Below are 240,872 nucleotides of genomic sequence, written 5' to 3' on the forward strand. Positions count from 1 at the left end.
CGCCTTCCCATGATGTTGATCAAGTTCAAATCAACACATTGCAATTATCATCGTACCCTGGCAGTGTGTGTGCGTGCGCGCGCGTCAGCCCGTTGAGAGAGTGGAGTGAGGACCGCGGCGCTATATCAACTCAGGCTGCAAAACAAGCCTAAATTGGTTCTGCTGTCAGCTGCAAGTAATTTTCAGCATCTTAACCCATACTTAAAATATGAAATAAACCACAGAGATGGGGAGGTTCTTACTCTTATTGTGTATGGTGTGCTTGAGATGACATACACAGAAGCAATATTGCATCTCCAGTGACAATCACGAGTTTCCTCAACTGAAACTGTTTGTTGTAGTACCAAGACTGACCTGTGAGAGGCAGCACGGTGCCACAGGGCATCTCGACTGAAGCAAAAATACAAAGAAGAAGTAAAAGTTAGCTCTTGCCTTATCTCAGGGGTGTGCAAACTTGCACTCACGAGTCACAAGTTATTTTTGAAGCAGGCCGTTAACTAATTTGCTCCCAAAAAACGTATAAATACGTTCTATTTTAAAAGTGTCCCAAAGAAGTATGTATAATTTTTTTTAATGTTTTTTTATGCTATAGCATACAGAAGGCTTTGATGCAACATTTGAACTGAAGAGAATGCATGAAACAATGGTAGTTATTATAAAAAACGACCAGCAGGTGGCAGCCGAGTATAAGAGATCAACCAGGGCCATGTTGCAACAAGCTCTTTTCCCCACAGTTTTAAACAGATAAGCTATATTCTAATGCTAAAAAAAACAGATACAAATATACTTTTTTCGTGATGAAAGAAGAGACTCTAATCTTTCTTTTGGTAGGTTCCATCTTTTTATAGCAGTAGAACACAATATTCTGTGGGCCTTGCAAAAGCAATCAAAATCCAGTAAAACAGCCAAGAGTGAAGTGGGTTGCTTCAGTTAAAACGGCTGGGAGTGAATGAGTTAAAGCACCATGAAACACTTTATATTGTTCAATAATTTCTCAAAACAAAACCAAAAAACTGGATGAAATTTGCCAAATTTGGACAAAGAAGGTTTCGGCCTGACGTCTGTGGTATGCAAAATGGTTTATTTTGAAGTCAAACATAATGCTTATTCTTTTTTTTACAACAGTCTGACTAAATGGAGCTCCTGCGACACAGTTCCTTGGCACCAGATGCCAGAAAATGGCGCCAAAGCAATACTTTTAGATTAGACAAGGATTTGGCATGAACATAACATCAGTGAAAAACGAATATGCAGGGAAACATTGTGCAATATATGTATGTAATATAATATTTATTTATTTATTTCAATAAATTAATCAATTGAATTTGAAATCCGATGTCACGGAAAACGGCAACAACCCAATATTTTGTGTTCAATTGATGAAGAGTTTTGCCGAAAGAAAAACTCTGCACGCAGGAGTTTCCATTGCGAACAGCAGATGTTCCAGTCATAAATGGTCAAATAAAAAGGTTACCGTGAAGATATTTTTGGGGCAAAATGTTACATAGCGCAACTTTAAGTATCGGTGGCTTGTATTAGCAGCCTCCACGAGTAACCGATACCGTCAGATCATTTTGTAATGAATGTTTTTGCTTTATGTTCATTTCTGTTTCAGTAAGTATCTTCAAATAAATCCCAGATTTGACTTCTCAGCATCCTTCGGAGTAGCCGTCTTGCGTGGGAAACCTCAAGAATGTCAAGCAAAGACAACTGCAGATCGTAGAAAACGCACACACAGCGAGCGAGCCAAAGACTCGTGGCGTGTCATGCCAGCGCGACGTGTTTGGCAAAAACAAGACGAATATCCGTTATTTACATTTTGTGCCCCGGAGGCTCCTCAGTAGACATTTGTCATTTCCGCCACACGGTTCCTCAAATGGAAGCCAAATAGAAAGCGCGGCCCCTCCTGGGTCCACCTCGCCGCGAGGCCGCGAGGAGGAAGCGTATTTGATGCGCCAGGCAGCCGCATTGCGCGCCGTCTTTCTCACTCTTGTAAACAACCGCAAAGATTGGCGGGGGACACTCGCACGGCCTTCTTTTTTTTTCTTAATTAGAGCTTTGATTGGATGGTCACAGGCCATAAAGCAAACATAATACTGCTTCAATCCAGTTGCAGGTATATGCTCGCTTTTCTTACATTTTACAGCCTGCGGGAAGCTGGCGCGCGCACACATACACATACACGCATGCACGCACCTTATGCATTCTTGCGCCACACTTCCTCTCCTTCATCTTTTCCATCAGTGGAGTTGGTCGTCTTCTTCTCCTGGGAGGCTGAAAAGGAAATGAAGAAAGAGAAAGTCAGACTTGAAGGTATCTAAGGAAAATGGCGCCGTTAATCCTCCAAGGGTCAGTGTACTCGCTGCATCCTGAGTAGGAAAGGCGTCTTTGGAAAGGGAAGCACAAGGGGAAACACGCACGCACGCACGCACGCACATACTTCCAAGGTGCTGAAGGTCCCGAAAGCCAACTTTCCACCTTGCTTATGAAAACAAAAAAAAACAAAAAAAGTTTCATTCCAGCCAAGAAACAGGCAACATGGGGGAATTGTCATGAATTTTTGTCAATGACAAGAAAAGAAAGAAGCATCAATCATGTCAGAGCTTCTTCTTTTTTTTCCCAGGGATGTTTTAATGCAATCACTGTAAATTCAGAGATTTGTTAAGTTTTGAAAAAAATAAAAATGTTTACAACAAAGTCAAAATAGCACATTTGAAAGTAGGATGTTTTGATTTCCATTAAAAAAAAAAAAAGATCTGTGTTACTCGTTTTGACTTAAACAAAGGCTCAACTTTATTTTTTGATTTTTAAGACATTTAATTAATGTTGTCCACGTTTTTTTTTTTTAACATGTTAAAACAACAGCCCAACCAAAAGTGATGTCAGAACTCAGCAAAGAGCCTAACAAGCTACATTAGCACACAAAATAAAGACGATTTGCATTAGAAGAAAGCAAATATCAAAACATTTACCTGATTGGCCACATTGACTCAAAAGTAATAAATGTCCGCGAATCGTGTCATCAGAAAAAGGCATCACGTCATTTGGACAAGCTCCTTCCTTGTCGTCCGTGTGTGTGACGTGTGCGTCAATTAACTGCGTCCTCTAGCAACTACGTGTGATGGAGTAAAAACAACACGTTCCCCCTTGCAATAAAGTTTTCACCCCAAAATAGACGAGCTAAAAAAATATAACTTATTTAACATTTTTACACGAAATACGACTTTATTTATTGTCCTTCTTCAACCAAACCAAAAAAAAAAGTGACATAAACCATTAAATAAAGAGTTGCCTTTGATGGCAGCTCTATTCTGCCGGTGCTGGAGAAATGAATGAGAAAACGCGCAGTCAACAGGATATGTTTCACTTTCATTGAGGCCAAGGTCTCGCAACATGTGAGACAACACTTTTGCGAACGACACAATGCTGGTTAGTCCATTTAGGTTTTAAAAACTCCACTTTCTCCTTTCCAAATATTTGGACAAGCGATACAGCGACTGTGCCGTTCAATATCACAATATCCCTTTCAGGAAAAAAACCCTTTGATTGGCTCATTATGGTCATGTGATCACAAGAGCTGTGTGTTGTATTGAATATAATAATGTACGGTGGCTGGATTTTTGGCCTGTTTGAATGCCACCTCTTGTTTCTGGGAGGGCAAGATGGCGATGAGTGAAAGAGGAAGTCAACCCCTCCTAAATTTTTTGACAATAATATGTTCTACGCAGCCCCACGACTCTAAATATGTCTATCTGGTTAACATTGCGTTAGTGGAATATGAGTTAATTAAGCAGCAACATTAAGCCGTATATATATATATATATATATATATATATATATATATATATATATATATATATATATATATATATATATATATATATATATATATATATATATATATATATATATATATATATATATATATATATATATATATATATATATATATATATATAACAGGAGAGCTGTGATTGGTTGTTGCCTTAGCCCTGAGAAACTGTGATGTCATCTTCAGACGACAGCAAGTGGCAAAATGGCCGCCCCCTGAGATGGATAAAAACGGCTGGATTTTGCTCCATAACTCATATTCCACAAATGTAATATTAATCAGAATGTCATGTTTAGACTAGTGAGGTCGATATATATAATTCATTATAATCAAGAAATGTTTAATTGATTCACTCGCAGCCATTTTAACCGAAGCAACGCTTTCTGTTTTACTAGAATTTTGACTGATTTTGCAAGGTCCACAGAATATTGTGTTCTATTGCTATAAAAACTTGAAACCTACCAAAATGATCCAAAACCCGATGAGAATCCTCAGTAAGTCGCATAAACATTATCCATTCTTCACAGAAGATGAAGAATATAGGCCTGTGAGTATTGCTATCCTGTTTTATCTGTCATTACTGTATTATTAACACTCCCAGCCATGTTCACTGAAGCAACCCCCTTCGCTCCCGGCTCTTTTACTTGATTATGACTGATTTTGCAAGGCCCACAGAATATTGTGTTCTATTGCTTTAAAAATAAGAAACCTACCAAACGGAAGATTAGAGTCTCTTCTTTCATCAGGAAAAAAAAAAAATTCTATCTTTTTCCGTTTTTGCAGCAATTAGCATTAGAATATAACTAAGTTTCATCATTATTCACAACCCTTTTAAAAACTGGTGAAAAGAGCTTGTTGCAACATGACCTGATTGATCTCTTATACTCTGCTGCCACCCGCTGGCCGTTTTTTTGTAATAACTACCATTGCTTTAAGCCACCTCTTCAGGTCAGAGGCTGCATCAAAGCATTAAACATTAAAAAAAACATGTTTTTTGAGTAATATTTAAAATAAAACGTTTTTATACGTTTTTGGGAGTAAACGAGTTAAGGTTGACTTCCACTTGAAGTGAGGCAGTTGTTTCGGAGGATTCTGCATCAACTGACCAGCCCCGGATTCATGAGGAACTTGGACCTGTGACATTTAATGACATGAAATGGACTCAACATTGTCTCGCATCATATCATGTGATCAATTCATCAGCTGAGCTTCAAGGAAAGATGTGTCGAAATGGTTTGAGAACAGCTGGCAATATGTGGAACTGTGCTTTGAGGATGAATCGAACGCGTGGCGAGAAGCGACGCTGAAAATGTTGAGCTGCCACCCCAAAATGACAAAACGCTCACTTACGGTAATGGCGCCATCTTCCCGCCCGCCTCTTTCATGTTAAACAAACACTCCGGGGCGCCCCCTGCGGGCCGTTTTGGCCGCGGCAATGATCATAACTTCTACGCAACGCCGCCGGCCCGGACCCTCCGAGCGAGCCGGCCTGCGTCGGCTCGGGATCGCATGGCGGCGGTAATTACTCATGTGAGCCATTTAAATGAGCGCGATTAGGCGGTAACGAGCTGAAAGAGGGAAAATGGCCGCCGAGGAGACGAGCGCACGCCGATTCATATGCGAGCGGCAGGAAGAAAATGCCGCAGGTGAGGACGTGTTGCATCGCCAGGCCTCCGATGGACGACGGATCCACAACACGTTTGATTCCGCTACACACTCGTTCCTGGACGGAATACGTTTTTTTTTTTGCATATTTGCATATTAAAGGCACGCTTGACTCAATTCATGTTTTGTCCAGAATTAATTTCATAACTTTATTATTTTTCATGTACAATGAATACCTTTAAAAATCTTTTTTTCCCCCCCACTCGCTGTCGACTGAAGAGGACATCACCTGTGCTGAGGAAGTAGGTAACGACCAATCATGGCTCAGGTTTGCTGACCAAACCCAGAAAACAGAAGCAGTGGTTCCCAAACCGCGGGCCACTTTGGACCCGGTCGCGTCGGGCTGAACAGTTAAAAGGATAAAAACGTACTTTACTTCCGGTGAATTGATTATCCGAGGCTCAAAGATATTTTATTTTGAAAAGTGATCGGATGCTCTGTTTCGACGACGGACTTATGTCAAGATGCTAATTATCTCGGTCATGCTAAATCGAAAAGTTAGCAAAATGAGTACAAAACTGACGTATTTGGAACGTTTCAGGCCCAGTGATGAGAAAAAAACAAGAATCGTCGAAAAAGAAAATGTGCATGGATGTTTTGGGAAATTATGTTCAATGCAGCCCCAGCGGTCTAAATGTGGTATTCCGGTTAATATCATGTTTGTTGAGTATGACTTAAGCATCAAAATCCAGCCGTTTTTATCCATCTCAGGGGGCGGCCATTTTGCCACTTGCTGTCGACCGAAGATGACATCACAGTTGCTCAGGTCTCAGGTAACAACCAATCACAGCGCAGCTTCAGAAAAACAGGTGCGCCGTGATTGGCCGTTGCCCGAGCCCTGAGCCACTGTGATGTCATCTTCGGTCGACGGCAAGTGGCAAAATGGCCGCCCCCTGAGATGGATAAAAACGGCTGGATTTAGCTTCATAATTCATATTCCACAAATGTTATATTCATCAGAATGTCATGTTAAGACGAGTGAGGTCACATATAACATATTATTGTCAAGAAATATTTAAGGTTGACTCCCATTTTAAAAATGGATGCTGCTAATATGGTTACATCAAAATGTGGCTTCACGTTGATTGTGATATCATTTGAAGCGTTATCATAGTGACCATCTGCTCGTACGGGTACATAAAAATCCACAGTGGATTTGCGGTTTCGAGGATTTTATTAATCAGCAACCCCCCCCCCCCCCCACACACAAAAAAAAGAGCCAACTTTTTTGCCGTCGTCGTGAAAGGCCGTTCCCGTACATTTTTTGGAGGACGACGTGCATTTGATGAATTTTGAATGGCGCTGGATAAAGTGACACGCAGTGAATACTTTTCAGATGCAGCGTGGATTCAATGCGAAGGTTCTACTGCGCCGGCTTTCCTGACATTCAGTCAGGAGTCAAAAGTCATTAAAAACGTGTCGCGTACCCGCAGTTCACGTTGGGTCGGATTTCACTGTCTCGTTGAATTCAAGCGCAGCGCCGCCGCCGTGACAGCGACGCCCCCTGAGCTGCACTCAAAAGAGCCGCCGCGTCGCCCTCTGGCATTTTCCTTCCCCCCGCGCTGAACAAAACACACGGCTTAGCCTAGATAAAAAAAAAGAAAACATTGCTATTTAATGTGGCAGCTTTATTTATAGTAGCGAGTATTTAAAAGTTGTTTTCCGCATCAAAAGAATCACCGCAACGGCTCACTGTAAAGCTTAACGCGCCGCTTTTGCGTCATAAAAGATGACAGTTTTCAGGCCTCGCCGTGACTGCGATTTGATTTTAATAGCAGGCGTCCAAACGTATTTGACGTCTTCGTACCTTCGCCTTCGCGGCTGCAGTCGCTCTTGGGGGGGGGAGCACAAATATTTCATCACTCATGAAACTTGGATTGAGGATTCATTCGAAAGGGAGCTCAATGCCTCTCAGCGGCGCAGCAGCGCACACAAAGAACTCGGCGCCACATCTCGGATTCGAACCGCAAAGCGCGATTGGTCGGTGTTCTTACAGCCGCGGCGACCCCCGTCGGACGATGCGTTCCGTAATAAAGCGCGACACATCATCGCAAATCCATCCATTTTATACGGTGCTGGGTGAGAATTACACCTTCCGTATTTAACTACATTCAAACCCAAAAACATATAAATACGTTTTTTTAATACTTTGTCATTCACTCCCAAAAACATATTTATACGTTTTTTAGGGGGGGTAGTGTTCATGCAAGAGCATACGGAAGGCTTTGATACAGCTTCTGACCTGAAGAGGTCGCTTAAAGCAATGGCAGTTATTACAAAAAAAGAGTATAAGAGATCAGCCAGCTCAGGGTGTAAAGAAGGTCGGCTGTTCGAACCCCGCTCTCCAATTGTGTTGTTGTGTCCTTGGGCAAGGCATTATTATTATGACTATTATTATTATTATGTTGCAACAAGCTCTTTTTGCCAGTGTTTTCAACAGGTATGTGAATAATGATGAAACTTAGCTATATGCTAATGCTAATTGCTGCAAAACGGAAACAGATACAAATATACTTTTTTTTTTCCTGATGAAAGAAGAGACTCTAATCTTCCGTTTGGTAGGTTCCATATTTTTAAAGCAATAGAACACAATATTCTGTGGGCCTTGCAAAATCAGTCATAGTCAAGTAAAAGAGCCGGCAGCGAAGGGGGTTGCTTCAGTGAACATGGCTGGGAGTGTTAATAGCAATACTCACAGGCCTATATTCTTCATCCTCTGCGAAGAATGGATAATGTTTATGCGACTTACTGAGGATTCTCATCGGGTTTTGGATCTTTTTCTTTTTCTTTAATTACACTTTAAACTCTTACTATAGGCAGCTGAAGCGACTTGGATTCATTTCACTTTTGTTCATTTTTTGGGAATGTTTGATAGCTAACATGATCTTTTCGCTTTCAAACTAGCAATATACAAAATACAGTTATGTGTTGAAAAGTTTTTTATTCTATTTCAAGGTTATACGGCAGTAATACCCATGTGACCTTTGACGGGCATCTTGCATCATATATCATTCAAAATGAGTGGCATCCCTGACGGCTTATGTATATTGTGGCCTTTGGCAGCGGGGCCTTAAGGAGGGGAAAAGTGATGATGATCCTGACAGCGGCTTTAGAAAATCAGATTTTCAATTTGCAGCATTGAAGTGGCGAGGCCAGTGGGCTTTTATTTTGTTTTGTTTTATTTAAATCCCAGGCAACGTGGCTGGCTTCTGGCCTCAACTGCCTCAGGAAACCGAGGTCACATGACCCCAAAAATCTGGAGGATTCTCACCTCAGCTTTGGATAGAATTTAAAAGGAACAGTGTTTTTTTTTTTTAAAATCCAAATCTATTTTCAGCTTTGAAATGGAAAGGAAGATGTTTCAATCACAAAAAGGGAGGTAACTCAGAAAAGCTTAACATAAATTAAAGCCAAAAATTAAAACAACAATAACTAAAACAACAGGCCCTGTGACCTGAATGTTTTCACTTTGTTGTTAAAAAAATTATAAAAAAATCCATCAACTCAATCTTGAGGCAACAAAATGCTGCACAGCACCCGCAAAGTGAGCAAAAGCCAGATTTTACAACACTTTTCCGACAGTTCAAGTGTTCAAGAGAGATTTGTTTTCAATCTACACTGTAAAAAAAAAGGGGAGTCATATTTACTTTAAAAAAACTGGTCAACTTTTTTCACTCAGAAATTCTAAGTACATTTTACTTGTTGATTACAAAAATGAAAAAATAAAAAAAGCTATGCAAGTGTTGAGGAATGTACTCATGACCTTCAGTTTGGGCGACAGACATGCTACCACCTGAGCCATGCCACTCGTGCTGATTGCCACTATACTGCATCGCTAGTATGTCCAAAATGAGACCAAAACTGGTCTCTTGGAAGTACGAGGATTCCACCGGACTCAGCAATATGCTAATATACAGGAGGAGTGGCATGGCTCAGGTGGTAGAGTGGCTGTCACCCAAATTTATATATATATATATCCATCTATCCATTTTCTTAACTGCTTATTCCTCACTAGGGTTGTGGGGTTGCTGGAGCCTATCCCAGCCGGCTTCGGGCAGTAGGTGGTGTACACCCTGAACTGGTTGTCAGCCAATCACAGTATATATATATATATATATATATATATATATATATATATATATATATATATATATATATATATATATATATATATATATATATATATATATATTAATAAACATGTAAAATGTACTCAAAACGCTACTTGTAAATGTTACTTAGAATTTCTGAAAAAGTTTTGCATTGTAATTATTATTCTTTTTTTACAGTGTATTCCCAGCACATTCAAAAGGCTAATTATAAGTACAATTAATGAAATATAAAGATATAAAAAATATATATATATATATATATATGGAACAATAGTATGGATCCACGTTGAGAGGAACCAGTTGAGGTGGCTGGGGCATCTGGTTCGGATGCCTCCCTGGGGGAGGTGTTCCGGGCATGTCCTACCGGCAGGAGGCCCCGGGGACGACCCAGGACACGCTGGAGAGACCACGTCTCACGGCTGGCCTGGGAACGCCTTGGGATCCCGTCGGAGGAGCTGGCTGAAGTGGCTAGGGAGAGGGAAGTCTGGGCTTCCCTGCTAAAGCTGCTGCCCCCCGCGACCCGACCCCGGATAAGCGGAATTGAAGACGGAACGGAACGGAACGGAATAGTATGGATACAAGTGAATAGTATCTATTTCTTTGGGGTAAGGGGGGGGGGGATGTTGGGGGCTGTCTCCTTCCTCCCTCCCTTTGGCTGAGAAATTAGTGGAACAAGGACCTCCGCTGGCTGTCTGTCATTAGAACATCAGACAGATGAGCCTCGTTTGGGGGGGGTGGGGGTTAGGGGGGCTATTAAAGGGAGCACGGGGACTTATCTGCTCAGCTGTAAAATGATTTTCTGTCTCTTGAAGACGTATCAGGAGCACGCGTGCGCGTGTGCGTGTGTGCGGGCGTATCAGCGATCGGAGAGTAATTAAGATACGGCCTCACATCACACGAGGGTTTTGCACGTGGGAGACCATCAGATAAAACCCAACGTGGAAGAGTTTGCTTGAAAAAGAGGGACTTTGATTAATTACCAAAAAGTCTCGGAGGAGGCTCCGCCCCCCCCGGTCGAATCTAAGCAAAGCCGGCGACCTCGCCACCTCGCCGTTATCTTTAATAGGCAGGTTATCGCCTAATTCCTCGCCGCTCGCTCCTTCATTCGCTCCGCTTTCGCTTCCTGCCAGCCTGCAATACATCATTATCTTTATATAAGGCTCTTACGTGCAACGATTTCCTTCAAAGGTTAACACAATTGCGTTTATGACACGTGCCCTAATCTGCGCGCTTTCACATTTCCTGAGCTACAGCTTTTATAGGCCCGGATAAAGTCTAATAGAAAGTCTTGAAGTTTGGAAAAAATACGCCTGCGAGGGGGATTGAAATCAAAAGATCAATATCGCTCTTGTGCATGTCCAATAACAAGGCGGCGGTTAGCAGCCCCTCGCGTTAGCTTAGCAAGAAGCTAACGGCTCAAAGGGATGCCAAAAGGCAGCGCTTCGAAAAGATTCTGAATTAGATGCGATTGCACGAAGTCATAAAGATGATATTCCAGTTTGATTTAAAAAAAAAAAAATTTTTTTTTTACAATGCGGGTTAGCATACACGCGGGGTCATACATCGGCTCGGCGCTGTTGCTAGGCAACCGCTCAAGACTACAGGAAGTCGCTGCTCCCAGTACAGCTGCGAACGAACACTTTTTGCTTTTTTTTACACCAATTAGGCGCACAACACACACCGCGACTTGATTGGGAGGAATGTCCCACGCGCGCCCGCCGCCGTCCTCGCGTCGCGCTCGCCGGCGGACGCGTCTTCTTCTCTCCATCTCTCCAAATCGCCGCCAGTCCGCAAAAAAAGGGCCTCATGCATTTTGCTAAACGACTCGATCGAGTATCCCCCCCCCCCCCCCCCCCCCCACTAAATGAATCCCATTTCTTTCCGCCGGCATTTTCCAGGAGTCGTCCTGAAAGATAATCGCTCAAGTGCGACTTCGCCGAAGCGCTCTTACCAGCTGATCGCTCGTAGCTGCACTTTGTAAAAAAAAAAATAAAAAAAACAGCTTGGAGGAGTATTAAGTGTTATCAAAAGGTGTGATGAATTTAGAGAGAAAAACGCGCGTCGGCTTTTCCTCGAAGCTGCGATGCTCTTGATGGATGAAACAATCAAAGCTGAGCTAAATTTGCGTTGAAGTGCTCGTTTGTGTTTCCCCTCCGGCAAAGTCACTCGTCAATGTAGAAACAACAAGTGTGTGCGTGTGCGTGCGCGCGCGCGCGTGTGTGTGTGCGCACGTTCAAGGGCCGCCCTTATCTGTCGACGTTCACTTTCCCTCGATATGCGAACCACCTTCCGGGCCCGCACATGTGTCCTGCCACATGTTCCCCCTCCGTCGTTACCTCTGTTTTATTCTGGCGGTTTTTTTAGCCTCAGCTCTAAAGGAAATGACATCGTTTCTCCGCTTGCCAAATGATTCCGACAATGAGGTTTGCGTCGGCGCTTTCGAGCTAACGACCGCAACGTTCGACCAGGGAGCAACGACAAAGCGTACTTTCGCCAAAAAAGGAAGGACATTCTCGTGAGAGACTCTTCGGAGACGTCCCCCCCCCGCAAGGTTTGTGCGTGTGTTTACGGGGATTTTTCACCAATCTTCCATTTGTGAGTTGGACAGGAAAGTCCAGTTTCGGTCTCCGCTCTTAGGCGGACCCAAATCGCATTTTCTTTGCCTATATGTGATTTTTTTTAATGACAGTCTGAACGGCTCAAATCCAATATTTATTTATTTTTATCCGACCCGGGTCACTTTCAGATTTGGTCCTGGATCACATAACGTATGGGATATTTTGCAATGACCAGGGGTGGGCACACTCGGTCCTCGAGGGCCGGAGTCCTGCAGGTTTTGGAGGTTTCCCTTCTCCAACACAGCTGATGTACAATCAGCTCATCAGCAAGCTCTGCATAAGCTTGTTAACGATCCTGTTGATTGGAATCAGCTGCATTGCAGCAGGGAAACATCCAAAACCTGCAGGACGCCGGCCCTTGAGGACCGAGTTTGCCCACCACTGGTCTAAACCATAGGTGTCAAACTCCAGCCCTCGAGGGCCGAAGTCCTGCAGGTTTTGGATGTTTTCCCTTCTCCAACACAGCTGATATATGATCAGCTCATCAGCCTAAGCCTGATAACGATTCCTGTTGATTGGAATCAGCTTGTGTTGGAAGAGGGAAATCCTCCAAAACCTGCAGGACTGCGGCCCTCGAGGACCGGAGTTTGACACCTCCTCCTCCTCCTCCTCCTCCGATATGAGATGACGAAAGGACGAGTTTCCAAGACATTGTGAGTGACGTGACGTCTCTTCTTCGCATGCAGGTCACTTTGGGGACACATTTGGTCCACACACCAGACAGAATGAGGTCACAGTTATTAATTATGTACACAAATCGTATTTCGCCCCCAAAAATCTGAATTGAGCATCGAGACCTGCAGTATGAACACAGCCTGAATCCGCTGGTTTGAACCGGGACTAAAAGAAAACCAGAAAAGCCGTCCCTAAACAATGTCCTGACATCTGTCCGTGGGAAGCGTGAATGACTCAATGGTATGCGGGACGGTTATTTCAATAACCGCGTCGGGCAACAACAACAACATTGGTTTAGATGAAGGAAGTTTTAAATCATCGAGTTGTTAATACGCTTTCGTTACACAGCACGTTAATTGAAATGCTGTCATTTGAGGACATTGATTAAAAAAAAGTTGCTGTATTGCCAAGATAACCAACAATGAGGTTATGAAACATTTGATCCAAGGACGACGTGCGGGCTGAACAAAAAGTGGTGCAAGGACTGACCCTTGAGGTACTCCAGATGTCATGACCATTAACATCAGATTCAAAATTTTCAATCATCGTAAAATAACTCCAACATTTTAGGACTGTACCATTTAGTTCTACCAGAGTTCCCAGTCGGAACATGATCATACACTCTAAAAACAGCTGGGTCTAAAATAACCCAACTATGGGACAAAAAATGGACCAATCCTCTCCTTGGGTCAAGAAATTGGTATTTTAGTGCAAACCAAGTCATAAATCTTGGTCAGATCCTTTTGCTTGGGTCAAAAAATTGGGTCATTTTGTATAAAACAACCCAGAAAATTGGGTCAAATTGACCCCCAAAAAATGTGTATTGCTCCATTTTTGATCCATAATTGGTTTACTTTTGACCCAACTGTTTTTAGAGCGTATGACCAACTGTACTGAGGTCCAAATAAGACAAGCACCGACTCGCAGCGGTAACTTTCCAAAGAGGCCCATTTTCTTTAAAGGGGGGTCATCACTTCCGGTCCTGGATTGCGGCGCGATGGTACCTTGTCACGTAATCACGCTGACGTCAACTTTTTTGCCGTCAACTTTTTTGCCGTCCTTGACGCGGCAAGTAAACAGTTCACCTGCGACTCCTGCCTCGTCCACAAACTGTCCTTACTCGTTGGCGCCATCGCAGGGTGACTTAGGCCACATTTGCATTCCCAGGTGTGCTCCCAGTTGGTAGTTTAAGCTCCAGGAGTGCTGAGTCTACAACCCCCCCCCCCCCCCCCTTCCCCCCCGATCCATCCATTTTCCATACAGCCTTTCCGACCCAGACGGCTCGGTGCTGCGAGGTAAACCGCGGGAAACGCTCAGTCACTGTGCTGGTCACACGCAGTTCAATGACAAATTCAAGTTGACTGTCTCCGCCGTAGCTAAAAGGGAGAAACAGCGAGAGCCGCCAGACAGAGACAGATTTAGCCCGACGAAGGTGAGGCGAAAGAGAAGCGCGGCGTCCCCTTTTTCGTGAAATGGTTTCACCCCCCGAGCAAGCACACAACCGGGGAGGGCATCAATCTCGCGCGGCCGTAATACATCCACGTTTCCCCCCCCCCCAAGTTCACTTCCTGGCGTTCCATCAGTACTTCATGAATTATTTTTGGGTGATAAATCGATCCCCTGCTCGCCCCCCCCTTCGTTTTTTTTGCTGAGTGTAGGGAAAGTTGTTGTTGGGGCCGCATGCGCGTGTTGTGTAGCGTACACAAAAGTGCACTCGCATTGTCTGCTTTTTGGGGGGCGCCATCTGCCATCTGGCCTCAAAAGTACGCGGGCCGCGTGGTGCCGGAGCAAATGTCAGCGGTCAGGCCAAGCGGTGCCAAGGCCTGGCAAATGACGTCAGGAGAAGGACACAGAAAAGAAAGAAAGAAAAAAAAAAAAAAGGGGGAGAAGGCCACACTGCAAGCACGCAATTAACAAGCACAACTTTGGTCCGCTAATGAGTTTGTTTCAACCAAAGGTTCCAACTGATGACGCACCTCCAGTCCAAGATAGATTAGTCTAAATATGGCATTCTCTAAGGGTGCGAATATTTGACTGTCTCAGTTTTGGGTCTGCGATTCGAATCAGAATCGATTTTCGATTCAGACCGATTTTCGATTCAGGCCGATTTTCGGTTCAGACCGATTTTCGATTCAGAACGATTTTCGGTTCAGACCGATTTTCAATTCAGACCGATTTTCGATTCAGAACGATTTTCGATTCAAAATGATTTCATTGACAATGATTTCTGCTTCAATTTATAGACGTGCGAAGAATCGTCACGATCTACTCCAGTCTGCCCCGCTAATGCTAATTAGCGCGCTGCTCGCGGCACTTTTATCACTTATCACTCATATCAAAAAGGACGGCTATTTATACAAAACGCTTCAGGAATGTCAGAGAAGCATCTGAACACGACTCGCCGGCATTTGCTCCTCAACAACAACGTGTATTGCCATAACATGATCGTGACTTTTTCCTTCTACTCGCTAATGTAGCTACCACACTGCCCCTAAGTGGCCAAAATCGTGTACAGCATGAACAGCGCTCCCAATAAAGGCACACACAAACGAAGGACAAGACAGTATAACGTTTAAATAATCGATTTTGGGACATCGACAATCGATTCTGAATCGTACCAAATGAGAATCGAGATTCTTATGAGAATCGATTTTTTGGCACACCCTGAGCATTCTGGTTAATATTGTTCGTTGGTGGAATAAAGAGTTAAGCAGCAAAATCCAGGGGGCAGCCATTTTGCCACTTGCTGCCGACTGAAGACGACATCAATGTTGCTCAAGGCCACGACCAATCACGCAAAGACGCTTGGTCAAACAACGAAATGAACCAGCAAGTCGAGGCACCACTGTACATTTTTACAGTGGGTCGCGCAGGGTCACCTACAAGGAAAAAAAGCAGAGCGAGCGGATCCCCCCCCCTCCCCCCCGCCCAAGAAATGATGAAATGTCTCCACGCGAGCCAACTGCATTAAGCCAGTCAGATTGAAAATCAATAGGCTGCAAAGCCAATGAAATGATCAACAAAATCCGCCAAAGGGGAAGCTGACATCTGTCAAACAAATATCATTTCAATGGTGCACCACATGACATTATACAATATATATATATATATATATATATATATATATATATATATATATATATTCCAGAGGGGGGGTAATATGCCTAACAAATTTGCGAGTTTAGAAAGCAGCAAATATGCGAGAAAAAAACTCAGAAACTTAAGAGAAATACACGAAGCGTAGCGTGAGGATTCGTTGGTGGTCAACGGGACAGCGTTTATAAAATGAAAAGGCAGGATGGAGACGGATTCATTCTTAATTTCTTTACTCGTCATACACGCAAGGCAGCTCGAGCGGCAACACTTCCTGATCCCCTATCAGCTGACTAAACACTAACCAATCAGAAGCTAGCATACTTTATGTAAATGCGAGTGAATGACGGAGAGCAGCAGATTCAACACATCAACTTCACTACTTTTAAAAAAATATATATATAAAAATGTATGATTGTGTAAATAATAATTCTGGAGTAAATATTTATTTAAACAAATGAACTTAAATGCTTGATCCTCAGGGTTTGGACCAAAGTGAGGCGTCTTTGTCGCTGGCCGTTCCCAACGCTTCAAAGCAATTACGATCTCCTTATTTGAAAAACCGACCGAAAAGTATTGGCACAAACATCCGAGCAATACGACGTGTATTTCTCCTAAGTTTCCTTTTTTCTCTGAAAAATTTGCTACTTTTTTACAAATTTGCACGTTTTTTTTCTTGCAAATTTGATATTTTATAGTCGCAAATTTGTCACTTTATAAACTCGCAAATTTCCAAGTTTGTTTCTCGAAAATTGCCACTTTATAAAATCACAATTTTACAATTTTTTACTTGCATATTTGCCACTTCATAAAATCGCAAATTTGCCACTTTATAAACTCGCAAATTTCCAAGTTTGTTTCTCGAAAATTGCCACTTTATAAAATCACAATTTTACAATTTTTTACTTGCATATTTGCCACTTCATAAAATCTCAAATTTGCCACTTTATAAACTCGCAAATTTGCCACAAATTTGTTTCTCGGAACATTAACTCCCCCCTCCCCCCGTCCACATTTTTTCCACCGCCGTGGGAGTACAAATTGTATTTTTCTGGGGCACATGTTGACTCGGTGAAGTTCAACACTGCGGCTAATCGTTTTTTCTCTCTCTCTTTGCTCTCACGCGAGCACGAGAAGCAGCTGAAGCGAAGGTTGTTTGCAGTGCGCCGCTTTAAATGATTGTTTTGCAAACGTTTGCTGCACGGCGGCCGTGCCTTCTGCCATGACGACGTGCGACGCCGCGACCTTGAAGTGGAATCTCTTTTGCAGGCAGAGAGATATTGCGAAAGAGCGAGCGAGCCAATCAGGTGGCTTCTAATTGTGAGATGCGCACAAGCGGACCAGTATTTTGCGTCCTGATGAAATAGTGCGAATTTGAAAGCGACAAGGCAAGGTGAGGGAAAGTGCAGCTCGGCTCCTTTTCACGGCCATTTTTTTTTTCCTGTTGGCCCGTTTGACCTTGCGGGAAAGGCGAGACGGCGGCGATGTACTGTACTCAAGGTGTGCTAATGCCGTCATTGCTCGAGGCGCTCGCCTTCACACATCCGTCTCGCCAAATCTTTTTTTTCCCTCCAGATAGACGACAAGTGAGATTTCCCCCACGGACGGGAGTGGGAACGAGCGGGGTGAAAATCAATTAAAATTCCACCCCCCCCCCCCCCCCCCCCCCCGCATCCTCATCGCCATATTTCCACATCCAAGCAACACTTTGCTGTTTTTTGTTCGCCGTCTTAACGGCACAACAGAGGCTTTGTCTCCGTCGCCTGAAGGGAGCGACGCTACATAAATTTCATTTACAAGCCGAGAAGCATCTTGAGGGTTGCAAACCTCGCCTGGCCTGCGTTTGGGGATTTTCAACAGCAAAAAAAAACAGAACGATGCTGGCCTCACTCACAGACGAGTCGGGCTGCGCGATTCATCGAAATTCAATTACAATTTCAATTATTACACTCCACAATTACAAAATCACACACACAAATAAACGATTATTATAATACAAATGTATTGTTGTTTAAATGTATATATTTGCAACTTTTTAAAAAAAAAATTATAATAACTAATTTAATAAATCTTGTTTGGTCCAAAAGGAATTTGCATAGTTAATTTATTTGTCTTCATGTTTTTGACATGCTTAAACATTTTCTTGTTTTGTACCAAAAAACAACTAATTGTCCTAATCGTGATTTCAGTTTTTACCAAATTAATCGTAAGCTAAGATTTTCTTCATAATCGAGCAGCCCTCGAGTCGAGCCTTCTTGTCAATGGCAGTCAATGAGTTTTCCTTTCTTCAAAGTGATCTTACGCAATCGTCTCCCTTTTCTTGACAGCAGGAAAGTGGGAACAGACGCTGGGGAATACTTTTCAAATTGCTTTCATATTTGCAAGCGTGTTTTAATAAGTCAAAAGTTCAAAGCGAACATGGTGAATAAGCATTGAGCTGTTATGCTGCATGCAAATGGAATAAGATGCCAAAAGAACTGACTTGGAAATGCTTTTAAATGCAGCTTGAAAAATGTGCTTCCCCCCCCCCCCCCCCAATTCTTATGATAAAGGTATTTTAAAGCATTTCATTTTTCTCTGAGTAAGTTTAGCAAACTACTTTTCATTTCATTACGTTGCTTTTAAATGTCTTGAAAGTTTCCGTTTTTTCTCCCCCCTTTGCTTTTAACCCCTTCAGACCCGCATTTTATCTGCTGGGCAATTTTTTTTATTCAACAGATTTTGACTCTTTTTCCCTACGGCAACATATTAGGGACACGTATAAATATATATTTTTAGCCACTTGATAAAGTGGAAAATGTAAAAAAAAAAAAAAAAAACGCAAAATTGCCCCCGCCCTCTAAAAAATATACGTGGCCCTAATACGCCGTCGTATTTCCCACATAAGAACATGGAGAAAAAAAACGCCAGGATAGTATGGCTGTAACACGATTTAAACTTACCAAACTTTTATGTAACATTTTTAACATAAACATCATGCAAATCAACTTGCGATTGTGATTGGTTAGCTAGGATCCAATCATGAACCAGAAGTGTTGACATCATCCAAATGATGCGTTTTTATTGGTTTAGACAGGCAAATATGTTTTTAACCGTGCGAAGCACATTGTGTATGAAACGCGGGATATAAATAAAGTGTCCGTGCCTTAGCCTTTATACGATGTCTCCGGATCGCCGATTTTGACGTATCGTGTCAGTCTTGAACAAATCTCACACGCAGTCAACAAGGGTCCAGTGTAATCCCAGTGGAGCGCAAAGCACTCTCCTCACACACTTGCCTCAGAATCCCACTCTTGCCCTCCGACTCCTTTTTCTCTGCATCACTAAAACATGAACATGTGAAATGTCTTCACACGTGATTGCGGGCCAACGTGCGTGTGTACGTACACGTTCACAAACACAGCAGCTGCCACGCGCAATAAAGAAGCGAGGAGGTCCGGTCTTTTTTACACATCCGCAGGGGGTCAATAACTCATTAGAGGCGGGGGGAAGGCGGAGGCAGCTGAGGGATGACGCGGCGGGCGAGGAGACGAGGAGGCCGAGCCGCTGTGGGTTCTCCACCTGCGGATACTGCCACGTTTCGGCTCTGTGGGGGCTGGGGTTTTATTTGTTAGGGGTGTTCTTGTTGTTTTTGTTTGTTCCTGGTTTCTTCCCTTGTCACGTTATGTCTAACCACGACCACCTGTGTGTGTCTTCCCTTGGAGTATTTAGTCTGTTGTGTTTGTCCAGTTTGTGTGTGTGCATTGCCTACGTTATGCGTGGGAGTTCCTGCGTCAAGTCTTCGTCACAGCCAAGTCGTATTCGTCACAGCTAAGTAGCTATTGTCATCGCAACAGCCAAGTCATCATCGTTACAGCTAACCAAGTCATCATCACAACAGCAAAGTCATCATCGTCACGGCTAGCCAAGTCGTCATTGTTACAGCTAACCAAGTCGTCATCACAACAGCCAAGTCATCATCGTCACAGCCAGCCAAGTCATCATCGTCACAGCTAGCCAAGTCATCATCGTTACAGCCAAGTCATCACCGTTACAGCTAACCAAGTCGTCATCACAACAGCAAAGTCATCATCGTCACGGCTAGCCAAGTCGTCATTGTTACAGCTAACCAAGTCGTCATCGCAACAGCCAAGTCATCACCGTTACAGCTAACCAAGTCGTCATCACAACAGCAAAGTCATCATCGTCACAGCCAGCCAAGTCATCATCGTCACAGCTAGCCAAGTCATCATCTTTACAGCTAACCAAGTCGTCATCACAACAGCAAAGTCATCATTGTCACAGCCAGCCAAGTCATCATCGTCACAGCTAGCCAAGTCATCATCGTTACAGCTAACCAAGTCATCATCACAACAGCAAAGTCATCATCGTCACGGCTAGCCAAGTCATCATCGTTACAGCTAACCAAGTCGTCATCACAACAGCCAAGTCATCATCGTTACAGCTAACCAAGTCGTCATCACAACAGCAAAGTCATCATCGTCACAGCCAGCCAAGTCATCATCGTTACAGCTAACCAAGTCGTCATCGCAACAGCCAAGTCATCATCGTTACAGCTAACCAAGTCATCATCACAACAGCAAAGTCATCATCGTCACAGCTAGCCAAGTCGTCATTGTTACAGCTAACCAAGTCGTCATCGCAACAGCCAAGTCATCATCGTTACAGCTAACCAAGTCGTCATCACAACAGCCAAGTCATCATCGTCACAGCCAGCCAGGTCATTATCGTCACAGCTAGCAAAGTCATCATCGTTACAGCTAACCAAGTCGCCATCACAACAGCAAAGTCATCATCGTCACAGCCAGCCAAGTCATCATCGTCACAGCTAACCAAGTCATCATTGCAACTCTCGTTCCAGTCATGGCGACCAGTCTACCCACGTCACATCCAGTCATGGCGACCAGTTTAGCCCTGTCCCGTCCAGTCATGATTGTCTGCTCACCTTTCTCACTATGGTTAATAAAAGTAGCACGCATTGCACTTGATTCCTGTTTCCACGCGTTTGGGTCCACCATCCCTCATCCACTCACGTTCCCTCATGACAGATCACCACACGATTCATGGCTTCATTAGCGGGATGTCATAAAACATGTCAGGGTCTTTTCAGGCCTCAAATCGGATCCTGAGTGCGCCCTGTTCAAATTAGAGTTGTTTTTTTTAAACGCACATTCTATTTGCTTTTTATTTATGACCCTTTTTATCATTGGGCATGAATTTTGCATGGCTTTATTACAAAGTGAAACGAGTCCACCGTCAACGCCGGTGATGCAGTGCGAAGGTGTTGCCGCAAATATTTATCACGCCGCCATTGTTCACTCAAGAGTCGAGGTTTCAAAAATGTTTTAATGGACGAACGCAATGAAATAGGAGCTGCCCCATCATGCCTTGCTTGGACTTGAAGAGGAAACATCTGTTTCATCATCGCTATCGCGCTGTGGGCCCGCGGGGCTAAAAATAGAGCGGAGAAGGCGGAACGTGACCGTCGCTGGATAGGGTTAGCGATGCTAGATTAGATCCAGTCTGATTATCCCGCTGGGCTCCACGCTGGCCGTTTGTGTCCACCTCGCTTCCATTTTAAGAACCATTCAAGCTGCGTTCATGTAAATGTAATGGAGCTTCCCAGAGGGGGAGGGGGGGGGGGACGTTTTCTCGGATTTTGCGTTTTCAATCACATAAACATCAATTTGCACCTTTTGGCGCCATCATGGAGATACATGGGCCAACCTCCAAAAGTATTGGAACAGCAAGGTCATTTCAATTTCCTTTGTTTTTGTTGTATACTCAAAACATTTGAGTTTCAGAACAAAAGATGAGAATTGCAACTTTTATTTCATGGTATTTTGAACCACTCAGGACAGAGCACTTTCGCTTTGAAGCCACACTCTAAAAACAGTTGGGTCAAAAATAACCCAACTCTTGGTCAAAAATGGACCGATCCTCTACTTGGGTCAATTTGACACAATTTTGAGTCAATAAATGAGTTTTAGTGTAAAACAACTCAAAGTTGGGTCAAATTGACTCACAAAGTGGATCAGTCCATTTTTGATCCATAATTGGGTTACTTTTTGACCCAACTGTTTTTAGAGTGTGGAAGCAAAATTTTAATTGAAGGGTTAAAGAATAAAAATGAATATTTTATGCTAATAAGAATTTATGTTAAAATTTTTTTATAAATAAATAAATAAATACATAAAAATACAAACTGTGTCAAGATTGGTCACAAAGAAGCTGAGAGGATAATAAAATCCAACGAGTCGCTTTTAGGTGCGCGTCATTCGCTCGACTGGACGTCACTCAAGTGTGTGCGTGTGGCTTTGGTCGCTTGCCTTGACATTACCACACTAAGCACACGTAAAGGACCCTGTTTGCAAATTCCATCCCGTTACACAATCTAATCCCAAAAGACTTTCAGTGATAGCGATTGAAAATGTCAACAAACACAATTTGGCGGGACAGGACGGCAGATTATGTCCTTACTGGAAACCGCTTTACTACGCTACGTCTCCGTTTTGCACGAGATGTTGATCCCGCAAGTTAAGCGGTGTACTTTGCAGAAAAGCCCACTTATTTCAAAAATTACTTGGAAAACATTTGGGCTTTCATAACATATTCATAAATCCAGTGATCCTAATATGCAATAGCTAATTTGTTTTCAACGCTAATTGCGTGATTTTATGCCAAAACTGCCAGTTTAGGGTTTGCTTTTGCAACCTGTCCGACATTATTAGGTAGTGTTAATGTTGCCTCACGCGGTTGTGAGGCGATTGCTTTTCTCCAAAATTGTGTTTACATTCACGTCTCGCATCCGACCAACTTCTCGTTAACAATCTGCATTCACTGTAGTTACAAAAAAAAAATAAAAAATGTCATTGATTTCTTCATTGAGAATAGCAGCAAAATGCCAAGATGAATTGTTCAACCTTGTTCAGGACACGCGGTCATTACTCGATCCAAAGTGTAAATCCATAAACGTAAAGGCAATTAATTAAATAGTCTGCGCTGGTCTGAGGCAACACTAATAATCTCAAATGACCTTGGAACTTCTTTAAATAGAAGCGTAGCGTGTCATTTGGTGCGTTCCGTTACAGCGAGTGTGGACAACAATCTGGACAAAAGTCATGTGAAAACAATTAATTCATTAACTCCTGCACTGCCATCCATCTCGTATTGTCACGTGACTAAACAGCAGAGGTGGCAAATCCAGGTTCAAAAAGTAAAAACCCTGCCACAGTTTGGCTTTAGCCCCAGGTGCTAGCTCGCGAGTCCTCTAGCTAGCTCCTCGAGTACTCGGTTACCTGCTAGGGAGCTCGCTAGCTAGCACCTGGGGCTAAAGCCAAACTGTGGCAGGGTTTTTACCAGAAAGTAAAAACCCTGCCACATTGTGTGTTTAGCCCCAGGTGCTAGCTAGCGGGCTCTTTAGCTAGCTCCCAGAGTACTCGGTTACCTGCTAGGGAGCTATCTAGCTAGCATAAGGCGCTAAAGCCACAATGTGGCAGGGTTTTTACTTTCTGGTAAAAACCCTGCCACATTTTGGCTTTAGCCCCAGGTGCTAGCTAGCGAGCTCTTTAGCTAGCTCCCAGAGTACTCGGTTACCTGCTAAGGAGCTATCTAGCTAGCACAAGGGGCTAAAGCCAAAGTGTGGCAGGGTTTTTACTTTCTGGACATAGATTTGCCACCTCCGCTCAACAGGCGATGCAATTGGAGCTCGAGGGCACATTGACATCAATTTCCGTCAACAGCAGAGGGCGCTATAAAGTCAAAACGACTCTGATATGGACCTGCCGTTTGGAGCTGGGCACTCTAAAAAGAGAATTGCTGAACCTATTTAAGATTACAAATTGAATTGTTGAGCAACTTCTTTTTCTTTTTTTTTTTGCTTCAATTGGTAACACAAAGTGAATAGGAGTTTAATTAATTATGAGTTGATTAAACTTAATATACTCACTTTGGATTAATTTTGTAATAAGTTAATTCAAGTGAATATATTAACTTGAATGAACTCTTAATTAAGTAAACCTAATATATTTACTTTGGATTAACTTAATTGAATCGTGTGTTACTAATTGAAGCGATTTTTTAAAGTTGGTCAACAATTCAATTTGATTCAATAAAAAATAAAAAAATAAATTAGTGTGTGGCAGCTTCCAGATTTATTGCAAAGTTGAGAACACACAAGCAGTTTGATTGGAAATAGGAAATTGATGTCTCTTTGGTGGACTTTCTCTCATTCACACGTAGCCATTTTCACGGAAGCAACCCCCTTCGCTCCCGGCTGCTTGACTGGATTTTGACTGAATTTGCAAGGCCCACAGAATATTGTGTTTTATTGCTATAAGAGCAAGGAACCTACCAAAAGAAATATTAGGGTATCTTCTTTCATCAGGAATAAAAAGTACATTTGTGCATTTGAACATAGTTTCATCTGTATTCACAAAGCTGTTGAAAACACTGGCAAAAAGAGCCCTGGTTGATCTCTTATACTCTGCTACCACCTGCTGGCCGTTTTTTGTCACAACTACCATTGCTTAAAGCCACTACTTCATGTCAGATGCTGTATCAAAGCCTTCGATATGCTCCAGCATGAACCCCCATAAAAAAATACATAAATAAGTATTAAAAAAACGTATTTACACGTTTTTGGGTTTGAATGAGTTATGGGAATTTTGTTGCATCACGTTTTGAATAATTAAGTGACAGCGAGAGAAAAGACATGCTGTTGGATTTTCCTTCTCCTCCAAACATCTTCACATAGCTCGCCGCTGATCAAAATGCTACACAAGCATTTTTTTCCTTCTTTTTTTTGTTTTTTTTACATGCGAACACTGCGGCTGTGTGACGGGCTCGCAGCTCGGCCGGCTGGCCGCTCGCGTTTGGTGCCATTTGGCAACCGCTGGAATATTTAAATGCCCTGATGAATACATCGCCCCCGGGCCTGACTACTCCCACTGAACAGCGAGTGTGCTCGGCATACACTAATGGGACTACTGACACTCCCGAGCATTCATCCTGAGGAAAAAAAAAAAAAAAAAAAATGCCAAAAGTGGGCTCGGTGCCAGAGGCGACCAGCGGCTGTGTGATGTGAACGCTGGGCTGTGACGACTACAAAAAAAAGCAAGAGGCCACAGGTCTGACTGACGCAACATGTAACGTGCCCAAACACGAGTTTCGCCCCCGACAGCGCTCGTCTGTCGCACTGCCCTTGAGCAAGTACCAAAAGCCGTTTCAGCATTTATTTTCCGGAGCCTTCATATCCAGTTTCACGTCCTTCGTTCTCACCAGCAAGACAAGACAAGACAAGACCCCTTTTTCCACATTAGTGACATTTTTGGCCTATTAATATGACCGTGAGATGGATAAAAAAAAAATCTAATCCGAAAATCATTTGAGCTTTTACTCAACATTCTGGAAATTGAATAAACACTAACTAACTAAACACCACCGATATCCTTCATATGCTCCATTTTGGGGGTGGCGAACCCTGCCGCAGTTTGGCTTTAGCTTCTGTGTTAGCTAGCTAGCTCCCTAGCAGGTAAATGAGCACGATGGGAGCTAGCTAGCTAGCATCAGGGGCTAAAGCCAAACTGTGGCAGGGTTTTTACTATGTGGGTTTGCCACCTCTTCTTATAATTATTATCACACCTATGCTAATTTTAGTCAACTCATCTATGGTGTTTCACATTATCTTAGCATAACGAAGCACTGTATGATAACTAGTAGAACTGTATAATAATAATATTACAGTTAATAAAAAGTAATGAAATAAAGAAAAATTGGAAAACATTTTGTTAATGAAAAAAAAAAACTTATTTTTTTATTGTCGCGACTTTGTTTTGGGTCGAGTCGTCGGTTCATATGTGACTGTGTTTTGGGTTGGGTCATTGAGTTGTTATGATCATCTACAGTATTTGTCCCTTGTGATGATGATGTTGTCAGTTGCTATGCAGTTGCCGCGGTCCTGTTACTGTAGTTGCCATCGTTATTTTTTGTCATATATGCCTTTATTTTGATATATAGAATTGAGCATGCCGTTACAAGACAACGGTGAGTGCAAGACATGCCAAAAAGAAAGTTGGGCCAAATTGACTCAAGCAGTGGCTTTTTGGCCTTTTTTTGTTTTTGGGTTTCTGAAAAAATAAAAAATAAATGTTATTGGTCCATCATTTTAGGAGTGTGATTATATATTGGGGGTAAAAAAACGAAAGCTAATATTAAAACAATTTTTAAAAAAAAGTTAGAACAAAGCATTTGCAAAAAAAAAAAAAACTTATATAAAGTAACAAACCTGCTGTAAAAACGAATTAAAATGAACCGAATTAAAAACAAAAACGAACCATAATGAAAAATCTCAAACTAATTGCTGTCAATTGGTGCGCAGGTTTAACTTACAGGTGGGCTAAGATGGATATCAGGACTACGGAATAAATGACATTTTCAGCTTCCACACTTGTTGACAGCTGCAGTGCATTGAAAGCACTCGCGCACCTCATTCCGGCGGAAGGTCAACGGTCAGCGAGACCGTCGTCCATTTTCTGGAAACTCAGCAGATGCGAGTGTACTTAAGCGTGACTCTCAACCTCGGTGAGCTCAGCTGAGTCTCGGGGGAGAAGGAAGGAAGAAAGAAAGCAAAGAAAGAAAGGAAGGAAGGGGAAAAAAAAAAAACATCCCCAACAAAGTGGCTGCTGCGGCGGCGGCGGCGGATGCCAAGAAAGCCGCAACACTCAACCGTCAGGACGTGTGACGTCTGCGCGCAGCAATCTCAGGTGCTGTCCTTGGTGCTGAATCCACACAAAACATGGCATCGAATCTTGTCGCGGCGCACACGCACACGCACACACGCTCACACACACGACGTTTTTAATATCTGAACTGATTTTTCATATATGAGCGAGCCCAAAATGTTGAGTGGGAAAAAGAAAGTCACTGTTTGCAATACAGTGTGTAACAATTCACTACACATGCAGTACTGTATTATCATGTTTGCTGTAGTTCCAAGACTGACCTGTGAGAGGCAGTGTGGTGCCACGAGTGGTCCAGCCAGTCGATACAAAGAAGAAAGAAAGCGTCGTCCTCGTTCTCGTCCTCGTAGCACACGAAAAATAAATACTGCATTCAAACAAAAAAATGAAAAAAACATTTTAGTAAATGAAATAAAAATGAAACGCTTTCAAACAAACGCAAATGAACTAAAACGACATCTTATGTTTATAAAAATTAACTACAACCGTTATTATGAACATTGACTTATTTCATTTTTTATACTTATATTTTTTATATTTCCATATTGCTTAAGGCAAGGCAGCTTTATTTATGTGGTGCATTTCATACACAAGCTCGCTTTAAGTGCTTCACGCAGTGACGAATACATCATTCAAAGGCATTTGCAAACAAAAGAAGGTGAGACTTTTAAAAGTAAAAAAAAATAGGAATAAAAAAGTTTACTAAACGAAGGTACAAGATTTTGGAAAAAATGTGCAACAAAAAAAAACGTTCAAGTGAAGGGAGAAGGAAGGTAAAAATGTTACTTGAGAAATTTAGTTTACTTTATTACACAATAGTTAGTGACCTTATTTTTTATTGTTCACTCACAAAATAATACTTTAAAAAAAAAAACTACAACTAATACTAATAACTAAGCCCATCTCGCTTCTACAGCAAGTAATTGTTCCGACATGAACATAATTGGGCTGTTTCTCATTTTGCAACTTTTTTTTTGTATTACATCATTTCACGTACTGGACTTGCAGGTGAGTCTGGAACATTTCGACGACAGCCTCGCCGAAGGCTGGCAGTTTGGCATCCCTCGCCGTCACGTCCCAGCTGCGGCGCCGCCACGTGAAACGCGGCCGTATGCGCAACACATGCTTGGCGCGCCGACGGCAGATGTCTCAAATCCCCCCGGGGGTGTCACGCGCGCTGTTATGGAATACGGGAGACAGCTCATCGATTATGCTTATTTGGGAAAATGTCAGGGTGGCGAGCGGTGCCGTTGACCTTTGTGAACCGCGTAAATCCGTCGAGCCGCATCTGAACCCGCGCGGCTCGGGAGACGGTATTGATCGGTGTGGGTTGCGGCTCGCAAATTCAAATGCGGACCGAAAACCCGAGACGAACAACATGCGGCAAAGCTTTTCATACGGAGCAAAATGAGCAGGCGGCAAAATTAAAAGCTTCGATTGTCACTGAGGTATTCACAATATTTGCAGTGCGTTGATTCGATCTCCCAAACGTCAATAAATAGCATCAATCTCGTGATGTTTTAAGCAACTGATATTTGAACACAAACTGAAAAAAATATATACATAATAAAACAATTTTCACGGGCATATCATCTTTATCCTCTGCGAAGAACGATTAAAATGACTATGGCTTATTGGATATGGCTTTTTTTTTTACAACAAGTGTTTTAGACTTTTTTGCCTCTCAAAGTTTTTTTTTTTTTTTGCCATGGACCAGAGCGGCCGTGTACTGAACTGTACACTTTATCGTGATAGCGCCGAGAACTTTTTGCTGTTGTTGTCTTTTGATAAAGCAAGTACATGTGGACATTCAGCCTATTTTTGCTGCTTGGCTATCCAGTAGCGCTCGACCGTAACTGTACTCGGCCCAAACCAATCACGCATCACAACATTCAGAAAATATTCCCATTTATTATCTTGTGTGTGTGTTTTTTTTATACATAAAATCCTGACTAACAATCAAATTTCAGAATGTCATTGAAGTGGTTACAGACAAAAATTCGCAACGACAAATCATTTTCCTAAAAAAAACTGCAGTTTGCGTTCTGTCCTCACGGGCCAGATCGGAGACCCGATGGACCGGTTTTTGGCCCACGGGCCCTATGTTTGACCAACCCGCGCATGCACCGTTGATATTCGAACCCTCAACCTCAGACGCGGGTGAATTCATACCTGTCGAAGCCACTGATATCCTTTCAGTGTGGAATTTTGGGGTTGATGGAAAGCTGTGAGGATTTTTATTATTGTGCAAAACTTGCCCCCCCCCCCACCTTCCCTCCCCCGGAGAATTTTGGAGATGCCGCCCATCATGCAATGACAACACAATGATGAGTTCCCCTGGCTGTGAAGCAGCACAGGAATTTCTGGGTGCAGATTGGACCACTCCTCCATCTCCCTCTCTCCCCCCCCCCTCTCTCTCTCTCTCTCTCTCTCCCTCTCGCGCGCTCTCTCTCCTCTCGGGGCTTGCTGGTGAGAAAGCGACGAGAAGAGAAAGGGGGGAGGGTGGTCTTGCAGTAGACGCCAAGGAACAGGACTTTATTGAGGAGTAGCTGCAACGATCGAGTGTGGGGGGGAAGCCCCTTGCCTTGCGGATGGTTGGAGAGGAAAGGAAGAAAGAGGAGGGGGGGGGGCGGGGAAGAAGAGGAAGAGGAAGAATATCTCGTTGAGGCAAAGAGTCACTTTGCGCTGCTCAGCGGCTGCCGGCTGCTTTTGTTTTAACTTGTTGATGCGACGTTATTGTGCTGTTTTATTTGCGCGCGCGTGTGTGCGTGTGTTTCAGCGCGCGCGCGCGCGTATGTGCCTGCAGTAAGGATAGATGGGAGGCGATACGGCAAGTAGTCTCCTGCGAGGATTTGATTAAACTCCCCGTTGAGGCAGTTTAAGGAGCAGCTTACCCTAAGGTGAGTGCTTGCTTTTTTTTCTTTCTTCTTCTTCTTTTTTTTTTTTTTTGCAAAGGCTCGCTCATCAGTTTGCCGCAAAGTGTCTGTCAATGCGCAGGATCGGAATATGCGTGTGGCGCGCTCACATTGTCGCCCCGCACTGCGATAACCTCGCGCGTGTCCCCCCCCCCCCTAACCCGAACCCGAACCCGAACCCGAACCCGAACCCTCCCCAGGTCAGCATGGCAGCAGGCGTGGCGGCGTGGCTCCCGTTCGCCCGCGCGGCGGCCATCGGCTGGATGCCGGTGGCCAGCACCCCGATGCCGGTTCCGCCGCAGGACAAGCGCAAAACCCAGGACGGGCTGATCATCCTCAACGTGAGCGGCACCCGCTTCCAGACGTGGCGGACCACGCTGGAGCGCTACCCGGACACCCTGCTGGGCAGCACCGAGAAGGACTTCTTCTTCCACGAGGAGAGCAACGAGTACTTTTTCGACCGCGACCCGGACATCTTCCGGAACGTGCTGAATTTCTACCGCACCGGCAAGCTGCACTACCCGCGCCAGGAGTGCATCTCCGCCTACGACGAGGAGCTGGCGTTCTTCGGCATCATCCCGGAGATCATCGGCGACTGCTGCTACGAGGAGTACAAGGACCGGCGGCGCGAGAACGCCGAGCGGCTGCAGGACGACGAGGACATGGACGGCAGCAACGAGGCGGCGCCCGTCAACCTGACGGCGCGGGAGTACCTGTGGCGCGCCTTCGAGAACCCGCACACCAGCACGCTGGCGCTGGTCTTCTACTACGTCACCGGCTTCTTCATCGCCATCTCGGTCATGGCCAACGTGGTGGAGACGGTGCCGTGCGGCGCAATGGCCGGCCGCGCCAAGGAGACGTCGTGCGGGGACCGCTACGCGCTGGCCTTCTTCTGCCTGGACACGGCGTGCGTCATGATCTTCACCGTCGAGTACCTGCTGCGCCTCGTGGCCGCGCCCAGCCGCTACAGGTTCGTGAAGAGCGTGATGAGCGTCATCGACGTGGTGGCCATCATGCCCTACTACATCGGCCTGGTGATGACCGACAACGACCAGGTGAGCGGCGCCTTCGTCACGCTGCGCGTCTTCCGGGTCTTCCGGATTTTCAAGTTCTCGCGCCACTCGGCGGGCCTGCGCATCCTGGGCTACACGCTGAAGAGCTGCGCGTCCGAGCTGGGCTTCCTGCTCTTCTCGCTCACCATGGCCATCATCATCTTCGCCACCGTCATGTTCTACGCCGAGAAGGGCTCCGCCGCCAGCAAGTTCACCAGCATCCCCGCCGCCTTCTGGTACACCATCGTCACCATGACCACGCTGGGGTAGGTTTTGCGTTCTTCTTTTTTTTTTTTTTTTTTTGCTCGCATTTCATCGTTATTACGCTTTGGGGGATGTGCTTGTAATTAGCCAAGGCACAAACAGTGGAAACCTGCTTTTCATTCGGAATGCATTGAAATGTTGGAATAAAACCAAATCGTACAAAAACCAAAGCAACGTTTCCCATAGCAAAACATGTCAATCCAATGAATCCGTGCCAGAAAATATTAATTAAAAAAAACCCGACACATTCAGAAAAAAACCACACCATCGTCACCATGGGTAGGGTAGGTTTTGCGCTCTTCTTTTTTTTTTTTTTTTGCTCGCATTTCATCGTTATTACGCTTTTGGGGGATGTGCTTGTATTTCGTACAGAACAGCGGAATGACAAATGAGTGACATTAGTTGTATAAAAGGTCCTGCTTTTCATTAGGAATGCATTGCAATGTTGGAATAAAACCAAATTGTACAAAAACCAAAGCAACGTTTCCCATAGCAAATCATGTCAATCCAATGAATCCGTGCCAGAAAATATTAATTAAAAAAAACCCCGACACATTCAGAAAAAAAACACACCATCGTCACCATGACCACGCTGGGGTAGGTTTTGCGCTCTTCTTCTTTTTTTCTTTTTTTTTGCTCGCATTTCATCGTTATTACGCTTTTGGGGGATGTGCTTGTATTTCGTACAGAACAGCGGAAGGCACAAACAGTGGAAAGCTGCTTTTCATTAGGAATGCATTGAAATGTTGGAATAAAACCAAATTGTACAAAAACCAAAGCAACGTTTCCCATAGCAAATCATGTCAATCCAATGAATCCGTGCCAGAAAATATGAATTAAAAAAAAAAACTACACATTCAGAAAAAAAACACACCATCGTCACCATGACCACGCTGGGGTAGGTTTTGCGCTCTTCTTCTTTTTTGCTCGCATTTCATCGTTATTACGCTTTGGGGGATGTGCTTGTAATTAGCCAAGGCACAAACAGTGGAAACCTGCTTTTCATTAGGAATGCATTACAATGTTGGAATAAAACCAAATTGTTCAAAAACCAAAGCAACGTTTCCCATAGCAAATCATGTCAATCCAATGAATCCGTGCCAGAAAATATGAATTAAAAAAAAACGACACATTCAGAAAAAAAACATAAAATCAACATGAATGACAAATGAATTGGATAAATGAACATCACTTTTGTTTCGTACAGAACAGCGGAATGACAAATGAGCTCATAAGAGTGGCATTAGTTGTATAAAAGGTCTCGCAACTTTAATTAGCCAAGGCACAAACAGTGGAAACCTGCTTTTCATTAGGAATGCATTACAATGTTGGAATAAAACCAAATTGTACAAAAACCAAAGCAACGTTTCCCATAGCAAATCATGTCAATCCAATGAATCTGTGCCAGAAAATATGAATTAAAAAAACCCCGACACATTCAGAAAAAAAACATAAAATAAACATGAATGACAAATGAATTGGATAAATGAACAGCACTTTTGTTCCTTTATTGATCACATTAACATTTAGGCCGATACAAAGCATGCACTGGTTAAAAAAAAAAAGTTTGCAAACTTTGATCAAATATAAAGTTGGGCAGTTCAACAAAATATTTGAAGCTTTGCTGCTGTGAAAATCATCCCTTCCGCGTGTTCACAACAAACAAAATAAGACTTTACAGAAGTAAATGTCTCTTGCATCATCCCCCAACTTAAAGACAGAAACACAAATAACTCAGCGATCAACTTGCTTGTTTTTATTTATGGCAACTAACGTCGTTGCCACACACACTGCAGCTGAGCAGTACATGCTCGGTGACACTTGCGACAACGTGCTTTGCGTGGGTGCTGGATTCCAGGAAGTCAGTTTGGCACAAACCATTTTCAACTTTACGAAAACAGAGTGCAAAATGGGACAAATGTGGACAAAAAAAAAAAAAATAATAATAATTGGAAAACCGATTTCTGGGACTACGCAAACCGAGGTTCCAAAGTATTTTACAAAAATATCTCACGGCGTCCCATCTGACAAAAAATGTCACAAAACGTGGAGAAGCAGGTTAATTACGTCCCTTCCGCCATCTTGTCTTCTGTTGCTCTGCCTGTCGCCGGCATAACAAAAGAGACGCCGCTTGTCGTAAAGAAGTCATTTTTTTGGGGAGCAGAAAGTGAAACGTGATCATTTTCCACTGCAGACGAACGTGCCATGATGCAACGGCCGAGTTCTATGTTTGCTCGTCCTTATTTCAAATGTGTTAGATCCCATTTCTATTTGCGGCCTGCAATCGCGTATATTTATTTGTGCTGTTTCGATGTTACCGATGGCCCGCGATGACCTCGTTCGTGCAGCTAGCTGCGCGAGAATGCGCGACGTACTTTGTTTTTCATTTGACTGAGGAAAATGGATTGATTAGATAGATGGTTGTTTCATGTTCGGTTTTTCCAGTTTTTTTTTTTTTTTTTTAAACAACAACTTTGGACCCCCTGCAGAGGTCAACCATGAAATCTGTGTATTAATAAACAAAATATATTTATGCATGCAAATAGTGCTGTTCAGAGGCCAAGTTCCTATTTTCTGGCTGCCATTCAAAATGAGTGCCATGCCATTTGATTTCCGTTGACCCTACGAGGCAGCGATGATCGACTCCTACGCGAACTCTGCCTAGCAACAAGTGGCCATGACCAGCAAAAAGAAACCAAGCAATCCGTTTGATTTATGCTTTCTTGCGTCTTTACTAGACAGCCAAAAGCATATATTGCATATGTTTTCAGTTAAGTAATCGAATCATTCATGAATTATTTACAATATTTCTGTTGACAGACCAATTGGAATTTAAATAAATGTGCATCAGTCAGCAAGAGAGGATTCAAATCATAAATGCACCAAGCGAGATATAGAATCTAAATCTGAATATTTGTTCAGTGAAATTCTATTTATTTATTCCCAACAGTCTATTGTCTTCACTTGGTAATGTTTCTCTTGGCTGCACTGCTTCCAGTATGTGCATGTGAGATTATTTTGACCCAGAATTTTGTTTTTGTTTTTAAATCTGACAAACAGGGAAAGGAGGGATTATTTTTTTAAGACAGGGAAAAAATTACTCCGTTTTTTTTAACCTCTGAACTCCAAGTGACTTGTTGTTGACGCGATCATGTTTTTTTAATCCCATTTTTAAAAATAATTCCCCCCCCATGTTTTTCTGAGTAACATTTTTAAAATATTTTTTAATGACAGAAAAAGATATTCACTAAAACAGACAATAAAAAAAAAACACAAAAATAACAAATGCCCCCCCCCCCCAAAAAATTTGGCAGATATTTTTTTTTTTCAAGTAAATGCAATACGCTTCCATATGTTATTAATCAAAATACGAATTATGAATTGCTTACGATGACGGACGTGGCACAGATGCACATTGCACCTTTGTAAAATATTCATGGTTTTCATAATTGCCACGTGCTTTAAGAGCCAATTTAAAGCCCAGGTAGCAAATGGTGCCTGCTTATTGTCTTCAGCCAATCGGAGGGCTCGCTGGGTGCAACAGCTTGTACATGTAAATGAACTTGTTTCCCAGTTTGCCCTCGAGGGTTCATTAAAGCATTCTCTTATACCCCCCCCCCGCCCCCCCCCCCCTTCCACACTCAGGTACAGCGCCAGCTCCACGATGTGCTGAAGTGGCTTCAAATAATTAAACAGGCATAAGACGATTACATGCTGCTGGTTTCAAAATTAATTTGTGTACGTATGTCCCCCCCCCCCGCGTGCCCCCCCCCCCCCCCCGCGTGGGCAAGTTGACGTTGTTGTTATCCACGTCATGACCACATCATTCAGCACGGCTCGCCCTCATGGGTGCTGAAAAGTTGCGTCGCTGTTCCGACAGGCTGCCATCTGCTTCCCCCCCCCCCCTTTTTTTTTTTTTTTTTTTTTTTTTTTTAAACCTCCTGGAAACAATAAAGAACGCGGGTTTGGCTGCCTGGAGCGTGATTGCTGGTTATACAGTAGGGGGAATAATAATAATCAGATCATTGTTAAAAAATGATTTGTGTTTAAAAATATCTTTCCGGGTAGCTGCACTTTGCCTCCTCTGGGCTTGACGACACACATTTATTTATTTATTTATTTATTTAGCAAAGGCAGGATAAACATCGCAAAATTGCCACAACCTGCGCATGTTGATTATCACCGTAGATTAGATCAGGAACATTTTGAGCCACTGGACAAACTTTCTATTATTGCTCCAACTGATGCACGCTCGATAACACCAAGGTGAGTTTAGAGTTGCCATTTTCAAAAAAAGAATACTCACTGGCCACATAATTAGGTACACCAGCACAGTCCACGATTGGGTCGTAAATGCAAACAGCAGTCCCATTTCAACTTGTCACGAATAGTGAAGCTGACAGAGATTAAAATAAAATCGAAAATTAGTTTTTGTTGTTATTGTTATTGTTATGTATAACTTTTTGCAATGGCTGTCATTAGAATCAGAATTAATGTTGTGCCAGTGAGTGTAAAGCAAATGTGCATTGTGGGGGACGTGCTCCAAAGCAACACATTCGTGAAAAAAAAAAAATTCAAAACGAGGGTTGTTCGATACCACTTTTTTTTAGACCGATACTGATACCAAGTGCCGATACCATTAGTACTTATGATACATACAATTTCCCCAAAAACCATGACAGATATATATATATATTTTTTAAAGACCTATATATCACAATTATAACAAATTTCCTTAAAATTGCTTGAAATTAATGGCAATTATGTATTTTTGATTTGCTCATAAAAGTCATTTTGCATGGAGCACACAATAAAACGAATAAAACAAAAAGACGACTTTAACTGAAGACTTGCTCTCTTCCCCCTGTGGCGGTCAATAAATGCAAAACAACCATTGAAGCCTTTAGTTGGAGCTGAGAGCGGGCGCCAATTCCAGTATCGATATACGTCGCGAGTACCAATATCATGAAATGTGTCCTGGTATCGGCCCGATGCCAGGTATCGGTACTCTCCCATCCCTTTTTAAAACCATCCCACCTAAATTTAACCTTGTCAATAACGAGAGCTGTCAATTAATTACAATTTAACTCACGATTAATTGCAAATTAATCACACATTTTGTATTTGTTGTAAATGTACAATAAAAGGATATCTTTTTAACACAGTGGACAAATCTGCTTACCTTGCGCAAAAAAAATTCTTATTTCAATGATATAGTATGTGACTTTTTTTTCTTTTTTTTTTTTAGAGAAAGGCACATTATTTTTCCAACAAGGATGCTAACGACGCTGATTAACTTATTCATTGCCAGCCCGGTAAAAATGGATCTTTGACGTCTATAATCGTCAATGGCAGTGAATGTGTTCAAATGAGTCACTCTTATAATTGTACAATATTTTTCCTCGACATGTGTTCAAATGCGCTTGTATTATTTTGAAAGTATGTTTCACTCATTCACTCCCAGGCATTTTGCACTGAAGCAACCCTCTTCGCTCCCGACCGGTTTACTGGATTTTGACTGTGTGGGGTGGGGGGGGGGGGGGGGGGGGGGGGGTACAATCTAAGTCAAGACACTCACCGCAAGTCAATCATGAAAGAAGATGACATCTGGATCCTAATTAGCGATCCGCACGATCCGGGGAGCGCCGCTCAGAACTTCGATGCCGCCGCGCCGGCTCAGCTCAGCGTCGCGACTCGCTGCACAGATAAAAGATGACTCGCGTCTCGGAGGGTACTTATCGATGGGGCGCAGAGGAGATATGGCCGCTTCACCTCCTGATCCCCTTTTGTGTTTCTTTCGAGGCACTTGACAAAATACATTGTGCTCCACTGAAAACGGAGCCGGCGGGTAATGCAGATGTTTGTGTCGCCGCGTCGTGCTGCACAGTCCAGAACACTGTAAAAAATGAAACAAAAAAAACAACAACCTTTGAGCCTTTATTTGATACCCAGCGGGAGGACCCTGCACTAGTACAATGACTGGGGCGCCCTTTGAGACTCTTTTGTGATTCATTTGATGAAAATTGGACTTTTTTTTGAATAGTAAAACAAAATGTTTTAAAATAGGAGCTAAAACTTTACTACAAATATTTCAGCCTCTATTTTATGACGTTTCTCCACAGTCGTAGGACGACGACTATGTCACAATTCAAGCTAGTTAACGTCCAGTATTACTCGTGAAGCGCTAGATGTTAATTCATTGAATTTGAGAATTTTACTAGTAGCACAGTTGATAACTCGTAGTTTTGCTTCACTAGTAACTTGCCGTTATCCTAATATGCCAAGATTGTTGACTTGCGTTGAGTGTCAAGCACAGTCAACAAATGTGCGCCATCCTTGATATCCAGCTAAAACATATTCAATCCCAGCCATTTTCACTGAAGCAACCTCCCTCGCTCCCGGCTGTTTTACTGCATTTTGATTGATTTTGCCACGGAATATTGTGTTCTATTGCTGTTTAAAAAAAAAAAAACATGGAACCTACCAAAAGAAAGATTAGAGTCTCTTCTTTTATTTGTATGTTTCTGTATTTTTTTTGTAATAGCGACCATTGATGGAAGCCACCAGAAACTGCATCAAAAAACATTTAAAAAAAAAAAACGTATAAATACATTTTTGGGAGTGAAGGACAAAGTATTGAAAAACGTATTTGTTTTTGGGTTTGAATGAGTTTTAAAGTTGTACTATTTCAAAAGTGGTACTCGTAAGGGAAAAACCTTACGAGTAAGACCGAGTCATTCTCCTCGTCTAGCCTACTAGTACAAAGATCTTAAAATGGAAATCAAGGATATTGAAAATGTGATCAACTTAAGGTCAACTGTTTCTCAAACCCGGTCCTCGCGTTCCCCTATCCAGCTTGTTTTCCATGTCTCCCCCAGCCAACACAGCTGAAGATCGTTATCAGGCTTCATGCAGAGCTTGCTTATTAATAGCTAGTCATTTGAAAGACCTGTGTCGGCTGTGGGAGACATTGGCAAACAGGCTGGATAGGGGTACGCGAGGACCAGCGTTGAGAACCGCCGGGCTCGAGCATCCGGAAGGCTTTGATGCAGCCTCTGAACTTACATAAATGGCCAGTAGGGAGCAGCAGAGTATAAGAGATCAACCAGGGCCATGTTGCAAACAAGCTCTTCCCCACACAGATTTGTGAATAATGATGAACTTTAATGATACTTTTTTCTCTACTCTTTTTTTTTTTTTGGTAGCTTCCATGTTTTTAGAGCAATGGAAAACAATATTCTGTGGGCCTTGCAAAATCAGTCAATCCAGTAAAACAGCCAGGAGCGAAGGGGGCTGCTTCAGTGAAAATGGCTGGGGGTGATCGAGTTAAATTGATGTGCACAAATGAGCAAACAGAAGTAAATAAAATGTAGCTCGACGTGCAAACGCTAGAAATTGATACGAAAATGACCAAAGAAGTCGTTTGTCTTGTTTTATTGTTTCCATCTCTTTATTTGACTGTGGCCAAGGCGGCCGGCGTCCACCCTGGACTGGTTGCCAGCCAACTGCAGTTACTTTTTGTTGAATTATACAACGGTTCGCTTACTTTTGCATGGCAGTTGACGGAGCGTAAAAAATGTTACTTAAAAGCGTCCAGTTAATAAAAAGTTTTATGACGGCGATAATTTGAGCCTGGAACAAATTCAAAACACTCAACATCATTTCCTCCCAGGAAAAATTGTTGGAAGTCAACCAACGTCGGCCTGATTGAGAGAAGCCATCTTTTCTGCTCAAGTTGACATTTTTAAAATGCCAGAAACAACAAATACAGAAACGTTGACGTTTAATCACGAGTTATCTTTTTTCCCCGTTTTTCTTCGTGCTGTCAACTTTTCCGAATCTCATCCAGTGTTTTATCCCCAGATTTAACTTTTCCCACAGATTGACTCTCATATTGTGTTTCTCCTTATTATATTCACATTTCTTTTCCGTAACTCAGTAGTAAGTGTGATTGCCTCTTCCACTGACACTTCCAATGCCATCACTTTGAGCTTCATTTTGTGCTTGCGGTGCACACATTTTCCATTATGCAAAGCATCAGTTCACACGAAAGTGCAAAAAACTAGGGATGGAGTACTGATACCTACCTGGTATCATATAGGGCAGATACCGGACTTATTTCAAAGTATCGGATACTCGTGAAAAATCCCGATACCAGCCACCGATACTAGCGAATTTGCTGTTGAAAACGTATGTCGATTCAGAATTTTCCCAATTCGAGTCAGAACGCGTCAGAGCATATTGTTGTCAGATTTACACTCATTGGTGTGGAAACATATAAACACTTTTCTAGTGTTAGAGTTAACACTACACTGGGGATTTTGCTGTGTACCAATTACCAGAGCAACGTGAAGTTTAAGTTAATTTAACTAGTGCAGAGTACTTTCAACACTACTCAGTATTTACCAGTGTAGCTTTTTAACACTGCGCAGTGTTGGAGTAACACTGGATAAGTGTGAAAAAAGTAACACATATATATTTTTCCAGTGTTCGACTTAACACTCTCAGTGTTAATCTAACCCATAAATAGTTATGTTGACGCAGTGCTAGCAACAAACGAAAAGGAGTTTGAAAACGTGGACATCTGACCTGAGAGATCAACTAGCTTAGCGCTAGCTAGAGTGAGGCTAGTAGCAACATGGATGAATTTAAAATGAGAGCAAAGAGAAAGCCTGGTTAAAGTAAGTTAGGCTACACTCTTGAGAACTATTCGTGGTATTTGTGCTTGAGCACGTAGTTTAACGCCGTAGCTGGCCTCGATTGTCATTGGTTGTCACGCGAAGCGAGGCCAACACGTCAAGACGTTTTCCCACCGTTAAGCTTCAAATACTAACGTGATCGGGGAAAAGGAGTTATTCTGCCGGTTGTTCCCGGGCTCAGCATGCAGGGACCGACCATCGATTCGGCATCCGACCAACGGTCCGATATGAATCGAGCAGTCTTTCTTCGCAAACGCGCGGCAAATAAGCACTAGCGGGGGGGGGGTTGGGGGGGCGCTACTGGCGGGAGCCAGCGTTTGGAACCTTTTTCAAAAGCTTCCACCGTAAGTCTGATAGTCAATGATGCGTCGTGGCCGCCCGCTATCATGATGCCTTTCCACTACATATACTTTCAATTTCCCTTACTCGCACCCTGTGAAAGTTAAGATAGTGGCGTGCATTCTGCCCCCCCCCCCCTCCTTCCCCCCCCCCTTTACTGATGGCTCATTGATTGTGCTTAAGCAGACGTGCTGAGGTTGGGAGAGCACGGGTTCCTGTTCGGAGGCACTTGGCAGGCAGCCTGGATGAAAAGGACCAAGCGGAGAATCGATAGCGCCGCGCAGCTGCGTGTCACGCCTTCCGTATCTCGCGCTCGGAGCCACCAAGCGCCGGGCGCCGCCCTCTTTCTCTTTTATCCTGCTTATTTATTGGCCGTATGATGAGAAGTGGAGCCATCCGGGCTCCTTTGTGGAGCCTCTGGGCTTTAACGCCGGCCATTTGCGTCCACCTCATTTGCTTTTTATGAACCGTTTTTTGCTGTGTTAATGCAAATGTAATGAAACTTCCCCGGGGTAGGGCATTTTTTTTTGGCTAATTTTCTTTTCTGGTTCCAACTTCAGATCTTTAACCCTGGAGAACCCAAGAACCCTTTTCTCCTTTGGAAAATTATGAATTATTTAGAATTATTAGAAATTATGAATTTTAACCCTTTATTCCCTAATTTAGGGTTAGGGTGAAATTTGACCCTTTGGGATTTAGGGGGTATCATTTCGAAAAAATATGAATAACAAAAACTGTCAGTAAACTATTTAGAATTTAAGAAAAGAATCAATCAAATACACAGCTACATTGAACAATATAATTTTTTTTGTTTTATTTGTTGCATTTTAGAACTGGATTTTGAATGTAGAAACACACTTTGGCCAATGGAAACAAGAACACAGGGACAAAATCACTGCTGGAAAAAACAAAACACCATTTGTCTTTCTTATCCAAAAATCTGTCAGAACTCACACGAGAAATTGTGATAGTCTTTGAAACAATTTCTTTTTTTGGTACTGCACATTTTTCACAGTGCATTTCAGTCTTGAGGTCCTTGACAGGCCAATGGCCGATTTGGTCAAAACGCACTCTGATAAACTCGAACAAATCTTGGTGGTGGCGGGAATGAGGGGGAGGATGATGGCCCCCCCCCCCATGCAGGGGTCAGAAGTGGAACTCTGGACTTTTGAAGTTAAATTTGTAAAAAAATAAAATAAAAAAAATAAAAAGGTCTTTGTTATTTGAGTAGCATAATTTATAGGGGCCAAATTTGACCCCATGGGTTCATAATACTCCAATTTAATTTCTCTGTCATACATTAAATTGGACCTTTTGCCTCCATCTTAGATAGTTTGGGCCGATGGAAACCCATGAAAACGACATTTTAACTTCCATGTTTACTGGGTTAAAATCACAAAATGAATGCAAAATGATTTCATCGTGTGCTATAGGAAGCTACTTTACCTACTTGCACATTTTCCAAGCGATTCTAAACAATTTCAGAAATTAAGGATATGCGTGCTATTATTTCATAAAATAAAATAAAAAGTTCCACATCATTTCCATTCCACAATCATTTTTCACACTAAATTTGTCGCATTTTCCTACAATAACATTCTCATATTAGGACGCGTTCTACAGGATTGCTTTCTCCTTCCACATTTCTCAACCAATTCAAACCACTCACATTTGACACATATTTGTTTATAAATTGTTTTTAACACTTTGTCCTGCACTCCCAAAATACGTATTTTGTATGTTTTTTATGCTAAAGCATACAGAAGGCTTTGATGCAGCTTCTGACATGAAGAGGTCGCCAAAAGCAATAGTAGTTATGACAAAAAACGGCTAGCAGGTGGCAGTAGAGTATAAGAGACCAGCCAGGGCCATGTTGCAAAAAGCTCTTTTTGTCAGTGTTTTTCTACTGTGAATAATAATGAAACTCAGCTATATTCTAATGCTAATTGCTGCAAAACGGAAACAGATACAATTATAGCTTTTTTTTTTCCTGATGAAAGAAGAGACTCTAATCTTTGTTTTGGTGGGTTCCATGTTTTTATAGCAATAGAACACAATATTCTGTTGGCCTAGCAAAATCAGTCAAAATCCAGTAAAACAGCCGGGAGCGAAGGGGGTTGCTTCAGTGATAATGGCTGCCAGTGAATGAGTTAATATGCAATTATATTTGTCAAGGTCCTCTTTTCATGTATTTTTTAACAAACACAAGCAATAAAATAAATCAGATTTATTATACATCAATGTTGCAATATATATATATATATATATATATATATATATATATATATATATATATATATATATATATATATATATATATATATATATATATATATATATATATATATATATATATAGGTTCCCGGCAGCCCACCACAAATTGCAGCCTTTGCAATTTGAAAACTGCATCTTCTACGACTCGATTTAAATTGAATTAATCGTTGCGCCCTCCTTTGAACTGAAAGCACGGCTGGCTGATTTTCAAAGCATCCCGACAGAAACGATACGGTCGGCCTTCATACGAGAGTGGAATCAGATGTTGCCGTGTTTGCTTGTTTTTCCTCCACACGCTCCACGCGGTCGAGGCGAATTAGCTGCTGAGGGACTTTTTTTTTTGGTGCGGCGGATCTTTGAAGTGATTTAAGGTGTAATGGAGTGCGCTGCTGAGAGCAGCTGTGAAAACTGCGGGAATCAAGCGCAACCCACGAGGGAGCTGGACTGGGGAGAACTTACTGAGGCCTGGCGTGGCGGCGGCGGGTTCGGACGGACAGACAGACAGACAGACAGACAGACAGACAGACAGACAGACAGACAGAGTACCTTTCATGAACCGCACAAACCCTTTTCCCTTGTTCTTCGCCTTCAATTCTGTTAGCTTAATGCTAACACATATTGGGAAATGCCATAGACGACACAGACTAAAGAATAGCATCTGTGTTGCGGCGTTAGAACAGATATTTGAACACAACTTCATTTTCTCTTCCTCCTCTGACCGACATTTGTATTAAGTGCGCAAATGTAAACGGACGCGGCGATGTGACTCGTTACGCGCGTTAACTCCGACTCGGTTGGCCAAACTTCCGCATTCGCGACAAGCGACAATTACGGTGGCCCTGACGTGTCAAAAGGCTTCGTTTTCTCAGTTCAAGTTTTGTGAGCTGAAGAATTTTAAGACCCAACCAACTCTTCCCAACCAACTCTTCCCAACCAACTCTTGCATCTACAGAGGAAGTGCTGTTGTCGTAATAACTAGAGCTGCAGCTAATGAATATTTTAATAACAGATTCATCTGTTGATTACTTTTTCAGTTAATTGAATCAAACAGGAAAACACATTTTGGTTTTCGTACCTTTGTTCAAAAACAGGATATCATTTCAAATTGGCAAGGCAGTAATTGCACAAACAAATTGAATATGATTCAGTTACTGGTTTAGTCCGCAAAAATTGGATCGTTGCTAACCAAGCTAAAGCCGTTTTTGCAAACATTTTATTTTGACTAACCACAAAGTCGATTTTCATTAAGGACGACAGAAATGTGAGAATCTTTACTATTGACAGGAAGCTGCAAATTAATTTGAATGAACTACACAAAGTGCAATTTCTGCAGAAATTGCGTGGGAATGCTGAAAAGCTGAATCCTAAGATTTGAATGCATGTGCTTATGAAGTAAATTGAAAGATACATTTTGTGGAAATTACACATTTTTTTATTGTAGTTAAATGACAAACGAATAAAAAAGAAAACTTGCAAAAAAAAACTTGCAAATTTCAATCTGTCTAAAGTGGGAAATTATCATCCATTTCCCGATATGAGAGTCCGTTGGTGTCCATGTATCTCACTTAGCATAACGGCCCGTGGATATCTTTGCAATGCACAGTCAGAGGTGGGATTCGAACCTGCCTATTTTTTGAACGGTGTGTGGAGAATAAAAATCACAATTCGCACAATTAAAGAATTTCACTCATTCTGTCAAATCAAGTTCATCGTTAACAGGTCTTGAAATCCCACAATTATTGGGCAACGACGGCCGACGTTAGCATCATAAACACGGATGAGCGTCGCCATTTTTGGACTGTTGTACATGTGACCAACATCGCAAAGTCACTCAACGCAATTGATGGCCTCTCGTTTTTGTGCGCGTCGCGACTCCACCCATCAAATCTGACTCGCCGAGTGAGGCCCGTAAAGCTCTCGGGGCGCGATTTATGTCACGGCAAAGGCAAGGTCAACAGACGCGGGGGGGCCACCGCGGGGGCCCATAAAGTCCAAGCGTCATCATACACGCTTGTTTGACCCCCTGACCCCGATGTAATCGCAAGCTCAAATGCAAACGTGCGCGGCTCGCATGAAATGGACGCAGAGCGTTCCTGAGGGACTTGATATACGTTGCAATACCTCCTCTGGCAGGTAGGGTGGAGATTTGATTTTCATTTCCCCCTAAAAAGTTCTATAAACAGTCCATGCCAGTGGAGGGAAGCAACTAAGCACTAAATATTTTTATTACAGTGCTTAAGTCAATTTTTTTAGGCGTCTGTATTTTACTTCATTAGCAACTAGTATTTATTTTTTCCTGACAACCGTTGAAAACAAATAACTGTACAATAGTGTCCTTGAGATACAATTCATTCTTTCTGTCACCATGCTTGTAACTAGTATGTCAAATGATCGCTCCCCATTGAAAGAAATACAAGTGACACTAATTCGTTCCGCCCTCCCTCCCAAAAAAAAAAAAATGTTTTTAACTCTTTGACTGCCATAAACGTTATAAAACGTTTAGCATAAACCTAGGGAAGGGCGCCGAGGACGTTAAAAGACGTCCCCTATGTTTTTTTTTTTTCAAAAACAGGTGCAGGAAAGCCTTGGGCAGCTGTGCTGAAAGTATCAGGCAGATCTGATTAGACAAAAAGAAGTGTCAAATTCACTAGAATGCATGAAATAATATCGTTTCACTAAAAGCTTGATTTCTCCGTATTTTGGTCCAAAACAGGCGAAATTGGGTCAAACTAACTATTTTCTATTGTTGATTACTAAAGAACAGAATAAGGTAGAAACAAACTTATTTTTTTTCTGATGAAAGATGAAAGTCCAATCTTTCATTTGGTAGTACGTGTGTTTCCATAGTCCAAACAGAACATTTTCTGTGGACCTTGAAAGATCAGTCAAAATGCTTAAATCGGCTGGCACTGACGGCATCCCTTTTCTGAAAACGTCTGGCAGTCAAAGAGTTAATAGCACTCTATAAATATCCTTCTATTGCTACTCCATACATAGAATAATAGAATAAAACAGAATGTAAAGAATTATTCAGTTTGTGCATCATGTTCTAATTCGTGTTGTTCCGATACTGATTCCGATTCCACTTTTGCAGTATCGGCCGATGCTGATTCCGTACCGATACCTAGTTTTTTTTCCCCCCCCAACATGAAAAAGCTGCCCTGCCATTGATTCTGAGCATTCAAGGGCCAATCGGATATCATGCAGTCAACACGTCACACGTCAGTAAATGCCGTGCACAAGCCAGACACAAGATGCTGCATTCAAAGTCCGACATTAGTGTCGGAAATAATGGTATTGGCATGTTACGTGCTAGTACTTGCCGATACCGATACCACTGTTTTAATACATTATACTCTCCCGATACTCGTATCGGTATCAGAACAACACTAGATCTATTGCACCGGTTCAATTCTTTGTGCTGCTCCTTCTGGTGTGCCCACCTTGGCCACTAGGGGGGGTGTAAATGACAGTTTAAATTTTTTTTTTTTTACTTTTTACTACCAATTCTTTCAATCAGTCCTTTTACTACTAGTCTTAGCATCGACAGTATATTTAAGTGCAAAGTGTGATGACTTTTGGAACCTGCGGTCACTGTGAGCCATTTCCTGTTTTTGAGCATTATGGAAATCAGCAAGCCATTGAGGGCAAACTGATGCATTTAGCGCAAGTCGCCGGTGTGAGCCACTTAGACCCCCATTAGCCCACACTCGCGCCAGCCCCCCCCCCCTGCAGGTGCTTTATTGGGCAGGGGGAGGCGACGCTAATACCAGGCGGGAATAATGGAGCTGAAGTGACAGGTGACTTAATGAGGAGAGCGCGCTGGTGAAATGCGCTCGGCGCCAGATCCGCACTGCAAATCACCGTGAAATGGTGGCGGGGGGGGGGGGGGGGGGTCAGGGGGGAGGGGAGGAGGGGAAGGCAGCCTTTCGCTGGTGAGATTACGATTGTGGTGGAAGACTCTTACAAAAAAATAATAATAATAATAAAATTGCTGAAATAAATGCAGCAATGTCTTCCAATTTGTGGGAAACATTAGTAGCTCTATTCAAAAAAGTGCATTTTATATATCCATCCATCCATCCATCCATTTTCTGTACCGCTTGTCCTCACAAGGGTCGCGGGGGTTGCTGGAGCCTATCCCAGCTGGCTTCGGGCAGTAGGCGGGGTTACACCCTGAACTGGTTGCCAGCCAATCGCAGGGCAATTTGTAAAGTGTTTTTAATAGCACTCTATAATATTTTTCTATTGCTACTCCTACTATTACTATAAAAAATAAAACACTTAAATGATAACGGGTTAAGTTATGGAGGAGTAGGGATGGCTAAATTGATGAGCTAACCAGTTAGCGAGCTACGTTAGCTTGAGCTAGCCATCCCTGGAATTGCAGCGGAAAAGAAGCCCAGACTGCCGAGAGGAACTTCATCACTCGGAAGCGCGCTATGTCCATGTATGGCATTTTATATATTATAATAGATTTCATTACACATTCAATATTTCATAATTTTGATGATTTTAGTTTATGACTAATGAAAACCAAAAAAATTCACCTTCTCAACAAATTAGAATGTCACAAAAGAACCAATCAAAAGGATTTCTAAAAAATTACCAGAAATGTCAGCTTTTTTTCTTCGTGTTGGTTTTTTTGCGCGAGAACGTTATGAGAGACACGTTTTCCGGCTACACTCCTTTATACAAAAGGGGTCACGCCAGCCGGAACAATCCTTTATAAATTCTTTCTCAAGTGACGCGTGCGCGTGGGAACTTTCGTTCAAGAACAGCACAAAACTCATGAACAAAAAAACAACACAAATTTTTTTCAGTCCTATTAACCAATAATTTTTCTGGATTTTTTCCCCATTCTTTCACGAATATTTCACCACGACTACTACAACATGCTGGTTTGAACTTCTTCCGGTCCATTTACTTCAAGTCGTACCCTATAAAGAGTCAATGTGGCTTAAGGAGGAAACACTAAGATGTTCGGTGCAATAATATTATATACACCTCATTTTGTTATTGAATAATACAAAGTGTTTCCGATGAGCGCTCATCCCTGAACTGAAGTGCGGACGACGGCCAGCGTCTAAAAAAGCAGCCACGCGTCACTGCGGACGGTCGGATGGATAAAATAATCATCTCGCCGGCAAGGACAGAACGCTTGTCCTTCCATTTGATTTCATTTCTTTTGACAAGTCATCTTGCAGGCGCCGCGACTGACACTTGCGGCATGCGGGGGGGGGGGGGGGGGGAAGAAAGGGGGCGGGAGGGTCAGTTCGCTCCGGGGCTAATGTAATGTGACTATGTAAAATACAGAATTAGCCGAGTTGGTGTTTTTTTTTTTTTGCCGGCGCTCAGCATTTTCATCCGCTTCTTTACGAGCGCGTCAAAAGAGTAATGGAATTTTCTGCAACGAGGACTTAAGTTACCTGGAACGAAGGCGGCATTAACTGAAATAAGACGGGATGCGAGAAAACACATCGCCTCAATTTCATTGTTGTTAGAAAGCATTTTCTCGGCCGGGGGGGGGGGGCTCCGCTTCAATCCAATCTAACAGCCCCCCGGAAAAGCCTGACCGAGCCCCGGCGAACGGATGCGAGCGAGATATATTGCCTCTTATTCGCCGCCGCCGCCTCTCGCGCCCGCTGATATCTTGTAAAAAGGATACAAGATTGAAAGCGTATGCCAAGAGATCAGTGGATCAAATAATGCACAAAATGATAAATCCCAGTGTAAAAATCCACATCGTTGCCGTCGCCTGGAGTTTGCGCTCGCCGTATTTACATACTCAGCATTTACATAGAGATGAAAATGGCTGGCGCGCTCGCGGATATTAGCATGCGGACGCACATAATGCCTCCTCATCACTTCACGTTGGAACGCCCCAACGGCGCGGCGCGTCGATTTTCCGGCCGCGGCAATCAGGATTGGATCTGCGCAGGCATCATGTCGGCGTTGTGGAAAAATACATGGCAAGAAAAAATGGACCAGATTGGCACGTTCAAGAGTGGCAAACGTGCTTGCGAGTCATCGAATGGGGTTCTCACGAGGGATGATTCGAAAACGCAGTGGAATCATCTGCAATTAAATGACATGGAAGATCCGTAACGCATGTAACGATACTCAAACTTTTCTTCTTTGTCTTCAGTAGAAAACTTTTATGCTCAACCAAATTATACCACTTTTTCGGATCATCGTGTCAATTTTAATATATCACAAAGACAACCGAAGTAAATCCACATTCCGCAATGAGAATGCAACCGTTTTACTGCCACCGACGATTATATTCGTCATTTTACAACGCATCGGCGTGGAATAGGGTCTTGCCCAGCTTGTCTGTGAAATTCAAACTTCTATGCAACTGTAATGACAAATAGATGCCAGTAGATGGCAGAGATATGTAGCTTTAATTTAAAAAAAAAAACTAAAAAAAACTAAAAAAAAAGAAGGTAATTTTTTCATGAAGTAAAATGAGCCAAAAAATGTCTTACTATTGTGATATCTAAGTCATTTCTGAATATGATTTGACTTGCGACCACTCAAAATGTTCAGTGGCATCAGACCAATCCATACACACATATATATATATATATATATACACACATATATCGTTTTTATTTATTTATTTGTTTTTGATGCCCTCTATGGACAATAAAATTATCTATCATCTGTATATATATATAAAAACACATTCAAATTGGAATATTCACTCTTGCGTGCACATCCACTCATACGCGTGTGCACGTCACTGTTACTGCGTCCACACACGCTCACAGGCCTGAACTCTCGATCCCAACCCTGTTTTTTTTGTTTTGGTATAAGAATTGGGACAAAGGAAGCACATAAGTCAGCTCGACCAAAAATTGTCATTCTCTCTCTCGCCCCATCTGGTGTATTTTGGCTTTTATGACGCTAAAGTCAAACTTTTTTCTTTTTTTTTTTTACGTTTAGTTGCTGCCCTCAGTGAAGGAATACATTTGCGGGAAATGCACGACAACACATCAGGTGTGCAGTGCATCAAAAAAACATGAAAAAATATTATTTATAATGGGAGTCAATGGGCCAAAATTTGGACATTTTTACTCATGTGTACTATAAAAATTTATTTCCTACAAATAATAATGACAATAATAATTTTGACATTTTGGACGGTGCAATTCAGCTCACTCAGTGATTTTTTTTCATATGCTTTATATTTGATATGAATATGAATAAAAAAGCCAAAAGCCAAAAAATTGGACACTTTCCTTACGAGGGTGATTGGCACAGTTTTGAGCCGACCAAGAAGATTGGATGGTAAATCTCGGCTTGTTACGGCAATAGAGAAAGAAATGCCAACACGCCAGAAGTCCAGACAAGTCCAGACGCTCGTATGCTATAAACACGCAGGTCTGATTAGCCGCCATATTGTTGTCGTCAAGAAAGCCATTAAATAGACAAAAGCTCATGAAGAAATTCAGCATGCCGCGATCCAAACAAAGCCGAGAAGAAATGAGAAACCGAGCGATTGAAATCTAGAAGAGTCTGGAAAAAGGTTACAAAGTCATTTCCGAGGCTTCCGTTATTGCTGCCAAGGGTGGCAAAACCTCTTATTAGGTTCAGGAGTTAATTTACTTTTCGCGTAGGGACGGATGGCTTTCATTCATAAAATCATCGTTCGTTGATATTTCCCGGGATTGGCTTTGAATCTGCAATTTGTTGAGCAGACGAGCAAAGGCAGCCAAAAACCTTGAAAATTTAATCTTTTACTCAGACGTCGTGCTGTCACTATTGAATATTTTCAGAATTAATTATTCTATCGATTAATTAATCAATTAATCAAATAAGAATACATATACATATATTTTTTTTTGCGTTGAGGTGTATTATAAAAGCATTTTTTTCCCCCTGATTGCTGTTTATTTTGCATTGTTTAGTGATTTAAAAAAATGGGATTGATGGGTTTGCTCATTGTTTTGCAAATTAAAAACAAATGTTTGCAAACGTATTTGGCGAAACGATCAACAGTCTGCTTTCATGAAGAACTACGCAAATCACTGAATAATTACTGTTGTTGAGAATTTTAGTTAAACAACGGCTCCGAACGATTCATCGATTATTAAATCGATTTTTACAGCTCTACTCATCTCATTGACAGTAAATGCATTTAAAGAAAAATCTGAAATTAACCTGATTTGTACACGCAGGCAAAAATTGCGTGACTAAATTAAATGATGAGGTAATGCTGATGATTATTTTTATTCTTATCTGAAAATTAATTGGCTCTTAATAAAGAATATTTATTTGCGTCATTAGTATTATATTTTTTGCTGATGGTGGCCGTATTTCAATGTATCGGGTACTTACAGAGGCTGCCAATACTGGTCATCGATACTTAAGGCAAAAAGGAAAAAAATCGGATTCAGTCATCCTGGGCAGTAGTTGGCGCTATACTGCAACAGACTGACACAATCATCATCTGCGTCAGAAAATAAAGGACTTTGTTCGCAATATCTTTTGCCGTTGCGTTAAATTAAATTTGATATTTCAAAAGTACGAGAGGTACTGGTACTCGGTATCGGTCAGTACTCAAAAAGTGAATTACTCGCACTGGTAACCGATCTCAAAAGCAGCGGTGCCAAACATCCTTACTTATTTTCAAACTGGTAGGCCTTCGCATTGATCGGTAGGTAAGAAGTAACTCCAAAGGTTATTCATGGGCGTGCTCCAAAAAAGTAAACAAAGACAATTTGACCCGTCGTGGTATTTTTCCACTTCCCCCCGGTGCAATTTGTGCGGCTCGGACTCCTTGTTTGAGATGCATATTCAATTTCCGTAGAGGACTTCGCCGCAAGGTCAGCAAACTAATTAGCATGCAACGAGTGGGACTCAATTATTGAAATAACAGTCAAATGAATGTGAGCGAAACGCCCCCCCGCGGTCGCGTAATCGCCGTGGAAACAGTCGGTGTAATCAATTGCGGCATTAAACACGTGCAAGTCGCCGGCCTCGCACTTGTTACTTTTTATGTCATCGTGCCGCTAATGAGCACGCGATGCGCGCGAGATGCGGCCGGCGCGGCTGCAGCAGCGCTTTTTTTTTTTTTTTTTTCTCTCTCTTTCTTTGAATGGAGCTCAATGGCTGCCTGGTCATTCCAAGCGCTCCCTCAACTCGCGTTCGTTAGATTGGCGCCTCCCCCAAAGCTTAGAAGAGCCAATTGCAGCACAGACGACGCTGCGAGGAAGGTGGTGACACTCGGGAGGGGGGGAGGGGGGGGGGTTGTTTCTTTACAGTGAGGTTCGACGTTCACGTCTCTACAATATTGCCATCATTTTTTCTGTGTTTTTAGTACGTCTACGGGCAAGTGGGAATTTAGAGTTGCGTTCTGAAATGCGCTGGGGTCGACTGGAAGAAATTTAATTTAGAGCAAGAAGAGGACAGCCCTTCACAATAATATGCTAGCACGTTTTGCCATTTTAATATTTGTCGTTTTTTTACACAGCAGAAAAAAAATACATGCGAGTTGTTTTGCCGAATACCGAAAATTAGAAAATGAGTCTTCATTTTGAGTTAATTTAAAGTTACTTTTACGGCAGCATTTTTTTTTTTTTTTAAACGCGTGATTCATGATTCCAGTCGCAACGCGGCAGACACGTCCACGTCAAAAATTTGCAGTAATACATTTAATAAAAATGGGGTCAAATTGTATTTTACAATTTAAAAAATGTGCAAAATTTCACAAGTTACTTCATGATATCTCTTTCAGATATCTCTTAATATGAACAGAAAAATGCACTGAGCTGTCATCCAATGTCTTACAAATGCATTTATGCCATCTAGTGGCAGAAAAAATGACCTCAACACAAATCAATATCACACATCTACAACTCAATTTTATGAATGATTATGAATTTACAATATCAATGACTAAAAGATGCAGCCTATTAGTTTTACTTTTTTTCCCCACTTTTATGTTAAGAGTTTTTTAACATAAAAGTTTTACAAAATGAATCACCTGACCCCTCTAAAAAACATTTGTTAAAGGGAAGTCAAGTTAAAAAAAAAGTCTAAATTACTGGAACGCCCGTCTATGGCGTTTTGCATCATGTTAGCATTAGCCTAGCAAACCTTTCTTAAAAATAATCATATTAAACATTTTAGCACTAAAATATACTTCAACTGGGCGTGACAAGCTTTGCCTCTTATTTGGAGAACTGAGCAAGCAAAGTAATGTTATCGTCGTTTTTGGCTGAAAGGTGTTAAGGAAACATTTGTAGTATGTGAGAGAGGTAAAACCATATTAAATTATTATTATTATTATTTTTTTAATAGTTGCGCTGGCAGAATTTGTGAACTATTGTCAAATTGGGGGAAAATATGACCACCATCTCATTTGAATGATTGCGTGATAAATGTCTCAGTTGAATCCCGTTTTAAAATAAATCAATAAATAATCAAATCCTGGAACGTGTCGCCAGCATTAATTTCATTGTAAACCAGCGTCAATTTCCTCCCTGCTAATTGGCAATCTGGATGTCACCGCGACGGTTTCATGCTTTTTGAAAGTGTTTTTAACACTTTTTGTGCGCGTGTTCACTGATGTGTCGCGCTTTGTCACGCGCACACGCACACACCATTTTTCACTTTCTGCAAAGATCTTTTGAAACCTTTTCGAACTATGACGAAAACACCAAATTAGCTCCATTTGCACGCATTTGTTGCTCAGTGAGATGCAGGAACTTTTCATTTATGGATCTATTTAGATTTCCACTTCATTAAAAATATAAAATGATGCCGACACTGGGAACTCTCTACACATTTATTTTTAAAAACAACAACAATAAATGTTGAAATTAAGAAATTATGTTGACATTTTGGAAAACTTTATCGACATTTTAGGGGACTATTTATTTGCTTAGTTTTTTGTTCAGCATGCAGATGAATTTTTGTTATAATTTTTTTTAACAAAGCTGTCAATATAGTTTGAAATTAATAGAAAAGTGCATTTTTCACATTTTGATGCTAATATTTTCTCTTTTACTGCAAATGAATATCGGCTTGAAACATCGGTTATCGTCCTCCTTGACTACTAATAATCGGTAAAAGTAATGTTATCGTCTTTTTTGGGTGAAAGGTGTTAAGGAAACATTTGTAGTATGTGAGAGAGGTAAAACCATATTTAAATTTTATTATTATTATTTTTTTAATAGTTGCGCTGGCAGAATTTGTGAAATATTGTCAAATTGGGGGAAAATATGACCACCATCTCATTTGAATGATTGCGTGATAAATGTCTCAGTTGAATCCCGTTTTAAAATAAATCAATAAATAATCAAATCCTGGAACGTGTCGCCAGCATTATTTTCATTGTAAACCAGCGTCAATTTCCTCCGTGCTAATTGGCAATCTGGATGTCACCGCGACGGTTTCATGCTTTTTGAAAGTGTTTTTAACACTTTTTGTGCGCGTGGTGGCGTTCACTGATGTGTCGCGCTTTATCACGCGCACACGCACACACCATTTTTCACTTTCTGCAAAGATCTTTTGAAACCTTTTCGAACTATGACGAAAACACCAAATTAGCTCCATTTGCACGCATTTGTTGCTCAGTGAGATGCAGGAACTTTTCATTTATGGATCTATTTAGATTTCCACTTCATTAAAAATATAAAATGATGCTGACACTGGGAACTCTCTACACATTTATTTTTAAAAACAACAACAAAAAATGTTGAAATTAAGAAATGATGTTGACATTTTGGAAAACTTTATCGACATTTTAGGGGACTATTTATTTGCTTAGTGTTTTATTCAGCATGCAGATGAATTTTTGTTATAATTTTTTTTAACAAAGCTGTCAATATAGTTTGAAATTAATAGAAAAGTGCATTTTTCACATTTTGATGCTAATATTTTCTCTTTTACTGCAAATGAATATCGGCTTGAAATATCGGTTATCGTCCTCCTTGACTACTAATAATCGGTAAAAGTAATGTTATCGTCTTTTTTGGGTGAAAGGTGTTAAGGAAACATTTGTAGTATGTGAGAGAGGTAAAACCATATTTAAATTTTATTATTATTATTTTTTTAATAGTTGCGCTGGCAGAATTTGTGAACTATTGTCAAATTGGGGGAAAATATGACCACCATCTCATTTGAATGATTGCGTGATAAATGTCTCAGTTGAATCCCGTTTTAAAATAAATCAATAAACGCACACGCACACGCACTCGCACACATTGTTTGATTTCGATCTGGTCTCTCTGTATGTCCGACGTTCACCGACGGCGGTTTCCTTTGAAACGCGATAAACGAGTTCACTCCAAGTTGAGAGAAAGGCGGCTTTTTTTTATCATGGCCGAGCTTTGAGCATCCCTGACACTGACATTTGCCTCTTTATCACCCCCCCCCCCCCCAAAAAATAAAAAATAAACTCCGCGAGAGGCCAACAAAGATTTGGCGATGACAAAAGAATTCAAAGAATGCCACATGATCCCTCATTTAAGAGGAGATTTCATGTTGTATAGAAAAGCAAGATTGTTTGCATGACCTTCAACAAAAGCCGCATTACAAACGGAGAATAACATTTGACGGAATTGTGCCAGCTTTGTCGTTTTGATGACCTTTTTCACAGACAACCGCAAAAAAAAAAAAAAAAAAAATCAATCAATGGTAAGACACACAGTTAGCAAGAAAACAACAACATAGTTCACTGTACAGAATGTTGATTGAAAACAAAACATATTTCTATGCCATAAATAAGACAAATCAAATGATTGATTTCCTGTAACTGACCTTGAGACGTGTGATGACGTTCAACACGTTTACGAGCTTGAAAACTTTGCACGTCGGGAACTGAGATTTGCGTTGAGCCGTTTTGGGGGCGGCGTGGCTCAGCGGTAGAGCGGCCACGTCACAACCCAGAGGTTGAGGGTTCCATTCACCAGTGGTAGAATGAGTCGTCGAAGGTAAAGCGCTTTGAAGGCCTGGTAAGGTAGAAAAAACCAACCATTTTCGAGGCCTGTCATTATCGATTATTTTTAGAAGCGATTATTCTATCAATTATCCCAGCGATTAATCAAATAATGGTTCAAATGTTATTTCGCATAAAAGTGCATTACAAAACCATTTTTTCCCTAATTACTCTTTATGAACCCATTTTTGTTGTTCCTTAAGTATTTTTTTGCGATAAAAAACAACAACAAAACATCAGTTCAGCAAAATCAATGAGAGGAACTGATGTTGTACTCGCCAACCGATTATCGGGTGGGCCGATTATCCGCATTTGGCATTTTGACAAATATCGGCATCGGCCTTTTTAACGAACCTGAAGGCCGATAAAACGGGTGCGGTGAATGCTTGCGAACGTAGCAAATTAATGGTTTTCATAGATTTGTAAGACGTTCTTACTTAGTTTTTACTTCTCGCAAAGACATTTCGAACATTTTCAGACCATTTTTCACTTTCTGCAAAGATCTTTTGAAACCTTTTCGAACTATGCCGAAAACACCAAATTAGCTCCATTTGCACGCATTTGTTGCTCAGCGAGATGCAGGAACTTTTCATTTATGGATCTATTTAGATTTGTACTTCATTAAAAATATAAAATGATGCTGACACTGGGAACTCTCTACACATTTATTTTTAAAAACAACAACAAAAAATGTTGAAATTAAGAAATGATGTTGACATTTTGGAAAACTTTATCTACAGTATAAAATTTTAGGGGACTATTTATTTGCTTAGTGTTTTATTCAGCATGCAGATGAATTTTTGTTATAATTTTTTTTTAACAAAGCTGTCAATATAGTTTGAAATTAATAGAAAAGTGAATTTTTCACATTTTGATGCTAATATTTTGTCTTTCACTGCAAATGAATATCGGCTTGAAATATCGGTTATCGTCCTCCTTGACTACTAATAATCGGCATCGGCCTTGAAAAAGCCATATCAGTCTTAGGACTTTTGAAACTAATTCAGTCATTGTTTTCCAAAGTAAATGTTTGCAAATGTCTTATTTGGATTAAATACAAACGATAATCAGTCTCGTATTAATAAAGAACCACAAAAAATGCTGAAAGTGGAGCATTTGGGCAATTTTAATTTAAACAACGGCTCTAAATAATTACCTGATTATTAAAAGAGTTGTCGATTCATTTGATAATCGATTACTTGTCGATTAATTTTGACAGCTCTGCCATTTTCCATGACTGAATAGTGGCTTGCAGTAATACAAGCAAAAAACACATGAAACCAAGGTAGCATATTAATTAGCGTCATGACATCATCGGCCTTCACGTGCGACCTCGGAATCGAGACTGAGCTCATTTATACAGCGTAAAAGAAAATCAAAAAAAATCCACCATCGGCTACCACCACCTGCATGTAAATTCTACCGAGCGCGGCGTGTAACGTTCTCCATCAGCGAGCGTCTTTCATCCTGCGAGCGTGTCGCAATCAATGTCGACTTTTATGTAAGAGATTAGCTTGTCATCGCTTTCAGAGCGTGCGCTAAAACTTTGATGGCAACACATTAGCGGCGGCTTCTTTTTTGCGGCTTTACAGCCGCTCGCCGCTCGCCACAGCCGGCGAGCTCTTTGGCGGCTCGGAGCCTCGCTCTTCGCCCGCCGTCTCGCTTTTCCGTGCGATCTCGCGCCAGTTTATGGCGCCAGCGCAGCACAATAAAAAGCTCCCGGTGATAAATATCCGGCTTGAATGAGACCGTAAAGGAAGATCTGGTGGACTGCGGCGGCCCGCGCCGGCCCGGCCCGCCCGCCGTTAACCCACTTTCATTGTTCCGTCTTTGCCACGGGCTCCACAGATGATTTTATTTCCGTGCGCGCCGGAGGAACGATAAGAGACTCTTGCCCTCGTTTGGGTTCGGGCATCAAGAGCGTCCTCCTCCCGTCCCGTCCGCCTGGCGCGGCGGTCCTGCCGCGAAGAAGGATGTCAGCCTGTCACCCCTGACGCACGGCAGCTGTTTCCCGCGTGCCCCCGGCTGCTATAAATAGCCGCACGCATCACCTAATGTAGGCCGTTTGGTCAAGCGGACACAAAACCGGGCCGCTCTCGGGGCTCTATTTCTCACCCGGGCTAATTCCTCTCGCAGGTGTGTCGGCGTCACCGTCACGGTCTCAACGCTTCGCTCCTTTGACCGTCCCGGTGTGTCCGTACCGGATTGATGCGATGGCACCGTAATGGCCGTCGTTATACGGCCGATTATTTTTCCGATGACGGGCCGCCCTTCAGACACGCTCCGCCGATCTCATGTAAGCCGTTCGAGAAACGAATGTGAGAAATATTGGCTTAATATTTGCCCGTCTTTCAAGATGTGAAGAGACAATTTCATACCGTCGACGCCGCTCGTCAGTACAACTGAGCTTGCTATTTACTGAATCTCGCAAATTTGCCACTTATAATTAACTTATAATGTCGCAAATTTTTGAGGTTTTTCTCATAAATTTGTGATTTTTTTTCCTCGGAATATCCAAACCAATCCACTTTATTTCTATAGCACATTTTATGCAACAAGAATTTTCCAAAGTGCTGCATATTGAGATCCGAAATCATTCACATCAAATCGAGTTAAACCAACTGTAAAATAAAAACAGGTAACAACCAATCATGGTTTGCGAACGTCAAATTATTATTTTTTTTTTTGTTAATTTTTTTTTTTTCAAAGCCAGAAAACAGCTAAGCCGTGATTGGTCGTTACCTGTTTCCTGAGCACCTGTATTGCTATTTTCAGCCAACAGCAAGTGGCAAAATGTGTTTTCAAAGGCATTAATTGTGCATTAAAAATAATGAAGTGATCAAATTAATTGTAGACAAAACTTTTTACTGCTGAAAATTGCTGAAGTAAATAGAGCTCCATATTGTTTTCTGCAGTAAACAAAATTCTCCAAAATGTCAAAATATCACATTTTCACTATCTTGGTTTCAGTTTCAAACAAAAACCCGACCGGGGCGAGGCGAGCTCCGGGTCACGTTGCATCGGTCTGTCCGTCAGTAAATCTGCGCTATAGTGAGGGTGCAAACGTATGAAGTGCGATAAAGCTGAGGGTCCGTTGCAATACAAGTGCAAGCGAATGAGGCGTTCCAAATAGCCAATCACAGGCAAACACAATGATGTCATCAAATCGGCGACCGACATCCTTAAAGCATTAGCACTGTACTAAATCAACATTTTACCGCCACACTCTTAGCGCGAATTGAGCAATAAATCTTCACAGCGGCCAAATGGTAACGACGCGTTTATTGGGCCCAAACCCTTGTAAATTCACAGCAGTCACATGAGAGGCAGACAGAGGTGGCAAATCCAGGTCCAGAAGGTAAAAAAACCCTGCCACAGTTTGGCTTTAGCCCCTCGTGCTAGCTAGCTAGCTCCCTAGCAGGTCAACGAGCACTATGGGAGCTTGCTAGGGAGCTAGCGAGCTAGCGAGCTAGCACTTGGGGTTAAAGCCAAACGGTGGCAGGGTTTTTACTTTCTGGACCTGGATTTGCCTCCTCTGTCTGCTAGCTAGCTAGCACCCATGGTGCTCGTTTACCTGCTAGGGAGCTAGCAAGAAAGTTAAAAACACTGCCACAGTTTGCCTTTAGCCCCTAGTGCTAGCTAGCTAGCTCCCTAGCAGGTAAACGAGCACTATGGGAGCTTGCTAGCGAGCTAGCACTTGGGGTTAAAGCCAAACTGTGGCAGGGTTTTTACTTTCTGGACCTGGATTTGCCTCCTCTGTCTGCTAGCTAGCTAGCACCCATGGTGCTCGTTTACCTGCTAGGGAGCTAGCAAGAAAGTTAAAAACACTGCCACAGTTTGGCTTTAGCCATTGATGCTAGCTAGCTAGCTAGCTAGCTCCCTACCTAGCTCCCAAGGTGCTCGTTTACCTGCTAGGGAGTGTTAACATTATTAACATTGTTTTACTGTTTCAATTTATATTTTAACCGTTTTTTATTTTAGTTAGAGCTGTGTAATAATAAGACAACAGTTAATTCATATGTTATTCAATCTATAGTCCATTGTTCTCTTCTCTGGGAAAGGAATGTCTAGTAAGGTTTCTGAGTTATCTAAATGAGGAATGTTTGGAAGTGCACGCAGAGGTCTGTCCATAAATTTCCTGGTCCAGGAGGTGCCGGGACCAATTGTTTACCCACATCTGGATTTGACTCAGATAGGAACTGAAGTTTTATTATCGGTTTGTGTATTTAACTCTGCCGACAGGACAGGATGACAGGGGGAGAGTATTTTTTTGTAAACACTGCTTTTGTATAAGTGAGGAGGAGCGGAGAGAGAGAAGGGCACATTTTGAGACCGCTTCTGATTCAGCAAGGGTCCAAAGTGGCTTTAGAAATTTCTAAATAATAAAGCTTGCAAGAAACCTCTTCACGAGATCTCAACTTTTGAGTTTTATTTCAACACGCAAGAAAACAGAGATTTGTTTTCTAACAGGAGCTAGCTAGCTAGCTAGCATCAATGGCTAATGCCAGGGTTTTGAACTTTCTTGCTAGCTCCCTAGCAGGTAAATGAGCACGAGGGGTACTAGCTAGCTAGGTAGCTTCCTAGCAGGTAAACAAGCTAAGGAGCTAGCTAACTAGCACCTGTGGCAGGGTTTTTACTTCCTGGACCTGGATTTGCCACCTCTGCAGGCAGAAAGCGCTCGACACCAGCATGATTTTCATTCATTTTTTTCAGATTTGTTTTCTAACAGGAGCTAGCTAGCTAGCATCAATGGCTAATGCCAGGGTTTTTAACTTTCTTGCTAGCTCCCTAGCAGGTAAACGAGCACGAGGGGTACTAGCTAGCTAGGTAGCTTCCTAGCAGGTAAACAAGCTAAGGAGCTAGCTAGCTAGCATCAATGGCTAATGCCAGGGTTTTTAACTTTCTTGCTAGCTCCCTAGCAGGTAAACGAGCACGAGGGGTACTAGCTAGCTAGGTAGCTTCCTAGCAGGTAAACAAGCTAAGGAGCTAGCTAACCAGCACCTGTGGCAGGGTTTTCACTTCCTGGACCTGGATTTGCCACCTCTGCAGGCAGAAAGCGCTCGACACCAGCATGATTCTCATTCATTTTTTTCCAGTTTCCTTCAACAGCCTCTGGCGCTAAGCAGCCGCGGCGCTTTCAGGTTGCGGCATGAACGCCGGGCGCCGAGCGCATGCGCAGTGGAATCAAAATGTGTGCAGCATCCGCGCTAATTCTGGACTTCATGCTTGATAATCTAAAGAAAGTTCTTCTCAGACATCCCTGTTGGCTCGCCGTTTGAATAAGTCATGAGGTTTCGATCAGTTGGCAAGCCGAGTTGACGTCAGTCTCGGCACGTCGTCTCCAAACTGATTATTCCTCCCTCTTGAATAATCTGTTTTTTAAGTCGTGGTTTGTTTTCGCTCGGTATGCAGAACGCGCCTGACAATACAGTTGACTCTTGGAAGAAGGATCACAAACTCATGAATTGCTTTTTTTTTCACGGTGATGACTAGAAAGACTTAAGTCAATAAAAATTGACATTCCTTCCATTAGGTACGAAGCACATTTTATGACAAAGTCATTTTGTGAAACAACATTCAAGGTTTTAATGGTGCCAGGTTCGAAGCAAAGAAGGTTTCATATTTGGATGAACGTATTTTGGAAAACCTCTTAACTGAGCAATCGATCATTCAGAGTAAATCGAAATCCCGATGAATCTCAAGTCCGAGACGTTTGTGGGTCTGAACCCCGAACCTCAAGCTTCGAAAGCGGATCTACTATTTTCCAGTTCCCGCTGTCGACACTCAACGTTATGCGTGTCCTGGATTGGCCTGATAGTCGACGCACTACAACGAGTTGGGGCAGCCAGATTGGCGCTTAAAAACGAGACAACTGAGGCAGATGACAGTATTTTGCGCCTGCCAAGTCATCACTGACAAACATTATTCGATTTTCAGCACCGTCTACGTAAAAGTATCGGTTTCGATGAAACGTCAATTGTCAGCTACTTTTAGTCTCAACGCAGATTTCATTGCACATTTCATATACAAGGCAGCTTAATGTGATCATACAACCCACACGGTTTTGGTGATCTAAACCCCCCCCCCCCCCCCAAATTGCAACCCTTAATGCTGAGTGTCAAGGAGGGCGGCAATGGGGCCCGGCCGGGGATTGAACCCACAACCTTCCCCAGTCTCAGAGCGGACACTCTGCCACTCGGCGACTGAGCCGAATCTTTCAATTCACTTTTACAAGCGCTTCAAACTGGCAACAATTTTGCATTTTTATTTAAAGCGATAACGTTCTTGGGCTGTTTTCTGCATCGGTGTCCTTGAAGTTCTCGCTTGAGCTTCCACTCTAGGATTTGCCCAGTTCTGAGCATCGGCCACTGCCTCAGCAGCTTTAAGGACTGCTTTTTCTGTGTGGGGATTTTTTTTTTCCAAGGTATTAGTGGAAAACCATAAACAGATGAATATTATTTGGATTTCCCCCCTCAGCCAATTGTCGCTAATCCCTGTGGATGAGCTTAAAGAGTTATATTTCTCTCTTTTTTTGCGGCCACAGACAAACGGAATATTGTCTCGTTTGGGGTACGAGTCTCACATTGGAGCTAAAAAGGGGAAGAAAGCGAGTCGAGCCCAAGCAAGAGAAAAGCCAGCGAGACATTACCATTAATAAAAGCGGACACGGCAATCGATTTCCGAGCCGGCTTTGTCTCGTTCACTCGCGCGTGCAGACGCCATCTCACATGCGCGCAAGTGCACGTGACGTCATTTTCCTATTGCTGGTTGAATTCATCATGAGCCGTGATCTTTTGGGTCGCCGCTGTTTTCTGCGGGAAATCCAGCGCCACGTTCGATTGCCTCGAAAGTTGAAGTGGCCTTCATTAAGATGCAAATGTCAAAAAAAATAAAAAAAAATAATAATAATAATAAAAAAATAAAAATTAAAAAAAAAAAAATAATAATAATAATAAAAAAAGCAGAAGAAAAAAAAAAAAAAAAAAAAGATGCAAATGTCAAATCTTTTCGGGACTTGCGCTGCGACTTCACGTCTGCAATTTAGTGACGACATCTGGTTGTGAGTAAACAAGCTGCGGCGCAGCCGACGCGGCGCCCGTCGCCTTTTTCTAAGAAAGGGCATCCATCAGAGTTAATGGGCTGCAATCATCAACGCAAACACACTGTCGCACGTCCCACCGCTCGCTCCCGAGGGTTCGACTCACGAGCAACGGGATGTAAAGAATGGAAAGCACAAGAAACACAATTTCCCATATCATTAACAGCGCCAAGTGAAAATCGGGACAGGATCCTCAGAAAAGCAGAGTTGCAAAATGTCATCTTTGAATATTTATTAACCCTGTTCGACGCGGAAGGCTCGGAGGCCCATCGCCTCCGTCAGTCCTGCCGTAAAGGACCGTCAGTCAGTCACGCCCCGTTTTGCTGACAAATGACGAGAAACTTCCAAAAAAACGGATTGACAACGCACCGATGGAAGCGGGTTTTCGTCTGTCGCCGTAATCATTGCTAACCGGGTCAATACGAACGGACTTATCAGTGCGTCACGGACTTCAGTTTCGCTGACAACTGACCGGCACTTCTGTGTGGTCGCGGGGGCGAATACACTGGGCTTACGAGCGGTGCGGCCGAGGGTAAAAAAACCAACAAAAAAAATGTGTTTGTGTTCCGTTCCGTTCCGTCTTCAATTCCGCTTATCCGGGGTCGGGTCGCGGGGGCAGCAGCTTTAGCAGGGAAGCCCAGACTTCCCTCTCCCCAGCCACTTCAGCCAGCTCCTCCGATGGGATCCCAAGGCGTTCCCAGGCCAGCCGTGAGACGTAGTCTCTCCAGCGTGTCCTGGGTCGTCCCCGGGGCCTCCCGCCGGTAGGACATGCCCGGAACACCTCCCCAGGGAGGCGCCCAGGAGGCATCCGAACCAGATGCCCCAGCCACCTCAACTGGTTCCTCTCAACGTGGAGGATTAGCGGCTCGACGCTGACGCCGACGTGTTTGTGTTAGCTGCTAAATAAATCCCATTCCTGCTCCTCTTTTGTGTCGCCCCGTTGTTATGTTTCAACGGACACCGGCTCACAACGGTTCAATTCTTCAATAAACCATTGAACAACAAATCCGCTCGTTTACAACTCACGACTGGCTGCAAGAATCGGCCGTTTTGTTTGGTGGAATTGGGAAGCCAGTTCATCTGGATGCCAGTTGGACCGTAATTGAGACGGAACTTTCCGAGAAAGGAGGTGACGAACTGTAATTTAGCAATGACAGAAGCGCGGTTCAAATACAGCGAGTCAAGTTACGGCGGAGTTCCTTCGCTGGACAGCAACAAGTAAGAACAGGCGCTTTCAAAATTGCATTTTAATATATTTAAATTAAAAAACCACGGCGTCTTCGGGCCACGCATAAATATATGCAGCGAGTCCTCGAGTTACGGCGGAGTTTCGTTCCTACGCTGGCGATGTAACCCGAATTTTGACTTTAGTCGGATTTCACTGCTTAAGTCGATATTTACATCAAATCCAGTCATTTTAAGAAACATAATTGCGTGACCCGGAAGACGCCGGAACCCAATATTTCGTGTTTCCGCACGGACATTCATTGCTGACGGACGGCACAGCGGAGCTTTATTCAAACTTAAAACACGGAAACGTGACGCGCCTGACGGCGAGCCGACCTGCTCGATTGGACGTCCGTTGCGGGAGGTAACAACACAACTTTAAAATGGCGTGATTACTGTAGGAAATGAATAAAAAAAAGAAGGTGCTACGGACGTAAATTCACGATGGCGGACGACTGACCAGCAAAATTTACCGACAGTACCTCTGCCCGACCGTGAAATTCGCCAGGAGCATCATTCCTTTTCCCAACGGTCGTTGGTGGCAGCCTCGGCGTTTCCGCGGAATTCTACTTCCTCACCAGGCACAGACCAACGCGCGCTCAGATGTATGGCGAGCCTCCAAGCAGACTCTCGCTGATGTATGAGAGCGTTTTGATTGGATGCTTTAGCAACAGAATCCCCAGAAGACTATTTGTGGACCTCGACAGATGGGAAAAGTCCAATTAGACGGAACAGATAGCAGAAACTGGGAGACAACGATCCGACGTGTTCCGTCTCTCCCCCGAGGACTGACATCGAGTCTCACCGACGAGGTACAAAACTAGCATCGCTTCTCTTTTTGGAAGAGAAACATTCAACGGCGACTAAAAGGGAAGTAGAAGCTCCAAAGCAGGTAGAGGAAAAAAAAAAGCCTATGATTTGATTTCTTAAAACAGTGGAAAAGGTAAGCGTTGGAATTTGACGCAGCTCCCTCCAACTTCACATCGACAGCGTGTATAAATATCTCCTTCTGTTGTCTGATTCTTCAAGGGCAGACGTCCCACAAAGCAATTGCCTCGCTATCAGCCAAGACCAAAAAAAAAAGGAGAAGAAATGAAAAAGTGCTTAAATATAGCAAACCCCCCCCCCCCCCCCCCCCCCCGGGATAGTGACAGCGAGGGCGTGCTGTCGTGTGATTAAAATGAATAACCTTCATTCAGTCACGATTGTTAACGCCGGATTCGAATGTTCCTTCGCAGGCCAACGCGCCGCCGCCGTTAACGCCGCCGACGTCAACGTCATCCGCAGGCTGCCGAGAAAGATGCTGACGTTGGAAAAGAATGGCAGTTGTTGTGTCATTGAGCCGCGCGTGCGTACGTCCGTCCGTCCGTCCGTCCGTCCCCCGCGTGGCCCCCTGGGGTCGGCTTCAGCCGCCAAAGTGGTGAAAAGCAGACAGAAAACCCGCTGACGACCGATAGATCGCGCAGCTGCGAAACCAATTTTCATCAACAAAATGACCTTTCGGTCGTGTTGCTGTTCCCGCCCACGGCCCCGAGTTATTATTTCTCATGTCACGTTTTGATTTGACAGGAGAACTCTCGTGGAATGAAATGGAAAAAGTAATGACGCCCCCCCCACTTGCGCGTGAAGTCGGCAAAATGGAGACCACGGCAGCAGCAGCTCCCCCCCCCCCCCCCCCCAACGGGCCGCTCGGCAGCTGTTGGAAAGGATTTGGTTCTCCTCCCTGATGCGCCGTCGCAGGTTCTCGCCGGTTCACTGCTACCCGCGTTTTTACTGGCGGGCACGCTGCCGTCAACCGGCCTGGCTGCCGGCCACCGTTTTTCTCCGAGAGCGCTCGGCGCATTTTCACGCCTCGCCACTTCTGTCAGTCTCCAGTCAAGATGTTCACATGTCCCTTTGAACCCGCAGCTGCTTGCCACCCCTTCGCGTTCGATTCAATGGAGGAATTCAGGGAGAGGTGGCAAAGGTACCGGCAACGCCGTCGAGTCGAGGCGCAGACAAAAGTTCCTCGTATTGCGGAGCCGTTTTTACAGAATTGCGACCGATCTGTCGCGAGCCGTAGAATATTGCGATCGGTGACACAGAACGAGTCAACGCTCTCATTCGACTCGTTCGCTCGCAGCCATTTTTACTGAAGCAACCCCCTTCGCTCCCGGCTGTCGGAATAGTTATCAGGCTCCTGCAGATTTTGATGATGAGCTTAAATATGAATCAGCTGCGTTGAACGTGGGAAACCTCTAAAACATGCAGGACTCAGGCACTCGAGGGCCGGACTTTGACGCCGCCGATTTAGATTCTTCACATGATAATTGAAAATGACAACTTTCCATAAAAGTTGGATTTGTTGGATAGCCCAGTAAAAAACGGATCTTTGACGTCTGTAGCCGTCAATGGCGGCGAATGAGTTAAGATTGAGCAACCTAGATTTAAAAATAAGAATAATTTAACCTGACACCAGAAATGTAAAAACGAATTTTACTCAATTCCCACACACGCATACACAAATGGAGATTTTGTGTATGTGTATTTATGTATAAAAAAAATAAATAAAAAAAATTACTCAATTCCCACACACGCATACACAAATGGAGATTTTGCGTTTGAACTCTTAATTTTAAAAATGTTCGGTCTTACTCACTTTCAGCTTATTAAACTGCGAAAGCCTTTAGAAATGAGTTTCCACAGCTAATATTTGAACGTCTTTGGACTTTTGAAGCCAGCAATAACACAAACGAGCGGTCGCAGCAAACGAATAACGGCCTCAAGTTGGTTATTGAAAAGATTCAAATCGCCGCATTACTGGGAGCGCGAATCCAGAGGGCCCAAAAGCCGGCAACTCTCTTTCTCGTAAACCGTCTTGCGCTCGCACTGCAAGCTACGAGTTTTCGGGCCGTTTGGCGAAGGAAGCTGATTTCCAGCGGCTGCTCGGAGAGAAATTGCAGATCAAAGTTAATCTTGCGCCGTCTGCTCTGTTCGCCGCGGAGCGCTAATCTGCTGTCAGAGTGATGAGGTTCCTGGACTGGTTCCCTTTTTTACGACACGCCGCCACTAATCCGCAGGACCTTTCGTTCCGACACGCCGCCGCCGCCACCTGAACGCACGTCAAAGGTCGCAGGGGACACGCATAAGCGTTTTTTCCCCACCGAGTTCAGCTCGTCCCCGACAATCTCATTATGTCCAATTAAAACAGCAATTACAAACCCTATCAGTGTTATGTTGTAATTTGTCATCTACGCGTTAAAGCTCACCTTTGACCCCGTGAAGGTCTGAGCTGGCGCTAACTTCCTTTTGTGGTCGAATTAAAGCCGTCCAGAAAATATCGCCGCTCTTCCCCGAAAACGTGGGATACAGAATGAGCTCATTAACATAATCGCTCGGGAGGCTGAAGATTTAACTTTATCATCACGTTCTCTTATAATCTATTGCTGTGGCGCCCTTTTTTTTTTTTTCTTCCGACCCCGCGTTGAAGCACAAAGCGGCGTCATTGCATTATCAAAGTAATATACTGACGTGGCGTGAATGTATTTTTAGCTCGTGGCTTTCCAAAGAGCGAGAAGGAAAGAGATGACAAATTGGTCTTTCTTTGAAGCACACGGCAAGAACTGATAGAAGACCAAAACTGATAGAAGACCAAAACTGATAGAAGACCTCATTCTGATGAGCATATATTGTCACATTTGTGTGTTTATTATTTTATGGCTCTGCAAGGACACTTAACCCCCATCAAAGTCATTCCCTGACAAGCTGTTTTCAAAGCAGCGTTCTCCATATTGCCAGACGATTTACAGCGTTTTGACGAATCATTTAAGACCAACAGAATATTGAGGAGAAAAAACGTTACTATTTTTCCGTTCTTTAGGGTGGGGGGGTGGGGGGGTTGTTTTGTTTTTTATTTTTAAGAGCTCAGTATTATTCATTCAGCAGCCCTCCCGAGTCAACGTGGCATCATCATCGCTCTCTTTTTTTGAAACCTGAAACCTGTTATAAATCCCAGACCCGCCAGAGTCGTGAAGTTGTCAGGAGACCAGAGGAAGGATCATAGGAAAGACAGATGAAACAAAAGTGAAAATTCAGCACCAACCAGACACCACCTACTTACTACCCACAGAGTTACAAAAACTGAATATTTCGCAAACCTCAGAAACATCTCAATTCCAACAGATTAGGGAGACCTCAAGAGACCAGAGGAAAGACTAAAGGAAGGAAAGAAGGATAGATGAAGCAGAGTGTTTTCCGTTCTTTAGTAATCAGCGATGAAACATGGGTTGGTTTCAGCAAAAATGCCCATTTTGGAGGAAGAGGAGGTGAAAACATGTCAAGCAGAAAAGTGACCTTGACGCTAATATTTTTTGCTCAAACGACTAAAGATTCAGTCCTAATTTTTATATTGATCTCAAATCCAAAGTGATGTCTGTTTGTCAGTAAAGTTACGTAGAATTTCATACTAGATGAGTTTGAGAAGACCGCCTTCCACATTTACCGGTTGAAAAACAGTCTTGATGAATCTATTCGTCTGTGGCAAAAAAAAAAGTTTAAATTCCAGTACATTAAAATGAACATCAATGACAGGAAAATAGTTCATGCAGAGCAGCCATTCATCTAGTAATTACAAAAAAAAAACGGACGCCAAGAATAGGTCCTCATCATCGCCGTGATGAGGACCTATTCTTGGTCCTCAGGAGGTGACTCGGCATATAATGGAAGCAAAACCAAGTTGTCTTTTGGCAAAGTACAGCAGTTGTTTCTCAAGTGTCAGCAGGTGTCCACTGAATGGGTACGAAGCGCCGAAGAAAAGAAAAATGTCAAGCCGCTCTCTTCCGACACGGCGTGATAATGGAGGACGGGGGGAGGAAAAAGAAAGCGGATGAGGCGTTTCATCCCCGACTCGCTTGATGGCAAAGGCAGGCGGGCGGGCGGGTCCGGCAGGAGGAAGGCTGAGTCAAAGTCAGAACTTTTTTTATTTTTTTTTTCATCACCTTCTCTTAAGAAGATCTCCCAAATGAGAGCGCGTGTATGCTAATGTCAAAGCCGCCGCGATAACGAGCCGCCCGGTTGCGCGTTGGTGAGGCTTAAGCCGGGATTTATTGGGCTGCGGGAAGACATGTTTGATATGTGAGCGAGGCAGAGCTACATGTGAGGGGATTAATGCAAAGGATTCGTCTGCGTCTGCGTTGCTGAAAGAAGCCAATTGCGAAAGCCTTTATTGGGCGTGTGTCGCTCGTGAACACTCAGGGATGAACATTGGACTGGAGGATCGCGGCCAGGTTGGCGTAGTTCGTTGTGTGCCTACCTTGAACTTTGCCGGTCAACGTCTGGTTAAGACGACATCCCAAGTGGTTTGTGGAAAGCGTTGTCGAGTCATTGTTTTCTGTTGGCTCATTTTCACCACTTTGTTTTGAACTTATGGCAGGAAAAAACTTGAGTTAGTTTGGCTAACCTTTTCAGAACAAGATTTCGGATGCATTGCATGTTAAGAGTTCAGTATCGGTGCTTCAAAAAACAAACAAAAACAGAGAACGACCAGGGACGGTGTTGTGGAATTTAAGATGCTCGAGATAGAGTAACATCACTTTCATCGGATGTGGCAAATCCAGGTCCAGAAAGTAAAAACCCTGCCACAGAGTTTTGCTTTAGCCTCAGGTGCTAGCTAGCGAGCTCGCTAGCTAGCTCCCCGGGTGCTCGCTTATCTGCTAGGGAGCTCACTAGCTAGCACAAGGGGCTAAAACCAAACTGTGGCAGGGTTTTTACTTTCTGGACCTGGATTTTCCATCTCTGATTTTCATACATCTTAACTAGGGATAGACCGATTATCGTCCGGGCCGGTTATCGTGCCGATATTTGGCAATTTGACAAATATCGGCATCAGCCCATTTACAAATCTGAAGGCCGATAAAGCTGGTATCTCACTGAGCTGTGAATTCTTGCGAACATAGCAAATTTGGGGTTTTCATCAGGATTTGTAAGATGTTCGCAGACAGTTTTTACTACTTTTGAAACCTTTTTACGAACCCTGACAAAACCCCCAAATTAGCTCCATTCGCAATTTAGCATGCATTTTTCATTTATGAATTTATTTACATTTCCACTTTATAAAACATGACGCTGACACTGAATTCCCTACATACATACAACCCATAGAAAGCAGTGAGCTCTTTCCTTCTGTGTCCCACAAGGGTCAATCTTAGGGCCCCTCCTTTTTGGTACGCATCCTCCTAGAAATGTCATCAGCAAATTTGAAGGTATCGAAGATCTCATTCTGATCAATAAAATAATTATTCAAGCCTTTTGTCAACAACATTTTACTACGCAGTCCCCAATGAGAGTTCAGGATGCCACCGCAAATCTTTTTATCTCGATTTCCATCTGTTCAGGAATGTGGACAATAATTATTTTTTTACAATACTAGAAAACTTTTCCTGTTCTCACTCAATCTTTCTGTAAATAATCGGAGCGAGCAAGTGTCGCTGCGTCTATCTCAAAAGTGCTCTTATCCTGTCGCTATTGTTTACAGCTTCACTCACGAGCGGCACCAAAACATTTCGCTTCTCTAACTTGCCTCCAATCTCCGCCCTGCTATCTCGCCATTATGTTGTGCAGCTTCTGCCAGCCTTCCGTTTCCCCTCCCTTATCACCTGTGGTGAAAATCTAGCGGGCTAATCCCAGGGCCCGTGGGATCCCCCCCCTCCCCTCCCCTCCCCTTCCCCTTCCCCTCCCCTCCCCTTCCCCTCCATCCTCCATAATGATGTCTATCCGATGGATGGCATCAGAGCAGAGTCCTATCAGCCCACACACTCCTAATCCCATCAGCCTTTGGTGTCCGAACACAAGGGAGGAAGCGTTTTTGGATGCCGCGCTCCGAGGTTGTGGAGCGTAACACCAGGAATGATGTGCGCTGTTTAGGGATCAAGTTCGGGGATTGTGTTTATGTCTTGATGATGGCGGTGGACATGCTGAATGCTGATGCAGAGACTGGCACTCCCTCAAATTATTATCATTATTATTGTGGAACACGTGCCTGTGATTTTTGCTACCATATCAGGAGATTTTACTGAAATTATTAAATGCATGCTAGCTTTCAGCGTGAGATGAGACTTTTCAAAATAAATACGCTATTAGCCGTGAATTTAAATAAGTCATGTTAGCTCAATGGTTAGCGCAATTGCCTTTCTTTTTTTTCTTTTTTTTTTTTTTCTTCTTTTTTTCTTCTTTTTTTCTCTAAGAGCTCAGTATTGTTCATTCGGAAATGTCATCATCATTGCTCTTTTATTTTTATTTTTTTTTATTTTTTTATTTTTTTTGTGTGTGTGTGTGTGGATGAGTATGTGTATGTGCGTGCGTGCGTGTATTTGTTAGCTCACCAGAAAACCTATTAGAAAAAAATCTCATACCGTTCACCTAAACTGAACACCAGCAATTGCCTTTCCATCGCGGCGTACTTGGGTTAAAACCTCCCCTTGGACCACATTTTAGTACTTTAGGACTTTACCTTTCAATTGACTTCATAAGAACATGCATTCAAATCTTAGCATTCAGCTTTTCAGCATCACCGCGCAATTTCTGCAGAAATGACACTTTGTCTGGCTTTTTGAGAGTCTGTTCCTGATGCAGGTGGTTAAATAAATACTGTGCTTAAAATGTCATCACTGACCAAAAAAAAAAGAGCAATTTATGTTTGTTTCATCAATAATCCAAAGGCATCATACACCAGAGAGGGGGTATGCTTTTGTTCAGCAAGCGCTTTGCCTTGTTGATTTGGAAATGCAGCAAATCTGCATTTCTTCTTTTGTTACACCGGCGCACAGAACAGCACAATCACGAGTGGCCTCTTGTTTGCACAAGCTAAATGTTTTATGATTGCTCTTAATGCGCCGTAACCTGCTCCAAGACCGGTTCTGCAGCACTCTATAAATGGCATATTCGTAGCCTACCCAGCTGTATATCTCATTGCCCTCATGTTGCTTTCTGACATGCACCGAGAGCAATCCATTTTCTTGAGATACTGACTTCATAGCTGTACCAGCATGATTACGTTTCCCCCCCCCTTCTTTTTTTTGGTACATCTATTATTTAGCTGTCAGCAAGGATGAATATTGCGCTCCTTCAGATGGGGCAGAGAACCGCGTTCCTCCATTTGCTCCTTGTCAGGGCTCGTATTAAAAAGAAAAGCAGCCTCTTCTCATTTGGTCAGCGTGACGCTTCATCGCATCGATTCGGACGTTTCTGTCAACTCTCACATTAGGGCTGTGCAATGAATCAATTTTTTTTATTACAATTTCAATTATTACACTTCACAATTACAAAATCAGCATAATCGTAAAAAAAAAAAAAAGATGATTAATACTAATTTTGAGTTGTTAAATGTATACATTTGCACTTTTTTTTATTTTAAAATAACTAATTTAATACATTTTGCTTCATCCAAAAGGAGCATAATTATTAGAGACAGACCGATATGTTTTTATTTTTCAGGGCCGATACCAATACAGATTATTAGTAGTCAAGGACGCCACTAACCGATATTTGGAGCCAATATTCATTTTCATTAAAAGGGAAAATATTGGCATCAAAATTTGCAAAAATACAAACTCCAGCTCTTAATTTTTTTTTTGGGGGGGGGGGGGGGGGTTAAAGCATATGTTTATTGAACAAATGTTTGGGTTTGTAAAATATTGGAGTTTTTATTTTTACTTTTTTATTTTTTTATCTTAGTCAATAGACATCATTGTTTTAAAAATCTAACAAAAAGTTTTAGGGTCTCCCAGGAGCTGTAGCATGCTTTGAAAAGTCAAATAAAAACTTAAACAATTATTTTCTACAGTACATAAAAGTATTAAAAAATTTCTAAATATCTGAAGAATTAAATTTGGACTTACTTTTAATTTCAAACAAAAACAGAATGTGCAGAGAGTTCCCAAGGTCAGCAGCATCTCTGAAGGTTAAAAAAATTAATAAAATCAATTAAATTCGTTTCCCGAAGCTAACAAATGAATGCATCTATTATCGGCAATATGATTCTTCAAAATGGCCGATGCCGATATTCGTCAAAATGCTGAATACCGACGTCGATAATCAGCCCTAATAATTCAAAAAAAAAAAAGACATCAATGTCAATGAATAGCAATTCCAACTGACAAAATATCAAACTGAGGAATAATAATACACGAGGCTAAATCACATACTAAGAAGCAAATAATGTGGACAACAACATTTGTGCGAGCGTTTGTTTATCGTACCTGCGCAGAATGAAATGGAAACCACAGCAGGTCAGCGTCTCAGCAAACACCTGACTGCGCACACACCTGAAAAATGGGTGCCGCGTCTCCAGCTCGATTAGAAAGTAACATAATACAAATTTTTAATCAACAACAAATCATTCAATTATTTTGGACTTGATTAAAACAAACACTCCACGATGTTTTATGTTCTGTCGTGCTGCTTTGGTACTCTTACTACTACTTTTAGGTTTTTAAATTTTAACTCATTCACTCGCAGCCATTTGCACTGAAGCAACCCCCTTCGCTCCTGGCTGTTTTACTGGATTTTGACAGATTTTGCAAGGCCCACAGAATATTGTGTTCTATTGCTATAAAAACACGGAACCTACCAAAAGGAAGATTAGAGTCTCTTCTTTCATCAGGTCAGTTTCCATTTTGCAGCAATTAGCATTAGTATATAGCTAAAAGTTTCATCATTTTTTACAAATCTCTTATACTCTGCTGCCACCTGCTGGCCATTTTTGTAATAACTACCATTGCTTTAAGCGACCTCTTCAGGTCAGAGGCTGCATCAAAGTCTTCTGTATGCTCTAGCATAAAAAAAAATATTTAAAAACAAAACAAAACGTATAAATACGTATAGTATTTAAATATTACAAATATAATTTTTGTATACGTTTTTGGGAGCAAATGAGTTAAACAAGACAGCACACGGAAGAATATCACCTTCCAAAATATTCTGACAGCCAATCAAAAGGTTGCCAATATGCTCCTCAAATATGCATGAAAATGCATAGGTGCTAGATAGCTAGCTTCCTAGCTTAGCTCCCATGGTGCTTGTTTACCTGATAGCTAGCTAGCTAGCTATCAATGGCTAAAGCCAAACTGTGGCAGGGTTTTTACTTTCTGGACCTGGATTTGCCACCTCTGATAATCAATCATAAAAATTTGAAATAAACATTGCTTGCTTAATTTTTGAACATATTGGTATAGTATGTATTAGGGGTGGGAATCTTTGACTGTCTCACGATTCGATTCGATTCAGATTTTTGGGCCTGCGATTCAATTCAGAATTGATTTTCGATTCTGAATGATTTTTTATTTTTTATTCTAAATGATTTGATTGACAATAATTTGTGCTTCAATTTATAGATGTGCAAAGAATGGTCATGATCTATTCCAGTCTCTCATCGCCATATGCACTTCTTACGCTGCAAAAAAAAACAAAAAAAACTTTTATTGGAATAACTTTGTGACTTTTTCCTTCTATTCTCTAATGTGGCGACAACTTAACAGTGTATCAGAAGGAGCGGAACCACACTGCCCCTAAGTGGCCAAACCGGGTACAACATGAACAGCGCTCCCAATAAAAGGCACACACAAACAAAGGCAAGACAGTATAAAATAATTCAAATAAACTCGATTTTGGGACATTTAAAATCGATTCTGAATTGTACTAAATGAGAATCGCGATTTTTTTGACACACCGCTAATATTTATACAAGGAATTTGAGTACTCCAAATACCCGCATGCATACTTTGTTCCAGGCTCCGCCCATTTCAGCCAGGCCAATACATTTGCGTGATGCCAGCGGGATCGCAAGCATTTCATCAAATGTCCGCCCAATGTTTTTTTATTCTCAAAAGTTGTTCGTGTAAACTTTGGTTCGGGAAATACGTCCAAAATACAACAGTGATGATGTCATCGTTACGGTTACGGGACTGCAACGTCAAATTAAAAATTTTAACACCATTGTTGGATAAACTTCAATGAAGATATTATTGTTTCATCACATAATAAAATCAACGGAATTTCTTGGAAATGCTTTTCATTTTTCTCAACAAATGTGAAATTAGCACAAAATAGCCGAATCAAAAGGAATGCCGAGGAGCCTTGATACTAAAAGAAAAGCTTTAATCAGCACGTTCACGCACAACTTGACGACCTTGGCATATTTATGATCGCAGTTAAGTCAGAGAACTCTTTATTCACGGTCAGTCAACACGCACAGCAGATGACGTTGGAATTTTAAGGATGAGTTTCCTTTTCCTTAAGTCGTAGACGATACGAGGCAAAAAAAAAAAGCGGGTTTGCGAAATTAAACTAATGGAAAAAAGTGACACTGAAATTAATTGGAGCTTCATTGTCATAATTACTCACATGAAACATCTGCACTCGACTGCTCCGGATGGGCCGCGAGTGCTTGCTTACTCGATTCTAATCAGTTGATGAATCAAAATGCCTAATTTACTAATGAAATTAGTCGCATTGCGGTGCGTCTCATTGTAGTTTCAAAGTGGAGCAGAATCAAAGCGTCGTTTGACGAAATGGACTTTTTAATGTCTTTCGCATGGCACGTTTAATAGGATGGCACCTTACAGTCGAGCGACTTCAATATCTCGTTAGATTTTACTAATCAGATGGAGAGAAGAGCGGCACGCGCTCGCTTATATTCTTTCCATTTGCTTTTATTGCGCTAATGGAAGCTTGGTTTTTAATCCTGTTGTGTGTGTGTGTGGGGGGGGGGGGCGGGGGGGGGGGGCACAGTACATCCTAACTGTCAACACCTCGACTGTACAGTGGGGTACACAGGTCCCCAAAACGTATTTATACGGTTTTATGTTTTTTATATGCTGGAGCATTCAGCAGGCTGTTAAGATGCTCAAAAAAAAAAAAAATCGGTATTTGTCAAACACTATCAGAAGCGCTGACATGAAATTGTACTCATTTATAGTGCTGTCACTATCAAATATTTTTTACAATCGATTCCTCTATCGATCATTCAATTGACTAATCGACTAATCTGATTCATTTAAATTTTGCATTAAACCATATTACAAAAGCCCCCCCCCCACCACCACCACCAGAATTTCTGTTGCTTAAAGTGGTTGTTGTTTATTTCGTACTTCGTATTCGTATGGTGATATTAAAAAAAAAAGGTCCAAGTAAAAACAGGTGTTTGCAAATGTATTTTTTTGATTAAACATAAAAGATAATCAGTCTTCTTTCATGAAGGACTACAGAAAACAATGAACAATTACTGTTGATATGCTGAAAAGCAGAGGATTTGGACAATTTTCAATGACAAAATGGCTCCAAACGATGACCCGATTATTAAAATAGTTTAATCATCGATGACTCGATTAACTTTGACAGCGCTACTTACTTATTCCAACTTATTCTGTTGATTTGGTAGCATTTCTCTTAACTGCACTACTTCCAGCATGCTGCTGTGCTTGCTTACTGTACTTTTTCTGTCCAATCAGATTTCAGCATCTATTTTGTTGCCATGTCAGTCTAATCTTCCAAGGGTGTTTACTGTAAGTCGTACATGCCCATATATGAACTTAGACAGCTCCGTCAGCATTTTTGCATTGGTTGGCAACATTTATACACATTGACAGACGACTTCACTTCACTTCCATTTGTGTGCAGCATAACAGCTAAATGCTGCTTCGCCATGTTTGCTTTGAATTCTGCGCTCTACTAATTAACCCAAGCATTGATAGTTTCTGCAACTACAACATACGATACGATACGATACGATACCATACGATACCATACGATACGATACGATACGATATACTTTTATTTTCCCCGTGGGGAACTTTTTCCTGGACTCCGTCCAGCTGCAGTTACAGTAAAGAAAAAAACAACAGAATAGAAAGAGATCAAATTAAAGTTGTGATACCACATGATACTGGTGGTATTAAAAGGTTGACCAAGTCTGATAAACCCCCACTGAAGGCCCAGCTACTAAATCGACGTCCCATCACTCTATTTAGCAGACCAATAGTATCAGGCAAGCGTGGGTTTTTTTTTCATCCAATTTGCTTTTTTACTATTTTGAGAATGGCAGTTAAAAAACAACAATTTTTTTTTTTTAAAAAGTTAAGAGAGGTGACAGTGAAAGCTCGGCTTCCCGTACTGTAAAAGCGATCCACATTGGAAGTGTCAACACTGCTAAGCTGCTTGATGGTGATCTATGTCAACTGGCACATGAGAGGACGAGACATCAGGAATTTGGATTCCGCCACCAGAACCTCAAACCGGGCTGCACTCGAGGAAAACGAGTGGTCCCGTCCTCTTGCCAATCCTCAAACATCTAAAGAGCTCATTTGTCTGCAGTGGAGCAAATGGACACGATCATGGTCATGTTTTTTTTGCTTTTTTTTTTTTTTTTTTATACAACTGGCATCCATCCCAGCTGAAGAATTTAATTATATCTGAAGTCTGAGCATAAAGACGTGCCCTGTCTCTGAAAGGAGAAATAAACAAATGACGTATCTGTACAGTCATACAGATCGCTTTTTTTTTTTTTTTTTTCTCTCTCTCTCTCCTCTCGCTTCCCACTAACCAGATGGCAGTCAGATTTCAGACACAGGCTTCTGGAAGACAAACAAGCAACAAGATTGCTTTTTTAGGAAGGGGGGATTGGTTTAACTAGATGTCAAATTATATGCCTTTTCTCACACACACACACACACACAAACACACACTCATGCTCACACACGTCAAGTGTGTGTGTGTGTGTCCAGGATTGTTGGGTTTCGGCACTTAAAAAAAAAAAAAAAAAAAAAAAGTAAAATGTCGTATGATACAACAGAGCTTTAAAAACAAACAAAATCAACACGATGTTACAAAAGTATGCTAATATACGCTTTCTAGTGCAATTTCTGCAGAAATTGTGTGGGCTGAATGCTAAACGCTGAATTCTTATGAAGAAAATTGAAAGCTAAATGATGTGGAAATATACAAAGTATTAATAGTGAAACAATTTGACAATGCATTATGTATTTTTATATGTATGTCTTCAATACTGCGTTTGAACTAAAGAGTTGTTCGAACCCAGGTCTTCCGGTATGGGAGGCAATTGCTCGAACCACTGTGCCATTGCTGCCGCAGAAGAAAATGAAAGAGAGAATAAAGAACTGCAGCCCAGTCGTTGCCATGGTAACCCTAGCTGTCTAACCAGCTGTATAAAATGCTAGCAAGTTAGCAGGCGTGTGCGTCAAGACTACTTCATACTTTTTTTTACTTTCTTTTTAAAAAAAAAAAAAATAATAATAATAATAATAATAATAAAAATAAAATAAAAAAAGACTACTTCATACTTTTTTTTCTTTCTTTTTTTTTAATTAAAAAAAAAATAATAATAAATAATAATACAAATAAAAAAAAAAAAGACTACTTCATACAATTCAAGGATGTAACCGTTTCAAAATGTAACCACTCAGTTTGGTTCGATCATTGGGATTATGATTCGAATCGATATGGTACGGCTGTAGCTTTTGTCATGTTTATTAATATAAAACATGTACAAGCCCAAACTAAATTCAAAGGAACAATAAATCATCATCAACCGTTTTATATCTGGTGTACATCCCTCAGAAGAGGCCATTTGTCGGGTTACGATTCCATTTGGTTTGTCAAATCAGTTTCTGCTACACCCCCTGCTAGTTAGCCATCTCGCTAATTCCTTTGCTAACGCTGTCATTATCGCTCTTTCTGGTCATCTCACTTTCTATATTTAGCTATCCCGCTATTTAGCTCTCTCTTTTGCTATCACTCTTTGTATCGTGTTCTCTATCTCTCCTCTCTCTCGATCTATCTCTCCCTCTCCTCTCTCTCTCTCTCTCCCTTTCCCTCTCCCCCTCCCCTCTTTCTATCTAGAGCATCTATCTATAATGTGAATATAAACAATATGTAATATTGCTCGGCAGCCCTTAATTATGGAGCGGGGCGGCTAATTCCTGGTTCCATGAGAATGATTTCAAATGTCAGGATCAGATTGATGAGATGATACATTAGCATTTTGAGGTTGAGGAAATGGCAAAAAAAACAGAATACAAAACTGTAGGATGACATTTTTGTTGGTTGGTCTGTCCGCGTGTTTGTTCATGCAGAATATTACGAAAGGCGGGTGTGAAGGCTTCCTTTTGTGACTCAAATGGCAAACAGCGGAAATAAATTCCTCATCTGCATTTTCATCCGGATTTGCATTCAAATGCAAAAGGATTCCCGCTCGGCTCGTCTGTCAGGTTACGTGCTTTTTGCCTAATCCTGCTAACGAACAAACCAAGAAAATACGTCTCGCGCATTGCGGTGGTAATTATTCCATACTTTGTGTTATAAGAAGTCAGCGCAAGAGATTACGCTGCTCTCGAACTGAAGGAGAAAAACCCTCCACAGATCACGTTTTCAAGACACTTTTCAAACGAGGCTTCAGATGGGCGGAAGCAGGGGAATTGACACTCCGTCATCCCAACACGCCTCGCCTTCCGCTGCGGGGTGGATAACGATCTGGCCATCCATCTTTTGCTGCCTCACCTCCGTGTCGGCGCAGGGTTGCCGACGTGGCTACCTGCTCGTCGGAGACAACGGGAACAAAGCTGGAACATGGTTTTAATCTCTCCTAGTTGTTCATTTCTGCCTGCCTGCCTGCCGCTTTGGTGGAGGAGGCAGAGATGGTGTAGCTCAGCTCTCTTCCCCTTATGAGCAATCCATCACCGCTAGTGCCTCTCTCCAGCGAGCTCTTTCCTTTCCTTTCTTTTTTTTTTTTTAAGCTCGCTGCGAGAACTGCAATGCATTCGATTCCACAGTTGAACGCTTGCTTTTGCATTTTCAGCAACACGTGTAAGAAGGACTGTTTAAGGAGGGGGGGGTTTTGGTTCACATTCACCGATTTTTAACATATGAAACTATCTTTAAAATCGGAGAGACCCCGCACATAACGAGAGGGGGAAAAAATCGTCATGTGTTCTTACTGCTCTTATAGTGTGTGCTGTACTGTGTAGATCACTGGTTCTCAAACCCGGTCCTCGAGTGCCGCCTGTTTTCCATGTTTGGGATGAAAAGTCTCTCTAAGTCTCTCTCTGCCACAGTTTGGCTTTAGCCCCAGGTGCTAGCTAGCTAGCTCCCTAGTTAGCTAACCATGGTACTCATTTACCTGCTATGAATCTAGCTAGCTAGCATCAATGGTGGCTAAAGCCAAACTGTGGCAGGGTTTTTACTTTCTGGACCTGGATTTGCCACCTCTGTTGGGGATGAAAAGTCTCTCTAAGTCTCTCTCAGTTTGTTTTTAGCCCCCAAGTGCTGGCAAGCTAGCTGCCTAGCTAGCTAACCATGGTGCTCGTTTACCTGCTAGGGAGCTAGCTAGCTAGCATCAATGGCTAAAGCCAAACTGTGGCAGGGTTTTTACTTTCTGGAGCTGGATTTGCCACCTCTGTTTTGGATGAAAAGTTTCTCTAAGTCTCTCTCAGTTTGTTTTTAGCCCCTAAGTGCTAGCAAGCTAGCTGCCTAGCTAGCTAACCATGGTGCTCGTTTACCTGCTAGGGAGCTCGCTAGCTAGCATCAATGGCTAAAGCCAAACTGTGGCAGGGTTTTTACTTTCTGGACCTGGATTTGCCACCTCTGTTGGGGATGAAAAGTTTCTCTAAGTCTCGCTCAGTTTGTTTTTAGCCCCTAAGTGCTAGCAAGCTAGCTGCCTAGCTAGCTAACCATGGTACTCATTTACCTGCTATGAATCTAGCTAGCTAGCATCAATGGCTAAAGCCAAACTGTGGCAGGGTTTTTACTTTCTGGACCTGGATTTGCCACCTCTGTTGGGGATGAAAAGTTTCTCTTAGTCTCGCTCAGTTTGTTTTTAGCCCCTAAGTGCTAGCAAGCTAGCTGCCTAGCTAGCTAACCATGGCGCTCGTTTACCTGCTAGGGAGCTAGCTAGCTAGCATCAATGGCTAAAGCCAAACTGTGGCAGGGTTTTTACTTTCTGGAGCTGGATTTGCCACCTCTGTTTGGGATGAAAAGTCTCTCTAAACACACGCCACACATCTGGACATCTGGCAAACGGGCCCTTGCTGACTTTGATGACAATGGAGTGAAAATGCTCAAATGTACCCAATTGCCAGTCTGTGTGTACCAGGAAGGCTCTTCGACTTAATAGCCTCTCTGGACTCCATAATTGACACCTGCTTTCAAGCTCCGTCTGTGATTACATAGTGAAATGGCGTGACCTGTAATGAACTGTAAAACTAATGGCATCTGTGAGGTGAGTCATTTTGAAAGCAAACTGTCGGACACGAAATCCCGTCAAGCGTGATATTGAAATGTCCACGTTTACATCTTTCCGCCCAAGCTCTGTAAAAGTAGGGGCCCCGCCTTGATGGACGCCCGAGTCCTAATGGTTGAAGAAGCAGACGGCCGCCGGCATTAGACACAAGTTCATTTGCGGGAGAGTCAACCTGCCGTGTCGCCATACGTTCAGATTTGCCCCGCCTCGCTTGAGACGCGCGGCTGTCACGGCAATGCTGAAGTCCTCCCCGCCTCGCGTCCGTCTTCCTCTCTGGAGCTAATGGTCTTCTCAGGTCATTTACGCATTTGGGTTTCCATCATTCATCTCACGCCACCTGCATTTATCCGCAGCGCGGGGTGCCCATATTGAGGGGGGGGGGGGGGGGCGAGGTAGGGGGGGGGGGGGGGAACACACCCCATTGAATCAGTCATTCAGCTCCTTTTTCAGCCTTGGTGTTTGCTTGCCAGCGGCCTCGTCTGCGGAGGGCTATTCAGCAACATGCGTCTTACGTGCCAATGATTTGTAGTCATTAGCAGCGAGGTCGGTCGGGCCTGCTTCTGTCAATTGCATCCGAGAAATCAAGCCTCGCTCCCTAATTGCGTCATGATGGTGAATGATAATCACCTCTCTGTGCGGCAGGACGAGTGTTTGCTTTGCTTTGCTCGTCGTGCTCTCATTGGTTGAACGCAGCCACCGGAGACGTGAAGAGAGAGCGATTATAAAAAGAGATTTAATTGGAATGTTACCTTGGAATTGAACTGGCAATGAACACTGCGGTGCGTTGCTGCAGCAGCAGTTCGGATCTGAAATGTAACCTCTCACCTCACAACACACGGAATAGAAATGCAGCTTGGCTTGCGAGTGCCACAACTTACAAATTTACACTCTAAAAACTGTTGGGTCAAAAGTAAGCCAAAAATGGATCGATCTACTTTATGAGTCATACTTTTGGGGTTGTTTTATACAAAATGACCAAAGTAAATGATCTGACCAATTCTTATGAGTTGTTTTACACTAAAAGAATAATTTCTTGACTCAAAGTTGGGTCAAATTGACCCAAGTAGAGGATCGGTCCATTTTTGACTCATAGTTGGGTTATTTTTTTACCCAACTGTTTTTAAGAGTGTACAGCGCTATAAGTGAGAAGACCGCCACAACAATTGCTCACATTTTCAGCTAAATTCAGACATGAAAATCAGCATTGAAACAACATAAATACAAATGCTAAATTAGTTAGCGATAGCAACTGAAACGAAAAAACAAAACAAAAAACACCACACTTGTATGTGTATTTTTTTGGGTTAGACACAGAATTTCTGAACGCCGGAATCTGGTGTTTTTAATGCTGGCACAAGACAAGGTTTTTGCTATGAATCATTTTTAGTAACCAACAACGTAAAAAAATTATCTTAAATAAGGCCATGGATGAGAAATTCTGCTGCTCTGAATGTGCTGCATCATTTATGTCGCTGGTCTGGTTTACGAAATGAGTCGAGATCTCCCATAGGAAATGAATGGGCCCATTCATTTTCAATGGCCGGGCGACCAGGGGCGCAATACCACCTGCCGCCATTAGGGGCGCTGTAGATAGGGGACCGAGTCCCCTAATTCGAGAGGTTTGCACCCAAACCTCTATATTCCTCCAAGATTTCAATCACGATCTCAACTTGCGTAAATATTGACGTAGTGGTTATCAACGGAGTTTGAAAGAAATAGCAAGACTACTTTTGGCAAAGTAAAGATATCACTTTTCAAATAGGGTGTAAAAGTAAAAAGTTGTCCGAAAAATAAACGCCGCGATACCTCATCTTAGGAGTTCTCCAACTTTTCAAGATATAAAACATTTGGTGGATTTTGGGAGGTCTAAGCGGAGGCTCTGAGGGGATCGAGTGGGTCCCTCTCTCTATTCCCACTAAGGGCTGCCATTTTTAAAACTTGTACTCTATGTTTCACACTTTGTATGCAGCTATGGTTGTTTTTAAAGTGCTCTGTAATAAAGTTGAGTTGATCAAAACTCTCATGCAAGGAGGCAGTTCAAATACAACCTGATGGCCGTTTGATTCTCAGTTTCTCTTTCGGCGAGGTCATATTATGTCTGCCTCGTGCAAGTGACCCCGCCCCCAACCACAAATATCTTGCTTTGTCTTACAGAAAAGTGATAATAATACAATATCAGAGAGAGGGGGGGGAGAGAGAGAGAGAGAGAGAGAGAGAGAGAGAGAAAAAGAGAGTGCAAAAGAGATAGAAGTAGAGCGAAAGAGAAGAAGCTTTAGAAAGGAAGAGCAAGATTGAGAGAGAGAGAGAGAGAGAGAGAGAGAGAGAGAGAGAGAGAGAGAGAGAGAGAGAGAGAGAGAGAGAGAGAGAAATAGAAAGTGCGAAAGAGGGAAAGTAGAGAGGGGGAGAGAGAGAGAGAGAAAAAAAAGAGAGTGCAAAAGAGATAGAAGTAGAGCGAAAGAGAAGAAGCTTTAGAGAGGAAGAGCAAGATTGAGAGAGAGAGAGAAATAGAAAGTGCGAAAGAGGGAAAGTAGAGAGGGGGAGAGAGAGAGAGAGAGAAAAGAGAGTGCAAAAGAGATAGAAGTAGAGCGAAAGAGAAGAAGCTTTAGAGAGGAAGAGCAAGATTGAGAGAGAGAGAGAGAGAGAGAGAAATAGAAAGTGCGAAAGAGGGAAAGTAGAGAGGGGGAGAGAGAGAGAGAGAGAGAGAAAAGAGAGTGCAAAAGAGATAGAAGTAGAGCGAAAGAGAAGAAGCTTTAGAGAGGAAGAGCAAGATTGAGAGAGAGAGAGAGAGAAATAGAAAGTGCGAAAGAGGGAAAGTAGAGAGGGGGAGAGAGAGAGAGAGAGAGAGAAAAAAGAGAGTGCAAAAGAGATAGAAGTAGAGCGAAAGAGAAGAAGCTTTAGAGAGGAAGAGCAAGATTGAGAGAGAGAGAGAGAGAGAGAGAGAGAAATAGAAAGTGCGAAAGAGGGAAAGTAGAGAGGGGGAGAGAGAGAGAGAGAGAGAGAGAGAGAGAGAGAGAGAGAGAGAGAGAGAGAAAAGAGAGTGCAAAAGAGATAGAAGTAGAGCGAAAGAGAAGAAGCTTTAGAGAGGAAGAGCAAGATTGAGAGAGAGAGAGAGAAATAGAAAGTGCGAAAGAGGGAAAGTAGAGAGGGGGAGAGAGAGAGAGAGAGAGAGAAAAAAGAGAGTGCAAAAGAGATAGAAGTAGAGCGAAAGAGAAGAAGCTTTAGAGAGGAAGAGCAAGATTGAGAGAGAGAGAGAGAGAGAGAGAGAGAGAGAGAGAGAGAGAGAGAGAGAGAGAGAGAGAAATAGAAAGTGCGAAAGAGGGAAAGTAGAGAGGGGGAGAGAGAGAGAGAGAGAGAGAGAGAGAAAAAAGAGAGTGCAAAAGAGATAGAAGTAGAGCGAAAGAGAAGAAGCTTTAGAGAGGAAGAGCAAGATTGAGAGAGAGAGAGAGAGAGAAATAGAAAGTGCGAAAGAGGGAAAAGTAGAGGGGGAGAGAGAGAGAAGAAGAGCGAGATTGAGAGAAATATAGAGCTACAGAGAGACATTGAGAAAGAGAGAGAAAGAGAGTGTGAAAGAGAGAGAGAGAGAGAGAGAATCTTCGAGATGTAGAGCAAGATTGAGAAAAACAGAGCTAAAGAGAAATAGTGAGAGAGAGAGAGCGATTGAGAGTGCGAAAGAGAGAGAGAAAAGTAGAGAGAGAAAGAAAGAGATTCCGAGCTCGAGGGAAATAGAGAAAGAGATAAAGGAACAAGGTGTACTTTCTTGTCCTCATGCTAAATCAAAAGAATTTAAGAGTTTCTAATGAACATAGAATGCATTGTTTTCTTGTTTTGTTTTCGATCTGAGTCACGCAAACTCATAAGTGAAATCTCTTGTCGTACAGTAATGAAGCAATTGTACTCTGTCCGTTCCCAACACCCGAAAACGCGAGCGCTAGCATGTATTGAAGAAGGAGCCGATGCGAGTGCTCAAGGTTCCCGCCCACATGCCAATAAAGCGGCTGTTATCTTAATGGAACACTCCAGATTGCTTGTCGACACATTCGCAAGCCTTCCTTAATGTGTACCTTAAGAAATAAATACGTCACCTGGCTGACCTTTGCAAGCTGGAAGCATGGATACTTTCCAAAGAGACTTTTTCTTTTTCCCCTCTGCAGCTCCGCCTTCATCACACGCTCGCATTTAAAAAATGTACGATCTGCTTGGTACGTACAAGCCAGAACCAAAACGGCAACACAGTCCCAACTTAAAAAGATGTCTCTTTTATGTTTTTTGGATTTGTTGGGGTCTGGATGTTTCTTGGGCTGGGGAGGAGTTCTGGTGGGGGGTGTCTGGTCGGTGCTGGATTTCACCTTCCTTGGTTTTCTTCGGTCCCCTCGGGTCTCCTGGTGTTCGGTTTAGGTGAACGGTATGAGATTTTTTTCTAATAGGTTTTCTGGTGAGCTAACAAATACACGCACGCACGCACGCACGCACATACACATACTCACCCACACACACAAAAAAAAAAAAAAAATATATATATATATATATATATATATATATATATATATATATATATATATTAAAAAAATAATAATAAAAAAAAAAGAGCAATGATGATGACATTTCCGAATGAACAATACTGAGCTCTTAGAAAGAAAAAAAAAGAAGAAAAAATAAATAAAATAAAAAAAAAATAAAAAAAGATGTCTCTTAGAAAAAAAAAAAAAAAAAGAAAGAAAAAAAAAAAAGATGTCTCCGGGGTTCGGCATCCCCGCCCGTTGCCGTTTGCTTTTTGCCTCAACCTCAAAATCGCAGCGCTCGCTGTATACGGGGGGGGGGTCACGGAGGACGCTTGGTCACGGCATGAAGGAATTAGCCGCAGCCGGCAGGTGCGCGCGTAATTACGAAAATGAAAGGAGCTTTAAGCAGAAAAATCACAATAGCACGTGGAAAGTAGGCCGTCGAGAAGAGACTTCACACAAGTCCTATTTATTCCTCACCCACTTCAAATGACTAACTTGACTTTTTTTGAAGCTTCTCCGAGGTCACTGAGACTATTTCAAGACTTATCAAAAAATAACATGAAACGACATGCAACAAAAACTCAGCCTTGGACTATTTGAAGGAGACATATTTGGATTTTTTTTTTTTGGGTCACAATTTAATACACTTCACAAGTTTAAATAAAAGCTCGCTGACATCCTTCGACAAAATACAGCAAGTTTGAAGATCTGCACATCACTTAATATCAACTTGTCACATTCTGGTTCAGTTTTGGGGGGGGGGGGCGGTTCTGTCTCTGTTTACAGGAGAAGAGTTCTATTTAAGGATCAAAACTCACTCAAGTAAATATGTTACAAGCTTTGTAGAATTTGTTTTTTGAAGCAGAAGTAGAAAAATGAGATTAATCGCGATTAATTACAGAAAATGATGCGAATAATTTGTTTTTAAAAAATATTGAATCGCTTGTCAGTAGGGGTGTAACAGTTTTTGTATTCGTCCCGAACCGTCTCAGCTCGGATGTCGCGGTTTGGTGCGTACACTCAAGACGACGAATACGCAACTTCATTGCAGTATCTGCACTCCAAACCAGGTGGCAGTAATGCGCCTAAATCAGTTTGCCAACCGACAGTATAAAATGTAAAAAAAATTCTAAAGGAAGAAAAAAACGTCATGACAACAAATGGACATGATAGTTTTTTTTCCCCCACATTCAATAAATGGTTATTTGCATGTGGGGTTGTTTACATATGTCAGTAATATTCACTTGCGCCGCTTTTTGCGTCTCCTGTCAAACAGATTTCATATAAGACTTATTCAACTTTTTTTTTCTTTTAGCAGAGGATTGATTACATCACTTGGAAAACAACCTTTGTTGAGCCCATTTTTTTTATATTAGAAAACCACAAACAAAAAAACGATGTATAATGAAATATAAAAGTACGGATACTAAAACAATTATCTTGACCAATGCAGTGCTGACCTGGCATATATAACATTTATTTTAAAATGCATGTATACACACTAACAATAACAATAATAATAATAAGATGGATGAACCTCCCATACCAAGTCTCTCTGACAATAAAGACAAGCTTTTTCTTTCTTTCTTTCTTTCTTTAGGGAAATTGTTTTAAAATAAAGCTTGAGTACTTTTATGTGCATCTGCATCTTATGCCAAGTTATCTCAGAAAGTTCTAAATGTCGCTATGTTTAACAAACTGTTACCTTCAGTACTGTCTGCTAAAATAAATGGGAAAAAAAAGAAAATTCCGCTTTTTGGACTTTTCGTTTTTCCTGTTATACCGAACTCGTACCTAACCGTGACCGAAAAACCGAGGTACGTACCGGACCGTGACACCCCTACAGATATTTTCACTCCGGGAGGCAGCTTATCATCTTCAAGCTGCCATATTACACTTTCTTCAGCAGACACAAATGTCCCACCTGCTTAAATGTTTCTCATATGTAGCATGACCGTAGATAAAAAAAATAAAAAAAAGAACAGAGTTGTGTGCAAAAACCATTAAATAATTAAACCTTGACGGATTCAGAGCAGCATCTAAATTGCCTGACCAGAAAATATCCTCTGGCAAAAAAAAACAAAAGCAGGCGTGTGTCTCTTTTTGTGATCACCTGATTAGTCTTCCAACACAAACACCACCACGATATTAGTAATCTGCGGCATCAATAACAAGTTTGATGTTGCGCCTGAAGCTTTTTGGCTTCATTAGCAAACAAACATACACTTTTCTTATTCTTATACTGAATATTATACACATGGCCGCGTTTAACGCAGCAGTCAACAAGGCCCTGCAGACTTTTTGCCAGGTGACAAAAACAACAACAAGATCTTCAGCAGAGTAATGCGCTTTGTCGTCAAGAGTGTGACAATTCAATGCACTAGTAGAGTGATTGCGTCTCACCACATATTACGTTCCCCTTCATTACGTGTAGATTTTAAACATAGAAGGGCCAAAACATGCCTTGTGAAAATTAAATTGCACAAAAAAAAAATACTAGCCACCACAGGGTGCTAGAACTGCACAAATGGAAATAAACCGGACTTTTTTTTTTAACAGATGTGCTGCTTTTAATATCGTGACACGACAACGACGATACATTGTGGCAGATTTAATATCGCAATATTGCCATTATCGTTACATATTGCAGTATAGTGTGTATTACAGTGTAGTAGTATATTCTATGTGGAGTAGTTGACACTATAATTGATTCAAAAAATATATTATATTCTGTTGACAACCGTACTCAAGGATTTATTTTTAATTTAAGTTTGTTGCGAAATATTTTTTCCAAAGTATATTGGTGTTGATTTGGTATTGTTTAAAGGGACATCCAGTGATTCCCAGCGCCAGCTAGTGGTGAAAGAATAGCATTAGAAGTACGCAGGAGCATGCACATCACGGTGGCTCAGAGGAACCACATTTCGCAAGCATACCACAAATTTGTATTTTGTGTGAACAAACTAGCATCTCGGCGACTTGGCAGCCGTTGTGAAGCCCGGCGAGCGACGCCGAAAGACCGAGCGAGCCGGAATTAGCCGGAGCAGCTAACAAGAGCGGCTAGCGTGCGTTAGTCGGAGCCATAGGCTGGAGTTGCTAACAAGAGCGGCTAGCGGGGAGGAGCTAGTAAACAAAAAAAAGCTAGTAAAAGCTTGCGAGAGCAAAGCAGAAAGTGACAAGTGACGAACAGCTGTGGAAGGTAAGCTGCGGTCAACCCGTCTGTTGATTCATGCCAAGGAAAGGCTACTAGTTTGCACTACTACACTTCTGAATCTGCTTCAAATCCTGTTCGTCAGCCAACACCCAGCGATTACTATTCATCGTTGGTCGTGGGGGGGGGAGGGATTCAGAGGAGGTTGCCGTTCGAGAAACTCCCGAAACTGGCCGCCCAGCCCGTCTCTCGAGGATCACATTTTTTTTCTGAGCTTTAATTGGCCGTGTTGCGCAATGTGCTCCGGAACATAACAGTGGGACGGAAGTCCAGACCGACTCGCTCAAATAAAAAGGAAGATAATAAAAGATTTCCTCCATTGTGTAATTTCACACTTGACGGGTGGGAAGATGCTCCAGGGACTCATCTATCAGCATCCGAGCAATTAAAAAGTCCATTTTCACAATGTTTTAAAAGTGTTCTTTTTGCGTTTTTGTTCTCAATGTGTGACTGTTTTGTTTTTGCGCCCGTCTCTCAGGTACGGCGACATGGTGCCAAAAACAATCGTGGGGAAGGTGTTCGGCTCCATCTGCTCGCTGAGCGGCGTGCTGGTCATCGCCCTTCCCGTGCCCGTCATCGTGTCGAACTTCAGCCGCATCTACCACCAAAGCCAGAGGGCGGAGAAGCGGCGAGCCCAAAGGGTACTAAATCCCCTTCTTCTCCCATATCTGTCTTTTTGCCCTTCTGCTCTTGCCTTATCCCCGCAAAACAGTGACAGAAAAAAAACAGTATCTGGCAGAATATTAATCTTGTATTGTGTTCCTGTTCGTGGTGCAACGGATCACAGAAGTCACAGTTCAGATCGGATGACGGATTTGAGCCACGGATCAGATCGTTTTTCGGGTCAGCAAAAAAAAAAAAAAGAAGATAAATACTATGTTCATTTATTTTGTAAAATGCTTTTCCCCATTAAATAAAAAAAAATCAATTCGAAAATGTCTAATATAGCCGTTTAGGATTTAGTGTCTTCATTTAGTTTGTAAAACGCTTTTTCCCATTAAATTAAATTTTTTAAATATTTAAAATGTCTAATATAGCCATTTAGGATTTAGGAACACAACATTAAGTGCAATATGAGGCAGAAACATTCTCATTTTATACATGGTCTATGTGTAAAATAACAAGGTAGCCTACTAAGGGCTTAAACTTGTGTTTCTACAATCTAAACGGCTATGATTGCCATTCTGAGTTGAATGTTTTTCTTTCTTTTTTTTAATTGGCAAAAGTGTTTATATAAAATAAATGAAGACAAAGTTCTATTCATCTTTTTTTTAATAATGAAAAGACCTCAAAGTGTAATTTAAGGCACATTCCCTTCCTTTAAACATGGAGAGTGAATTACAAAGTAGCCTTGGTTCAGAATATTAAAAAAAGAATTCAAGTAACCAGTTACCAGCTGTCAAACTCATTTACAACTACCAGCCAGGCACCCGTAGACAATGCTAACAGCTAGCTGCATGCTAGCCAGTAACCACTTACGTCGGAGACTTCTACTGCATCGTAATATGCCAGCGTAATGTCAATCAAAACTATGAACGTCTAAAAGGGAAGTCAAGCTAGCCATCATGCCACGACGTGGGCCACTTTCAAAGTAAATGTCTACTAAGGCTATTTGCATTGCCATCAATGTAAACAAACTTTATTTTGAAGTTAGCTGGAGGTAATGCTAACAGCTACCTGCATGCTAGCCAGTAGCCACTTACATTGGAGACTTCTGTCGTATCATATAATATGACAGCATGATTAATTAGCGGTTTCTTAGCGTCCTAAATTCGCGATTGAATACGAGTTTGGGATAGCGTTGCGTTGCCATCAATGTAAACAAACTTTATTTTGAAGTTAGCCTGAGCGTTATCGGCGTGTTACGTTAAGTATGTTTCAGCTTCCTTGACATGTCAGAATGGTGTCCACTGTGAATGCGCACTTTGCTGTTGTTTTTCCCCCCCCCGACCAACCAATCCGCGGCTCGTCGGCGATCCGAACCGCGGGGCCTAATCCGAACCGACCGCGGATCACTGCTGATCTGTTGCACCACTCGTTCCTGTGTATTGGCTGAGAGTTACATTTCAGTGGAAGCCACGATGATCTATAGAGCAATAATGTCAGGAGCTTTCCAATAGCAATGTTTGTATTTTCCCCCCACCTTGAAAGTGTTTGCTAAGGAAGAATTTGCTCATGGTAGATCTCAAGCATAGCCGCTCCTGGGGCTGCCAAGGGGAGACAGAGCCAATTAGTCAGACCGCGAAGGCTAAAACCGAGGTCTGTTTGTTCAAACAGAAAACTCGGCTCGCTAGAATCCGTGCTGCGAAGATGCGGGGCACTAATGCCTATATGCGCTACAAACAAAACGGGCTCCTGATCGACTCACTGGAGGAGGTAACGGGGGGGGGGGGGCAAGCGGCGGCTTGGGGGGGGGCCTCGCTGACGCTTGCATGCCGCTCGGCTCGGGGCAGGGCAACGGCGGGTCTGGGGGGTTGGGGGGTCATGCCACCACCGCACTCACAAGGGGGGGGTCTCTGCTGTCATCCCAGCGCTTCCGTGTGATCGTCCTCTCTCTCTCTCCTCTTGCATCGCACCTCTCGCACCTCTCGCCCTCTCGGCATTGACATGCTTGGTCAACAGTCTTTCTCTGTCCATGCAGCAGGCGGGCCGGGCAGGCACACTCCTCGCCTTGTGGCCGAGAACAGCCATTGCAGTCACACCGACTCATGAGCAAGCTCTGCATGTCTGTCCAACAGCGTTTGGAGGGGAAGGGGGGTTAGGACAGGGGGGGGTTAGGACAGGCTTCCTGGATAGTGGGTCTGCTGAGCCTGGCATCTCCTCTAAACTCTGTTTCTGATCCACTGTGTGTTATTTCTAGAACATTCCCCGGCTGTAAGCGCAGACTAACACCTTCCATCCCAGAGCCGTGCAGAGCTTCATCCAAAGTGTGTGTGTGTGGTGTCGTGGTGTTTGCTGGTTTTTCCGGTTCTGTGCTGTGTTTGGTGTTCGATCTGTGTCTCGGGCGCGCCACTGCCGTTGCACTGAATCGGCCATTTGGACTTTCGCACGGTCCTTTCTCCAGAAAAAAAAATACAAAAAAAAACAAAACCCCAATTGTGTTTTGTCACGCATCTCTGGAACATCCTCATGCTCGTAGTTGATTGGCTGCCGTGCTACAGATCAGCATTTGTGTCCTCTCCACTGCATCACAGAGCTCGCTGTTGCCTGACGCTGCATTGCATCAAACGATCAAAGCTGCTCCCGACGTCCCCGACCTGCTCATAGATATGCACCGTGTCTTGTTTCTTTCACTTTGTGTGTTCCAAAAGGCCTCCAAGGAGGCTGGACAAGCCCTGGTGGGGAAGGCCGCCAACCCTCCGTTCGAGAGCCAACACCATCACCTGCTGCACTGCCTGGAGAAGACCACGGTAAGGTCTCACGCTTTGTCCTTGCCGCAGGGCTTCTCCGTCACGCAGCTGACTTTCACAACTGTACACTGCATGCAGAATTACAGATACATATTTTGTCCATCTTTTTAATAATATTGTCCCAAGAATCCTCCAAAAAAGCGGAGATATAAATAGTATTCACTGACGTCAACGAGATCGTGAGTCGGCCCCCTTCGTGGTTGGTAAACTTCCCAGCGGACTCAGCTGTGTTTGTATTGAGTTTACGGCAAATGTTCTTTTGTTCTTGAGGAATGTCACCCCCAGCTTCCTCTCATGTTACTTATGTAAGCAAGATGTATTCGGAAGATTTAGCTCAACGCTCCTCGAAACGTTTGATTAGTGGAATCGATTGGATTACAAACATTCGCCGATGTTACTGCCCGGACTGGACTGAGGTAGGATGGCTCGATCCCAAAACACGAACATTCTTGCAACTTCTGTACTTTTGGCTTTTATTGGTTGCTATGTACATTTAGCATTTGTGAATTCGAGTTAAGGATCGCAATTGATTTTTTTTTAAACCAAGTTAGCTAATTTCCCGACCGTGCTAGCTACTAGCGCTAGCATGTTACAACAAAAACTACAACATTGTTGATTCATCACTTGTTTTCGTACACTTAACAACAATTTCAACTTTTGGGCTGCGAAATCTCAAAATCCAACATCTCGACCACCAGATCTATTTTTAGCCTCGCTTTGCGAAAATCCACATCCTGAGGATCAAGCATTTAAGTTAATTTGTTAAAATAAATATTTACTTGTACATTTATGTTTCCAGAATTATTATTTACACATTCATACTTTTTTTTTTGTACAAGTCGATAAGATGATGTGTCGAATCTGCTGCTCTCCGTCATTCACTCGCATTTACATAAAGTATGCTAGCTTCTGATTGGTTAGTGTTAGTCAGCTGATTGGGGATCAGGAAGTGTTGTCGCTCTAGCTGACAACAAGCATGACAAGAAAAGTTTAAATTAAGAATGCATCTGTGTCCATCTTGCCTTTTTATTTTACAAACAGTGTCCCATTAACCTCCAACGAATCTTCACATTACACTATAGCTATGCTACGTGTATTTCTCGTAAGTTTCTGAGTTTTCTTCTTGCAAATTTGTGACTTTACAAAGTGGCACATTTTTTTCTGGGAATATTGCCCACCACCTCTAAAAAATATATATATTTATGCGTGGCCCTAATACGCCGTCGGACAAACCCAAGCCGAATCACATGTAAGCGGGCGTCAACTGTTCTTCTTTGCCATTTAGATTGTAGTTGCTAATTTTTTTTTCTTTTTTTTAGTAATAGATTTTTACTAGCCTCGTACATTGTAATATTTTGAAATCTACTAAAGGATGGAACTTCAGCGCATTGTATTTTATGAATTAAAAGATCCCAGAACAAATTAAATTCTTAGATCAAGGTAACACTACATCTACAGAAAAAAAAAAAGAAAGAAAAAAAAGAGCCCGTCCATACTAGCAATGTGAATTTTTCCTCTTTTTTTTTTTTTTACAGAGTTGAAAATATCTTACTAAAAAGCAGGTCGTCCATGCAAAAAGCCACATCACTCATGCAGGCCGGATTAACAGTAGAGCCCGCCCGTGATACGACTCGTCACACAAATAGAACTAAAGTGAGTTTTTTCATCCGTGCGCTAAATGTGGAATCTATTCATATGCGGCAGGAGTTAAAAATAGCTACAAATGGGGCTGGGGAATATTGCTTCCCACTCCCCCATCAGCCTTCCCCATCACCCTACGTCAGCGACATGCTATGATAACATGGCTCCAACCAGCCAGAAAACATTATTCCCGCCAAACAAACCGGCACGCTTGATTTTACGCAATATATAATTTAGAGGCTTAAGAGGCTTTTTAAATGCGAGGATGCGACACAAGTTTCGCACCGGCGCAGCTCGGCACGCCGCTGCCGACGAGGCCCGGGTGGTAAATCACTGTTCCTCCTTATTAATGACCTCCGCCAGTCCACTCCGGCGTGGCACTTGGTGTGGGGGACAGCTCCATAAAGGCTTCATGCCATTGTGATGCACACACTTTGGCCCCAAGCGTCCGCTGGTGTCTTTTTAAGGTGGGATTTACACTGCGGCTCCAAGTAAGTGCGCAATTCCCATTTACAGTAATGTCTATATCCCATTTTGTTGACTGTCTGGTTCCATTAGCGCTGGAAGCTAAACAAGTACAAATATGCCGTTGCTGGACTTAACTCATTCACCGCCAGCGGTTTCCAAAGCGGAGTTCCACATCCTGACGTCCTTTTTCGGAGCATTTCGAATGATATTTGAAAACTCACCATGTTCATTAAAATTCAGCAGTAGAACATGGGTTGGTTTCACCAGAAACACCAGTTTATGACACCCAAAAATGAAACATGGCAAGCAGAACAATAACTTTGACACTCAAATGTTTTTGCTTCTGTGATATTTCAAACTGTAAAACAACAAAAACAAAACAAAACTTTTTCAACCAATTAAAAAAGGGAGATTTACAAGCAGCAGACTTAAAACGAAATAAAATATGCACACTCACATACATAGGTTCAAAATGAGAGGGCAGAAACAAAGCTTATGAAATTAAGCCCTCCCACGAATGCGTCGTGTCTTTAACCAGCCTAAAATTCACAAACTTCTGACTAGCTTCTAATCAGAAAAATAAAGTACTTATAAGTTGTTTCTCACTTGTTATCATGAGCTAATTCTTTGTCGGACAGTTCAAAACGTAAGCGAAGCTACAGAATGTTTTGATTTGATCAGAATTGAGCCAATATGCTAGATAGCTTTTAAACAACAACGTAACGTACTGTTTTTTTCTTTCTTGTTTTGCTGTTTTCGTGCTCTTCTGGAAACAACCTATGGCGCTAAAAGCACTGCTTTTATATTATGGATTTAGCATTCTCACCGTGTTAGGGCGTTTAAGAAAGAGTCCGGCTGGGGAAAATTAAACAAATAGGTGAATTCAACATGTCACAAATGGGCCAATTTTAAATATGAACACATTTGCTCCCCAAAACGTATAAAAACGTTCTATTTTAAATATTGCCATTGTCCCAAAAACGTATTTATATGTTTTTTTTAAACTGACCTGACCTCTGACCAAAAGAGATCGATTATGGCAATGGTAGTTATTACAAAAAACGGCCAGCCGGTGGTAGCAGAGTATAAGAGAAGGAAAAAGGGTTGGGTTTTTTCCTAGCGTTTTAAACAGATTTGTGAATAATGATGCAACTTAACTATATTCGAATGCTAATGTGGCCCTTGTGAGGACACGCGGTTAAAAAAATGGATGGTTGGATGGAAAAAAAGAGACTTATCTTTCTTTTGGTTTGTTTTTATAGCAATAGAACACAATATTTTGTGTGCCTTGCAAAATCAGCCAAAATCCAGTAAAACGGCCGGGAGCAAAGGGGGTTACTTCAATGAAAATGGCTGGGAGTAAATAAGTTAAACAGATGTAGTATTTACGATCAGCCACGAAGAATCTTCCATGCAGACCAGGAAGGAAAAATCTCTCTTGTCAGGTCCCACGGCACAGGATCATCTTTTAGAGACATCCAACAATCGGGCCTTCGCTGACTATCACCAGAAACAAGTGAAAATGTTCACATTCGTCCCGATGTTTGCCAGGCTTAAGTGTGCCAAAAGGTTGACAGCAGGTGCGAATGGGGCTCCAAGGGGCCTAAGCCTGGTGGTGGTGCCGCGTTGTTGCCCCCTGCTGACGAAGTCTGAAAGCTGCCGGTGTAGCGTGACCTTCAAGTCCTGCTCATTTGTCACAGGCGTGACGCTGGCGAATGTTTGCACAGATGGCACTTAATGTGGACATCTGGCCCAATACATTTCTTCTCCCGCCATGATTCATTTTCCAATTATTAAACTATATGGCGTTAAATGCCGCTCGCCAGTGGTGGGAGGTAACAATAATTCATGACTGTAAATTTTTCAGGTGTCGGTATTTCACTTGAGCATTCATTTTCTGATGGCTTTCTATTTTCAATCTCTACATTTGAAAAAAAGATGTGTGTAATTTGAACTTTTTTGTCAAATTACTTTCTTTAGCAAGTCAACTTTTCAACTCTACAATGATTTTTAGAGCATTAGCACTTGTTACTAACCACACGGTTTTGCTGCATGAATTTGCTGTTCAGGATATCCGTTGTTTGTGAATATAGATTGTAAAGTGATATTTTGTATTTGCACCACTAAACATACCATTGACATTATCATCAACTAGTCAACATCAGAGGTGGCAAATCCAAGGTCCAGAAAGTAAAAAGCCTGCCACAGTTTGGCTTTAGCCCTTAGTGCTAGCTAGCTATCTAGCACCTGAGGCTAAAGCCAAACTGTGGCAGGGTTTTTACTTTCTGGACCTTGGATTTGCCACCTCTGGTCGACACCGACTCAACTTTCAGCATGTTAGTGTTGACTAAAAAAGTTGAAGTTGTCCAACCCCAAATTGTCAGCTCACAATATTAGGAACGCTATGGGGATACGAATTTGATAGCGTAAAGCTAATGCTATCTGCCGCGTAAACAACAACAACACAGAACATGTAATAGGATTTTTTTTCTTCTCTATCAAACTGACTCTATTAGACACTTTTATACATTTTCAGTGATTCAGTCTTAACTTTTTTTTTATTTTACACACAGAAAAATTAAAAGGGCATTAAGTTTCAATTATATCAGTCCATTAAAATACTGCAGTAGAATACACTCCATTAAGCTTCTCCCCCAACAAGCTCCGCCCATGCAAACAGCCTTGAACTTCCATCCATCCTCAAGTCTGCGCCACCTAATCAAGCGAACGTCTGCGTTACATCATCTTCCCAAACTCTTTTTCAAAGCCATGAGCGATAAAGTACTACAAAAATAGCTTAAAAAAAAAAACTACTCGAATGTATCTTTTCTCACTAGTTTCATTTAAAAAAAAAAAAACATCCAGATAGACGACAGTTTAAACCGTTTGCTTCCACAGAGCAAAGAAACAGGCAGACTTTCTCACTTCTCAGCTATAATGAGTGTGTTCAACAGTTTCTGGTTTTGTTGTCAAGCAGCTTTCATCACTTGAAATGGATTCATATTGCACAAGAATAGCAGACCAAGTGGGGACAGAGCAATAGTATGACTTTGTAGAGTACACGGAAATAGGCTCATCATCTTCTGCCTCTGACGTTGACGTTTTTGAACTAAAAGTGGGCAGTCCAAAAATCTGCCAAAAAACATCAAACCTAAAATTACTGCTAAGTCTTTTTTTTTGGGGGGGGGGGGTATTCTGCAGGTGTCAATTTTAAGTCCAGAACTGCAAAATAAGCAGAAATGTGTTGGCCATTTGAGAAGACCATCAAAATAAAGACTGTGAGCACTTTTGCCACCGCTGACTAAATTGAGTTACAAGCTTGGTCATGACATGAATTCATCTTGTAAGTCAAAGTTGTGCTTGTAAGTTTACAAACCAACTCATGAGCGCACTGAATGGTGAGAAAAAGACTTAATGTCCATAAAATCCATAATACTGTGGCAATTGCTTTGACATTTTCAGAGGTTGAAGTGAATTTTGGTGACAATTTTCATAGCATTTTCGTGTCATTAAGTGACATTTAGCGTTTGTACATTGACACTTTATAGTACACAAGAACAACATGCGGCTATTCCGTATGTTCTTGCATACTTTCAACCGGAACAGGACTTGGGCCGCGACTGATGACGTTTTACGAGATCACAAGAACTCAAGAGCTGAGAAACGGCTAATATCTTTTCTAGACGTTTTTCCTCTGATATCTTCATCACAAATGCAGACAGATTTCAATGTAAAATGGGGGGAAAAAAAACTGCAACCAAGTCCACACATTGGGTCCATCTTCCCAAGGACCTATAGATGCCCAACAAGGTGCCTGATGTAAAATACACAAAATTCCGCACCAAACAACGTAGTCATGGTTGTAAATTTACAAGAATGACCTAATCCAAAGAAAGCATATTTTTTAAAAATGCTATGAAATGTAGAATTACAAATAAGGGACACGAGATGTCGAAGCAATCACTCCGTTGTGTTGTTGTCAGGGTTGTCAAAAAGTTACCTATCCGCCGATTCCTTTCCTTCCAGAACCACGAGTTTGTGGACGAGCAGACGTTCCAGGCCAACTGCATGGAGATCTCGGTGATCAAAAAGTCGGGCTCGCGCTCGTCGTCGCTCTCGTCGTCGTCGTCGCCGCACGGCCTGGGATCGTGCTGCTCGCGGCGCCACAGGAAGAAGAACAGCTTCAGCCTGCCAAGCACAAACAACCAGGAGCTGAGCACCATCCAGATCCGAGAGAGGCCCGTGGCCAACAGGTAGCGAGCGCGCTTTGATGTGATCCTCCATCCTGCTCTATCACAGGCTTCTCGTTACGCAGCCGGCAGCACGCGTGCAAGAGGGATGTCCAAAATGGTGGACCAGCAAGTGAGATTGTACCAGTGGTTGTTTTGTAGGAGGAAAAAAAAATGGGCTGCATACCAGGATGATGACGATATTTTTACCTCTGTTTCTTTTCTTTCTTTCTTTTCCCAAATTGTCACAAGTTAGCCACACGGCTTACAAACACGATGCCAACTCCTGGTTCTTTTGGGGACAATAGTTTAAAGTATACTAGACAAAAAGTGCCATTTCTGCAGAAAATCTGAATGCTAAGATTTGAATGCATGCGATTAAATCATTTCAGTGAAATGAAAGTCCATTTCCTGATATGATAGTCAGTTGGTATCGAACCATCGAAAGTACTCAAATCTGACCCAAACAGGGTTTGAACCCAGGTTTTCCGTGGTGGGAGGCAATTGCTCCAAGCACTGCGCTAACTTGACTTGTTCAAATTCATGGCGTATCTGATGCTGAAAGCTAACATGCATTTCATCATTTCAGTGAAATGATAATCAATTTCCTGATATGATAGTCAGTTGGTATCGAACCATCGAATGTACTCAAATCTGACCCAAACAGGGTTTGAACCCAGGTTTTCCGTGGTGGGAGGCAATTGCTCCAAGCACTGCGCTAACTTGACTTGTTCAAATTCATGGCGTATCTGATGCTGAAAGCTAACATGCATTTCATCATTTCAGTGAAATGATAATGCATTTCCTGATATGATAGTCAGTTGGTATACATGTGCAGTGTATCACTTAGCATAACGGCCCATGGATATATTTGCAATGTACAGTCGAAGATGGGATTCGAACCTGCGACCTCCCGCTTATTGGACAATGCACATCAGACAGATGGTAATGATGGAAGTGGGCATGAAAAGCGGTACTTAGAAAAAGTTCATTGTCAGTCCCATTGAAAATGAATGAGGAAAAGTTGATATTTCACGTTAAATTATGCCAAAACTGTAAGCAATGTGAAATCAGACAATATATACCCCGGGAGGCGTGAATTTTTGAAGCAAGTCGGATGCATTGTGTGGGAGTTGTTACGCGTCAAAAAAAGTGCGGAGAATACAAATCACAACGCTGAAGCATTCACACAATTAAGAAACGTTTCTTGTACAGTTTTACCCCATATTTCAGCAAATTCAATCTCATTCCTTCGTCCTAACGAGACGTAAATACTGTCAAACTGACACACACAAAATAAAAACAAATCAAGATGTTCAACCAGACCAGCTCATTTTTCGTCCAACAAAAGTCAAATATCTTAATGCTAACTTGACACGCGGGCTAACGGAAATTAGCATAAAAGTTACAGTAATTATAAACATTCAAACTGCTTCTTCATTATAACATACAGTTATGCTAACTTGACACACGGGCTAACGGAAATTAGCATAAAAGTTACAGTAATTATAAACATTCAAACTGCTTCTTCATTATAACATACAGTTATGCTAACTTGACACACGGGCTAACGGAAATTAGCATAAATGTTACAGTAATTATAAACATTCAAACTGCTTCTTCATTATAACATACAGTTATTATAACTTGACACACGGGCTAACGGAAATTAGCATAAAAGTTAAAGTAATTATAAACATTCAAACTGCTTCTTCATTATAACATACAGTTATGCTAACTTGACACACGGGCTAACGGAAATTAGCATAAATGTTACAGTAATTATAAACATTCAAACTGCTTCTTCATTATAACATACAGTTATTATAACTTGACACACGGGCTAACGGAAATTAGCATAAAAGTTACAGTAATTATAAACATTCAAACTGCTTCTTCATTATAACATACAGTTATGCTAACTTGACACACGGGCTAACGGAAATTAGCATAAAAGTTACAGTAATTATAAACATTCAAACTGCTTCTTCATTATAACATACAGTTATGCTAACTTGACACACGGGCTAACGGAAATTAGCATAAAAGTTACAGTAATTATAAACATTCAAACTGCTTCTTCATTATAACATACAGTTATGCTACACATGGAGACGGTCACAGCATAATTCGCGGAGGAGAAAGAAAAGACACTTTTTGAAAATGTGAGTGACATCGTCTTCGGAATGGCTTGAAGGCTCCGAAATGCGACTTGTTGTTCCTCAATCGTGACTTATTTTCACTCTACAGTCGAGTCTCATCCCTGCAACGTAGCACATATCCTGCCGAGATCAACAGATTGCCATTCGTCGTAACTCCGCGGCCGATAAGCAAATAAATAATATATACGCGTGTAATTGAATCCCAACTGCACTGATAGCGGCATGGCAGCAGATACTGTAGCTCCATGTGGAAGAAAAAAATGTCTTGCGTGTCCTGATAGCGCACCGGGCGAGTGAGATAATTGGCTTCACAGCCGGGCACAACTGATCCATTAGTTGTGGCGTGTGAACTCGTTCATTCATGCCAGCGTGTGAAGATAACAAAAGTCAATGTGAGAAGTTCCGTTCTCGCATGCGGACAAAAAAAAAAAAAAGTCGCTGAATGACAAATACTTTGTCCGCATGTATTCAGACTCTTATCTGTTCCATATCATTATATACGAGTATTCCCCTTTGCAGAGTGACACTAAAGACAGTTACCAAAAGTGGAACTAAATGAAAAGTGTCATGTCATGTTTAGCTTGTAACTGGATGGACATCATTTGAGGCATTACAAAATAATTGCATTGAGGGTCTAAAACTCATCGACGATGATCGAATTTTTGTCCAAAAATGCGGTGATAATCACGAAGACCTGAAAATGATGTACTGGTAAGCATTAATCCATCAAATCGTGTTTTGGGGGTCATCGTGTTATCATAGACCGCTTATTGGCAAAGTATGTACATACAGTATCAGGATAGCTCTCACCTTGGGCTTCGATATTCGATTTTTATGTTTTTTATTTTTATAAAAAATATATATAATAAAAATAATTACCAAATTGATCAACCAATCATACCAATTTGTATAACTTCAAATTCACAAGCTTAATGCTAACAAAATGCAAAACACCAGAAATTAGCATAGTTGCAACACACACAGCTATTTTATCTAACAAATTTCAGCTATCCTAATGCTAACACATAATGTCAAATGCCAGAAGCTAGCATAAATGGAAATTATAAGCCGAAATGGACCGGTAACACATCAACTGAGCATACAAGAAAAGAGAATGACCTTGTACACGTTAACAGGGAAGAGATCAATACAGCCATTTTATTTAACGGACTTCCGCTAGCTCAATGCTAACACATAGTATAAAAAAAACAGAAATTGTATACATATAAATTATAAACCGAAACAGAGCTGCAACACATAAACAGAACATACAATAAAAGATTTAAACACCAAAAATGTTCCGCTAGCCTAATGCTAACATCACAATAGAAAACTCTATAGAGAGGTTAAACTTAATTAGCATAGATGTTACGGCAGTTCAAAATGCACATCACCAGAAATCAACATGGATGCAACACATGAACATCGCATACAAAAAAAGAGAATTCAACATTTTACATTTAAATACCACGTTACACAGCTATTTGATCTAACAAATTGTCGCTTTCCTAATGCTAACACATAATGTCAAATGCCAGAAGCTAGCATAAATTGGAAATTATAAACCGAAATGGACCGGTAACACATCAACATTGCATACAAAAAAAGAGAATTCAACATTTTACATTTAAATACCAAGTTACACAGCTATGTGATCTAACAAATTGTCGCTTTCGATTTCCTAATGCTAACACATAATGTCAAATGCCAGAAGCTAGCATAAATTGGAAATTGTAAACCGAAATGGACCGGTAACACATCAACTGAGCATACAAGAAAAGAGAATTAACATTGTACACGTAAACGATCAATTGGCTGCAACCATTTTATCGAACTTCCGCTATCTTAATGCTAACACATAATATTGAAACGCCAGAAATTGTTCACATAGAAATTAGAAACCAAAACGGAGCTGCAACACACCAAAAATGTTACGCTATCTTAATGCTAACATATCATAGAAAACTAGCCTAAATGATCATATATGTCACGTTAATTCCAAACTTTCAACTGCTACTTGAACGCAAACACAGAACAGTAACAGCATTCGATTAAAACCGTAATATTTTGTGTCTTGCGCTTCTCTTTCCCCAGCCGCTCCAGCCTGAACGCCAAACTTGACAAGACGGCGCCCTTGAAATGCGACGAGGCTTACGTCAGTCCTTGCATGGTCAGCCTGGCCGCCCCGATGGCGACCTCCCCCGACGCCGACGGCTCGTCCGGCACCGCCTCGGCGTACTCTCAGAGCAACATTGTGCGAGTATCGGCCTTGTAGACCCCCCCCCCCCCACACACACACACACCAACACCCCAACACCCTGACCCCACCCCCCCCCTCACCCCTCCCCTATGCTCAAGGAGACGGGACCAGCGAGCATGAACCTGCCAAAAGCCCGGAGGGACTACGAGATGATTTGTTTCCGAGCAGTGATCTCATCTGATGTCAAACTCTCTCTGCATGTTTTTGTTTTGTTTTTTTTAAGAGTCGACGTGGACGACGAGAGCAAGAAGCGACCAGCACATCTTGTAAGCACAGCACAGCCGAAGGAACGCGTGATCATCGTTGCCTAAACACACTGAGAAATATTTTATTTTGGAATATATTTGTTGCAGTGAAGGGGGGGCCTCTGATAACAAAGCACACCCGTTTCCTTCCCATCCCTGTGAAGGCCATTTTTCGTGACGAGTGGTACCTTGACTTACATGTGGCCCAACGTACATTAAATTTAAATCTATATATTTTTTTGTAATATTTGGGCAAATCAATATTTTCCATTTTCATAAACAAAGTAAAAACTCTGTCACAGTTTGGCTTTAGCCTCAAATGCTAGTTAGCTAGCACGCTAGCTAGCTCCCATGGGGCTTGTTTACCTGCTAGGGTGCTAGCTAGCTAGCAAGCTAGCACCCATGGTGCTCGTTTACCTGCTAGGGAAGCTTAAGCCAAACTGTGACAGGGTTTTTAATTTCTGGACCTGGGTTTGCCACCTCTGACTGAGTTAGCTATTTTGACAACAGACTGTTGTGTTGTTGTTTTTTGGAGGACAATGCACATTAATCAAAAGAACAAAAAGGCATCCGTGTTTGCACAATGACTGATAGGAAAAACAAATGTTTCGAATTGTACGTGTGGTCACAGAAGGATTTAAAACTCATATCTCAAGGCAACACTGTATTTCAAGAGTATGTTTTGCTACGTTTAAGTGTTGTTGTTTTTTTCAATTTCAGGGTTTCTGCGGGTCATTTAAAAGCATTAAAAGTCATTAAATGTATTTTGGTCAAATCAAGGCCTTAAATGGCAACGCTTTAAATACGACATCCACAGAAATTCAAGATGAAAATACCATTGCTGTATACAACACAGCTGCTCTGAATTTGAAAAGAAAAATGTACTGTCCCGGTCAGCAATGCCTAACATGAAACACTAATGCCTCAACACAAATGTATGATTCAATATTTCACACTCTTTTTAACTATTTATTATATCTCTAACCCTCCTGTTGTCCTCATTCATTAACATTGTTTATGTGTCAATGTGACCCGCTTTAATTTTTAATTTAAAAAAATTAATAATCACATGACACTTTGCAAGATTTTTTATTTTAAAAAGAAAAGCAAAAATGGATTTTCCAAACGGGGTCATTTGACCTGCAGTATAACAGGAGAGTTAACTTCAAATGACTTTACGTATTATGTACGATAAAGTTACTGAAGCAAAGAACTGAAAGATAGAACCGCATTTAAGTCGGATAACCATATTTGTCCACTTTTATGTCAATTAACAAGAGTGTGAAAAACTTGAAAACAATATTGTAATGTATATTCAGAACAGATATAACGCATGATTAATCGCCAGTTAAGTATGGAAACCATGCGATTAATTACGATAAAAAATTGTAATCGACTGACATATAATACGTATATATATATATATATATATATATATATGTGTGTGTGGCCCAATTCATTCTGCATTAAAACATGCAGAAACCCTGAATATGGTTAAAAGTGTTTCAAGTGTGTCAGAGCAGTACAATTGTTAATACAATTATATTATTGTTCACCCCCCATGATATATGACGGGTTCCCCTGGTATGTCAAGGTACCACTGTAAGCATCCCGTCTGCTTGGCCATTTTGAATAGTTTTTCACGCCTTCAGCACTCTTGTAAATTCACAGAACATCAATCCTGGAATTGAAACTTGTTGCGACCGACACAAACTTGCGCTCGTCCAGTCCGAGTTTGCATCCGGACATCTTTTTTTTTTGTGAAAAAAAAAATGTGTAAGTGAACGTTCCACCAAATAAGAACACGCATCCTAGGTCATAAGGTCAAATATAAGCGACCCTTAACTCACCTGGAAAGAGTTGAGAAAAGTTCCTCTTGTGAATTCTCATAATAATCTCGAGCAAGACTGGCTAGATTTCACTGTGTTTAAGGCCCATTTTGTACATTTTTCATATTGTAAATATCTCCAGGACTTGATTGATCGGGAAGTTGGATCCTCTTATTTCTAGATTTAGTTTGCGTTTGGACAGTGGTTGGCGTTCTCTTTCTGTCTGTTGACTGGTTGGATTAAGGATTTGCATGCCGTCATTGCAAAATTCTGTTCTATTAAAGTTTGTCTCTGCTTCCTGTTAGTGGCTTGTCTGTAGATGGAAACAACACAACGAGGCTGGCGTGTGTGTGCGCGCGCGCGCGTGTTCGTGTGTGTGTGTGTGTGTGTGTGTGTTCGGATGTAAAATTCTGCAACACTTTTTGCTTTTAACGAAACACAAGACTTTTGTCATGGAGTAACGATACGGGGTGTCCCTAAAAAAAAAAAAAAAAAGAAGGACATCATTGACGTGTGAATATCTGAAAATGTATGATTTTTTGAGAACAGTTTTAAAAGATTAACTGCAAAAATGTATTGTACTTTAAGTTCAATACAACTGAACTGTAATTAATTGTTCGGTACCAGATGTAAAAACAAGTTTGAGCTGTTTTAACATTATACAGTTTGAACATTTAATTCAGTGATTCTTTCATGTACCACTAGAGGGAGCCTGTGTACCACACTTTGAGAACCATCAGAAGTTCTAAGAATGTATAGATTTTATTTTAAAAAAATTCACAAGGATTTTTGTTTGTGGTTGTTTTTTTGTTTTTTTTATTATTATTGAATTTCCTCAAAAAATCACAATGCACATGACACACTTGACATTCTAACACAAAATGCTTTTTAATCGCTCTTGAATGTAAGTCTTACACGTTAAAATAAATAAACAAATAAATAAATAGACTTTACACTGATCTGATCGACTGGATTGGGATCTGGCGATATTTAGCGTTTTGTCCAAAATTGGTGATAAGCTATAATGTCTTAATTTAACCGATTGATCAATGATGTCATTGATCGGCTCCACGAAATAAGAGATTACATTTTGTATTCAATTTTTATCAACAGTTTTTGAAGATTTTTTTTTTACGTCAATTATACGTGGGCCAGTCCTCATGCCTTGCAAAATGGCAGCGGTCGACTGTCGAGTAAATATAAAACTTTTTAAAAATATATATTGCTCCATCATTATTGGGTTTTTTTTTCAAATTCATTGATCACTGATCGGCTGAAAAATCCAGATTGTGTAAACCCTATTAATAATAATATTTATAAAAACAACAACAACAATAATAATAATAATAATAATAATAATAATAATTTTTTAGCCTAATGTCATAATTGAATGTTTGGGGGGGGGGGGCAAAAATGAAACCACCAATACGAGTCGAGCTGCCTGTCTTCAACCTTTTGTGGACAACTAAAATCGACATAAAATGAAAACAAAATCTTACGCAAGTACATTAGAGTTTATTGAAATTGTAAGGTTAAAAAAATGACCACGTCAATTTAGCTTTTACGCCAACATGAACTGAAGAACCTTTCGCGTCAAGTTGGTCCAATTTTCACTAACATACTCACACTTGGCATCCTCAGGAAAATGAAACCTCCATGAATTTCAACTAATAACTCATTCTGGAGCAATTGCTTAATAGCTAACTGCCCCTGGAACGCCCATTTTTCATCACCAAAATAACGACACTGCTAGCGTCAGAACTGGACAACAAAATAGCATAGCATAGCATAGCATAGCATGTCATGTCATGTCATGTCCAGTGTGATTCAAACTACTATACTTTAGTATTTACTCATTATTTCTATATTGTATTGCAACTGTTCAGAGAGTAAGAAGAAAAAAAAAACGTGTTGATCAAGTTGGTGTTATCAAGCTAATCCGAGTTAGCCACGAGTGATACTGATACAATAGACACAACTGACAACTCTGCATACAAACGGAAATTAATCTGCAGCAGGCCCTCACCTGATTCGTGATGTCTGAGAAGCTTTCTTCCTGCATCAGAGATCGATTTGAACAAAGCAGTACCGCCATTTTCACTCAATATTGCCCAATAAAAACACACGCGCGCACACAAATCCAGGTAGACGACCAATACTCCCCACGTAAAATGAGGAAGTGGGCGGAGCTTCTCACTCGTCAGACATTTTAAGCATTCAAGAGCATTTGTGGATTTCAGCACTTGTAATTGTTTAATGTTGAGTACATTAGTACAGTTAACTAAGTGGGGGCCGAAAATCTTAATATAATGCGGAAATAAGCTCGTCTATATGTTGAAGTCAAACATTCAACTTGGCTTGTTCATACACCTTAACAAAATATGAGTGAAAATTGGATATTCAATTGTTTATTTTTATTTATTTTTTAAAGTTCATGAATTAGGCACAGTTACAATCATTAATTGATGATTGAATGAAATAATACAAAGTACATCAACTGACTGTGTCTTAACTAATGAGAATGTAACTTATTCGGATTCTGACATTTACCAGACTTTTCCAAAATGATTCCAGTCAGACTGAAAAAAAAGAAAAAAAAGAAGCCTAAATGCATTTACGTATAATTCCATTTATTTCACCAGGGGTACAACATCATAGATGCCATCTTGCCACATTATTAGACCGAGAAATGATAAGTCTTTTTTTTTTTGTGGGGACACCTTGTACAAAAAGTAGGTGAGGGGAGGGGGAGGCGGAGAATCACATATTGTGCATTTAGTAAGGCGGCAAGAATAAATACTGGTGCTCGACCGAAGCATCCAGCAAATGGGCCAAGTCTTTCTTCGTTGAGGGTTTAAAAGGCTTTTGGTGTGAAATGTATGCTGACCTTTATTTATTGATTAATTTATCTTAACCATTTTGGCTGTGTTTATGCAAATGTAATGAATCTTCCCAAAGGTGTGGATTTTTGTCAGATTTTGTCATTTTTGTCTTTTAATATATATACTTTTAATTCCTTTTTATTTACTGCATTGAATTTGAGTGCAACGGGTTTCAGGTCTTGAAAATTTGGGAGTTTTTTTGTTTTGTTTTCTACCAGATTGCATCGTTTATGAAATTTTGAACAAGGGAACAATTCCATGTAATGATCTTATTTTTCCAAGAGAGTGTTTAATGGCCTCGGGCACTTCGGTGAAGCAAATGAGTGACGCAATTTCGATTTGAAGTAGCGATGGCCTCTGCTGAATTACGTTATAATTTAAAGACGTGGAAGCTCCCTCTGCTGGCTGACTGTACAACTAGCAATACTGTAAAATAAATGAGAACATAGAATATTAATTTGAGGCTGTTCCACATTGTGCAAACAAAAAATTGAATCGCAAGGGTTCAAAAGTTCCACCAATGACAAGAACTGAGTAAGTAAAACCATTTTATGCAGTAAAAGTGACGCCAGTGTAGAACGGTGAGCATTTTTGAAATGCCAGAAACACAAATTGTCACAAAATATCATTTATTCAGCAGAGGCGGCAAATCCATATTCACAAAGTAAAAACCCTGCCACAGTTTGGCTTGAGCCTCAGGTGCTAGTTGGCTAGCTCCCAAGCTAGCTCCTATGGTGCTCATATACCGGCTAGTGAGCTAGCAAGCTAGCTAGCACTAAGGGCTAAGGCCAAGCTAGATAGCTAGCTAGCACCCATGGTTTTTACCTGCTAGCTAGCAAGCTAGCACTAGGGGCTAAAGCTAACTGTGGCATGGTTTTTACTTTTTGGACCTGGATTTGACGCCTCTGACTGGGAGCCAGTCACAAGAAGGAGTCATGCCATATCACCTATATAAAAAAAAAAAAAAAAAAATTCTTCCAACTGCCTTTCTGCACATCTCAATTTCAGCACACGGTGACAAGTTTTATGGGCAAGAATTTGAAAACCATGTTCCACAGGATGAGCGCTAATAAATCCAACTGCTGCACACTTGGGACAAGCTAAATCAAACAAAACAATGATTTTATGAACTTAATTTTGTGCTTTTAGCTCTCTCCCAAATTGTGAAAGCTCCCCTAAAGTGCAAAACCCTCTTTTGATGATGGTCTCTACCACTTTTACAACATTTTCCAACAGTCCATGCAATCTGCAAGAGCGAGCGAACGTGCAATTTAAGATCGCATTGAATCAGACCCGTCTATCAATACATGGCCAAAAACTTTCCACTAACGAGCTGAAATGTTGCTCAAATCGAACACGGCCTGAGGGTTATATGCACAAGAGCGGGTTATGTTCTAATAATAATGACTCGGTGCTGCTGGAGAACATGTTTGGACCTGAGCAGCCCATCGGGTGGTTCGGGCCTCGGGCTCTCTGGAGGCGCGCGCTCCTGCAGAGCTGCTTACGTCCGTCTCGGCTCATTTTTCCCGTCAACCCGCGATACGACGAGCGCCGCGTATGAAATCATATTAAACGGGCCTCCCGCGCCGGGATGCCGCGGGACTAATTGAGCCGGCGTTTGACGGATGGAAAGACAAACGTCGGCGGCAGCGCACAGAGGACGCCAGCTTGCTTTTCAGCCGATAAAACTCGGCGCGGAAGTGCGGGTTGGCTGCGGCGTACGTTATTGGGTTACTCAGTGATGTGATGCAGGCGATAGACACTGACAGGATCTCCACTTCCTGCGCGGTCGCGTTCTGGAACAGAAGAAGAAGAAGAACAACAACGTCGCTTCAAAGCCATTTGCGTGATATAAGCGTCTTGATTTCAAATGCAAGAACAAAACTGCACACGCGCAAGCGGGAGAGAGTATAAATATCTCCAAACAGCAAAAATGACATTACATCCGTTTTGCTACGAGTGTATTTGATCTGAAATGATGCGAAAATACACCGAGCACCGAGCACAGGTGTGTTTGCGAAGCCAATTCCACAAAAGTTGGGATACGATACAAATTGTGAATAAAAACTGAAGGCAATTATGTGGAAGTGCCACATTTCAATATTTTGACAGGTGAGAACTGAGAAATGGTATCATTTGAAGGGAAAAATATGTTGATTGTAAATTTCATGGTGCCAACAAATCTCCAAAAAGTTGCGACAGGTGGATTGTGTCCCAACTTTTGGGGGAATTGGCTTTTGTACATTTGCACATCCAAGACACTTCCTTAGGAACACCTGCAGAAGCTAATAAGACTTCATTTAAATGGATGGATGATAAACAGAAAGATGGATGGATGAAGTAACAGAATGATGATAGATGGACGGATGGAAGAAGAAACAGAAGGACGATGGATGGATAAATGAAGAAGCAGAAAGATGATGGATGGATGGATGGATGGATGGATGGATGGATGGATGGATGGATGGATGGATGGATGGATGGATGGATGGATGGATGGATGGATGGATGATGAAGTAACAGAAACATGGATGGATAATGGATGGATAAATGGATGAACAGAAACATGGATGGATGGATAAATGGATGAACAGAAACATGGATGGATGGATGAATGGATGAACAGAAAGATGGGTGGATGGATAAATGGATGAACAGAAACATGGATGGATGGATGAATGGATGAACAGAAAGATGGATGGATGGATAAATGGATGAACAGAAAGATGGATGGATGGATGAATGGATGAACAGAAAGATGGATGGATGGATGAATGGATGAACAGAAAGATGGATGGATAAATGGATGAACAGAAAGATGGATGGATGGATGAAGTAACAGAATGATGATAGATGGACGGATGGAAGAAGAAACAGAAGGACGATGGATGGATAAATGAAGAAGCAGAAAGATGATGGATGGATGGATGGATGGATGGATGGATGGATGGATGGATGGATGGATGGATGATGAAGTAACAGAAACATGGATGGATAAATGGATGAACAGAAACATGGATGGATGGATAAATGGATGAACAGAAACATGGATGGATGGATGAATGGATGAACAGAAAGATGGGTGGATGGATAAATGGATGAACAGAAACATGGATGGATGGATGAATGGATGAACAGAAAGATGGATGGATGGATAAATGGATGAACAGAAACATGGATGGATGGATGAATGGATGAACAGAAAGATGGATGGATGGATGAATGGATGAACAGAAAGATGGATGGATAAATGGATGAACAGAAAGATGGATGGATGGATGAAGTAACAGAATGATGATAGATGGACGGATGGAAGAAGAAACAGAAGGACGATGGATGGATAAATGAAGAAGCAGAAAGATGATGGATGGATGGATGGATGGATGGATGGATGGATGGATGGATGGATGGATGATGAAGTAACAGAAACATGGATGGATGGATAAATGGATGTACAGAAACATGGATGGATGGATGAATGGATGAACAGAAAGATGGATGGATGGATAAATGGATGAACAGAAAGATGGATGGATGGATGAATGGATGAACAGAAAGATGGATGGATGGATGAATGGATGAACAGAAAGATGGATGATGGATAAATGGATGAACAGAAAGATGGATGGATGGATAAATGGATGAACAGAAAGATGGATGGATAAATGGATGAACAGAAAGATGGATGGATGGATGAATGGATGAACAGAAAGATGGATGGATGGATGAATGGATGAACAGAAAGATGGATGGATGGATGAATGGATGAACAGAAAGCTGGATGGATGGATAAATGGATGAACAGAAAGATGGATGGATGGATGAATGGATGAACAGAAAGATGGATGGATGGATGGATGAATGGATGAACAGAAAGATGGATGGATGGATGAATGGATGAACAGAAAGATGGATGGATGGATGGATGAACAGAAAGATGGATGAATGGATGAACAGAAAGATGGATGGATGAATGGATGAACAGAAAGATGGATGGATGGATGAATGGATGAACAGAAAGATGGATGGATGGATGGATGAACAGAAAGATGGATGGATGAATGGATGAACAGAAAGATGGATGGATGAATGGATGAACAGAAAGATGGATGGATGGATGAACAGAAAGATGGATGGATGGATGAATGGATGAACAGAAAGATGGATGAATGGATGAACAGAAAGATGGATGGATGGATGAAGTAACAGATGGATGGATGAACAGAAAGATAGATGGATGGATGAAGTAACAGAAAGATGGATGGATGGACGGAAGGATGGCCAGCTGGGTGGATGAACAAATGGGCGAAGAGAAGAACAAAAGTATGCGTGACACATGAATGGGTGAAAGGCTGAACAGACTGCCGAATGAATGGATGGATGGACAGATGGAAGGATGTACGACTGACGGACCGGTGGATGGGTTGAATATACACAAGGATTAAGACATCGATGGATGGCTGAACTAACAAAAAGGACAGATGGACAGAAAAAATGAAGGTCGCTGACCTGCGTGTTCCTGTTCCTGTGCACGATCCAGTTGACGAGTACGGTGATGACGAGCGGCATCCAGAGGACGAGGAAGGTGAGGATGATGTAACCCGCCCGTTTGGCTGTCCTGCTCTCCTTCCTCTTGCTGCATCTCTCCCTGCTGGCGGCGGCCGGCATCATGCAAACGGCGCCTTGTATGTTGGCCGCCTCCAGAGGGCCGCCGCCCGACTCCGGCAGCGCCGCCGTCGACCCGGCGGGATCGGTGACACGCGCCGAGGTGCAAACGCGAAGGCCTGTCGCTTTCACTTCACCGGGTGCTTCGTCGAACGTCAGCCGCCGGCCCGATTGCTTCTCTGCGCCGTGATTGCCCGGCGGCTGGCGCCGATTTGCGACTGAGCTCTTAACAGCGGCCGCTCGGTCTCCGTGAGATGGTTCTGCTCCAGCTTCCGCGAGGCTCCGCTCAAGGCGCTCGGATTGAGCTTCTGCGCCGGCTTCGTTGGCGTTTGAACAAATCTCGTTTCTGGTGGAACATTTAGACCATCATAGATTAAATTCTGTACATTCTTAGAAAACGGATCAAATTTCACCCATTTTGACTCGGGGTGTCAAAATTAGTGTGTTAATTTTGTTCCTTTAATAGCCCTTTTTTTTTTTTCGTGCGATTAATGACCGCCCCTTATTTGGAAAGTCGGTACTGGGGGAATTCCAGTCGCAGCAGAAACGTCCACGTCATAAATGTCATTAAAACGCATGTATTTGTGGAGACTGGGGTCAAGTTGTATTTTGTAGTTTTATTTACTTAGTATTTGCGTTAATATTGACATAAATAGAATTAAAATCACAAAGGCTCATGTATTTAACTAATTCCCAAAGACTAAAATAAAGGACATTTTCGCTATAATTTGGGTTAGTTTTGTAAACATAAAATGTAGTTTCAGTTAGTTTGTTTTATAAAAAGCATTTTCGTTTTTATTTTTTTTTATCATTTATTATGTTAACGAAACTGTCTTTTAACTAAAATAACCTAACAATCACCTAAATGTCATACCCTGAATGTTGTTGACGGAACTTTTTTGGAACAATGCTTGAAACTGTCAACACATGTCAGGACACACCTTTGTGTTTTTGTTTTTGCCCAATTGGAATCTTCCTTGGATGAATCGGCCTCCGTTTGACGTCCCTGGACAACGCACGGGTCCTTGCGTCCGTCCTCCATGTTCTCCATTTTGTCATTCTTGGACACAGGGAAGATTCCTTTGTCAAATATCTTCCGATTGTGCGCACGGACAAGGACGAAGATCCGAGCGTAGAAGCCGACGATGGCGCCGAAGCAAGCCGCCCACAGCGGGAACAGGACGTAAATCCCAAAAGTGTCGTAGGAGGACGCTTGCGGCGAACCCTTGCACCTGACGTGCACGGGCGAGTCCTTGGCGTAGGTCAGGCACAAGAAAGCCACCAGGACGGCCCACAGCCACGTGAGGGGGATGGACACTAAGATTCGCCGCCGTCTCTCGCCGCTTTGGAAGGGCCGCGCGACGGCCTGGTACCTCTCGGCGCCGATGCAGGCCAGCGTGGAGAGCTGCAAGCAGCAGACGAAGGAGAAGGAGGCCACCTGGGCTCGGCACAAAAAAGGATGGATCGAGGGCGGATGGACAGAAAGATGAATATACGCGCTGATGAATGAATGAATGGATGAAAGGACAAACATGGAAGGAAGGATTTATGTGTGGACACTAAAAACAGTTGGGGGGGAAAAAAAGGCGAAAAATGGACCAACACACTACTTGGGTCAATTTGACCCAAGGAACGGGTTGGTCCATTTTTTTTGAATGGGTGAATGTATGAACAGAAGGAATGACATATGAATGGAAGGATGAATGGTTGGATAATGGCAAGAAAAACAAAGACAGATGGATGGATGACAGTAATGACAAAGTATGGATGATGGATGCATGAATAAATGAATGAATGCATGAACGAACAAAGGAATTCATGAAAGTATGTCAACACTAATGAATGGATTATGAGCAGAAGGGTAGATGGAGTGATGGAAAAAGCAATGGAGAAAAGCTAGATGAGTTGATAAATGAATGGGTGGATGTACGGACAGGAATGTCATATGAATGATGGGTGGATAATGGACAAAACAAATGAATAGATGGACGACAAAAGTATTGACAAATAAATTAAGAATGAATGAATGGATGAATGGGGCATGTGGAGACTAATGAATAATGGATGAACAGAAGCAAAGAGGAGGGATGGATGGATGTATTATAGAGGAATGGAGAAAAACAAGAGTGGTGGATGAATGGGTGAATATTGGCATAATGAATGGATGATGGATAGAAAGGTGAACAGATGATGGCCAGAAGAACACATAATAGATGGGTGGATGACATAAGCATTGACAAATAAATTATGAATGAATGAATGGATGAATGAATGAATGGGGCATGTGGAGACTAATGAATGATGGATGAACAGAAGCAAAGAGGAGGGATGGATGGATGTATTATAGAGGAATGGAGAAAAACAAGAGTGGTGGATGAATGGGTGAATATTGGCATAATGAATGGATGATGGATAGAAAGGTGAATGGATGATGGCCAGAAGAACACATAATAGATGGGTGGATGACATAAGCATTGACAAATAAATTATGAATGAATGAATGAATGAATGGATGAATGAATGGGGCATGTGGAGACTAATGAATGATGGATGAACAGAAGCAAAGAGGAGGGATGGATGGATGGATTATAGAGGAATGGAGAAAAACAAGAGTGGTGGATGAATGGGTGAATATTGGCATAATGAATGGATGATGGATAGAAAGGTGAATGGATGATGGCCAGAAGAACACATAATAGATGGGTGGATGACATACGCATTGACAAATAAATTATGAATGAATGAATGAATGGCGCATGTAGAGACCAATGAATGGATGGATTAACTGGATAGCTGGATGGAAGAATGGATGGATTAATTGATAGAGGAATGGAGGAAAAACATGAAGGGTTGATGAATGGGTGGAAGTATGGACAGGAGGAATGGCATAATGAAAGGATGATGGATAGAAGGGTAAATGGAAAATGGACAGAAGAACAAATGAATGGATGGATGGAGGACATAAATATTGACAAATAAATTATGAATGAATGAATGAATTAATTAAGATACCAATGTAAGGATGGATTAACAGAAGGATGAATGGATGGATAATGGCCAGAAGAACAAATGGATGACAGAAGTACCGATGACTTAAGTACGGATGAACAGATAGCCATGCTAGGAAGGTCGGCGAAGTAGACCGACAACCACAAGGAGAACAAAAGTATCCCACCTGGACGTCGCACAACCCCCGGCGAGCGTCACGGCCTCTCCCGTCATGCAGCAGCAGCACGGCAAGAAGCACGGGACAGTCGCAGACGCACCGGAGGATGTCGGCGGCCGCCAGGTTGACCAGCGGGCCGTTGGTCCACGTGCGCAGCCTCCTCTGCCGACACACGGCCAGCATGACGAAGGCGTTGGCCGCCAGCCCCGCGACGGACGTGGAGGTCAGGATCAAGCAGTTGGCCGCCAGGAAGGCGGCGCGGGTGCGCTCCCCGCTCGCCGTGCCGTTTCCATCGGCAGTTGGCATCGCTCCGACGTGTTAAGTTGGCGGCGGTGTGGCGTTCGATGCACGCGTCCTCTCTTGACAGGCAGGAGGCTTGCGAACGCATCCGCCCCCTTTTCATTATCGCTCCCTACAGCACCGCCAGGCCACGCGGGACTTCTCGCCGTTCACATCAATTAAATCCACGGCAGGGGGGGAAAACAAAAATGGCTGCTAATTGAAGGGCAGTTGCGTTGCTTTTTAATCTTCTCGCCTTTTTTTCCTACTACCTACATAAAAAGAGGATTACAACATAATAAAAGAATGTAGTGGTGCAGAGGGATGTACACTGTACATATAAATCAAGTATATGGCCGCTACTTTAACACAAGCGCACTGTACTTAACCCACGCTGAGAGCAAACTGGACGTATATTTGGCTTCTTGATGATTTGCAGTAGCCAATTCAATTTGATACATATTGCCACTAAAGCTTTTACATGCAATCTTATTGACTAATAATTCCAGCTTTAAGTAGTAATATGTGGGAAAAAAAGCAGTACTGTACTTTATACCACAGATGCCAAATTCAGGTCCAAAAAGTAAAAACCCTGCCACAGTTTGGCTTTAGCCTCAGGTGCTAGTTAGCTAGTGTTAGAGTAGACAATATTAAGTATTGTACTCTTTGCGTGTTCAATTAACTGAATGGTGAGATCCTGGTGAAGAAGTCCCCTTGCAAAGGTGAATATTTTTCAGAAGCTTCTGATCACACAATTGAAGTCACCCAAGCAGTGCTCTGTTCAAATGTGTGTCTTCTCTCCAGCCCACATCATTATTTATTCAAAAGAGGGTTCATAAAAAAGTCAGCCCACAACACACCTGGTTACAACTGAATGAATACAAGAGAATCCGTTCCCATGGGTATAAATCAGATTAGAAAAAATACAATAACAATAAGCTTGACTCCCTTCCGACACAGCAGAATCCGGCCCTCCCATTAGATAACGAATGAATAGACAGACCCGTTGCTCTTTCTCATGAAAGTAACACAGATAAGAATATATTTCTATTCATTGAGCCTACACTGAGTCAACTAAATCCAAAACGGCTAAAATATAAATTAAAACTAAAAAACAATGTTAATAACTCATCATTAGCTAGCTCCCATGGTGCTCGTTTACCTGCTAGGGAGCACTAGGGGCTAAAGCCAAACTAGCCAAGCTAGCTAGCTAGCACCCATGGTGCTCATTTACCTGCCATAAAGCTAGCTAACTGGCTAGTACTAGGTGCTAAAGCCAAACTAGCCAAGCCAGAATTGTATATAAAGAGAGTTTGGCCAACTCGGTTTCAGCGGGGTAACAAGATGGCGTCCAATCACCAATCACAGCATGATTGGGCAACTGCTGGTCACCTGACATATGGACGCCATCTTGTTACCCCGCTGAAACCGAGTTGGCCAAACTCTCTCTATATACAGCTCTGAGCCAAGCTAGCTAGCTAGCACCCATGGTGCTGGTTTACCTGCTAGCTCGCTAGCTAGCTATCTAGCTAGCACCCATAGCGCTCGTTTACCTGCTAGCTCGCTAGCTCGCTAGCACTAGCGGCTAAAACCAAATTGTGGCAGGGTTTTTACTTTCTGGACCTGGATTTTCTCCCTCTGCTTTATACAATATGTATGAATTGAATAAGTCCAATCAAAAGTTTTGGGACAATTGTGGATAGATGGCTTAATTCGGTTTCCCATTAGTATTTCAAATTAAAAAATAACCTATCTTCTCAAAAAAACAGAACCTTCAAATAAATAAAAGCACTTTTACAGTTCATCTTGCTTTCTCCCAATGTTTTTGTGCAATTTTAATCGCGTGGCCGGCGAGCAGCTGCCCATCCCATTTGGCCATCCAAAGGTGAGAAGCTGGGCCAGATGGGACTTGTTGAGCGGTCCGAGGTAATGAAGGCGAGCCGGGCTGGAGGATTACGGCGTGACATTGCGTAATCCTGTTTGCCGACAAAGTGTGAAATGCTCTTTGCTTCCGACGCGAAGCTTACCGACTCGACGGCAAATCTGGGATTAGATCGACACAATGTATTATTTCCCCTCGCCCCCGTCTGGAATATTACGCATTTGTCGCAAAAGTCAGGTCGTGTGACATTCGCACAGGCGGCAAGAGTAGCTAAGAATTGTAACTCAAAGACGGGTATACTTGTTAGTTTTGAATAATATGACTTCAATTAAAATACGTGTAACAGATTATGCAGGCTCAATCAACGCATGCTTAATTCAACTGTTAATATTCCCCTCTTTTAATTATTATTATTAATAATAAATAATGGGTTGTCTGGGTTTGGTCATGTGACGTTAGCAAACTGAGCCATGATTGGCCGTTACCCGTTTCCTGAGCACGCGTAATGCCGGCTTCAGTCAAGAGTGGCAAAATGTGTTTTTGAAGATATCAATTGTACATAAAAAATAATGACGTTATCACATCAATTATATACAAAATGTAATTTTCTTACTGCTGAAAACGGTTAAATGAGTCAAGCATCTGTTTAAGTGCTGTAATGCCACTTTGAAGAGGGCAAGGTGAGGCAAAAGCAATTTATTTAATGGGACAAGCGGTCAAACAACAAATACAAAATGGGAGCTGCTGTATGCCACATTGCAAAGCCAGACGCTCGCATCCAGACTAACGAGATAGCACGACGATACTCACTAGGCCACGCCCCTTAAAGGCAGGCAAGCAACACATGATTATTACAGTATTTAAAAAAAAAAATTTGTTTCATTACAGTGTCTTGTTATGATATATTATGAAGATAGGGCTATTTTTCTTTCAAATTCTTTATCACAAGAGATTGCTGCGATTTTTGTTGTGGGGGGGGGGGGGGCGGTGGGGGGCTCATTTAATTTCAAAGGCAAAATAATTGATTTGAGTAAATTTTGTTACGAGCTAGGTAAATACAACGTGATCAAGGTAACGCTGTATATCATTGTTATACTTTACAGACCATTATTGCCGTAGTCAAATTTGGTGTCAGTGTACCTAATGAAATGGCCAATGAGAGCCTTGTGGTGTCTATAGCGACGGTCACGGACAAGACAAAGTGAGAAGAACAACACTCAGCCTGTCTTGGATTGCTTGAGTGTGCAGCAGAAGGAGTCCTCTTGCTTCCTTTGTCCTCCTTCTGCTCCTCAGCTGTCAATCTCCCTGTCCAGACCCCCGCGGTGTTGATGGCGTCTGTGGCGGACTCTCTGTGAGTTTGTCGTGGGGGATGTTGGGGGGGGGGGGGGTCTGGTTTTCACAGAGGTAGCACCTTGCTGTGCCTGTTGATCCTGCTGGAGCAGCTGGGCTGGCACTTCCTGCTCATGGGCCGCATGCTGACGCTAACCACGGTGGCGGTCCCGCGGGGGATGTAGCGGCCGCAGGAGAGGATCTCCAGGGTGGCGTCTCGAAACTGACGGGACAAAAACAATGTTATGCGCATGCCGGGCCAGTTGGTGGCGCTGTGACATAGTGAAGAAACAGCATGCAGATGAAAAAACAAACTGCTTCTCCGCCAAAAGTGAATTTTGACATTGATAAACATTACTCGCAAAAAGTGGAAGACTTTGGGCTAAAATGCACTTTAACCTTTACAGGTGAACTTAATTTGACCTGCTGGATACTTTTGACTATCCAACTGTTCAATGTTTCAATAGTTTTTCTCTACGGCAAAATTCACTTCAATTTTCTCCAGTCTCAGCTCAGTGGCCACTTCCTGTTTGATGGTGATGTACTGTTAGTTTGTCTTGACCTTTTCATGTCAAAATATAAACAAGATGACTTTTTGAATAGCATTTTTTTTTAATTGAACCAATAAATCTATAGGTACATTCATGGATCTAAAATACCTGTTGTGAATTCTGCCATATTTGTATGAAAACATTGCTAGGCCAGACGGATTTAGGTAAGGCGCGGTGGCTTGAGAAAAATAAAGAATTGATGAAAGCAGTCGAATCGTAATTACCGTAATGCAATTTCTTCCATTACACAAAATGTCGATTTCTACCATCAGAAAATTGTCTTTTAGGGGAAAAGTGGTGGCACCGTTTCTTTAAAATATCATTTTGCATGATGAAAATAGTCAAATCATAATTTTATTTATTGAGAAAACACATTTGCATTTGGCTGAAATGGTGCCCCGTGTGAGGCCAGATTTTGAAGCGCCATTTTGTAAAGTATCGTTATAAATCATGTGCTTATTGTTAACTTTTGTTGTTGTTGTTTTTCTCCATAGATGTAGTTCTGTGTATTGTACATACTTGTTATGTGTCATGCTATGATTTTGTTTGCTATCATGATTATCAGGTCATGCTTTTAAGAGTTGCCCTGCACGGCCGCACATGCTGCTCATACCAGAATCCAGAATCAAATTTGAATTAATGTTGTGTAAATTCTTACAGTGGGAATAATAATAATTCTGTTTCAACAATACAAACAGAACAATACTGAGCTCTTAAAAGAACAATACTGAGCTCTTAAAAGAACAATACTGAGCTCTTAAAAAAAATAAAAAAATAAAATAGGAAAAAAAAAATAATAATAATAATAATTCTGTTTCATAGGGGAGAGCCGGAGGCGCAGCAGTTTGAGAACAAAACAACAAAAAACTTGACTCGCTAACTTCTGCTATGGCAAAGGAGGACTTGGATTAGAATTTTAAACCCTTTTGTGGGAGTCTGGACTTTTTACCTGCTTGTTGGAGAGGAAGTAGATGATGGGGTTGTACACGGGGCTGGTCTTGGCAAAGTACATGGGCATGGTGGCCAGCAATGGGGGGATGTTGAGCTGCGGGCGCAGCACCACCACCACGGACAGAGCGGTGTAGGGCAGCCAGCACACGAAAAACGCTACGATCATAGCCAGGACCATCAAGATGGCGTGGTCCGTCTCCTTCTGCAAAGAATGCCCAGCCTGCTGCTCCACACTCTTGTTCAACTGAAAAGAAACAAACTTGAGTCGATCATTTAGGTAAAGGCAACTTTTTTGCCGTCGAGTGCGCCGTACCTTCCGCATGGACGCGAGCACTTTGGAGTAGCAGTAGACGATGACCACCACGGGGAAGAGGAAGCACATGAGCGTGTAGAGGATGAGGTAGCTGTAGTTGCTCCATGACCTCTGCTCCCAGGACAGGGAGCAGGACGTTTGCACGCCCTCGGGGCTGTACCCGCTCCATCCCAACAGCGGCGCCACGGCCCAGAACAGGCAGAAGAGCCAGACGGCGAGGAGTCCCGTCACGCTGCGCTTCATGCTCAACTCGCGGCCGGCGCAGGGCTGGCACACCACCTTGTAGCGCTCGTACGACAGCAGGGTCAGTGTGCACAGCGACACCAGGCCTGTGGAGAGAGAGACAGATGCTTGCTCTTCAATTCCGCTTATCCGGGGTCGGGTCGCGGGGGCAGCAGCTTTAGCAGGGAAGCCCAGACTTCCCTCTCCCTAGCCACTTCAGCCAGCTCCTCCGATGGGATCCCAAGGCGTTCCCAGGCCAGCCGTGAGACGTAGTCTCTCCAGCGTGTCCTGGGTCGTCCCCGGGGCCTCCTGCCGGTAGGACATGCCCGGAAACACCTCCCCCAGGGAGGCGCCCAGGAGGCATCCGAACCAGATGCCCCAGCCACCTCAAACTGACTGACTGACCGACTTTTGTTTTATTACAATATAAATGTCAAGAAATCCTTGAGGGTGCGTGGGAGTTCGCCCAACCAGTCCACATGTGTTTTGTGGACTTGGAGAAGGCGTTTGACCGTGTCCCTCGGGGAGTCCTGTGGGGGGTGCTTCGGGAGTATGGGGTACCGGGCCCCCTGATACGGGCTATTCGGTCCCTGTACGACCGATGTCAGAGTTTGGTCCGCATTGCCGGCAGTAAGTCGAATTTGTTTCCTGTGAGGGTCGAACTCCGCCAAGGTTGCCCTTTGTCACCGATTCTGTTCGTAATTTTTATGGACAGAATTTCTAGGCGCAGCCGGAGTGTCGAGGGGGTACGGTTTGGTGGCCTCAACATTGCATCTCTGCTTTTTGCAGATGATGTGGTGCTGCTGGCTTCTTCAAGCCGTGATCTCCAGCTCTCGCTGGAGCGGTTTGCAGCCGAGTGTGAAGCGGTTGGGATGAGGATCAGCACCTCCAAATCCGAGACCATGGTCCTCAGTCGGAAAAGGGTGGAGTGCTCTCTGCGGGTCGGGGATGAGGTCCTGCCCCAAGTGGAGGAGTTCAAGTATCTTGGGGTCTTGTTCACGAGTGAGGGTAGGTTAGAGCGGGAGATCGACAGACGGATCGGCGCAGCGTCTGCAGTGATGCGGACGCTGTATCGGTCCGTTGTGGTGAAGAAGGAGCTGAGCCGAAAGGCAAAGCTCTCGATTTACCGGTCGATCTACGTTCCTGTCCTCACCTGTGGTCACGAGCTGTGGGTCGTGACCGAAAGAACGAGATCCCGGATACAAGCGGCCGAAATGAGTTTCCTCCGCAGGGTAGCCGGGCTCTCCCTTAGAGATCGGGTGAGAAGCTCGGTCATTCGGGAGGGACTCAGCGTCGAGCCGCTACTCCTCCACGTTGAGAGGAACCAGTTGAGGTGGCTGGGGCATCTGGTTCGGATGCCTCCCTGGGGAGGTGTTTCCGGGCATGTCCTACCGGTGGGAGGCCCCGGGGACGACCCAGGACACGCTGGAGAGACTACGTCTCACGGCTGGCCTGGGAACGCCTTGGGATCCCGTCGGAGGAGCTGGCTGAAGTGGCTAGGGAGAGGGAAGTCTGGGCTTCCCTGCTAAAGCTGCTGCCCCCGCGACCCGACCCCGGATAAGCGGAATTGAAGACGGAATGGAACGGAAATGTCAAGAATATGTTTGTTGATGTAAGCCTGAATAGCGCATCACAACAAGGGAAACATTTCTGTTGCTTTAAAAAAGGTCCTATTAAGCACAACGTGCCCCATCAACCATGACTGGAAAAACTCGGGAACCGCCAGGACTGTTTGTAGGTTGGCCAATCAAGAACTCTTGTCAGAGCTCCAATGTTTCTCTGAAGAAAGAGGAGAACCTACCAGAAGGACAACCAACTCTTCAGAAGTCTACCAATCAGGCCTGCATGCTAATGTGTGGCCAGATGGAAGCCAGACCTTCGAAAAAGATACATGACAGACTATCTAAGACTAACTAGGACACTTCAGGGTTGAGGTAGGAATGTACAGAGACATTGTGGTTGAAAAAAAACCTACTCCAGAGATCTCTTAACGTAGAACTGGTGCAGTGGTTGTTGCCCCTCTATTTATCATCATAAGTCAATTTGGATCATTCAGAAATCATCCGGGAACTTCTCGGGGTTCAGGTGGCTGCAAGGAATTTTATTCGAGCATTTATGGCTTAAGCGGATTCGCGGGACGCGATTGACGTCGGCGCGGGAGGACTTCAAATCAAATCAGTGAAAGCAGTCGACAGTGGCATATTGTTAAGAAATATGTTTGTAGACAATTAGGATGCTGGAAATTTCAACGGCTTCGTCACGGAATGGACGACGAATATATGCCACTCGATTCCCCGAGGTTATTCCAAGCATGCGCTCCAGTGTTGAAGGTAAACATACCCGAAGATGCGATATTTGTTTGTTGATTAAAAAAAAAAAAAAAGTTTTTTATGTTTGTGTAAACGCCACAGATGTAAGCTCTGAAATGTTTTGGGAATTCTGTTTCTACCTGCTTCAGGAGCTGAGATATGTTTTATTTTTAATATTGTTGAATTACCAGGAAAACTTCAGGTTTTTGGGGTGGACTCTAAAGTCACCCATTGGTTTTAAAGACATGTTTTGCCAGGCGCTTTAGGCCTTAATGACTTAATGGACCATAAATCCACATCATTTTCAACGTTCTATACACTTCAAATGTACAAAATGTTCATGTTTAATGGCTACACAATATCGCATTCACATGGTACATAATGACTATCCGCATCTTTTTGAGGCCTATTCGCAAGCCGGTGCCGATATCTTGCACACACTCACCAAAGTAGTTGACGGCAAAGCCCTGGAAGACGCAGGCGGCACGTCCGATGAAGAAGGAGCCATGGTAGTTTGTGATGGTGACCACCAGGGAGCCGCACAGACCGATCATGAGGTCGGACACGGCCAGGCTGAGGATGAACACGTTCATGGGGTGCAGCAGGCCGGTGTTCCGCAGGGACACGGTGATCACCAGGCCGTTGTTGAACACGGTCAGCACCGTGTTGATGAACATGAGGAAGGCCAGGATGCTGTAGCCCACGCGGGGGAAGACGGTGGGCGCCTCGGCGGGTTCCGAGCGTTCCGAGCTCCACGCCGTGCTGTTGCCGTCCATGGTGGGAGTGGCAAACACCCGATTGAGTGCGCTCAGCTCCTGGGCCGGCTTGATTTTATCATTTCTGATCAGTCGTGCATCTGCCTGCTCTGCGCAATATAGCAAATTGGATCCTAACAGGATTTGGAGGGAGATCCATTCCCATGAAATCTGTAGCTGTAATGCTAATTGGAAAGTTGAGTCATTTGAACAATAGGGTCCCTAAAACTGATTGGCAGGATGACATTTTGCTGACGTGATATGCATTGTGGGAATATTGGGCTGGAAATGTTTCACTACCCGGGCAGCACGTTGGAAGAAGCTGCAGGCTTTCAAACGGGCCCCGTGCCAGACCCTGAATCAACCGAAAATGCACCACAACCTTTACAGTTGAAAGGAATGCAGTCCTTCTCAAATGGCGGGACGCGGTGGGATGCCAGGAGGACCTCAGAGAACATGATTATTTTTCGCCCTACTAGAATTTGACCAATTAGTTTACTGATGACTTTACTTTGACTTTTGTACTTCAAAAGGGAAGTCAAGTCAAAATTTGTCTTTCTGATTAATATTACGCCTGTGGATTCTGTATTATGAAGAAAAACCCAGCCGTTTTTTTTATCCCTCTGTGGGCAGCCATTTTGCTTGTTATCAACTGAAAATGACATCACAGTGCCTAAGGGCTCAGGTGCTCGGTTTAGTCATGTGACATTCGCAAGCTAAGCCCGCTCGGTACTTTGATGTTCTTTTCAGTCGACAGCCAGTGACAAAATGGCCGCGACCTAAAATGGATAAAAACGTGTGGATTTTTCTGCTTAATTCATACTCCACAAATGCAACAATAATCTGAATATTTAGACAAGTTGGGGTGCATAGAACATATTGTAAAGAAAATGTTTGACTGGACTTTCCATTTAAAGTCCCTCTAAAGTGAAAAGAAATGTCTTGCAAATTTGAAATACCACACAGAAGTTAACAATGTGCCAAATTTGAATAATTGAAAGCAAAAAAAAAAAAAATATGCTAAGTGTCCAAAACTATACTTCAAAATCATGAAAATTGAAACGCGACCTCAGCTATCAGACACTGTGGGCTCTCATGGCCAACAATGAGGCGCTCTAAAGCAGCCACGCCAGATGTATGCTCAGTACACACGCAAGCAGTCACGTCTGACATAATTGATTATCATAATTTTATTTACTTTGTTATTCCGCATTTTCTCTGTGACATGCGCACACTCGCGGTAGACAGCGAGGCACTCTAAAGCTGCCACGACAACCTTCTCTTAACTTTAGATGCCCCACTGTTCAGTTTGTGAGTTAAACAACTTGTTGTTGTCAAACAATTCTCATGGAAGCCCAGACCGATTCTCGATTTTCAGAAATACTGTCGGCAGCAAACAAAACATTTCCTTGCTTGTTTAATTCCACACTCGATGGGAAGGCAGCCACCCGACAATATGTATACAAAGAATTACAATGTCATTAATATGTCCCTTTTAAATATTCAAATTATTGAAATAACTGCTAACAACTCAAATCTACAGCAACACAAATAAAATTAAAAGAGGTCTCAACAAATAATTAAAAATTCAAGCATCTTTCTGACGTAAAGTAATCAAGCCATTTCTGCAAAAGTAAACATGAGGACAAACCTCAAGTGCTGCCTTCACAGCTGCCTGTTTAAATACAGTAAAAACCACACGCAAAAAAAAAAAAAAACTAGCTAAAATGTGAGAAAGCAGTCAGTAACCCAGTACAGTATATTCATGTGCATCACTTTACAATCAAATTAGGACAAAAATCATCATTACAAGTCAGACATCCTGTGTGATAAAGCTATTACAAGTGGTCGTTAAGGCAGCTTGTAATGTAAAATGATGCGTATGAATATTACAGCAGTAATGTGAGGTGAGAAAAACGAACAGAAAAACGTTACCAGCAAGAGTGAATGTGACGCTGCCTGATGTTAAGATATTGTGATTGCATCGATTATTTCTAAATAAAACTCGCTTGAAAAATATGCACACATGCGCACATTTTCAGGGGCGGGCAAACTTTTGCACTCAAGGGTCACATTGAATTTTCAAAATAGAAAAGATGGGCATAGATGGGGTTTAAAAAAAAAAAAGTCAAATACTTTATTTTAATCATTTATATTCATTATCAATGTATTTTTTATCTATAATTAATTTCATTCTATTAATTACCATTTTTTTATTAAAAAATAAAAATGTAAATGCATAACAAAATCAAAACAATTTAACAATGAGATACATTATTTTTAAATGAATAAAAATGAAAGAATACATTTCAACAAACCAATTTTGGAAATAAAAATGTTGATTTTAATGTAACGACTATTAAGGGACTCTTAATTATTGCATTTCATTTGAATAAATACATTTTGTAAAATTAAGGGCTTTTTTTAAATTAATGTAAAAATTAAGAGTACTCTGGATTTATTTTTGTAATAAATCTAAATAAAAATCTAGTCTTGTAATATTAATACAAATATATTGCACTAATTGTATTTTCTTTTTTTAATTCATTGATAATGTAAATGCTCAGTGGGCCAGATTACATTAAAATTTAAAAATTATTTTATTTTTTATTTTTCAAACAAATGTAAACAGCGCTGACTTGAATTACAAAAAAAGAAATACATTAATTCTAGACACCTGTAATATAAGTTGCATTAAATTGTTATTTTTTCTTTTTTTAAGAAAAAAAACAAAAAACTAAATTGGTCTTTTTTCTAAAAAACAAAAAATGCATTTCTTCATTTTTATTTTTTAAATACATTTAAAGATCAAGAGTCCTGTAACATTTGTTGAGTTGCATTAGCCTTTTCAAAAAAGAAATAATTGAAATGTACACTTGTCATTTAAAAAAAAATACATTTAATAATATAACTGCTCGGTGTGCCAAACTAAAGAACGGAGCAGGCCGCATATGCCCCATGAGCCATACTTTGCCCACCCCTGCCCAGGAATCTAAAAGCAACAGATGGATTACAAGTCGTTTCAAGTTTAACGGAAAGTAAGAAAGATTTTTGTTTTGTTCGTACCTCGCAACTCCGCATTGGAGACGGAGGGATACACGTTTGTCTGACTTTAGCAGGGACTCCGGTCCGGTCCGACGGGTGTCTGCCCTTGGCCGAAGGGGGACTCGTGCTGCAGGGGGGTCCGTCGCGGGAAGAAGGTGTGCTGGAAATCGTAGTTGAGCAGGCAGCTGATGGACGCCATGTAGATGTCGGCGAAGCGCGAGAGCCGGCGCGAGAAGTACGTGGGGTTGTGGTACGTGCGGAACAGACTCCCGAACTGAGGGTTGAACATCTCCTTGGTGTGCGGCCTGCCGGAACAAAGAGAGGAATTCTTGACATTTTGACAACTCAATTTACACATCGTACGTCAACTCAAACAAGGCAATATTGAGGGGTTTTTTGGTTTGTTTTTTAAACAACTTGTACTAAAATTACCATCAATGGGAATACTGACGAGGAGCGCCGTTGACGTTAATTGCCGTTTATTTATTTTTTATGGGAATGGATTTATATAGCGCTTTTCTAGACAGTCAGACACTTTACAATGGAATGAATACATTATTATATATATATATATACATATATATGAATATATATAAAATATATATATATATATATATATATATATATATATATATATATATATATATATATATAAATATATATATATATATATAAATAAATATATGTTAAAAAAAAATATATATATATATATATATATATATATAAAAATATATATATATATAAATAAATATATTTAAAAAAAAAATATATATATATATATATATAATAAAATAAAATAAATGTTTTGCATTTTTCCATTGGCTATCATTAGTTTCAGTTTTCCATTTAAATGAACGGAGGGTACTGCATGCCTAGGTGGCGCTATTGAGTGATTATTTTTTTGCATTTATCCATTGTATAGCATTATTTCTACTTTTCCATCTAAATAAATGGAGGATAATTCCAGATAACACTTTTCCATATAAATTTCAACTTGCTTCAAAAATTCAATTTTATTAAAATATTGAAGAAGCGATGACGAATTGTACACGACGTATACGGACACACTCACAACAAACCCACATTGATGAGAGTCCCAATTGCAAAGTCAAATGCTATTTTACCTCATGGCTTCTCGTTCTCGTATCCACTCCTCCACCACAGCCTGAGAGGCGGGATCTCTGTGAACCTGCGTGTGAGCAGCGTGGCGTGAGGTCATGACCCTTTACAGGCACATCATGTCAAGTGTGAAGACGCAAACGTGATGGCCTATGACCTGCATCTGCTCGATGAGGCCGGTCAGCGCCTGCATCCAGCTCACGGTGTGCACGTACTCCTCCGTGTTCATGATCTTGATTTCCTTCCTCAGCTCGGGGATGATGGCGCCTGTCCTCCAGCCGTGCTTCAGGGTTAAATCCTGAACAGGGAAAGACCAGCTGTGCGGCAATTCTCTTGGTTGCAGTGCTTTCAAGCGTGGACGTGGGCTGCCCGATCACATTTCAGGCTCAATGTGTTGCCATGCCAATCTAATCCGCCCAGGGCCTTCACAATCAACAGTACTGATTCATTTATGTAAAATAAAATTAGCAATGAGACTTTTTTTTTTTTTTTTTTTTTTTTACCTGTACACCTTGGTTATGACGTCAGCATTTTCTGACTGGTCACAGCAAAACTTGATATTGCCAACTTCAACTAGCAAAACGTCTGTAGTGGTCCACGCACATGATATTATATTAAACTCATTCGATGACCTTTCCAAAGCAGAGTGGAAGCCATTTCACATCATTTTGATTGCTCTTTCTTGGCTTCGACCTTTTCCCGTTCTTTACTAATCAGCAAAAGAACATGGGCTGGTTTCACCAAAAACACAATTTTCTGACCAAAAAGCGGAGGAAATTTTTTTTTTTTGTTAAGTAGTCCAGTAACCAGACGTAATGAGAATGAATGATTAAATTAAAAATTAATAATTAAATATTCAAAAAATGTCACAAGAGTGCAGATTTTTAAGTTGTCGGAAAAAGAGACGAAAGCTAGATGAAGAAATTCATAAAATGTCCATAAAATTGGAAAACATGTCAGAGAATTGAATACAAAAAGGCACAAAAGAAAACATTCAAAAACTAACCACAAAATGTCCAAAAACAGAAAAAATTGCCATAAAATGTCCACACAAAAAAAGAAGAAGAGAGGCAGAAAATTGCCACGTGTCCATAAAATGTAAAAAAAATTGACAGGACTGTAGAAAAGTTGGAAAAATTAATGAAAAATAAAGTATCAACGCACACAAATCCAAAAACGGAAGATAGAAGAAAATGAATCTCTACATATTGGATGCTGCATACTTTTCTGTTATGGTGCAACTCCAATTCGTTTTTGGGCCCTCCGCACATTAAACTAACACTAACACACTGTTTCCTTCATCACACAATGTTCAAAGGTTTTGCGGCTCCAGACACATTCGGGGTTATTTATTTGGCCTAAAATGGCTCTTTTGACAGCCAAGGTTGCTGACCCCGGGTCTATCCCTTGCGGATCACAACACAATTCTTATATACATTGTGAACTGCTCTGATGCAATGGCACAGTTCTGAGCTGTTATATTCCATTTTTTTTATATCATCAGTGTTTCCATAATTACAACATTATTACGCAGTGGATTAAGTCGCGTAACGGGGGAACTTGGCGATGCGCAGGAACTTGCAGTAATGATCCCCGCTGCTGTACAACCCACACACCGGGGATGCCTGTAAACTGCAGCAGGTGTGTATTCGCACACGCACACTGATGATGCTCCATCTTCCTAAATAAGCCAGGCGACGTATTTGACAGCTGGCCGCCAGCCACCGGCGGCGAGGCATTGTGCCAGAGATGTTAACTCCGCCTTTCATTAACATCACTTAAAGCTGATCACACGCTCGTTCGCGTATTAATAATGCTGTTGTGGCTGCAAAACTAATGATGGCCACTTTAGGCTCAGAGACAGCTGCTGGCAATCTGCCAGGATGCAGGTTGAAATACGCCGCAGTGGCAATAATGGCCGGAGGGATGGCGGGTATTTATGTATATGCCAGGAGCGGAGGTGGCAAATCCAAATCCAGAGAGTGGAAACCCTGCCACAGTTCGGCTTTAGCCCCTGATGCTAGCTAGCTAGCTAGCTCCCTAGCAGGTAAACGAGCACCAATGGAGCTAGCTCGCTAGCTAGCACCTGGTGTTAAAGCCGAACTGTGGCAGTTTCTACTTTTTGAACCTGGATTTGCCAGGTACTGCATATAAGTTACATATATGAGTATATAGCATTAAAATGGCTGCCATACAACCCAGTGCAGCACTAATGAAATGGTGCTCTTATTCCCCCTCTCAAAACACTCCATACGGTTGTGTAAATGCTGAGAGATGCTGTCATTTAGCCAAAATGCCAAATTTCTTCTTTCTTTTTTTTTAAAACCCTACTGTATGGTTAACCGTTGTGCAAAGCTGCCCCCTGGTGGCTGTTTGCAGCACGAGGATGACATCTCAGCAATCTGATTGAACTCAAGAGTCAGTCTATGGGGCTGTCTTGACATCATTATTGCTACTATCACTATGACATCACCCTTTTGTGGTGAAAAGGCCAATAATTCTTCACTGATGATTGAATTAGTAAACAGTGTTAGTGTTGAAAACGTTCACACAATGTCCATCGAATTGAAGCCAAAAATGCGGCTAATTGTTTACAATCGATTTAATGATGTGATTACTCTTGTTTTTATGAAGTAAAATATTCTACACTGCGCTCACACTTTGTTGCATTCAAGTCAACTTTGTCGCAATGAGTTCAGGTGTTTCTTACTGCCAAGTCGCTGTAGATGTGATCGCCAAAGTAGAGCACTTTGGATCCTCTCCAGCCAGTCAGTCTCAGGAACTCATAAAGGTTTCCCTTGAGGTGATTCCAAACAAGATTTATTTTTAAAAAGGGGTTCCATGCAGGTGTGTTCATGTGTTTCTTTTCACCTGTTTGTATATCTGCCCTTTTTCCAACTTGTGAATTCTGTCCCACAGTAGGGCACCTTTGTCGGTAACGCGCCTGAAAGGCCTGCAACCACAAATAGTTCTGACTTTTAATAATGAAGCAATCCACATTTGGGGCACAGCTTGTGCTGCGAGGATAAAAAAAAACGATGGCCCGCACACACACAGAGACGCAGACGCACTTACTTTCTCCTGTCGTTGAAGAAACTGGGTTTGTCAGCCTGAACTATAACTACATCAAACAGGTCCCTCCAGTCCTTCCCGACGATGTAGTTCATGCCTCGATCCCTAAGGAGGGCAAAAAAAAAATGGCGCCGTTACTTTTTACGGAGGGCGACGGCTCATCGCGCGGACACATAGTCTTGAATTTCATTGGACATTTCGACCTGATAAAATCGCCACTGGACAAATGATATGAAGCGACCTGTAATATTCAAACACTTGCCTTATACAGTAGTAAATTGAGTTGAAAATTTCAGCTGTCAGAATGTGTGACTTTGGCTTTTAAAGGAGTCAGGTTTTCAAAGTAAAGTTACAAAGGAGGGTTTGGCTTCCATGCAGCGTCACAATTTTTTTACAGTTGTCACAAAATTGCAACGAAAAATTCAGCTGTCAGAATGTGTGATTTTGGCTGTTAAAAAGGTTTTAAAATAAGCTTTCAATGAATGGTTTGGTCACTATTTTTTAGCTCTCATAAAATTACGTTGAAAAATTTGTGAGCGTGGATTTTAATGGAGTGTTTGGCTTTTTTTTTACAGTTGTCACAACATTGCATTTAAAAATTCAGCTTTCAGAATGTGTGACTTTGGGTTTTAAAGAGGCTTCCATGCAGCGTCATGATTTTTTTTTTTTACAGATGTCGCAAATTTGCATTGAAATGTTCTTTTGGCTGTGAAAGCATTCAGGGTTTCCAAAAAAGCTTTCAATGGAGGGTTTGGAGGCTTTGCACAGTCACAATTTTTTAGTTGTGATAAAATTGAGTTGAAAAATTCAGCTGTCAGAATGTGTGACTTTGGCTTTTAAAGGAGTCAGGTTTTCAAAGTAAAGTTACAAAGGAGGGTTTGGCTTCCATGCAGCGTCACAATTTTTTACAGTTGTCACAAAATTGCATCGAAAAATTCAGCTGTCAGAATGTGTGATTTTGGCTGTTAAAAAGGTTTTAAAATAAGCTTTCAATGAATGGTTTGGTCACTATTTTTTAGCTCTCATAAAATTACGTTGAAAAATTTGTGAGCGTGGATTTTAATGGAGTGTTTGGCTTTTTTTTTTACAGTTGTCACAACATTGCATTTAAAAATTCAGCTTTCAGAATGTGTGACTTTGGGTTTTAAAGAGGCTTCCATGCAGCGTCATGATTTTTTTTTTTTACAGATGTCGCAAATTTGCATTGAAATGTTCTTTTGGCTGTGAAAGCATTCAGGGTTTCCAAAAAAGCTTTCAATGGAGGGTTTGGAGGCTTTGCACAGTCACAATTTTTTAGTTGTCATAAATTGAGTTGAAAAATTCAGCTGTCAGAATGTGTGACTTTGGCTTTTAAAGGAGTCAGGTTTTCAAAGTAAAGTTACAAAGGAGGGTTTGGCTTCCATGCAGTGTCACAATTTTTTACAGTTGTCACAAAATTGCATCGAAAAATTCAGCTGTCAGAATGTGTGATTTTGGCTGTTAAAAAGGTTTTAAAATAAGCTTTCAATGAATGGTTTGGATTCTTTGCATGGTCACTATTTTTTAGCTCTCATAAAATTACGTTGAAAAATTTGTGAGCGTGGATTTTAATGGAGTGTTTGGCTTTTTTTTTTACAGTTGTCACAATATTGCATTTAAAAATTCAGCTTTCAGAATGTGTGACTTTGGGTTTTAAAGAGGCTTCCATGCAGCGTCATGATTTTTTTTTTTTACAGATGTCGCAAATTTGCATTGAAATGTTATTTTGGCTGTGAAAGCATTCAGGGTTTCCAAAAAAAGCTTTCAATGGAGGGTTTGGAGTCTTTGCACAGTCACAATTTTTTAGTTGTTATAAAATTGAGTTGAAAAATTCAGCTGGCAGAATGTGTGACTTTGGGTTTTAAGGGAGTCGGTGTTTCAAGGTAAGGTTTCAAAGGAGGGTTTGGCTTTCATGTGCGTTTATGATGTGTTTTTTTTTTTTTACAGCTGTCACAAAATTGAGTTAAAAATTTGGGACACATAATTATATTATACCACATGAAAATATTGGCTTAGGGTGATTTCGGTTAGCAATTACACCCGAAGGTGCGATACCCCTCGATGTGACATGTGTAACATGACAAAGCGCTCACACAAAGTCAAAGGGGCTGTTTGTGATAAGGAACATCTTCTTCCCGTGCTCGTGCAACTTCTTCAGCACAGCATGGCTCTGCTCACCATAGCAAATGTATTTCTCTGCAAACACAGACAATGGATATAAAAAAATAGCGACTTTATGAACATTGTTTGGGCTCTCTTTGACATGCACTTTTCTGTTAAAAAAAGGCTCATTTACCAATATCGGCCTCCACCGCTCGATACATAATGCCCTTCACGTGAACATCTCTGATGGCTTCCTGTGAGGAGGAAAAAAAAAAACTGTCAACATTATGACTCCTGTGATGTTGCGTTAGCATTCAGCTGCAAGAGCAACACACTTTGGCTGAGAAGCACAAAGAAAGCGCTTCTGTGAATACTAACGAGAAAGAAGATGAAGACCGCAAGCTACTTCAAAGCTATCACTGCATCCGCCAAAGTGCTTTTTGAACGGTGACGCTTTTGAAGAGGGCTGCACAACATTGCTGATTTGGGACATGAAAATGGATGAAAATATGGAGCAGCTGGAACACCTTCCACTCTTCTACAAAAATTTTCATTGGCGAGGGGTCACTGAGACTGAGAGAGGTGTTTAGGTCAGGACTCTTCAATTCAAATATGGCATAATGGGATTTGCTTTTTATGTTAATACCTCTGTCCATACTGTGTAAACAGACATACTAACAATAAGAATAAACGTCAGCATTTTTCCTTCCTTCCGAGTGGTGTACGGGGTTGGTAACGGCAGAGTGATATTTCCTCTCCGATCTGCTCAGAAGTCAGAAATCAAAAATGTTAAACCTCTCCAACATTCACGAGCTTCTTCCAAAGCTTCCACTATTATTCTTTCTTCCTATTTCATAACGCTGCTGCCTCTCACAGGTCCATATTGGTGCGACAAGACACGTCTGCTTTGCGGGAGGAGCCTAACGAGTGGCACACTTTATTAATTCATTCACTCACAGCCATTTTCACTAAAGCAACATCCTTCGCTCCCGGCTTTTTCACTCGATTTTGGAATGATTTTGCAAGGCCCACTGAATATATTGTGCTCTATTGCTATAAAAACATGGAACCTACAAAATGAAAGATTAGAGTCTCTTCTTTCATCAGGAAAAAAAAAGTATATTTGTATCTGTTTCCGTTTCGCAGCAATTAGCATTAGAATATAGCTAAGTTTCATCATTATTCACAAATCTGCTTAAAACACTGGGGAAAAGAGCTTTTTGCAACATGGCCCTGGTTGATCTCTTATACTCTACTGCCACCTGCTGGCCGTTTTTGTAATAACGGCCATTGCTTCAACCATTCTCTTGAGTTCAGAGGCTGCATCAAAGCCTTCTGTATGCTCTAAGATATTAAAAATATATATTTAAAAAAAATTAAAAAACAGAACAAAAACTTATAAATACATCTTTGGAAGCATTGTAATATTTAAAATAGAACATAATTATATGTTTTTGGGAGCAAATGAGTTAGGGATGTTTGATACCACTTTTGTTCAGACCGATACTGATATAAGTTACCGATAGCAATTGCCGATACCACTACTACATAAAATTCACCCAAAAATTGACAGATATTTTAAAGGAAGACCAATATATTCCAATATTGTATTTTTCCTTAAAAATAAGAATAGAAATGAATGGCAACGTTCTATTCCTCTAATTTCTCATTTCTAGTTTCTGATCGTAAAAAAACGGCCGCCCGATACCTTAAAATAAGACTGGTAGCGGCACCAATACCGCAATTGCCCATTCCTAATTCATTCTATTTGCTTTGACTATTTGCACCAGTTCTTGAGTATCTTTAGGTAGTCAAGCTCGCGCCTGTGGTTTGAAATGAGGAACTGTCAAAACGGTGACCTTGAAAAGTCCTGAAAATTGAAACAGTGTGTGTGCGTGTGCGCGTGCGTGTAAGCTTTTAATGACAGCAATCCATCAAAGATGATTGAACGTCACACAGAATAAAGGGATGACGAATGGTGTTGGGCTGTGATTGCCGTTCTCTTTCTGGAGCCAGCAGCGCAGATGTCCAAAGGAATGATTGCACGTTTATAATTAGACGCTGGTCGCGGCAGCTAAAATTAGCACGCCATTGGACGCTCGGCGAATCACACACTTGTCGCTAAACAACGGTTGCGTGAATGGCTCCGTTTGGAATGTGCGTACACCCGCGGGATGAATCACGGCGGTGCAACTTTAGCCAAAACTGAGCTAAGCACCTGTTAGGGCCCTGTTATCAGAATGGGGCCCCCAAAAGCAATTAACGCGCAACAGAATCTGGAGTCGTATTTTTTTTATTTAATTTTGGGGGGGGGGGGGGGGTGAGGACTACAGTGAACACTTGCAGTGAAAATCGAAGAGTACTTAACGCCCATCTACTCTAAAAGGTTTGTAATTGCCTATAGATGCCACAAGACGGCGGCAAAGCAATCTTTTGTCCACTAGAGAAGGCTATGGCCTGATTAAATGAAGCTCCGCCCCGCAGTTCAACTAGAGTAGTTTTCTTAATTTAGACATGGCTTTGGCCTGTGCTGGCATTCACATTAAAATGTTTTTGGATTAATGTAATTTGTTTTGATGTAAATCTTACTAAAGATATTAAACAACTCATTTGCTTTATAAATATTTTTTTAAATATTACCATGCTCCCAAAGACGTTTAAACGTGTTTTTTTTTATGTATTTATGCTAGAGCATACAGAAGGCTTTGATGCAGCCTCTGAACTCAAGAGAATGGTTGAAGCAATGGCAGTTATTATGAAAAACGGCCAGCAGGTGGCAGCAGAGTATAAGAGAGCAACCAGGGCCAATTGCAAAAAGCTATTTCCCCACTGTTTTAAACAGATTTGTGGATAATGATGAAACTTAGCTATATTCTAATGCTAATTGCTGCAAAATGGAAACAGATAGAAATACACTTTTTTATGAGAGTAGAGACTCTAATCTTTCTTTTGGTAGGTTCCATATTTTTTAGCAATAGAACACAATATTCTGTGGGTTTTGCAAAATAAGTCAAAATCCAGTAAAACAGCCCCGAGAGCGAATGGGGTTGCTTCAGTGCAAATGGCTGCGAGTGAATGAGTTAATAATTGTTTTAAAAACATTTTGTTTCGCCTTGTTTCAGGCACATGAGTATTTACTCAATAGTTTATTGTTTATTTTACATAGCGGTGTCAAAATGAGTGTGTTCATTTTTAGTTAATTTAAAGTTCCTTTAACACGACAAATTTTTTTAACGAGCGATTAATGACCGCCCCTTACTTGGAAAGCCTGTACTGGGGGAATTTCAGTCGCAACGTAGCAATGTATAGCAGTAATAAGTTTGATAATAATGCATATATTTGTGGAGACTAGGGTCAAGTTGTATTTTACCATTTTAAAAATGTGCAGAATTTCACAAGTTACTTAATGTTAAAGATTAAACAGCGCTTAATATGAAAAGAAAAATGCACTGAGCTGTCACCAATGTCTTACAAATGCAATTATGCCATCTAGTGGCAGAAAAATGACCTCAACACAAATCAATATCACACTCGTTTTTTACAGTTAAGTACAATTTTAATTTTAACTCAATTTTATGAATTATTATGAAATTACTGTATCAATGACTAAAAGATGCAGCCATATTTCTATTAGTTTTTCCATTTTTATGTTAACAAGAGTATGAAAACTTGGAAAGAAAATGTTATTGTACATTTTATTGTACATTTAAAACAGATATAAAATTTGTGATTAATCATGAGTTAACTATTGATGTCATGCGATTAATTACGGTTACAAAAATGGAATCGCCTGACACCCCTAATTTTATTTAACACTCTGTTGTTGTCCATTTTAAATTATTTTTCTATAGTGTATAAGGGATTTTCTTTACGGTTACATGTTACCATTCTTGCAAAATGAATAATTTTTGCACTAAATCAAATAAATCAGATGACACTTTTATAGTATATTGTTTTACAGTGGGCAGCTGGTCAGTAGAGGGCGCTAGGGTGCAGCCCTAAAATCACCATATTACTTTCCTTGAAGACATAAATAAATAACAACTGTTGGCACAAGACAAATATTTCAAAATCTATATTTTTAGATGAGCAGGACCTGTTTTTTATGACATCACATCTGCTCCGGTGTGCACACATTTTGACCAACTGACTCTCGTTATGTGCCGTCGGCGATAAGAGAGTCAACAATGACTGATCCGTAATCGATACTAGCGGCCAGAATATAGGTCACCTAACTCAATTTTGATTTAGGCATGGGCCAGCTCTGTCCAAGTGTGCAAGATATTTCACCTTGACGTCTTTGTAAAGGTGCACGGGCTCGTAGTCGATGTTGTGCTTCATGAAGAAGTCGTTGACGCACGACAAGAGGCTCATCTCTGGCAGCGAGAAGATATCCATGAACTGTTTCATGGAGTGACCGTGAGAACTCTGCGGGAGAAAGAAAACTGGCGTCCCATTCTTACCGTGGTAGCACGGCGTTCGGCGCGTCAGGGTGGGATCGGGTTTTACCTTGCCGTAGAAGTCGCTCATAATGTCAAGAGGGACGTGGCAGCCATCGTACATAGCGATGACTTCCTCGTCAGGGACTGGATGAAGACCCCTAAAGATGGAGAAGGACAAAACCGGCGATTCGTTTTTTTACTGCAACTAAGTAAATACAATTGTATTAAAATAATACAATATAATTTTTTTTTTTTTTTTTAACTGTCCAATGTATTTTGTAAACAAACTAGTGCTGTCAAAGTTAAAGCGTTAACTAATTAATTAATCACAAAAAAATTAGCGCATTAATCATGTATTAACACAGATTAATCGCACTATTAAATCCGGCCACGGATTATCCTATATTTTGATAGCAGATGGTTACGTTAAAGGTAGCACAGGTTGTGTTTGAGCAGTAAACATAACGACATGCATTTAAGTAAAGCATTTAATAAATCTTTGTGTATGACATTCAGAATATGTGTTCATGTCAAACTATCGAGGTCTCTTTTTTGTCCATTTTAAATTGTGCAAGTAATTAACTGATTAGAAAAAGAGGAGGATGAGCATGTGCAGTGCATCAGAAAATGTTAATAAAAAGCCTTTTTAATTAAGTGATTAATTGAGATTAATCTAAATTCAAAGATGTGATTAATCTGATTTAAAAAATGTATCGTTTGACAGCAATAAAATAAACCCTCAATAAATAAAAACAATTAACAAAAAATAAACAAATACAGAGTGGGCCAAAAGTAGGTAAGTAAATAGTAAGTAAAATAAAAATTAAATATTAATATTATAGCAAAAATATATTTTGTAAATTAAAAATATAATAAACAAATAAAATTAAGAAAAAAAAAAAAAAAAACATCCAAATAAGTCTACAAATCTAGACTAAGTGCAATTTCTGCAGAAATTGTGTGGGAATGCTGAAAGCTGAATGTTAATAGACGAATGCTTATGAAGATAATGGAAAGGTAAATTATGCGAAAATTACAAAGTATTAATTGTAGTTAAAAGAATAATGAATAAAAAGAACACTTGAACATGGAGGCATGAAATTTATATGGAAAAGTGTTATCTGAAAGTATCCTCCATTCATTTAGAAGTGGAATTAATGATATCCAATGGAAAATGCATTCCCCCAATAAAAAGTAAGTACATGTTTTTTAAATGTAAAAAAAAATCATTATGCTGTAAATAAAGGCCTATGAAAATAAAGAAAAAGATAATTATTATATTATCAAGTATTGTCGCTCTTCAATTAAAACAAATAAATCTGTAACTCAATATGCTCTTTTTCTTAATCTGAATAAGTGTGCCTTGGACATAAAGAATTTAAAAAATCCATGCTTTTTAAGGATCTGTGGTGATATGATGTCGAAAGTCTACTCTAATAATGATTTGTTATGGCAAAATAGCTACCTTAAGCCCTTCATACATAATCCTTGAAAATGACTATTAAAATGTCCTTAGCAACAAAAATGGGTCTGCAGTGTTGACAGACCCCAAGCGAACTCGCGTATGGCTTGAACCTGTATACAGTCCCGAGCTGGATGTAGTGGAAGGCGTCAATCTTCATCAGCAGTGCCTATCACAGCAACAGCGTCAGCGTTCACGAGACAATAATGTAGTCGTTATTCATTTGGATGGGACGAAATCAAGTGAAGAGTTCTTACTTTCTGAACATCAAAGTGAAGGCCCCTCACGGCAAAATTGGGAATGTACTCATAATCCCGAAGACCCTCTGGATACTGAAAGTGAATCAGATGTTAACCACATAAGAAAAGCAGTGATAAATAACAGTGACAAAATTGAAAGTAGTACCACTTGGTATCCTAAACACTAAATGAATATACAGTATTCGCCTGCTATATGGCAGCTTATGCTCACACCCACACGACAGCACATATTTTTAGGAAGTCCTTTTATGGGCTTATACAGGCAAGTCCCAATTTAGAGTTGCGAGCCTTGAGTGTGCGGCCACAGTTTCCCACAACACGCGGAGCACCACTGAGTTCTAATGACAGTAACATTTATGTTCATTTAAGTGTTGTACAACATGTTAGCAATAAAAAAAGCTAGTTTTCCTTCGACGAAATGACGACGTTTGATTGAATATTCTGATGTTCATAAGTCTGTTTTGTTGTGTGCTGATTTTGCTACCACAATGTTAAGTCTTTTGCATTTTGCATTATACATTAGCATTAAACTGGTTAACTTCCATTAGACATGGTTTGGTTGGAACATTTTGGTGTTGAAATGCTGTTTAATTTACGTTTTGTTTATGTGTCTCACACACCCTGTGCTTGCTTATGAGAATGTCCCGTGCTATGTTGAAGATGAGCGTGTGCAGGTGACTGGAGTAGAAGGCCAGCGTGTAGTCATAGTCGAAGCCGTAGACCTCGGTGTCCCGCAGGCTCATCTCGTTGTTGGCGAAGATAGTGTCGGGGTCCACGGAGGCGCTGGAGATGGACGGCATAGCATCTGAACCGAGAGACATAACAAAAGACGTTAACGTTGGGGGGGGAAATGACTGTAAAAGTTGGCTAAATCAAGTAGCATCATTTATTTGACCAGGATGCCACAAGACTACTTCTGTCTTAATAAATCCCTCAATCCATTCCAATTTTTCACACCAAGAAGGTGGCAAAGCACTACTTTTGTCTAGATAAAGCTCCTCAACTCAACTTCAACATAGTTCGTATGCCCTAAGATGCCACAACATGGCGCCAAAGCAATACTTGTATTCTCGGTATTCTCATTCTCACCACATTGTGGCATCCAATCATGACGAACGGCAGAGAAAAGGTAAGAGTCAACTGTTATCCATTGTTCCGTACCTTGAGTGTGTTTTTTAGTGCGGTTGTAAACAGACCACAAGCTCTCTGCCGAGCTGCCGCACACAGACGAGGCGCAGTCGGTCCGAGGCGAGAGAGACCGACGGGAAAGCAGTTCACTCCGCCCGCGGGACACCGCGCCGAAATGGTGGGAAGCCTTTAAAACGTGGCGACAGAGAAGGGTGGCCTTCCCCTGCGCCAGGAGACACGACAGAGGCGCTGACAAGGGCGCCATTGTTGTTGGTTTCAAGGCAGCTAAATTGTTCCGCTTGAGCGACACGAGCGCGGATGACAGTCTAGGCTCAACTGTCACTAACCTTAAACTGCGTTGACGTCACTTCCGTGTTTGGCGAATCCGCAGCCAATCAGCGACTCGCTTCTGAGCACGAGCACAAATAAAACTATGAAAAATAAGATGATCATTTTATTGGAAAATTAGGTGTCAAAGTAGTAGAGGGTAAAGAAAAAATTGATACAATATATCGATAAAATGTCTCCACTTAAACGTCACTTCCGTGGTTGACGAGCCTCCAACAACGCTTCCCTTCCGCGGTCACGTGATTTTCCACCGAATGAAGCACGCGACACCTGCCGAGCGTCTGCTTCGAGCGTGACGTCACCAGATGTTCTGTGATACTTCTGCCGCGAGCGCTCGACACTTGTCCCGAAGGTTTGCTTCGAGCGTAACATCACAAGCATCCGGTTTGTTTCATGTTTACAGTTGCCGTTCTTCACCTTTTACAAAATGACCAGTTTGCTCAAAAGAACCGAGAGGCATATCAACTTCTTCATGAACTTAATGACGGCCATAACTTTTGGCTGTTTCATCACAACATTTTTCAACGACAGAAGAGTTCCCGTGGACATCCGCGTCACCAAACTCGGACTGAGGAACGTGGCGAACGTTAACGAATCCGGAGAGCTCGGTGATCTGGTTTACATTCAATTTGACCTCTCAGTTGATTTGCAGCCAGTGTTTGACTGGAACGTCAAACACCTCTTTCTCTATTTGTCTGCTGAGTACGCGACAGAAAAGAATGCTTTGAACCAGGTGATGATCTGGGATAAGGCTGTCTATCGAGGTGCTGACAACAAACAGAACCTCAGAGACATAACATCAAAATACTTCTGTGATGATGGAAACGGTCTCAGGGACAACAAGAACGTCACTCTGTTCCTGACATGGAATGTCGTTCCCTTCGCTGGAGAGCTGTCGCTTGTAGTTGGGAATGGATACGCCAGTGTTGCCTTTCCTGAGAAATATGCGGCTTCAAAGAACTTTTAAGAGGGGAACTGAATTTCTTGTTTATAATTTGCACCACTTTTTTTTTTTATTACTCACATGCGTTGTGCAAGTGTTAATTTATCACTTTCGGTGTGGAATAAAGAAGACTGCAAAAACAACAAAAGTCCACTTTCATGTCTTGTGTGTTGAGTCGATGAGTAGTTTCCAAAATGAAGGTTATTCCTTTGAAAAGATATTCTTTGTAGTGGTGGTCCCAGTAACAGATTATTGGTATTTGTTTGGCTGGACCACATCCAATCCGTTATTTGCGTGCAGGCAAATGTGATGATTAAAAAAAATAAAAAAGTAACCTTTGGCAAGTGGGAACAGATTGTTGCAATGCTGACCTGTAGCTGCAAATAATTATAAAGGCAGCGTCAATTTGAAGTCAACCTGCACTGCACCTCTTTACATTCAATAAATATAAACATTTATTTCATCCGTTTTTTTCAAAAACTGGACATTATTTCAAAATGAAACATCATTTAATTTGTTTTATTTATTACAATTATAGTATGTATTCTAAATTCTTTAAATGAATTCCATTATATGTTTATTATTAAATAATGCTTATTTTTAAATACATATTTCGGGCTCCCTTACACGCTTAGTGGTAGTATCAGGTTTTTTTTGTATTAAATTGCTTTAATAAGTTTTGATCACATTAACTAGTCATATAATATTATGCGATGAAACACTTGTTGCGTGATAAATAAATAAAAAATCAAAGTTACTACGTATATTAAGGATGGATCATTTTGGCCAATGATGGCCAGCCACGATTTGAGGGTCTCGACTTATGTTGAGGACGCCGATTGGCCAAAGTTGCAGCATCTGCTCCGCCGTGATTGGTCTACGATTGTGCGTGGTGCGCTACCATTGGTCAACAGCGACAGATTTAAGCGTGCTGTGTTTCCGAGGGCGGTCCATTGTCAATCTCTCGTGGAACGGCAACAAGACGGCCGTTGTCTTCACCTTTTGTCTGAGGTGCAACATCCACAATCAACCTCCAATCTCAAAATGAAGCGGACGTGGGTTATAGGGCTTCTACTCGGGGTGTTAGCCTTCGGTGAGTAAGCTCGATCGGTTTCTATGTCAAGGGACATTTTCATCTACCGGGAACTTGCTATGGTTAGCTGCTAAGCTAGCATTCATTGGCGCTGATGTTTCGCACTACTCGAGTCTCATTCTTAACTTGCTTGAATGAACTTAAAGATGCGTTTTATAACTATCATTCAGTCACTGTGCATATCGGTGCAACATTAAGATTGCCTTTTGAATGCATTCAGCCAGCTTTCCAGAAGTTTCTACCGTGGTACTTTGCTATTATCCACATCCATCGTCATTTTAAAATCTTATTTTTTTCTGAAAGTCATTGAAACTGGTTTTTCCAAAAGGAATATCATTTGTGGCTTTTATTATTCCAAATTATAACCGTTGTTTGTCACCTAAATGCTCGAATTTGGATGCTGTTTTTATACTACTGCATGCTTATTGTCAACGAGGAAGGATTTGTGCACTTCATTTGATTTCTCTCCATCAATTTTAGCTGCTGTGAGGGCTGAAGATGAACTGGACGTGGACGGCACAGTGGATGAGGATCTGGGCAAAAGCAGGGATGGCTCCAAAACTGATGACGAGGTGGTTCAGAGGTTTGTGTATTATATATTTATAATACTATATTTGTAACTCAACCAGATTGCGAAAGATGGTGAATGATAGTTCATACCAATGTTTAATAGTCTGCTGTGAAAAATTACCGACTTGGTCTGAAAATTGTTTTGTTAATATTATCCATCTATGTTAGCAACGTATAGTGACAGCCAACACAAATTAAAGGCTCGTCCACTAGATGGCAGAAGGTAAATTATTAACTGGTGTATTCACTTTTTGTGATTATGGCTTGTGAAACTATATTGTGGTTAAGGCTATAAAAATAAATGGTTTGGATTCATTTGTCTACAGCCAAATTTGTGATGGGCTTGAGTTTACAGATCAAGGTCAACATGACCACGCCTGTGCACACAAACTGTCATAGAAGCCTTTTGAATAATTGTGCCGGCGAGAAGAGCATATTTGCATGTTATTTGCAGCTAACATTGCTAGTGTGAGATGTCTCACCTGTGTTTTCTTTTGTTGTTTCCTCCGCCGCAGGGAGGAGGAAGCCATCCAGCTGGACGGATTGAACGCAGCCCAGATTAAGGAACTGCGGGAGAAGTCTGAGAAGCACGCCTTTCAGGCTGAGGTCAACCGCATGATGAAGCTGATCATCAACTCTCTGTACAAGAACAAGGAGGTGAGCAGCACTTGCTTTCAGGTTTGCACGTGTGAGGTTCAGTTTTGTGGCTAAAAATAGGAATTTTGCTTTTCAGATCTTCCTCAGGGAGCTGATCTCCAACGCTTCCGATGCCCTGGACAAGATCCGCTTGTTGTCGCTCACCAATGAAGACGCGCTGGCCTCCAACGAAGAGCTGACCATCAAAATCAAAGTGCGTAGTAGCGGCCATTGCGACAATCTCCCAACTGGTGTTTTTATCCGCCATTTTTAAATGTAGTCTGTTTTAGTCAGTTAGTTAACCTCATCCACTTTGTATTTAGTCTACTTTTAGTCAAAAAATGCTAAATCTAGCATTTTAGTCCAAGAAAACAATTGTATTCGTTTTAGTCAACAAAAACTGTCAACGTTTTAGTCAGGACAATCATTTTACACCTGTATTTATTTTTTTTGTCAGCAGATTATGTTGAACATTTTGGATCCAAAACTACTTCACATAAAATGTTCTCATCTTTTTGATGAAAAACAACTTTACACAATTACAGTATATCAAGTGGCTGCTCTGGCTCCATGCTACGAGCTAGTACGTTAGCCAGCATTAGTTAGCGGTCGGATTAAAATTATTGTTGGAACATTCGAATGTTACGTTAGGGCTGCTTGATTATGAAGAAAATATTAATCTCGATTATTTGGGTAATAATTAATTTTTGGGGTACAAAACAAGAAAAATAAAATCTAAAAATATTCAGACAAATACAATTCTTTAAAATATTATAATTATGCAAGTTCCTTTTGTATGAAACTAAATGTATTAAATGAGTTATTTAAAAACATTTTTTAAAAAGGTGCAAATGTATAAATTTTAACTAAAACGGCTCAAAATTAGTATTAATAATCTTTTTTTTTGTGATTATGCTGAATTTGTAATTGAATTTCTCTATTGCGTTATAACTATAATTGACTTTTTGTTTTAGTAAACTTTTCACCGTGAATCCACCTCCAGTCTGTCCCATGTATTTGTGCATGTTGCACTTGCTAGCTGCAGATTTTGAAAGCGGATGTTTAGTGTCACAGTGACAGATTAACAGAGACAAGATTTGACAAAATCATATCATTTTCATCTCGTTTTTGTTCATGAACTAAAATGTCCATAGATTTTAGTCGAGTTTTTATTAAGTGAAGTACACTTTTGTCTTGTCTTCATTGTTTGACAAAAAGGCATACTGATTTATTGTTAATGAAGATTTTTGTCCGGTGAAAACTGCGCGTTGACAAAATTATTTTTGTTCAATTTTCGTTGACGAAATAAACACTAAAGTGTCCGTTTCCTCCAGTCTGACAAGGAGAAGAACATGCTCCACATCACCGACACGGGCATCGGCATGACCAAAGAGGAGCTGGTGAAGAACCTGGGCACCATCGCCAAATCGGGCACCAGCGAGTTCCTCAACAAGATGACGGAGATGCAGTCCGAGGACCAGTCCACCTCGGAGCTGATCGGCCAGTTCGGCGTGGGCTTCTACTCGGCCTTCCTGGTGGCCGACAAGGTCATCGTCACCTCCAAGCACAACAACGGCACGCAGCACATCTGGGAGTCGGACTCCAACCAGTTCTCTGTCATCGAGGACCCCCGCGGGGACACGCTGGGCCGCGGGTCCACCATCACGTACGTGCAAATGCTGAACGTCGCCGCTAGTGCCCGCAGAGAAGCTCATTTGAAATCCCTTTCACAGATTGGTGATGAAAGAGGAGGCCTCGGACTACTTGGAGCTGGAGACCATCAAGAACCTTGTCAGGAAATACTCGCAGTTCATCAACTTCCCCATTTATGTTTGGGCCAGCAAGGTGATTACCCACCGTTCTTTTTGGGCACATGAAAGAATGCTGCAAATCAATATGACTTGTCTTAAAGGGGAAGTGAACATCTCATTACAATAATACGTTATGTGACCTCACTAGTCCAAACATGACATTCTGGTTTTAATATTACATTTGTGGAATATGAGTTATCGCAGCTTTAGAAAACAAGTGAGCTGTGATTGGCCGTTGCCCGAGCCCTGAGCAACATTGATGTCTTCATCAATCAATGACAGTAAGTGGCAAAATGGCCGCCCTCCCGAGATGGATATAAACGGCTGGATTTTACTTCATAACTCGTATTCCACAAATGTACTATTAATCAGAATGTCATGTTGAGATTAGTGAGGTCATATAATACATTATTATCAAGAAAAGCTTATGGTTGACTTCTACTTAAAAGTTTAATTTGTTCTGTGAACACACTTGTGACTCTAAACGCTCAACTCATACTTCCCCTTTGAAATAAATGGAAATGCCAATAATAAAGTTTTTGATAAGAAAATAGCGCTCAGTATTGTACTTGATAAAACCATACAGTAAATAAACAGAATATAAAGATGTTAAAATATGTTCTATGCAGCTCCACTAATCTAAATATGATATTCTGGTTAATATTGCGTTTAGTGGAATATGAGTTAAGCAATCAAATCCAGCCATTTTGCCACTTGCTGTCGTCTAAAGATGACATCACAGTTGCTCAGGCCACAGCCAATCACAGATCACCTGTTTTCTGAAGCTGAACTGTGATTGGTTGTTACCGGAGACCTACGCAACTGTGATGTCATCTTCAGTCGACAGCAAGTGGCAAAATGGCCGCCCCGTGAGATGGACAAAAACTGCTGGATTTTGCTGCTTACACAATATCAACCAGAATACCACATTTCGACTAGTGGGGCTGCATAGAACACATTGTCCAAAAAAAAAAAATGGCAATGGATTGCCTAAACCGTAAATCACTAGATATACCGGAGTTAATTTTAATCTCACGTGTGTTTTACACGTTAGACTGAGACTGTGGAGGAGCCGATTGATGACGATGCCGAGGCAACTGAGGAACCAGAGAAAGAAGCCGCGGAAGACGAGGCTGAGGTGGAAGAGGAGGAAGAAGAGGACAAAGACAAGCCCAAGACCAAAAAGGTGCAACCGTGTACTTAATGGCTCAGTGAGAAAATCTCTTGAAAAACATTTAACCGTTTTTTTAATTAGATTTTTTTTTTTTTTTTTTTTAGGTTGACAAGACTGTGTGGGACTGGGAGCTGATGAACGACATCAAGCCCATCTGGCAGAGACCTGCTAAGGAGGTTGAGGACGACGAGTACAACTCGTTCTACAAGACTTTCTCCAAGGTCAGACGCCAGACCCAACTCTTAATTTGCGTTAGCCCATAAAAATGAACATGAGAAACGCAATACCTAATTCGGATTTTGGAGTTGTTTTTTTTAAATTCGGGATTTTTTTGGGGTGTGAATAAACGTGTGCTAGCGTAGCTAACGAGTTGCTTTTCCCAACAGGACAACGAGAACCCTCTGGCTCACATCCACTTCATGGCCGAGGGCGAGGTCACCTTCAGGTCCATCCTGTTCGTGCCCACCGCGGCCCCTCGCGGCCTCTTCGACGAGTACGGCTCAAAGAAAAATGACTACATCAAAGTACGAAAAGGGTTTCTGATTTTGAAGAAGAAAAAGAAAATTGAATCAGCAGAGGCTGAATGCAGTAATGATCAATGAAAACCATTGTAACCAGATAATCAATTTTTTTTCCCGTACCATTAACTTTGTCTAAAATGTTGTCTTGTCACAGCTTTTCGTCAGGAGGGTTTTCATCACGGATGACTTCAACGACATGATGCCCAAATATCTCAACTTTGTCAAGGGAGTGGTGAGCATTATTTTGTTCATGTTACATTGGTCTTAAATTGTATCCACACTGTAATTTACCACTCTTTGTTTTATTTTGTTTTTAGGTCGACTCGGATGACCTTCCTCTGAACGTGTCCCGAGAGACTCTACAGCAGCACAAACTCCTCAAGGTGAATGCATCTCAAAATTCAGGCATTTACAAATGACGCACTCTGAAATACACTTAAAAAAAAAAAAAGTTGTTAAAAACAAGAAAACTACAGGTGCACCTCAAATTAGAATATCATGGGAAAAATATTTCAATTCAATTTAAGTAAACTCAAATTGACTGCATAGTAAAATATTTCATGAGTTTCTTAAATTTTAAGACTAACTTCTGAACACTAAATTTACCATTAAAAAAAAATTATACATTATAAAAAATTTAATTGGAAATTGGTTAGCAATTTGACCTTCTTAAAATAAATTATACTTTCCTGTAGAATATAATTTTTAGTTTCACTTTTGAAATGAGCCAACTTATTTTCTTATGCAGTCATTGCAATACACTTGTAAAAAAAGTGTCCATTTAAAATAATGACGTGATTTGAAATAATTGTGTGGTTCCAGAAACGAGTAGACCGATTATTAGTAGTCAAGGACGCCGATAATATATATATATATATATATATATATATATATAAATATACAAACTCAAGCTCTTTTTCTTTTTTTGTTGCAAATTAAAGAATATGATTATTGAACAACTTTTAGGGTTCGTAAAATATTGGAGTGTTTATTTAAAAAAAAAAAAAGTCTTAGTCAATAGACAGCTTTGTTTTAAAAATCTAACAAAGTTCTGGGATCTCCCAGGGGCAGTAGCATGTTTTCAAAAGGTAAATAAAGTATTCCGAAATATCTGAATAATTAAATTTGGACTTATCTTAGTTTTAATTTCAAACAAAATCAGAAGGTGCAGAAAGTCCCTAAGGTCAGCAGCATCTCTGAAAATTAAAAACATTTAAATTAGTTCCCTGAAGTTAACACTATCTTTTTAATGGATCTATTACCGGCCAATATTTATCAAAATGCTGAATATCTTTGCCGATAATCGGTCTATCCCTAGAAATAAGTGCTGATTTTACTCACTTAAGTTGGCGTATAAATGTGGAATGGAGGCATCAAAATGTTCCATAAAGCCAGTTATTGATCAAGCCTTCAGATTGTCTAAATAGCAATTGAAATGTACCCAAAAAAATGTATGTGCACTTGTAACTTTAAGTAAATAGTCCATAAAATTAACGAAAGACTGGAAGCTCATTTCCATTTCCTCCCCACCCATCAGGTGATCCGTAAGAAGCTGGTGCGCAAAACTCTGGACATGATCAAGAAGATGACCGACGAGGTGTACAACGACAAGTTCTGGAAGGAGTTTGGCACCAACATCAAGCTGGGCGTCATCGAGGACCACTCGAACCGCACCCGCCTGGCCAAGCTGCTGCGCTTCAACACGTCCCACAGCGACACGGTGCTGGCCAGCCTCGAGCAGTACGTCGAGCGCATGAAGGACAAGCAGGACAAGATCTACTTCATGGCCGGCACCAACAGGAAGGAGGTACACAAACTCGCACGCACATATTAAAACGCTTTTATGGCCACTTTCTGTAGCTTTATGCTAACATACAATGGGACAGACCATAGTTGGGCTAACAAAAATTAGCATCTGTGTCCCAAATGTACCATATGCCACTTTCTGTAGCTTTATGCTAACATACAATGGGACAGACCATAGTTGGGCTAACAAAAATTAGCATCTGTGTACCATATGCCACTTTCTGTAGCTTTATGCTAACATACAATGGGACAGACCATAGTTGGGCTACAGACCATAGTTGGGCTAACAAAAATTAGCATCTGTGTCCCAAATGTACCATATGCCACTTTCTGTAGCTTTATGCTAACATACAATGGGACAGACCATAGTTGGGCTAACAAAAATTAGCATCTGTGTCCCAAATGTACCATATGCCACTTTCTGTAGCTTAATGCTAACATACAATAGGAAAGACCACAGACGGGCTAACAAAAATGAGCATCTGTGTCCCAAACGTGGCATTTACAAATACTTGAACATGGGAGCGAATTTGTCCATCCAGGCGGAGGCGTCTCCCTTCGTGGAGAGGCTGCTGAAGAAGGGCTACGAGGTGATCTACCTGACTGAGCCCGTGGACGAGTACTGCATCCAGGCGCTGCCCGAGTTTGACGGCAAGCGCTTCCAGAACGTGGCCAAGGAGGGCGTCAAGTTCGACGAGAGCGACAAAGCCAAGGACAAGCGCGAGGCGCAGGAGAAGGAGTACGAGCCGCTCACCACCTGGCTCAAGGACAATGCCCTCAAGGACAAGGTCAAATGCTAGCTCCAATTTTTTTTTTTTTTTTTTTTTATTATTATTATTATTATTTTTTTTTTAAACACATCTAGACCTTGGTTTATGAAATGTGACCATACACATGGCAAGGGAAAATGTAGGAAAGGATTGATTGCACCAATACAAAAAGTGTTGTTGTACCAAGATTGACCTGTGAGGGGCAGTGTGCTCCCACAGTGCGTTCAGACTGATTGGAAAATACAATTTTGTAAGGGTGTCATTAATTTAGATTATTCTCATTGATTAACCAATTACATAAGAAAATACTACAAATTTTAAAAAAAATGTTAGATGCACAGTTTAGCAAAATTGTTTCACCATTTTTAAAATGTGTATACAGATTAAAACACTACATGATCTGGTAAAAAAAAAAAAAAAAAGTTTAATAGAGATCCAACAATTGTGCATTTGCTGACTTTGAACACAAAGAAGGGAAAATGTACAATTTTTTTATAATTTGTGCAGATTGAGAAGGCGGTCCTGTCCCAGAGGCTGACCAACTCGCCGTGCGCGCTGGTGGCGAGCCAGTACGGCTGGTCGGGCAACATGGAGAGGATCATGAAGGCGCAGGCTTACCAGACGGGAAAAGATATTTCCACAAAGTCAGTTTGAAATCCACAAACGTCAAATACAGAGAAAGCAGTGTTGCCAACGCTAACGTTCCCGATGTTGCAGTTACTACGCCAGCCAGAAGAAGACGTTAGAAATCAACCCCAAGCATCCCCTCATCAAGCAGATGCTCAAACGGGTCAATGTAAGTGCAATTGAGAAGACCAATTGCAAATTGGGCTTGGGGTAACTCCAAAAAAGACAAAACGGAGATTGACAAGTGTTTGCTTATCTAAAAAAAAAAAAAAAAAAAAAATGTATTGTTTTCATAATCATTTTTTTTTTTTTTTTTTAGATTAGTTGCACCATCTTTACCTTTTTTGTTGTTGTTGTTGTATTTTTTAAGATATACAGGTAAGTAAAATGTTGGGCTGAATTTCTCCCCTCGGCAGAGGTGGCAAATCCACGTCCAGAAAGTAAAAACCCTGCCACGGTTTGGCTTTAGCCCCTGATGCTAGCTAGCAGATAAGCAAGCACCATGGGAGCTAGCTAGCACCTTTTCAGGACCTGGATGTGCCACCTCTGCCCCTCGGGCTCAATAAAGGGTTAACTCAAATTGAATCTCAGAACTGCTACTTGAGCATAATTATCAAATGTATAGTGTGTACTTATCAGTAATATATTTGTGGCAGTAACAAAGAATAGTAACGCATCAGCTTTATATAGCGCTTTTCTAGACACTCAAAGACGGTTTACAATGGAATTGATACATTATTCGTGCACTCATACATTCACACTCTGGTGGCGGTAAACTACTTAAATAGCCACAGCTATAAATACCGCAAAATCTGAGAACGTAGACGACTGCAGTCTCGTATTACAATTATATCTTGAATTTTTTTTGTACACATTTTACTCCAATATTGCAACATGAGTTTCAATTATATTGGTTATTTCAAATGTATAGTTTAATTCTTGTTATATTCTGAATTTAGGTTTGATTATGCCAATCTGTTATCTCAATTTTTATTATTTTTTACAGGATTTAGGTAAAATATCTACGTGGCAAATCCAGGTCCACAAAGTAAATACCCTGCCACAGTTTGGTTTTAACCATTGATGCTAGCTAGCTAGCTAGCTAGCTCCCTAGCATGTAAACAAGCACAATGGGAGCTAGCTAACAGCTGGGGCTAAAGCCAAACTGTGACAGGGTTTGGTGTTAGCCTCAGCTGTTAGCTAGCTAGCTCCCTAGCATGGACATGAGCAATGTGGGAACTAGCTAGCTAAAAGCTGGGGCTAAAGCCAAACTGTGACAGGGTTTTTACTTTCTGGAGCAGTATTTGCCACCTCTGCCATTTCAAATATCCAGCTTGTCATACTTTTCATCACAAATATTCCATATTTTACTAAATTACAATGGCAAATGTGAGACTTAAGAAATGTTTTAACTCAAATATTCCACCAGTGAACTCCTCTTGAATATTAGAAATGATCTCAAACATGAATTTGTTCATATTTAAGTGTTTGAGTAACTTGAAGCGCTTTACAAAATGTATTATATATGCAAATTTATTCTCTTCAATCTCAGCGCAATTTTTTTTATTATTTTTAAATGTTTTATGGATACTAGAAATGCTTTTCATCTCTAGTAAGTTATTAGCTGGAGAGAAATGTGAACTAGACTGAACGTGCCTTCCCGCGTGCTTATAGGACGACGCCGAGGACCAGACGGCGTCCGACCTGGCCACCGTCCTCTTCGAGACGGCCACCCTGCGCTCGGGCTATCAGCTGGCCGACACCAAAGCGTACGGCGACAGGATAGAACGCATGCTGAGGCTCAGCATGAACGTCCCGCTGGAGGAGCAGGTCGGTCAAAAAGAAAACGCCGTGGAATTGGGAGGCGGGTCGACGGAACGGCCGTTCTCATTGGAAGTGTTGACTTTTGTGACTTGAGGTGGAAGAGGAGCCGGAGGAAGAGCCCGAGGAGGAGCCGGCCGAGGACGCCGACGATAACGACGACGATATCGAAGACGGCGAGGAGGAGGACGAGGTCGTGGATGATGATGACAAAGATGAAAAGGTAAGAACGCGTCACATTGAGCAACAAATCGCACGTTTTGTGCTCTACTAAATAATCATTGTTTCCTCGTAGGACATACCAAACAAAATTGAACTGTGAGGAGCCAATTGAAGAGCATTTGGAACAACAAAGTTGGGGAACTGATTACAGCGCCCCCTGTGGTTGGTCGGACGGGATATTTTTAAGGAGCGCTTGGTTTGTCTTTTGTGTTTTTGTTTTGTTTTTTTACATTCCTCACACCTGTAAATTTGTTAATATTTAACTGACCTGTTGATGGAAATATCTTGTCTTGATTGAATAAATGTTTCCTGGGAGAAGGAAGGATGATGTCTGTCTTTTACTTTGAAATGATTTTATATAATGAATGTTCAACTAGTAAAAAAAAAAAAGTTATTTTTTTGTAAAACTTGTGTGCAGCATATTGCTGGTGTCAGGTTTGAAACTTGTCACAATTGGGTTCATGTTGTCAAATCTATTGGTCAGTCCACATGTTAAGTTTTCAAATGATGGCTAATACAGGGGTGTCAAAGTCAGGTCCTCAAAAGCCCCGAGCCAATCTGTTTTCCAAGTCTCCCTCCGAACACACCTGAATTATACAGGATCATTTTAAGCCTTGCGCAAAGGTTGCTGATCATTTGATTCAGGTGTGACGGAGAAGGGGAAACAAGTCTTGAGACCCCTGATGAAGACTGTAATCGAACCATCTTCTCAAAGCAGAGAACATCAAATTTTATTTGCTGTCAATCAGGCATTGTAATTGCCGCATCCCCAGTTACGAGGGTGTGCAATTACATTAGCTCACATTTTTGCCCCCCCCCCCCCAAAAAAAAATGGAGCCGGAAAGGTTCTAGAAGCATTCATTCCCATTTCAATTTTCTTGCATGTCTGTGAATTTTGTGTCATGAGAAGCAGCAGTGTGCTTCATCTGCTGCTCGTCCGCAATCATTGGATGGGGCGTTGCCATGGAAACCCGGGTCACATGCGTGGGTTTCCTGTACAGCCATCATCATCATCATCATCATCGGAGGAGGAAGAAGGAGACGAGGATGGTGATGACGATGCTCGGTCCAAAGAGGCCTTTTGTCGAGCAAAAAGCGCGTCTCTGACACCACTTCAAGTCCTTTTCTTCTTTTTTTTTTTCTTTTTTTATTTCTCTCCATCTTCTCGCTCCTTTCTTGCCCCCCCTCCACACTCATCACACCCCAGGAATGAGTATAGAAATCCCCGCGGGCCTGACGGAGCTGTTGCAGAGCTTTACCGTGGAAGTGCTGAGGAACCAGCCGGTGGACCTGCTCGACTTCGCCCTGCAGTACTTCACCCGCCTGAAGGACCGCGAGAGCAGCAGCAGCCGCCGCCGGGCGCCCTTCGGCCGAGACGGCGACGAAGATGGCGGGGAGCCGCCGACGCAGCCGCACGCGGCGCCGAGAGCCGCTGGAGGCGTCGGGAAGGCGGTCAATTTCGTCGACGAGGCCATGCAGATGGACTCGGAGAACGGGGAGGAAGAAGAAGACGACGACGATGACGACGACGATGAAGATTTTCAAGGTACGGCTTTCATTGCGCGGGATGTGTTACCGTAATGCAGAGAAGGAACGCTCCGTCAAGAAATGTTTGCATCCATTTGATGAAAAGGCGTTCAAGAGGTTGCATTTGTTGTTGCTCTGTGAGCGAGGAGGCCTCGAGTGGGCCTGGCTGGCGTGCATGATGCTGCACAATGCTGCAGCGTACATGCTCATCATGTGCTGTTGCAATAAAAATAAAAAAAGGCTTGTCGATGTGCAAAAGTTGCTGTTAAGTTCAACATTTATTGTTTTTTTTTAACAGCTCCATGTGATTGCCATGAGTTGGAGGATGTAGCATAGCAACGTTAGCTTAATGGACAATGTATCATAATGGCATTTGCACAAAAAAAAACAATAATAAACATTTTAGAGACACTGTTTTTTTTAAAAACTAGGTTTGGCTACTTTATTCGGGGAGCAGAGATTTTTTTTTTATCACATATATGTGGTCTCTTTCTCTTTTTTGTCTGATTAATTCATTCAATTCAAGAAGAAGAAGACACGTTTTAATTTATTTTATTTTGGGAGCTGGCAGGTTTCGATTTTTTCGTTGGTTTACTACACTATATATTTTAGTTTTGGAGGAATTCTTAGTGTTTAGGAAAGTGGATGGTTGGATATTTTTATTTAATCACAAACTTTTTCATTTCTATTTTTTTATTTGTGGATCTGAGTGGCATTTTGATTTGTTTATTTAGTGTTTTATATTCATTTATGTCTTTATTATATATTTTTGTTTATATATATCTTTGGGCATTTAATTCATATTTTTAACACATCAATATTTTTTTTCAGCCTGTAATATGTAATATTAATTTTGGGTGAAAGAGTTTTACTTGTATTTTTTTCATATGTTATTATTATTTTTATTTATTTATTTTATTTTGGCAGCTGGGAGGTATTGTGATTTATTTTGAGTTGTATTATCACATTAGTCTTTTTATGTTGCTACTCACATTTTAATTGTATGTTGTTATTGTTTTTTTTTTTTTTACTGAATCTGTATGAAAGGGTCCAAATATGACAAGCAGGTGTTAATATGATGCGGTGCTCAATATAAACATTGTGTGAGAATAATCCCTCATTGTTGATCTGTGCAAAGACATATTGTTATGGATGTTATGGATGATGGCGGCCATTGTGCATTGTGTTACGTGCCATTCAAATTGGACTGAAGGAGGTGCACACTTGAAAGCACATCGGCCCCATTGAGGTCTCTTTACCCGGCTGAATATTCCAAATGAGGTCAAGCTTTAAAAAAAGCACACGCCGCCGCTCGCTGCGTGCGGACGTCATCACGCGACCAGAAAAGCTCTCCATTAACTTTAATGTGCTTTTTTTCTTGTCTTTTGCCAGCGCCGATAATAAACAGATTCATCAGGAGAGCATCAGGTGAGTTATGGCGGCAAAGGTCTGGACTGTGCCGCCACTTCAAACACTGTACGCAAAGAATGTACGAGATTTCACTCATGACAGCATCACATCGTCATTTTTTCCCATCTTCCATCTTCCATCTAAAGTCCCTGACAGACAGATAGATGGATTCCGTGGCGCCTTGGGATAAGAGGAGAATTTATTCCGTGACCACGCTTGTATTTCAAATATTATTTTCCCATTGAAATGAATGAGTTAATGTTGTACTTTATAGAAACGCACAGTAATGACATCGTCAAAAATAGTCATTCTTCACAAAGAGTTACGAATATAAGACTGTGTTCACTATTATATTGTCAGTCTACGTGTTACTGCACCGTTTGTCTTCAGTCTGTTCCACAGCAACATAGATGCTAGTTAGTGTTAGCATTAAGCTAGTGGACTGAAAGGTTAGCTGTGGCTGTTCAGCTCAATGAATATTGTATGAATTGGTGTCGTTTCTTTGACTAAAAGTTGTAAGTTATTGTTCGCAAAAAGAAGAAATGTAAGCGACTTCATTGTTCTCGTTGACAAAAAGGGAAGGTGCGGTTGTGAGCCGGTTCGCACTCAAGCTTGCGCACTTGACTGACACGCTGTCCTTTTGTCGTACAGTGTGTGCCGAAGCCTTCAATCCTGATGAAGACGATGACGATAAAGAGCCACGGGTAATCAGATTACTTACTACATCGTTTATTGTGCCATTATTTATTTTTGTTTTTTTTCTTCTCCTTTGTGTAATGTAACAAAATTGGACGGCGCAGGCCATCTAATCCAATGCTACAAGTTGTGGCAGAGATTTTTAGCCTTACAGTATTATTCTGGTGTTTTGTTTTGAATTTTTGCATTTCTGTTTTAATTTTTTTTAAATTATTTTATTTCATTCATTTTTTAATTGTTATTATATTTATTTCTTTTTGTATTAATTTGAGTTAATGTATGTGTTAATTAATAGTTATTTTATTTCATTCATTTTTTACATTTTTTATAATATTCATTTATTTTTGTATTAATTTGAATTCATTTGTGTTCATTAATAGTTATTTTAATATTTAATAATGAAAATAAAATAACACAATAATAATTCAATGATAATTAATAATAATTATTGTTTATTTTATTTTATTTAAAAAAATATATATTTATATTTATTGGTTACATTATTTATACTTTTATTTGGATATTTTTTCCTTTTTCTTGTTTTCCTTTTTTTTAATCCCATCAGTATCTCAAATTGTTAATTTTTTTTACAAAAAAATATGAATCTGTTGCTGTTACCCTCAAACAACGTCGAAGAGGCAAATAGTTATTTGATTTCATGTTGCTGCTGTCGGTCCATCTTATCGTTGTCCAATTCCAACGTCCAGGTCGCCCACCCCAAAACAGACGAGCAGCGACAGAGACTGCAGGAAGCATGTCGGGACATTCTTCTATTCAAGAACTTGGATCCTGTCAGTATATTATTTGTTCGACCCTTGAAGAGAGTGCAGTGAATAGACTGCTGCTTGTAAATGAAAACAATTTGACGGAACAAATATTACAATGGGAGTTCAATAAATGCTATTCTCACCGCGTACAGGAAGGGATGTCTCAAGTGTTGGACGCCATGTTTGAGAAGTTCTGCGCAGAAGGCGAACACGTGATTGACCAGGATGATGACGGGGACAACTTCTATGTGATTGAAAGGTAATGTCCCGTCACCAACTTTTCTAAACCTTCAGACAACATTCTGATCTTCGCTCTCGTCTTTGTCCCTCTTTAGGGGGACCTTCAGCATTTCTGTCAAAGTGGACGGCGCCGAGAAGCTGGTGGGTTGCTACGACAACCGCGGCAGCTTCGGCGAACTGGCGCTGATGTACAACACGCCAAGGGCTGCCACCATCATCGCCACCTTGCCTGGAGCCCTCTGGTGCCTCGTGAGTGACACGCAAACATGTTTTCACTCACATGGCAGTTGTCATATTCCATTGCTGCTTATCCTAATGCACTAGCAACTCGCGATTCTCATTTCGTACGATTCAGAATCGATTTTAAATGTCCCCAAATCGATTTTATTTCAATTATTTTATACTGTCTTACCTTTGTCTGTGTGTGCCTTTATTTGGAGCGCTGTTCATGTTGTACCCGGTTTGGCCACTGAGGGGCAGTGTGGTTCCACGCGGTGTGATACACTGTTAAGTTGTAGCCACATTAGAGAGTAGACGGAAAAAGTCACAATCAAATTATTCCAATAAAAGTTGTTATTTTTTGCAGTGTGGAGCCGTTCTTTTAAGTGATGAAAGTGCTGCGAATAGCGCGCTAATTAGTGTTAGCGAGTCAGACTGGAGTAGATCATTACAATTCCTTGCACATCTATAGATTGAAGCAAAAATCATTGTCAATCAAATCATTTTGAAACAAATTATTCTTAATCGAAAATTGATTCTGAATCGAATCGCAGGCCCAAAAATCGTAATCGAATCGAATCGTGAGACATTCAAAGATCCCCCCTCTAGTAAATAATCGAGATTTTATTTTAAATGCATTAAATAAAATTAAATTTTTTTAATATGTTTCAATTTTTAAAAATTCTTATTATTTGTGTTTTTATTATTATTGTTTATTTATTTATGTGTCATTTATTTTTGATGATGATTATTTTTTTATGTATTAATATTTGCATTATAATCTCATCGCATGCCCTCAAACAAGCAAACCTGAGCCCAGAAGTTGCACATAAATAAGCGAACTTTGTTGTTGTTGTTGTTGTTGTTGTTTTGCCAGGATCGTCTGACGTTCCGGAGGATCATCGTGAAGAACAACGCCAAGAAGAGGAAGTTGTACGAGGCCTTTATTGAAACGCTTCCGCTGCTCACGTCACTGGAGGTCACCACTTTTTTTTTTTTTGGTGGCTCGCTTCAGGATGTCATGACACCGACAAACCATGTCAAGTATTTATTTATGTATGTATTTTTTTTTTTAAATCTCTCCACAGCTTTCCGAGAGGATGAAGGTGGTGGATGTGATATCGACGAAAGTGTATTGTGACTCGCAGCAGATCATTGCACAGGTGACGTATAGACATCGAATGTCGCCCTCTAGCGGCGTATGTCGCTATTTGGTTGCATTAATTGCGAATATGCTTCAATTGCTCAATTCAAATGTATCTGTTACTATCTGTGGTGTGTTTAAAAATCATTTAACCTTATTAGAAAAATTGTAAACTTGTAATTGATTTTATTAAATACAGTCAATATATATTAGTAAAACGGACAATTTGCTATTTTGTTAAGTCATTCCTTAAGTAAATATTTTGTTGTAATTGCTTAAATTAACAGTTTAAAGCGCAACCATGTATTTTTAAATATATATTTTGCATTTAAAGTTAATTTTTTTTATTTTTTTTTCACTTCATCTACATATGACTTGGCCCTTCTGTACATTTTAGAAACGTAATGTTTTTATGTTGTTTGACCGTGTCAATGATAAAAAAAAAATCTATGAAAAAAAAAAGTAATATCCAATGTCATTGTTTTGTTGACAGGGCGAATTGGCCGATTGTTTCTACATTGTGGAGTCTGGCCAAGTTCGCATCACCATCAAGAGGAGCAGGGTGAGTTTCACGCTGAAGAAAAAATATATATATATACATATACATAATATGTATATTTTTGTTTTTATAATAATATACATAGGTTCTCAAACCGGGTGCCCACAAAATAATTTGCAATAAATTGCTATTCTAAAAGGTGTATTACTACTGGACTAAAGATAAAGTCTTATTAAATGAAATGAAATGATTGTGGGAATGTGATTTTTTATTCTCCACACTTCCCTCCCACAAAATACCTCCGATTCGCAGCGCTCAAATTTCAATTTGCTTCACAAATTCACGCCTCCCGGGGGTACATACATCGTCGGATTCCACATTACTTACAGTATTGGCACAATTTAACGTTAAATTCCACACACATTCAAATCCTAGCATTCCGCTATTAGCATTCAGCATTCCCAGTCGAGTTACAAGAATAACCTCCTATTTTATGTATTTATTTATTTATTTTTAACTGGAATAAACCCCTCTTCTATTAGGGCTGGGCAATAAATCGGAAGTCATTCGATACATTGTCATTTAAAAAATGCAATCGTTGAAAATGTGCTAAATCTTGAAATGGAATTTTGTCTTCTGGATTATTAAAAGCTGTTGTTCTTATTTTCTGTTACATTCAAATGTTTTTGTGAGTTGTATTTGTTGCACGTGTGGCAGAGAATGCTGGATGGGTGCTTTATAAGACGTGTTTGAATTAAACTATGAATTAAGTTAACGTTCAAACTCATTTTGGACTTTTTGCACGTGAATTATTTTTGAATAATTGAAACCTTTTCAATAAACGTTTGTTGGGTTTACTAGATTCAAATCGATTCAAATTGTAATCATCCTGAGATTTTATGTTTGGGCCATATCGCCCAGCCCTATCTTCTAAATTTTACCCCCCCCCCCCCAAAAAAAAAAGTCTCCCCTGTAAGCGTTAGCTGGTCATAAAATGTTTGAAAAAGTTTTTCGCACCGTGTTGTGCACTTCCTTATTCCCAGACGAAAAAGGAGCAGGACGAAGAGGAAGTGGAAATCGCCACGTGCACCCGGGGCCAGTACTTTGGGGAGTTGGCGCTGGTCACGAACAAGCCTCGAGCCGCTTCCGCCTACGCTGTGGGGAGCGTCAAATGTTTGGGTAAATGTCCGACGGCCATTTTGAGTCCAGGAATGCGCCTTGCCTGTGTGGTTTTCGCAATACCAGGAAGGACACAAAACGTCACGCGTCATCAAATGCAACGGCATGCGGCGCTGACTTAAAGAGTTGAATTTGTTTTATGCCCACACTTTTAGCTCAAAACACTCAAATCATCTTTCCCCTTTGAAATCAATGGAAATGCCATTAATTCATTCCAGCCCCCAAAATAAAAAAATATTTTATTGTATTGTATTTGATTAAAAAAAAAATATATAGTAATGACATACTGTAAATAAATAGAATATAAAAAAGTAATGTAAGGGGACTTGTGTGTCTGTTGTGCCTGTTGTGTCCACCAGGGGGCAGTATAATAAATGTAACCCGACTACTATTTAAATGATGAAACGCACACCGTCACAACTAAGGTGCGGTAATATTAGTTTTTGCTTCGGATAAAACTAATATACCTGTGAATCTTGTTATTTACTCAGTTTGTGTTCATGTTAGTGGTGTCAGGCGATTACATTTTTTTATCATAATTAATCGCATGACTTCCAACAGTTAACTCAGGATTAATCGCACAGATTATATTTGTTCTAAATGTAAAATAAAATGTACAATAAAAAAAAAATTCTCTAAATTTTCATACTCTTGCTAACATAAAAGTGGGGAAAAAAATTTAACTAATAGAAATATGGCTGCATCTTTTAGTCATTGATCAGTCATTTCATAATAATTCATAACATTGAGCTAAAATTAAAAAGATGTATGAGTGTGATATTGATTGGTGTTCAGGTCATGTGTCTGCCACTAGATGGCATAATTGCATTTGATAGACGTTGGTGACAGCTCAGTGCATTTTTCTTTTCATATGAAGAGCGATCGAATCTTGAACATGAAGTAACTTGTGAAGTTCTGCACATGATTGAAATTGTATAATGCAACTTGACCGCAGTGTTCACAAATATATGCATTATGATTACATTTATTATTGCTAAATGTTGACACGTTGCGACTGGAATTCCCCCCAGTAAGGCTTTCCAAGTAAGGGGCGGTCATTAATCGCGCGTTAGAAAAAAATTCTCATTCACTGCCAGCTCGGTTTAAAAATAGATCGTTGACGTCTATTGCCGTCAATGGCAGCGAATGATTGAATGAGACAAACACATTTGCAGGCGTTTTCTTTAGTGCGGAATGTGCGGACGGTGAGCCCAAGCCTGTCGAGTCAACGTGTTTTTCCTCTTCTTGTGTTTGTCAGTGATTGACGTGAAAGCCTTTGAGCGTCTTCTGGGCCCGTGCATGGACATCATGAAAAGAAACATTGCCAACTACGAGGAGCAGCTCCTGACGCTGTTCGGGAGTCGCACCGAGATCCAGCAGCAGTGCGCCTGAGACGGCTCGCCGGACCGGGCGGCTTCTCGGCGAACCCGTCCCGCAATCCGCTTCGACAAAAAAAAAAAAAAAAAAAAAAAAGAGGGGGAAAAAAAAGCTTTTCTTACAAGACGATCACGATGAGACTTACATGTTCTGCAGTAAAGTAACGTACGCCAAAGCAGAGTCGCTTGACGCTCCTTTTCCATCCAATCGCCCTTTGACCTTTGTCGGTGTCCCCATTTTCCTTTGAGTATTGGCTAAAATGACGGTTTTGGGCTTGGACAGAATGTCGACACGCTGGTACCTCAACATTTTTACTGAGTATTTCTGTGTTAATGTTCGTGCCTGGTGGCCTACTACTATTCTTTTGCAAAAAAAATTACAAATAAAACTTCAGAAAGATAGCGGATAGTTTTTTAAGACTTACCAACACAGTGTTGTGCAATTTAATAGCAAGTACATTTAATTGGTTAAATTTGCCCCACTATAGTTTTTATCACGTGTGGCAATATTTAATTCATTTGTTGTTTTTCTGTAAAATATAAGTAATTCTTTTGCGTGTACGTGTGTGTCAGTAAAGCATATTTTAAGATTATGCTTATGTCTACCTCGATTTTAGGTATCGTTTTCAAAAGGAGAGCCAATAAATTTAAAGTGAATAAGTGAAGTTTTCTGGATGTTGTAAGATCCGAATCAAACCAATCAAATTTAAAAAATAATCTCTCTTTTCGTCCCTTTGTGCAGGTACTTCTGTTTTCTTCACCGCTAACCCATTATACTAACCCATAATGATTACTGTATGTTTCACTTTTCATGTCAATAAAAACACTTTTCTATTTATTTGTTTAGTGTGTCATCCCAGCTCATCCATTCTTTCAATATTGAATGACATGATTTTATGAAAAAATATCATCCACATTAACCAAAGACACAATTTCCCCCAAATTGAGCTCCCAGAATATGGCAAAAAAAAAAAAAAGACACACCTGACCAAACATATCAATCAAAAAGAACAAACAAATATCTGACAAAAAAAAAGACCAAAAATGTATTTAAAAGGTCACAAAATCACTTAATATTTTGCAAAAAAAAAACACCTGATAAATACTCTTAAAAATCTGACAAAAAATGAGCAAAACAAGTAACATACTGACTAAAAAATGTGACCGAATTTAAAAAAATGACTTAACAAAAGACAAAAATTGGGCAACAAGAACTTCAAAAAAGTGACAAATACATGACCAAAAAAAACGATTACAAATATTTGAAAAGAACAAAAAACGAAACCTGACCTAACTTGGACACAAAAAAATAACAAAAAACGGAAACAGACACAAATTTAAAAAACTCTTGGACAAAAAAAATCAATGAAAAACATCCGAGAAAAACAGTTGACAAAATGTCAAATAACTAAGAATCCTGTCAAAAATCAGGCAAAACAACAGCAACTATCGAAAAGCTGACCAAAAACAACAACAAAACAAGGCAAAAGATAAAAATGGACACGGTCACGTGGCACAAGAATGCGAGCTCAGCTCAGTTACTGCCGTACTTTCTGCAATCGTTTTCTTTTTTTTAAATTCTGGTCTCATGTGAGTTTCATTTTGTACAATCCCAATTGATTGATTCATTCATATTTTTCCCGATACGCCATTACTCGTTACGAGTATGTATTTGCATCCCGTAAGAAAAGTGAGCGAATATGCAGTACTGTACTGGCATGTAGCGTAACTTCGGTACTTGCTCCATTGCTGATAAAAAAGAGAGAGAAAAAACATCTCGGTATTGTTCATGTTGTTGCCAATCAGCTGTTTGTGGGCGGTTCCAGGCGTGGACTTTTGTCCAATCACACGACGATCAACAAACTCCACCCCGCCCTCCATGTTTTTTCCCAACCACAACGTCCAATAGAATCACGACGTTCAAGTTATTGACACACCATTTATCCAATAGGACGTCTTGGTTTGAGAACCTCCCCGAGCCCTCGAGTGAATACCTCACAGAGTTACTTGATGGCGACAGGTCTGGTAAGTGAGTGTTTGGCTACTTTTTTTTGTGTCTTCCCTCGATGAAATAAAGCTCAAAAGTGACTTTAAACGGTCGATATCCTTACAAGGCGTGTTTGTGTCACCGCCGGGGGACGTTAGCGAGGTTGTCAAACGGTTGTTGAGCGTCGAACGGCAGGTTGGCCGTCGTTTTTTCTCTCCCACTGCCTCGCTTGGCTTGTTTTTATCGCTGACAGCGATCTAAATGTGGCGACGAAAGTCATTCAATCGGTTCGATCCGCTTGACATCGTGTGTTCCGATGGGTCCCGATGTCATTCATTATCAAGAGGGCCAGCGAGCGAGGTTGCGTCATGCCCCAACTTGTTGACATTCTTTTGTTTACAGTGAAAAGGCAGCAAAAAAAAAAAAAAAAAAAAAAAAGAGCGGCCACCGCACTTTTCTTTTTTATCTCGCGATAACAAAATAGTCGTTTGAAAATGTATTTTAACGGCATTGACGGTTAGGTTGTGATAACTGGCGTTTGGCGAGTGTTTTAAGTGGCACTTTGGCAGCTGTTTGTCGACAAGGCTGCGCAGTTGGGAATGAATGAGCTCTGGTGCGCATGCGCAAGAAAGCTCGCAAGTTTAGAAGCAAGGCCTGCGCGCAGAGGGTCACGTGACCGCCCCCTATACGTTCACCACGGGGTTCGAGAGACAAAGGAATCCACCCGCCCCCGCATCTTATTGAATTTGTATCCGTGAAGGCTGCAACACTATTCCATTCAATCCGTTTTTACGCTTATGTTGTATTCAGAAGATGTTTGAGTAGAATGACAACAAAAACATCACTTCTCATCACATTATGACTTCAATCTCGAAAATATAGAACTTTTCATCTAGAAAAAGATTCTCACAAAGATATAAGTAATTTTGAAAATACGACACTTTTTATTCTAAATATTCAACCTCACAAGAGTAGTATTACATACATTACATAAAAAAAATGCAGTTATTAAAATGATAGCAACAACGTACTCATTTAAGCAACACACGGCAACTAACACAAATAGAAACGAAAGCAACATGATGCGGAACATGAAGTATTGTAACTCTACATTTTGTCATTTCACATTTCTTTTTTTTCCCAAAAGCAGGTCATGTGATGAAGATTATAAGGACGGAATCCGAGTGAGTTCGCAAGCGTCCCGTTAGTTGAAGAAGAATCAACACGTCAGTCATTGCGAGAATGGACGAGATGTACGATCCGCTCAAGTGCAACGAGGACCTGCCGTCCTCGCCCGGCTGCAACATGGACTACGGTAACGGAGATGCCAAATCGCCTTTGCGTGAAGGTTGCGCATGCAAAATACATCTTTGTTATCGTTTTTACCCGTCCCACACACTTTACGCGCTAGTTCTCGCTCTCGTACTCTCAAGAAATGGCAACCTATCATATCATATCACTTTTATAAAAGGAAAAAGGATGACTTGTTCTCATAGTTCTCCAAGTAAGAAGCAAAGCATGCCGACACATCAAACAAAAGATAATTAAACATTGTGTATTTGAATACGAACGTATGAAGTCTAACCAGTCTGTTTGCTTAATATTAGCATATAATTCAAAACATCATAGACCGGCTAACATTAGCATGGATGTCACCGTAATCATAAACCGCCATGCAGCTGCTACTTGAACACGCACGGAGCGGCAACACATACAAATAGCTTCCAATAGACAATTAAGTGTTTTCAACCAAGTTATATAATTTTGTCTAACAAATGCACACTAATGCTAACATTATGTGAAATGCCATTGACTAGGAAACGAAAATTAGCATAGATGTCACAGTTAATGTACAGATTATTAATTTTCAACCAAACAACGAAAGTTTGCTAGCTTAATGCTAGCATATAATGTCAAATGCCATTGACTAGAAAACGAAAATTAGCATATATGTCACAAGTGATATAAAAATGTAAGCATTTTCAACCAAACAACGAAAGTTTGCTAGCTTAATGCTAGCATATAATATCAAATGCCATTGACTAGAAAACAAAAATTAGCATAGATGTCACAAGTGATATAAAAATGTAAGCATTTTCAACCAAACAACGAAAGTTTGCTAGCTTAATGCTAGCATATAATGTCAAATGCCATTGACTAGAAAACAAAAATTAGCATAGATGTCACAAGTGATATAAAAATGTAAGCATTTTCAACCAAACAACGAAAGTTTGCTAGCTTAATGCTAGCATATAATGTCAAATGCCATTGACTAGAAAACGAAAATTAGCATAGATGTCACAGTTAATGTACAGATTATTAATTTTCAACCAAACAACGAAAGTTTGCTAGCTTAATGCTAGCATATAATGTCAAATGCCATTGACTAGAAAACGAAAATTAGCATAGATGTCACAAGTGATATAAAAATGTAAGCATTTTCAACCAAACAACGAAAGTTTGCTAGCTTAATGCTAGCATATAATGTCAAATGCCATTGACTAGAAAACGAAAATTAGCATAGATGTCACAAGTGATATAAAAATGTAAGCATTTTCAACCAAACAACGAAAGTTTGCTAGCTTAATGCTAGCATATAATGTCAAATGCCATTGACTAGAAAACGAAAATTAGCATAGATGTCACAAGTGATATAAAAATGTAAGCATTTTCAACCAAACAACGAAAGTTTGCTAGCTTAATGCTAGCATATCATTGGAAACCCTATACACGTGCTAACAGAAATTAAGGTAATTACAACCCTTCAAACAAGTCTACTTTAATACCGACAAGCAGAGCTCAGATACTCAAAATTCAGAATTGAAAGTGTTATCTTGCAAATGTGCGCTATTGTGCGGTTTTACTGCGTACTGACGTACTTGCTGCCAAACGCGCAGACGACATGCCGGAGTTGCAGGCGGTGGAAGAGGACCAGAGGTCCCCGGGCTTGTTCCAGGTGGGCGCCGGAGTGTCGCACCAGGAGACGAGCGGCTGGGCCAGCACCAACTGGCTGGCCGAGCTGGCCAACATCGCCACCAGTCCTCAGAGCCCGCTGCTCAAAGACGCCCCCTATAAAAGGTTCGCGACATCGCGTCACTTCGTTTTGGGGGTTTTTGGTCAAGACAACATTTGGGCTGAGTGAAAATTGGGACCTTTTGGGGAGGTCAGTTGTTGTCAGGATTTGGTCAAATTCTCTTATTTTTGTCTATTTTTTGCCAGACAATTGGAATTTTGGGGCATTTATTATTTTGTCCATTGTAGGAGTTCATTTCCAATTTTTGTCAGATTTCAGTCCCTTTCTGGCATATTTTTGCCATTTTTTTTTGTTTAAAAAAAAATAAGAAGATTTTTCTTTATCAGGTTCTGTACAGAACCTCATGTATTGTCCTTTCTTGTTCTTCTTATGTGGGGACTTTTGGCAAAGTATTTTACCGATTGGTACATTAGCACCACCAACTGATATTGTCCTACTGTAAGGAAACCAATGTGAATTGATGTTGGACAAAGGTGATGTTAGATGGCGACATCTAGTGGTGGGAGTCTGGACTGCGCTCACATTTTTGCTCGTATCTCAAGACAAAAAAAATTGTCCACCACAGGAGTAATTCGTATTTTTTGGGGATACTTTTGCCTTTACGTTAGCCCTCGTACGATAATGCACGTGTACCTAATGAAGTGTCTGGTGGTAACAACACGCAAAGAGCACGCGGGAACGTTTTTGAAGTGTGACAGAGGAAATGGTTTCAACTTCTTGTCTTTGTTGTGGTCTTTCCTCCAACGGCAGATCATCTCCAGTCCACATCTTTGGCAGCAGCAACAGTTTACATTCCTACGCCCGTCCTCCTCTGGCCAGCAGCGCGCCCAACCCCTCCAGAGGTCACCTCAGGGAGCGCAGGCGTGTCCGGGTAACTCGCGCGCTATCGTCATGATCCCATCACATGCTGGCGTTTCTCTCACGCTCGCTCCTCGTCACGTACGACAGGCCAGCAGCGAGTCCGAGTCGGGAGTTTTCTCCATGTCGTCGTCCTTTTCTGATGACGAAGACATGGCCTGGTCTCATTCGTGGCCCTCCACCGCCTGGCACTGCTTCCTGAAAGGTTGGTGGCACGCCATCAAAAACACACGCACACGGGGTGGTCGGAGTTCCGCCGATATGGCGGCGGCAAAGTTGGAAGATGTTGTAGGAGTTGGTAATTGTAGAAATGTGTTTAAAGAGCAACAATCTTAGTTTATTCGCTGTTTGTTTTTTGTTTTTTTAAGTTTTCGCTTTGCCCATTTTTTGTCAGATTTCTTTTTAATCAGTAGTTTTCGTCCCTTATTTTATCATGTTTTTGTCAATTGCTTTTGACTTGCAATTTCGTCAGAATTATTTCTATTTTTTAAAATATTTTTTGTCAAGACTTTATTTTTCTATTATTGTGTTAATCTTTGCCAGATTTGTATCTAAGGCTTGCTAAACTTGAATTAAATCCCCCCCCCCCCAACCCTGATTTAATTTTACTCCATTTTTGTCATATTTGTAAGATTTTTTCTGATTTCCTTTGACAATTTTTTTTGTATAAAAAAAAAAGTTTTGTCAAATTTTGCCTAATTTTATCACGGTTTTGTCAATTGCTTTGCCAGACTTTTGGAATTTTGTCAGAAATATATATATATCTTTTAATCATTTTATAATAATTTTTGTCAAGAGTTTTATCTATTATTTTGCCAGATTTTTATCTGAGCTCACCAGATTTAAATTCAACACCCCTCCACACAATTTTGGTCAGATTTATTATCTTAATTTTTTTCCCCCTTCATTTTTGTCATATTTGTAAGATTTTTCCTCCATTTTTTTGTCCGCTTTGTTGCAATTTTTCTATATTTTGGCAGCTATGCCTCATTTTTTTCTGTAATGTCAAAATGTTGCCTGACTTTTTTTCATTCAAGGTGTTCCTCTTTTGCGCAAAATAGTTCATTGCGCATCTCGAAAGTACGTCCTGTATGTGGAGAAAGTTGTAAACGGAAAACCCCCTTTATATGACTATAAGTATACGGGATGCATACTGAGAAGAATTTGGTGTTGCAGGAACCCGCCTTCGTTTCCATCGCGGCCTAAACGTGGAGTGGCAGGAGGCAGACGAGCTCGGGGACTCTGATGACGATTCCGACGACGACAGCATGATGCAGTCTTCCGCCTCCTCACTTAAGGTTCGTGGGCCCCAACCTTCACCGACTGCATCAAAGCCTTTGTTGCAGTGTACTCAGGATGACCACAAGGTGGCAGCAGTCTGTGTTCTCATAAGAATACGACCACAGTGAATAACAGATTTTTTTTTTTATGCCACGTGAACACGTATTCTTAAACCCGCCAGCAAACTACTTCATTCATCTGTTACTTGTTATTTTGTCATTTTTTTCCCATCAAACTTTATCTGTTTTTGTCATTTTTTTCCTCTTCTTTTTTAAGATGAGTGAATAATTTTTTTTTTATATATAAAAAAAATTATGACAAGTATCGACAATTTATTTGTATTTTTTTTTTTTTGAAGCTTGATCCGTCCCTTTCCACATTTTCAGAGATTTGGCTCCAAGGGCTTGAAGCTGATAAGCCACGAAGAGACCTTGTCTTACGGCCAGGCAATTCTAAAGCTCACCTTTGACCCCGGCTCTCTCGAAGATGGCCTTTTAACCGCCGAATGCCGACTGGACCACCCCTTTTTTGTCAGGAGTAAAGGTACAGGAACCGATGGCTAGTTTGCAGTTTTGAGCAAGAATCTTGAAGGTGTGTTTTTAATTTGTTGTCCATCTGCGTCGTCAGGGTGGGCCTCCTTTTATCCGAGCCTTACCGTGGTGCATCATGGGATTCCTTGCTACGAGATGCAGCTTGGCGACATGTGCCTGCCGCCAAGCCACCCTGATGCCATCAAATGTGACGATTCGGTGGTTTTTGATACTTTTAGAAGGTTCGTGTATGTCTGTGGTGTTTGGACGTTCTCAACACATCCATGTTTGCAATTGAGTGAATGTATCCTAGTAAAAATGTATGATGGCTTTAATGACTCTAAAGTAAAAAAAAAAAAACGTTTAGTTGCTGCCCCAGTGAAGGGATACATTTGCGGGAAATGCACTAAAACACATCAGGTGTACAGTGCATCAAAAAACATGAAAAATTATGTTTTATAATGGGCCAAAATTTGGACATGTTTACTCATGTGTACTATAAAAAAAAATTCCCACATAATAATGACAATAATAAATGTGAAATTTTGGATGGTGCCATTTTGAACTTCAATATGTTTTGGACAATTAGGTGCAATTTAAGCTCAGTCAGTGATTTATTCATATGCCTCATATTTGATATTATTATTAATAAAAAAGCAAAAAGCCAAAAATTGAAACTTTCCTTACGAGAGTTTTAAGAATCCCAGTGACAGCAACGTGAATGCGTGTGCGTGTCACAGTTACGACTTCACCCCGCTGGACTCGTCCGCCGTGTACGTCCTGAGCAGCATGGCCCGCCAGCGCCGGACCTCCCTGTCCAGCTGCCGCGGCGCCAGCCCGGACAGCGACAAACTGGAGCGCTCTGCCTCGCCGCAGTCGGCCGGCGGCAAGTCGGGTCGGGGCCAGGCCTCGGGGGGCGGCGGGGGCGCCACGCCCACCAAATGCAAGCGGCCCATGAACGCCTTCATGCTTTTCGCCAAGAAGTACCGAGTGGAGTACACGCAGATGTACCCGGGCAAAGACAACAGGTGTGCGCTCTTACTCCTACTCTCAGGTTTGCATTGTGACTTTTTTAGGACTGTCATTATCGAATCGTTTTATAATCAATTATCCTTCCATGGAATAATCGCCACAACCCCGTAACATTTTAATTATTATTTTTTGATCATCCACTAAGGTTGAACCTGAGTTCAACTACTAATTATTTATTATCTTTTGTGCATGAGCATTATGAAGCACCATCAAAATTAGCCTATGCTAAACTATTAGCAATCCCGATTACCATTAGCACGCCATTGATTACCATTTAAGGTAAACAAACACTAACTATAATGTAGTTCACATATACAAAAGTACATCTACATGAGTCGAATTGAGTGGCTATAACTACTAATTATTTATTGTCTCCTGTGCATGAGCATTATTAAACACCAATAAAATTAGCCAATGCTAAATGTCAGCAATCGCGATTAGCATGAGCACGCTAGCGATGACCATTTAAGGTAAATAAACTATTATTTAGTTCACACACATCATTATATCTACATTACACATGTAAGTGTCTTAAAAGTCAATTACCGATGATGTTTCAGTACACGACTGGAGCCGCTTGAGTTAGCCACAATGCGCTAAATAATTTTCTGACGGCGGCGCAGACAAGGTTCCAGCGGAGCTTCGAGGCAGCCATTTTTTCCGTCTACCTCTTTTTAAAGTTGGCATATCCGATTTTTTTCCCGCCCTAGCCTTTATTTATTTTATTGTTTTACCAGCCAGTCTAAGAAGTGTGACTCTGACTTCTCCCTTCCAGAGCCATTAGCGTCATCCTGGGCGACAAGTGGAAGAAGATGAAGAGCGAGGAGCGGCGCTTGTACACCATGGAGGCCAAGGCTCTGGCCGAGGAGCAGAAGCGCCTCAACCCCGATTGCTGGAAGCGGAAAAGAACCAACTCTGTAAGCCCGTCGCTTCATATTTAGTCGTACTGCAGCGCTGCCCTGACTTATGAGTGCCCCAACTTACAAGCTCTTTGAGTTACAAGTGTTGCACGGTGAGAGTGAAAAAAGGAGAGCAATCAAGATACTAGCTAGCTCCCCGGGTGCTTGTTTACCTGCCAGGGAGCTAGCTAGCCTGCCACAGTTAGCTCCTTAGCTAGCTCCCCGGGTGCTTGTTTACCTGCCCCGCAGGTGCTAGCTAGCTAGCTAGCTCCCCGGGTGCTTGTTTACCTGCTAGAGAGATAGCTAGCCAGCCACAGTTTGGCCCCAGGTGCTAGCTCGCTAGCTCCTTAGCTAGCTCCCCGGGTGCTTGTTTACCTGCTAGGGAGTTAGTTAGCCTGCCACAGTTTGGCCTTAGCCCCAGGTGCTAGCTAACTAGCTCCCCGGGTGCTTACTTGCTAGGGAACTAGCTAGCTAGCATGAGGGGCTAAAGCCAAACTGTGGCAGGGTTTTTACTTTCTGGACCTGGATTTGCCATCTCGGTACTACAGTGTATATAGGGTAAATAATACACTTTATAAAAATCTAGAAAAACTATATATTTATATCTTCCTTTATTAAGTTTTTAACACGGTACTTAACTGCTGATATCATTTTTTTTAATGAAAAGAAGAAAATATGTTCTTTGGGGTCTGGAATGGGTTTTTGCGTACAATTAGTCAAGCCAGTCCAAATTGAACCTGTGTCTTGTGACAGGGTTCCCAGCAGACTTAAGAAGAATCCCTGCACGCTTGACACCCGGCTCTTTGGCTCGCCTCCCTTCTTGACGGCCGACCGCGAGAATGCCGACTCCGCCTACTTTCGTAAACCTTTCAACGGAAGCAGGACGGACGTTCGAAAGCCGGCATGCCGCTTCGCCACTAACTAAGTGCGTATATTTTCTTACTCTATCGCTAATGCAAAAGGACCTTGTATTCCTCTTTTGGTAGGAATGAACCTCCTGCTTTTATTTCATACGGAAACTTAGCCTGTGGTGCTATGTATGCTTCACTATAGCAAAAGTCAACACGTCTAGTTATAATTGTATAAAAGGGGGATTTTACGGCAACGTTTCTCACTCACTTCCTCGTGATATTTTTCAGGATATTGCACATAAACGGCAAACCTGTCATGCCTTTCGATAATGTTGTAGAAATCTGTTCAATCTCCCTGGGATCTGTAGCCAACTTAGTCTTTCATAGACTTTTGCCATACGTTGATCAGTGATCAGTTTACACTCAAGTCACCGAGCACTTCAGGCCTTTTCGCTGTCAGTGTTCATTCCTATTGCACTTTATATCGTGTTATGAATAAATATGTAATCTTCAACTATACAGCCTTTGTATTCTAGAGGAAATGTGTTTGTGCTCGCTTTCAGGTCGCAATAATGTTCATAATGTACAGGTTTCACAGCCCGGAATTGCACAGAATATCCTTGTATCATATTATAAATAATTTTTGTAAAACTTGCATCGTCTCTCTTGTGTGCTTTGTGCTTCCCCCCCACCAGCTCTCATTTGCTTTTCGTTAGTCACCATTTGGCCCATTAGACACGCCGCAGCGGGCAAATCCGGGAACGCTTGATGCCAATTACACTTGGAAAGTGTCTTTTTCTTTTTCTCCGCTATCTGCGGCAACATTAAAAACAAAAGTGCAAGCAGCAACTGCACTTAAGCTTTCATTTAAGACCACCCCTTCAAATGGTGATGAACACAATGTATTATCATAACAATTTATATTACACAAATTGTCCACATAAGAAATTATTTTAAATTGCACATGCTCATTTTTTGGTTTTCTTTTTATTTAATATTCAATTAATAGGTAGGGCCAGACCAATTAATCGGCCGCTGATTATTGCCCTTCAAACACCAACCAAAACAATCGGCCAATTATTTTTTCCTTAAAACGTTATCATATGAAAGTACACTGAACGCACTATTTTGCTTGTGTAGCATTAGCAAGTGCGCATAGTGTGTTATTCTGTTCTCCCTAAGCGCCCTTTAAGTCGTTAGATGACACCCCAGTTTGGGTAAAACTAAACACACGAAGATAATAATAACATCCATTGTATATTTAAATACAAAACATGCTTTGTTTTTAAATCGCTAGCCTAGTGCTAATGCTAAAAGCGAAGGGAGGATTACATTTGAATGCTAACAGGAAGTTAGCATCGACTTCGGGAGTTTTTTCTTCAAATAACGAATATTCACACATAAATGCCGTGGGAACACATACCCACAGGTAAGATAACACTACACAAAAGCACAAATTATTCTTGTGTGAAAAATTATCCCAAAAAAAAGAAAGAAGAATTTAATCGTAAATCCAGTCCAGTAACTTACTTCTGTACTCACTTCAACCGTGTACACACCATGGAGGCAGGGCACCACACTGCCCCCAAGTGGCCAAAACGCACAGAACAATCAACAATTTTTTTCAGTTGCTACTATTTTAGTTTATTTATTTTAGTAATTAGTTTTTTATATTTATAAAATAGCTGAAGTTGTAGAAGCCTGAACTAGTGAAATTGAAGGTAGATTTGATTGACATGGCAACAGATTGTGGCTGAAATCTGATTGGATAAAAACCAAAACAAAAAAACTGCTGGAACCAAACTGCAGTGCTGCAAAGAATAAATGAATAATAATTATTAAATGGCATTAATTTATTTAAATTCTAATATTTGATCCATCAAATTGTATTTAATGGATCAGCTATTAGAATTGATCAATATGCAACCTAGCACCCAACTGCCATTCCCATTGCTACAGGCAGAGGGCGCAAATGCTCAGTAAAAGTACAGCACTGTATACTTGTATATTTGAAGTCAGAACGACTGTACTCGATTGAGTAGTGTGGCTCGCGAAATGACGCGATCAATGCCATCAATCACTAACTTTGCACCCAATCGAAACAAGTTCCAAAGTGGTCGGCCTCCATGGCCGCTGCTCTGAAAATAGCAACACGCTTTGTCGTCATTCTGCGAGGGTGACTCCAAAGTGATGGCCGCTCGCTCTGCACGCCTCATGAAATAACAATGATCAACACCCCGCAAGCCTCGCAAGCGCAGGAATCTAATTATAGCTCATATCGGAAACACTAGCGCTCCCAAATGAGCCCGCTTGAATACTTTATGGAGTATTTCAGGCAGCGCCTCTCAACGGCGTTCCATTTTGGAAAAGGGCAACCGAGAAGTGGCTCATGAGTCACTAATCCATATCCATTTCCCTCGTCCTGTCACGTGGCCATTTACTCACAGAATGGGATGCTTGTCATCCAATCGCATGCAGAAAAAACGAGCATCATCACGCTCCCGTTCACACCTGAAGACAATTTTGGAACGCCAGAGGAAGCTGGAGTACTTGGAGAAAACACAGAACATAAACACGTTCAAGCAGGAGGGACTCAAACCCAGAACTTCACCACTGTGCGAACCAGTAATGCCCATGCTTGTAAGTAAAGAGCTTTATTTCTGTGGCACCTTTCACATGAAAGTTAGATTCAAACAGTGACCAAAGCAATAAAATATCAGTGGCTAACACTGAACATCATTTTAGCCTTTAGCTCGGCAACACTCGGACGTCTGACAAGTTGAGGAAACGTCGGCGTGGCATCCTGTCAAAAGTCAGCCCTTCGAAAGAAAAGCAGCCCCGGTATAAAAGCAGTTTCACTACACTTTCTTTGGGCATTTGGTGGATTATTTGTAAGTCACATTCAAATCATTTGTTGTGCTTGTTTATTGAATGTGATTGCAAACAAGCCACGTGTGGACCACAGAAATATTGTGTGCTTTTGTTTTGAAAGTCTCACTTTGGACAGGATGTTACGCTAATGTTGCCCTATTTGTGTGCTTTTGTTTTGAAAGTCTCACTTTGGACAGGATGTTACGCTAATGTTGCCCTATTTGTCAGTACACCTTGCCATGTCTTAAAAATAAATACATTAATTAAAAAAAGAAAAAACAACTTTCCATGTCTTAAACCTTTTTTTAATTTGCACTTAAAAAACAACAACTTTTGTATGAAAACTAAGCTGAAGTGTAAAAACTGGGACAAAATGGAGGAAAAAACAAATTGTAAGAAAATAGAGCATAGACATACGAAAACTGATGTTTCACTGTACAGTGGAAAACGGCACTTAAAGGACACAAGAAGAAAATAATGCTAATAATTAGACTACTAAAATGATGATTTGATGATTGATTTGCTTAACTGTATCTAATATTGTGGCAGGCGCGAGTGCAGTTTCCAACATTGAGCTCACAGTGGTCTCTTCTCTTGTGACAGAACAGACTGGACGGCAACAGATTTCCGTTGTAATAATTCATGATCAGATCCGGATGCTCTCAGCTTTCATTTGACTTCCATGTTCAAAAATTGTTTTTAAATGTTACATTGAACTCTTCTAAGGACTTTGCACGGATTCTTCTTGTTTTCTGAATTCTATTGTGGAATTTGTGCCTCTGGAACGTAACCTCGCGGCAAACGTTGACTTTAGTGCGCAAGCAGCGTGAGGTTAACTAGGCCGCATTTCCCTATTGGGGTTGTGTGTAAATATGCTGCAAACTATATTTAGCTTGTGCGCTGGCCTTCTCATTAGCGATGCAGTAATGAGACCGTTTCGGCCTCCCCGACGGCAATAAATGACGTTGGCATTTTGCAAATTCGTTTATTGCAGCGTGCGCCGACGCCGTGTGTAAACCGACGACCTTTGCGTGCATTAAAATATTTCTCTGATGTGATCGCTGGAGGGGGGGGGGGGGGGTGCATCAGATGATTGGTTAATCTTGCTTCGACATGGAAAATAAGTCATTGCCTCACATTCCCACCTATGGACAATTTTTAGAGTTTTCCCTCAAGCTAACATGCAGCGATGCCAAATCCAGGTCCAAAAAGTAAAAACCCTGCCACAGTTTGGCTTTAGCCACAGGTGCTAGTTAGCTAGCTCGCTAGCTAGATCCCATGGTGCTCATTTAGCTGCTAGGCAGCTATCTAGCTAGCACCCAAGGTGCTCGTTTACCCGCTAGGGAGCTAGCTAGCACCCAAGGTGCTCGTTTACCTGCTAGGGAGCTAGCTAGCACTAAGGGCTAAAGCCAAAGTGTGGCAGGGTTTTTACTTTCTGGACCTGAATTTGCCACCTCTGGTGTTTTACAATGTGGAAGGGAACCGTACAACATCCTAACTTCACAGAGTCAGGCCTGAGCTGAGATTCGAACACAGAACCTCTCAACTGCAAGGCAGGCCTGTTGACTGACTACTACTCACCATGATGCCAGTCGAACCGTGTAAAAGTCATTCTGTATTGGAAGACGAAATATCATATAATGAAAAAGTATAATGGAGCCGCACGGTGGGGCTAGTGGTTATCTAGTCTGCCTTGCATTTCTGAGGTTCTGGGTTCAAATCAGAGCAACAACGAAAAGTCAGGCACAACGGACATGTTGTTGGTCTTCCCAACCACTAGAGGGCGCATGTTCATGATCTCCACCATTAGCTTCAAACAGGAAGTGCCACACGAGGCGGTCTCTGTGGAAAAACTGTTGCACAGACGTTGGAGATGTGATCTGTAAGCTGCTTTGTATTTCTCTACTTTTCTTTTAAATGTCTTCAATTCTTCTGTTTTTGTTCCGAAGACACCAACCAAGAAGAAAACAAAATATTAGCAAGTTCATCCTCAAACCGTCATGTCGGCAACCTGGAGGTTAAGATCGTTAGCATAGCATAGCATAGCATAGCATAGCATAGCATAGCGCAACAGTCAACAAACATTCAGTCATACAATCTAAAGCACACATTTGAAAAAGGAATAATTTAAATTTAAATGTAGAATTTAATATATTGTTTCATTTCATTTGTGTTTATTTGTAATGTTTTATGTTAAGTTGCGTCTTCGAAATATACGAGGTCATCACGTGAGCGCCCACAAATGGCGCCGTCCTGGTGAGTCAGCGTCACTCAGGGCTTGTATTTCACTAAATCGATTATTGTTATTATTTTATAGAAACCACAAGGCAGCATTGAATGAGTGAGAAAACGCAGCAAGGCTCTTGTTTTTACACCGCAAAACGTTTCGCTGCATGTTTTAAGAAGACAATTTGAAGCGAGTCAAAAATGTACAAAGAGGCATTTCGGCCGTGTCACGGTTGTTCGCTTCTGTCGCGCTGCCATAGGATTAAAATCCCCAATCAACGTTTGCTCCCTGGGAAGAAGACGGATGGACAGAAAGAGGGACGAGTGAAGGGAACAATAAGATCGGAAAGAGGGAACGCGCGCGGGCGCGAGATGATGATAGCTGCCGGCTGCCACCCAAATCGCAAGCTGCACCTCAATCAACACTTCCTAATTAGGGGCAATTAAGCAGTAATTGAGCGAGCGAGAAGGCAGCCGGCTCTCTCGCTCGCTCGCTCTCTCGCTCGATCTCTCGATCTCTCCCCGTCTGTGTGTGTTTTGGTCACAGTGCAATGTTCACGGCAGCCTGGAGGCCAAATGACATTTTGTCAAGAAGGCATTCATTAAAAAAAAAGAAAAAGAAAACAGCTGAGGCCATAACATTAGGTACTCCTGCACTTGTAACCAAAATCAATAATATAAATTGAATTTCTCCGTGAGAGAATACAATATCAAATGTAAATAAAATATACATGAATGATGAGGAGTAGGATTTCTACCATTATAATTATCTTTATATGATTGTAACATGAACAAATTGAAGTTCCCTTGGGGGGGATTAGAGTTTGTAGTAAAAAAATAAAAAAATAAATAACAAATAGACCAGACGTGATGCGTTTTTCAAATTTGTGTATTGAATCCACAGCTGTCTTAATTTTTTCTGAATTTAATTGATTAATTGATTTTGACTGTGTTAACCAGAACAACAAACAATTTATCGAAATCGGCCATCTTTGTTGTTTACATTTTCCTCAAACGCTTTTGAGGTAACCTTGCCAGCAAGCTGAATTCTCGCGGTATTTGTTCAAAACGCTACAAGAAATACATCTGAGCATTTTTTTTGGTCGAACCAATCAGGCGTTGCTTAGGGCGGGACATGCAGCTGTGACGAAACCAGGAAGCGCCGACACCGGAGGGAAACAAACAAACCTAACATAGACGACTGGATGCTGCAAATAATTCTGTTCATCGTTTCCTTGTGGAATGTTGAACAGCTGGAGGCGCTTCGTGCATTTCTATCTGTTAAAGACGTTCGTGATTTTTTTTTTCCCCCCCTTTCTTTTTCTCCAAGACGACATTTTCATCCGTTGCTGTGATTGGTCCAAAACAAATGCGCACGAGATGCCGCATCGTCCAATCAGCTGCAAGTTATTGTACAGCAAGTCCCTCCTTTCCCCAACGGATCTGCCGAGGCGAAGGTCCGGATTAATGATGTGAAGAACTCCCTTGAGTGAATCTCAATTCTCAATCTGTCTTGTGAGGCTCGCTTTTGCGGTCCCAATTGGGAGCGTCCAAGTGGAATGTGACTGTCGGGTTCAGTCAACCGAGAACATTCACTAAACAACAAGACAAGGAAGGAAGACAAGAGACTTTGATTCTTTTTTGATTGTTACAATCTCCTGCCGCTCTGAAGCACACTTTGCCGAGCCCTCTCTCTTTTATTTCCTTAGGGTGGTCCCTAGTGACACAGCCGTTGCTGCTCTAAAGGTTGGGGGAGCACACAGCAGAAAGATACGAGTCGTTGCGCAGATGTGGTTTTTTTGGGCGCTGAAAGTTTCAACAAACAAACAAAAGGTGTTATACTGCTGAATAAATGGCTTTGCAATACTATAAGAGTAAATATGGGATAACTTGAAATTAGCATCAGGACCATGGAACAATGTTGCGATGGGCGGCCTGCAAGTAGGCGTGGCTCAATTTTTGCCCAAATTTCATTTGCCCGGCTCTGGAATTAGAACTCCTCACATACAAATACGTGGCAGTAAAAGCTGAACCGTTGATGTCGAACGTTTTCAGACGAATACGCGTTCACTACGCTATCATGTCGCGTTGTGCTGCTGCCAGCGTTGCGTCCCTCCGCCACGTGTGTCTCGGCCTTAATTGGATGGTGTGTGAACATGACCAGAAAGGGGTGGAATCACTCAAATGTTCCATTTCTCTCTCTCTCAGGTTTGAGCAGACGGCAAAGGCAACGGAACCCCCCCCCCCCCCCCCCCCACCCCCCCGCTGATACAATTTGCACTTTGCCGCGCCGGCTCGATAACACGGAACCGAGAGCAGAATGAAAGCTTTGCTTGCGAGCGTCTGGGCCTCGCTTTGCGTTTGCGCGCCGTCGCATATTGGATGCGGGCAGAAGCGGGCCCAGCTGGGTCCGGGGCTGACTCACTTCCCAGGTGGCTGATTTGATATCAAAGCGCGAGACCTTTTTAATCAACTGCGCACGGAGGCGCTTGATTAAGAAGTTGAACAGTAAATGAAGGCGTTTTTTTTTTATTCATCATTCAGAGTCATTTGGCAACGTGTCGCGACTCGCGGTTAAATTGGAGCGATGGCAAACGGAAGGCGAGCCTTTTGGGGTTTGGAAATGCTGGAAGGACAGAAATAACCCCGTGAGGAGGCCGATCTTATTCAGGGTATCGTTTATCAGCCAGGATCTTTTCCACTCATGCCAACATTAATTGTGCTGTACAACATCGTACGTGTATTCGCACGCATTTAAAATAAATAAATAAATAAATAACATGAGCTCGGTCAAAAACGGCATCTTTGTAAAGACGAGACGACACATGACGTGACAACATTGTGGTGTGTCGTAATTGCCGTTTCTAAAAGTGTTACGATGACGTCAAGTTTGCGTTCATTCATCAGCATCCTGAAAACATCTTGTAAAAAGCACTCTTAAAAAAAAACATACAGTAATAATTAAATATAAAAAGTAACAAATTGAACAATTTGCTCATCATGATAATTAAATGCTGCATTGTGCAGTTCCTTATGGTACCACCAGGTGGCAGAATGATGCACGAAGACAGATTGGATGATGAAACCCAGAAGAAGAACATCACTAAGCTGTAGTTTTTGCCAGAAGAAAAAATATATATATACCGTGAGTTTTTTGTGAGATTTTCTACCACATGTATTTAATATTGTGTAAATACCGCGCCATCAATGCAGAATTTGCCAATATATGTTAGCATTAAGCTAGCAGTCTTTTTTTTTATGGCAAAACGGATGTGGATTGGGTAAATATACAATGTGCAATTCTTTGTTGTTGTCTTGTTTTGCGATATAATAATACTAATTAATATGTATTAAAATCCAGACATTAACGGCATTTAACACCCTGGAGCAAACGTTTGCCCTTTTTGTGTGTGTTTTTTCCCCCCAAGAATTGTTGTGGGCCACTTATGTCATTGTGTTGTTTTTTTGCCGCGTAACAACACCCACATAATACTTCCGATTTCCACCGTTGTCCGATTTCACGTTACTTGCAGTATTTGCGCAATTTAATGTTAAATATCAACTCCTATTCATTTTCAATGGGACAGACCTTGAAATTGTTCCAAGTAGCACTTGTCACGCCCACTTTCGTACCTACGTCTTATCATCGTTACAACCTGCGTTGTCCAATAACCGGGCGGTCGCAGGTTTGAAACCCCGCGTTCGACTGTACATTGCAAATATATCCATGGCCGTCATGCTAAGTGATAAATACACGTACGCCGACTACCATATCAAGAAATGCATTTAATCATTTTACAGAAATTATTAAATGCGTGTTCGCTTTCAGCAATCAGACGACACTTTTTCAAAATTAGACACCATGAGGCATGAATTTGAACAAGTCGTTAGCTCGGTGGTTCGAGCAATTACTCGCCTCCTCACCGAGTGCCTTGGTTCAAATCCCGCTAGGACCACATTTTTGGTATATTCGATGGTTGGATACCAACCGACTATCATATCAGGAAATGGAATATAATTTCCCTGGAATGATTTAAGCACATTTATTCCCACGCAATTTATGCAGAAATTGCACTTTGTCTCGTTGACCGCTGTGAAGTTCACCTCAATTTCAAATTTCTGCTTGCAATTTCCATCATCGAAAAGCTCGTAAATGAAAACGGAATATTGCCGAACGTCTCTGCGGAATCGGCACGGCGAACCAAACGGACTTCATTTCCTGCGTTTATGCTATCGCGCGCTTTGATCACACAATTAGCGAATCGATGAGCCCAAAGCTGGCGCTTGGTGAGACATCAAGACGGACGGAGACGGAGACGGACACGCGACGCACACTCGTTTTCATATCTTACCCTCCACGCGGCCACGCTTTGTGTGATATTGCAGCGCGGGTGAAAAGATAATGAGGTCCTTGTCACCTCCCCCTGCGAGGTTATTGCCTCGCTTTTGTGCCGGGAGTCGGCCGAGCGCGCACGCGCCGCCGCCGCGTTCGTTCGGTCGAGCGAGCTTTCCTCCAACCAGACGTAATGCAGCTGCTGTCTTGTCTTGCGGCAGGTCCGGAGCCGTCTCTGCATGCCGGGATCGCCGCGCCGAAGCCGCTTGGCCGGAACTCGCGTTTTTTTTGGACCGGACTGGCCCGTGAGTGCATTTTTTACACAAGTGTAGAACTTCCAATTCCGATGTGGCGTTAAACATTTTGGACTGCCAGTCGTAAATGTTCGAACCAGGGCTGTGTCAGGCAATTAACATTTTTAATCGTAATTAATCGCATGACTTCAGTAGTTAACTCGCAATTAATTTTAAATTTTTAAATTTTATTTCTGTTCTGAATGTACAATAAAAATATTTTCCCCCTTAGTTTTCATAAACTAATAGAAATATGGCTGCATCTTTTAGTCATTTCATAATAATTCGTGAAATTGAGTTAACATTAAAAAGATGTACTATAAAAAGTCAGTGTGATATTGATCTGTGTTGAGGTCATTTATCTGCCACGAGATGGCATAATTGCCTTTCTAATACATTGGTGACAGCTCAGGGCATTTTTCTTTTCATATTAAGAGCTATCGAATCTTGAACATGAAGGAACTTGTAAAGTTCTGCACATTTTCAAAATTGTAAAATACAACTTGAACCCCAGTCTCCTCAAATATATGCATTTGTATTGCATTTATTACTGCTAAGTCTTGTCGTGGGCGTGTCTGCCGCGTTGCGACTGGAATTCCCGCAGTATACGCTTTCAAAGGGGCGGTCATTGATTTAGTTAAAAAAAAAAATTAGTGGCGTTAAAGGAACTTTAAATGAACGCCCTAATTTTGACACCCCTAGTTGGAACATACTTGTCGGCTAACTACTAAAAAAAACGTAGCAATGTCTTCCCATAATGCCACGGGGCATTTGCAAGTCAATAAGCCCCCAAAAATGTTGAACGGAAATCATGCAGCGCAAACATAACAATAAAATCATAAAAATTAGCAATAAACAATGCTACGTATCTGATAATGTAGGTCAAATGCAAAAAAAGAAAAAAAAAAAAAAAAACTTTTTTTGTACTTGCCCTGATAGGAAAAAATGCTATGTTATTAGCATTTAGCTTTCAAGTACGTTGAAATGTATTTGCAAATACATTCCAACATATTTCAATACATCAATGTAAATATATATTTAATTATGTTAAAAAAAAAATACGTTCAAAACTTAAAAATTGTGGCAAGATGTCAGCGTCATGGACGGCTGTGACGTGTCCTGCGGTCCTTCAGTTTGACACACGCACACGCAATGTCTCCTTTCCGACGCCGAAACGACTTTTAATCTCTTATGCTCGTATCGTTTTGATCTCAAGGACGTCGCATGAGAGGAAGCAAGCGCAGATTGGCATCGGAGCTGCTTATCTTGTAATAAATCAATGAGACGTTCCTGAAGAGCTGCTATTCCCCCCCCCCCCCCCCCCCGCCCCCCCGCCCGCACGACCGCCCGCCCGCGTACACCAAACACATCGGCTGCCAATCACAGCATGCAACAATCGCTCACCGTTCCCACCTGACGCCTGCCGCAGAACAGGCGCGTTCGTCATAATCAACTCATTTGTATTAATAGACTCGAATGCGTGTGGACGAGTCAATCAAATAGCCGCCATTTGTCCACATCACTATGCTATGCTAGATTGCTATTAATATGGTGTTGTTGGTTAAAAAAATATATGAGGAAGGTAAGACAAATTCAAATACTGAGGAAAAAGGAATTTTTGGGGGAGCAAATAGTCAAACCCCCAAAAATTCGACAAAAAACACAGATACAAATTCAATAGAGGTTTTCCAAGAAAAATGGGGAGAAAATAGCAAAAAATTAAAACCTATATATAAATATTGAATAAAAAAATAATAATCAGAGAATATGCAAATATGTGAGTGCATGCAGGTCGACTCCATTACAAATACAGTAGTGCCTATTAAATAGAATGTAAAGAATTGAACACTCATGATGAACTCATTGCGACTTCTTCTGACCACCAGGGGGTAGTATTAAGCAGTCGCAAAAACACAAATCAATAGAGACGTAATGATAAACAGCAAAATTGCAATATCGAGATGCTAAAATTGCCACAATATCGTTGTTGTCATGTCACAAATATGTTAAAAAGTCCAGGTTGTATTCCATTTTTGACGTTGCGGCACCTTCTGGTGGTTAATTCTTTTGTGCAGTTTAATTTGAATCAGGCATGTTTTGGTCACCTGTGTTTGAGACCCACGCTAATGGCGAACGTAACACGTTTGAGTTCCTCCACAAATGAACTTGATTGACAATAATGTTAGCTGTACTATTTGAACTTTATTTTTGGGTGGTTTCGCTAGCGAGAAACTTTTTTTTTTGGGGGGGTATTTTGTGCCACATAAAAATAGGAAGTGCAAAGTTGAACAAGTCCGTATCCACCATCACGTTTTTGTGGAAGCTGAGTTTATTGTGGGCAGCCTAAGGCACACCTGTGCAATACATTTCTTTCATTGTGGGAGGAAAATGCTACACAGGACAGTAACTGGTTTTCTGATTCACACCTTGGACCCCCTTCAAGACATTTCAACGTCTTTTATTATGGGCAGCCTAAGGCACACCTGTGCAATAACTTTAAAACTTTATTTGATTTGTGGATGGTTGTTTTTAAAATGTTTTAAAATATTTTTTTTTGCAGTTTTTACTACACAATACTCTTGCACAGAAGAAATGCACAAAATAAAAACTAAAACAAAGCATTAAAAAAAAAACTAAAAGTAATAAAAATGCACTGTAAACAAATTAAAATAAATTTTAGAAACTACAAAAAAAAAATCACAATTATATAAAAAAATTATTATAATGGAAATTCCAAAATGATTAGGAAATCAAAATATGTCAAATGGGAGCAGGAACCAAAGTGTTTTTGACATGTTCTTGCGATACTGAAATAAATGAACTAACTAACCTTGCTGCGATGTAATCCAACAAAATGGCACTCGTGTGATTGATCAATTGGAGTGCGTCGCGTCTTTTGTCTCCCGAGAACTCTCACAGATATCATCGCTCAAAGCGGCGGCCCCCGCTTAAACGATCGCTCAACATTTTTTGATGCTATCGCGCTTCTCCTCCTGTCAAGCGCCAATATTTTCGGTCGCGGTTATTAAATATCTCCCCGCCGGCAGTGATTTAATTTTACGGTTTCATTTGTCAAGGAAAAACGCCGCGGCGTGGACTGAAAGGAGGAATGACAAATGCTTCCATTTCCAAATCCGGGGACAGGCCGCTGTCCGAAACAATGATGTCATTAATAGTCACGTCGTACGCGTTGTTGCGATTCGAGAATGGCTGAGAAATACGGCATCATTTGTAAAATAATAATAATAATAAAGAACAATGCCTCGGTACAACTGACAAAGCCATTTCAAAAATGTATACCCGTGAGTCGGTTTTAGCCAATCGGAAGTCATTTGGGCAGTGAACTGAAACTGAAAATATATGTGAAACCAAACAAACAAAAAAGTCAAAGAAAATCGATCACCCGAGGAGACGACTCAAAACCGATATGATTTATTGCTGCAATTATGATCCATCACCAAATGCAGCAGGTCCAAATCTGCAAAATTGAGAAGAAAAACAAACAGTTGTAAGCTTCCTGCACACTTTTAAATACATTTCAAACACCCCTAAACAATTATGCAAATTCGAACCCCTGTGCTTTCAACCTTAAAATGTGACATCATTTAGGTTCCGGCGTAATAAGGGCGGTGCAATTCATCGAAATTCAATTACAATTTCAATGGTTACACGCAATCGTAAAAAAAAAAGAAGATTATTGATACTAATTTTGAGTTGTTTAAATTATGTACCTTTGCACCTTCTTTTTTTTTACATTTTGAAATCACAAATTTCATACATTTAGTTTCATCCAAAAGGAACTTGCATGTTTCAAAGAATTGTATTTGTCTTAAAAATCTTTGTTTTTTTTTTAAACATTTTCTTGTTTTGTACCAAAAAAGAAATGATCTGCACAGTATGTATACAGTAAATAAATAAAAAATAAATAAATAAAAAATACTGATTATTTGCTTTCCGAATGCGCTCTTCTGATTTGATTGCTTGCAGTTCGTTAAAGGGCGCACAAAAAAAAAAAAAGCAGTCAACGCAATAATGAAAATGGATTTTCCAAGCAAGTGAATTTTCATTTCCAAAAGTGGAGCATTCGTGAGGATCAAGATAGCCAAGTTTGAGTGGATTTGGCCTAAAAATATCCCCGAAAGCCGAGCGAGCGAGAGAGAGAGAGAGCGAGAGAGAAGATGACACAAATCCAAAGGGGGAAGCAAATGACAAAAACACTCTCAGGCAGAAAATAAAAGCGAGAAAAGCGAGAGCAGTCACGAGCAGGCTCTAAATATGGCAGAACAGCTGCTCATTAGCACCTCCCACCCACAGGTATGACGCCCAAGGTGAGAGGACGGCTTGTTGGCACCTGTGGATATTTGCGGGAGAGAAGGGCGACTCGCTCGAGTGTGTGAGAGAAAAATGCAGATCCAAGCGAGGTACTTGGACTTTCATCACCTTTTTAATAATGACCTGCAATATTTGACCTTTTGACCCATTCACAGTTGTTCATTTGACCTCAAAAGAAAAGAGTCTAAATTGCTGCCATGGCGTACAACTTAAACATCACTTTTTTTCCCAGAATGCCACAGCACATTCGCAAATCATGCACTGCAAACATAACAATAAAACCATAAAAATTACTAACAAACTTTGTTAACTTTACTTATTTTTTAAACATTATCTGATAATGTCGGCCAAATGCAAAAAAAAAAACGATTGCATTTTTGTACTTGCTCATACATAAGTCAATACGCTTAATGGAAAAAAAATGCTATGTTTTTAGTACGTTGGAATGTATTTGCAAATACATTCCAACGTATTTAAATACATCAATGGAGAAAATTTCAATGCATATTTAAATATGTAAAAACATATTTGCAAATGCGTTCAAACCAAAAAATTGTGGAAGAAAATATTCTAAATTGTTGCCATGGCGATAAGAACTTTATTGCCATGACTTTTTTTTTTTTTTTTTTGACTTGTTTGTGTTTCCATCCTTTCAGTAGCGATGATGAGCAAAAGTGTAAACTCGGAGGAAGTAGTATTTATGAACGGTTCAAGACAAGCCGGCCCCAAACACACTGCTGCTTTGTGATTGGTCCATATCGTTAGCGAATCAGCTCTGAGAAACTCAGCGGGTTCGGTACAAGATGGATTCTCAGGGGTTTGTAAACTCACACATGCCGGGAGAATTCAACTCGCAGACAATGTTAGTAATTGCGGCCCAAAAGTTCAGCCTTGGTCTCATCAGACCACAAATGTTGTTGGTAGATTTCAAATGTGTTGCAAAAGTCTTCTTTCCATCTTGCAACCCGAACTTAGTCAGTCCACACATGCAGTGCGTATGAAGAAGACGGCTGGAGATTGTTGTCTCATGTCCTTTTCAGCCAGAAACATCCCCAGTTATAAGTGGGTGTGCATACTTATGCAACCACTTTACCTCAAATATATTTGAAAATATTTTTTTCTCAACTTGACTCATTTGCTCCAAAAGATGTCTAAATACGTTCGATTTGAAATATTACTATGGTCCCAATAATGTATTTATACTTAAAAAAAAAAAAGAGCACTACTGAACTGAAGAGAACGCTTGAAGCAATGGTAATTATTTCAAAAATGGCCAGCAGATGGCAGCAGAGTATGAGGGCCATGTTGCAACAAGCTCGTCCTTTTCGCACAATAAGGCGCATCGGATTATGAGGCGCGCTGTCGTTTTTGAGAAAATTCATGGCTTTTAGGTGCACCTTATCGTGCGGAAAAGACACTATTTTGGCCAAATTTCACATACATAAGTGTAAATTTATGGGAATTAAGCCATGTTGTCATGGCAGCAGAGTATAAGACGTCAGCCATGGCCATGTTGCAACAAGCTTATTTTGACAGTGTTTTCAACAGGAATGTAAATAATGATGAAGCTTAGCTATATTCTAATGCTAATTTCTGCAAAACGGAAACGGATACAAGTATACTTTTTTTTTTTTTTACCGGATGAAAGAAGAGACTCTCATCTTTCTTTTGGTAGGATTCATGTTTTGATAGCAATAGAACACAATATTCTGTGGACTTTGCAAAATCCAGTAAAACAGTCGGGAGCGAAGGGGGTTGCTTCAGTGACAATGGCTGCTGTAAATTGCACAGGTCATAGGTCTCAATAACTGGATTGTTGTTTCTTGTTCAACCTTGTTCTTAACACTGGTCTCATCAGACCACAACCCATTTTCATGCGTTTGGGAGATTTCCAGTGAGTTGTCAAATGTCGTCAGGTGTGCGTGTTTTTCTTTGGAAAATAAGACAAATTGTTCGATGAGGACATCATGAGCACGCGTGCTTATCACTGTGTTATTTTTGCTCTTCTGCAATGTCATTGTTGCGACAAACTTAGGATTTGTGTCACGCGCAAGACTTGAATTGTTTGGAGCATAAACTTGTCAGTCGGACACTAAAGCAGAAGGAAAAGAAGAAGTCGTTAAACATTGCGAAGATGGGAGGAAAGATGAAGCAGCAGATGCGCTCATGAAAGAAGATCTTCCCAGCAGACCAGTTACGCTCAGGCCAAATCTAATGGCCCGGCGTCCTCTGGGGACGGGAAAACTTAGAGGGGTGCGGGACGGACGAGGAGACGGCACGGGCGCCCGCTATCGATTCGCTCTTTGCTGCCATTATCGCCATCAAACATTCACATGCGCGCTATGACAAGCATTTTTATTTCATTTCGTTAACTAAATTTTGTTTTTTTTCATGGACTAAAATAACCTTAATCAGGCCTCAAAATCTGAGGCCGTGTCCTGTGAATGCGCTGAAACCACGCCCCCTCTCCACCCTCAACTATCAATCAAATCCAACTCGTCCTGAAAAAATGGTTACTATTCCGTCCAGCATCTTTCTTATACATCACTTTTAACGTTTGAGCCTCGAAAATATATCCATTGCCGTACTTTCTCGTGCCACAACAACGAGGCACTCTAGAGGAGCTATGGGAACGTCTCCGTGTCCACACACTGGCTATCATGTTGAACACCGCCCCCCCCCCCTCACTCTTCCACTCTGTCTCTGTGATGTACATGCACTCAGGGTGGACAACGATGCACTCTTTAAATGGCCATGCCAACTGAGGAAGAAATGCAAATCCAAACAAATGTCAATTAACGAATTTGCTCCCCAAAAACGTCTAAATACGTTCTATTTTAAATGTTTTAAGTGTCGTAACGACGTATTTATGTTTTTTTTTATGCTAGAGCATACAGACGACTTTGATGCGGCCTCTCAACTGTAAAGAATAGTTGTTATTACACATACGGCCAGCAAGTGGCAGCAGAGCAAAAGTGACCAACCAGGGCTATGTAGAAAAAAAGTTTATTTTACTCACATTTCTAAATAGATTTGTGAATAATGATGAAATTTAGTTATATTATAATGCTAATTGCTGCAAAACAGAAACCGATAGAAATATAAATAATTTTCCGAAACTCTAATCTTGCTTTTGGTAGGTTCCATGTTTTTATAACATTAGAACACAATATTCTGTGAAAATCCAGTAAAAAGGCCGGGAGCGAAGGGTGTTGCTTCAGTGAAAATGGCTGGGAGTGAATGAGTAAAAAAAAACAAAAAAATATATATTTTGACACTTTTAAAGTCTTGATTCCGAATAAAAACAAATCGCAATCCTGCCCAATAAAGGAAAACAAATATTCATCCATCCATTTATTTATGACAAATAAAGTACAACCAATAACATAAAACATAATATGCAAAATCATTTATTCATACAGTATTTTTTAATCCAAATAGTTCTGTCCGCGGAGTTCCTGCCTACCCATCAAGTCCGAAGTCAATCTTTTGTGATCGTAACGTTGCTGTTGAAAACGGAGTCGCGTAATAAACACGCAACATTCGAAACGACATCCGCAACATGTCGTTCTCCGTTTGACAATCAACTCGAACCGTGAGTGGCAATAAACGGCTTGAAGAATTGAACGACTGTTTATTATGCAATGCGGTCGCGTCGTCCTCATTAGCATAAAGCAAACGCTCCTTTTAGCGGACAGGCCGGCGCGGGATGGAAGACAAACGAGGGAACAAGCGGGAGCCGTCCCGAGTAATCCGGGCGGAAATGAAGATCGTCTGAAAAGACAAAAGGAAGGCAGAGGAAGAGATTAGCGGCCGGCCTGCGTGCGACCTTCTTTTTCATTTGGAACATTTTGCAAACGTGAGCGGATAGCAGACCTCCGCTCTCCATCACAAACGTTTTCTTCTTACTTCGTCGCCGATTGCGACGTCGTCCGTCCGTGCTCGCGACTATTTATTTATTCGGTGCAAATTGAAACCGCGGCTCAGTCTGGCATTTCTCCAAGAAAAGTTCTCCTCAACAAGCAAAATTATGAGCAAGACACTTTCAACTCACTCTTTTCGTTTCGCAGATCAAAACCGCTAGCGACTCTTTACACCTCACCTCAAATATGAATCAAATACAAGTCTGAATAGTTTTACTAAAAAAAAAAAGATGCCTAGTACAGTACTCTCTTATAGCACATGTTTAATTGTAACGAGAATATTTCTGATGAATATTCAGTAAATTGCAAAACAAACATTGACCATTGAAACGAATGCCTCACCTCAAATAGAAATTCCAAAGTTCAAATATTTGGTCTTTAAAATGCAGATGAGGATAAAAACAAAACACCTCGTGCGCTTTTAGAATATTTTACTTCAATAAACGCGCGATTAATGACCGCTGCTTTCTTTGGAAAGCCTGTAGCGGCGAATTCCAGTCACAACGCGGCAGACACGTTCATGTCCAAATTTAGCACTAATAAATGTAACTAGAAAATGCAATTTCAGTAGAAATTGCGTGCGAAAGCCTGAATGAAAATCTGTGGAATGATCTTGAATGATGTTGATTGACATGGAAATACTGCTGAACATAATAAAGTTGGAATGGTTGGAATTCATCCAGAAACATAGACGCAATTGAAGGAAGAAAAAGAGTCCAAAAATAAAAGTAAAGCAAGAAACAAAGAAACAAGGAAGAAAGGAAGAAATCAAGTAACCAATGGAGGAAGGAGAAAGTAATCGAGTAAGTAACGGAGTTATGTGAGAAGAATTAGGTAAACGATGAAGGAGTGTAGAATCGAGGAGTGAGGAATCAAGTAAGCAATGGAGTAAGAGTCACTTACTGTTGAAACGGGTCACTTCCTGTTGATATTAGGCCACTTCCGGGTCACTTCGTGTTGAAATCAGGTCACTTTGTGTTGAAACCGGGTCACTTCCTGTTGATATTAGGCCACTATGGGTCACTTCCTGTTGAAATCAGGTCACTTATGGGTCACTTCCTGTTGAAATTAGGTCACTTCCGGATTATTTTAGGCCACTTCCGGGTCACTTCCTGTTGAAATCAGGTCATTTATGGGTCACTTCCTGTTGAAATAAGGTGACTTCCGGATTATTTTAGGCCACTTCCGGGTCACTTGCTGTTGAGATCAGGTCACTTCCTGTTGATTTTAGGCCACTTCCGGGTCACTTCCTGTTGAAATCAGGTCATTTATGGGCACTTCCTGTTGAAATTAGATCACTTCCTGATTATTTTAGGCCACTTCCGGGTCACTTGCTGTTGAGATCAGGTCACTTATGGGTCACTTCCTGTTGATATTAGGCCACTACGGGTCACTTCCTGTTGAAATCAGCTCACTTATGGGTCACTTCCTGTTGAAATTAGGTGACTTCCTGATTATTTTAGGCCACTTCCGGGTCACTTGCTGTTGAGATCAGGTCACTTCCTGTTGATTTTAGGCCACTTCCGGGTCACTTCCTGTTGAAATCAGGCCACTTATGGGTCACTTCCTGTTGAAATGAGGTCACTTCCTGATGCTTTTAGGTCATTTAACATTTATTTCCAGTTTTATGTTAACAAGAATATGAGAACTTAGAATTAAAAAATATTTTACTGTACATTTAGAACAGATAAAATTTGCGATTAATCGTGAGTTAGCTACTGAAGTCAACCAATTAATTACGATGAAGAATTTTAATCACCTGACACCCCTAATTTTAACATAACTTATGTGCAAACTCCATATTGGCCACCCTTGATCTTGTGAATATACCGTCACCCTCCCGCCAATTGGATGCTGGCACGCTTCCAGCCAGCGGGCGTTTGTTATCAGGCGCAGCACTGAAATGCTAATTTCCCCAGCGTGCCGGCGTGCGTCTCCGCGGCGGCGAGCTGCCGTGCGCTCGGTCGCATGTGTGCTAAAAGGTTGCCATTAACAAGCGCGTGGAGTGACATCGATGCGGCGGTGGCCGACCACGTTGCGTAATAACGTTGATTTCATGACGGCGCCGACGCAGCGCGGCCTCGCTCCACCGACAGCACGCCAATGAACATATTGATCGTTCGATAGCTGCCTGGCCGTGTCCAACAGGAGCAGTTGCGGGCCGAGCATGTGGTCCTTGTTGTCATGTTGCGGTTCTGTGGGGGTCGGGTTTTTGTTTGTGTGCGTTCTTGTTGTTTTTGTCTGTGGTTGGTGTTTTTTGTCTCGTGTTCCCGGTTTCTTCCCTCGTTTCGTTACGTCTAACCACGTCCACCTGTGTGCGTCTTCCCTTCCCCAGTGTTGGTGTATTTAGGCCCCGCCCACACGAAAGCCCGTTTCAATGTATCCTCACAAGATTCTTACTGTTTAGGCCGTTCGTCCACACGGTGGCGCCGTTTCGGAGCTTGAAACCGATCACTTTTGAAACCGGGCTCCAGAGTGGAAAGACTTCAAAACGCGCCCTGGAAGCTCCTCCAGCGATGACGTCATGGTCGCAGCTTGATGACCAATTCTCACCGTCAGTCTGTCAACATCAATGGCGGCTAGCCGTGTCGTTGTCGTCGTTTTGCGCAGCCTCCTTAGCTTGCTTCTGCTTTTGCAGCAAAATATTTTGCTTCTTTATTCTCACGTCCAACAATCGTTGTTGTACTTGAATCTCCCGCCGTTGTCACGTCTCCTGCGTTCGTCTTTTTCATGTTGTTTCGATGCACGCAAAGCCACGTTTGCTCTGCAGGTTGCAATAAAGTTCGCCGATTCTTCTTCTACGCTTTGCGTTAATTCCCTGTGGCTGCGCTACAGCGCCACTCCAGACTCGGCATATACATTACAGCCGTTAAACGTCCTCAGCGTCTTCTTTTTGGACACACGCGAGTCTTGAAATGCTTCTGTGTGGACGAGATTTGTTTGAGGAACGGGACGGGCCCTTAGTCTGTTGACTTTGTTCAGTCGGTGTGGGCACATTGATGACGTTATGTGTGGAAGTTCATGCGTCAAGTCTTCGTCACAGCCAAGTTGTCTTCGTCGCCACGGAATAGTCTTCGTCACCACCAAGTCATTATTGTCACAACTGACCAAGTCGTCTTCGTCACAGCCAAGTTGTCTTCGTCGCCACTGAATAGTCTTCGTCACCACCAAGTCATTATTGTCACAACTGACCAAGTCGTCTTCGTCACAGCCAAGTCATTATTGTTACAACTGACCAAGTCGTCTTCGTCACAGCCAAGTTGTCTTCGTCACCACTGAATAGTCTTCGTCACCACCAAGTCATTATTGTCACAACTGACCAAGTCGTCTTCGTCACAGCCAAGTTGTCTTCGTCACCACTGAATAGTCTTCGTCACCACCAAGTCATTATTGTCACAACTGACCAAGTCGTCTTTGTCACAGCCAAGTTGTCTTCGTCACCACTGAATAGTCTTCGTCACCACCAAGTCATTATTGTTACAACTGACCAAGTCGTCTTCGTCGCAGCCAAGTCATTATTGTTACAACTGACCAAGTCGTCTTCGTCACAGCCAAGTTGTCTTCGTCACCACTGAATAGTCTTCATCACCACCAAGTCATTATTGTCACAACTGACCAAGTCGTCTTCGTCACAGCCAAGTTGTCTTCGTCACCACTGAATAGTCTTCGTCACCACCAAGTCATTATTTTGTTACAACTGACCAAGTCGTCTTCGTCGCAGCCAAGTTGTCTTCATCACCACTGAATAGTCTTCGTCACCACCAAGTCATTATTTTGTTACAACTGACCAAGTCGTCTTCGTCGCAGCCAAGTCATTATTGTTACAACTGACCAAGTCGTCTTCGTCACAGCCAAGTTGTCTTCGTCACCACTGAATAGTCTTCGTCGCCACCAAGTCATTATTGTCACAACTGACCAAGTCGTCTTCGTCACAGCCAAGTTGTCTTCGTCACCACTGAATAGTCTTCGTCGCCACCAAGTCATTATTGTTACAACTGACCAAGTCGTCTTCGTCACAGCCAAGTTGTCTTCGTCACCACTGAATAGTCTTCGTCACCACCAAGTCATTATTGTTACAACTGACCAAGTCATCTTCGTCACAGCCAAGTTGTCTTCGTCACCACTGAATAGTCTTCGTCGCCACCAAGTCATTATTGTTACAACTGACCAAGTCGTCTTCGTCACAGCCAAGTCAAGCCGAGGCAAATCCGGTCCTTTCGTGCTCGTCCCAGTGATGGCGCCAGTCTACTCACGTCCTGTCCAGTCACGGCGACCAGTCTACTTGCGTCTCGTCCAGTCACGATTGTCCGCTCACCTTTCTCACTCTGGTTAATAAAAGTAACCACGCATTGCACAAAATTTGGGTCCAGCATTCCTCATCCACTCACGTTCCCTCCTATGACACTTGTAATACACAATCACAGACGTCACCGATATGAGACAAAAGGATTAAAGTGGAAGTCAACATAAAATATTTCTTGCCCAAATGTTGTGTGCGACCTTATTAGTCCTAACCTGACATTTTTTTATTGATATTACATTTGTGGAATATGAGTTATAAAGCAAAATCCCGTCGTTTTTATCCATCTCAGGGGGCGGCCATTTTGCCACTTGCTGTCTACTCAAGATGACATCACAGTTGCTCAGGCAACGACCAATCAGCCAGGATACAGATTCAGACGAGTGTGGCTGCATAGAGCACATTATTGTCTTTTTTTTTTTTTTTGAAGAGGGTTGACTTCCCCTTTAAAAACCGACTGTTGGGAATAAATGAATACAACATGGACCCAATATTGGAATTGTTGTTATAAATGTTGCTCGGTGCTTCTGATAGAGTTTCAGCTGAACTTAATGAAGTGGTCGAAGAGTGCATTCCACAAAATAGAAGGAAGTTTCCGCTACATGAGACAAATAAACACAATTGAAGTTTCACAGTCTGTGGACGCGCCGATGTGCGTTCAACCTTTCTCCTCTGCGCCTTCATTTCTATTTGCAGTGGTTGCAATTACAATCAAGACTTAATGAAGTCATTATCACGTCCTCTTCAGGTTCTCACTTTGAATATCATTTGTTTGAGGAATTGCAGTCCGTCTGAAAATAAAGCAGATTAGCGAGAAATGAAAGAAAAATAACACGCACGCTTTTAGCCTGATGTAATTACGTCTTGGATCCACAACGCTGTAATTGCAGGCTCGCTTAATTACGATTTTTTTTTTTTTGATGATCATTTGATTAGTGTGATTATTCATTTTATAACAAAAAAGGGGGGGTGGGGGGTGACTGCAATCATCTTGTATACGTAATCCCTCTGCAGGTCAGCCAGTCTCCAATCTAAATATGAGTTTCGATGTGATGGGATGAATTTAGGTCAAAGCTTGCATGTGAGTAAACAAAGGGGAGCCATTTTGAATTCGGATCTGGAAAAACATGCCTTTAATCTCCTATCATGATGTTTTCCTACAAAAAAGAAATAACATCATTAGCCGGGATTACATGGAAACTTTTTAGTCATTCCGATTGAAATCATTCCGAATGAAGATCTCCGGTCACCGGTTTACCATTCCGATATGCCGTTAATATGCTCCACTTGTTTAATCGGAACCGCCCCGGCGGGACGCACGGACGTCGGTCACATGATTTATAAAGATATGGAGTTCATTCGTCATTTGTAGTTGTGATCGTGATAACACGTTTCAAGTGCTTAAAAACAATGTGCATTTCTGGGCTTAAAACTTTTTTTTTTTTAAATGACTGAGAAAGGCCATCTGTACTGATGCGGATCGATGGACGTAAACCTGCTTCTGTCGATACTCAACGAGAGATGGAAGTGCCCACCTCAGGGCTGGCTCGACTTAACATTAGGCAAATACAGCAAATTAATGGTTTGGGGCACATACATTTCCTGGGTCCCCAAACAACTTATTAATACAATATTTTTCAATTTACAGCTCGTTTTAGTCTTAATTCACACTTAACTCATTTTCTCCCCAAAATTTATAAATACATTCTATTTTAAATATGACCATGCTCCCAAAGACGTATCTATACGTTTTTTAATTAATTTTTTATGCTAGAGCATACAGAAGGCTTTGACGCAGCCCCTGAACTGAAGAGAATGCTTGAAGCAATGGTAGTTATTACAAAAACGGCCAGCAGGTGGCAGAAGAGTATACGAGATCAACCAGGGCCACGTTGCAAACAAGCTGATTTACCCACAGTTCTAAACAGTTTTGTGAATAATGATAAAACTTAGCTGTATTCTAGTGCTAATTGCTGCAAAACGGGAACAGATACAAATATACTTTTTTTTCCTGATGAAAGAAGAGACTTTAATCGTTCTTTTTAATTTTTTTATAGCAATAGAACACAATATTCTGTGGCAGCCGGGAGCGAATGGGGGTTGCTTCAGTGAAAATAGCTGGGAGTGAATGAGTAAAAAAAAAAAAAAAAAAGCTATGTAAAAAAAAAAAAAAAAATCACATTTTGACAGGTCGAAGAAAATCTTGAATTTATTTTTTTTTTTTACTTTTTTGAAGCAATATGTCAGGGTTTGTGTGTGTGTGTGTGTGTGTGTGTGTGCGTGTGAACAGTTCAGTCATGTGAAAGGCAGATCTGCAGCAGGGCATCGCCGACTGGTTCAGGAGCACAGGCAGAATTTTAATGCTGCCAGGCTCACCTTCGTCCTTTCTCCTCTCTCAAAGACACAAGGGCAACGCTGCATTAATCCCCCAACACACACACATACAAACACGCACGCACACACCGGCGCCCCCTACCTCCCGTGGCTCTCGGTCGCCATTTGCCGCCACACCTTCCCTTTCATCATGCGCTCCGTAATGCAAAAAGCCTGTTTAGCTCAGGCGGCAACATTCTCGAGAAAACTTCATCTGAAAAAAACACGCTGCTGAAAGTTGCGCTTTAATTGGATCTGGACATCGACACGAGACGAAACGCACGCTTTCGTCATGCGCGGCACGACACGAGACGCGCGGTGATCGAATTACAGTCATTTGTCTAATGGGAAAAGAGGATTTGTATCATATGCCATACAAGGAGCCCACATTGATTGCGGGGGATGCGTGAACATTGATTGAGGCCATATTAAAAACTTTATACAATTTTGTTTTAATATTTAAATGTATTAAATAGAGACGTCAGACGATTGAAATTTGTCATCGTAATTAACCGCATGACTTCAACTCATGATTAATTGCACATTTTTATCTGTTGGAAATGTACAGTAAAATATTTTTTAAGTTTCATACTCTTTTTTTTTTTAACATAAAAAAATGTTAAAGTAATATAAATATGGCCGCATCTCTTAGTCATTGATACAGTAATTTGATAATAATTCATAAAATTAAGTTAAAATTAAAAAGATGTACTGTACTGTAAAAGTGTGATATTGATTTGTGTTGAGGTCATTTTTCTGCCACTAGATGGCATTATTGCATTTGTAAGACGCTGGCGACCGCTCAGTGCATTTTTCTTTTCATATTAAGAGCTATCGAATCTTTAACATGAAGTAACTTTTCTGAAGTAAAAATTCTGCACATTTTTTAAATTGTATAATACAACTTTTTCACTTTTTTGCTGCAAAGTTTTGACGTAAACAATTTTTACTGTGTTGCGACCGGAATTCCCCGTGCAGGCTTTCCAAGTAAGTCTTCAAATTAGTGGCATTAAAGAAACATCAAAGTCACTCAAAATGAATGCACTCATTTTGACACCCCTGGTATTCTTCCACATTCTTTCTTAGAATTTTTTTTGGACATTTTGACAAAATCAAAAGACTCCCTTGCTCACACTAACGTGTCAAAACAAGACAATTAAGCTTTATATATACTTTGTGTACTTTATGTTGCTACGGTAATTGTAAAGTTTCAAAACGATTGCTTAAGAATATGCGCTTTTGCAAGGACTCAAATGAGGACCCGCGCCATCACCCCTTTTGTCAGTTTGAAATGTCGTATTTTGCTTTCGTACTCCTGCTTCCTCGGTCCCGAGTACACAAACGGCAAAGACCGCACGTGCACGCAATTTCATGCGCCGACTCTCCGAGGGAAATAAGTGAAAATGAGATTCGATCGCACAAAGTCGCACATCCCCGTTTCCCCAAATCGCTCCCGACCGACGAGCGGGAAGAAGCATGCTTGAAAACGAGACAAGGACGGGATGGTCTGAATGCGAAACGCTGTCTTTAGGATTATTACCTTCATCTTGCAAGATGAAGTGAAGTGACATCCTGAGGACGTTTTGTACCAAACGGGATCCCAGTCAACTATCTGTGCCTCACAACAACAACAAAAAAAAAAATTCACAGTCATTTCTATTAATTGGAGGAGCAAAGAGGGACATTAATTGACAGTGCCAGGAAGGAAGCAAGTAGGAATATTTTGTTACTGTTCTAAAATAAAATGTTCAAGTATCTTTAGTCTTCATTTGTCTGACTTGTTTGCTCTCACTCGCTTCCTTTGGAAAAATTAGTTTTCAGTTACAGTTTGTTTGAATAAAAAAAAAAAATATATATATATATATTTTTCTTCCCAGTTATTTAGTTTTAGTTATTTCATTAGTTTTCATTAACTATAAAAAAAACATTGGTGCTAAGTTGTCCTACTCTTGTGGACAAAGAGTTGACTTGTGCATGCTTAGACATCAAGAATATAGAATAAATGCTGCAACGGATTTCCATTGGCTCTGGACTGACTGACACCTTAAGTCGAGCAATGTCAACACCAAAAGGAGTAATTAGGAGAGAAAAAGCGGTCATTGTGAATGCGAGACTTTTCAAAGGCCACTGTAGATAAGAGGCGGAGGTGGCGAGTGGGCACGGAAGAAAAAAGAGCGAGCGCGGCGAGGGAATGATAATGGAAAGTAGGAAATGGACCTCAGAGGAGGGATATTGGAAAGAAGATTGAAGCTGGCCAAGAGAATTGTGGGCTGAGCGCTGCGGAGGATTGAGAGGCTTGGAACAAAACAAGAAAAAAAAAAAAAGAATACAAAGAGGTTGTGTCGTGCAGAAAAATGAGGACTGTTTTTCATGCCATTTTTTTTGGGTGTCCAGAAAACTAAAGGATTGTGTTTGATCAAGGATCCTTTTGTCTTGATATCATGTTCATTAAGTTTGGAATCAAAATGGCCTCAATTGTTCACAACAGGCACTCACTAACCATCATCATCATCATCATCATCATCATCATCATCATCAACGGAAACTGGAACAAGCAATGAGCTTATTTTGACATGTACAGACATGATAACGTAAGGAGAACATTATGATAATAACATTAGCAGAGGTGGCAAATCCAGGTCCAGAAAGTAAAAACCCTGCCACAGTTTGGCTTTAGCCCCTGATGCTAGCTAGCTAGTGTTAGAGTAGACAATATTAAGTATTGTACTCTTTGCGTGTTCAATTAACTGAATGGTGAGATCCTGGTGAAGAAGTCCCTTTGCAAAGGTATTATAATTATCAGAAGCTTCTGATGACAACAATTGACGACACTGAAGCCGTGTCTAACACTAGCTAGCTAGCTAGCTCCCTAAAAGGTAAGCAAGCACCAAGGGAGCTAGCTAGCTAGCTAGCTCCCTAAAAGGTAAGCAAGCACCAAGGGAGCTAGCTAGCTAGCACCTGGGGCTAAAGCCAAACTGTGGCAAGGTTTTTACTTTCTGGACCTGGATTTGCCACCTCTGAATCCTAGTAGCTCTTTGCTCCACAGTGTGTTCAAATATCTGTTGCTTAAAGGATTGATCGCAACGCTAATACGATTCGTTAGCCAGTCTATGGCGTTTTACATTGTTAGTTAGCATTACGCTAAGCAAGCTTTTTCTGAGGCAAAGCTACGTGGTTGTTTTAAATACACAACATGTCATTTTTATTTGTATTTTTTTATTTATTTAGAGATGTCGAATACCAGCACGCGTATTCACCGGAAGCGACAATTCACAGCTTTGAAGCGTCTTTTTTTGTAGAATCGTCGACTTTCTGCTAAACCGCTGCTCGTTACGAGCCGAGTTGAGTTCACTGCCGCCGCCGCCGCGCAGGGCTCGTACCTTCGACATCTCGTACGTGGACTCGCTTGTATCTCGAGGCACCGCCATATTGTCCTACAAACGGGCCCTCACCAGCCGTGAAAGTAAACGCCAGAGATGGAGCAAGGCAGCAGCGTGGACGGTGCCGAACAATGGGGCTTCGATTCAAAGACACGTCGCTGATTGGAGACAATGTGACCCGCTGCTCAAAAGACGCACACAATGAGAGGCATTGTTCCCATGAAACCCCCTCAAAACAGGTACACTACCTGTTAGAGACTCAATTAGAAAGCCATTAGTCACCGGCAGACAAGAGGCCTAATTGCCGCCTCGGGGGGATTCACACGCTTTCTGCGCGGGGACGACATCCATCATGCTCGCGTTTCTCTACTGTGCCGCTCGTGTTATTGTCAACGAAGGCGTGCGTGCGTGCGCGCGTGCGTGTTTTCACATTCTGGCTCAGGGATGAATGATAATAAAAGATTGGAGTATTTATTTTTTCTGTAGGTTTTGATAGCAGGCTGATATATAAAAAATATACTTATTGTTCGCATTAAAAAAAAAAAAAGTTGTCATGTTGCCTGCTTACTCACGAAATTTAACAGCCAAGTTGTATTCGATAATTTAACAAAACTATTTTGCTCTTACATACTCGTGGCTACTTTACATGATAACCACCCAATACCGAGTTTCTTCGCTCATGACTGGAAGGCTTGGACGGGCGAAGATCGAGAGCAACTTTCAAGCAACTGTCAAAATACACGGTTTGAAAGTAGGGGCGGCGAGTACCGATACCAGGCCACATTTCATGGTATCGGTACACGCGACGGATATCGATACTGGTATTTGGCCCCCGCCATTTTTCGGTCAGGAACTGACTGGGGGGGACCGAAAGTTTTGTTCCGTCTCGTTCGTTTCCTTATAAGGTCACACTTGTTCATTTCATTACTTCCATTTCGGTGTGCGTTACTGAGAGTAAATAAGTACTCTGAGTAATATCACCTCCATCTGTGGTTCAATGTGTGTTATATACGTTTGCAACTCACGTATATTTGCCGTGTTTAATTGCGTGTTTACGTTTGCCACGTGCTTAATTGCCTCGTTATCGTTGTGGGGCTGCGGTGCTAAAAATAGAACGGTACCGCTTACGGCCCTCGCAGACGCTAATTGTAGCGCTTATACATACCACATTGAATTTGTGAATGTGAAACAGGAAATGGAAATACAGAGCAGCCTTCCAAATTAAAAGCTTGCATTTCAAAACAAGATATAATTAATTAAAAGCCATATTGCATTGAATTGAATTATTTGCACTTCACTGTATTCCTTCAAAATAAGTTATTATTATTTATATTGGGACTTTTTTTTTCTGGCCACTGAGTTATTTGTTTCATCTTATTTATCAATTAAAAAAAAAATCATTTTATTGTGTGCTCGATGCAAAATGACTTTTATGAGCAAATTGAAACAATATGATTGCCATTCATTTCATTTAAGAAAATTTGCTGTACTTTTTCATTATATATCCATCCATCCATCCATTTTCTGTACCGCTTGTCCTCACAAGGGTCGCGGGGGTTGCTGGAGCCTATCCCAGCTGGCTTCGGGCAGTAGGCGGGGTATCTATCGTGTTTTTGGGGGCAAATTCTATGTATCATAAGTACTGATGGTATCGGCACTTAGTATCAGTAAAAGTGGTTTCAACATCCCTATTTGAAAGACGATCATGCAGACGCATCATTTCTACACTTCACATTTACATACAAATTTTCCTCCCGCACAGTTTCTTAACATGGCAGCTCGGCTGGGGGAAGATCCAGAGCCACTTTCAAGTGACACCTTGAGTCAGAAACACGATCAAGGAGAGACGCTATCATTCAGAAGAATCCACATCAACTACCGGTGCGATTCCCGTACTATCCCGTCCAAGCCAAAAGGTAAGCAGAGCTGCAATGGGTGACAAACAGATTAGAGTTACTTTCTGATGAGCAGCGCTTACATGATTGCTTGGTGAAGTTATTGACGCAGTGGAATGTTGAGGGATATTGTGTTTGGTGATGTGTCCAATTGCGAAAGTGAAGTCTACGAAGTGCTGCCTCCATGAGTGAAAATTGTCTTTACGGGCAAAAGCATGCCAAAGACATGCTAGGAAAACAAAACAAAATGCAGATTTAGTTTTTCCCTTTTAAAGTAATTTATGTAGAGTACAAATTTGCAGGCATAGACCGACAATGGATATAAAAAATCTACACACCCCTGTCAAAATGCCATTTTTTGTGATATGAAAACATCATCAAAAAAATCATTTCAAAACTTTTTACAGAAAGAAAATATATTAGTGAGAGCAAGTAAAAATAAACATCTGAGATACTGTGTTTTCGGGTGCAGGACCTTGAACACGCAAGCAGCGGCCTTGGAAACTGTGCCGAGGATGAGAAGGCTTGACAACATCAAACGCGGTCGGAACCTCACTCCTCCACGCTCGTTGGCGGAGTCTGGTCTAGACGCAAGCTGTCAGGCCCGCAGCCTTTGAGACGATGACGTCAGCAAAAGCAACGTAAGCTGCTCAAAGTGGGTCATATTCACAATCTCGCTGCAAGCAATGCGTCGACACCAACTAATGCGAGGATTTTAATTCTCTTGGATAATAGACTGCGCTGTTCTGTTTAAAAAAAAAAAACACACAAAAAACCTCCACCACTTGCCGCAGGATAATAAAATTCACTCATTTAAAGGTACATTTCAAAATAATTATATTACTAATTATTTTTTCTTTAACTGCAGTTCAAATACAAGGAAGGGAACCTGAATAAAATGTCACGGGTGCGCTATAAATATATTTGACTTACTTCTCTTCAAATATAACCACTTACAAACATAAAATAAATAAATAAATAAATATATAGGTCACCTTGACAAATCTTATCCTCACTTGCTTTAGGGGAAAAGAAATGACTGCTTGCTATTAAAGCACCCCGCAAAAAACGACTCCAGCCCCGCCCAGTTTCACTTCTTCAGCCAATCGTGTGTCCAGCCAGACACAGCTGCTCCTTGATTGGCTGATTAATAACTTCCTGACCAGTCACTTGTTAACATATATGTCATACACGGTGGATTTTTCACCGTAGAGGCGGACAATAACGTGAAAACGCTGCAGAGTAATCAATGTATTCCAGTTAGGGGGTGTTGGCCTTTGCAAGTGGCAATGTAAGATGGCCGCCCGTGGCTTCACTTCCAGAGGTGGCAGATCCAGGTCCAGAAAGTAAAAAACCTGCCACAGTTTGGCTTTAGCCCCTGATGCCAGCTAGCTAGCTAGCTCCCATGGTGCTCGTTTACCTGCTAGCACTTTCTGGACCTGGATTTGCCACCTGTGCTAAGTGAAGCCACTGGCGGCCATCCTACGTTGCCACTTGCTCGCTAGCTCCCTAGCAGGTAAACAAGTACCATGGGAGCTAGCTAGCATTTGGGACTAAAGCTAAACTGTGGTAGGGTTTTAAGTTTCTGGGATTGGATTTGCCACCTCTGCTTAGTGAAGCCACTGGCGGCCATCTTATGTTGCCACTTTCTAGCTAGCTCCTTAGCAGGTAAACGAGCACCATGGGAGCAAGCTAGCTAGCACCTGGGGCTAATGCCAAACTGTGGCAGGGTTTTTACTTTCTGGACCTGGACTAGCTATCTTAAATATTTCTGTTCTCAGTTGTTCAGTTGTTCTCAGAGTTGTGTGGACTAAGCTTTAAGGAATAAACTAGAAGTAAACATTTTTTTTGTTGACTGTCGTCTCCAAGAAAATTCAATCGACTTCTCTGATGTGAGTTGCTGTGAAAAACGTTAAGATTGTGCATAATAACGTTGTTTGCTATTTTTTGATCTATTCAAAGTCAATCAAAACGAGAACAAAACGCGTCTCTTGTTGTTGAAGTGACAACTATTACTGTTTTACTGCCGTCTTGGCTCGGTAAGAGTCTATTTAACGCAGTTCCGATTCCGATTTTTTTGGTTGCTTTCAAGTGGCACAATTGCGATACGCGTCGTTGGACGTCTCCATTTTCTTCTTCACTTCTTCAGCATTTTAGCTTGTCGATTACATTTCTTGGGTTTATGCTCGCAATTTCCAAGGCATTTGTGATATCGTCATGCAATGCGATGCTCCCTCGCTGGCATCTAATACAAAGACAAAAAGATGACAAGATCGGTAGCTTCTCTCTTCTCCCCCCCCCCCCCCCCCCCCCGGCTCACGTGACTGCAGCGCTGCTTTATGTTTGCGGTGAAAAATAACAGTATGACTGGTGTCATCTGACCATTGCAGTGCAGGTTGAGACATGAAGCCGTTTCCCCAAAAAAATGGAGCGAGAGGGCTACCGATACAAATTCAATACCATGGCCTTAGACCTTTGATCAATTCCTGGCTTTTTGCCACCCTCCCTTTCACAAATGACTTTTCTTCTACTCTCACTCGATCTTTCCGGGGCTTATTTTCCAAGAATGAATTCAGTTCTTTCATAAATGAATTTTGCGGACACTGGTGAAGCATTTGTACGGAATGCTAAAGAGCTGATGCTCAACGGAAATGCTGTGGAATGATGTCGAACGTGAGACATGAAGCTGGAGTGGTTTGAATGAGTGATAAAAGGAGGATTTGTTGTGTAAATTTGGTCACGCGATAAGTAGTTCTTGAAAGAGCTAAAGATTTTGAAGTCGTAAAGGTTTGGGGTTAAATAGTATTCATCCCATCGCTTATTCGAATAATCTGTTAACTTAAAACTTGATTTTGCATTCTACGATTACAAAATCTGCACAAGAGGAGCAGGTATTGTTTTATTTCACTTTGGGTCTCCATCCTCACATTCTAAACACAGTTGTATCTGTGACTTTGAATGTGTGTGAATGCAAAGGGTGGGCTTGGCCTGGTGAGTGACGTGGGAGTCGAACTGCGTCTCGTGCAGCCTTTACAGCTAATGTGCTGTTTATGGACGGGTTTATTTTGTTACAATAAGTACTAACTGGTATGCTACATGATGTCACTATCAAATCTTTTTAGAATCGATTAATTTATCGATTATTCAATCGATTAATCGACTAATCAAATTCATTTTAGGATTAAAGTTATTACAAAAGCATTTTTCCTGATTGCTTTTTATCAACCAGTTATTGGTGTTTATTTCGTACTTCGTATTCGTATAGTGATAAAGGGGGGAATTGATGTACTGTTACCGGTTCGGTCATTGTTTTTCAAAGTAAAAAAACGATTAATCCCAAAAATGTTTTTTAATACTTTGTCCTTCCCTCCCAAAATTGTGTTTACACTTTTTTTGTAATGTTTTTTTAAATGCAAACTGGCTTAAAGCAATGGTAATTATTGCAAAAAATGGCCAGCAGGTGGCTGCAGAGTATAAGAGATCAGCCAGGACCATGTTGCAACAAGCTCTTTTTGACAGTGTTTTCAACAAGAATGTGAATGATGATGAAACTTAGCTATATTCTAATGCTAATTGCTGCGAAACAGAAACAGATACAAATATAAGTTTTTTTCCTGATGAAAGAAGAGACTCTAATCTTGCTTTTGGTAGATCTCATGTTTTTATAGCAATAGAACACAATATTCCCCGCTGCCCCCTGCCCTTCTTGTCGTCTCCTTCCCCCTCCCCGGTACGCCTTCCTTCCCCTCCCCTGGGCCGGGGGCTCCATCCATGGCCCGGGTCTCGGTGCTCCGGGGGCCGGCGGGGGTGGCTGGGGTTTGATGTCGTGCCCACCCCGCTCCGGTGGGCGTCCTGGCACCTCGGGCGGGACCCAGTATCCGGGGGGCGAGCCCTATCGCCCCGCCGGGCTGGTCCCATATGCCCGCCGGGGTCCTGGTGGGGTGGGTGGGGGCTTGGTGGGCGGGTGCGCCTCCTGCCCCCGCCCGGTTGGGGAGGGCCCCGCTGGTCGCTCCTCTTAACTCATTACACTAGGTTTGCACAATACACTTTAAAAAAAATAAAAAATAAACAAAAAATAAGAACACAATATTCTGCGGGCCTTGCAAAATCAGTCAAAATCCAGTCAAACAGTCTGGAGCGAAGGGGGTTGCTTCAGTGAATAGGCTGCTAGGAGTGAATGAGTTAAATAGCTGTCGATTAATTTGATAATCAATTCATTCTGACAGCTTTATTGTTGCCTAAGCCAATTCTCCTTTACAGTAGTCACATTGCAACTCGTTATCTTTATTATAAGACCCACGTTTGAATTGCTTTAGAAATGTGAAGGGAGTAAAAAACGAAAGGTGGGGAAAATATCGTTTGATTTGAAGTCTTACAATCAACGGTGGAGAATAACACGTGTAGACGAGGAAGGAAGCCGGCAAACATTTTCCTGTGAAAATCTCAAGAGTGAGTGCTTTGATTGCGCGCATTGTGACGGACATCTGATGTGCGAGCGAGTGCAGACCGGCCGCGTTTGTGTTGATGTGCTTCCACTGTGTCCAAGCAAACGCTCCTTCTTTTTCATCTTCCTCTCCTCCTCGTCTGCCCGCATTGTGCTCGCAAGATGGCTTGATAGAGACATGCATTATTCATCCGCGTGTCCTTTCTGTCATTGTGGACGCGTGCGCGAGGCGCAGAGGGGCGCGAAGCCCGACTGCAATCAATCAATCGGGGTCAGACGTGCGACACAATGGGATATGTTAATTGGACGTCAGCGGATGCAAATGAAAAAAAATGCGCTGCGGCGCGCGTTTACTTTAAGTTCATGTGGATTTGTCGCGCACGACAGCTTTCCACCGTGATTTCATGCTTCTATTCATGATGTGAGCTACCAAAGACAACCCGTTAGGCAGTCAGAACTTTTTGTGTTAGTCTTGGTTGCTCTAGAGTCCCGTATGGTGTTCCACAGGGCTCAATGTTGGGGCCTCTACTGTTTTCAACGTATATTTGCTGTCCCTCGGTTCCATCTTAAAAAAAACCCATGATATTTCCTTTGACTGCTATGTGGATGACGACTGCATGTCCGGATGATTTTGCATTAATGCATTCACTCCCAGTCATTTTTTACTGACGTAACCCCCTTCGCTCCCGGTTGTTTTGCTGGATTTTGACTGATTTTGCTAGGCCCACAGAATTTTGTGTTCTATTGCTATAAAACATGCAACCTAATAAAAGATCGATTCGTTTCTTCTTTCATCAGGGAAAAAAGTACATTTGTATCCGTTTTTGTTTTGCAGCAATTAGCTTTAGAATATAGCTAAGTTTGATCATTGTTCACATTCCTGTTGAAAACATTGGCAATAAGAGCTTGTTTTTTAAATTAAATTAAATTTTAACTTTATTAAATCAGGTCAAATCAAACAAAAACAAAAAAAAACGCTAGGGGGGTAACTAAAAATACATGTTAAATAAAATTATACAAATATGTTACATTCAACACAAGCAAAAATAGTCATTGCTTTTTTCCCCCTTACAATATCTAATTGACAAAATGAGTTTGATAATGAAAGCCAAAAAAGATTGCTTAATTCCCATACATTTATGCTTATGTATGTGAAATTTTGCCAAAATAAATTTGCAAAAAGAGCTTGTTGCAACATGGCCCTCTTATACTCTGCTGCCGCCTGCTAGCCGGGTTTTCTGCTTGCCGTTGTTTTTTTGAAGAGGTCTTCATGTCAAAAGCTGCATCAAAGTCTTCTGTATGTTCTTGCATTAAAAAAAAAAAAAAAACGTATAAACATATTTTTCAGAGTGAAGGACAAAGTATTTAAAAAACGTATTTATACGTTTTTGGGTTTGAATGAGTTGTCCTGTCTGGAAGAACTCAAGGTTGAATTTCAATGAAAAGACAACAGACGTTAGGTCCCAGTGGCCCAAAAAAGAAAAATGGCCTTATCTAAAGGGGAACTGATGGTGAGAATGCATCTACATTTGGTCAATTGGGAATTGTGGGGCGTGTCTGGACCTGATTCCCATTTTAAGCTTTAAGAGCTTTTATGCACAGGAGTAAGAGATAGAAGCGTTCTTGTAGAATATTGACCATGTGCTCTTTTGACAAGATTGCAGGAGGGTTGCGAGTCGATGGTTGTCACAGATTCACAGACAACCTTGTTCTGCAGGTGATGTCGCACATCTGGAGCTGTCAAAGGCCTGCAAATACACTCTGATGCTGTCAGCGAGTGTTTACCCCCTGAAGTTAGAGAGACAGACAAAATGCTGAAAAGGATTCTGCTGAAAATATACCGTCCGTCCATCTATGCTTTTCCTGTTCAGGATCACGGGAAGCTTCTCCTTGCTAACCTCAGCAAAAGGGTCAACTATACCCTTGACTGGTCATCAGAACACCAAAAGGCCTGTAGAGACAGACAAACGTTTACATTCACGCCTATGGACAATTTAGAGCCTTTTTTTTAAAACCGTGGGTGTCACAGTGGACGTGGTTGAATGAGGGATGGCGGACCCAAATGCAGGAGAATAAGGCAGCGAAACAGCAATCAATGCGTGGTGCTTTAATGAACCATAGGGAAAATGGTGAGAAGACAACCATGACTTGATGGGACGTGACTTGACTGGTCAGCACGACTGGACAGGATGTGACTAGACTGGTCACCATGACTAGACAGAACGTGACTAGACTGGCAGCCATGACTGGAACGAGCGTGACGTGACTGGACCTGATTTGCCTGGATTTGCTGTAGAGTGGCTATGACGAAGACGACTTGGTATTGACAAGGACAAATAGCCATTGGCGAGCATGACTTGGCTGTGGTCAAGGATGACTTGGCTGTGGTTGAGGACGACTTAGCAGTGTTGAGGACGACTTGGCTGTGGTTGAGGACGACTTGGCTGTGGGTGAGGATGACTTGGCTGTGGTCGAGGACGACTTAGCAGTGTTGAGGACGACTTGGCTGTGGTCGAGGACGACTTAGCAGTGTTGAGGACGACTTGGCTGTGGTCGAGGACGGCTTGCCAGTGTTGAGGATTACTTGGCTGTGGCTGAGGACGACTTGGCTGTGGGTGAGGATGACTTGGCTGTGGTCGAGGACGACTTAGCAGTGTTGAGGACGACTTGGCTGTGGTCGAGGACGACTTAGCAGTGTTGAGGACGACTTGGCTGTGGTCGAGGATGACTTGGTTGTGGTTGAGGATGACTTGACTGTGGTCGAAGACGACTTGCCAGTGTTGAGGATGACTTGTTTGTGGCCGAGGACGACTTGGCTGTGGTCGAGGACGTCTTAGCAGTGTTGAGGACGACTTGGTTGTGGTCAAGGATGACTTGGCTGTGGTTGAGGACAACTTGACTGTGGTCGAGGACGACTTGCCAGTGTTGAGGATTACTTGGTTGTGGCAGAGGACGACTTGGTTGTGGCAGAGGATAACTTGGCTGTGATGGAGGACGATGACTTGGCTGTGGTTGAGGACGAACGACTTGCCAGTGGTGAGGACGACTTGGCTGTGGTCAAGGACCGTTAAACGTCCTCAGCGTCTTCTTTCGGACACACGCAAGTCTTGAAATGTTTCTGTGTGTACGAAATTTGTTTGATGAACAAAGCCGGCTTTGCTTCCGTCTGGACGGGGCCTAAATACACCAACACTAATGGGACACATCTGGGGAAACACAAGTGCACTGATTGGTCACACACACTGGGAAGGGAAGCCACACACAGGTGGACGTGCTTAGACATAACGAGACAAGGGAAGAAAGCAGGAACACATGACAAAAAACACCAACCACTGACAAAAACAACAAGAACACACATAACAAACAAAAACCCAACCCCCACAGAACCAAAACATGACAGTGGAGGGGGAGGAAGCCAGTGTATGTGGAAACAGCCAACAAAAGCACAGGAAGGCCCTTGCTGAGATTTCAACCTCAAATCTTTGAACGTCAAGGCAAGTTTATTTACATAGCCTTTAATCACGAAAGAATCTCAAAGCACTTCACAGGCCGCTCACAGTTCACAAAGATCAATGACATCCTCTGGTCTAGACCCCACATCTGGGAAGAAAAAAAAAGAAACCTTGAGAAGGGATCACAGATGGCGAGATCGCTCTTCCAAGAAGAAGACCAGGTTGCAACATTAATCACGATACACCACAATGTTAGTTCAAATTGTCCAATTAGTGAAATGATGCGTCACAGTAAGAATCTTTCCGGGAAAGTTGTTCTCTTTGGAACCTGTCCTGGTTGGCTGATGCGGAATCCATGCGGGAATAGCTTCACTTTGATTTTTGCCACCTGGCCTCCTCTCTGGGCTGGAGAGGGGAAGCGGCAGTAAAACATGCCAAAATCCAGATCTCAAGATTAATTGAGATTTAACATTTCTACAGAGATGGCTGTTCAAATGTCAGCCACAACAGAGAATTATCTGGAAACCGCTGACTTTTCTTTCTTTCTTTTTTTTTGAGAGAGTATTATTAGTACTATTTCTTCTGCAGCCTGCCTGAATCAATTTGTCGCTCTCTTTCTCTCTCTTTTTTTTTGCGTGCGTGCGTGCACGACAGTTTGTGCTTAATAATTCACCCGAAAGATGTTAAAAATCCCATACCCTTCACCTTAAACGGATACTTCAGAGTCCCGCCAGAGTCGTGAAGTTGTCAGCAGACCAGAGGAAGGATCAAAGAAAACAAAGATGAAAAAGTGAAATCCAGCACCAACCAGACAGACAGTGACAAAACCAGAATCTTTCACCAACCCCAGAAACATCGAAATTCCAACAAATTAGGGAGACCTCGAGAGACCAGAGGAAAGACTAAAGGAAGGATAGCTGAAGCAGAGTGAGATCCACATTCGCCAGCCTCCACTGATTCAGCGACTCGTGGGAGAAGCAAATTCTGTTTGAATTTCAGTAGATGCTGACTAGTCGTTTTTAGCCCAAAATAAACTACTCACAAAATTGACTTAAAATTTCAGGGTGACCCTAAAACACACTATAACCTTACAGCTGAACTTCTCTAAACTTTTGTGTGTAACTGTTGTTTCAGCACTTTTCGCATAACCATCTGTTCAAGGTACAATTATGAATTTTTAGGGGTTATCTTGGTCTCATGATGCCAAAATGTGGACAGCATAATGAAGAAGACTGTTTATAATTAATTTAATTGGCGCCACAAAATCATATTGGTCCATTCATTGATCAAATCCCTGCTGTGAATTCCGCCGTTCATCTCCTTGTGCAAAAAAGTACTGAATCATTGAAAAGCTTGACAAGCACGTTCAAAAGTTTAGGAAGGTCAAATGAAGTTCACCTGTAAAGAAACTGCGTGTCTTGCTTGGTAATACATTTCGTTAGATTGCCGTACTTAATGAAGCGGCCAATGTAAATGTAAACAGGATGACTCATGAATTGTGAAGAGACGTCAGTGATAAAAAAGTGCGCCATGAGGTCTTAACGTTGCTCTCGCAACCGCTGATTAACACGCGAGTGCACTGCATTAAATAGAAGCTCGCCATTATTTATTGAGCAGCCTCTCAAAGCTATTACGCAGCGCAAAAGTTTTCACCCCCAAAATTGCTCCGCTTAATATTCTGCTGCATTCAGAAGACGGAACTTGATAGAAAACTCGCTGATTGGGGGGGGTTGGGGGGGGGGGGGGGGCTAAGGGATGCGTGCGCAAATGTAATTATGAATTTCAAACAAAAGGACGGCGGCTGCGAAATTGGGCCTTTTAAAGCCCTCATATGTTCCCTATTTATCCCAAAGTCAATTTCGTGGCTAATGGCTTCATTACTGGCGTCATGCTTGAGGGGGCCGTCGCTGATAAAAGTCACGCGGGAGTCGAGCGCTTAAGCCGCTCAAGCTCACGTCTCTCTGCTTCTGCTTCCGGCGTTGGCGGTTTTGTCCCAAAACGGCGAGTGTTAAGGTGACCCCGCGTCAACCGACAAGTCCCGCAAAGACGCGGCGCGGAGTTCCCTCAGCTGCTCTTTTGGGCTCTGCGGAAAAAATTCCCTGCAAAAGGTCCAGCCTGGCACGAAGGCTTGCTGCTGCATACTAATGGCTGCTGCCGGCAGTTTTTTTTTTTTTTTTTGCTTCACAGTCTTGTCATTCTGCATTCCGGTTATGTTCTCATGCTGTCACCCCGCAAACGAGATGAGCCGCTACGTGAGGCAGTGCTGCGGAGCGCCAGCAAAAGTCTTAACTTTTGTTTTCATGCAGAGCAGTAAACATTTTGGCACCAAGTCAACAACTGCGCCAAACAAAAATATGAAGGCAACACTTTTGTTTTTGCCCTTGGAACTCCGAGCCAAGACTTTTTGTGTGTATCAAAAGATCTACTTCTCTTAAATATTGTTTCAAATTATGTTTAAGTCTGTGTTACTGAGCACGTCTTCTTTGCCGAAATCGTCCATCAGCCATATCACGATGCTAATTGGAACAGGTGTACATTACGCTGCCCACAATCTAATATTTTTGTACGCTTCCCATCAAAGATGGGAAAAATAAAAGTACAGTTAAATGGAAATGTACTTGATGAGTAAAAGTAAAAAGCATTTTTTTCTGGATGTTTCCTCCTACGTCATATACATAATTTGAAGAATATTATCTCTTTTACTGCCAAATGTTATTCCCCCCCCCCCCAAAAAAAAATCAACCCCTACAGTGCCAGCCGATTTTGAACATTTTCACTCATCTTTCAAGTCAAACAGAATATTGTGTGCTATGACTACATAAACATGGTAACACATGAAAGATCGCATTCCATTGTTCATTAGAAAAAAAATTATGTTTCTACCTAATTCCGTTCTTTAGTAATCACCATTTGAAAATTGGTCATTTGAGTGACATCAAGCGAAAATGGGAAAAATAAGGAGAAAACAAGCTTTTTGTGAAAAGATGCATTTTCTGCACAACACTGACTTTGACGCTCTGTGAATTAAATTGAATGTGACAAACGTTTTGATCATTCACGTCATCCGTGAAAACGTTCTATTTCCTAAGATCCGCCATGTTTTCTTGTGGTTTGATACCCGGGAGCCCATTGAAAAGAGATACAATGCTGCCATCTGCTGGCCATATTTAGTGGGTGTTTTGGGATTTTTCCCGCCCATTCACAAACCAGCGCTATACAGGACGTTGCACTGCCCATTGAAAAAAAAAAACGTAGTTGACGTGAAGTGACGTTATTGGCGATATACAGTGGGCGCGTCCTTAACGTCAATTGACGTTTTTGGCAGTAAAAGAAGTTAAAAGGTTGAGGTGAGCATTGGCTAGATGACATGAAAGCACCGATCTGCATCCTGATTGTGGTCTCGATCATGGGAAGTAAAGTACAAATATTTCGTTAGCGTAAGCAGAAAAGTCGCTTGGAGACAAGATCAAGAACACATTTTATTTGCAAAATAATAATTTCTTTGTTTCATTCCAATACCATTGTAAAATCATACGAGTCGTCTCTGCATCCCATCAACTATGACATAACGTGCAATTGGTTCGATAAGAATAACCCGGAAATATGAGCGCAATGCTCGCCGCCGCTACAGAGGATGATTTGAACGGAACAAACGCTACAAACTGCCAATTAAAAATATGAAATCAAGTTTCAATCATGTCCGGCAACATGAGTGATACTCAACGACACTGTGGACGCGACGCAGAACAAGCCAGAGAGTCAACTGGCCGATGTCTACCCGTCTCACTCCAGCTAACTTAGTTAACTCTTTTACCGCCAAAAACGTCAATTGACGTTAAGGACACGCCCACTGTATACCGCCAATAACGTCACTTGACGTCAACTACGTTTTTTTTTCTTCTCAATGGGCAGTGCAACGTCTTGTGCAGCGCTGGTTTGCGAATGGGCGGGAAAAGTCCCAAAACAACTACTCACTATGGCCAGCAGATGGCAGCATTGTATCTCTTTTCAATGGGCTCCCTGAGTATCAAATGACATGAAAAACATGGCGGATCTTAGGAAATAGAACGTTTTCACGGATGATGTGAACGATTGTCACATAAAATTTAATTCACAGAGCGTCACTAACAAAAAAAATATTAGTGTCAAAGTCACTGTCACAGTTTTTCCCATTTTCGCTTGATGTCGTTCAAATGACCTATTTTCAAATGGTGATTACTAAAGAACGGAATAAGGTAGAAACACTTTAAAAAAAAAATGGAATCTAATCTTTTATATGGCATCCACCATGTTTATGCAGTCGAGGCACACAATATTCTGTTGAAATGAAAAATGTTCAAAATCGGCTGGCGCTGTGGGTCATGGATGGATGTTCAAATTGTGTGTACCTTGCTTGAGTTGCCTGCCCCAAAAAGGCTCTGCTGTGTTGCGCAACTTGCCGGAGTCTGCCTTTCATCTTGCGCTCATGCAATATTCACCACAGGGCTCGCAGTTGATCCTAATGAAGTATGAGAGCTAAATAATCCTCTCTTTTGTTGCGCGTATGATTAATCTTTTTTGTTTCTCCGCCTATGCTCCTGCTCTGCCAACGCGGTTAAACGGCGCACACAACTAGAAACGAGTACAAGTAGCGGCGGGAAGCGCCCCCAAAACGTTGCCGATGAACAAACGGTGCATTTTTTTGCCCCGACGATTTGTCACACGCCGCCGCGGTCTAATCCAGTGCAAGTGAGCAGCCTCGCTGCTCCGTATCGATTTCCAACGAGATCCAAAAGGAGAGAGATGGACTTAATATCGCCCGCTGCCAGCCCAGCCAAAGAGACGTAAGCATATTTGCGTCGGGTGCAAACTGCAGCGAGAGATTTACGCCGCGGAAGGTGAGAAGACAGAGTTGAAATCCATAATGTTCACATTTATCTCCATTTACTCCTCCAGCAAACTCAACTGTGCTTCCAGTAGAGGTCAAGTGCTTTTTAAGGAGGCCTATTTCAATGATAACCTTCTTTTGGGTGAGCGTTTTTACTACTTCTCTAAAAAGCAGAGTTGGTGAATGCACCGAAGTAGAAGTACACTTATATATAAATTTGACACGACAATCGTTAAGTATTTAAAGTGAGGCTTCGAAATCTGACATCGCACTTGGTGGCTGAAAGTAAGCTCAACTTTACTCCTGCTGAAAGCAGGTCTAAGTTGTGGCGCGGGTGGTGTGACACGATTTTGGTGAATTCCATCAAGGTACAGGTGGGCAGATTCTGAGCATGTGGGATGGATGCCGTCCTATTTCATTCATAGATATGACAAAAGCGTGCACAGAACCCTACGAATCATTTTATAAATCAATTAAATTGAACACATTATCGTCTTTATTATGTCTTCGATTCTTATTTTTGGGTGTGCGATTCGATTCAGAATCGATTTTCAATTAAGAAAGATTTTTTATTCAAATTGATTTGATTGACAATGATTGGAATCGTAATGATCTACTCCAGTCTGACTCGCTAATGCTAATTAGCGCGCTACTCGCGGCACTTTTATCACTCAAAAGAACGGCTCCACGCTGCAAAAAAAACAACTTTTATTGGAATAATTTGATGGCGACTTTTTCCTTCTACTCTCTAATGTGGCTACAATTTAGCAGTGTATCAGACCGCGTGAAACCACACCTGCCCCGAAGTGGCCAAATCGGGCACAACATGAACAGCGCTCCCAATAAAGGCACACACAAACAAAGGGAAGACAGTATAAAATAATTGAAATAACATCGATTTTGGGACATTTAAAATCGATTCTGAATCGTACTAAATGAGAATCGCCATTCTTATGAGAATCGATTTTTTTTTGGGCACACGCCTACTGGGAATGCCGAAAAACTGAATGGTAAGATTTGAATGCATGTGCTTATGAAGTCAATTGAAAGATAAACTATGTGAAAATTACAAATGTTTAATTGTAGTTAAATGAAAATGAATTTTAAAAACTTGAACTGCAATCCATCTAAAGTGGAATCGACAAACGAGCAGTCGCGCCAATCACGTGCCGCGATCGAGCAGGTGCTGAGTGCCTTACCAACGAATGGCCCGACTGCTGCAAACAAGTCCAAAGTGATTCGCATGCGACGCCCCCGCCTCGATTGGTTTTCTTAAATAATTCAGTTCTTTCTTTTTTAAGATCCCCGGCCAGCGCGGCGCACTTTGGACTCGGACGAGCTCGGCACATCATTAAACATCTCTCGACGCCGGCGCTGAGTTTCGTGTAAATATCAGCCGCGAGGGCAAGACCGCGCAGACCGCGACGCCTTTGCCGCTCTCCCGGGGACGGACGCCTCGTTTGCGTTTGGCAAAAATACGCTCGGAATATTGTTTGCCGCTGCGGATTTTGAATGCAGAGTTGAGCGGCAACTCGGATCAGCGCTGGCGATTGAGCGTACGCGTGCAAGCAAGGAGAACATTTTGCAGACGGCCGCCACGCCGCCACCGCGCCGCTCGACTTCACCTATCGGGCCCCATCCCACGCGACCGGGACCCAATTAAACGTTGCAAGGTTCGATGGACTTCACATGCGCAATGTTTTCAAATCGTCTGCGCTGATTTAGGACATATTTCCATACGGTTCAATCAAGGAGCTGATTGCGGCCCAAAAGAAGCGGGAATACCTCCCGAGATGCGCCGCCATAATCATAATTGCTCAAAGCAACGCTCGTGTGAATAATCGCCATCATTTGCATAATATCTCAGTCTCGGGGGGGGGAAAAAGGTAGGGATCAACTTAGTGACTTTTTCCTCGGGTCTTTTTTTAGAACCTTCAATCAGTCCTTCCATGCGGAAAAAATTCTTGAATCAGGGCACGGCGCCCCCTGAATTCTCCTTGACTTTTCTGGGTCATGACGATAACAGCCAGCACATGTTTCTTATCTGGAAGAATGTTCCTGGCATCGAGGAGAGTCCGCTGGATGCTCAGGTGACGTGAAAGCCTTTCAACGGTTCGGAACAGGACAAGAGAAGTTTGTATTTCTTCAAGAATCACACTAAACATTTTATGGTATTTTTTTGTACACCGCATGTCAGCGCTACTCAACGTTTCGTAGAATTAAAAAAAAAAATTTTTTAAACATAGATGGAATTCATCCCTCACCCAATATTCAACCTTTTGGAGGCAGCCTTGACTTGGAATTGTTTTTAGTTGATTCATCGATGGCCGGTATTATTTTTTTGCCTTGAGATAAGAGCATGCATTTGAGATACAAGTGCGTTTTAGACACTCACTGCTAGATGGCGCCAGCAAATTACACCTAACATCAGTTTGTTTCTGCTTTAATGTTACATACAGAAGCGTTTTGCATTCACTTGAACAAAAAATCCAGTCTTTCGGACTGATTTTTTTTCTGTTTTGGTGAATATTTTTTTCTGTCATAAAAACAATTCCGAAAAACAGGAAGAAAAATATTTTTAAAAAACAGGGGGAAAATGTATTCCGAAAAACAGAACAAAAACACAAAAACAGAACAGAACATTGTTTTAGTTTTTTCAATATTCAGAAAAACAGAAGAAAAAAATGATTTTATAAAACGGGGCAAAAATACTCAGAAAAACAGAAAAAAATATTCAGAAAAACAGGGGAAATATTTGTTTAAAAAAATACTCAGAAAAACGGGGAAAATATTTTATTTTTTTAAACAGGAAAAAAATGTATTCTAAAAAACAGTGCACCGGGTTCTTTTTTTTTTCAATATTCAGAAAAACTGAAAAAAATATTCAGAAAAACAGAAAAAATAATTATTTGTGAAAATATACTCAGAAGAACAGAATAAAATATTCAGAAAAACAGGGGAAAATATTTGTAAAAAAAAAAAAAAAGAAAAAATACTCAGAAAAACAGGGGGGAAATATTTAATAAAACAGACAATCAATTTTTATAAAGTGAAAACAAATAAACTCTTTCAGTCTTTTGAATTGAAGTGCAGAAATCGGGCACTCCAATTTATGGAGTTTCCCCTGCAACGCTTTTTGTCAAACAGAGATAATAAAGTGTTGTGCCCCCACAATGTGGACATTTTCCATTTCACCAATATAATGTTGGACGCTGTAAAAAAAGATGCCTCTGCTTGCCGTTTTATTATAACTGGAAAAATGTGCGCCACCTGCTACAACGACGACGACGCCAACGGAGATTGCCAGCCAGGCACGCACACACACAAAATCTACAAGTGCTTGGGAATTTGTCTGCCTACATGCTCCAAGGAACTGTGTGTGTGTGTGTGTGTGGGTGTGTGTGTGTGTGCGTGTGTGTGTGCGTGTGTGTAGAAAAACTGGCTGCATGTCAATGCACTGCAGGATCACCGGAGGGGGCGATTGAAATTAGTGTGTTATAAAAGGAGAGCATGAACAAGGTGCATTGAAAAAGATAGTAACGTTACATAGCATCAGTGGCGTCTGATGTCGAAATATAACAGCATTCAATTTTCAATATTTATATATTAACATGACCAAAACATAACAAATCTAAATAAAATATTTCATACCGCCACTGATCGTTAAACGTATTAATCTGCGACGACGTGTTTTGCTTGTTGAACAGTTTTGTTCCAACCAACCAATCAGAAGACGGGAAAGAGTTGATGTCATCAAGGGTGAGCCCTCCGACCCTGCGAGGATGAATTTGAAATATGATTGGTTCAAGAGACGGCCCCATTTGTTTACATAGTACAGAACTATCAATTCTGAAGGCCCCGGCGGGGCAGATTAGATTCACATGGCGACACCATCTGGAATCTGATTGGAGGAAAAAAATCTATACGCTGACTCAAATGTTTTGTGAATGGATCATCGCGAGTTCCGCCGCTGAGGTTTATGGGAGGGAATGTAAGATTAAATGATATGATGCACATCAGCACGAGAGCGACAAAAAAAAATCATCAATGAATGCATTAATAGTGACACAATTAAATATTCTAATAAAAAAATATAGTGAAATATTTTTTTGAAAGGTGAAATAATGACGTGAGTAATAATTCAAAATGCAATAATATATATATATATATATATATATATATATATATACACATATATATATATATATATATATATATATATAGCAAAGGAATCAGTGTAGCCAAGAAAAATGCTATGAAATAAATTAATTCAATTTCATGTAACCAGGGATGTATTGAGAGCAAAATTCGACCCAGGAAAATATAAAAAAAAAAAAAATGAAACCCATTCCTGCATGGAACAAAAAAAATCAGAACGTCGGTTGTAAATGTAGAAAAGCGCTTTTGAGCCTTGCTAGTGTTAGAGTAGATGATATTTTTGTATTCTACTCTTTGCGTGTTCAATTAACTGAATGGTGAGATTCTGGTGAAGAAGTCCCTTTGCAAAGGTATCATTATAACAGAAGCTTCTGGTCACACAAATGAAGACACTCAAACCGTGTTCTGTTCAGATTGTGTGTGTCCCTCCTTCTTCTGCACATCATTATTTATTGAAAAGTGGGTGAATACGAAAAGTCTCCTCCCATCAGCAAGTTCAGCAAGTTCCCAGGAATACAAATCAGATTAGAGAAAAACAATCATACATCAGCCTGTCCCTCCCCTCTTCCGACTGAGACCGGTACCAGACTACACTCCCTTCTAGATAACAGTAAAAAGAACTTGTTGCCCTTTTCTTCTCAGGCGAAAGAGACAGATAAGAATACAATACTATTCATTGAGCTATACTGAGTTAACTAATTCCAAAACGGCTAAAATATAAATTGAAACTGAAAAACAATGTTAATAACTCAACACTAGCCCTGACCTTCCACCACTGCAGAGCATCACTCGTGTGTACAAAAAAAAAAGAAAGAAGAAGAATTGGCATCGTAGAGTCAGCGGAGGCAAAAGAGCAGTTGTCGTTGCGTGTTCTCTCGTGGACCAACTTGACGAAAGTGTAGGAGTGACTTTTGCAGCCTCTTGGGAACGACACCTTGTTGTTATGCGGGGCAGATGGCCTGATCTCATCCGTTCCTTCACTCCTCTTTTCTTTTTTTCTTTTTTTCTTTTTCTCCTACCGATTCAGTGTGCGCATGAAACGTTGCACTGACAGGACCCCGGTGCTCGCCATCTGCTCGTCATCTTTGGCGCCCGCGCGTGCACTTCCTGACTGGAAAAGGCTCGCTCGCTCATACTCGGCTCAGGTGAAACTCAAATCCTCGGAAATCTTCATATTCATTCATGCGCAGTCGATATGAGAGCGTTGAAGTTGCATTTGGTGTATTTATTTACTTTTGCCTCATACAAAAATCAGTAACGGACTAATCCAAAATTTGAAGTTGGTATGTTTATTTTTTATTTATTTTTACAACATATAAAAAGTAAATCATATTTATTTATTTATGTATTTTTTTTAATGATATTTTATTGATTATAAAAAAAAATTGGGGGGGGGGCTGAATGTACTCATTGAAATTAAACAGTCTAGCAGTTGCTTGAAAGTGGCTCTGGAGCTTCACACACCCAAGCTGCTCATGGCGTAGGCAGAGAAGCGCTTTCTTTGGTGGTGGAAAAAATACAAATAACTTATGTTTGTTTACTTTATTTTTTTAAAGCTACTGTACTGCTTATTTAATTTCACACTTGTTGTGTTTGCTGGCACTCCAGAAATCCTGCTGCATTTTTATATTAGCATCTTAAGTGCCAATTTTCAATAACCTTTAACTCAGTCAAACCCAAAAACGTATACATGTTTTTTTTTAAATACTTTGTCCTTGTTTTATTCTAGCTAGAACATGCAGAAGGTGTTGATGCAGCTTCTGACCTGCAGAGGTTGCTTAAAGCAATGGTAGTTGTTACCAAAAACGGCCAGCAGGTGGCAGCAGAGTATAATAAATCAGCTAGGGCTATGTTGCAACAAGCTCTTTTTGTCAGTGTTTTCACCAGGAACGGGAATATTGATGAAACTTAGCTATATTCTAATGTGCTGCAAAACGGAAACAAATATAAGTATACTTTTTTCCCTGATGAAAGAAGACACTCTAATCTTTCTTTTGGTGGGTTCCATGTTTTTATAGCAATAGAACACAATATTATGTGGGGCTTGCAAAATCAGTCAAAATCCAGTAAAACAGCCCCGAGAGCGAATGGGGTTGCTTCAGTGAAAATGGCTGGGGAAAAGAGCTTGTTGCAACATGGCCCTGGTTGATCTCTTATACTGCGCTGCCACCTGCTGGACGTTTTTGTAATAACTACCATTACTTCGATCATTCTACAAACATAAAAAACGTATAAATACGTTTTTGGGAGTGCAGGACAAAGTATTAAAAAAAATGATAATTTTTTGCGTTTGAATGAGCTAATGTTGACAAAACGGCACTCTCAAATTTAATTTGAGGGCACGTCGCAACACGACGCAACATCATTTGCGTGCCAAGGCCTTCAGATGATATGCTTTTTTCTTTCTGTATCACAGATGATCACTTATCATGCGTGCGCTCGGAACATTCTCCTGCAGTAAACTCGGGTTCACTTGATCACGCAGAAAAGCTTGTGGAGGGGATCAAAGAGTATTTAAGTCACGAACATAAGGATGACGCAGCATGTTTGGCTTGCTAATTGCAGCCTGCGAATTTCCGACTGAGGCCCCTGCGAGAAAATTCAGTCTTTACCGATCATCCAGACAAGGCCAAGAAATGACAGTCACTTTGTGGAGCGGAACCAAAATGTAATCAGTTTGCTTAATGGCGCGAGCGTCCGCCAAACAGCCCGTCGATGCCGCGCGGCCTCGTCGTCCGCATTGCCTTCCGCGCGGCCTCCTGAAGAATCTCACTTCAACATCTGCCGTCCGCACGCTTTCGCCGCGTACGTCGCGGCTGTTGGCAGACGTTCGCGTGCAACGATCATGACAGCGTCGCCGATTAGCACCAAAACAATCAGCGCCGGAGCCGAGCGCTCTCGTACCCACTTGAACGCAACTCAGGTCATCGTTGTTCACTCGCTTTTTTTGGTTGCTGTTTTCTTTGTTTTTTGCGCTTTTTGTGGTTTATTGAACGTAACGAGGAAACCTCATTCGTCCAGATTTAATATTTTTCACAAATCGATACTATTGGTCAGTGCCCATCGATCCGTTTTTTATTTTTATTTTAGGGGTGTCAGGCGATTCAATATTTTCATCGTAATTAATCGCATGATTTCAATAGTTTCACGATTAATCTCAAATTTTATATATGTTTAAAATGTACAATACAATATTTGTTTTCGAAGATTTCTTTCTCTTGTTAACATACACTGCAAAATTGGCAATGTTAATTCAACACCTAAAGAGTTAAATTTGATACCTCAAAAGTGTTTGTATTGCTAAATGTAGTTAAAATAACACTTTTGAAAGTTTTATTAAAATTTTGAAATGGGGTTAAAACAACTCTGATGGTAGTTGAAATTTAACACTAGTCAACACTGGTCAGTGTTGATTTTACACTAGTGTGTGGCGATTACTCTTCGTCGTTCGTTTAGGTGTGAAGGCAGAGATTAGTTACATCTCTTCAGAGTTAATCTAACACTAGGCGATCAACTCTGTAAAATAACACCAATTAACTCTGAAAATGTTACAAAATTATATTTCAGGAGTTAAAATCAACTCCCTAAAATTTAACTCTGAAACTTGAACACAACTTGACTTTTTTTTTAAATAGAAATGTGGCTGGATGATTTAGTCATTGATACAGTAATTTCATGGTAATTAATCAAATTGAGTTCAAATTAAAACGATGTCGTGGGATAATGATTTGTGTTGAGCTCATTTTTCTGCCACTAGGTGGCATAATTGCATTTGTAAGACGCTGGTGACATCTCAGTGTATTTTACTATCGAATCTTTAACATCAAGTAACTTGTGAAATTGTGCAAATTGTTTAAATTGCAAAATATAACCCCAGTCTCCATAAATATAAGCATTATTATTATATTTATTACTGCTAAATTTTTGACATGGACGTGTCTGCTGCGTAGCGACTGGAATTCCCCCAGTACAGGCTTTATAAGTAAGCGGCGGCCATTGATCACACGTTAAAAAAAAATCCATGTCTGCTTTTAGATGAGCTTTCCTCGCAAACCTGTCGGGTTTTGCACAACAAGTTGTGTGTTGTTATTGGCCACAGTGCACACAGACGGCGACGGGAGCAGCACGGCGCTATTTTTAGCCCGCATGTGATTGGCATCTTTTCCCCCTTCCTCCTGTTCAAACTGTGACGGTGACATGAAAACACGCTGTTAGCATTGTGAAGCGCACACTCCACTCAATCACTCCTCCATGACTGAAGATCATCATCGGGTTCTTACGCCGTTCTACTTGATTATTTTTCAGTTGTTTGTTCTTGGGTTCATTTTTTTTTTGTTGCGCCAAAGATCTAATATGAAAAAGTGCATCCAAATTGTGTTTTTTTTTTCCCCCATTTGTTATCATTAGCTAATTTAGCATTTTTGCTAGCGTTTTTTTTTTTGTTTTTGTTCGAGCACTACATAAGTTAATAAGAGGGAAACAATTTCAATCCATATACTGTTTAATCTTTCCATTTTCAAACAGCTATCGAAAAAGCAAAAAAGTGACACATAATGTTATTTGTTTTTTAAACACACACACACACAAAATGCGAAATTTATACCATTTACATTTTCAGCTCTGATCAAAAATACAAAATAGAGAAACAGGCCAAAGGTTCGATTTAAATTTTTTAAATTTGTTTACGTGGCCCTTAAAGCAACACGAAGGAACTTTCAGTTTACGTTGATTATGGCGGCGGCATATGGACAAAAGCGGTATTGTTATGCCTGAAAGAAAACCACATTTCCCATGAGGACAAGCGCATTGCGTCGTTTTTTTTTTTTTTTTTTTTTTGCTCATGCCAGCGAGTGAAAGCCGTGCGGTGTCGTATATATTATTCATTTATTTGTTTATTTATTTAGTCATGTATTTGTTTTTTAATTTGGGCACTTTTGGTCCTCCATACAAGCGTCAGCACAGCATGTGGGTACCTCCGCCATACACGTCAGCGGTACTGTGATGGTTCCCAGCTGGTGGCGCAACACCAAGAAGACAAAAGGTGCTGATCTTTGCGCCGACTCGCCTTAATGAAGATCTAGAAGACGGCGAAGACGCTCTCGTCCCACCTGTCAGCACAAAGTCGGCGTCCCATTTAGCGCCGACGCGAGCCACCTCGCTGACAAGGCGCTAGCGGAAGCAGCCAGCCAGCGCTAGCTAATTGCACAATGTGTGCTTGGTTAGAAAAGGCGAGAAGAGAAGGGGGAAAAGGGCATCGAGGGCATATGGGAGGAAGCGCAGCAAGGTTGCTTTTACTAACGTATGAGTTTGTCTCTGGATTTTTCAAATAATTGTGGGAATGCTAAAGCATTCCTACGTATGTTTTTGTGATTTTTACTCTCGACACTTAATATAATAACATAATACTTCCAATTTACAAAGCTCAAATTTCAACTTGCTTCAAAAATTCACGCTCCCGGGGTATATATATATATATATCGGGAAATGGATGATCATTTCTAAATGCATGTTAGCTTTTAGCATCAGATGACCCATTTCAAAATAAATACGCCATTAGCCATCATTTTGAACAAGTCAAGTTTGCTCAATAGCACCTGCGTTCGAACCCTGCTTGGATCACATATTAGTACTTTAGTCATTTATCTTTCAGTTTACTTTATAGACATGAATTAAAACTTAGCATTCAGCTTTTCAGCATTCCCACGCGATTTCTGCAGAAATTGCACTTTGTCTCATCTTCTAAATATGTTTTATTTCATTTAAGAAGTATCGAATATTGTCAAATCTAATATGTACTTTGTTGGGCATCCAGTTTTCTTAGTTACAATCATGTATTAGTAAAAGGAAGTACTGACCTTTCAAGCTTGAAGCAAACTAATTGCTAATCGTTTTTTTTGTTTGTTTTGTTTTTCCGTCGGCCAATTTCCAGAAGACTTTCAACTCTTTGTCTGCTGCCGTTGCCAAAATGTGACGCCCGAATGAGCAGCAAAATGTGCGGCCAACAAGGTGACAGTCTTCATAACATCTGCGCTCGCTCATCTCAGAGTCTGATAATAAGATGGCGGCGGATGAGAACAGCGATTCGTCTCGCTCGCTTCGGCTATTACGATCGTTTTCCGATTTTTTATGCTGGCGCCGTTGGCGGCGAAGACCGAGCGCAGACTCACAAAGCCAAGCTCCGCCTTCATCTCCAATATGTTAAGGCCAATAAGAACGGTGTTTTCTTTTCGAGAAGCAAAGCTAAATCTATGAGAGGGAAAAGATGTGAACGGCTGTAATGTCATTTTGAGAACATTTGTTGCGCAAACGTCAAAATCTAAACTCAGTACTCTATTTTGAAAACAAATATGAACAGTTTTTTTACTATATTGATTTACTTTTAAGTTAATGGCCGCTCCTCCTGCCTGACATATGGCATAGTATACCGTAATTCATTTCCGGTTCTGTTTAGCTCGTCGCTATCGCTTCATAGTCCAGACACTTAACAACGTACTTGCTATTTTGATGTTCAAAGTTGGGATGTTCTCCATTTTGGCGCAATTCTAGCAAGACGTCTGTGAAAAACAGACCCTAATCACCCACGCACTTAAATTCCGGTGTTAAAGGCGCTAGCCGTGTGGATATTAGCTTAGCAATTAGCATGACTTCTCTTAGCTTATCTGCCTCCCCACGGGGTGCGATCATGACTGACTTGGGAGCAACTCTGCAACGTGTTTAGCCCAAAGCTCGTTGCTAGCTAGTGTTAGAGTAGGCAATATTTGTATTCTACTCTTTGCGTGTTCAATTAACTGAATGGTGAGATTCTGGTGAAGAAGTCCCTTTGCAAAGGTATCATTATCAGAAGCTTCTGGTCACACAAAATGAAGACACCCAAGCCGTGTTCGGTTCAGATTGTGTGTGTCCCTCCTTCTCCTGCACACCGTTTTTTTATTGAAAAGTCCCTCCCCTCCCATGAGCACAAAAAGGCAGAAGTTCCCAGGAATACAAATCAGATTAGACTTAAACAATAATAAATCAGCCTGTCTCTTCGACCGACTGAGACCGGTACTAGGCTACACTCCCTTTTAGATAATAGTGGAAAATAAACTTGTTGCCCTTCTTTTCTCAGGAGAGAGACAGATAAGAATACAATAGACAATACTATTCATTGAGCTACACAGCTATAACTAAATCCAAAACGGCTAAAATATAAATTGAAACTGAAAAACAATGTTAATAATTCAACACTAGCTAGCTAGTGCAGCACAAGTAGCATCGAGTTTGTCACAACAACCTTGGATAACCTTGACTTTGCCATCTTTAATGTTGTTGAAGCGAACAATCCGTTAGCATCAGAGTTGCATGCGGTACCTGTGCAGTTGACGTCGCGCCAACAAAAAGTCACTCTTTTACGGAACGTATCGACACTCGCGACTGTGAAAGGAAGCTGCCATGTTCATGACTTTGAATCTGTTGAATTATTAACATTGTTTTTGTGTTTCAATTTATATTATAGCCGTTTTGGATTTAGTTATAGCTGTGTAGCTCAATGAATAGAATTGTCTATTGTATTCTTATCTGTCTCTTTCGCCTGAGAAGAAAAGGGCAACGGGTTTCTCTTCCACTGTTATCTAGAAGGGAGTGTAGTCTAGTACCTGGTCTCAGTCGGTTGAAGAATCCAAGGACAGGCTGATGTATTATTGTTTTTCTCTAATCTGATTTATACCTATGGGAGCTTGCTGAACTTGCTGATGGGAGGAGACTTTTCGTATTCACCCACTTTTCAATAAATAATGATGTGCAGGAGGAGGAGGGGCACACTTTTGAACAGAACACTGTTTGGGTGACTTCAATTGTGTGATCAGAAGCTTCTGTTATAATGATACCTTTGCAAAGGGACTTCTTCACCAGGATCTCACCATTCAGTTAATTGAACACGCAAAGAGTAGAATACAAATATTGTCTACTCTAACAAATCCAAGGAGCATGCGTGCCGCACGACAGTGTCCCAGTGAAAGCGTGTCGCGCACATCATTGCACAAAGCGCATTTTAATTTGCGCTCAAAGGTCACACAGCGTCTTTGTCTTGAGCAGTTAAACGGTCTGTGTCCATCGTCTTATATAATCAAAATGCAGGGAGCGACAGTGGTTGATTCTTTATAATAATATGAAATGCATCATTTTGTATTCCCCCGCCCCAAATATGTTTGTTTGTTTTCAGTCACAACGCGTTTTTGAACACACAGTATAACATACATGTGTTATGCATAAAGAGAACCGCTTTTTTTCTGCTCAAACTGATCTCTTTATTCTCTTTTTTTTTTCTCTCTACATTTTGTAGTCTGAGGAATAATATAATTCATTTCTCGTAAACTTCTACGTGTTTACTATGTATTTGTATGGACGTGCACAGTAGTACAAAATGTGTATCACAAATTAAAAATGTATTTGAAATAGGGGTTTCAAAATAAAATTTGAATGCAAATGATTTTTTTTTAAACGCGATTAATGACCGCCCCCTTACTTGAAAAGCCTGTACTGGGGGAATTCCAATCGCAACGCAGCAGACACGCCCACGTTAAAATTGAGCAGTAATAAATGTAATAAAAATGCATATATTTGTGGAGACTGCGGTCAAGTTGTATTTGACAATTTTAAAAAATATGCAGAATTTCACAAGAGACAAAGATTAGGTGGCTCTTAATATGAAAAGAAAAATGTACTGAGCTGTCACCAATGTCTTACAAATGCAATTATGCCATCTAGAGGCATAAGAATGACCTCAACACAAATCAATATTTCACAACATCTTTTTTAATTTTAACTCAATTGGGTGAATTATTATGAAATTGCTGTATCAATGACTAAAAGATGCAGCCATATTTCTATTAGTTTATTAGTTTTTTCCCCCCAGTTTACGTTAACAAGAGTATGAAAACGACATTTAGAACAGATATACAGTTTGCAATTAATCGTGAGTTAACGATTGAAGTCATGCGATTGACCCGACACCCCTCATTTGAAAACACGACACGTGTTCTCGAAATAGCTCAGCAGTGATGGAGCATTGTGATTTCCTAGGAATGTTAGTCAAAGTGGTCATTTGAAAATATAAACATTGACGGTAAAGATCACGGCAGCCACCAATTTGTTCATTAATTGCCTGCACGGCATCTTTTTGACCTCGTCTCGTCAACAGATGCGCATTTACATTTCGTCTTGATTTCTATTTCGTGTCGGCGTCTTCAAAGCAAATGAAAGCTGCTTTTGTTTTCCTTTTGTTTTCTTGCTTTCAAGCACTTTGTTGAAAGCGGCAGCGGACGAAGCGACAAATGACTGCAAGCAAATGGCAACTGGAGCTTTCATGATTCTGCAAATGTGCTCCGTTACTGGAAGGAGCCCAGTCCGTCCAGCCGAATGTTTTTTTTTGTACGTACAGAACGCCTCGGCAGCTCATTGCTTTTTTTTTTTTTTTTCAGCAGGGGAGTCGCTCTCCCATGATGAAGACGCCGTGTCTGTCTTCAGACAGGATTAGACCAAAGCGCACACTGTGTCACTTTCAGCTCGTAATAATGCAAACTCCCAGAATGCAACAAAAACTCGCATTTGGCAACCGGGAGGAGAGACGGTTAATCGGGTGCAAATCCACAAGACAGAATTACTGTATATATATATATATATATATATATATTTTTTTTTCGTAATGAATAAATAAATAAATAAATAAATAAGATTCTTGCGTCAAGTAGTGCCTTGTTTGTTGCAGTTCTTATGCTCCAGAATCACCCACGATAAACAAAAATATGTAATGTATCATATACTGCTTTTTATTTTAATATTTATATATATATTCTGAAGACTTACGCATAAAATATACATGTGAGGCACAGGTATTATTATTATTATTATTATTATTATTGTCCACTTGAGGTGAACCACTGACGTTCGATACTATAGTATCTGTGACTTTGAACTCATTCACTGCCATTGACGGTTATAGACGTCAAATATTCATTTGAACTATTTCTATTAGTTTAACATTTTCTTACCCTTTTGTTAACAAGAGTATGTAAGATTACAATTTTTTAATTGTACTTCTGGAACAGATATAAAATGGGTGATTAATCGTGAGTTAACTCGCGAAGTCATGCAATTAATTGCGATTAAAACATTTAATCATCGGATGCTCCTAATTTTTGATAGTCTTTTTTTTTTTTTTTTCGCATCAGGCGATTAATTTTTTTTAATTGTAATTAATCGCATGACTTCAATAGTTAACTCCCGATTAATCATACATTTTTTATCTGTTCTAGATGTACAATATTTTTTTCTTCTTCTAGGTTTTCACACTCTTGTTAACAAAAGTGGAAAAAATGTTAAACTAATAGAAATAGTTCAAATACATTTTGGACGGCAATAGCCATCAATGGCAGTGAATGAGTTAAAAGGCGGGGCCTGGCCTGGTGAGTGACGTGGGAGTCAGCGAATGAGAGGGAGTCCCCAACGTTAGTCGTGGCCCGAAGAGTGTATGTGTGCTAGAAATGAGTTCATGGTGTTTACGTACGTGTTGAAATGATCTCAAACTTTGGACGTTTTCTCTCTCTTTCACACATTTATGCGCTTTTTTTTTCAGTCAATGTAAAAAAATTATCATGTCGATTTGAGAAAGCCATGAAACCATTATTACCAGTCATTAATCATTAGCTGCCCTCATCAGCCTCTTTTTCACAACCAACGAGTTTGTCCAACGGGGAGCAGCTGCACATTTTCCAGGAACAACAATTCCCAAAGGGGTCGCGATGAGGGTCCGAAATGAGACATCTGACGCTGAACTCTCCGATGGCCCGGCGCCCTGAGGGAGGAGCGTGCATCGTACGTGCTCGCATCTGCGACCATCCGCGCTGTCGAATGTGTGTGCGCGCTGTCACCGCGCTACGCGAGTGTGGCGTCCCCAGCGTACCGCCTTGTGTTCCCACGCCTCGCCTGACACCAACAACACAAACAGATGTGGCGGCCGTGACAGGAAGTCGGCCGCTTCCGAGACGCGCTCGATCCCGGACACTGAGAACATGTCAAGGGGTCGTTGTATGCACAAGCGGCGCGGCGCTACAGTATGTTTACTACCGAGCACTTGACTTCATTATAATATTTGTTCTAAGAATTTTATACATTTTTTCATATATTTTTTCCATTACATGTATGTTGGATTTTTCCTGACCAATCAGATTCCGGCCCTCTTAATGTTGCTATGCCAATCTAATCTGCCCAGGCCTTCGCAATCAATAGTGCTGGACTGGCTCATAACATTTGACTTAGGACAGCAATGAGACTGTTTCTGTATAAAACAATCAAATTTCAAATTTGTCCTCACTTTTTTTTTTTCATTTATTGAACATAGTAAAACAAATACCAGTCAATCCAATTTACATGAAAAGAAAATTAAAATTATAAACGGAGAAAAAATAACAACAACATTCAGGCAGCTCCAATAATAATATATATTTTTAAATAATTCTGCATGGATATTAATTATCAAAAGGCATTTCTTGTTCGTTACAAATTTAAGAGACTTAAAATAATTGTCCGTTTGAATCAAAAAAAAATTTGAATAAAGGTTTCAAGTTTAGAAATGTACATTTATGGATATTAAATGTTCCCAATAAAACATACAAATTAACCAAAGTTTACCATTTTTTGTTCTTAGATTCAAAAAGGGTAATAATGTTTTTACCATTAATATTTCCAAAACGTGCAACATACATGTTTGTTGGGTAAATGTTGTGCAATATTTTTAAATGTAGTTCTCTAACTTTATTCGTAATGAAGAACTTACAATAGTGGCAGGTATTAAAAGGAACCCCGACTGTCATCACAAGTTTGCTCTATATTATTTATTATAACTATGAGATTCATTTTTCAAAAATCATTTCCAGAGATGAATTGAGTTTTACAAAGTACTTTTTTTTTTTAATACTTTTCAGAACGTTTGTGAGAGTCGAGTCATTAGCTATAATTTAAAATGAATCATGCGAAATTGTACTATTTATTTCCCTTATGACATCATATTTTTTTCAAACCAAACTCTATTTAACTCGTTATTATGAAGAAAATGTGCGCGTCGCTAGGGAAGAGCAAGATTTAAAAAAAAAAAAAAGGAAAAAGAAATTACAAAAATTAAGAAAAGAAGCCTGGGCATCCGTTCCAATCAACATGTGAGTAATGTCTGTGGGAATACAATAATAACTAATGAAGTAAATTGCACAAGTGAGTCAGGTGCACTTCTTGAGTAATTCTCAAAAGATGAGATTCGATTTCGAGGCATTATCATCTTTTAAATGCCATTTAAATGTTCCGTTCCGTTCCGTCTTCAATTCCGCTTATCCGGGGTCGGGTCGCGGGGGCAGCAGCTTTAGCAGGGAAGCCCAGACTTCCCTCTCCCTAGCCACTTCAGCCAGCTCCTCCGATGGGATCCCAAGGCGTTCCCAGGCCAGCCGTGAGACTTTAGTCTCTCCAGCGTGTCCTGGGTCGTCCCCGGGGCCTCCTGCCGGTAGGACATGCCAGGAACACCTCCCCAGGGAGGCGCCCAGGAGGCATTCGAACCAGATGCCCCAGCCACCTCAAACTGACTGACTGACCGTTTTTTCCGTTCCGTCTTCAATTCCGCTTATCCGGGGTCGGGTCGCGGGGGCAGCAGCTTTAGCAGGGAAGCCCAGACTTCCCTCTCCCTAGCCACTTCAGCCAGCTCCTCCGATGGGATCCCAAGGCGTTCCCAGGCCAGCCGTGAGACTTTAGTCTCTCCAGCGTGTCCTGGGTCGTCCCCGGGGCCTCCTGCCGGTAGGACATGCCCGGAACACCTCCCCAGGGAGGCGCCCAGGAGGCATCCGAACCAGATGCCCCAGCCACCTCAACTAGTTCCTCTCAACGTGGAGGAGTACCATTTAAATGTGTGCGATGAAATTCACGTTCACGTTCAAGTGTTGCAAATCAAAATGGTGACACGCTTACACGGACAACAGCGCCACCTATCAAGCGATTCCTGTGACCAAATGATTTGACATTATTGTAGCATAAGCGCATAATGATGACGTCGTTGCCGTATCGGCCGCGTTGTGGCGCCGTTTGTCCTGTTTTTGTTCTTCAGTCCCGAGACAAGAACGCACAATTGTGCTTCATGCGGGAAGGCCAACGAACATCATGATGGGACGGCGCCGCGTCACGTTCCACACCCGCCCGCAATGGGTACGAGAACGTTTTCTTTCTTTTCCCCTCCCACACAACATATTAAAGCACACTTTTCCAAAGTATTCCTTATTACCTGTTAGGGCTGCACAATATATATATTTTTTTTTATTTTTTATTTTATATTTTTTTTTTATTATTATTATTTTTATTTTTATTTTAATTTTTTTTGGCCCATGCAATATGCATATTGCAAACATGCAACAAGTTTCATATGGAAATTTGCGCATAACAAAAATGCTATTACAATTAACTCATTCACTGGCAGCCATTTTCACTGAAGCAACCCCCTTCGCTCCCGGCTGTTTTACTGGATTTTGACTGATTTTGCAAGGCCAACAGAATATTCTGTTCTATTGTTGTATATATATTTATTTATATATATATATATATATACTGTGCGGTATATTCCGTAAGAACGGCTTAACCACAAGGACAATGGCCGACAAACAAGTCTGTTGTTTGTGGCTTTTCTTTCACTCGAATTGAAAAGATGGCCGGGCTGACACATTGCTTCTCCTTGTTTCACACTCTTTGGCTACGACAGGGTGGACATTACACTGACCGCGCGCGCACGCGCGCACACACGCTGTGTGTGTGTCGCTGATGTGAGCGGCTCTTTGTTGCGAGGCGGCGGCGTCGGTGCCACTCTGGAACCAATTTTGCCTGGCTGAGAGCCCGTTTGTGTCGGCGCTGAAAGGCGATTGAAAGTGCTCCTGGATGAGGCGCCGACTCCGACCCTTGAGCCTGACCTTTTTCACTGGAGGCCGCTAACACTGGCTTGACCCTTCACTCGTTCGCACCTGCCTCAATGTCAACTTACGCTGAAAGTGGCAACTGGCCACCAGGGGGTGGGAAACTTGAGTCGATTGTTTTCACTTGAAATAGACTCGATGCTTTTTCAACCTCCACAAATGACAACAAGACGTAAAAAAAAAAAAAAAAAAAAAAAAAAGACGTTAATAGAAGTCACGCCGGTCGCGCTTGAGATCGTCATCGGTTGATTGACCTTCAGCTTGCTGACTTTGATCCAGAATTGGAGAAACATGTTTCAATTGGGCACGATTGTTGGTATGCGTGCACCCTAAATGCCGATGGAGGACATTGAGGTGAAAAATCCGTGTTGATAAATATTGACAAGAATTTTTCACACAATCGAATGAGCTATTGCATTCGTATTGACGCGTGCTCTCGCTTTGCCTTGAATCCTTATTTTATTGAATGCATATTTTATCCTCACCAAAATGATTTATTAATACCCTTTTGGACGTCCCGAGGAATAAAAAAAAAAGGAGACTTACATAAGATTAGACTGCTTCGTGTTGAAAGTGAGCTCATTTCGGAATGTTGGGGCTGTAGGAGGCTTGAAAGAGGAAACATGAACATTTCTTCGATGATTTAGGATGCATTTCATCTTCAGGCAGCACACATCAATCTCGAGTAGTGTTTTATGGAGGAGGAGGAGGTGTGAACGCTGTTTTTTTTTTCTTCTTCCTCCTTCTCCTCTCCTTTTCGCCTCACACTGAAAACGCAGCCGTTGCTAACCAAGCATGAATTCAGAGGAACACCGCATGCGAGCCCTGCGGTAAAACGGTACACGCACGGAGAAATATACTCGGCCGCCATTTTTCACACCAGTAATAACAATGAGTCAATGACCAAATACTCAAGCAAGCAGGTGGGGTGGGGGGTGGGGGGGCGCTGTGGTTGTGCATTGCGCCTCTACTGGTCTCCCGATTCGATTTGATTATCATGTCGATCGATTATTTTATTTCCTTTATGAGATGAATTAAGTATCTCGCTATCGGCAATATCTATCCATCTCGTATGTCAATGATTCGATTCACTATCCAAAGGTGGCAAATCCAGGTCCAGAAAGTAAAAACCCTGCCACAGTTTGTGTTTAGCCCCTGATGCTATCTAGCTAGCTAGCTCCTGTTAGAGTAGACAATATTAAGTATTGTACTCTTTGCGTGTTCAATTAACTGAATGGTGAGATCCTGGTGAAGAAGTCCCTTTGCAAAGGTAAATAATTAACAGAAGCTTCTGAGGACAAAAGGCTGATGACACTGAAGCCGTGTTCTATCAGGTTGTCTGTCTCGTCCAACGTGGGGCATCAATATTTATTCAAAAAAGTGGGAGACTAGAAGTCTCCTCCCATCAGCCCACAACACACCCATCCACAACTCAGCAAATACAAAAAAATCTGTTCCCATGGATATAAATCAGATTTAAAAAAATACAATAATAATAAGCCTGACTCCCTTCCGACCAATAGAGACCGGCCCTCCCATTTAGAGATAGCGAATAAATGTTTAAACTCGTTGCCCTTCCTCATGAAAGTAACACAGACAAGAATACAATTCATTAAGCCTACACTGAGTCAACTAAATCCAAAACGGCTAAAATATAAATTAAAACTAAAAAACAATGTTAATAACTCATCATTCCCTAGCAGGTAAACAAGCACCATGAGCGCTAGCTAGGGAGCTAGCTAGCTAGCACCTGGGGCTAAAGCCAAACTGTGGCAGGGTTTTTACTTTCTGGACCTGGATTTGCCACCTCTGGAAGTAAAGTCACTGGCGGCCATCAAACATTGGCGGCCATCAAACCCCTAACTTGACTACGTTGATTACTCTGCAGCATTTTCACGTTATTTTCCGCCTCTACGGTAAAAAAAAATTCCACAGTGTATGAAATACATGTACCAATAAGTCTGGGAGAAGTTTCATTGTGAAGAAAAATACTTTTAATTTGCTCTTCTAAGATGCTATTGAAAGATTCGTATGCATCATGTTGTCAGAGTCATCAACAATCAAGTCAAGCCAAGTCAGGAAAAAAAAATTTGCGGTGAAATGTTGTGAAGTGTGACATCAATTTTCTACATTACCTCACCTTCCTTGGTTTTCTTTTGTCCTTCCTCGGGTCTCCTGACGGCGGTGTTCGGTTTAGGTGAACGCTATGAGATTTTTTTCTAATAGGTTTTTTTGGTGAGCTAACAAATACACGCACGCACGCACACACGCACGCACGCACATACACATACTCACACACACACACACAAAAAAATAATAATAATAAAAAAAGTAAAAATAAATAAAAAATAAAGAGCAATGATGATGACATTTCCGAATACAATACTGAGCTCTTTATTAAAAAAAACACAAAAAAAAAATAAAATAAATAATCTACATTACTCGGTTTTATATGAATGTGCTTTGGTTTGCCTCAGTGAATTTCAATCATTTCAACTAGGACATTAAAGTGCATGTCGCACCTCTTCTGAAAAGTGCCCGCATTGTCCACTTCGGAATACGCTCGCGAATCCTCGGCCATAAAAGCTCCCACGAGCAGTGCCTTATTTTTCTTGCCTTTGTCTGAGTTGCGTGGGATTGTTAACAGACTCGCGCCGATTCTTGGCTGCGCTGGCTGTGCATTTTCTACGGCAACGGTAGTTAGCAACTCAAGGTGGTCCCGATGGCGTTTTCCGACATATTTAATGACAAGCATTACGCACCGCGTGGGACTCATCCAGTTCGCGCTTCCCTGTCTGTTTGGAAAATACGATTTTTAAGAGATTGTAACAGATGACGCCGATGACATGAGACCAGAGCTGTAACGTTGCGGATGAAACTATCAGCGACACCCCTGGCCGGCCACAGATTGCTGGTAGACGATTATATAAGATGTGTCAGAAAAGTTCCAGGACTGCCGTCACAAAGGAAACCTTCCAGCTTCGAGTGTAAATCACTTGACTCGCCGATCAGCGGCAGAATCACAGGACAAGCCTCAGCCTGTTTCCCGTCATTGCGGACTCTTCTGCTGGAATTTGATGCCGCCGGACTCCAGAGACTCGCTTGCACTTCGCCTTCCTGACTCGGTCAGTTGAGGCTGTCTCAATGGCAATGAGACGATATGTTTTGGCACAACCCTATTCTCACTGCTTTTTGGTTGTCTCACCCACAACGCCTCTCCTTCCTCTGTTATGAATGGCATATGGCGCAATGTTGGCTGCCTTCTACAGGTGCCCTCTTCACTCCCGGCACCCCTTATCTGTCTTATTACAAAAAAAAACGGCCAGCAAGTGGCAGCATAGTATAAGAGATCAACCAGGGCCATGATGCAAAAAAACTATTTTCCCCAGTGTTTTAAACTGATTTGTGAATATTGATTAAATTTAGCTTTTTTTTTTAATGCTAATTGCTGCAAAAACGGAAGCAGATAGAAATATATATATATATATATTTTTTTTTTTATTAATTTGACCTGATTTAATAAAGTTAAAATTTAATTAAATTTAAAAAACAAGCTCTTATTGCCAGTGTTTTCAACAGGAATGTGAACAATGATCAAACTTAGCTAAAGCTAATTGATGCAAAACAAAAACGGATACAAATATACTTTTTTCCCTGATGAAAGAAGAGACTCTAATCTTTCTTTTGGTAGGTTCCATGTTTTTATAGCAATAGAACACAATATTCTGTGGGCCTTGAAAAATCGATCAAAATCCAGTAAAACAACCGGGAGTGAAGGGGATTGCTTCAGTGGAAATGGCTGCCATTGAATGAGTTAATCAACAAAAATAATTGACCGATTAATTCAATTAGATGAAAATATTCAGTTCAATTCAATAACCATGCTACCAAAAAAATAGCTTTCGTTTTTTCATAAGGCTGGAACAAATGAATGGCATTTCCATTTATTTGAATGGAAATCCAGTAAAACAGCCGGGAGCGAAGGGGGTTGCTTCAGCGAAAACGGGTGCGAGTGAATGAGTTAAAGGGCAAAATTTGTAGCTTGGATTTGAAATCTCCCTTTTCCGATCACGCGGTGCAGGCCGATGCGACGTTTTTGTTGTTACGAAATCCGAAACCCGCAAGATAAAACAGACATCACATCACACGACAACTTTTTTTTGGAAGGAGCCACTTGATCAGTATTGGCCCGAGTCGAGTTGTCGGTGCGATCTGGAGCATATCACAGTGGCGCTAAACGACTGGTCCAGGGTGCCGGCTGGCGGAATGAGATAACGGCCCGCTGCGGAGGGTCCGCTGCGGCCCACCATTGGTGCAAAAAATGCCCGTCGATTATTTAGCTTGCGCAGCCACGCTCGGAGTGAGTCGGCCCCATGCGGCACATCTGCTTCCCCCTGAGTGAGATGCGACACACACACACACACACACACACGCACACACAAACACACACTCCGGCAAAACACTTGCAAACACACATAAAAAGGTGATAATCACACGAATGCGCACACTCGACAAGTGACGGCCACAAGCAGCATATCTATTGCATGTCTGTCGAGGGGAGAGAAAAAAAAAAAAGCGTCTGGTGGATATCAGTCAGTGGAGAGCAATGACAAGGAGAAATAGCGGAATTAAATATTAACAGCCATGAAATATTAAAAGGCATTCTTCTGTTTAACGGCGAGCCTTCTTGGGAATGTCGAGTCTCGGCGCCAGGTTTTTTTTTACACGCGTGACGACAATCCATCCAAATGCGAGCGTTTCGCTTCCCTTTGCGATCAAAGTCAGCAAAGGCCCGACGTCAAGACGTCAAGACGTCGAGACGTCGAGACGTCGAGACGTCGAGACGTCGATCTTGAGCCGTTTTCCTGCGTCGCGTTCAGAGCGATTCTTCTTCACTGGTCTGCTCTGAAAACAATCGGAGCCAACGATCGTGCGACGTCGCTGTTGATCGGAAAACCCTAATATGGTCAAGTTCAAGTTTTTCCACAAACCAAGGCGATGGTTGTGGTTGTCTGGAATTTGTAACAAATTTAAGGTGTTAAAGGTAGCTGGCTAAAAAAAATCTATTGGCTCTCTTGAACGTTCAACTGTCTGAGAAATGCCTTAAAACTCTTCAGGGGTCGTGCGTCGTTATGTTACCTCAAGATTGAAAGTACACGTGTTTTTTAGAAAGAGTGCAAAAAAAAAAAAAAATTTAATTAGTGATTTAATAGGGTACTAAAATGTCCATTGGACATAAGATATAATGCCAATTTGAATGAGCCCAAATATTTTTTGGATTACCTGAAAAGTAGGGATTTTAGAGATACAAGATAAAAGAAGTTAAACCTGTGCAACAGGTACGATCACAAATCCTAAGGTGAGGTACATACCGACGGTCATCCCAAATTCAAGCGTTATATATATTTACGCTATAATAGGGCTGGGTATCGATTCTAATTTCCTCACTCGATTCAACTTCGATTCACAAGAGTTCAGTTCGATTCGATTATTTTTTTTCAATTCAATTAATTTCACTTCAATCCGATATTTTGATTAATTATCTTAAATCTTAAATATCAAGGACATGATTAAAAACTCCACAAACATTAAATTCCAAATTAAATTTTGCGTAAGAAGTAACTGGTTAAATGATTGATGAGTGTTATTCTATTTATATTTTTACATTTTTACATTTTTGGGATGTCTGCATTCAGTTCCATCCCAAAAACATAAAAAAAATTAAAATAAATAAATAAATAAAAAAAGAAGGCAAAAATGGACATAAGTGTTTTTCACACAGCAGCGACGATTTGCATCAGCAAGAATGAAATGAAAACATTTTCATAATTCTAATTCAATAATTGTAAATATAAATGAAACTGTTCTGAATTGTCTTAAAGTACAATAAGCCAGGTTTTCATAAATGTAAGAGAATACCTTTAAATTCACGTGAACATTAAATGTCAAGAAAACAGTAAAATACACAAAAAACCTCAGCCTTTAAAATGATATTTTCTTATAAATTTTAAAATTAAAAGATATTCAAATAATTTATTCATATCATGCTAGAAAAGGAAAAAATCCATTTAATATCGATTATTCGATTTTTTTAAAACCAGCCCTACACTATAAGAGCGTGACGATTCAGTTTGTACTTTCCGGATGTTTACAGCCCTTCAGTTGGGTTTCATCATTCGAGAACGACGGCGCGCTGCAGCAAGCGCGACACGACAGCGAGAGCTGCGAGGCGAGGCCAATCGCGTCCGTCCATCTGTCACGTCATTCGTCAGTCTCGATCCCCGGCACGCACGTGTCAAGCTTCATTTTCCCGCAATGTCAAGGTCCAGTCGTTTTTTTCCCGTCTTAATCCCGCGAGAAGCCTGGGACGGCGATTAGTCCGATCCTCGGGAGCACAAATCCAACATTTCTGGCGTATTCTCGGAGCGAGCTTCCAAGTACGCAGAATCCAAAAGAGCAAACATTTTGTGTTGGCTGTGAAAGTTGCGAAGGAGGGGAGCTTGTCTTTGCAGTGTTTTTTTCTCCACCCACTGCTTGTTTTGTTTGACAAGCGCAACAAAATGGAGCCAGAAACTCCCAAAGTAAATAACCACATTTGAAAAGCTGAAAAAAAACAATGTCTGCTTAGCATTTGGATCGAACTAAATGGTGTTTTGTCGTTAGGAATCGTTGCCAATCTCGGGCATGGCAACCGTGCGGTTGCCGTGGCTACCCCACATCTACTGTAAATATAACATGACCTACGAAAAAGTCTTTGGAGTCATATGCTAAATCTGACAGGAAGTGCGCCATTTTGATTTTACTTTTTGGTGCCATTTCTTTGGGGTCATATTTGAACTAACTCCTCCTACAGTATTTATCTGATCGTCTTCTAACGTTACATTTTTCATGTGACGATGTCTACGATGAAAAGTTATTAACTCATTCATTCCCCGCCATTTTCACTGAAGTAACCTCCTTCGCTCCCGGCTGTTTTACTGGATTTTGACTGATTTTGCAAGGCCCACAGAATATTGTGTTCTATTGCTATAAAAAAAAAGAAGATTAGAGTCTCTTCTTTCATCAAGAAAAAATTAATAAATAACAAATACAAATATTTGTATCTGTTTCCGTTTTGCAAAAACGTCCAGCAGGTGGCAGCGCAGTATAAGAGATCAACCAGGGCCATGTTGCAACAAGCTCTTTTCCCCAGCCATTTTCACTGAAGCAACCCCATTCGCTCTCGGGGCTGTTTTACTGGATTTTGACTGATTTTGCAAGCCCCACAGAATATTGTGTTCTATTGCTATAAAAACATGGAACCCACCAAAAGAAAGATTAGATTCCTCAGGGAAAAAAGTATACTTATTTTTGTTTCCGTTTTTCAGCACATTAGAATATAGCTAAGTTTCATCATTATTCACAAATCTGTTGAGAACACTGGCAAAAAGAG

General features: G+C 41.4%; 7 protein-coding genes, 3 long non-coding RNA genes and 1 pseudogene across 16 annotated transcripts in view; 6 read left to right on the top strand and 5 right to left on the bottom strand.

The window, feature by feature from the left end:
- Window positions 1–3,081, bottom strand: part of LOC147174966 (uncharacterized) — a 10,229-nt gene extending 7,148 nt beyond the window's left edge. The window contains exons 1-2 of the long non-coding RNA XR_015094563.1: window positions 2,973–3,081; window positions 2,197–2,274 (exon numbers count right to left, since the gene is read on the bottom strand). This is a non-coding gene — a long non-coding RNA (uncharacterized LOC147174966). The remainder of the gene's footprint in view (window positions 1–2,196; window positions 2,275–2,972) is intronic.
- Window positions 3,082–29,092: 26,011 nt separating this feature from the next.
- kcnd2 (potassium voltage-gated channel, Shal-related subfamily, member 2) lies at window positions 29,093–105,100 on the top strand. Of its 3 annotated transcripts, XM_086072757.1 has the most exons (8): window positions 29,093–29,634; window positions 29,850–30,704; window positions 30,807–30,967; window positions 89,031–89,193; window positions 90,830–90,928; window positions 91,864–91,962; window positions 98,098–98,324; window positions 102,557–105,100. In XM_086072757.1, the coding sequence occupies exons 2-8, from the start codon at window positions 29,856–29,858 to the stop codon at window positions 102,735–102,737; spliced, it is 1,779 nt and encodes a 592-aa protein (XP_085928883.1). In that variant the 5' UTR covers window positions 29,093–29,634; window positions 29,850–29,855; the 3' UTR covers window positions 102,738–105,100. The 3 variants fall into 3 exon arrangements, with proteins under 3 accessions (XP_085928883.1, XP_085928880.1, XP_085928882.1); XM_086072754.1 differs by having other exon boundaries at window positions 29,094–29,634; window positions 29,850–30,967; XM_086072756.1 differs by lacking the exon at window positions 90,830–90,928 and having other exon boundaries at window positions 29,094–29,634; window positions 29,850–30,967.
- LOC147174968 (uncharacterized) lies at window positions 96,579–107,054 on the bottom strand. The gene is made up of 3 exons (XR_015094526.1): window positions 106,823–107,054; window positions 98,072–98,259; window positions 96,579–96,786 (listed from the first exon to the last, which is right to left on the bottom strand). It is a non-coding gene; the product is annotated as an uncharacterized LOC147174968 (long non-coding RNA).
- Window positions 107,055–107,409: 355 nt separating this feature from the next.
- LOC147174969 (D(2) dopamine receptor A-like) lies at window positions 107,410–117,061 on the bottom strand. The gene is made up of 4 exons (XM_086072762.1): window positions 115,519–117,061; window positions 113,285–113,781; window positions 112,188–112,689; window positions 107,410–109,474 (listed from the first exon to the last, which is right to left on the bottom strand). The coding sequence occupies exons 1-4, from the start codon at window positions 115,813–115,815 to the stop codon at window positions 109,247–109,249; spliced, it is 1,524 nt and encodes a 507-aa protein (XP_085928888.1). The 5' UTR covers window positions 115,816–117,061; the 3' UTR covers window positions 107,410–109,246.
- A 1,873-nt stretch (window positions 117,062–118,934) lies between these two features.
- On the bottom strand, window positions 118,935–124,644 carry LOC147174970 (opsin-VA-like). The gene is made up of 4 exons (XM_086072763.1): window positions 123,791–124,644; window positions 120,815–121,143; window positions 120,500–120,745; window positions 118,935–119,222 (listed from the first exon to the last, which is right to left on the bottom strand). Exons 1-4 carry the CDS (start codon window positions 124,119–124,121, stop codon window positions 119,067–119,069), a joined length of 1,062 nt encoding a protein of 353 aa, XP_085928889.1. The 5' UTR covers window positions 124,122–124,644; the 3' UTR covers window positions 118,935–119,066.
- Window positions 124,043–141,102, bottom strand: nt5dc3 (5'-nucleotidase domain containing 3). 4 transcript variants are annotated; one of them, XM_086072759.1, is made up of 15 exons: window positions 140,783–141,102; window positions 140,242–140,426; window positions 139,619–139,693; window positions 139,475–139,530; window positions 137,967–138,057; window positions 137,748–137,885; window positions 133,651–133,711; window positions 133,448–133,550; window positions 131,340–131,441; window positions 131,136–131,217; window positions 130,975–131,061; window positions 128,422–128,562; window positions 128,270–128,334; window positions 127,167–127,450; window positions 124,043–124,107 (listed from the first exon to the last, which is right to left on the bottom strand). In XM_086072759.1, exons 1-14 carry the CDS (start codon window positions 141,012–141,014, stop codon window positions 127,213–127,215), a joined length of 1,656 nt encoding a protein of 551 aa, XP_085928885.1. In that variant the 5' UTR covers window positions 141,015–141,102; the 3' UTR covers window positions 124,043–124,107; window positions 127,167–127,212. The 4 variants fall into 4 exon arrangements, with proteins under 4 accessions (XP_085928885.1, XP_085928886.1, XP_085928884.1 ...); XM_086072760.1 differs by lacking the exon at window positions 124,043–124,107 and having other exon boundaries at window positions 126,527–127,450; window positions 137,748–137,858; XM_086072758.1 differs by lacking the exon at window positions 124,043–124,107 and having other exon boundaries at window positions 126,746–127,450.
- Window positions 141,103–141,341: 239 nt separating this feature from the next.
- LOC147174972 (signal peptidase complex subunit 3 pseudogene) lies at window positions 141,342–142,152 on the top strand (annotated as a pseudogene).
- An 812-nt stretch (window positions 142,153–142,964) lies between these two features.
- Window positions 142,965–153,413, top strand: hsp90b1 (heat shock protein 90, beta (grp94), member 1). The gene is made up of 18 exons (XM_086073794.1): window positions 142,965–143,133; window positions 143,614–143,716; window positions 144,219–144,360; window positions 144,437–144,553; window positions 145,674–146,005; window positions 146,073–146,184; window positions 147,205–147,336; window positions 147,429–147,545; window positions 147,711–147,848; window positions 148,000–148,077; window positions 148,163–148,228; window positions 149,383–149,652; window positions 150,194–150,439; window positions 150,929–151,065; window positions 151,139–151,217; window positions 152,723–152,878; window positions 152,967–153,092; window positions 153,165–153,413. The coding sequence occupies exons 1-18, from the start codon at window positions 143,085–143,087 to the stop codon at window positions 153,189–153,191; spliced, it is 2,427 nt and encodes an 808-aa protein (XP_085929920.1). The 5' UTR covers window positions 142,965–143,084; the 3' UTR covers window positions 153,192–153,413.
- Window positions 153,414–154,087: 674 nt separating this feature from the next.
- On the top strand, window positions 154,088–162,986 carry prkar2b (protein kinase, cAMP-dependent, regulatory, type II, beta). Its single transcript, XM_086073795.1, has 11 exons — window positions 154,088–154,637; window positions 156,011–156,046; window positions 156,680–156,732; window positions 157,432–157,515; window positions 157,644–157,750; window positions 157,827–157,980; window positions 158,828–158,929; window positions 159,039–159,113; window positions 159,588–159,656; window positions 160,637–160,772; window positions 162,031–162,986. Exons 1-11 carry the CDS (start codon window positions 154,301–154,303, stop codon window positions 162,162–162,164), a joined length of 1,287 nt encoding a protein of 428 aa, XP_085929921.1. The 5' UTR covers window positions 154,088–154,300; the 3' UTR covers window positions 162,165–162,986.
- Window positions 162,987–164,120: 1,134 nt separating this feature from the next.
- Window positions 164,121–173,275, top strand: hbp1 (HMG-box transcription factor 1). Of its 2 annotated transcripts, none has more exons than XM_086074832.1 (11): window positions 164,121–164,173; window positions 165,283–165,450; window positions 167,033–167,213; window positions 167,920–168,040; window positions 168,118–168,232; window positions 169,204–169,325; window positions 169,695–169,851; window positions 169,936–170,080; window positions 170,579–170,866; window positions 171,646–171,787; window positions 172,523–173,275. In XM_086074832.1, the coding sequence occupies exons 2-11, from the start codon at window positions 165,378–165,380 to the stop codon at window positions 172,538–172,540; spliced, it is 1,362 nt and encodes a 453-aa protein (XP_085930958.1). In that variant the 5' UTR covers window positions 164,121–164,173; window positions 165,283–165,377; the 3' UTR covers window positions 172,541–173,275. The 2 variants fall into 2 exon arrangements, with proteins under 2 accessions (XP_085930958.1, XP_085930959.1); XM_086074833.1 differs by having other exon boundaries at window positions 164,123–164,173; window positions 165,286–165,450.
- Window positions 173,276–182,282: 9,007 nt separating this feature from the next.
- On the top strand, window positions 182,283–202,557 carry LOC147174976 (uncharacterized). Its single transcript, XR_015094511.1, has 3 exons — window positions 182,283–182,355; window positions 186,658–186,764; window positions 202,414–202,557. It is a non-coding gene; the product is annotated as an uncharacterized LOC147174976 (long non-coding RNA).
- The last annotated feature ends 38,315 nt before the right edge of the window (window positions 202,558–240,872 follow it).

Source organism: Leptonotus elevatus, chromosome 4 (genome assembly GCF_054856555.1).
Source record: "Leptonotus elevatus isolate MCC_2025b chromosome 4, RoL_Lele_1.0, whole genome shotgun sequence".
Lineage (NCBI taxonomy): Eukaryota > Metazoa > Chordata > Actinopteri > Syngnathiformes > Syngnathidae > Leptonotus > Leptonotus elevatus.

Excerpts from the sequence above, each read along its gene's own strand:
- kcnd2 (XM_086072754.1), top strand. The coding sequence starts at position 29,856 with ATGGCAGCAGGCGTGGCGGCGTGGCTCCCGTTCGCCCGCGCGGCGGCC. Across the intron at positions 89,194-90,829 it reads AGAAGCGGCGAGCCCAAAGG|AAAACTCGGCTCGCTAGAAT; the intron begins GTACTAAATCCC and ends TTGTTCAAACAG. Across the intron at positions 98,325-102,556 it reads GAGAGGCCCGTGGCCAACAG|CCGCTCCAGCCTGAACGCCA; the intron begins GTAGCGAGCGCG and ends CTCTTTCCCCAG.
- LOC147174969 (XM_086072762.1), bottom strand. The coding sequence starts at position 115,815 with ATGCCAACTGCCGATGGAAACGGCACGGCGAGCGGGGAGCGCACCCGC. Across the intron at positions 112,690-113,284 it reads GCAAAAACAAAAACACAAAG|AAACGAGATTTGTTCAAACG; the intron begins GTGTGTCCTGAC and ends ATGTTCCACCAG. Across the intron at positions 109,475-112,187 it reads ACAGGAACAGGAACACGCAG|AACGCGACCGCGCAGGAAGT; the intron begins GTCAGCGACCTT and ends CTTCTGTTCCAG.
- LOC147174970 (XM_086072763.1), bottom strand. The coding sequence starts at position 124,121 with ATGGACGGCAACAGCACGGCGTGGAGCTCGGAACGCTCGGAACCCGCC. Across the intron at positions 121,144-123,790 it reads CTTTGCCGTCAACTACTTTG|GCCTGGTGTCGCTGTGCACA; the intron begins GTGAGTGTGTGC and ends CTCTCTCCACAG. Across the intron at positions 120,746-120,814 it reads TGCTCGCGTCCATGCGGAAG|TTGAACAAGAGTGTGGAGCA; the intron begins GTACGGCGCACT and ends GTTTCTTTTCAG.
- nt5dc3 (XM_086072759.1), bottom strand. The coding sequence starts at position 141,014 with ATGGCGCCCTTGTCAGCGCCTCTGTCGTGTCTCCTGGCGCAGGGGAAG. Across the intron at positions 133,712-137,747 it reads ACCTTTACAAAGACGTCAAG|GAAGCCATCAGAGATGTTCA; the intron begins GTGAAATATCTT and ends TCCTCCTCACAG. Across the intron at positions 127,451-128,269 it reads CGAGAACGAGAAGCCATGAG|GCCGCACACCAAGGAGATGT; the intron begins GTAAAATAGCAT and ends TTGTTCCGGCAG.
- hsp90b1 (XM_086073794.1), top strand. The coding sequence starts at position 143,085 with ATGAAGCGGACGTGGGTTATAGGGCTTCTACTCGGGGTGTTAGCCTTC. Across the intron at positions 146,185-147,204 it reads TTTATGTTTGGGCCAGCAAG|ACTGAGACTGTGGAGGAGCC; the intron begins GTGATTACCCAC and ends TTTACACGTTAG. Across the intron at positions 151,066-151,138 it reads GGAAAAGATATTTCCACAAA|TTACTACGCCAGCCAGAAGA; the intron begins GTCAGTTTGAAA and ends CCGATGTTGCAG.
- prkar2b (XM_086073795.1), top strand. The coding sequence starts at position 154,301 with ATGAGTATAGAAATCCCCGCGGGCCTGACGGAGCTGTTGCAGAGCTTT. Across the intron at positions 157,981-158,827 it reads CTGGAGCCCTCTGGTGCCTC|GATCGTCTGACGTTCCGGAG; the intron begins GTGAGTGACACG and ends TTGTTTTGCCAG. Across the intron at positions 158,930-159,038 it reads CGCTGCTCACGTCACTGGAG|CTTTCCGAGAGGATGAAGGT; the intron begins GTCACCACTTTT and ends ATCTCTCCACAG.
- hbp1 (XM_086074832.1), top strand. The coding sequence starts at position 165,378 with ATGGACGAGATGTACGATCCGCTCAAGTGCAACGAGGACCTGCCGTCC. Across the intron at positions 169,852-169,935 it reads CTTTTTTGTCAGGAGTAAAG|GGTGGGCCTCCTTTTATCCG; the intron begins GTACAGGAACCG and ends CTGCGTCGTCAG. Across the intron at positions 170,867-171,645 it reads TACCCGGGCAAAGACAACAG|AGCCATTAGCGTCATCCTGG; the intron begins GTGTGCGCTCTT and ends TCTCCCTTCCAG.